This window comes from Xenopus tropicalis, chromosome 10 (assembly GCF_000004195.4).
Source record: "Xenopus tropicalis strain Nigerian chromosome 10, UCB_Xtro_10.0, whole genome shotgun sequence".
In the NCBI taxonomy this organism is placed as follows: Eukaryota; Metazoa; Chordata; class Amphibia; order Anura; family Pipidae; genus Xenopus; species Xenopus tropicalis.
In genome coordinates this window covers 19,491,319-19,711,502 of record NC_030686.2, presented here as the reverse complement: position 1 = coordinate 19,711,502, position 220,184 = coordinate 19,491,319, and the positions used below count along the sequence as shown (strand labels likewise).

The window sequence follows — 220,184 nt, the reverse complement described above, 5'->3', positions numbered from 1 at the left end:
ATGCCCATCACGGGTATTGAAAGCCGTCTTCCACTCATCGCCCTCTCGGATCCTGATGAGATTATAGGCCCCACGGAGATCCAACTTAGAGAAAATCTTGGCCCCTTTTAGTTGGTCAAAAAGTTCTGAAATAAGGGGTAAAGGGTATCTGTTCTTAACAGTTATTTTATTGAGACCCCGGTAGTCAATACAGGGGCGGAGTCCACCGTCCTTCTTTTCGACAAAAAAGAAGCCAGCTCCTGCTGGGGAGGTAGAAGGACGGATAAATCCACGCTGGAGATTCTCAGAGATATACTCCTTCATAGCAGCCGTCTCTGCAGGGGATAAGGGATAGGTCCGCCCACGGGGTGGCATGGTTCCAGGAAGGAGATCAATAGGGCAGTCATACCGCCGATGCGGGGGAAGAAACTCTGCTGACTTTTTACAAAACACATCAGAGAAGTCCCTGTAGACGGAGGGCAGAGTTGAAAGACTCGTAGAGGAGACTGTAACCCGCTGGAGTGGCTGAGGAATTAAACAATGTCTTTGGCAGTACTGACTCCAATGGGAGATTTGACCCGATGACCAGTCAATGGAGGGGTTATGGAGTCGTAGCCATGGCAACCCCAGCACAACAGGAGACGAAGGACATGGAATGATCAGGAATGACATCTTTTCCAGATGTTGTGCTCCAATCTGGACAGATAGTTCACCGGTGGTTAAAGTGATGGTGTCCGTGGAGAGAGGTCTGTCATCGATGGCGAAGACCCGAATAGGAGGAGTCACTGGAAAGAGGGAAATGCCAACCTTTTTTGCGAATGCCAAGTCCATAAAGTTTCCTGCAGCTCTGGAATCAAGGAAGGCTGAGACTGGAATTGCCTGGGAGGGCAATCGGATCTGCACAGGAACATGAAATTGGTGAGATTGTTCCGCTGACTTAGGAACAATACTACCAGCAAAAGAAACAACAGTCTTACTTGAAGCAGGAGTATTCCCCAGCTTGACAGGGCAGGAAACCGCTAAGTGGGATTGTCCGCCGCAGTACAGACATAGGCCGGAAAGGCGTCTCCGAAGCTTCTCTTGTGCAGATAGTTGAGCCTTCCCAAGTTGCATGGGTTCCTCCGAAGGGGAAGTGGTAAACTGCGGAGAAGACGGGGGTATCATAGGGTTCTGGAAGCGCGGAGCCAGGACTGGATGAGACTTTTTACTCCGCTCTTTATCAGCCTGATGTTCTTTAAGGCGAGTGTCTACCTTAATAGCGAGAGCAATCAAATCTTCAAGGGAGTCAGGTAGATCTCTGGATACCAGGTCATCCTTCAGACGGGACGATAGGCCTTGGTAGAAGACTGCCTTATAAGCCTCTTCATTCCAGGAAGTTTCCGCCATGAGGGTTCTAAAGTCTATGGCATACTCACTGGCACCGAGACTGCCCTGGCGGATTTGCAGCAGGCGTGAAGAGGCAGTAGCGACCCGACCAGGGGCATCAAAGATGGTTCTGAACATCTGTAGAAATTCCTTCACATCAAATGTCAGGGGTGACTGACTCTCCCAGAGAGAAGTTGCCCATTCCAGTGGTTTGCCCTCCAGACGAGACATAACGTAGCCCACCTTCGCTCGCTCACAGGAGAATTGGGAAGGTTGGAACTCAAACTGAATCTGGCATTGAGTCACGAATCCCCTGCAGGCCTGCGGATTGCCACTGTAGCGCGGAGGAGGAGGTATTCGTGGCTCACGAGCTGGCGACATCGCTGGCAGAGGAACCACCACAGCAGGAGGAATTTCCGCGACAGCGGGAGTAGCGGGCAAACGGGACAAAATGGAATCAAGTACTTGCCCAATTCTGACTTGCTGGGATTCATACGCCTCCATACGGGACGCCAGCCCGCGAAGGGCTCTTCCGACGTCCGGTACCGCTTCCTCGGGATCCATGGCCCGAGTATAATGTCAGCGGGGGCCTCCGGCACCCACGGGAGGGGTGAAGTCAGGATCAAGGAGGAAGGCCGCTTCCAGTGAGTCCGAGCGAAGTACAGATGCAGGATAATCCAATAGAGAGGTCAGGTTCAGGCAAAGGTCACTTAAGGCAGGCAGCAAGGTTCAAGGTCAGGAACAGGCAATTAAACAGCAACAGGAAAGCAGATGAGAATATTAGAGACCCAGGAACACAATAGGTATGTTGAGCTATACTCGGGCATTGAACCTGGGTCTCTGGCGTCCTTTGCGCCATAGCGCGTGACGTCATCGCGCCGGCGTCCTTGCGCCCACGTGGAGCCCTGGGCGCCGCCATCTTGGATTTGCCGCGCCGGGAGGGAGGACGCCGCCGCACGCCAGGTAGGGAGCGTCGCCGATTCATGACAGGCTTATTTTGAATTCCAGTCCAGGTCTGTGCTGGAGCCCCAAGGGGTGCAAAACTATGTACCATAGGACCCATCCAGGCCATATGGATTTAGTATGGATAGAGTTTCCTTCTGCCTTGCATCCCACTGGCACTCCCTAGTTTGCATGTCTGAAAGATGTAGCACACAACATGACCTTATGGATACAGTGCTGCCAAAAACAGGCAGTGGTGTATTCATAGGTATGCAGGTCCAGGTCCAGACTGAGATTCAAAATCGGCCCTGGCATTTCAAGGGCAGAGAGGCCCAAACAACCCCCACCAGCCCAAAAAATAGTGGGCTGGTGGTGTCTATGGCATCTTACTGCAGCCCCTCTGGCATTTGCCCGAATGCACAGGGCTTGCAGGCGTGATACAAGATGCAAAAGCTTTGCATATTTTGCATTATGTATTTATTGGTAGGGTTGCCACCTTTTAAAAATAAAAATTAAAGCTGGGGTGGGACAGCAACTAAAGGGGGGTGGTATAGAGTGGATGTAAGTGGAGACATTAGGTGGCGATTATGTTAGTATAGGCCAGGTACACACTTTTGGATTTTATGTTGATGATGCCCAGTCTGCAGCTCTCCAACTCTTGTTCCAAAATTCCCAGAAGCCTCTAAGTGCTGTAGATTATACACAATCGTTCCTGGGTGTCAGGTTCTCTGGTGGACTCTAGGAGGCCTACTCTAGCACTGATTAGATGAACATACAGAAAAAAAGATAAAGTTATTATAAAATGTGGGGTCAAGCAAATTCTAATTATGTCACAGCAAGTCCTGCTGAATGGTTTAGCTTTCTGGCACTGAACAGAATCTGCTTTTTTCGTTATCCAAAAAGCAGCCATTGTGTGTTCTGCATAAAGTAGAACTGTTTAACCTGCAGCACTTTAGTGTGTATTGAACTATAGCTCCCAGCCACTGGCTGCTGAAAATTGTACTTCAACAACAGCTGAAGGGCCACTGGCTGGGCCACACATGTGTTACTGATGCAACTTAAAACTGCTGGTCAGCTGGTCCCTACAGTATGACTCAGTTCAGTCACTCCTATTTGCACCCACTGAAAGGCAGCTCTATGCCTGTCCTGCAGTTCTTCCTGCCTCTGCCAAAGCCGTTTGTATGGAGCTTGCCTGCCAGTGCAATTGCCAATGGATTGCCCTGCTTCTTGTGCCACTGCTGGTCACGTTTGCAGCTGCTTCTCCTTCTAATCTGGTTCCTTGTGAAGGGAGGGTGGGTGGGCTGGGGGGATCATTTGATACTATTCTTCTCTGGCTCTTGCAGCCCTTGTCATAAATCCGGGGGATGGAAGTCTCTCGTGGGGAGGGAATGGATGGGTGGGGGGGTGTTTAGTGCTGGAAATTCCCTTTAACTATTTACAGTAAGAGGAGAACCATGTGTTCACACTCATCAGTGTCCCCTCCCTCTTTACCTGGTCTTTTATTTTTGTGTTGACTGCCCCCCCAGCACAAGCTAAATTTGGTAAAAGGCTTCTCCCTCCAATCAGGGGTAAGCTGGCATGGGATTGGGAGTGGGGGTGTTTTAAGTTAGTGGCATCCAATCAGGGCAGAAGGGGGAGCAGGTGTGTGAATGGGCACAGTACAAATTAGAGGGGGACTGTTTGTAGAAAAGCTTTGGGGGTCTGTACAGAAGAGGAAACAGATACCTCCTGCCATCCTTCTCCTCTGCAGGCATTTGGGGTGACCTGCCAAGATGGTAAGTGTCCCTGAGGTTGGGGGGGTGCGAACTGAAAGGCTGTATCCATCTGCATCCTACAAAATGACAAAAAAGGAGACAAGAGGTGCAATTGTGCCAAGTCTTTGGAGTTAAAGGGGGCAGTGGGGTCTTCTGTCATAAGAGATGGCAACTCTACCCAGAACTGCCGAACAAATCTCTAACATTGTGGCTACTCAGATATGAATGACATGCTGCCTCTGTCACCATTCCTTCTCTGATCATCCATCACCAGGGACATCAAGGAAGGAATGCTTTGTCACCAAGACCCGAGCCAGAGAGTGGCAAATGTCACAGCTTTATAGTGAGGTTCAAAAAGAAACTTTCATCACCTCTAGCTTGCCTGGACTGAACTAAACTTTACTGTGCCCTACAGATACAGTTCCTCTGCTACAATAGCACTTAATAAGAGGTGTTTTGTGCTACTACAAGTAATCCTATTGTGTTTATGATGAAAGAGTTTTAACCTTGTGTTAGATTTATTGAATTATTTGCTTTTATCTTGTAACTAATATTAAAGGGTAACTATAATATGGTAACAGTCAGGGTAGATTTTAGCTTTGCAGTTGCTATTAGATGGTTAATATACCTGATACCAGATTCTCAGGGCTTTCCCACGGACATAATATCAGTTTGGCTTTGTCGAACCTTATTTAGAACAAGAACTGGGTTTTAAAGAGCTGGCTCTAAAACTGGCAGGCTTTGTATTTCTGGCTTGGATAATGTCAGGATTTTAGGATTGGCTTTTATATTGCTGGACATCTATCCGCTACAGGCCCCAGCTACCACCCCCACAGATCATAAGAATATGCTAAGGCATTGGTTGGGTTTTATGCTTTCTCTGTCACTGGTTATTTTAAGACCAATAAAAGAGTTAACTCTTTCTCTGCTAGTGCCAGTGCACTGTGTGTATGGTTGCTAGGGGAACGTTCATAGTAGGGGCAGTAAAATGCACAGAATGCACAGAAACAAAGAATGCTTTAGCTTGTAAAGGAATTTTCTTAATTAATATTGTGCTAAGATCCATTTACAGACTGGCACAGTTCTGTTATTAGCTATGACACCCCATTGGCACAGGAAAGTATGAATTCTGGGCTACAATTATGCTTAATGCTGTGTATATGGTCTATAAAAACAGGAGGAATTTTCATGCCGGGTTGGGATATATATCTCTGGGGTGCCATATATGCTAAATGTGTGCTTGGCAGGAAGATCTGGTTTGCTTTTATATTTGTATGTTGGAAAATGTGCATTCTGTTTTTTTGCTGTGAAGAATGGGATTGGTGTAGGGGATGCCTCAAAAACATTAAATAGGAAAACTACAAAGTTTAAAACAAAAGTGTCCTGGCTGTGTTCCTCCATTTTTAATGATCTATAACTCCAAAAAATCACATTTGCGATTACTGGCTTGCATCGAATGTGGGTGGGGGGGAGTAAGAACTGGAGGGGTGCAGAAACAAAGTGAAGAAGGTAATAGCTGTAATATAAAGGTAAAAGAAAGTGCATAATGATATTGTATTTTGCAAAAAAGTGGGGTGTCTCTATAGTGGTTTGTAAAAGTTGCACCTTTTTTGGAGACTGAAAATAAATCCACATTTAGGTCTATATACTCTGACAGCTCCATATAGGTCCATATACTCTGAACAGGTTGTATATGTTGCATATTATATTAATGGCTACATATGCTCTTAAAGGAACAGTAACACCAAAAAATGAAAGTGTTTTAAAGTAATTGAAATATAATGTATTGTTGCCCTGCACTGGTAAAACTGGGGTGTTTGCTTCAGGAACACTACTATAGTTTATATTAATAAGCTGCTGTGTAGCCATGGGGGCAGCCATTCAAGCTGGAAAAAAGGAGAAAAGGCACAGGTTACATAGCAGATAACAGATAAGATATGACACCATTGTATTCTACAGGGTTTATCTGTTATCAGCTATATAATCTGTGCCTTTTCTTCTTTTGAATGGCTGCCCCCATGGCTACACACCAGGGTTTATATAAACTCTAGTAATGTTTCTGAAGCAAACACAAAACTTTTACCAGTGCAGGGCAGCAGTACATTATAGTTTAATTTCTTTGAAATATATAAATTTTTTGATGTTACTGTTCCTTAAAAGGATCCATATGGAGAGGAAAGAAAAAGTTCAGTTTAAAGGTAATGGATCAAACTTTCCAGGTGGTTCTAGATGAAAGGGTTCTAAGGAAAGAGATTCTCAAGGTTCGGTGTCAAGCTATTGGTTCCGTGTGAAGGTCCGGCAAGGTTTCATCTTTCCCACAAATATGTTCACACTTTCCAAGGAGCTTGGCTTCAGTTTACATCACCCTACTTCTCTCCCCCCCCATGCATAACTTGGTATCCAGCCAGACTTCTTACTTGCAAATTCTCCCACTACAAAGACCAGGGCAAAAACAGATTCTACCCTAGAGATCATTGCCTAGTAACATTGTCTTCTATTGGTTATGATTGTTCTTTAAAATCATCATATCTTCTATGGTGATCTTTTTGCAGTTGTTTACAACCAGCACCTTCTTTTTGCTTATCATAAAACAACAGCAGAAGGATGCTTTATGGCAAAATTTTCTAGAACCCCACTGTCCTATACCCAATGTGTTTTTTGGTCTCTTTTATGCCTCATAAATTTATATGGCATTTATGGACATTCCATTACTTACACAGGGGATATATACTCTCTGTGGTTGATGGGTCCAACAACAGCATTTTGACCTCCCTGCCTAACCTTCTCCTCTGGGTAGCTAGTCAATTCATTAGCTCCATATCTATAAAATGTTACACTTTCCCCTTTTCTCCATAGCTTCAAAAATAGAACTTTGCCTTGGCATTCTTCCACAGGGAAAGACTCATGTAAATTCCACAGACAGATTCCAAACTCTGATTTTAGTTAAGCCATCTTCTCAGGATGTTTTACTTAACAGACACTAACAATTTAAGCTAAACATTATTAAATAAATACCTACAAATACTGGCACAGTAGCAGTTTGGTTGATGTTTTGGCAACACAGATACACAATTACTCCAACCACAAAATAAATTCAGACCATGGGCCACAGACAGAAGCCACACACAGGCAAATATTAATACCATTAGAAAGAAAAAAACACAACTGTATTATAGATGTGTGTGAATAGTAGTATATCTATGTTTGCATTTTGCACTTTTATACCTGCTATGGGCTTATTCACAAACATCCACAGTCCAATACGCTCAAAATTTCTTCACCTTGAGTCAGTTTTTATCACTGTGATCCCAGCCATACAGCTGCCGGGACAAGTACCCTGGGCTTCACACATGGAGGAACAATAGGAAAACTCAACACACTAAAGGTGCCCATACACGTGAAGATCACTTACGGGTGGGTGATATCGGGGAACATGTAGGCAACAATGGCGGCAATGGGGCAATCTTTTAACCTGCCCCATCGGTCGGGCATTCCCCTCGTTCCTGCCCCTACACGGGCCAATAAGCTGCTGAATTGGTCCAAGGGACCGATATCAGCAGCTACAATCGGTCCGTGTGTGGCCACCTTAAATATACACCTACAGACACTATATTTGTATAGTAATGTGATGACCTGGGAAGGAACAGTGGGAATGATGCCAATAGCAGGTGGAGATGATAACCTCCAGCTATGGCTTTAACAGATTTAATAGGGAGATGTGTTTCTTATTATAATAACAATGGTGTAACTAAATGCCCATTTGAAACCCTCCTACTCCCCCCTCTCATGCTTACATCTAGCACCAGTGCAGAAAGGGCACCTGAGTTATGCCACTGGCAGTGAGGATAATAGCCTCTGGGGAATAGAAGGTATAGTAGGGAGAGACGGAGCCTATAGAACAAGTGGGGATAATAGCCTCTAGGAAGGGACTGTGGCGTCGCAGGTATAGTAGGGAGAGATGGCGCCTATAGAAGGAGTAAGATAATAGCCTCTGGGTAGGTACTGTGGATGTGGGATAGCAGGTATAGTAGGGAGAGATGGTGCCTATAGTAGCAGTGGAATAAAAACCACTGGGAAGGTACTGTGGCTGTGGGATAGCAGGTATAGTAGGGAGAGATGGTGCCTATAGTAACAGTGGGAAAATAGCCTCTGGGAAGGGACTGTGACTGTGGGATATCAGGAAAAGTTGGGAGAGATGGTGCCTATAGTAGCAGTGGGATAATAGCCTCTGGGAAGGGACTGTGGCTGTGGGATAGCAGGTATAGTAGGGAGAGATGGTGCCTATAGTAACAGTGGGAAAATAGCCTCTGGGAAGGGACTGTGGCTGTTGGATAGCAGGTATAGTAGGGAGAGTTGGTGCCTATAGTAGTAGTGGGGATAATAGCCTCTGGGAAGGGACTGTGGCTGTGGGATAGCAGGTATAGTAGGTAGAGATGGTGCCTATAGTAGTAGTGGGGATAATAGCCTCTGGGAAGGCACTGTGGCTGTGGGATAGCAGGTATAGTAGGTAGAGATGGTGCCTATAGTAACAGTGGGGATAATAGACTCTGGGAAGGCACTGTGGCTGTGGGATAGCAGGTATAGTAGGTAGAGATGGTGCCTATAGTAGCAGTGGGGGGATAATAGCCTCTGGGAAGGCACTGTGGCTGTGGGATAGCAGGTATAGTAGGGAGAGATGGTGAAGGGACTGTGGCTGTAAAGATGGGTGAGATGGCAACACTAACATTTTACATTATCACAGTAAAACCTAGCACCATTTTATTGATGCTGAACAAAAACTCACAGCACCCACTGACAGCTAAAGGAATTTTAGGGCTGCTGAGAGTTACATGTCAGCAGCTGATGAAGGACAATATATAGGTGAAGAAATTGGCACATTCTTAAAAAAAAAAAAATATTTTGTACTTGTGCAGTGACTTTTTCTTTGCTGTTTATATGGAGAATTTGAATGCAAAACTACATTATCAAGTTATAAATATGCATTTTATTAAACTGCAAAGGAATGTTCTGCGCACAGTATAATCTAAGCCCTCAGACTTTGCTGTTGTCTATGTAAGGAAGAATACATAGAATATAAAGACTTTTTATAAATAGGGTATACGGTCCCTTTAACCCCACCCTAAATTGAAATGCACGTGGTTAAAGCTACACAATTCTATCCTGTGTCTGTCTAAATCAGGGCACATTTTTTAGGGGAATTGGATCCACACAGTGGGAATGGGCATTCTTTGATCCAGGACGTGTTTGTGCTTAGAAACAAGCAGGGCATCATAGGGTTTGCAAGGCTCTAGCAGGGCGAGACTTCTTAACTATCGCTTCTATTCCTAGAGTGGGACAGCTGACTCCTCCAAGGATCTGGGGGGGGAACAGGTGCAGCTGCTCCTATCTATAGTTCAGGCAGGGGGTGGTGGGGTAGAAGAAGGGGCTTGGGGTGTTCTTGAATTGCACTTATTGTTAACCCATTGCATTACAAACGTTTGCACAGGGTATAATCACACGGCATAAAAAAGATTAAATGGAAGATAGAAAGGTTGGAACACAAACCAGTCATTTAGGCTGTCTGCTCTCTGGTAACTCTGTAATTTGGGTTATAATCGGTTCTGTTTAACGACTGACCCACACTTTCATCTTTAGAGTAGAGGCACACATTTGTTAAAAAGCATGCGATAATTAAGTCCCGATTCATCAAAGTATATTCGCATGCATTAAGACGCATATCGAATGTGCAAAAAAAAACCGCAAATCACAATGCGTTATTTACCTCACAAATATATCGCTCGCAGCGGGAATTAACTCAAGATAAACGCTCATCGTTAAATAATTATGAATGAATGAATGAATTAATTAAATAACACAAAGAACATTGCGTCTTAATTATGACACCTGTCCTTTTAGTGAATCGAGCGTTAAGTCGCAGAAAATAAGAAGCAATAAAACTTTTTAACGCATGCTATAAATAGCGCTCGTTTTATCGCCCTTTAGTGAATCGGGCCCATAATGTTTATCTTGGATTTGAGAGTTACTGACTGACTTTGTGAAAAAGGACACATTAAAAGCAGCAGAAACCCATAGCAACCAATAAGATGCTTATACCTGTAGGTTGTTATGAATTACTGCACCTGGGCAAATTTTATTACATAACCCCATCAACTGGAGAATGATGGGTGCAGGAATAATAAACATAATTTTTCTGTGTTCAGCAGTTGCCCCTTCCCAAGATGTAGATAGACATATGAGTTCACCACTCATGGAGATGACTCCTGTTTGAACTCACCGGTAGCCATGTACACAGAGAGCAATAGCCACAGGTTTACATTTAGGGCAGTGGTGCACAAGGAGATTAGTCGCCCTGCAACTAATCTTCGTTGTCGCAGGTGACCAATCTACCCGCCATGCCATCCCACCCACTAGAATGTAAATCGCCGCTGGGATGGCATAGGCGTCGCTGCGATGTCCTGCAGTTGCCCGAAGTTTCCTCTCAAAACAACTTAGGGTGACTGCGGGACATCGCAGCGACACTTATGCCGATTTACATTCTAGCCAATGGGATAGCATTGCAGGGTGACTAATCTCCCCATGTACCACTGCCCTTACTAGTAGCAGCTACTTTTCCATGGCTACTGAACGCCAGAAAGTACCCTGCCATAGGCAATACTGAGAATTGCCTCTGCTAAAACACATGTAGAGACAATTATCAGTAAATGATCAGCATTTTCTATTTTTGTAGCCAGGACAAGTAGCTGGTACTAGTAGCTTTGTGTGTCTTCACCCTTAGGGCTCTGGCACACAAGGGAGTTTAGTCGCCCCGAGACAAATCTCCCTTGTTGCGGGAGACTAAACTCCCCGATATGACATCCCACCAGGGAAAATGTAAATCACCATTGGAATGGCATATGCGGCGGTGCGATTTGTGGAAATCGGCGAAGTTGCCTCTCGAGGCACCGCCGCGTATGCCATCCCACCGGCGATTTACATTTTCGCCTTAGATCAGCTGCCAGTCACCCTCCTGCAATTTACGCATCAGACAACGACACATTGATTGCAGCAATATTACAGACCTCTGCACAGGCAGCTGTGTGTATACAGGCACATAGATTCCTGTATGTTGGATTCACTGACACCTCTCTATGTCTCTCAGCGAGAGCTCCAGGCAAATTGTAGTTTTATGGGAATGTCCAAGTGGATGCCTTAAAGTTATTACAACTCCCAGCATCACCTGCCGGCTAACCAAACATGTATGTTTTAAATTGCTGGGCCTTTGTGCCAAATAATTTGATTGTTGCTGCTCGGCAACGAAAAAACAAGTGATATGTGGATTCTTTCATGTTTCTTAAAGGAGACATATTGGATAAATGGGAAAATAGGCAATTATGAATAAAAAATGGTGCGGGTTTCACTTTGGGCTAAACATTAATCCTATCTGTAAAAATGGCCCTTTTATTGGAGCTCCCTATAGATCCTATCAGTTCTCTGTCCATGTTTGAAATGAAGGGTGGGCGTGTCCTAACGGTCCCTGCCAGAAGCACAGTAGGAGGGGGAGCCAATCGCAGCTCTGTACTCACACAAGCAAAGACAGGCTTTAGTTTCCTATCAGGTCAGCCTAGCTGCTGATTGGTTCCTATCCTACAGTGCAGTGTACTGAGAGCCGCCGGCTCCCCTGCACATCCAGAGAATTCAGCCAGCAGGAAGTGGAACAGATGGGCGGGACAACTGGGGTTTTGGTGGAATTTCTCAATAAACACAACTTTTTAAGCACAATTCTTCTATATCTGGAGGATTATAATTCACTGGTACATTCATAACTTTTATAGGATATGTCTCCTTCAATAAAAACCCTCCCTATAACTTCTTTTATTGCTCCATATAACCCTCCCTATAACCCCTCTTATTACTCCATTTAACCCACCTTATAACTCCTCCTATTGCTCCATATAACTCTCCCTATAATGCCTCCTATTGCTCCATAGCTCCATATAACCAGAACCTCACACTGGAGCCCCATCCTAAACAGCAGTGAGACTCTTGATATAACTATCAATATAATATTACTCTATAAGCTTCTCTTTCATATATATATATATATATATCTTCCCCTATAATTAAATCTCATAATTCTCCTTCTCTACACTTTGTATTTAACACTGCAATGGTTGAAATGTAGAATACATTTATATGGCTTTTTTGAGGCTGAAAATTTTTTTGCAAAAAAAGAGAAGATCAGATGAGCATTACAGCCCTTTTGTAGTTCTCTGACTCCCCCTGAAGGATAAATGGAAAATTGTCAGTCACTGTTTTAGCAATGCACCCGCGATCCAACCTGGAAGTGTACATTAAGCTCAAAGCTTATGCCTACCCAAACTCGCCCCACCAAAAGTTTTCCCATAGCATACATGCCCCCTGCTGGAAGTTTCTACAAAGTGACTTCAGTAGCAGGGTGGCGGGGACACAGCGAATCAGAAGTAATATCACTACCAGGCTGGATCACTGGGGTGCAGGACTAGAGTAGAAGATTAGAGACTTGGAAAACACATGTCCTTTGTAAAAGTAAAGTGCAAAGTAAACATTATTACACTGTATCAAGTTCAACCCTTCCAAGTAAACCCAGCATAGACAAACCTATACTGACCTATCTATACACTCACATACACTATATATACTACCTTTACACTCACATACACTATATATTCTATATAACTATATATACCAACATCAATACTAACTGTAGATTTTAGTATCACATTAGCCTTGGATAGTCTGCTTGTTCAAGAACTCATCCAGGCCACTCTTAAAGGCATTAACAGAATCTGCCATTACATTTCCCAACCTCACTGCGCTCACTGTGAAAAACCACTTACGCTGCTTTAAATTGAAGCTCTATTCCTCTAATCTAAAGGGGTGGCCTCTGGTGCACTGGTCGATTTTATGGGGAAAAAGAACATCCCCTATCTGCCTATAATCCCCTCTAATGTACTTGTTTTAGACTGCTTATTTAAATTTAATAGTCCCTAACCCTAACTACCTAGCAGCACGATCTGTGATTTGTTAGTGCCTACAGAACATTGTGCAAATAACGACTACTGAGCAAGTTTTTACAACTAGATATCGTTAGGTGCTACAGCCAGGGGTATAACTTGGGGGACCCCACTACACAAAATATCAGGTGAAACACAACACAAGCAAAATTGCAGGTCACCTGCCCCCCTTCTGCCCCACCTGCCCCCCTTCTACCCCTGTGCCCCCCCCCTGCAAATGGGTCTGCTTTCTCTATAGTTATACCTCTGACCACAGCAAACTCTTTTTAGACTCATCAGCCCCAGGACCCTGGGAAACATATCTGTTTCACAAACACACACACATATATATATATAGAAATATTCGTCAGCCAGTATCCCACAGGGCCCCCAATACACCGCCCTGCACCACCAGCAGCTGTGGGCCTGCTGTCTGTGCCATAACTGAGTGGTTAGCTCTGGGAATTACTGACACCTGTCATTAGCCTGTAGCAATTCTATTTACAATGTCTGGAAGGTAATGTGCCTTTATAACAGCAATTATAACAGAAGATGAGTCCACTTCTTTGTTGTGCCATAAGAAGATCCCAGTGTTTGGCCCTTGAGCTGCTGTGTGGATGCCAGCAGCTGTCATTCTGCATTAATTTTCCTGTGATAGGTTACCTACCTCTAATTAAAGGAGACACATCCCTTGCTGAGGGGGTTTCCCACCATTAATCCTGTATGTTAACTTCCATTCTATCGTAATGGCACTTGAAGGCAAGCTGCAATAAAAGGGAACAGTCTCATTTAGCATTTCCAGCTTTGGGACTGTTCAGATTTCTCCTATCACTGTTCTAATGCAGTGATTACCTATGCCAGAAACTAACATATATTGTAAAATACCTGTGATAGGGGCAACATCATACCTCCCAACGCCACATCTGTTTTTGTCCCTTTTTCTGTTTTAAAAATGTTGGGAGGTATGCAACATTGATCATTGTAACAGAAGAAGTGATGGATCCCCTTTAATGAGATATGAGTTTCAGCCAGTCCACATCCCCATTTGGCCAGTGCTCAGTGCTCTTTGACCAGTAGGCATACATTGCTCCTCACATGATAGTTGGAATAGTACCCTGCACTACAGTGCCTGTTCAAATTTCCACTAAGCACTAATATAGCCATATGATAGAACATGTCATGATGCAGTCATGATAGATACAGTAGACTGTAAGACGTAGACTGTATTTATCGGATAAAGGTGCAGTGATTAATTTAGAGTAAACGAAGGCCAAAATAAAGGACGCATAATGCACCATGATATTTTGTACAGCAAGTCTTATACCCACACACCTCTAAGTGGAAACACCCAAAGGGTAGCTTTATAGATCTATGAGATATTTATACCCTTGGTGGTGGACTTGAATATTAGAGACTTAACCAAAATTCCTTGGACCAGGCAGCCCACATTTTCCCCCTTAGGGATCTCTTGACTCCTTATATTGTTCTCCTTTTGGTTTTCTTCGCTGCCTTATGCTCCAGTGCCTTGTGGTATTGTCCACCTCTTTTTGCTTGACTTTGTCTTTTTATTCTACTTTTTCTAGTCTTTTTTTCCTCTCCTACTTCTTAGCAGTTCCCTTCTAGGTGGGAAAGTCCTGTAAGGTTTAATCTCATTTAGGTACAACAATGTAGTAACAATATACCTACTATATAAATGTAGGACTCACTATAATGTATGCATATCCAGGATTATTCTGTATCCAGTGTTACCGTGTCATTAAGAATTTTGATATAAAAAATACATGCATTTATACCCTTTCTATTTTACCTTGTGGTCCCATCTGTTTAACCAACTCATGTTACAGTAAATTACATACATGTATATTTCTCCTGTTGCATATAACATTTTTTAAAGGGGACCTGTCACCTCAAGAAATATTTGCAAATCCCTTTTTATCATGTTAGTTGAGCAAAATTACCTTCACTTACACTATATAAATTATTATAGTCTTGCAATTACACAATCACAGACAAGCTTTGTATCATCCCAAAATCTTGTTTATGCTCCACAATCTGGCACCTGATGCCCATGCCAATGTAAAGGATACATAAAATGAAAGGATACATAAATTTAATGACATCTAAGAGCTAAAGGAAAGTAATTGCCTGCCCCGCCCCTATGCCTGAGGCATAGAGGCGGGACAGGCAATATATGATTAAAAGCTCAGATTTTTAAAAACATTTATAACAGGTATGGATGTATTAATAAAAAAAAGAAATTAGGTTTCATGTTTAATTTGCAAAGGACTTTTTATACAGCTATTTATGTGCGGTTGACATTTCCCCTTTAAGTCTTCTCCTAATGATCAATAACCTTATAACTCCTGTATTTTCACATAACCCACAATACAACTCCTACTTTTGCTCCATTAACTTCTGCAGGATGACTTCTTCTGTTGTACCATATAAATTCTTCCTATAACTTCTCCTGTAGTTTCATATAACCTTCTACTATTGCTCCATATAACCCTCACTATAACTCCTCCTACTGCTCCATATAACTCCCTATAACTCCTCCTATTGCTCCATATAACCCTCCCTATAACTCCTCCTATTGCTCCATATAACACTCCCTATAACTCCTCCTATTGCTCCATATAAACCTCCCTATAACTCCTCCTATTGCTCCATATAACCCTCCCTATAACCCCTTCTAATTCTCCATATAATCCTCTCTATAATTCCTCCTACTGCTCCATATACCCCTCCCTATAACTCCTCCTATTGCTTCATACAACCCTCCCCATGACTCCCCCTACTGCTCCATAAAACCTTCCCTATAACCCCCCTATAACTCCTCCTACTGCTCCATATAACCCTCCCTATAACTTTTCCTATTACTCCATATAACCCTCTCTGTATCTCCTATTATTGCTCCATAAGACCCTCCTAATAATTCCTTATATTGCTTTATCTACATGTCCATATAACATCCCCTGTTTCCTAACGTAAACCTCCCTGTACATCTTGATATAACTTCCCTTAACCACCTCATAACTTCTTTTATCACTCTAGTTAATCCTCCCTATAACTCCTCCTACTGTTTCCTAAAACCCTCCCTTATAACACTTTAATATGTGTATTGGCTGTTTCTATAATGGGATAGCACACATAAAAAGATATTGAAATCCTTTATCTGCCAGTTTTTCCATCTGTCTAACCATTTGGATTTGGAGCTTTTCCATTTATGGTCTCATTATTTTGGTAAAATTAGAATAAAAAATCCAAACAAACTAGAAAAATGTAAATGAAAATAAAGTCAAGTCATTGCATCTGGTAGCACACGTATCGGAGCAGACCCTCATGATGAAATCTAAGAGTGTTTTTTTACAGAAGGTGCTTTGTGTGCAGAGTGTATATTTAGTTTTTTGGCAGCTTCTGCCCATCTCCATCTCTGCCAGTCCTTAGGGTGTCTCATATGTGAGGGGGAAACCCAATCCTCTCCTGAGCACCACTCCCTATAAGGAGTCCTGAAGTCTCTGCTAATTATACCAGCACTTATCTTCTGGACACCTGCAGCAACCTCTTGGGGTTCAGTCATCTGTGGACATAGTGCTGTGACGAAGCCCTGTGTCCATTGCCACCATGGCGCAGGTCAGTGTGGCCAGCTGAGGCACCTCCATCACTAATATGTTTCTGGTCTCCCATTAACAGATCCTTTTCTATTTTTACATATTGCCTGATTTTTTCACCTAAGCCTACATTTTTGCTCTAAATTAATCTCTCTTTTGGGCATCTGGGAGGGATTTCTGGAACTTTCCATACTGGATCTTGTAGCGGAACCTTTCAAAAAACAGCATTATTTGGATACTTCATTTTCTTGGCTGTTCGGATCTAAGCCTGGGCCTGTGTTTTCTAACAACTACGAGGAAGAAAGGGATGGGCTGGCTCCCTATATGTAGAATGGCACCAACAGTCAATTGGGACAGCAACCCTTACCCTTTTTTATATTTTTGTATTGTATTCTGCTCCAAATGATAAAGAATGGCAAAATGGGGTGGCGGGAAGAAAACTTGCTTTATTTTTCCAGCATTGATTGACACCTTATCTTTGATTTGCAGCCTACAGACCAACAGCAAGATGCGAGGTCCTTCCTCAGCGAGGAAATGATTGCTGGTATGTCCTGTTTCATGGTTTCCTTTTCTATCTCTAGACTATATTATTTTGTGCCAGGTTTAATTACTTTTTGTGAAAACAGAGCATTTGTGCAGGTAGGTGTGTAGGAGTCTGTATGTATGTCTGATTCAGTGTGTATGTCTCCTGTTAGGTGCAGATAATTGCACTTCTTATTCTGCCTGTATGTATGGGCACGTGGGGATGGCTAGATTGATAAATATAAGGCCTCCACCCATGAAAACATCAGTATTTTGTGCATAATGGAGGAAAAGAATACCTAAGAAAATATAAAAAGAACAGGGAAGGAGGTTTTACACAGATATCACACATAATAATACACATTTTTAGCTTTTCATAGTTTCTCCTTGAGGAAGGCATAGGGAAAGGGGAAATAGGCTCATTCATAGTTTCTCCTGAGGAAGGGATAAGGAAAGGGGAAATAAGCTATGTAAATAGAAAAACAAAAAAGAAGATACAAATGGTTCTAGTTATAAAGCACAATCTACATAGGGTTATATACAGACACACATGCAACCTATTAACCCATTGCAGGCACAATACTAACTGCTGATTGTTTGTTGTAAATTTGAGTACCAGGGCAATAAGCTTCATAGAATTATAGGGGATGAGTCATGATGAGAAAATGTTGAACAAATTTCTACCTTAACATCCAGATGCCTGGAAATAAGAGAGAATAATGGACATTATGTAACTGACATGCTGTAGCTTAGAAAAATGCAATGAATTGTGCAAAAATTTGGTGATAATGAAGGAAGGAGGTGATGTGAAGGTTTAATAAATGTAAGAATATAAGGGGTAAAGAATTTCCACTTCTGCCCTCTTATTTTTTCCCCCCCTTTTCACTCTATTTTCTTCATTCCCTTTTCTCCTTAACTCTTTCATCCTTAACACTTTTGTAGATGGGTAGGCATTGAAGGCAATATGGTTTATTGAACAAGAGGGCCAATGACATTTTAGCCTGTCATTAACCTTCAAAGTGGAACAGTTCATGATTTTTGGTGAAAAAGGAACAATGTGTCTTTTAGATTATGAAGTGACTGAGTGAATGATAAACAGTTAAAGTAGGTTGTAAGGTGTGAGATTGAATAAAAGAAGATTGAGTGAAGAATGAAAATTTAAGGTGGGAATGTAGGAAAAGGCTATAATAGGAAAGACAGATAATAAAAGGTATTATTGGATAGAAGGAACATTTTAGGTTCATGCTCCAGTAAAAAGGCAAGTCAAAGATTCATTTGAGATCAATGCACTTAAAATGGTGAAGGAAGGGGATAACCTGGAGTGGCACACAGAAGATTTCTGATTTTTTTTTTATTCTCTGTGCAGAGTTCAAGGCTGCCTTTGACATGTTTGACACTGATGGTGGCGGTGATATCAGCACCAAGGAGTTGGGAACTGTCATGAGGATGTTAGGACAGAACCCAACCAAGGAGGAGTTGGATGCCATCATTGAGGAAGTAGATGAGGATGGTGAGTTTTTAGAAACTTGAATACTTAGTAGGAAATTAATGTGTGACAATAGAGTTGTACTTACACCAAAAGCCATAAGAGAGCCATTTAAGAGAACATGTTTAATGTGTTCTTTTAGTCTGAAGTACCATAGTGCTTGAATCTGTTTTCTTGAGTGATCCCTAAGATGAACCAACAATTCACAATAAGTGAGGTCTGTTGGGATATTGCCAGTTGAATAGTTAACACAGAGTGGTTGTCAAATGGAGGTGTAATTGGTGTTATCTTACAGGCAGCGGCACTATCGACTTTGAGGAGTTCTTAGTCATGATGGTGCGCCAGATGAAAGAGGATGCGCAGGGCAAAAGTGAAGAGGAGTTGGCTGAGTGCTTCCGCATTTTTGACAAGTAAGTCCACCCCTAATTCACCTTATGGGATTTATGTATGCTATGTCTTTCAGTTCATTTTTGTATGTGTGCTAGCACCTAGTGTCTATCTTTGTACTAAATCTCCACCATATTGTGTCCTTTTGTGGCCTCTGACATTTCTCTGCTCTGCAGGAATGCTGATGGGTACATTGATGGCGAGGAGTTAGCTGAAATCCTCCGTTCCTCAGGTGAGAGCATAACAGATGAGGAGATTGAGGAGCTTATGAAAGATGGAGACAAAAACAACGATGGCAAAATTGACTTTGATGGTGAGTTTGCAACCCATTGAAAAAAAATGCATTTGGTATTATTGGCTCTCCACATATACTTAATGCCTATACCTTTATCTTTGTAGAGTTCTTGAAGATGATGGAAGGTGTGCAGTAAGCAGTAGGACATTCCTCTGGAGCGTTGTGACGCCAACCTGTACATTACACTGCGTCTTACTTACATTTCAGGAAGGAGCAAGTCATCCTGCTCTTTTACTGTACCTCCCACAATCCTCCTCGCTTCTGATGTGTACATTACTCTCTATGGCCACCTTGCATCCTGCAGAGAACCTCTTAATCCACTGTTTACTATCAGGCTCTCTACCCTCTTCATCTTCCTGTTTTTCTGACTCATATGTTATTTATAAAAAAAAATTACAGTTACCATTAAAACTCTTAGTGAACCTTTGCTATCTCTGGGCTGCATTCATACTCAGAAGAGGATAGAAACTCCTTTAGATATCTATTTGTGGTGCAAAGCAAATGTAGCAGTATCTTTTTTTGCTCAATGCTCACATAAATAGCAGCATTAAAAAGTTTTGAGACACACTAGCTTATGGCTACCCCATTCCACCCTAGAGGGCTGTCTAGTTTGCCTAATAATAACACAGAAGCTGCCAACCTCATGCTGACACGTAGACACAGTGGAAAGCACTAATATTTTTGCATATCCGTTATTTTCACATTCATACAATTCAGCATGTAAATAAAAAGGGTGATGTATTTTGAGAAGACTTGTAGTGTGGTCATTTCTTATGACAGAACAGTTGTCCCGTTATTGTCAGGTCAGTTAATTAGGTCAAACTATAGTAGGGAGACCTGTATATTTTTAGGCCTGTGGGTTAGATTATGGTACACCCAGTTGTACTGAATGCTATTTATACTCGCAGGAACGAAAGCAACGAAAGGAAAAGATGGTGGTATAATATTAGCATTGCTTTTGAAGCTGCTCTGCCTATATGAACAGGCTTAATTGATATTAAAGGGAAGCCCTCCCAACTGGATATAAAGAAACTGACAGTACCAAAAAACTATAAAACCCCCCTTTCACGGAAAGAATATATTTACAATTTGCCTGTAGGGCAATGAATAGACAGCTGTTCCATCCCCACCCACCAAGGTCTTCTCTCCAGCAAGGACAGCCACTACTCAATATAATAGATTACTACTAGTAGAAGAAAAAATTGGGGTAGAAAATGTGTCCAACGAGAATGTTGTATGGTCTTCTGTATTTAGTGTTATACCCCGGTACAGGCAGACTTTTATATGAGATAGGAAGGTGATGCTCATAAAGGAGATAGGAAGGTGAAGTTTTCGCAACTGACCTGACTGAGAGACATTGGAGTGGCTGTTGGGTTTCTTTGCTCATATACATCCATGTTGTTTCTGCTGAAACTTTGCTGGGACTTTGCAGCACTTTTCACCTTCAAGTGCAATGATTTTGGTAAGTGTTTCCCTTTCCCATACTTGGCATCTCAGTAAATAGCAACTTAACTATGCAAACACAGGAAATAATACACCTACTGTTAAAGGGATAGTTCACCTTTAAATTAGCTTTTAATATGATGTAGACATTGATATTCTGAGACAATTATTTATCTTTTTGTTCCGCTGCTCACTTTTGTTATTTTAGCAGCTATCTGGTTGCTAGGGAACCTGGCAGTGGTTTAAACGAGAGAAAGGATTATAAATAGCAGAGGGCCTTTATAGACAGATAAGTAATAAAAAAGTAACAATAAAATTGTAGCCTCACAGAGGCTGCTGGGGTCAGTGACCTCCGTTTGAAAGGCAAATAATTAAAAAACTAAGCAAAACAAATAATGAAAACCAATTGCAATCTAGTTGCTAGGAATAGGGAATTCTATAACATACTAAGAGTTAACTTACAACAAACAACAAGGCTTAACAATATCATACAGGCAATAACTTTATATTATATTAAAGTAGGGAATATATCATACTTTATTACACAAGTTAAGTCATGTGAAAATATCTGTCTCCTACTGTTAAATATAAGGATAGCAGAAGCTACTGATGTGTTCCCATAGCATGTAAAGGAATGCAGGTACAGGTGAACTGTTCATTTTAAGCAGACCAAGATGTGTCATGATAGTTGGTTCAACCTGCCCCCACACCAGGTGCAATACATTCCCAGACTTGAAAGGCAATGGGCTAATAAAAGAGAAAAGGAAAAGCAGAAGACTGAAAAGGAGATAAAATGTATGGAGTAAAAGGGGGTATGGAAGGGTGAGGAGAGCAGAAAATATATACAGGGGGGGGGGGGTGAAGGAAGGGCATAAGCAGTGGAGGATTAGGTGAAAATAAAAGAGAAGAGTGAACAGGTAAAAAGCAGAAGGGGATACTAAAAAGGAGAAAGTACAGCATGAGAGGAAATTGAAGGGGGAAGTGGAAAGGGAAGGTCGAGAAGAAGGGAGATGAAAGTAAAAGGATTGATAACTTCCAGATCATCAAAACAGTCTTTGGCTTTCAAAGGATTTTAGAATGTCTAGTTCAGAATATCTAGAGGGCTAGAGCCCAGCTGTAGTCCACAGTACAGTAGGAGAAATTACCAAACACATTGGTTGCTATGGGTTACTAGATTTCGTTTGAATGTTACATTAGGCTAATGCTACACGGGGGAATTCTTGGCCTGTGCATAAGTGCAGGTTGAAAACCTGCCCTATGCTTCAAAATCTGATTGCTGAGCAATGTAATTGCTGGTAAATTTGAAATACCCTGTAAATCCCTCCCTTCCCTGACTCTCCCTGCTGGCGAATTACCCCTTATAAGATATGTCCCACGTATGCCCTTCCCATTTCCCCACTAACTCCACCCATTTCCCCACCCCCATGTGATATCACCTCCTATTCTCCCACCAGAAGGCCGATATTTAATTATAAAAAAAGTGGCAACCCTACCTGAAACTGCACAAATATATAGTTTCATGTCAAATTCCACTTGGAGGTACATTTATCATGCTGTGTAAAAAGTGGAGTGAAGCATTACCGGTGATGTTGCCCAGGGCAACCAATAGGCAATTAGGTTTCAACAGTTAGAAAACCAAAGCAAAGCATCTGATTGGCTGCTATGCATAACATCAACGGTGATGTTTTACTCCACTTTTTACAGAGCATGATAAATATACCCCTGTGCTTGCACTCAGGCCGACACAATGGCTCTGGCACAACAATCATATTTTTTCAAGCATAGGGGCACTCTTCGGCCTGTGCTTATCCTCAGGCCAAGAATCTGCCCGTGTGACATTGGCCTTACCCAGTCATACCATTATTGCATTATTACTCTCTTGAAGACCAGTGCCAAGAAGCTTTAATAGTTTCACTGCCATACATGGTAGGTGTCTTCTGGTCAGTATTTATGCTCCAGTGATGGCTAAAGCCTGGCACTGTTCCATAACCTTCTAAACATCAGCAAAGGGCATGAATTCCCAAGTAGTAAGTCTGAGATCAGATATATCTGTCTGATTCTTTTCAAACTGTATAGCAGAGAATATACAAGCTAAAGACAAAACAGCACCTTGTACTTGATCCTAAGTAAACTATCATAGAGTCATGTTGGTTGCAAAACTAGCCTATTGGGTTTATTTAATGTAGAATTTTTTTTTTTTAGTAGGCTTGAGGTATGGTGACACCAAGTACAGAGAGATCCCTTATCTGGAAGACCCCAGGTCCTAAGCAGATAACAGGTGTCAGGCAAACCCAGTACAGTGACACCCTAGCAACCAATCATTGATATAGTAGTAACCTGTAGTCAAAACTTTTCTGATACTTTACAACTACCGCACAGGCTAATATGGAAAGTGTTTGTGAAGAAACCTAGAGAACTCTGCCTTGGTAGGACAGAGTTCTCTCGTAAATGTAGGCCAACATGTCTCCTGCAGCTGATAATGATCAAGTATATTTGCTTTAGCCCCAAGCAACATATATATATATACACGCCTGTGTATGGAATTCCACTGATTTTATAAAAGATCATCTTTACTTATTTTATCCCCCTGACAATTTATGGAAAAAATTTACTTTTAAGATTTATAATGACTCCAGGGTCACTGTGCCAAAACCAATGTTAGCTTAGTCCAATAATGGTTTACTAAACAAACAGGCTGCTGGATCATCATTAGCAATAAATGTGCTTTTAGTCCAGTGATCCCCAACCAGTGTCTCGTGAGCAACAGGTTGCTCACCAACCCCTTTGATGGCCTCAAAGTAGGTGCCAATTTTTAAGTTTCTGGCTTGGAGACAAGTTTTTTGAAGCAGTTTTACCCCAAGCAGAGCCTCCCGCAGTCTTACAGTCCACATGGGGCTACCAAATAGTCAATCACAGTCCTTATTTGGCATCCCCAAAGAACTTTATTCATGCTTGTGTGGCTCAGTAACACTTTTTACATCTGCCTGTGGCTGACAACTAAAAAAGGTTGGGGATCCCTGTTTTAGTCAGACCACAAATCTTCCTCTGCTCAGACTTGGCACAGGGATACATTGGCTTTGTATGGTTATAGAGTTACTGCTATTATACAACCATAGTCTCCAGAGGCTGGCCCCACAGCCACAGTCCCTTCCCAGAGGCTATTATTCCACTGCTACTATAGGCACTATCAGTCCCTTTATATAACTGCTATCCCACAGCCACAGTCCCTTCCCAGAGGCTATTATCCCACTGCTACTATAGGCACCATCTCTCCCTACTATACCTGCTATCCCACAGCCACAGTCCCTTCCCAGAGACTATTATCTCCACTGCTACTATAGGCACTATATCTCCCTACTATACATGCTATCCCACAGCCCCAGTCCTTTCCCAGAGGCTATTATCTCCCCTGCTACTATAGGCACCATCTCTCCCTACTATACCTGCTATCCCACAGCCACAGTCCCTTCCCAGAGGCTATTATCTCCACTGCTACTATAGGCACCATATCTTTCTACTATACCTGCTATCCCACAGCTACAGTCCCTTCCCAGAGACTATTATCTCCACTGCTACTATAGGCACCATATCTTCCTACTATACCTGCTATCCCACAGCCACAGTCCCTTCCTAGAAACTATTATCCCACTACTACTATAGGTGCCAATACTCTCCTCAGAATCTATGTAACAGCTGCTGCTCTATGTAGCCCCGTCATATTCTGGCCCAGGACAATCAATTAGTAAACCTATGGCTATAGCTATAGCGCTACTTACCCACTACAATTATATACCACAATAGATGGAAAGCTAATTTTGCCCACTGAGCCTATAGCTCTGAAAAGAGGAAAAGCTATAAATCACGTACAAAGGAGTGAAGATAGTAGGGAGTAATTATTCAGATTACATTAAAGATACTTTATAATGAATCCTAGGTCTATAGCGCTCCCCTGTGTGGAAGGATTGCTAATGCATGTTAGGGCAGAGTGGGAGTGAACGGCAGGTGTAGTGATGTGAGGGATGCATTCTTCCTTGGAATGCAAACTATTCCCAGCCTCAAGGTCTGCATGTCAATTTCCAGTGAAAGCAAATGTAAAGGGGAGGGGGGTACATACCAAGGCAGGGAGGAGGGTGTATGAAGGGTACAGTGTCTACCTAAAATAGTAACATTCCTTGTGAGGACACTGCCGCAGCCTGACTTCTTGTTCTTAGCCCCGATGGAGAAAGGGAGGGGGCCGCAGAGTCTTAGTCATTCCTAATATTATTCTCAAGACCCCAACAGACTACAGTGAAGACCGTTTTTTACCTCCTGTTGTTACATTTTTTCATATAGCTCTGAATATAACAGAATGAAACTAAATAAAGTTAAGAAAAAGGAAATGCCAAGAATCTCCTTTGAACTAATGGACGTCAGGAGCTTTTAAATGATAGCTTATAACAACACCCAGCAGTATACACTTAATGGAAGATGTACTGAACGAGACAGTACATGGGCAGTTAATAATGCTTTTCGTTGAAAAATATAGTTCTCCTTTATTTATATAGCACTAACTATTCCCATCAGTCCCTGCCCCAGAGGAGTTTACAATCTAAGGGCCCTATCACATTCCCATGCGTCCCTGTCCCAGAAAGCTTACAGTCTAAGGTCCCTATCACATTCCCATCAGTCCCTGCCCCAGTGGAGCTTACAGTATAAGGACCCTATCACAATTTGCTCGCCTGAATGTTTTTGCAGTGTGGGGGAGACACCAGAATACCCAGAGCAAACACACATGTGTGTGGAAAACATAAAAACTCTCTGCAGTACCCTGCTGAAAATTGAAACTAGTACCCTCTGGTCTGTTTTCAGAAGTGCTATAAATAACATTACTGAATGCTGACGTGACCCTCTCATACTCCATACGGACCCCCCCCCCCCATCAATAATCATTGTTCCAGAGTCCTGCAAAACTGGAAACTGAAGGATTTCACAGTAGTCTGGCACAGCAGTTTGGTATAATTCTTCTCTGTGTGGGTAATAGAGGTTAGTTAATTGATAAACAATAGGTTGTGGGTTAAAAAAACAAAAAACAGTTAGGGGGTTTCTCTGGAAACAATGGATGGCTATAGAGGAGGGGAAAACTAGGAGGTGGGAATAGGTGTAGGGGGACTTAAAAGTAGCACGCACAGAGGGATCATAACTAACCTGTGATTTTTCTCCCACCCTCCCTCCCAAGTATAGGATTATCAAGTCACTACAAGCTTGAAAAACTGATCCGCAAAGGAGAGGCGGCAATGCGGGCCCCATATGGTGGTTGACAGGCCCTGGAACTGTGTGGGGGCAACCGCTGGGAATCCATCTGGCACTGATTTTGCTTTCTGGCCTTGGGGTTAAACCAAGCAAAGCCCATTTTAACGGAGGGGCAACCACTGGCACTGGTTCTGCTTCCGGGTCAACAATTATGCCTACAGGAGAAGCCCAAGTGTGTTTTCGGAGGGGCAACCACTGAGGGGCTCACTGGCACTGGTTTTGCTTCCAGGCAGGAATCCCTACAGGTGAAGGCCATATATGTCTACTATGACAACTGGTGGTGGGCCTGCCCATTTGCAACAGTGCAAAGTGTGTTCTCCCTTAAATGGGAATGATTTGGGGCCCGCATTTTATTCAGTGAATTTATTAGTAAAAATTTTAAGAAACATGACCTCCCCTTTTTCCAAAAACAAATTATGTTGTCTGAGTGGTTATTATGATTACTGTCTTATGATAGAAGTTGGTTGTTGGGGGGTTTTGCTTTAGTGACAGGAGACCAATTACACGCTACAGACCTTAGTCAAACTGTCTGTCATCTGGCCTTTAATAGAGTCCCGACTGTCATGCTAAATGATACATGATACTTGGCAGGGCTCGCCTCATTTTGAGGGGGCAAAGGATGACTATTTAGGGTTTGCTTAGAGACTACTCCATTAGAGACAGCCCTGAGGAAGAAGAGGAGTGAAATCCATCTCCTTTCCACATTCTTCCCCCTATCATTATCTTTAAAGAGGAACTCCATCCAAATTCAACTTAAGCTTTTTGAAAAGAAAACATAACTTCAAGCAAATTTCCAATATACATCATTTTAAAAATATACAGCCCTTTCATCATTTTTAATGCAATGATGATGTTTGGAACAGTTACGTGAGCCTGGTCAACTCTTCTCCTGCTGATTGGGCTAACTACTTTGAGACTCAAATAAAATCTAACAGTAGTTGACTGTCCTCAGCCTGCATCCATCAAATCCCACAATTCCCTGCACACGTGATGTCAATAAGGAAAGGAACAACACAGTGCAATGCATTTTGGGTTAGGTAGTTCCTCCATGCTGTCTGTAAACTGTGGAGAAATTGTTACAATTTGTAACATCAATGTTCTAGTCCCCCCTTCCCTGCCAGGATTTCAAATGATGCAGAATGAGAACTGGATCTGGATTTCAGCATATAAAAATGGTATTTATTCCTACTTATAGAAGGCACAGATTACAGTGATAGGTACAGTAGGGGTTTCTGTGTTGTGTGGGGCTCCTAACAAATTTTGGTTTTGGAAGCCAGAGTTCCCCTTTAAATAAAGCTTTGTGTCTGTGAACTACCCTTCCCTACCCCTTCTTACTTCTCCCCACCCACCTTCTCCACCCCCTGTGGATTTATTAAAGTGGCCATACATGGGCCGACAAAAGCTGACGATCTTTAAATTGGTTAGTACCCCATCCAGCCCTCTTTACTCCTGCTCCCAGCAGTCACTTGGTCCGCTGCATCTATTCCAAAATAATATTCTCCCAGAATTTTGCTATGTCAGAGATGGGCTTGGACATGGACATATTTGCAGTAGTAAGCCCAGAGAAAGCAGGTTATTCCTGCGGCTCTGCACCACACATTGGAATCTCTGAAGAGGTTAATGGAAGATAGTTGCAGTTGCTAGGAAACAGGCGTGTGGGAAGCAGCAGGTCCCTGTGTGGCTCATCGTAGGATGCTCTGCCTCTCTCAGGAGCTCACTAATTTTCTTTTCCAATGTGGAAAAACATAGAAAGGAAAGAGGCTCTCAGAGTCTCAGTGTGAAAAGAAGAGGGACCCCTGAGGGTACAGTATGTGCGTGTGGAAAATGTCATACATGCTTGGCGTGCAGACATTATACAGGGAATTACAGTATAGTCACAGTAACACATATGGAAAGATTGGAGCTTTTATTTTGTTCATTTTTATTATTATTATTGATAAATTACACCCCCTAAATATTGACTATTATATGTTATGCTCTATCCCTGGGTGAGCACTGGTAGTAGATTTGTTGGGCTTTTTAGTGCGGTCCTCCTTCAGGCTTGCACTGGATAGCATCTTTGTAGGCCCACTGTTGCCCCCAAAAGAACTAGGCAGAAACAGTTTTGGCCCAAAACTGGAACTCCAAGTCAGGCAGGATGTTGGGAATTGTCGACCACCAATAACAACCCTTTTCTAGACTAAAGTGGTTATGTAATAAAAGGCACTAAGTTTGCCCAGGAGCAACCAATCAGCAGGTAAAATTTACTGGTCACCTGTTTAAAAACAATCTTCTTATTGGTTGCTATGGGTTACGGCTTCTGGGCAAACCTAGTGCCTTTTATGACAGGGGCTAAATTAATGCCAGGTTTTTAGGAAATTAATTTGTTGGCAAAGCCCAGAAAGTGGCTTACATCTTCCAAAATGGTGGAACTAGGGGGTGCTGTTTGAGAGTATAAATCATAATAATGTGTTGTGCACAATAACTATTTATATAAAATAGGAAGAAAGCTTCCATCCTTATGTGTCAGTCCTGTTATTCATGGTGGCCCAGGATCTCGTGCCCCTATCCAGTGCTTGAGAACTCTTCCAATTTCCTCAGTGTTCCCTGTGTCCCCTGCCTACTTATAATAATACAGATGAAATAATACCATTGGTATTTCAGGCAGCAGAGAAACAGTACAGATTTCATTCCTATTTGGTGCAGGAAAAAAAACAGTGGAAACTAGCAGTTGGGCAGGGTTTATAGAGACATAAAATGTTGAACAAAACTTATTTAGTTACTTTAAAACCATGGATCACAGTTAAAGCCCCCTATGGAAAAACTATTTTTAAATACACAGATGAACCGCAGTGAGCTCTCGCACACAACATCATGTGACGGGCCAGAGGCTCAGACCTGCGCAGAATCAGCAATTGCTGAGATTTTAAACACCATTATGGGGACCTGGGGCAATTTCAGTGTCGGACTGGGGTATCTGGGGCCCACCAGGGCTGTCAACCTTAGGGGCCCCACACCCCTAGCATCAAAACTAGGTGTTATAGCGCCCTAGGCAATATATATATTTCAAATCGGACAGCACACACAATGAGTGCAAAAGGTATATTATAAAAGTCACATCATGATCTTATTGTACACAAAGAACTGCGATGTTTCGAGCCCGGTCGGGCTCTTCCTCAAGGCATGTGAACAGCAGCCACAAGTACAAATTATCAGTAATGTCCGCCAGAGGGAAATTACATCATTGTTCTATCACATAGGCTCAATACAGGGTTAAAACCCTGTTAGCAATACAAACATATTTAGAAGAATATAGGGCTGATTCACTAAAGTGTGTTTTAACGTGCGCTATTTATAGTGTGCGTTAAAAATGTTATCGCTTCTAAATTTTCGCGACTTAACGCACGATTCACTATAAGCACACTTACGCTAATTTACGCGCGATACTGCATGCAATATTTTAGTCGTGCTAAATAACGTGTGCGCTACTTTTTCGCATGCACGCTAAATAACGCACGCGCAGCGCGGTATTTTTCGCATGCACACTAATTATCGCAAATGCTAATTGTCACGACATTACGCACGCGGCAATCGCCAGCATAAGACTGGCGACATTTTGCCCTGGGAGAGCACAGAAGTGCTAGAGAGGTGCTGTATAAATGTTTATTTGCAAAAAAAAAAAAAAAAACCAATAAAAATATAAGTAACAAAAAAAAAAGAAGTGCTACTGCAGATAATAAAATAGGGGGGGGGGGGGGCATTTAAGTATATTTAGCCAAATACTTAGGGGTCCGTTTACTAAAGTGGCTTAAATTTAGTGGCACATTTTAGACACAGAATAAATGGCAAATAAGTTATGGGCACTTTATTAAGCGGGAACAAATATAATATTGCAATTATTCTGGCAACAAAACATTGGATTGGCAGTTATCACACTCGCCAGAAAATACGCTACGTACTAATTAACGCAAGTTTTACTATTCAGCAAAATGGGCTAAAGACAAAATTGTTGCCAGAATATTTGCAAACATTGAACCCATATAGCATATTGATGCTGTTACTGATAAATGTAAGAGTGTAGGGGAAACTACATGAAAGTATAGAATACCATATCAATGAAGGCTAAATAATTAGACATTACTCAGTTCAAAAGTACAAAAATAAAACAACTTTAAGAACATTTTAAAAACTAGAAAAATTTAAAATTCTAAAAACTTAGGGCTTGCTGCCCATAAATGAGTCCACTTTTTGCTCCACTCTGGCCAACTGGGCCTTCATGGAGGCAATGTCCTCTTGTATTGACCGAAGAGTGAGGTCAATCCTGGATCGTGATGTTTGGGTCCCCACTTCTTCGGTCGGAGGACTTGCCTCTTCCCAGTCTTCGGCCAGGGGAGCAAAATTGGCCTGGGGAGAGTCCACTGGCTCGGGGGCCTCTGCTAGCTCGGGGGCCTCTGTTGGCTTAGGGGCCTCTGCTGTTTCGGGGGCCTCTGCTGGCTCATGGCCTCTGCTGGTTCGGGGGCCTCTGCTGGCTCAGGGGCCTCTGCTGGTTCGGGGGCCTCGGGTGGCTCAGGTGCCTCGGGGGCCTGGGGAGCCTCTGCAGCCTGGGGGGCCTGGGGTTGGGCCTCTGGATGAGGCGCTACATCCAGCTGAAGTTCTGTGAGATAGTATTGCAAGATGTTATTTAAATATATTATACATATATATATACATTCATACACAAAGGGCCACCATCATAAATAACGGGGCCCCTCAGAACAATATTTTTGGGGCCCCCCTCCTCCCACGCCCCCAATGGCCCCTCCCCCTGTGAACCCTCATATCAATACAAAGGACACACAGACATTGTTAGCCAGGGCCCCCTAAAACATTTGTGGTCCTTCCCCAAATGACTCATACTATGGGCCGCTCCCTGCTGCTTCCCCCTGCTTTAAACTTATTTATGCATATGTTTTGGCAAATAGATGTGTATATATATATATATGTGTATATGGATTTTTTTTTCAAAATGCCACAACATATTTAAAATTCCCTTTTTATTGTGAACTTTATTGTGTGTGTTTTTTTTTTAAAAAACATGCATATATACATATATATATATAGAATTCTTACATTTTTAAAAGTACAATAATTACCTTCCGCTATTTCAGCTATTAATTCTGGACTCCTGCGCTTCATATCCGACCATATCCGCTGGAGAGTTCTGAGGTCCATTCGGAGGGCAAAACGGTGTTCTAACCTCCGCATCAGCCTGCGGAGGATTGCCCTCTTCCTTTCGTGGACCCCTACCATCCCCAGCGGCTGCCTATCATAGGATGAGCGCAGGAGATAGCGGCAGATGTAGCGCCTCTCCACCAGTCGTAGCTCTGATACCCCAGGCATGTTGACTCTCTGAATCACTGCAGGCTCTGACACAAAATGGCCGCAAGTCGCGCCTATCACGAGATTACAAACGGCGAATAGTCGCCAAAATATAATGTGTAATGTATTTGTCGCGACAAAATACGCGCCCCTATAGTAGCGAATATAGTAGTTACATAGTTACATAGGGTTGAAAAAAGACCATTGTCCATCAAGTTCAACCCATTCGAGTAAACCCAGCACACAACCTATACTTACCAATCTATACACTCTCATACATAAACTATATATACAACCAGTAATACTAACTGTAGATATTAGTATCACAATAGCCTTGGATATTCTGCTTGTTCAAAAACTCATCCAGGCCCCTCTTAAAGGCATTAACAGAGTCTGCCATTACCACATCACTAGGAAGGGCATTCCCCAACCTCACTGCCCTCACCGTGAAAAACCACCTACGCTGCTTCAAATGGAAGCTCTGTTCCTCTAATCTATAGGGGTGACCTCTGGTGCGTTGATTGTTTTTATGGGAAAAAAGAAAATCCCCCATCTGCCTATAATCCCCTCTAATGTACTTGTACAGAGTAATCATGTGCCCTCGCAAGCGCCTCTTTTCCAGAGAAAACAACCCCAACCTCGACAGTCTAACCTCATAGCTTAAATCTTCCATCCCCTTTACCAGTTTAGTTGCACGTCTCTGCACACTCTCCAGCTCATTAATATCCTTCTTAAGGACTGGAGCCCAAAACTGCACCGCATACTCAAGGTGAGGCCTTACCAGGGACCTATAAAGAGGCAAAAATATGTTTTCATCCCTTGAGTCAATGCCCTTTTTTATACAAGACAGCACTTAATTTGCTTTAGTAGCCACAGAATGACACTGCCTGGAATTAGACAACTTGTGATCTATAAAAACCCCTAGATCCTTCTCCATTAAGGATACCCCCCAACACACTACCATTCAGTAGATAGTTCGCGTTTATATTATTTCTACCAAAGTGCATAACTTTACACTTATCAACATTGAACCTCATTTTCCAGTTTGCTGCCCAGTTTTCCAATTTTGTCAAATCACTCTGCAAAGCGGCAGCATCCTGCATGGAACTTATAGTTTTGCACAATTTTGTATCATCAGCAAAAATAAAAAAATAGAATATGCACGCCATGTTAGCCATACATGCCAATACTTTTGTAAAACTTCGTAAAAAAACACAGACTTGAATAAATCCCACTGCTAAGTCCATATTTTATTGCCAAAAGCTCATTTACTGTACTTTTCTATAATTATCGCCTGCCTGAAGTAGGTGTTAATTTTCGCATAGACCAATGTGATATTTAGCGCGCCTAAGTGTTTGTGAATCATGCGTTCGTATTCATTTCTGTGCGCAAATTAACGCATGCATTAAAACTAACGCATGCGGTAGCGCGAAATTTAACGCATGCGATACGCGACTTAATGCACGCGGTAATACTGTTGTGAATTGCACGCTAATTGTCACGTCTTATTTAACGCAAAAAAACGTGCGATAAAATCGCACTTTAGTAAATCAGCCCTTATATCTCATCTTTAAGAATTTCGTTAACATCATTACTTACATAGAAATGTTCATAAAAATAAATACAGATTATAATCCTTATTCAATCCATAAGGATGTAAAGAATTTAACCTCTTAATCCACCATACCTCCCTCTGCTTGAGTTTCAACTCCCGATCCCCTCCCCTTTTTAGTGGGGGCACTAATTCTAATACAGTATATCTCAACTGTTCAGGGGTATGTCCTTGTTCTTTAAAATGTTTGGATAATGGTAAAGTGATATTTCCTAAGTTGATTGTAGACCTATGCTGTGAAATCCGAGATTTCCCACATATATCCTCTTGCAGGGACAAATTATAGCGTACACCACATATTGGGACAGGCAAGGAAAGTGTCCCCTTAATTCAAACACTTCACCCGTAGTCGGATGTTGGAATGTTTTCCCCCGCAACACATATTTGCATTGTTTACAGTCCAAACAGGGGTACATACCATTTGTGATACCCAAATAGAGTCTTCGGACCCCCATGTTTACCTTTGGGACAAATGAAGTAACCAATTTAAAGCCTATAGTTTTCCCTTTCCTATATGAAACCAATGAAGGCAAGGAAAATTATTTCACCTGTGGATATGCATCACATAAAATATGCCAGTATTTCCGTAAAACTGTTGTAATTTGTCTACTGCGTGTGCCATATTGGGTCACAAAAGTGATCCTGGTAGAGGTCATTGCGATAGACATGGTGATGTTCAAACCATGCCATAAAAATATTTGCATATGACGGGGCGACATTGGATCCCATCTCGGTCCCACACAACTGTAGATAGAATACCTCCTGAAAAGTGAAGTAATTCATTCTAAGAATTATATCCAATAATTCCATGAAAAAATTAACCTGTATATCATTATATAGCCCACTTCTCCTTAACTCCCACTCACAAGCTATTATGCCATCATCATTAGGTATCGAGGTATACAAACTCGATACATCAAATGTAGCTAAAAGAATGTCATCTCTGTCAGCCATTTCTAGGTTGTCCAACCTTTCCAGAAAGTGACCACTGTCTTTTACATACAAGGGAATTTCCCTGACCAATGGTCCCAGGATCCTGTCCAACATGGTCGCCAATGGACAGAACACAGAGTCAATGCCCGAAACTATTGGACGCCCAGGAGGTCGGACTGGATCCTTATGAATTTTGGGCAAGTCGCAGAGCTGTGCAGATCGGTAGCCTTAAAGCTGAATTTTGGCCCCGAAGCTGATAAGTCACTGTGCGACAGCTGCAACTCCATGACTCAATGGTGTATGGCCAAGACTTCAATAAAAAACTGCCGATCTGCTCTGTGACTCCAGTAGTGTCATGCTGGGGCCAGAGTTTGAGAGTAGCGTCCTCCAAAATTGTTGCACTGCATGCGTCAGTCTACAGAAGAGGGCACACAGCAGGGAAAGAACTTATACACCTTACTTATTTACACAATGGCACCCCCAGTCATGCGTTCTGGCCCTAGTTCTGGCCCTGCACACCCCAGTCGCAAACACCTTCTCTTATAAAACTCAGCGCCAGGCCACACCTTTCTTTCAAGCCCTTGGGGGAATGGATCCGGGCTGGGGCCCACCGGGATTTTTCCCGGTATCCCGGCGGCCCAGTCTGACGCTGGGCACTTTGCTCTTGCCCTGTTTAAGGGGAAAACTCTAGGGGAGTAAAAGTGCTCCCCTTGTCCATTACTGTGGATGCCTATGAGTGCAATCACGCTGGGTCTACAATGTTATTGCAACAACCTTTTACTACTGCCAATCGACAAGGGTCGACTTTTTAAAACTTGTGTGTTAATCAGTCAGATCAGCATCTTAATATATGTATGCGGTCAGATGTAAAGTATCAACCCAGGGTCGTAATAAATCTGCGCCATCCCCGTAATGGCACACACCTACCTGGCCCTCCCTCCACCTGCCGGTGTCCACATGTCCACATTGCCTGGCTGCTTGCGCTGGGTAGGTAAGAGCGCAGCTGGGGAGGGGGGACTTCATACAGTTATAGAGGAAGCAGACCCTGCATTTTGGGCCCCCTCCCTGCGACTGCTAAGCCTGCTTACTCTATAGTTACTCAAGTGTATCAACCTATCAGCCAGTAGGATCAACTGTGTAAAGAAACATTGCCCCAGTTCCAGTAAGCCATAACAACCAATTAGCAGGCAGTATTTAATTGCTCATTAAAAACGCCTGGCTGTTTAGCAGAACCGGAGCAAAGCTGGCCTATACTACCTACTGTGCTACAAACAAACAAGAGCTGCTGCTCTGGATGTACCAGGGCTGGCCCAACTGTAAGATTTAGAATGTAAAGCTGGCAAAGATAAGAAGATGGCACCCAATAAGGTCTAAAATATTCAAATTGGTCAACTATCATTGGTCATAAGAATGAACCCCATTGGGCTGTGGAGTCTTATACAACCAAAGTATTCTGCCAAAGTTCCATGGGATCTTCGATAGGATCAGTGGTGGTCCTCTTCTGTCGCCTGCACCAAAAATATCCCCTATCCCCTTCCCCGCACTGAAGGAGATGCACAAATCATTGCTCCCATGGCAAGATGGCCAACACATGAGATTCTTTAAAATCAGTATTTTTTCCGTCGAACTACAATCACAAGACTGTTGAAATGCCCTCCACAACTTGCAATATATGCCCAAATGGTCAGGCAGTAAGGTCAAAATTGGCCAAACTGCCTGACCAAATATGAGCATGCCTGTTTAGAGAATTTGTACTTTATACATGGTTTCCTTCTGAGAACATACATGCAATAAAACTAATCCTAGTGTACACTTTGCAGTACTGTCCAACCAGCTGTCGCATTGTACTACATTTAAGGCCAGAAGACTTCATTGTCTTTAATCCAGTTCCAGACAGACTGCCTGGTCATCACGACTTAGGCTAAAATGGGACAGTCATAAAACAATATAACTATTGATGTCTCCTGAAGTCAGGAGCAAGACTTGTTGGAGTAGATTGTGTAGAAGTCCCATCTGTCTACTGTAGAGGTCAATAGATAAAGAGACTGAATTGGATCTGAAGTATGAAGGACTGGTCATGACGATTCAGTGAGAGACCCAGTCAGCAATTAGATGCAATGTGGCCCAGCTATCATAGCTGGCTAGAGGAGCTGTTCTCCTTTTCAAGTTTGGTCAGGGGGTGGGTATGTTTATCGGTGTAGAGATGGTTGCTGCACTCATTGATACTGAGAGCTCAACCCATTTGACATGAAGGACACATAAAGAACAGGCAGTTATTTCTAGGTGAGGTACTTTGTCTCAGGTGCCCACCCCAGACAGGAAAGGCAAATATCTGCTATCGGGGAAAAAAAACGGTTATGGTAAACCTTAAAACCACACCTTGATATAGAGCTGGTGATGGGATAAGCTATGGGGAGTTAGCAGAACTGGTAAGAACATTGAGGTTTGGCCAACTTTCCCCCCACAACACTTCTGCCCAGGGTGAAATGCTCAACTCCTCTCATGATGAAATTAGTCCTGGACACAAATAGAATGTTTGCATCATTTTGTACAGCAGGTCTATACTACTGTAAACCTCTAAGCTCCATTCAGTCTTCCAAAGTCATTCAGTGGTACTCATTCCATGAGTATAGTTGGTCTGTTTGGACTGAAAAATAAGGCATCACAAGATCCAGAATGTGAGAGGGGTCAAAGCTATTTCCCATTTTCATTCAGATCAATGTTATTTTAGGTTGAAACATAAAGATCTCTTGGGCAATTTGATAGCCTTAACACAGCGTACCAAATCACCAACAATATGGGAATTCATGGGAAATGACTGAAAACTGTAGAGCCAAGCACTTTTCATGTGAGTCAGTTGTAAAGGAAGGGGGGCAACATGGTAATTTTGGGTTAAAAAAGGAGCGATGAATAAATAAAAGCACCAGTGCAAGAAAAAAATCATCCAACTCTGCTTGCACAGAGTCTAGACCTGGTGTAGGTCTGGACTGGGATTTTAAATAGTCCCTGGATTTTAAGCATACGGGGCTCAAACTGCCCCCCACTAAATAGTAAATGTCTATTTGATATTAGAGCAACCCCTCTGGCATTTGCCAAAATCCATGCATTGCCAGTCAAGGCCTGCCCTGACTGGTGGAGGCAGAACAAGGGGGTGCAGCTGGGGCTTTACATGCATGGCCTTGAAAGTTGAATTTCCATAGCAAGTGAGTTTATCTCTGCAATACAACCAATAGTTCCTAGTTAGTCGGATTTAAACACAGGGTAAATGTACTAATAATGCACATTTTAGGCAGCAACATAACCCCAAACCATATATATCTTTACATATTAAAACAGGCACATTTCACTATTATGAAATGAAAGGACAAGGAGTCTTTGTATAACTGGGATTATTATGATTTTATGGTTGGACCAAGAGCCCGGGACTACAGGGTAGTTAGAAGAATGGTCCCGCCCCTGCGCTCCGTGATACCCAGTCAGCCTCTCTGTAGCTGTTCAGCGGTCATGGGCGAGTGACAGCAGCAGGGAGGAAATCGCTTATTAAGGGGCAGGTCGGCCGACTGGAGGGACTATGCCTTGTTAGGGGGAGGGAGCGATTTCTACACGTAACTGGGGGGGGGGGGGGGGGGGGGAGAATGGGGAGGGCGCAGGAAAGGCGCACATTTACATTTCCGATAAGTGTTTCCCACAGTAGGGAAAGCGCTCCCCGGGGGAATCCGGCTCTATGAGACTTTAATCGGCACAACAGCTGCTTCCTGCCATTATCCTATTAAACTGGCGCTGAGCTGCATCTATACCGGCCGCGACTCCTCTCCCTGCTCCAATCGCCGTGAGACATCGCGGCTGCTATAGTGGACATGATATTGGTGGGCTCCGCTGGCAGACGGGCAAAGGGGCAGGTAAGTTGGCACGGATTGTTTGTGAGAATAAGTAATACGGCTATGGGGTGGGTGCTGCAGCCTAATATGGTGGGGTAGGAGCGTTGTATTATCGCCAGCCTGTTATCCTGTTGTTTTTTGTATGAAAGAAATGGGGTTTTAGTGACTGTCAAGAGTATTATGCCTGTCTAGGGACAGCATCTGTAATTGTTCTAAAGATACTGCCAGGCTAAGGACAGGGGCCTGTACCACTTGTAGAATAGTGCCAGCCTACAGGATGCCAGTCTGTGCGACTATATGAATATTGTCAGGCGTGAGCCTTGGCTAATCACTTTGCAGCTATTGCAGTTGTACAGGGAAATAGTCTTTATCCCACGGCATTGGCATAAATAAAAACTGTTGACATCCACTGGGAAATCATTTTAGGGCCCCATTAAACTTTGGGGATAACGTTTTTTTATGTCTAGATAATGACATTCTTCCCCCCTTCTGGACCACTGCAGTTGCAGGGTCTGCTCCCTCTATAGATGCACTCCTGCACTCCCCCAGGGTTTCATTGCCAGTCCTATGTGGGACACTGGCATTCTGCAGAGAATGGGATATTGTCAGGCTAGTGGGCAGGGTGCTGTTTGCATAGGCAATAGACAATAGAGGACAGGGGAAGAGAGATCGGGGGCTGTACCCCTTGTGTAGGCTATACCCCATAATAGGATATTTGCAGTCTGAAGAACACAGCTGTACCCCATTGTGGGGACAGGGTGCTGAACCATTGATAGGTTGCTGCCAGTCTAGAGAGCAGGGGGCAGGGAAACCCATTGGTTGCCAGTATAGGAGGCTGTGACCTGTGGAAGGATTGCTAATTTCTAGTCTAACATCAGAGGGCTGTATCCCTTGGTAGGACATTTTCCATTTAAAAGGTTTCACCACTTCGCTTAGTACTGTTCATGTTTTGTGGACATCTCCATTCAAAGCTCAGAGGTAAAAAAGAGATATTAGCCCACTGTGCTAATAAGCAGATAGGAAATGTGCAGCTTTAATGCTGGTCAGAATGAGGAACCCCTCTAAAGGCTGACTGATTGGGGCCCTTAACTATACTGCATTGCCCAGTAATCACCTGTGGGAATAATACCAAAAAAAGTCTTCCACTAAAATAATTTATACTGGATATTAGCTTATTCTGTAATAAACTATAGCTGACTAATTTGCCTTATGAGAAGAAATTATTTTCTGCCCTTACAGACAAGCAAGTTAGGGAGCAGCAGATGCACAAGTCAGGGAGAGGCAGGAGGCACAGGCTGCAATGGAGCCCTATTCTAACTGCCTGCCCTATGGTAGAAAGTAAGGACAGAATTCAACTGTGGTTCTGCTCCTCACTATGGACTTTATTTAGTGAGCACTAAGGGGCACACATTTGTGCCCTGGAGCTAAGTAAATGACCCCTTATTTCCAGTGTCGGACTGGCCCACCAGTATACCAGGAAAACTCCCGGTGGGCTTCTGACTATTTGGCCTGTTTCATGGTCATCCCCTATTTGTGGAAAGAAAGATGAGAAATAGATGGAAGAATAGATGCTAGCATGTAAATAAAAGAGACTAGGATAATAAAGAGGTTGAGTGAGGAAAGGAGGAAAAATAATTTGGAAAGCGGGCCCATGAGCTAAGGTTTTCTGGTGGGCCCCTGGGTTCCCAGTCCGACGCTGCTTATTTCTCAATCTGTTTTAAATGGTTTTTGTACCCTGGAAGGATCTACTGGTAAAGAAGACATCAGAGAGCTTATTGTAATTAATAACATACTGTGCCATACTGTAACATACTGTGCTAACATACTGAGTGATTTTGAGTTTTTTTTAAATGCCTTTCCCTGTGCCTCTCCAGGCTAACTGCAGATATCTAGGGCAGGGATCCCCAACCTTTTTTACTCGTGAGCCAGAACAAATGTGAAATGACTTGGGGAACAACACAAGCACCATAAAAGTTAATGGAGGTGCCAAATAAGGGCTGTGATTGGCTATTAGGCAGCCTCTATGCACACTATCAGCTTACAGGGGGCTTTATTTGGTAGTAAATATTGTTTTTATTCAACCAAAACTTGCCCCCATGTTAGGAATTCAAAAATAACTACCTGGTTTGGGGGCACTGAGAGCAACATCCAAGGGGTTGGGGAGCAACATGTTGCCCCCGAGTCACTGGTTGGGGATCACTGATCTAGGGCATAGGGCTGCAACTGTCGCATGGTGCTTTTTGGTCCAAGAAACCCTCAAGTCAAGGTGGGGGGTGGGGTGCGGGGCACACACTTTGTGAAGCTAAAATTTTTTGTTACTTATTATTTACTTCCCCTTTCTATACATAATCCAGTCTCATATTAATGCCACTGCCCGGTTGCCAGGGTAAATTGGACCCTTGCAACCAGATAGCTGCTGAAATTCGACACTGGAAGAACGAAAAAATACAAAAGAGGGAGAAAAAATTCACAAAAAATTAAGACTAATTGTGAATTGTCTAAACATATAACTGTCTACATCGTACTAAAATTTAAGTTAAAGGTAAACTACCCCTTCAAAGTCCATTGACAGTCCATTTTTTAGTTAATGCATATTGGAAAGTTGCTTGGAAAGACATTTTCTTTAGTTATTTAAAAACATATTACCTTTAAATAATTAAGATTGTTAAGACCAAGCATTTTCCATTCCCTGAACTGCAATTATTTGCAACAGAAAGGGAGAGGGTTCACTTTAGAGTGCATAATTGCTACACACCATGGGCAAACAGCTTATAATGAATCTTCCTACTTCCTACCCAGGTGCCCTGCCTGTAATTTGGTCCTGAACTCAGCATGGCTGCTCCCGAAGTTTCCAGTGCAGGACCAAATATGCTGCACCCCAACTCCCGGACTTTAACATTACGTGGAAAAAGGGGACATGCAGCAGAAGACAGCAGCCAAGGGGCAGTGTCAGACTGTAAGAAAATGCACAGCTCCCTCAACAAAGTGACTGCCTGCTACCGCCAACTGGTGCTGTGTGTTGGAGGCACATCCGACTGTACTCGACTGAGGGAGGAATTGGAGGAGAGCAGAAAGAAGGCATTCGATCTGAGCACTGGTAAGTAACTTGGCCAGTAAGTAGAAGGAGAGGAGATGGAACTTTTCAGGTGCACAAAATAAAATGGAGTTTGTTGGGCAGACCATGTAAATAAAAGGAGACAGAGCTTGTCAGAGAAAGCAGATGCACAAAATAAAAAATGGTGCTTGTCGGGTAGACCATGTGAATGAAAGGAGATTGAGCTTTTAAGATAAAACAGGTAAATAAAATGAAATGGATCTCATTGGGTAGACCATGTGCACGAGAGGGGATGGAGCTTGTCAGAGAAAGCAGGTGCATGAAATGACTTGGAGTTCATTGGGTAGACAATGTGCATGAGAGGGGATGGTGCTTGTCAGTTAAAGCAAGTGCACAAAATGAAGTGGCGTTTGTTGGTAGACCATGTGCATGAGAGGAGATGAGAGGTTTCATAGAGCAGGCACATAAGCTTGTAATAAAAATTGGAGCTTGTTGTGCTGAGCAGTTGGTTAAGATGAGCTGGAGTTTGCTGGAGGAGATAGTGCAGGTACAACATGAGATGTAGCCTGTTATAGAGAACAGGTGCCTGAAAGTTGTTGGAGCTTGTTGGATAGTTCAGGTACAAGATGAGATGTAGCCTATTATAGAGAACAGGTGCACAAGAGGAGCTGTAGCTGGTTGGGTATAGCGGGTGCATGTGATTTGTAGATCTCCATTATCTATCCAAGAAAAAGTTAATTCTAAGTCGTGTTCCATGCAGTTCTACATATCTTTAAATTTCACAATTGTGCTTACTGTAGATCTGAGCAATACGCTGATGGTCTTGCTAATGAATGAGGGGGTTAGCCAAGAAGACCGCGTTGAGCTGGAACGCATTTGGGTTCTCTTCCTTTCAACGCTTGAGTTCTTCCAGCAGGATTTGTGCAAAGCCCACCACCTTTGCCAGCTTTTCCCACTTCATGGTCGGCGCAAGAGACTTGTGAACACAGGGGTGATTGGCAAGACCTCTGAGGTGGCCTACAGGGCTAGGAACATTAAGTCACCCAGCAGCAGCAGAATGCACGAGAACCAGCAGCGAACAGAGAGACCCTGCTCTCCAGACCTCGCTGGGCAGATCGAACACATGGAGAGAATGTTGCATGACATGCAGATGAAAGTCAGTATCCCTATCTGGACAGTGGAGGCCACAGAAGAGGCCTGGGCAGAAGTTGCTTCCACATGTGATTTAGATGAGTGTTCAGATAATGAGATCCTGGCAGGAGAGGACATTACCAGCAGGGGTTGCTGTGCTCATGGCCAGTCTCTGCCTGGGCCTCTTTGTATGGTTTCATAACATGGGCAATGGTTTCAGCTCTGAAATAATAGTCTTTAATGAGGGTGGAAGCAATAAGTGAGTCAAGAAACCACAATCTACTCATGATATATCCTCTGATGTCTTCAGCTGTCATGCCGTCTGACCTCAGGATGCCTCTCTGTCTGTCCTGTTCTTATGAGTAAGAATCATAGACCAAAGAGTTCAGAAAGTTACTACAGTAGTCGGAATACAGCATGCACATTGTTCAGATAACCTGTGGACTACTGCTTAAACCATTAAAATATTTATAAATGCGTGGTGGATGAAATGGGTTGTGCTGTAGAAGACAAGTTATAAATAAATTATCTACAGGTATCTGATACTCTTACCTTGTTTGTCCAATAAGATTCTTGTACAAATACTAGATAATACTAATTCTTAACTTCTTTTTAAAGGAGGACTAAATCTTGACAAAGAAGTAGGGTAGAAATGCTGCGCATTATGTGTTGAGGTTCTGTACCAACCACAGCCCTTTAGCTTCCCTAAGCTTAGCTTCTTAACATTCACTGAGAGATCACTGAGCATGTGCAATGACATTTCTAACAAAATCCAAGATGGCCTGGATGGTTACTGTTATAGAGAGAAAGTTGACTGGGGTCTAAAGGTGTGAAGGTGAATTTACCTTTAAGACCAAATTTTTGCTTATTGTTGCAGGACCAATGTTTCAGAACTGAAACGTTGGTCCAAATAAAAAACCTCTCATCTATTTGATCCTGTGACTCCTGTGTGAAAATCCTGTGAGTGCCGTCACTTCATGCCTGTATTATTGTTTCTGCACTGGCACCCAGGTATCCATTGTCTCTCATGGTGTGCAGCTTCCTGGCACTTTGTTTCTATATATATATGTTTGGGGACCCTGACATTAAACATGTGAGAATGGGAACAGTTAAAATTTTCCCACTGAAAACAATGAAAGAAATGTGATTGGCTTTTGGCGGCCCCGCCCACTTTTTCTAACCTTGAGTACGAAGTCACTCAGTGACTGTGCAAATTTTGCGAACCCTGGCATCAAACCAATAAAATTCAATAGGTGAAATCTGATTGGCTTTTGGTGGCCCCGCCCACTTTCCCAAAACTAAAACTGCAGTCTCCTAGTGACCAACTGTGAAAAGATTGGGGACCCTGGGGTTATTACTGTGAGACTGGCAGCAGATTGAATTTCCCCATTGAAAGTCAATAGGTAAACTCTAATTGGCTGTTGTTGGCTCCGCCCACTTTTTCTAACCTTGAACCACAGTTACCTGGTGCCTAACCATGCAAAGTTTGGGGAACCTGGTGTTATTACTGTGAGAATGGCAGCAGGTTGGATTTCCGCAAAGTCAATAGGTAAAATTTAATTGGCTGTTCACAGCTCCGCCCACTTTTGGGCATCCAACAATCATCATATTTTCATTCAGGCTGACCCCATAACTATGTGATTCAAATTTGGGGAATGTAGCCTCAAAGGTGTAAGTGTGGCAGCAGTTTCAATTTTTCCATGAAAGTCAATGGGTAAAATTTGATTGGCTGTTGTTGGCCCCTCCCACTTTGAGGTTTTTTTTTAAAAAAAAATATTTGAATGCGTAGTCACCCAGTGACTGACTATGCGAAGTTTGGAAACTCTGGCATCAAACCAATAAAAATCAATAGGTGAAATTTGATTGGCTGTTGGTGGCTCCGCCCACTTTTCAAAACTAAAACTGCAGTCCCCTAGTGACCAAGTGTAAAAAATTTGGAGACCCCGGCGTTATTACTGTGAGAATGGCAGCAGGTTCAATTTCCGCCTAATCTGATCTAATCTAATCTAATCCGCCTAAAATCTGATTGGCTGTTGGGCTTCCAGCAATCATCATATTTTCATTCAGGCTGACTCCATGACTATGTGATTCAAGTTTGGGGAGTGTAGCCTCAAAGCTGTAAGATTGGCAGCAGTTTCAATTTCCCCATTAAAGTCAATGGGTGAAATTTGATTGGCTGTTGTTGCCCCCTCCCACATTGGGGTCATCCAACAAATGTCGCTGTTTCATTCGGGTGACCCCATGATTATTTTATTCAAGCTTGGGGGCTGTAGCTTCAAAGCTGTAAGTGCGGCAGCCGTTTGAAAATCTTCCCTGTCAAAGTCAATGGAAAAATTGGGGGTTCGGAGCGATGCCACAAAAAGACGGGGGGCGGGATCCCTTAGAAAAGCACAAGCAACCTGCTCCGCTATAGGGCGAAGAAGTGTGGGGAGTTTGGGTGTTGTACCCCTAAAACTGTAGGAGGAGTAGCGTTTAGAAAATGGGGGGCGCTAAGAATAAGAAGCGGAAGAAGAATAAGAAGCGGAAGAATAAGCCAAAGTTGAAGAACAGTATGTTGGGGTTTTCAACCCAACACAATTAAGCAGTGCTGAATCAGAGCAGGGCCACAACCTGTACAAGTACATTTCCACCAATATTCCCTGGTGTGCATATCGCTAAATGATCTTCTCACTTATTATAATGGCAAGTACAAGTCCCATTCCCCTGGGATGCTTTAAATGGCACTGCCACACACTCTGCTGCCTAATATAAACTCCTGCATCATTTTCTGTTTCTAATTGACCCCCAAAGTGAAATCTGCTAATGAGGCTTATGAAAGCCATGACTGCTTAGAAGTGCAGATGATACACTGAAATAGGCAGATTTTATATTGCCCAGAAATATATAACTTATTTGCTGGATGACAAGAGTCGAAGCAGATTTGAACTGCTGTTAACTTTTACATTAAAGGGGAACTCCACCCAAACACAAGCCTTTTGATCCGTAATTTCAAGCAACTTTGCAATACAAATCAATTAAAAAATAGATGCGTTTTTTTTTTCATTTTTAATGTAATAATATGGTTTGGAACAGTTACCCACGCCTGGCCTCCTGCTCTCCTGCTGATCAGGAGACTCAAAACGACAGTAGTCGTCCTCAGCCTGACTTTAGCCTGCATCCTCCAAATCCCACAGTTCCCTGCACACATACAATTTGTAACATCAGTGTTTTAGTTCCTCCTCCCCGAGATTTCAAATGATGCAGAAAGAGAACTGTTTTGTAGTTGGATTTCAGCATATAAAAATGGTATTTATTCATAACTGTAACAGATTACAGTGATAGGTATATATGGGGTTTATGTGTTGGTTTGGTAGCCAGAGTTACCCTTTTAACAATACAATTGTAGGCTCAAAGAGCAATTATTTATAGGCTGCCTGGTTCAGTGACTCCTATTTTAAAGCTGGATAGAGGCAAACACAAGAAGGCAAATTATTTAAAAACTATAAAAACTGAAGACCAGATAAGAAAAGAATTGGCCATTCTATAACTTACTAGAAGTTTACCCGAAAGTGAACAACCCCTTTCATGGAAAGCTGATTTTGGGTTTTGTAAAGCAATTTTTCAGGGGCAACAAGGAAAAATGTCCATGAGTAGAAAAACCCTCATGACCTCCAACTCCAAGCCTTTGCCTGGCTTATTGCAGCTTCCATATGTATAACCTTCCTTGTATCAACAGACTCTCATCTGCCACAGAGCAACTCTAGGGTTAACTATGCAGTGCATTATGAGTTTTGGTCACCACCTCACTCCTTTAATACCAGCCACATATTAAATATACATCCTGCATGGCTATTTATTAATTAGGTTAGATGCATGGTACATGGCTGCAAATTAATAAGCTCAGTCTACAGCATACCCATTTTAGACATGGTCACACACAGAGAACCCATAACAAACAAGAAATCCCGCGGCTGAATTTTTATTCATATGCTGGTGATTGTGCCAAAAGTGGCTCCTGTCTATTAAATCATCCTTTATGGTGGATCTGTAGTCTCAAAAGCAGTTTTTTCTAGAAATATTTTATATAAAATCTTCTATTTCAGGATAATAGATTTGCAGCTCTCTAAATCTGCACCCCCCCCCCCCCATGGAAAAACTATGATACTATGCGAACATAACACATTCATTATTCTAAGGAAAATCTTTCCTGCGGCCACAACCACCCTTTGGTGGGCACATAATGAATAGCTGGGGGCCACATAATCAGTTTTAGGATACTGCATGTCTCACTCCACCCTCTATCCCACCCCCTAATTTAGCATAGTCGATTAACCACTCATATGTAGATATCTCCAAACAATCTATGATCCATGTATGTATCTTATATAATAGTCTTATCTGTAGTCTCAAAAGTCTCACATATATTTACACATCCCAACCAGATGCCTGCAACAACATTTACAACTTTGAACTTAATATGAAACACTTGTTTAATATTAATATCCCACTCTTTCACACAGCAACATATACAATAAACCTTTATAAAAATGCAGTTAAATCATATTCCTAATTCATCCCCTTTGGTTCAAGAGCTTGTAAATTTTGTATCCAAAAAAGCCTGTTACCCCCACTTTCAATGGGGGCAAAGACCAGAGAGATTCAATATAGTGTTTGTATTTCTGGAAATGAACTGGTACAGGTAATCTCGGATTATTAGTTCTTATCGTAAATTTATGATGGTTGGTTTAATTGTTTAAAGGGGTGGTTCATCTGTAAGTTAACTTCTGGTATATTATAGAGCAGTGCTGTCCAACTTCTACGGTGCAGAGGGCCGAAATTTCTCTAGCATACATGGTGGAGGGCCGCTAATGGAAGCCAGTTTTGACCACTCCCCTTTTTGAAACCACACCCACTTCAAACCACACCCATTTTATCACAATGGTGGTAGCACAGCAAAATCCCAAATGCTTGGTCCTTACTGTGGGGATATCAACCATCATTCATATGTGAAAGAATTATGTCATATTAAGATATACCCTTAAATTTCATATGCCTCCTCCTCCCCTGTGGATAGCAGAGCAACCCCCAGTACATAATTACACACCTTTGGGACCATTTAATGGCTATTTCCAACTGCTAACAAACTCCCACAACAAACCCCTGCCAGGTTCACCTCCCACAAGCAGCATAGGGCAAGCAGAGTATGGCACACACAGGCAGCACTCTGCCTGTCCTATGCTGTCTGTGTGTGCCATACTGTGCCTGTCCTAACCTGCCTGTGTGTGCCATACTCTGCCTGCCCTACCCTGACTGTGTGTGCCATACTCTGCCTGCCCTACCCTTCCTGTGTGTGCCATACTCTGCCTGCCCTACCCTTCCTGTGTGTGCCATACTCTGCCTGCCCTACCCTTCCTGTGTGTGCCATACTCTGCCTGCCCTACCCTTCCTGTGTGTGCCATACTCTGCCTGCCCTACCCTTACTGTGTGTGCCATACTCTGCCTGCCCTACCCTTACTGTGTGTGCCATACTCTGCCTGCCCTACCCTTCCTGCGTGCGCCATACTCTGCCTGCCCTATGCTGCCTGTGTGTGCCATACTCTGCCTGCCCTACCCTTCCTGTGTGCCATACCCACCCTGACCTATGCTGCCTGTGTGTGCCATACTCTACCTGCCCTATGCTGGCTGTATGTGCCATACTCTGCCTACAGTACCTATGTCTGAGGTGTGAAGAAGTGAACAATGGGAGTGACTACAGTCTGAGCCTGAGGTGTAAACACTGCAGGGGTTGAACAATGCAGAAACTAAAAGGTGTGAAAAACATAGGGGATTACATTTTTAAACAATACAGATGGATTACAGCCTGAATCTGAGGTGAGAACCATGCAGGGGGCCAGTTAATCTCAGTACTGATACCATTTAATGCTTACTCAAAGGTAAGCCATCAAAGCAGCCAGACAGGTGGGGGGCCACACAGAGGGGGGTCGCAGGCCGCCAGTTGGACAGCACTGTTATAGAGCATCCAGTTCAAAGCAACTTTTCAATTGGTCTTCATTATTTATGTTATACTTTTTGATTTGCTGCCTTCTTCCAAACTCAGTTTTTAAATGGGGGTTACTGACCGCAGCAGTCAAAAAGCTGTTGCTCTGTAAGGCTACAGTTTTGTTACTTTATAACACATTTATATTCAGGTCCTCTCCTGTTCATATACCAGTCTCTCATCCATACCACTCCATGGTTGCTAAGGTAACTTGGACCCTAGCAAACAAATAGCCCCTGAATTAAAATGAACTAAAAAACTACAAATACAAAATGAAGACCAATTACAAAGTGTCTCAGAATATCACTCTCTAACATCACACTAAAATTTAACTCAAAGGTGATCAACCCCTTTAGGGCCACAACAAATCTCCATTGCCACGGGCAACTAATCTCCCCGCTATGCCATCCCACCGGCTAGAATTTAAATCACCGCTGGGATTGCATACGCGGCGCTGAAGTTTCCTCTCAAGGCAACTTCAGCAAATTGCGGTGCCGCTTATTCCATCCCACTGGCGATTTAGAAATTTGTTGTGGCGCGACTAATCTCCCCTACACACAGTAACACACAAGAGCACTTTATGAGGTAAGCCACATGGTCTGAGACAAAGATGAAAGATGTAATAACCATTAATCTCATATATTCTTCCCAAGTAAGGGGGTGTAAAACACAAGGTTTTAATGACATAGGAACATTGTTTACACTGCAAACATTCCCTTCCATATTGGTGCCAGGGTCTGTTGTTGTGGGAACCAAACTGGATCCTAGATCTGCTTTCACTAATCAATCTGTTAAAGAGGATTTTTAAGTTCCTCCAGCTCTGGCTCCCCCATGTTTATTTATAATATAGTGAATTCTTATCACAGGAAGCACATTCCATTTATATGTACATATCCCACCAGGATCTTTTCTTTAGGCGCATGTCAATTAGAGGAGGAGGAAAGGTAAAAATTAAGTAAGCTTTATCAGAAAGGTCTAAGTAAATACAGCCATAAGAACTCACAGAAATGCTGTCCTCAATCAAAGGAAACACAGGATTTCTGGTGTCTTATTTTATACACATGTTGTTCTGGTGTCTGACTCCATCTCAGAAAAATCCCCTGGGCCAGAATCTGCAGCTAGAAAGCTACTGAAAATGGCAGTTGCTATCTTCAACTTTAGAAGCTTTCTCTGTTTGCTTTTTACTCCGGTATGGTCACACACGAAAAAAAAAAAACATAGCATTGTCAGGACTTAAGATTCTAGAAAAGCTTTAGTCAACATTTCAGCTCAAACATGAGCCTTAATGAAGTCTCATGTTTGAAATTAAACATTGAATAAAGCTTTTCTAGAAATTTTCCAGAAGTCCTGAGAATGCTGTTATATTATATGTTTGAGTTACATGAAACAAGGATTAGTATTCTATAAGACTGTACAGCGCTTGTGGTGCTTTATAAATAAAATTATACATACATTAGCAGCACAAAAAATAAAATACCACCCCAGTTGCCACTCCTAACACTTATGAACATAACTGGTATCTGCCCAGAAAGCAGCCCAGTTTGGCACGGTACAAGGGTAGCCAATTGGGCAGAGAAAAGTGTGTGGCTATCTTAAGGACTATCCCAAAATTTAAGATTACTTGTATTCCTAGTATGCACCACGCACGATTTTAACCACACAGCAAAACGATAAAACAGCTTTATTTGTACAAACTTCTGTTAAGTTAAGCATATATTACAGCATACATGTACAGCACACAACATGCAAATGGAATAGGAAAGGGTGTGGGGGGAGGGGGTGGTCAGATGTCTTTTTCTCGGACTTGCTTCTGGTACTGCTCGTGGAGATGCTTCTTGTAAGCTGGAAAAAATAAAGTACAGCGTCAAAGCCATGTACACCATCCCAATACATCTACTGCAGCAACTGTTCCAAAATACTGAACTGAATACTTAAGCTGGCCATACACGCACAGATATTGTACAAAACCGTGTTTGTCGTGTGTATGGTTGATTGACGAGACTACCAATATCACAAAAGCTTTGGATGTTGGTCATCTCTCCAATCAGCAGGACAAAAGATTGATTGGGCACCCGAGCAAAATATGCATTTAGGGCTGAATTGTTTCTGCCTCCATATCTTACAATTCAGCCCTGATCATCAACGGAGGGTAATTTTAAGGTGTAAAGGCCACCATTAGTATGGGAAGTGCCTCCCTTCCAGTGCTAATCACACCACTCTATCCATAAAGCATATTGCAAATAGGTTGTAGAGTACATGCAGTCACACAACTTAAAGATCTGCTCATTTGGCAAAGTCACCAAAAGGCAGATATTTGCCACCTTGTGCAGGCCAATATGGGGCTCATTATATTTCACGAATGTCGCAGGATAGATGGGGGTGGTTATGACTAATGGCAGCACTTACCTGTCTGATTCTGCCACAGTTCTGCTGCATATGGGTTCAAGGGACTCTCATTATTGGGCTCTGGTGAGAGAAGAAAAAAAAAAAAAAAAAATATGTTAGGCACAACCAGTGAATCCACGTACCAGAGACCCCAGGCTAATAGCACTATTTACTAAATACTGAACTCTCATGTTGTGATCTTTTGGGTCCTATCTACAGCCTGGCCTGGGTGTGCAACAGTGTGAAAAGCAGCAGCCAAGAACATTGTGTCATGTGGTCCTACAGTATTACCCTGATGCAGTTCTCAGAACCAATACAGGTAGAATTTGTTGTGGTGGAAAATGCAAATGACTGGTACCATCATTCCCAATGGATGTTTAAAGGGGACCTGTCACCCACACAAAAAGCTCTATAAAAAAGCCCATTGCAAATTAAACATGAAAACTCACATCCTGTTATAAAATGTATTTAAATATCTAAGCTGTCAATCATTGCTTGCCCCCCTCTATGCCTCAGGTGTATTCATTTGTGATATTTAACATGCATGCATTTCTCCAGTTATTTCATTATATCCAAAGGTTTGCTAAAGCATGATCTTTCCAGAAGACCAATGCCGTAATAAAGCCTGAAAACAACAGTTTCAAGTAAGCAATGTTTTTGATTTGTCCAGGTGTTGAATAAGTGATATTCTACAATGTTCTATATATTATAGGCTAAAGGGTGTTTCACTCACCTCCCAGCAAGCTCTGTAATGAGAGAAGAATTGTTCGGACATCATAAAGTGCAGACCATTTGTCTTTCAGGATGTCCAGACAGATGTTTCCATGACTATCTACATTTGGATGGAAGCATGGTGTAACAAATTTCACAGTGGGAGCATTGTAAGGGTAGCCACTAGGGAATTCCAGGGACAGCTTATAGCGCAGGCTCTCATATACCTACAAAAATTGAGAAATTTTATTAGCGCAGAATATCCAACATAAGACTCCTTAATATACCTCAACAAGATAATTCAGTCATTGCTTTTAACTTTTAAATTAATGGAAAGCAGCTGATGAGAGGCAAGAACTGTGGATTGCGTGCAAAGTCTACAGCACACTACCTCTGCCTGGTAGGTATTAGTTGTTTCTACATTCCTTGGCAATCACCATTTGGCAGGGCTTCATCTGCGAATGCATGGAAAGCAACTAAGGAAGGCAAGGGTTTTGATCAGGTGTCCCTGAAAGGGCAGCAGCTTTCAAAATGTGTCATGAAGCCTTACCGTGCCGACTGCGCCATCAATGGTTCCAATCCACTTAAATAGGTTATCAGACTCCGGGAATGCAGAAATTCCCTTATCCCCAGACATCTAGGGGAGAAAAAACATACAAGATCAAGTTTCCTAAAACCCTCAACAGCTTATTAAAAGGGGAATTCCACCCATACAAAACAAGCTTTTTAAAAAGTAAACAATTTCAAGCAACTTTGCAATATAGATCAACTTAAAACACAGCAGTTTCATGAATTTTAATGTAACATGGTTTGGAATGGCTCCATAAGCCTTGCCCCCTGTTCTCCTAATGATCTGGCAGACAAATGTGAGATTTAAATAAAACAGTAGTTGACTCTCCACCGCCTGCATCCTCTAAATCCCACAATTCCCTGCAAACATGTCATTAAGGAAAGGAACGCCACGGTGCAATGCATTGTGGATTATGTAGTTTCCACATGCTGTCTGTAAAATTTGGAAAGTTGTTACAATTTGTAACATCAATGTTTTAGTCCCTTCTCCCCTGCCAGGATTTCAAATGATGCAAGGAACTGTTTTGCAGATGGCTTTCAGCATATAAAAGTTATATTCATTTTTTGAAGGAACATATTACAGTGATATATATTAAGAGTTTTGGTGTTGTGTGTGGCTCTTACAAAACTTTGGTTGGTAAGTCAGAATTTCCCTTTAAAAAGTATAAAGCACAAGTACTATCCTCATTGTATGCACATAAAGTTTACACTCACCATTAAGGTCATCAGCTCCTGCTGTAACCTACGAGAGAAGAAAGAAAATAGGTGGGCACTTAAGCTTTGCTACAAATCACACTCACAATAAGAATTTGCTATGGGTGTGGCAGTCTTTGGCAGGCAATCTTTTCATGCATGGCCCTCTAAGAACAGCAGATCCCGGCAGAAGGGAAGAAGAGTCACTAGACATTAGGCTTTTTGAATGTTAATAACTTACTTGTTAAGCCCAAAATAATGGAGACAGATGCTAGCATTCGCCATGGAGGGATAAAGGCAGCATTATGGACAGCAGCAATAAATAATGGATGCCTCACGGTACAATATTTATGGCTATTGACAATAAGTATACATAATTGATAGGCTTCCTTAAGTAACTGGTAGTAAAAATAAGGGGCAAAGAGTAATTTTGCTAATAAAATTATAGCAATGGCAAAAGGACTAAGTGATTTAGAATTGGAATATTATGGTCATAGACAATATGGGTAAATAATGGATATCTACCAGCTGAGATGTTATGCTTCACTTGGTATTAATGTGCTTTATATGAATATAGGGGAGATTTATCAATTGGTTCTGTTGCACATAGAGGGACAAGTTAACCCTCTAACTAGTCACCATTGGTTTGATCTACATTTTCTCAACCTAATAGCCAAGTTTTTTTTTTTTTTTTTTAAACACAATACATACCTTATCCCTGTTTGGGCTTTAAACTATTCTGGCCAGCTGAACTTGCGGCCACCATATTGCCTTCCATTACATCTTAAAGAAGCTGTCCATCTTTGAGTTAACTTTAAGTATAATGTAGATAGTAATATTCTGAGAATTAAAAATGAAGACCAATTGCAAATTTGTAGATTATTTCAGCTTTTGCTTTTCAGCTTGGAGTTTCAGCAGCTATTTGGTTGCTAGGATACAAATTACCTTAGCAGCCAGGGTGTGATTTGAATGAAAGACTGATTTGAAAAGGAGAACACCTGAATAGAGAAATATAATCTGACAACAACAATTAAACTGTAGCTTCACAGAGCAATAGTTTTTTGGTTGCTGGGGTCAGTGACCCCTATTTGAAAGCTGCAAAGAGTTGGAAGGCAAAAGCTATAAAAAAAAATAAATGAAGACCACTTGAAAAGCTGCTTATAATTTGCCTTTCTATAACATACTAGAAATGAACTTAAATATTTAGCCAATTTAGCCATTTCTGCGCAGTAGCAGGCAGCTGGGGAAGTGGGAGAAGACAGAACCATCACTGGAGAAAACAAAGATTGCAGATCGGTGCAATCACAATCAGCAGGCAGCTATAGCAACCATAAACTAAGGTTGCCATTTGCTGATGGTTTTATACAGGGAAGGGAATCTGGAGGTCAACAGTGACACGCACTCTAATGAACAAAATCTCCAGTTCCTCTTCTGTGCATGCTCCACCAGGCTGATGATAATATTGACTCATTGCGTGAGTCCTATGTGAAGGCTTGGGCTCCAATGCTCATGTGTCCAAGGCTTTCACCAATGAACAGCATGGGCGGGTACGTCCACCTTTGCCGAAGCTAGTGTGAGACCCATCAGGTCTTGGCCTGGGGTCAAACCCAGAGGACTATGACACCAATCCATGGTGCACAAATCAAACAAGACAGGTGCTGAAGTGTGCGAGTGCAATGCCATGGATTGCCTTGGTAAGGCTCCAGCTGGCGGCCAAAAAGAAAAATGCCTCCCGCCGTCCTAATTGCCAGGGCAAATTAAGTTAAGCATAATTAAGCAGAAGGTGCATGTGCAAAGTCCCCAACTAAAATATGTCAGGCATTCCCTTATGGGAACACAGCTCCTCTGCTTTCATCAAGCTTCCGCCTGACAACCTAAAGGCCAGAGGACCAAGTGTTTCTCATTTCGATACTACACTTTGTTAGCCAAAAGGTCGTCCAGTCCGATAGACTGACCCATCTCAAAAAGGTGTGTGGCCACCTTTAGACATATGATTTTATTATTCTAGATTTAGACCAGAATCCTTTACCCCAAACACCCTCTGGCTACAGGACCATGACTGCAACCCCCCCCCCCCACCCCAGTGAATGGCACACCAAGTCAGTGCATTATCAATGTCTGATCCAGTTTCAGACAGTCTGAAGGCCCCATACATAGGCAGATAAGCTACAGACTAGGTCTGAAGTGGCCAAATTAGCAGCTGAAGTCTGCCTGGGATGGCATGTAAAATAACACTACCTTTGTTTAAGGCTTTAAGCAATTACAGCCATTGGGTGGGGGTGTCTTACATATTGCCTACCCCCCTCCCCAAGTCAATGGTGCTTTCCTTAATGGCCACACTTGCAGCAGAGTTGCCAGGTTGGTGTTTCTGCAAAATTGGGCTACCAATTTAAAGCCCTGGCAGGTTTCCAAGGTACAAACCCACCAAGGAACAGTTTGGGGCTATTTTTTGGAGCCTTAATCTACAGTTAGGATTAATATAAAACTACAATACCCAGCATGCAATTGGACAGTATAGATAGAGGCTCTGTTTTGTATTCCTTTTTGCTCTTTCAGGGTCAACCTGTATATTCTGCAACCTGCTCTATAGGGTATGTGATTGTACTATTACTTTCTGCTGTGATGTGGGGGCAGTTCTGCAGTTGATCATTAAGATATAACTCTCCGGATATCTTGGGACTGCTGAGAGTTGTAGTTCAGCACACCCATATGTATCTCATGTCTGGGGTTAATGCAACATTCGGAATCTAATTTTGTAGTCTTCCCAGCTGGACTGGGCACAGAGGTCAGGGAATTATCAGCATTCCCAGTAACTGGGTAGTGATTATACGCTTTAAAAAGGCATGTTTCCCATATATACTTGCACATTTTGGCCTATTTTTGGGCTACTTTCAGACTTTTGGACTGGTTTTAGAACTGACACTAAACTCTAAACTCATTTGACTGCAAGCTGGATCAGAACAATTTACTAACCATGGCAGCCACAGATCTGGACCAAAAACAGGATGTGACACTGTAGACAATGTAGCGGATATTAAAGGGAGTAGAGAAAACCTGTATATTGTAACTAAGCAGTGGAAGAGATACGTAAAATGAATGAAGTTTAGAAAACAGAGATATAGCTGCTATAAGCTGAATAAAATTTGATAGCAAAATATCTCAAGTGACCCATCTGAATTATACAGAGGGTGTGCCAAGATCCAGCTACACTGCCATCGCCATAAGCACAGCGGCCATTGTTCCCAAGAGCCGGCTCTCCTCACCTCTTTCCCACAGAGCCACGGGCGGCCGAGGTCCCCGACTCTTGTCCTTTCCTTGCAGTCACCGAGCTGGCCGCAGCTGGATCCACATTCTGTGAAGCCATCGGTATGTAAAAATGACAAAAACCGGGCCTTGAACGTTGCTGAGTATCCGGCTTCCACTCCCAGAGATCTTTGACGCTTCCTCTTAATTCTGTAACTAAACCTACCGCCCTCTATTTGAAATTTTTAACTTCTACACAAAGCGTCCAATCAGCGTCGCTTAAATATTTAATTTAACCAATCGGAATGCTCACAGAACGGTTTCCGCAGAGACTGGCAAGTTTGGTGTCGGAAGCGTAGGCGTTTTAAACAAAGGTACGGGATTGGCTAAAGTAGACTGCTATGCTTTATTGTGATTGGAAGAATTCCGTTGCCTATCAAAATAAATAAATAAATAAATAATACGTGTGTGGGAAAGTTCTGTCAGGAAAGAGTATTATCTTGAAGTTATACTTTTTATTATACTTTTTGTTTTTATTACGACGTGAAAAGTATAAAATACCTTTGCTCAAATTTCAATCGTTTGACGTTTTCTTGTAACAAGGATGTTAACTAACCCAGTCAAGTCATTAGAAGGAGAGCAGTACTTCTCTAATGTTACAGAGTAGTTGCCATAAACTGTTCCTGTCATACCACCCCTTTCCACCCCATGTAAAAGTCTGTCCAGCAAGGGGGAAACTAAAATAATCTTCCACTGAAGAGTCCCCATATGTGCTTACACAGAGCTGTCAACCCCCCTATATTTTTCTGAGTTACCCAATTTGGCTTTCTCTCCCATGTCTCTGGTCTGTTGATAGCATTCTGATTTTTCTCATTAAATTCATGCATGTGCATTCAGTGACAACATAGTGAGCATTTGCATATGCGCAATCAACAATTTTTCAGCTTCAAAGGTCAGTTATGCACATGTATTGACATCACTTCTGGTTAGCACGAAAAAATAACACTGCACATCCTTGACTATCGGAGGTTGACAGCTCTGCAACTCCCCCTATAATCTGGGTAGTTACTTAATTGCACTGTCCCTCCCCCAGTCTCCTGATGCTACAAGCAATTTCCCCAACTTTTCCTAAGGGCTCTGGCACACGGGGAGCTTAGTCGCCCGCGACAAATCTCCCTGTTCCCGGGCGACTAATCTCCCAGAAATGCCATCCCACCGGCGAAAGTGTAAATCGCCGGTGGGATGGCATACGTGGTGGCGCGATTTCACTGAAATCGCAGAAGTTGCGTTGAGAGGAAACTTCCATGCTCAACAGGCATCAAATTTAACTGAGAGATTTTGTATGGGTGAATGGTCAAAAATACCGCCATCGAGAACCAAGACACTCATCAAAGGCTATAGGAGGCGTCTAGAGGCTGTTACATTTGCAAAAGAAGGCTCAACTAAGGGGCCCATTTACTTACTCACGAACAGGCCGAATGCGTCCGATTGCGTTTTTTTCGTAATGATCGGTATTTTGCGATTTTTTCGGAAAATTATCGCGACTTTTTCGTTACCAATACGATTTTTGCGGAAAAACGCGAGTTTTTCGTAGCCATTCCGAAAGTTGTGATTTTTTCGTAGCGTTAAAACTTGCGCAAAAAGTTGTGATTTTTTCGTAGTGTTAAAACTTGCGCAAAACGTCGCGCCTTTTAAGTTTTAACGCTACGAAAAAAGCGAAACTTTTCGCGCAAGTTTTAACGCTACGAAAAAATCACAACTTTCGGAATGGCTACGAAAAACTCGCGTTTTTTTGCGCAAATCGTATTGGTAACGAAAAAGTCGCGATAATTTCCGAAAAGTCGTAAAGGCGCCGAAAAAATCGCAAAAAATACGAAAAAGTCGCAAAATGTTCGTTTTCCAATCGGAATTTTTCCAATTCAGTCGGAATTCGTGTCTTAGTAAATCAGCCCCTAAGTATTGATGTAATATCTCTGTGGGGGTGCCCAAATTTATGCACCTGTCTAATTTTGTTATGATGCATATTGCATATTTTCTGTTAATCTAATAAACTTTATGTCACTACTGTTTCCATAAGGCGCATATATATATATATATATATATATATATATATATTAAAAGGACGTTGCTACTTTGAAAGCTCAGCCAGTGATAAACAAAACTCCAAAGAATTAAGAGGGGTTCCCAAACTTTTTTTAATGACTGTTTGTATGTAGTACTCCATTTGGCAGTTCTGCCATTTGTAGAAGAATTGGGAACATAAATCCAAATATTACCAAATGGAAATCACTTGATTTCGCAATGTGCAAACAATGTGGTTTTAGTTGAGCTCCCAGCTCAAGTGAGTGCTGTTTGGGAATGTTTGGAATGATGCCTGATACACTAAATAATGGTAGATGGAATTGTAATGCAAACAAAGACACAGCTCACCTATAGTGCAGGGCTGGTCTTATAAACTGCAAGGCCAAATTGGAACCATTCTGGCGGGCCCCCTGCACAAAGTGTTGTCAGCTGGCACAGGGTTCCAGGAATGTATGGGTAAATAGTTCCTGCCTCTTACTATGTGACTGATGGTGTAACCCTTCCTTTTCACCACTTTCTCTTGTTCCATTGGCCCCCAACATTTCATGGCACAATGTGGGCCCCAAGCACTGTGCACTGACACGCCAAGCATACTACATACAGCGAGAGAGAGTGATTGGTCCCTCCAACACACTATACACAGTGAAAGGGGGGGTTTAATGTCCCAGAACACATAACAGTATTATTGGGCAATTATTGTTGGGGGCGGGATAGACAGCTTTATGTGCTTACTCCCCCTGGAGTGGGGCCCTATTGGGCCCAATAGGTTCAATTGACCTAAGGCTGGCCCTGCTATACTGGATTGGCAGAAAAAGGGCATATGTATGCAATAGTCCTTTTTAAAATCACAACCTTTTGTATTCTCAGCAGTGAGCCATCCACAGCAGCACCCGTCTCACCACCTATATATTACCTGTATATAAGCAGCAATTATCTTCCATCCATTTCCACTTAAATGTTTTTAGAGAGGTGTTTACAGCTTACTGTGTATATTTGACATAACTTTTCTTCATTTATGTGTGAGCTGCCACAGTTTGTTTTAGAGTCTAGCAAACAGCTACTGTACATAAAACACAGGTATACATGAGGCCCCTCCTCCTGTTCCAATGCCCCTTACATAAAATTGCATTAGTGATGCCCCTGTGGACAGTGCAGCTGAAAGACATCTGTTATGCCATGCAGCAATGTAGCTTGCCAGTCATATTCCCCTTCATTAATGCAATGGCAAACAGAATAATTTTTTCACCAGCTTGGGGGTGACGCCATATCCATTGAAATCACCTCCTATCACACACTACAGAATAGCCTGAAAGTGTTCTTTGCACTTAATCATCCCAGTGGCTGGCAAGTCTGAGTTATCTAAGCAAGTCTGCATATAACTGCATATCCCCAGCCTGTCCTCAGGGCCCTCCAACTATCTTGTTTTCTGGATATCTTAATTAATGATGTACCTGTGCTGCTAAGGATCATATAATATGTACTGTTGCCCAAGGACAGGTTTGGAAGCCACTGATTTTTTTCCTATGGACCAATACCTGAAAGGAATACTATCAAAGGAAAACATGTTTCTCTCAAAATGCATCAGTTAATCAAGCTTCTCCAGAAGAATTCTACATTGAAATCAGTTTTTTTTAAAGTGCAAACATTTTATTTAAATTTTATTTTGAAATATCACATGGGGCTAGCCACGATCTTCATTTCCCAGGGTGCCACAACCAAGTGATCTGTGCTCTGAAAATTCAGCCACACTTTACTTCTGCACTGCAAGTTGGAGTTAAATCACCCCCCTCCCTTTCCCCCCAGCAGCAGATCAACAGAACAATGGAAAGGTAGCAAGATAGCAGTTACCTGACACCTGTATTGCTAAAAATCCAAGTCTGGCTTGCGACTCTTTCAGTTACATGGGATAGGAGAAACAATAGGCTACATGAAAGCCTTTGTAATGCGTAGTACTGGCTACTTCTAAAAGCTCAGACTCAGGCGTTAAAAAACAATTGTGACGTAATGGTGTAAAGGTGAAAACACAAACTATGTACATAAAGTGGCCCATAGCGACCTCCCCAGGTGCCTCTTTTATACAAATTGCCTAGGCAAGCCAGGGGTACAGAAGTTGTTTAACCCCCCCCCCGTATATAGAGGATTGACTTGGGGATGTTAATGTGGGAATAAAGATGTAGGACCACTCTGTAATATTAACAGCACACACTGATAGGTTGGATCCTGCAATCGTACTAATAAACCAGCCAGGCTTCCATCTAACTGTACGTATTTTGCAGCCCATATATTACCTTTGCTGGTGCCCATCTTCTGCCTACATGGCATACATATTCCCTCCTGATCCGCTCTGATCTCTATTCGGGTGCTTTACCTCTGATCCTCCCTAATCCGCTCCACCTATATGGTGGGGGAACAGCCCAGGAGACGGTAGTTGCAGCGTACTGAATTTCTCTTTCCAATAATGGTCTATAGCGGTCACACATGACTCTACATATGGGAGTTGCAGTTCAGCAGAATAGGTGTCCAGTGTTTTCATTCCATTTTTGCTTGTCCTTCTCACTATCTTTAGTCTTTATTTCTTATGTACACCCTGTTGCAAATTATTATGCAAATTATATTTTTCTCATTTACCAAAATAATTGATGTAAATAACAGTCAGCATAATTCTCATGTTATCAACTATTAAGAGTACAATTCAAATTTGATTGAACAAACCTCCTAATGATAACAGTATTTTTTTTTAAGAATAAAAAACTTAAAATGCACTAACCAAATTATTACGCACAGTAAGTTTCAAAACACTTTATAGGTTGTAAAGAACTGAAAATTGTCATTTGTTGTGTTTGCAGCATATTTACTGGAATCAAAAGCTATTTCAATCAAACTTTTAACAACATTTTAACTTTTTAAATATTTTAACAGGTCACGTTACATTTTAACAGAGGACCCCTTATTTGATAGCTTCACAAGTCTTGCATCCATTGAACTTGTCAGTTTTTGGACAGTTTCTGCTTGAATTTGTTTGCAAGATGTCAGAATAGCCTCCATGAGCTGCTGTTTGGATGTAAACTGCCTCCCACCCTCATAGATCTTTTGCTTGAGGATGCTCCAAAGGTTCTCAATAGGACTGAGGTGAGGATGGAGGCCACACCATGACTTTCTCTCCTTTTATCCCCATAGCAGCCATTGATGCAGAAGTATTCTTTGCAGCATGAGATGGTGCATTGTCATGCATGAAGATGATTTTATTACGGAAAGCATAGTTCTTCTTCTGTACCAGGGAAGAAAGTGGTCAATCAGAAACTCCACATACTTTGCAGAGGTCATCTTTACGCCTTCGGGGACCCTAAAGGGGCCAACCAGCTCTTTTCCCATGATTCCGGCCCAAAACATGACTCCACCACCTCCTTGCCGACGTCGCAGCCTTGTTGGAAGACGGTGGCCTTCCACCAACCATCCACTACTCCATCCATCTCGACCATCCAGGGTTGCACGGCACTCATCAGTGAACAGGACTGTTTGAAAATTAGTCTTCATGTATTTCTCTGCCCAATGCAGCCGTTTCTGCCTGTGAGCATTGGTTAGTTGTGGCCAAATAGAAGGTTTATGCACAGTTGCAAGACTCTACACCTTGATTTCTGTTGGACTTCAGAGGCACCAGCAGCTTCAAATATCTGTTTGCTGCTATGTAATGGCATTTTAGCAGCTGCTCTCTTGATCCAATGCATGGATCTGGCAGAAATCTTCCTCAATGTGCCTTTATCTGCACAAACATGTATGTGCTCTGAATCAGCCAGAAATCTCTTAATAGTGCGATGATCATGCTTAAGTTTTCGTGAAATATCTAATGTTTTCATACCTCGTCCAAGCCATTGAGACACAATGCCATCCATGATTTTAATTGTAGGAGGGGGAGAGCCAATCACAGCCCTGCAGTCACACAATCACAGACAGGCTTCAGTTCCCTATCAGGTCAGCCTAGCTGCTGATTGGTTCCTATCCTACAGTGCAGTGTACGGAGGGCCGCCGGCTCCCCAGCTCATCCAGAGAATTCAGCCAGCAGGAAGTGGAACAGATGGGTGGGCTAGTGGGGTTTTGGTGGAATTTCTCAATAAATCAGTCTGAAACACAACTTTTTTAAGCACAATCCTTCTATATCTAGAGGAGTATAATTCCCTGGTACATTCTTAATTTTCATAGGATATGTCTCCTTTAAGGGTCTGGCAAAATGTTGCCAGGTTTAACTCTGGACATGCCAGGGAAATATAATGCTGGCATGACAGAAACCTTCCACAACTCCAATATCCTTGAAGGGATCCCACAGGGTAGATAGGTTCCCAACTTCAATCCTACCACTAGCCCAGACAGGACAAAAAAGACAAGGGGGCAGGGAGGAATTTTCAACCTATTGAGGGGAGGTCCTGTCCGCTGGCCAGCAGCAGTAATTAACCCATTGGTGAATGCACCCAGGGATGACTAGGGGAAAAATTAAACAAACAAAAAAAACCTACAAAAAAAGTAAAGGCTGGACAATTCTGTATCTTTATCAACTCTTTCTTACTGTACAGCTCTGATAGAAGGACTCAGATGAGAAGCTTGGGTTTAGTAAGCTAGAGGCGCAGGATATGATGGCACCTTGCTTCTTTCAGGTATGTCTGTTTTATTAATCTTGTGCCAGGCTTTTAGCTTTATTTGACTTCACAGAATGAATAGTCCATACTCTTGCACTGTAAATATAAGACTATAAATATATATTTCCTTTTTTTTATTGTATCAGAATTGTAAAAATTCTCTAAAAATGTTAATAAAAAAGAACATAAACTTACTTATTATTATTGATTTTTTAGACCTATCATTTCCAGTTTTCTCTCTTGAGATATTTCTTCTTCTTTGTCCCATTTTCCTTTAAGAAATTTTAGCACTCCAATACATTACTTTTTCCATCAATAAATACATAAACCATAATATTATAAATTTTATTATAAGTGATACTAAGGACACAATATGTTGCACAAACTAGTCATACTTTATCTGAAAAAACTAGGGTATATATATATATATAATACGTGTATTGGATATATTCAAAATGCTTGTGACCTGAGGGTTTCCAGATAAGATATCTTTCTGTATATTAGATCACCATGACTTAGGTCTGTTAAAAATTATTTAAACATATAGGGGCAGAGCTCTAATCAAATGAACCCCAGTAGAATTAGTGAAGGGAGCCACAGATGCCTGTTGCTATTTTCACAATGGGGCACTGTAAATGAGCCCTATAATAGGCAGTTTAATTAGGAACAGGGCAACAGCCTTTGAAACCTTTGCATGCTGTTCCACTAAGGCTCCATATAAACGGACTGGCAGCAGCTGTTTGTGTGCACTGTTGCATGAAAGAGAAAGGAAGAAGATCATTTACCCAAAAATAGTCTTTAAATTGTTTAAGACCCATGATAGACATAGTCACACACACACACAGAACCCAGAAGAAACAAGTGAGGCAAAATCTTTAGAGTGAAAGATATTTTATTCATCTGCTGGTGAGTGCACCAAAAGTGGCCCCTGTTTACAGTATTCATCTAGTTATTTATCATTTTCCCCACATCTATTTACAGAAACATTCATTCACAAATAACATTGTTTTTTTCAAAAGCAGATTTTTCCGCTTCATGAAAATCTCTGTGATCTTGCCAGGATTTTCCCACTTACTGCCCTTAAATTAAATCTTTGCAGCTCTTAGTATACTGAGAAAATTCATATTCTGAGCCTTTAAATCAATGTTGCTTCAGGAAATAGAATTACTTCCTAATAAGTTCAGGACTTGATTTACATACTGTGTATTGATACTCCTTATTCCAGTATCAGCCATTCAGTCTGATAACACCAAGCCCGTGTCAGCCAACACCAAAGGGGCACTTCTTGCTCATTGCACATTTATCTATAGAGCTGGAAACTCTTTTTGATGCAAATATTGTTCTTCCAGAGAATCTTAACTAAAGTAATGGAAATATAATGGAAATTATAGGGCCAAATAAAAAGATGTGTCTTGCTAGCAACGCATTATACATCTGCTTTTTTTCTACTTCAAAATGTCTAAGGGCAGAACTAAGCTCTCTTCTCTAGTTCAGTAACGAGCAGAGTACCAATCGTTGTCGTTGATCTGGATCAGTTCGGTCACTACGTCCATGAGGTTGTAGCTGTGCTTGTGTAGCAGGCGTTGGTTGAGTTGGCGGTCACAGAATCCCATCTCGAGGAGGATAGCCATCATGGCTCTGTCTTGTTCTTCTGAATTTCTTGGCTGGAGATGGAGAAGCAAGCAGAGTTGTTGGCATTAAATAGAATATTTAACATAGTATAGGTAATAATAAAAGATTTTGGAAATGCCTCCACCAATTCAATATTTTTGGGAACCCTGACTAACTAGTTGAATCAGAGGAAGGTTAAAAACACCTTCTAAAGCTTCTCCAATTTGCCTCGGAAAGGGAAAAATTCCTTCCTGAATCCACAATGGCAACTGCACCACTCCCTGTATCAACTCTGTACTTGAAGTGCTAATTTCGTTAACTTTGTACTTTATAATTTTATAAAACGGCATCCAACCCTTTCTTAAAGCTATAGCAAAAAGAGAAAGTTGTGCTCACCACTACAATTTAAAACATTAGGCAATGAGGCTGTGACCGCACATACATACAAAATCAAATGTTCCTCTGCCCTCATGCAATACCTGTTTTGTTTAAAGGGGAAGGCATTTCCTTAGTAGCTCATTACACAAAATGTCTTAATGTCTTATATATATTGATAATGGGCAGGTACAGAGCACCACTAGCTTTTCTGAAAGCTATCTAATGTATCTGACTTCAGGAGATCATTTGTTAACTTTTGGCATCTTAAGGCGGGACCTACTTTCTTCAAATACATGGAGCTCATATTCTCCATTCTGTTTTTTTTAACAACATTCACATAGAAAACAAAAGCTCTATGATACTTTGCCCATAACACTAACCATTTAGCCACTAACTAATGCATGCAAGCCTTTCTATGAACACTTGAATGAAGGGTTAAAGTTGACAGAGTTGCTGCACTCACCAGATTTATCTCTGGTTGTCCAGAGAATAAAGCCTTATAAGCAGAAGCAGCAACAGATAGGGCACCTTTCACAAGACCCCCGGCAATGCTGACACTGGTGAGTTGTCTGTTGGAAATCAAAAACATGCATTAAACATAACAGAACTATTTTGTTTCCTTTATTATCTCAAAAAACAGAAATGAGATTGCAAGGAAGCTGGCAAACCAAGAATACAAACTGGTACATGTTGGCATGACATTGGCTCAAGTAAAAAATTCAGTAATCAAAGTAGAAGGCCGATAGACCCACATAATTTTAGCAATGTGAAAGTTTATATACACAATGAATTTAATACAGTTACAAGACTGAAGTGCATCCATGGGAAATCACCAATATTATCTTGGATACATGATCTATGTAATCTTCCATATAACCATGATTAACTGTTGGGTTACCTTGCGTGATCAGTCTGTTGATTGTGTGCTGGGGCACAAGCTGTAGGCTCTAAGGCTGATGTGTTTTCATCTGAAGAATCTTTCAGAAAACCATCAAATAAGTGAAGAGTATTAAACAAGAGTATAAATCAGTGAGTAAACCTATATTAATTTTACATGGGATCAGTTGGAATGAGGCTAGGATTCTCACAAATGCCAGAGAGGCTGCTATAAGATGCAATAGACAGTCACTATTTAGACTGTCACTACTGATTGTTAAGATATATGTTGGACATAAGAACATAAAGAAGAATTCATTCATGATCTGTATTGAACTGCAACTCCTAAATGAGCATGCTCAGAATGATAACCTGGAAACACTAGTCACATTAATTAAGTACGATAATTAATGTAGAAAAAAAAAATCTCCATCAATTTTAACTCTATGGGGCTGATTTACTAACCCACGAATCCGACCCGAATTGGAAAAGTTCCGACTTGAAAACGAACATTTTGCGACTTTTTCGTATGTTTTGCGATTTTTTCGGATTCTGTACGAATTTTTCGTTACCAATACGATTTTTGCGTAAAAACGCGAGTTTTTCGTATCCATTACGAAAGTTGCGTAAAAAGTTGCGCATTTTGCGTAGCGTTAAAACTTACGCGAAAAGTTGCGCATTTTTCGTAGCGTTAAAACTTAACACTACGAAAAATGCGCAACTTTTCGCGTAAGTTTTAACGCTACGCAAAATGCGCAACTTTTTACGCAACTTTCGTAATGGATAGGAAAACTCGCGTTTTTACGCAAAAATCGTATTGGTAACGAAAAATTCGTAAAGAATCCGAAAAAATCGCAAAACATACGAAAAAATCGCAAAGTACCGATCATTACGAAAAAAACGCAATCGGACTCCATTCGACCCGTTCGTGGGTAAGTAAATCAGCCCCTAAGAGTGTAACTTTCAACAATTATATTTGAAGATGAACACAATACCTTGGTTCTTTTGCTCAGGAACTGATTGCATGATGCTTGCAGGTTCAGCTTCTGTTGTGACAGACAGAGCCGCTCCTTGTACCTCCTGCGGTGCCCTTATAATAATTGGACATTTCAGTTAGACCCCCACAATAACAATGTGATAATTGGGTCAGTTGAGAACTGGTTAGTATTCACTCAGCATGTGCTACTGGGTGAGTATATAGACTGTTTATTATCCCATATATTAATATCAATTCCATACACGTGTCCATGCATAGTATCCTTTCTTTGCAGGGGATTGGCTATTGTTGGATAGTCTGGGCTGAAGGGAGTATTGGGAGGATGGCCAACGGCAGAGTGATGAGTGCACCTCACCTGGGGGTTCAGCGGGTATCACACAGCAAGAAAGCAATCCACTCATCTATACGCAGAGAGTAGAATATAGAGAGCAGAGGTGAAAAAGAGTTAAACTGAGACCATCCCTTTCTTAACTGAGCAATGAAAACAAATATTTAATTGGTGGCCATAGGTTACTGCACAGGTGCAAGTTTGCCCAGCATTTTTATTTGAAGGGGCAGGCATAAAGATTTGTATGGATTATGTACATTTTGGGATTTCAAGAAAAAAAAAATTCGTAAGAGTTGTGAAGTTGTGGAACACATCACACCTTGTTTGGGGTGAGGGTCTCATCACTTCTGGGATGAGTGGCACAGTATCTAAGGTCTGTGATATTGTGAGGATTTCATTGATGCTGTGACTCTGGGACTGATGTCTATCACCTTCCCTTGCCTCGGCCTTTGTCTCTGTGTCACCTCCTGTCTCAGAAAGTGCTGAGTTGTACATGGACTCTTCCAATGGGCGGCTTGTGTCAAAGCACTCCGGAAGGATAATGATGTAGTCCTCCGTGGACTCCCATGATCCCTGGCTACCTGTTTCATCGTGAGCATTTTCTTTCATGTTTTGTTCATCTTCATATAAATCTACTGGACACGGCTCTGGTGAACAGAATTGTAGAACCCAGTTAGACAAAATATACACGTAATGGGGCCATGTGGGTTCAACAATGAGTACTTTGGGGGATGCATTTAGTTTAACCAGGTTTTAATTTTTAAAAAGTTCCAATCTTTTACCGAGTATGATAACAATGTTACTTCTTTCCTCATTTGTTACCTCTCTAAATATGGTCCAGTGATTAATGCAAACATGCAGCATTCGCCTAAGGACTCCATATGTAAGTCAACCAAACCAATACTGGAATGCAAAATATCCACTAACCTGTGGGAAGTGTCTTCTGTTGGTTTCCAACATCCACATTCTTATGTTCTACAGGTTTTGAGAAACTGGATGCAGAGGAACTCTGGGTCAAAGTCTTTTCATGCTTTATGCTGTAGTCACGATTTGTATGAGCCAAAGACTGCAGGGAACCTGGTAACGCACAGGATAGTTTGGTTGGCTAATTTGGTCTTTTATGTGAAACTGGCCTTAGCATGGCTGTAAGACAATCATTTTGCTTATCTAAATACATTCAACAACAATGATACCTCATTTGTATAGGTTTTAACAAAGAACATAGTTAGTATTTCTGGACAGCCTGCCCATCCCCCCACCTGAATTGCACCTGTTAACAGTATCAGACAGGCGTATCCAGGGCCCACCACTCAGCCACCTCTGCCTGCCCCCTTTCCACCAGACCACTCTGCACCACACATTTATGTACATGACCAGCGTTAATCAGGCTGTACCTCTTTTATTTAAATGTAAGATGGCCCTGCATTCACAGTTGAAGACACAGCCATCTTTAATTTGTTTAAGTTTTTCTGAGTTTGGCTGGTTTGTGGGCAGACAGCAGGGTTCAACAGGATGGGAGCCCAACAGGTTTTTTCCCAATGGCCCAGTCTAACCCTGCCTGTTAGTTGCCTCTAAAATCCACCTGTTATGCTTTCATTCTCCTTTAAAGCCAGAATGATTAATAATAGCAACAGCCAATATATACTGCCATCAACTAAACTGGTAAAGGGGATGGAAGATTTAAGCTATAAGGTTAGACTGTCAAGGTCGGGGTTGTTTTCTCTGGAAAAGAGGCGCTTGCGAGGGGACATGATTACTCTGTACAAATACATTAGAGGGGAATATAGATAGGGGGTGTTCTTTTTTCCCATAAAAACGATCAGCGCACCAGAGGTGACCCCTTTAGATTAGAGGAACGGAGCTTCCATTTGAAGCAGCGTAGGTGGTTTTTCACGGTGAGGGCAGTGAGGTTGTGGAATGCCCTTCCTAGAGATGTGGTTATGGCAGATTCTGTTAATGCCTTTAAGAGGGGCCTGGATGAGTTCTTGAACAAGCAGAATATCCAAGGCTATTGTGATACTAAAATCTACAGTTAGTATTAGTGGTTGTGTATATAGTTTATGTATGTAAGTGTATAGATAGGTAAGTATAAGTTGTGTGTGCTGGGTTTACTTGGATGGGTTGAACTTGAAGGACTCTGGTCTTTTTTCAACCCTATGTAACTATGTAACTATGTACTTATCACAGCAACCCCGAACACATGCTGTTGTTGATCAGTTTGGCCAAAACATGCTGTTTAGTAAAAGAGTTCACAAGAAGGATCTGGTCATGTCTATATAACCATCTTAAGAAAGAATGCAAAGCACCAAACCCACTAGCTGCCAAGAGCCCTTCCAATACTGCTTGGGTCATTCTGCATATTAGGATTTTGTTTCGGATTTAAGTGAATTCCAGTGCTTTTTGCTGGACCCAAACAAACATGAATCGCAAAAGTCATGTGACCTAGCTGACAAATGAATGCAACTATTTTATGTTCATATGTGAGGCAATTTTGTTAAAGAAAATGTCAAGTTTTAATATGCATATTCTCCACTGAAAGAACATTTCAAGTTTTAATATGCAAAGTCCCCACTGAATAATGGTATGGCTTAATATGACCCACATTATTCAGATCCTATTACTTTTTGAAAAAGAATATGAGATGCAGGTTTCACTGAGTATGAGATCCTATATCCAGAAACCCAAGGGATGCCTATCTCCCACCATCAGGCCTCTATGACCTTTACAGTATTGTATCAACATGGAACCCACTGTGGGGCGAGGGCTTCCTTTGAGGTAGGTTGTAATCCGGGGCTGCATCTAGCGTGAGACTGCGTATTACTGTTTCACACACAAACTGGGTTCCGCTGATTTCTTCTTCATCCTGTGCCGCAGTGTTTTCTTTGTTATCGAGAAACTTACTTAGTCCTGAAAAAAAAGGAGCCATATAAAACACACATTGATGTTTCTATAGACTACATTATCACATATGTCTGTCTGCTGGGCATCACTACATCACTGAAACTACCCAGCACAGACATACAGTACCTACAAAAAGTACTACGTTGTATTTATAGCTAGGAAATGGGTCACCAGGCTCTGGAAATGCCCTGACCCTCCAACATATGACCAATGGCATGAGTTAGTTGAGGATTTGAATAAAATAGAAAAGGCCGCATACAAAAGAAATGGAAATCACAAAAAATATGAAAAAGTATGGAATAAGTGGAATATAGCTATAAGTGAATGACCACGCTAAAAATGTACAGTAAAATAGGCTACTGTAAAAACCATACAAAACTGTACTTAATATGTCTGTTATTCTGGAAACATTGATCCTATACCCTCGCAATTTACTCTGTTACCAAGCTATGTACCATCTTTTTCATGTATCAATGCTAAACCAAATGTATGATTTTTCTATGTTCACCCTTTAATAAACTCACCTGAGTGAAAAAAAAAAAAGGGCCTGTGTCTTCAGAGGGCACCAATACCAAAATGTTGGAGATGGGGCTCATTTATAAAGACTCAGCAAATTTGCACAAGGGCAGTAACTTATAGTAACTTATCAGTGAATGGCTTCTTTTTAGGCAGCTGCAGGTTGAACAATAAAAGTAAACTTTTTGTTGCCATGGGTTACCGCCCAGATGCAAATCTGCCCAGCCTTTATAAATAAGCCTGTGCCTTAGCTGGAATAGAACCTAGCAAGGCAGCAATACTAACCACTGCATCACTGAGTGTGTAACTCAGCATCACTGCAAACAGATAAGCAGTTTTGGCCCACTCATGGAAAAACTATGCTACTAAACCGATATCACATAAATTCATTATATATACATTTATTATCCAATACATTTGTTCACAGGAAAATCTTTCCTGTGGCCACAACCAACCTTTGGTGAAGAGCTCCAGTGGCCACATGATCATATCATCAACATATATCAACATATATTTATATATTGTCTCAGTTATATGCAAGGCCTTACTATTATCTGTCTTTTGCAAAGTCATTTTACTCTCTTCAACTGTTTGTCCCAAACCTGTATTCTCAATTAATGGTCCATCGTGTGTCAGAGGAGACATGCACGGAGTCATATCTAGAAAGAAAAACTGGATCAGTATATAAGATATTAAAGGCTTATAAAAGCAAGTTTAAAGACCTAAAGAAGTTCAGAGTTGTTCCATCATTAAAACATTGTTGGTATAATGGTGAGCATGCTAATAACCAAAACCATACAAATAATGTGTCTGTTTCTGTGTATGATTGACAACAACCATTACAACCAGAAAATATTCTCTTCTATTCAGGTGCATACATACTAGCTGCAAGAAAACATGAAGCGAGATAATATTAGTTCTACTGGAATCCAAATACTGCCTTTGCATAATGAAAGGATATCTTATTTCCAATATGCATCCATTAAGCTAAACAACAATGGCTTGTTGGGGGGGTGAGATATGATAAATATTTAAACAGACCACATAATAATCTCTCATATCCTTCCAAAGAATTTATGGCTGAAAGTGGAAGGAAGGAAATTTCTGAAATTGGAAGAAAGGAAGATTTTTTTTTACCAGGCACAGACTACCAATCTGTGGATTTTAGCAAATGCTAGAGGGGCTGCTGTCAGATGGGAGCTGTTTGGGCATCTTTGTACTTGGAATGCCAGGGCCTATTTTGAATCCCAGTCAAGACCTGGCATTTTAAACTACACTGAGGCTACCACCACAGGCCCAATAAATAGCAACTGTCTATGGAATCTTATAGCAGCCCCTCTGGCATTTGCCAGATTAGGTGAAGATGGTGCAATTTATGCTGAGACAAGTTTTGTACTTTTGAATACTTCTTAGTGCCCTTGGATTTAAGCTGCCCTCTAAGTCCTGTATGCACGCTGCTGCTTAAGATCAGGCAAAAGCAAACTGCAGCTCTTTTGCCATTGTTGTGGAATACGGGCCACACTTTTGTAAACCCGGATGAGACATACCTGTTGCAAGCTATTAGCCTACCTCCCACCACCACCATGCCACTGTGTTTTTGTTTACTTCTACTCTTAATACATACAAAGTCTTTAAAGTGCACTCACCAATGGGAGTATTATGAGGAACATGTTCCAGTTCTTGGACAATGTTTATATCCAGCAACTCAAATGAAAGCAAATCCTAAACAAAAGAATAAAGGTGAACTCATCCCTTAAAGGACAAGGAAAAATTAATATAAATTAAAAGTAAGTCTAAAGGCATTCTTTTTAAGTATTTACTGCATATCTAAATTCCCAGATATCTGCTTGCTTCTCTGAGATATGGTGCTGGCAGCCTACAGCAGTGTGAAGACTACAGTGACATCACTGAAATCTCTCACCCCTTCCTGTAGGCTGGGGGGGGGGGGGGGGAGGGAATGAAACACATGTGCAGTATGAAGCAAGGAGGGAAAGGAAGGGAGAATACCTTTTTAAAGATGGCTGCCTGTTCAAGAAAACAGATAGAAAATGTGAACTAAAGTGTGACTGAGTAAATATTTAATTAGGTGAGCCAAAAGTGTGTTTTGTAAACTCTGCACCTTTATAAACTGTAAGAATAAAAGGTGAAAGTAAGAAGAAAACTGGTTATAACTAGGTGAAATTAATACCATTGCCTCCAACCCCACCAAGAAGGGACAGTTTTTTACCTGAGCAGTAAGAAGATCCACAGATGGAATGTACAGCTGTCTGTCACAGTTCATATTCCTGATTGGCTCAGGAGTGGGGGCCCTGGCCACGTCTTGGATCAGCAAGTATCCATTCTGTTGCTGAGTAAATACAGTGGGTTGCATCCTATTAAAGGTCAATATTTAATAAGGTCTGTGATTATTTTAGAAATTACAATGTAAAAAAAGTATAGTTGGAATGTAGTTCAAAATTATTATAAAAAATAATTATACCCTCAGGGACTATGGCCCATATATGGTGGACCTGTCCACAAGCAACTAGATATTGGATTTGGGAATATAACTTTGCAGTCCTAAACGTTAACCTGTGAAGAGACCCATATGTCGCATTAATGGGAGCACCAGCTCAAGGGCTGACAAATACACAAAGGAGATAAATTAACTAGATATTTCTGGCTGCAAGACAAGTTCTAGCAAGATCTTGGAAATCCCTTACTATAAATTATAACCTATTTAAGCCCAAAATCGACTGGATATTTATAAATGAAAAGTTGACAATAGCGCACACCATGGATAGACTATAGATTCGGAGGGACTCACCCTACTCACCTATTATCTACTTAACAAAGTAGTAGGCAAGTGTTCCTAAATTGAACTATGTTTAATAATATATTCCTCTGTTATTACTTAACCTTTTTTATTTATTCCCTTTATTGAAATATAAATGTAATTTTATCTCAATATCAATGATAACTTGTATCCACATGATAACATTATCTAACTGTTATACAAATATACAACTCGATTTATGAAATGTTTATTTTGTTACTATAAAACAATAAAAAAATTATAAAAAAAAAAATTATACCTTGTAATGCCAATGATTTCAAGTATACTACAGAGCTGCCATAATAGAAGGTATCAGTATTATATACTTGCCCCAATCCCCCTGGAAGATAGGTCTTTCACTGCAGGGTCCAGAATATCATTACATGCTATGGTATCCACAATGATGCTGCACCAAACTCGAGGTCCAAAGTGTTCTCCCTTATGGGACAGGCGCCAGTGGGAGGTGTAGGTCCCCTCCAGTGCCGGGGCAATAAAGTCTACAGACAAAACTCCCACCTCATTAGGGTGCAGGGAAGGGACTGGAGCTTCCTTGCATGAAGGGGGTGCTAATGTCAGGTTTCCCCACATGAACGTCAGCTGTGGAAAGTAACCCAGTCAGTATGGAGATATTATGCACTGCTACTGTTTGCAAAATTAAGAAAAAGGGTGGGGGTCTAACAAAGAAGTAATATACACAGGTAGGTTCAATGTTCAACAGGCACAGTTTTCCATACAAGCCCAGTTTCTTGGGCTGTTCTTACAGACAGACGTCCACTGACCCATTATTTTATATATATAGCAAAGAGCAATGTGTTTCAGTTTACACAGATCTTTACAAAGGATTTCTGACACATTACCTTAGTATCCAAACTCCACTTAACATTCCCATTGTTCTTCATCCTCCAGTGTTTTATAAACTTAGTCCCTGGCTGAAGATGTGTTCCATCGGGTAAGTTTTCATCCACAAAGATGGCACTGACAGTGGGGATGATCTGTGCGCATGGCTGCATGGGAATTCTGCATTGATAGAATAAAATAAGCAATGAGGCATTTATTCCCAAACTGCCCACAAGACTTTAATTATTTAGTAAATAAACTGCTACACTGAAACATACAGGGGCTAATATTTAGTAAGTTTAGAAGCCTAATTAATGAACACAAGGGCAAAGTGCTAGTTTGGACTCATAATTGAGTGGATGTCATTGCTATTTCAAAGTGCGAATGCAGACACTGACGCAGCCTGGACCTGCCAGGGTTGCACCAACAGTCACTATTGTGTAAGCAAAGCCTTAGAATCTGTATGAAAGTTAAGTTCCCAAACATAAAGTTTCACCTGAATTGTTCTTTAGGGGAAGCAAGGAAAGCAAGCGGCCCTTCAGTCCTGGCCTCTACTGGTCTCCGCATTTTGAAGTATAGGTGGTTGGGGTCATGGTCACAGCCTTCGGCCTCACAGCGCTCGCAGATGCTAAAGGATTCACAGGTGCTGTGGGGAAAGAATAAGAATAAGAATATGAATGAATATGCCTGTACAGTATAACCAAATGTGTAGATTCTTGCAGAATTGTTCTAGGTCTTTGTGCTGTGTTTCAGACTGCAGAAACCTGCAACTTAATAGAGCATGAGGTGCACAGCCATTCCCCTGGGCAGTGCTGCCTCTTTTGCCCCAAGTATTCTTGCACTTCTGTCCAGGGAAATCATAAAGACCCCTATCATAAATATTGATCATATTCTTGAAGATATAACATGAACCGCAAAATATATACAAAACAATCAAACTGGCTCTATGTGACATTTTAGCATATACAGAGTACAACATATAGAAGTGCAGTAAAGGACAAAACTAGTCAATCTAAGGGGCTTCAAGGTTGAATTGCTATGTATCTGCAAATAAGTTTATAATGCTGGCCTGTGTTTTTGTTTGAGGCTTGTGGGATTTCATAGTGAAAGTTGGGCATCATTAGGTGTTCTATTTGGATGCCTATCTACTATGGACAATTTTTATGACTATTTTTGTGTGTTTTTTTTTTTTTTTCCAAAGCCCAATATCTACCTGCACTGATAGCGTATACCGATTATCTTTTGTTTACAGATGCTGCAGACCAGATGCCAGTCATACAGGTCGTCAGGAAGAGCCGTACTTCCTGCTTCTTTAACTGCCAATGAATAGCTGCTGGCGTTGGACATGGAGTTCTCTCTTAGAGATTGGGTGACCCTTTCGACTGTTTCCAGTATGATTTGTTCCTTAAACTGCAAGAAAAAAAAGAAAGTTTAGTAAATAAAAGTCACACTTACAAACCATGAAACAGCCATCAGCTTTTATTGGCCTATGTATGGCAACCTTTACTGTCAAAAGTACCCAGTCAAAATGTACCCAGTATAAAAAAACAGCCCTGGCAGGAGCTATCTTAAACCGCTTGTATAGCTGAAGCTATCCTAAACCTAGCTTGAACTGCACTGCGCAACTCAATATCAGGTACACTCATAAGGACAATTTTTACTGTTACAGGTGGTGCAGGGAGGGGGGCTGATGGTGGCTGGTTGAAGGGGAGCTGTGGTTTGGGGGGTTCAATTCTTCTTCGATTTGTATTTCTACTAAATCAGTAATCCGATAACACACACATATATACAGTTAGGTCCATAAATATTTGGACAGAGACAACTTTTTTCTAATTTTGGTTTTGTACATTGCCACAATGAATTTTAAATGAAACAACTCAGATGCAGTTGAAGCGCAGACTTTCAGCTTTAATTCAATGGGGTGAACAAAACGATTCCATAAAAATGTGAGGCCACTAAAGCATTTTTCACACAATCAGGCTCAAAAGTAATTGGACAAGGGCTTAAAAGTAATTAGACAATTGACCCAAAGGCTATTTCATGGGCAGGTGTTGGAAAGTCCATTGTTATGTCATTATCAATTAAGCAGATAAAAGGCTTGGAATTGATTTGAGGTGTGGTGCTTGCATGTGGAAGATTTTGCTATGAACAGACAACATGCGGTCAAAGGAGCTCTCCATGCAGATGAAAGAAGCCTTCCTTAAGCTGTGAAAACAGAAAATACCCATCCGAGAAATTGCTACATTATTAGGAGTGGCAAAATCTGCAGTTTGGTACATCCTGAGAAAGAAAGCAAACACTGGTGAACTCAGCAATGCAAAAAGACCTGGACATTCACGAAAAACAACAGTGGTGGATGATCTTAGAATCATTTCCATGGTGAAGAGTAACCCCTTCACAACAGCCAACCAAGCGAACAACACTCTCCAGGGGGTAGGCGTATCGATATCCAAGTCTACCATATAGAGAAGACTGCAGTAAAATACAGAGGGTGCACTGCAAGGTGCAAGCCTCTCATAAGCCTCAAGAATAGAAAGGCTAGATTGGACTTTGCTAAAGAACATCTAAAAAAGCCAGCACAGTTCTGTAAAAACATTCTTTGGACAGATGAAACCAAGATCAACCTATACCAGAATGATGGCAAAAAAACAGTATGGAGAAGGCGTGGAACAGCTCATTATCCAAAGCATACCACATCATCTGTAAACCACGGTGGAGTCAGTGTGATGGCTTGGGCGTGCATGGCTGCCAGTGGCACTGGGACACTAGTGTTCATTGATGATGCTAAAGTGCTAAATGCAGTCAAATTGATTGGGCGGTGTTTAATGATACAGGTGGACAATGACCCAAAACACACAGCCAAAGCAACCCAGGAATTTATTAAAGAAAAGAAGTGGAAAATTCATCAATGGCCAAGTCAGTCACCTAATATTAACCCAATTGAGCATGTATTTCACTTGTTGAAGACTAAACTTCCGACAGAAAGGCCCACAAACAAACAGCAACTAAAAGCCGCTGCAGTAAAGGCCTGGTAGAGCATTAAAAAGGAGGAAACCCAGCATCTAGTGATGTCCATGAGTTTAAGACTTCAGGCTGTCATTACCAGAAAAGGGTTTTCAACCAAGTATTAGAAATGAACATTTTATTTCCAGTTATTTAATTTGTCCAATTACTTTTGAGCCCCTGAAATGAAGGGATTGTGTTAAAAAAAATGCTTTAGTGGCCTTACATTTTTATGCAATCGTTTTGTTCACCCCACTGAATTAAAGCTGAAAGTCTGCACGTCAACTGCATCTGAGTTGTTTCATTTAAAATTCATTGTGGTAATGTACAGAACCAAAATTACAAAAAAAGTTGTCTCTGTCCAAATATTTATGGACCTAACTGTATATATATATATATATATATATATACATATATATAGATATACATACTTTTTGCATATAGATGGCAAACCAGTCTGGAGGGATGACAGTTGATTCCTTGGTCACAGTTGGCTGCTCCTGTCCAAGATAAAGATTCAGTAGCAAAATCTTATTTAAAATTGGTATAATTTGTTTTAGTTTATCTTTTTCAATCATGTTTCTTACAAAGCTAAGGTGTATTTACAAGATGTATAAGGATATGACAGCACATTAAGTAACTCAGTTGTGACATTAAATTATATTATAGTAACATAGTAAGTTGGGTTGAAAAAAGACATACGTCCATCACGTTCAACCATAATGCCTATATCCAACCTGCCTAACTACTAGTTGATCCCATAACCCTGTATTCCCTCACTTGCTAAGAATCCATCCAGCCCCTTCTTAAAGTTATATAATGTATCAGCCAGCACGACTAATTCGGGGAGGGAATTCCAGAACTTCACAGCTCTCACAGTAAAAAATCCTTTCCGAATATTTAAATGGAACCTCCCTTCTTCTAAACGGAGACTTTCCATACCCTTTACCAACTTAGTTGCCCTTCTCTGGACCCTCTCTAACTCAATAATGTCCCGTTTGAGCACTGGAGACCAAAACTGAACAGCATATTCTAGATGGGGCCTTACCAGTGCTCTGTAAAGGGGAAGAATAACCCCCTCCTCCCGTGAATCTATGCCCCTTTTAATACAGCTCAAAACCTTGTTTGCCCTTGCAGCTGCTGCCTGGCATTGCTTGCTACAGCCAAGTTTATTATCTACAAGGACTCCAAGGTCCTTCTCCATTATGGATCTGCCTAGTGCAGTTCCATTAAGGGTATAAGGGGCTTGCATATTTTTACATCCCAGGTGCATGACCTTACATTTATCCACATTAAATCTCATCTGCCACTTAGCTGCCCAGATTGCCAGTTGGTCAAGATCCTGCTGCAGGGATGTCACATCCTGGATAGAATTGACTGGTCTGCAGAGTTTTGTGTCATCTGCAAACACTGATACATTACTCATAATATCCTCCCCTAAGTCATTTATGAACAAATTAAACAAAAGTGGACCCAGTACAGAACCCTGAGGGACCCCACTGAGAACCTTACTCCAAGTAGAGAATGTACCATTAACAACCACCCTCTGTACCCGATCCTGTAGCCAGTTTTCTATCCATGTGCAAACGACTTCACTAAGACCAATAGACCTTAGCTTTGAAAGCAGTCGTTTGTGGGGAAAGGTATCAAATGCTTTGGCAAAATCCAAATAGATTATATCTACTGCATCCCCACTGTCCAGCTTCTTACTTACCTCATCATAAAAAGCAATTAAATTGGTCTGACATGACCTGTCCTTCATAAAGCCATGCTGATTACTGCTCATAATGGCATTCTCCAGTACATAATTTTGAATGTGATCCCTTAACAAGCTTTCAAATAACTTGCCCACCACGGATGTCAAACTTACAGGCCTATAATTGCCAGGCTGAGATCTTACTCCCTTTTTAAAGAAAGACTGGCCAAGTTGGGTCTGTTTACACTGGAGAAGAGGCGCTTAAGAGGTGACATGATAACTATGTATAAATATAAAAGGGGATCATATAATAACCTTGCTAATGCTTTATTTACCAGTAGGTCCTTCCAACTGACACAAGGGGAACCAACTCCGTTTAGGAGAAAGAAGGTTCCGTTTAAATATTCGGAAAGGATTTTTTACTGTGGGAGCTGGGAATTTGTGGAATTCCCTCCCTCAGGTTCCTGTGCTGTACAAAAATGAGACAAAAATAAATAATTTCAGAACTTTTTCCACCTTTAATGTGACCTATAATCTGTACCACTCAATTGAAAAACAAACTGAAATCTTTTAGGTGAAAGGAAGAAAACAAAAAAAAACTAAAATAATGTGGTTGCAAAAGTGTGCACACCATTTAACTAATGCTTTGTTGAAGCACCTTTTGATTTTATTACAGCACTTATTACAGTCTTTTTGGGTATGAGTCTATCAGCATGGCATATTTTGACTTTGCAAGATTTGCCCACTCTTCTTTGCAGAAACACTCCAAATCTGTCAGATTGCGAGGGCATCTCTTGTGCACAGCCCTCTTCAGATCACCCCACAGATTTTCAATCGGATTCAGGTCTGGGCTCAGGCTGGGCCATTCCAAAACTTTAATCTTCTTCCAGTGAAGCCATTCCTTTTTTGATTTGGATGTATGCTTTGGGTCAAAGATGAAGTTCCTCCTCATGTTCAGCTTTCTAGCAAAAGCCTGAAGGTGTTGTGCCAATACTGACTGGTATTTGGAACTGTTCAATATTCCCTCTATCTTAACTAAGGCCCCAGTTCCAGCTGAAGAAAAACAGCCCCAAAGCATGATGCTGCCACCGCCATGCTTCACTGTTCTTTCGGTGATCTGCAGTATTGCTTTTGCCAAACATATTATACTGCATATCTGCAGTATTGCTTTTTCCAAACATATTTTTTGGAATTATGGCCAAAAAGTTCAACCTTGGTTTCATCAGACCATAACACTTTTCCCACATGCTTTTGGGAGACTTCAGATGTGTTCTTGCAAAATGTAGCCTGGCTTGGATGTTTTTCTTCGTAAGAAAAGGCTTTCGTCTTGCCACTCTACCCCATAGCCCAGACATATGAAGAACACGGGAGATTGTTGTCACATGTACCACATAGCCAGATATTCCTGCAGCTCCTTTAATGTTGCTGTAGGCCACTTGGTAGCCTCCCTAACCAGTTTTCTTCTCGTCTTTTTATCAATTTTGGAGGGATGTCCAGTTCTTGGTAATGTCACTGTTGTGCCATATTTTTTCCACTTGATGATGACTGTCTTCACTGTGTTCCATGGTATATCTAATGCCTTGGAAATTCTTTTGTACCCTTCTCCTGACTGATATCTTTTAACAATGAGATCCCTCTGATGCTTTGGAAGCTCTCTGTGGACCATGGCTTTTGCTGTGGGATGTGACTAAAAAAATGTCAGGAAAGACCAACTAGAGCAGCTGAACTTTATTTGGGGTTAATCAGAGGCACTTTAAATGATGGCAGGTGTATGCTGACTCCTATTTAACATGATTTTGAATGGGATTGCTTAATTCTGAACACAGCTACATCCCCAGTTAGAAGAGGGTGTGCACACTTATGCAACCACATTATTTAGTTTTTTTGGTTTTCTTCCCTCCACCTAAAAGATTTTAGTTTGTTTTTCAATTGAGTGGTACAGTTTATAGGTCACATTAAAGGTGGAACAAGTTCTGAAATGATTTATCTTTGTCTTATTTTTGTACAGCACAGGAACCTGACATTTTACCAGACTTTTGATGAACTTTTTGTAGACTTTTGATATCCACTGTATATATAGGCATTATGGTTGAACTTGCTGGACGTATGTCTTTTTTTGACCTAACTATGTTACTATGTTACTTTAACATGTGTGTAAAGCAATTTGAACAGGCTTCTTTAGGAAAAAAAACAGGTGAACACTGGAATGGATTAGTGATAGAAAGTACAGATGCCATGCTGATCAGTAGGTATGGTTGATTGTCCAACGCACAGAATGATAAGAAGAATATATTATATAATTACCGCTGCTTTACTGGAAGCTTGTTCCCTTTGCATCTCTTGCCCCACCGCCCTTGCAAGAATGGAATAATGCTCCAGTGGTCTCTTCCCATTTCTGAGGGCAGGACAGCTTTTTGGCAACGGTGTATTCAGTTCCTCAAAACTTGAAGGCTCTTCACTCTTGCCAGGCTGTTGTGTGTCATTTGGGTTTATCTGTGGAAGTCCTCCTCGCTTCGCTGCAATCTGAAAAGGTCATTGAGATTTTTCAAAATATTAATGCAATAAAGATGGATACTCATAAAGATATCTATGATTATAGGAACTATGTTTTAAGTAGGGAAGCACCAAATCCACTATTTTGCAACCCTAGTTGCATCCCTAGTTTTAAAGGAGAAGGAAAGGCTAGTAAAGAGTTAATCTCAAGCTGCAGGCATACCTTCAATTGTCTCAATAGTGCCCTTAAAGGAACAGTAACACCAAAAAATGAAAGTGTATAAAAGTAACTAAAATATAATGTGCTGCTGCCCTGCACTGGTAAAAGTTGTGTGTTTACTTCAGAAAGTCTACTATAATTTATATAAATAAGCTGCTATGTAGCCATGGAGGCAGCCATTCAAAAGAGAAAAGGCACAGGCGCATAGCAGATAACAGATAAAACACTATTGTATTCTACAGAACTTATCTGTTACCTGCTATGTAACCTGTGCCTTTTCTCCTTTTTTCCAGCTTGAATGGCTGCCCCCGTGGCTACACAGCAGCTTATTATATAAATTATAGTAGTGTTACTGTAGCAAACACATCAGTTTTACCAGTGCAGGGCAACAGTGCATTATATTTTTATTACTTTAAAGCTCTTTCATTTTTTAGTGTTACTGTTCCTTTAAAGAATAAGTAAACCTTTTTTTTTTTTCTATGAGTAAAATTACTCTTAACAGCCTCCAGAATGCGGGGCTTCACTCTGCACAAGGAATCAAAGAAAAAGAATACCTTCTGTCGAGGAACCAGGTCAGAGAAAAGGCTGGGACAAAGGTAGGTAACTCTGGAGGCTGTTTAGAGTAATTTTACTCATAGAAAAAAAAAGGTTTACTTATTCTTTAAGTCTCCCCATATTTCACCTTTTCAGAAGATCAGAAGCCAAACAGGAAGAAAAAACGCTGTGCTGTGTAAAGAAAGTTCCCATAATGCCTCACTCCTGCACAGACACCCAGACCAAGTGAACATGCTCAGTTAGAAAGACTATGAGTCAGATTCCTGCTGATTGGCTCAGATCCACATTCTTAAGGGGGGGAGTGAGTTCTTAGCATTCTTGAGGGAGTGGAAGCAGGAGAGAGCAGAGAACAGAGAGCTGCGTGTCTCTGGCACATGAATTACAGACACAACAAATCTTTTTTCAGAGAAGTCAGTGCAGCGTTTCTGTGAGTGCTTATGGCTGTATTTACACAGACCTTTCTGATAAAGCTTACTTAGTTTTTACCTTTCTTTCTCCTTTAAGTTGTGCATGCATAAGGAATTTACCCTCATATATAAAATGAGTTTGCATAAGGAATTTACCCCCATATATAAAAAAAGACACTAAGTTTGCCCAGGAGCAGTAACCTATAGCAGCCAATAAGATGTTTGCTTTTAAACAGCTGACCAGTAAATGCTACCTGCTGACTGGCTGCTATGGGCCTTTTATTACAAAACCCCAACAGCGTCACCTGGAGGAAGATAATTGACATTATTATGCACCAACCTCCTCCACTTGCCCCACTGTCCCTGCCAGCAAAGAGTACTGCCCTAATGTTCTCTTCCCATTTCTGCCAGCAGAAACGCTTTTGGGCTCCAATGGTTTATTCAGCTGTGCAAAACTTGGAGGCTCTTCACACTTGCCAGGCTTGTCATAGATATTCATTTGCAGAAGTCCTCCCTGCTTCACTGCAATCTGGAAAGTTCATTGAGATTTATGAAAATGGTATTCTATAAACATAGAGCAACACTTAACAGATTCCCATACTTACAGAAACAATATTATGGTTAAAAGTGGCCAGCATGTATCATAAGGGGCCACCTGGGGAAAATACCTTATATTGATACAAATCAATAAATTACTCAATCCACACCTAGTAACCACAAAACTGGCAGCAAATGGCATGTTTAACATATAATGCTCTTTATATGGTAAATATTTACAAAACAGTAAATACAATTACAATGCATAATATACATACCACCAGTTGGACAAAATGTAATAAAACAGAAAAAGCAGACATGTGTGGATTGAGAAAACCCCAACGTTTCGGAACACAGTCCTTTGTCAAGGGGATTCTGATGTGCAGGCATTCTAAGCAAGTTTAAATACCCATAAGACACACTTTGTTTGGTACAGGTATAGGACCCATTATCCAGAATGCTCGGGACCAAGGGTATTCCGGATAAGGGATCTTTCTGTAATTTGGATCTCCATACCTTAAGTCTACTAAAAAATCAATAAAACATTAATGAAACCCCATAGGATTGTTTTGCATCCAATAAGGATTATTTATATCTTAGTTGGGATCAATTACAAGGTACTGTTTTATTACTACAGAGAAAAAGGAAATCAGTTTCTAACTAACTCACAACAAGGGTGCCCTACAAATACTTTATACAAAAATATAACTCCTAGCAGTTACCAATAACATTAAAAATACACAATATATATTATTCCACATAGTGAAAGTTACACATCATATCTAAATATTGGGAACAGAACATTTTCAACAAGAAGAGAAAGAATTTTCATTCTTCTTTTAAGATGGGTTTTAGAGGGTATTTAAACTTGCATAGAATACCTGCACATCAGAATCCCATTGACAAAGGATTGTGTTCCGAAATGTTGGGGTTTTCTCAATCCACACGCGTCTGCTTTTTCCATTTTATTACACTTTGTTCAACTGGTGGTATGTATATTATGCATTGTAATTGTATTTACTGTTTTGTGAATATTTACCATATAAAGAGCATGGCACGCGCAAGCTGGATTTTTATTAAATAAACAAAAAGAAACACACATGACACTACGATGAAGTGGAGAAAGGCCGCAGCTTTTTATTAAGTATTAAATGCACATCCACCAGGAACCTAGCCAGCTTGTTCACCTTCACAAGCCGCCTAACTTATTGAAATCAATTATAGTGCATAAAATTTCATTTAACCATCACATTCCTTTTGATAACAAAAAACCCCTCTTTGCTGCGACACAAATACATCTTTTTCTCCATAATATATAATAATTTATTTTTTTTTTTTTATTTTTTTTTTATTTATTATTATATAGGGCGGGTGGGTGGGTGAAAGGAACGCCTTGAGCCGTTTCCTATGAAGAAAGGTAAGTGACCTGTTCCCTCTCCCCTTTTTATACCCCTCACCACAGTGCCACATGACCTGCCTAGCTCCCCACAGCCTATCACCTAAAAGCCTACAAACTCACACACCTGCAACATTGATTACCTGCAGACCCGACCAAATCAGTAACACCTGTGAATCCCAAAATTAACCCAATGGTTACTAAGGAGAATAACGAATATCCTATATACCAGCTGCTGTTCCATGCACACTTAGGGCCTAATAAGTCCCCAATTGTCATTATATGTTAAACATACCATTTGCCGCCTTTTTTTTGTGGTTACTAGGTGTGCATTGGGTAATTGATTGATTTGTATTAATATTCTGTTTGCCCCTATGTGGGCATGGGGAACAGATTCTCATTTGCACCCTTTTATCTTTCTTCTTTTTGCTCTCTTTGTTTTAGAGACAGCTGTTTCTGCTTTAGCAATTGTGGTGTGCTCTCCAAAACTATTTGTTTGAAAATACCTTATACTACTATATACACCCTTTGAGGCTGGGATGTTACTACATATCTGCACCAAACATAACACTCAAAGTGGAAAGCTCTGGTTCATCCTAACTGTATAATGCACAGGTTAGGGGGGGAGCCACTACAGAGCACCGCTCATGAATAGAGCATGCCCAACACTGGTAATGCTGTATTTATGAGAAAGGCATGAGTCTTGTGGCAAGACCTAAGCGGAGAACATGCTGTAATAGGACTGTTTATTTGCAGTTTGCACTCTGCCCAGCATGTAAATGAGTCCATTTATATTCACTTGTACATATGGGGTATCATTCACACGTTTGGGGTATCTTTTTATTCAAGCAAAATTCAAGCAAACCAAAATTTCATCCAAACTTCTGGGTACAGAAAAGAACAGCTGAAGCTGTTCGGTTTCACAAAATATATACTTTGAGGATGTTGTTTTGACCTTCAAACTGCAAGGTGTGCAACCACATCTGCAGCCTTTTGCCTTTATTTACTGCCCAAGTTTTGGGATGTCAGGTGAACTTTGGAAGTCTTAGGTGTAATGAAATTATACTTACCTTTAGAGCTTCTTCATATTCCCCTAAAAGAGATCAAATAAAATACTTTAACAGAGCAATTGATCACGTCCTATATGATGATTTGAATATATATATATATATATATATATATATATATATATATATATATAAAAATGCAGGGTGGAGAGCACACCAAAGTTACTGTACACTACCTGGGTGCCAGAGCCGAAAAATAGGAGTGTGTCGGCACTCACAGGATTTACACAATCATCTTAAGGACAAAAGAGTCATGTTTAGATGCAAAAAAAGGTGAGGTTTTATTGTCCTACGTTTCAGTTCCCTACTGGAACCTTCGTCAGGGGTTTTTTTTTTGTTTTTTTTTTCCCTGACGAAGGTTCCAGTAGGGAACTGAAACGTAGGACAATAAAACCTCACCTTTTTTTGCATCTAAACATGACTCTTTTGTCCTTAAGATGATTGTGTAAATCCTGTGAGTGACGACACTTTTCCATGTTTATATATATATATATATATTGGTTTGCACCTTATTTGGTGCAAACCAGTAGGGACCTTTGGTAGAAAGTCAAGTTGTTCATATGGTGAAACAACTATACTTTTCTTTAAAATTCAGTGGTTAAGAATCTGTTTATAGAGTTTTCCATTAAAATGGAAAAGTTTGAAGCAACATACAGGTTCCTTCTCAGGATTCCTAGTGTTTCAAAGGAAAAGAGTATGAGGCTAGCAGGTTACAGATCAATAAGAGCTGTTGAATACAATGAGTTTAGATTCCTGTGTAAGAACTATACCCTTTAGGAGTCATTTAAGATCCCCCTCAACAATGCAATCTATGAGGATGCACAGTTCAGCCTTTTCCATAAAGTGGTAACAGCAAAGACAGGGTCCCAGTGCCAGCTGCGCATCCTACCGCTCATTCCTTGTTCCTCAGAAAATGTACAGGTTAGGGGCAGGCAGGGCATGGGAGGTGAGGAAGCCTATGTGCCTCCCCCTGCCCACTCCTTTTGAAAGTCACGTAGCCTAACACAGGCCACTAGATTAAAAGAGCAGTGCACAAGGCACCAAGGCTTGTGGCTCTTTGCACAATTCCCCACACAGTGGGCAAAGTGCAAAAAGAGCCAATTGTGGATTTTTGTGCACATTGCACACTTCGTGGGGCATTGTAAATGACTTCTACTGTATTATAATGAGCTTATCTGTAATCTGCTGTGTAACAAGCAAACAACTTATTATGTTTAAGCAAGCAAGCAAACAACTTATTATGTTTCCTGCGGCTCCCCCTAGCACCCTCCTGCTTCTTTCGCCTTCTTCCTTCGGCTGCATCCTCTCGTCTCCCCGGTTCACCACTGCATCCATTCTTTTATAAGGTTGCGCCCCGTTGCATACTGACGTCACGCGTATGCACGGGGCGCAACCAATCAAGTTACCCGCTGACCACCAATGATCCGAGGGCCCATAATTCTTTAAAGCGACGCGATCGCCCGGGACAACTGTCCCCCCGTGCCCCCCTGATTATAATATTCAAAATACTACAAAACTCACCTTGACTGTTCACAGACACCTGTAAATAAGGTAAGTGATAAGGTTAGTGTATGTACAGAATAATGAAACAACTAAGGTAAAATAAATACTGAAAAATAGCATGATCATGCACAAAAGCTTTTACTAATAGGGGTCCCTGTCTCTCCTGTTTAAAGGACATGTACATTTTCCTAAAGCAAATAGTAGCTTTTACCCGGTGGCCATTTTTCCTCTGATACATAATCAGATACATTTAAATCTGCAAGCAGCATACACACACAGAGATCCTTATTCAGCATACATTTCATCCACAATACAGGCTCACACAGGCAGAACTGTCAGATAAAAGTTCTGCTTTGTTTGAGCTGAGCTCAGGCGAGAAAGTTACGAGAAAAAAATTGAAGCAGACAGCTAGAGCTGAGTTTCTATGGGAACCAGCAATGCATCTCTTCATTGGCTGCTAGACTGGAGAGCGTGTTTAGTAATCTGAGTTTAGAACAACTGAGCATACCCACAAGCCAGAAGTCAAAGCAAATTCCTGAGGGACAGGGCCAAGTGGGTTACAGGAGGAGAAGGAAATCGAAGTGATTAAGGAGATGTTGCAGCCTTACTATTAACCTCTGGACAACCAGTGTGGCAGGTATTGAAAGATTTCAAAGAGGCTGTTTCACTGATTAAATTTTTGTGTGCGGGGATTACATGTCCTTTAATACCATCATGAGGGGGAGGAGAAAACTACTGAAAGTAAGCAATGCTGTGTGTAATATATCACATATATTTAAGGGTATGTACCACCAGGTGTTTTCAACTGAAAGTGAATTATGGTGGATTTCCATGTGATTCCACCTGCCCATGCCCATTGTACCCATGCCACATGATATCTACTCCATTGGGTACAGATCTGCAACACAGATGAAATCAGTTAATGTTTATTTCTCAGTGCACAATTTAAAAAGCCAGATTTTGTACCCTAAAAGAGAACTAAAGCTTGAAGTACAGTACCTTTAACACTGTACTAGTACAGGTATCGGATCCCTTCTCCAAAAACCCGTTATCCAGAAAGTTCCGAATTAAGGAAAGGCCATTATAAGCAAATAATTCTAATTTTTAAAAATGATTTCCTTTTTCTCTGTAATTATAACACAGTACCTTGTACGTGATCCCAACTAAGATAGAATTAATTCTTTTTGGAGGCAAAACAAGTCTATTGGATTTATTCAATATTTAAATTATTTTTAGCAGACTTAAGTTTTGGAGATCCAAAGGATAGAAAGATCCCTTATCCAGAAAACCCTGGGCCCCGGACATTCTGGATAACAGCTCTTATACCTGTAGTAATTTAAAGGTATATCAGTTGATGGCTGTATTAATCCATTCCTTTGAAACTGTATACAACACCACTGCATCCATCTTTTATTGGTCTGATGGCTCCCTAGTTCCCGAAGCATGTACAAACTCAATTGGATATGGGGTCCTGTACATAAGTTTTGGCAAGGACGGCTTGATTAACTGATGTTCTAAAGTACTGTTTAAAGGGTTGATTTCCCCATCATTTAATAAAACAAGAATTTTAGGTTTCTAAGTAGTAATCAGTTTGTGTGCTGCATCGCTTGGTGAGATTTCTTTCGACAGTTAAGGGGTTTCCAGTTTTAAAGGGGTGAAATACATGTTTCCAAACAAGTGGATCTTTTCTCAATGTAGCCACATACGTGCTGGGCCAAATCAGGCTGACCCTCTTGTTTTGCCACTGAGTATATGAGCTCTTAGGATATTTCTGGAGGCATGTATATATAAACACATGAGGTGCAGAATTTATATAATTATTTGGGGGTATTCCTCTGCTTGGATATTGCTGGGCTAATTGAGTGCATGTTGCTGCATATACATGAAATCAACTCACCTCTTCGTTATCCTCATCTATGTATTTGATTTGGATGCCATTTAGATCATAAGAGACACACACCTGTAAAATACAAACACTAGCGGTTTTGTTGGCATTAGGATATAAGGAACTACACAACAGGAGAGATAATTCTTATTTCTGTTGTTAAATATAACAATATTGTGCTTACTCTTATGGACAAGGTTAATTTACCAGTGGAACCAGGCCCAGCCAGACATTATGAAACTCTAGCAGAGGGGCTGCTATAAACTCCCACAGAGCACATTTAGCCATGTGGCCTTTGTGCTCCTGTTAGGAGAAAACAGCACCAGACGGGGTAGTGTAACAGGTACGGTAGACAATCCTCTTCTATCTCTTCATTATTCTAAAACCCAGTGTCAGCGCATGTGCAAAAACATTGGTTTTCTTGTTAAAGTTCAGCTTTTCACTCTACTGCACATTTGCAAGCGTTGTGAAGACAGAAGAAGTAAGAAGATCGCTACCCCAGGCTGGTGCGGTTTACTCCTAACAGGATTAAAAGGTAAGCGATTACAATCACTGGGGGTGCTTAACATTTGGCACCCCCCAGTGATTTTTACCTCTCCTTTAAAATATCATAGCCTGTTTTGAATTTAAGTTGAGACATGAGTGGAACCCTACACTGATTACTATTACCTGGGGCGCTGTGACATACATAGCCTAAATGGCCTATGGGTAATATGGGTTACACAGGCATAATGTCACTACCTTATGCATGAATAGACCACTGGAACACATTGAAGGGCAAATCTATAACAATTAACGGCTCGGATAAGAACAAATGTCTTCAAAGCTAAGGAGAAAGTGTAATAAAAGGTGCAACTTTGACGGTCCGTTCCCTATAGTAACCAATCAGCAGGCAGCAATTACTGATCAGCTGATTGGGTGCTTTAGGTAACCAGACCTGGGCAAACTTTGCACCTATTATTACATTAAGCTGAATTAGCAGGACTACAAATGCGAATGCATCCATATTATCCCAAATATTACATAAATACCAATATCTGTTTTACCAGTACTTACCATTGTCTCTACATCAGCCCAAGTTGTATTTTCAGAGTCAGAAACCAGAAAGTTTTGGGATTCTCCATTATAATTCACACACAAATTCACCTGGAACTCCATGCTCTCTGCTCTGCAATACACATCACACTAGTAAGCATTTCACTGGTCATGTATCATTTCTGCGTGCATAGAAAAGACACAAAATAAATCAATGAGTATTGATCATTTACCAAGAATTGATAATTCTGCAATGGAAACATAGACTTAGCTTGAGCTGATACATACAAATTGTAATGCCAATTGTATATACCTGCACAAAGTTACTTTGGGTTGAAAAAAGACCAGAGACCATCATGTTCAAACCTTCCAAGTAAACCCAGCACACACAAACTTATACTGACCTATCTATACACTCAAATACATAAACCATATATACCAACATCAATACTAACTGTAGATTTTATCACAATAGCCTTGGATAGTTATGCTTGTTTAATAAATCATCCAAGCCCCTCTTAAAGGCATTAACAGAATCTGCCATCACAACATCACTGGAAAGGGCATTCCACAACCTCACTGCCCTCACCTTCACTGCCCTCACTTATGCTGCTTCAAATGAAAGTTCCGTTCCTCCAATCTAAAAAGAACATCCCCTATCTGCCTATAATGCCCTCTAATGTACTTGTACTGAGTAATCATGTCCCCTCGCAAGCACCTTTTCTCCCCAGAGAAAACAACCCCAACCTTGACAATCCAACCAGCAAGACAGAACTTTATTTGCATTAGTAGCCACTGAATGGCATTGACTGGAAATAGTCAACTTGTTATCTACAACAATCACCAGATCCTTCTCAATTAAGGATGCCCCAACACACTACTATTTAGGCTATAAATTGCATTTATATTATTTCTACCAAAGTGCATAACTTTGCACTTGTCAACACTGAACCTCATCTTCCATTTTCCTGTCCAGTTTTCCAATTTTGTCAATCTCTTTGACAAGAGGCAGCATGCTGCATGGAACTTATAATTTTGTACAATTTAGTATCATCAGCAAAATAGAAACTAGAAAATAGAAAGGACCAAGGACAGACCCCTGCAGTCCTCTACTAACAACACTGGCCCAATTAGAAAATGTTCCATTTACCACCACTCTTTGTAATCTATCTGGGCTTGGCTATGCAATTTGTTTGTTTGGAAACCTTGCAATTATGATTTACAGAATTTTTAAAGAAGAACTAGACACCCATACAATGTAGGTCTCTATAAAAATATATTGCAACTCATATGTAAAGCCCTGCTTCATCTATATAAACCACTTTCGTAAAATTATATTTTTTAGTTATATGTGCCATTGGGTAATCCTAAATAGAAAATTGCAGTTTTAAGTAATAAGGACTGCTCCCTGGGATCACAAGATTCATGGTGCACAAAAAGAAACCAATGGCACACATACATATTAAGTCACATCAGCCAATTATTAAAGTTCTGCCTTTTACTCCTACACTACTCCCTGTTACAGTAAGAACTGCATTATTTCCCATTAGGTGTGATCTGAGGGAGCACACAGACCAGAACACACAGCTGGACCGCCAACTGTGTGCTCTGAGGGAGCTCACAGACAATCACAAAATAGTGGCTCAAGGGAAACATTGTAAAAGGGCAATATTTACAGTTTAGTAATATTCTTTAACCTTTTTACTGCCAACAACATATGGGATAAGTTGTGGCAGAAAAAGGGCTTAACTGCCAACGACGTGTCCCATACGTCGTCGGCAGATGAAGGATTCTCTCCGCAGTGGCGGCACATGCCGCCGCTGCAGAGAGTTTCTAGCGATGACAGCCCCCTGGGCAAGGAGCCAGGGGGGCTGTCATGTGGGTCCTGCGACGCGATCGTCGCAGGACCATCCTAGAAGCAGCAGACGCAATCGCATCGCGTCTGCTGCTTCCTGCTTCCCCCCAACGCCTCCGCCCACTGAGATCCTGCAGCCTGGAGGACAGAGCCAAGCGATCGGTGCTTCAGGACAGGTAAGGTGTTTTTTTTTTTGCACTTACACACACACTTATGTACATTTACACACACAATTAACAGTTCATTTTTTTCATTTTTCACACTTATATACAATCATATACACACTTACAAACCGTCACACAACTTTTACACATGAACACACATGTATACACAAACACTTTGTTTTTTTCATTTTACCACTTTGTTTTTAGTTTCTTTTACCTAAAAACTGTTTATTTTGACAGCGTGACTATTGGATCAGATATTCTGACCACTAATTAAAGTTGTGTGACTTATTTTGTTGTTTCACTGATTTGCACAATTTTTGTGGTTTTATCGCATTTTTATCCCTGTATAAGGTTCCTAATCTGTTTTTAGCATAGCTTTGCCATGTGTAACTTTGGTGTACAAAAATAACTTTACCTATTTTGAATTCATCAGAATGTGTACTTTCCAAAAATATATGGTTTTTTGGGGGTCTCTGTATAGTTAAGGGAAGTTTCGGCACATAATACACTGATAGGGGGCTCTGTATGCAAAAGCTGAGTTGGCAGGCGAGAAATCCATATGCGCTATTTTCATTTTGCGGTCAGTACATACCACAGACTTTGGTATATCTATGCATATTGGGCATCAAACTGTTCAGTAGACCTTAGGTGTTCCTATTTGGGGTGATTTGCCTTTATCTGATCTTTATCAAGAAATTGTGAGAGATAAATGTGGCAAATTGCAACATTTTTACGCGATTTTCTGAAATGTCATAAAAATTGCAAACTTAGGAAAGCTTTACAGCTTGGTACTTTGTAGCAAAAAGAAATGTTTACTCATTATAGATTCGGGGGGATGTGTATTTTCCAAAAATATATGGCTTTCTGGGGTGAATGTACTTTTTTGTAGCATTATCCCACATGGGGCCCCTACATGTCACATACTTAGGTAAACCTATAGATATTGGGCATCAACCTGGCGTTCAAATTTAGGGTTCAAATTTAGGGTTTTAAAGTGGAAGCTTTGAGGGGATGTTTGGAACTGTCATCAAAATTGCTAACTTTAGAAAAGCTGTGCGGCTTGGTACTTTGGAGTAGAAAGATACGGGGGATTTGGGGGAATGTGTACTTTCCAAAAATATATGACTTTCTGGGGTGAGCGTACTTTTTACTAGCTTTATCCCACATATAATGATGTAAATGTGTTGATTTTGCTGGAGCTGAAATAACAGAAATGATTGATCATATGGGGGTATGTTCCCATTGGGGCCCCTATATGCCACATACTTAGGTAAACCTATACATATTGGGCATCAAACTGTTCCGTGGACCCCTGGCGTTCATATTTAGGGTGTTTTATTTGGTTACTTTATGACCTGTAGGAGATAAGATACTATAGACTGGAAGCTTTGAAGTGATTTTTTAAAAATTTCACAAATTTTGATAAAAACCAATAACTTTAGGAAAGCATTGCGACTTGATAGTTTGGAGTAGACAGACAGTTGTGCCTATTCTGGATTCCCCAGAATCTGTTCTTTCCAAAAATAGTTAGTGGAATTTTTGTCCTTGAAATCTAAAGTATGCAGCTTTCTGGAGCAGTGCTTTGGAAATTTGGTAGTGTACTGCTGGGAGTTTTTGACCTATACAAGTGAGAAATCTCCATAAAACTATATATATTTGGTATTGGCACGTTCAGGAGACATGGAACTTTCCAAATCAGTTGTATATTTGTGCATAAAATAATTTTTGTTTCTAGTATGTGTTTATATTATGGAAAATTTGATTTTTTTTTCTTTTTTAAACATTTAGAAGCCTCTATCTTGTTACAGAATTGGAATTACACAAAAATTCTACCATATTTTGAAAGCTTAGGTTGTCCTGAAAAAAACGATATATTGTTTCCTTGGGTAAACTAAAAGTCCCCCCGAGGAAAGGCCCCTAAAGTGAAACAGTGCAAAATGTTCAAAAACTGTCTGGCAATACAAGTTCCGCTTTGACTAAAATGGCTGGCAGTAAAAGGGTTAATAGGTTACTTATAAAGTATCTGATGGTTAAGTATTCATTCTTAGTGGTATAGTTTTCCTTTAAAGTGGACCTGTCACCCAGACATAAAAAGCTGAATAATAAAAGTCCTTTTCAAGTTAAACATGAAACCCAAATTCATTTTTTTTAAATAACACATCCATACCCTTTATAAAGACATTTAAAAATCTCAGCTGTCAATCATATATTGCCTGCCCCGCCTCTATGCCTTAGGCATAGAGGCGGGGCAGACAATACCTTTAGCTTTCCATTCAGCACTTCCTAGATGTCACTGCACTTCACACTTTTCCCCTCCCCATCACCTAATTATGTAGCCAGTGCATGGGTATGAGCATCTGGTCCACCAACAAGATTATGGGGTGATGCAAAGCTTGCCTTACTAACAGTGTCCACAAAATGGCAGCTGCCTGCTTGCTGTGATTGAATAGTTCCAAGACTGAAGGAAACAAGATTTATACTATCTATATAGTGTAAATGAAGTTTACTTTGCTCAACTAACATGATAGAAAAGAATTTAAAGTTATTTCTTAGAGTGACAGGTCCCCTTTAAGAATATCCCTGTATTTAGCACCATCCATCTTTCCCTCAACTTGGACCAGTTTCCCAGTCCCTGCTGCTGATAAACATCCCCACCCTAATATGCTACCACAATGTTTCACTGTGGTGATGGTGTTCTTGGGGTGATGGGATGTGTTGGGTTTGCGCCAGACATAGCATCTTCTTTGGTGGCCGTAAAGTTCAATTTTAGACTCTGACCAGAGCAACTTCCTCCATACATTTTGGGAGTCGCCCACATGCCTTTTGGCAAACTCAAAATGTGCCTTATTTTTAATGTTAAGTAATGGCTTTTTTTTCTAGCCACTCTTCCATAAAGCCCAGCTCTATGGAGTGTATGGCTTATTGTGGTCCTTTGGAAAGATACTCCAGTCTCTGCTGTGGAACTCTGCAGCTCGTTCAGGGTTACCTTTGGTCTCTGTGCTGCCTCTCTGATTAATGCCCTCCTTGCCCGGTCTGTGAGTTTTGGTGGGTGGCCCTCTTTTGTCAGGTTTGTTGTGGTACCATGTTCTTTCCATTTGAAGATGATGGATTTGATGATGCTTCAGGGAATCCTCAAAGATTTGGATATTTTTTTTTATAACCCAACTCTGACTTGTATTTCTCAACAATTTTGTCCCTGACTTCTTTGGAGAGCTCCTTGGTCTTCATGGTGTTAAAGCCTCTGGGGCCTTTCAGAAAGAGTGTGTTTATACTGACAGATCATGTGACACTTAGATTGCACACAGGTGGACCTATGTTTAAAATGTCATGTTCCAAAAACAGATATTTATCATTGTTAACAGGAGTTAGCGGGGAGACATACTTTAACAAATGTAATTTAAATATAAAGGTATTCTTATTAAAGTGTTGATATAAATTTAGTTAAAACAGGAAGGGCTCCTGGGAAGGAAAGTAAATCATTAATGTTTAAGGTAATCAGAGGTATAATATGTGATGTGGATCATTGAAGAGGGTCAAAGAAATTGTGTGTAGACCCAACTCAACTTATGTATATCAGTGTTTTTCAACCTTTTTTGGGCAAAGGCACACTTGTTTCATGAAAAAAATCACGAGGCACACCACCATTAGAAAATGTTAAAAAATTTAACTCTGTGCCCAGCAGCAGTGCCCCCCTAGTACATTGGTGCCAAGAGCAGTGCCCCCCTAGTACACTGGTGCCCAGCAGCAGTGCCCCCCTAGTACATTGGTGCCCAGCAGCAGTGCCCCCCTAGTACATTGGTGCCAAGAGCAGTGCCCCCCTAGTACATTGGTGCCCTGCCTACGGCACACCAGGCAACATCTCGCGGCACACTAGTGTGCCGCGGAACAGTGGTTGAAAAACGCTGATGTATATAACCCTATATATATGAATGTAATGGCATGTTATATTTAAAGTGTATGTAATTTATTGGTGCAAATAAAAAATATTTAAAAAAAAACATGTAGGTAAATAGTTAGGACCACCATATGGGGGTTCACCTTGACATGGTATGGTGACCTAATTATGTAGCCAGCGCATGGGTATGGGCATCGGGTCCTCCAACAAGATTTTGGTGTGATGCAAAGCTTGCCTTACTAACAGTGTCCACAAAATGGCAGCTGTCTGCTTGCTGTGACTGAATAGTTCCAAGACTGAAGGAAACAAGATTTATACTATCTGTATAGTGTAAATAAGGTTTACTTTGCTCGACTAGCATGATAGAAAAGAATTTGGAGTTTTTTCTTAGGGTGACAGGTCCCCTTTAATGTGTGAATTCTGATCAGCATATGTGAAGCGGAGGAAGTGCTTTTATATAGCCGCTAGGGTTGGCACCTGCCCAATATTTTTAAGGGCGACAATATAAGAGAGCAGGTATTTTTTTTTAAAGAAAAGGTGGCAACCCAAATAACAGCACAAATGCAGTAACTTATACACTCAGTGGTATCTGCTTTCATATGTACAGACTCCACAGACACCACATGTGAATCATGGGTATAGACCTTGTGCCAGCCTGTAGGATGAACAACCTGTGGAGTTCTGTATTCAAGGGGGATGGGCACACTGGCCATTTTCTGTAGAAACACAGATTTAAGTTTCTTCCCACAATAGGGGAAAAAAAAGTTTCTTACGGGTCTATTCTCCCATAGCAACTAATCAGCTTTTAGCTGTTCAGTTGTTCAAATACAAACCCAAGATTGGTATGTGTTACTGCACCTGGTTATTCCGTGTATGGTAACACGGTAACCCTTGTACAGCCACTCCTACACTCTTTTTGTTATAGTCACTTCCGTGTTATTCCTACCTACTTAGGTCATCCATCTCCTAATCAGCTTTTATCTATACAGCCTCATTACACGGGACCCGAGCCAGGCCAGTTCCCAAGGCTTTATGGGAAAAATCCAGAGAAGTCAGATAAAGACAATGTATACGCGTTTCTTCCTTTTTGCCTATGGATTTAGCTAAACATTTACTAGCGTTTAGGCTCGCATTACCTTTAGGGACGGCTGATCATGCGATCTCCGCAGTAGAGCTGAGGCCAGGAATTCCGCGGAAGCCCCTAGTTATAGAATTCTCCGCTGGCTCCAGTAGGACTTTTTACTGTAACATGGCGATCTGACGTTTCCAGCTCAAAGGAGACTGACGATTGGACAAGATTTAGGACGAGGGGCGGGGCTTGACTGGACTAGTCTTTCCTGTAAACAAGGAGGCGTGGGATCCTCTGACATCAGTTTAGAAGAGTCACAGTCATATGGCAGCGTGTCGTTCGTCAGTTCGCATAGGGGAAGGCTGCCATTGGTTGGCTGAGGCGCATGCGCGGGCAGTCGTCACTGTGGCGCGAGTTGTGCAAATGGATTTGGCGTGTTGGAAGGAAGTTCGGTTTCCTCAGCGAATGAATTGTGTTTCAGGGAAAGGTATATTTTTGAAAACTTTAGACGTGTTTTAATGGGGTTAGCGTATTGTATGTTTTAACGCAAGTGGTGGCTTTATTGCACTCTGTGCCTGGGGCTTGTTTACAATGGGCGAATTTCCACCAGTAGCTAATCAGAGACTAACTCTAGATACACCAATAAAAGCAACAATTTGTTTCGTTGCTATGGTTTACTTGGTGGAAAAACTATTATGTTGGAAAACTATAACTGGGTAGGAACTTGATGGCTTCACCCATTCTGATGGAGATTGCCATGGTGGGGGTGTGGGCACAGAGGCCCAAACAGCCCCCCAGCAGCCCAATAAATAGTGACTGTCTATGACATCTGACAGCAGCCTCCTGGGCTATTTGCCAAAACCCATATATTGCTAGTCAAGCCCCGTGGGGGAGGGGACACTTTTATAATTAATCTTATATATCATGATATAAGCATTGCATGTCTTTTTTATAAAGAAATCTGTAGTAAGGTAAATACAATACCAAAGTCCTCAGCGCTCTAGATGTGATGAAATCTCCAATCTTGTGTAATCCTTATACCGAATTGTGTGTGTATACTATTTCTTTTCTGCAGCTCCGCCTTAGATCAACCCCTTTGACTGGGTCCCAAAAACGAGTTCAATGGTGTATATAGCCGGAGCGCATATATAGGAAAACAAAAAATATACAGTAGTGCAACAACATTTATACGAAGTGATCCCTTATCACCATATAGAAACATTTTTTTGTGCTCGATTAGTTTACACTCACGCCACAGTGCAGTACTACTAACTGCTTACCAGATGGCAGTGTTGATGAAGCAAACAGATATAATGTGTTCAATTGCAGCATGTAGCTAGATGAACGAGTGTTGTATCTTTGATGTAAATTGCAACTGTATCCACGTGCAGAATGAGTCTGATGTATCTTATTGCAGAATGTGGCTGTATCCTCAGTGAGGCACAAAGAGAAGAACAGCAACTGGTGCAATATTATTTATTATAAAACAACTAATAAAAGAATAAAACTTACAATATGCAGTGTAATAATAAGTTTTATTCTTTTATTAGTTGTTTTATAATAAATAATATTGCACCAGTTGCTGTTCTTCTCTTTGTGCCTCACTGAGGATACAGCCACATTCTGCAATAAGATACATCAGACTCATTCTGCACGTGGATACAGTTGCAATTTACATCAAAGATACAACACTCGTTCATCTAGCTACATGCTGCAATTGAACACATTATATCTGTTTGCTTCATCAACACTGCCATCTGGTAAGCAGTTAGTAGTACTGCACTGTGGTGTGAGTGTAAACTAATCGAGCACAACATTTTTTTTTCTATATGGTGATAAGGGATCACTTCGTATAAACGTTGTTGCACTACTGTATATTTTTTGTTTTCCTATATATGCGCTCCGGCTATATACACCATTGAACTCATGTCTTTTTTTTATACTCATTAAGTAATAATCTACCCCCCTTTGTTTTGGATGCCTTCCACCCTTTTTATGAATACGTGTTATAAACTTGCAGCTGGTGATCTCCTATTGAGATCCAGAAATATGGGCACTACTTCCCATGTACAGATGCTGTGGCACTGGTTTAAATACAAAAGAGAAGTAATGCCACATATAAATCTCAAACCGATATCTTCACTTTCCGTAATGAGAATGTTTGGCACAGTACTGCTGTTGATAGTACACACTGTTAAAACGTCTGGAGCCCCAACAAAAAGTAGATGTGCATTATTATGGGCCAGAAACAGACCCCCAGTAATGTTAAAAATATGGGAGGAAACCACTTTCATTTAACCCTGGATCTTTTTTGGATTCTATTAAAGGGTTCGTTCACTTTTAAATGAACTGTTTGTCTGTTGTAGAGAGTAATACTCCTAGACAATTTGCACTTTGTATTCTTTTTTAATTATATGTGGTTTTTGAGTTGTTTAGCTTTTTGTTCATCTCCAGTGTTGAATTTTAGCATCTTTCTGGTTGCTAGAATCCTAATTTCCCTAGCAAGCAGGCAGGTGTTTGAATGAGAAACTGGAATTTGAAAAGTAGAGGGCCTGAATAGAAAGTAGTAGTAGTAGAAAATAACAATAAAATTGTACACCAAAGAGCAATGGTCTTTTGGCTGCCCTTTTGGCTGAATGCGTCAGAAGAGGAAGGCAAATAATAATAACAAAAAATTAAAACCAGTTGAAAAGTTGCTGAGACTTGCCCATTCTTTATCATACTAAAAGTTAACTTAAAGGTGAACTATGCCTTTAAAAAGGCTGTTTATTAAGTTTAAATATTACATAGACATTACTATTCTTACACAATTTTAATTGGTCCTCATTATTTTTTGTTTTTTAGCTTTTTGTTCTGCATCTCTCCTGTTTGGAATTTCAGCAGTTATCTAGTTGCTAGGGCCTTGCTTACCTTAGCAGCCTGGCAGTGGTTTGAAGAAGAGACAGGAATAAGTATAGGACAGGTACTGACTAAAAAGATGTGTAATACAATGTCACAATAACAATATAACTGTAAGCTCACAGTGCAATAGAATTTTTGGCTGCTGGGGTCAATATAATTACAAAAATAACAATTATGCAATGGGTTTAACCAACATCTGTTTACTAAAGGACAAAGTAAATTGAGCTGCTCGAGAATGGATATTGAAGGGATTCGTAATGTAATTTCTGTCATGCAGAAGAATCTGGAGTGCCCAATCTGGTAAATATTTACTTGTGTTCTGTTGTAACAGATCATATAAATCATATAAATACTAAAATGTACAGTGTATTTATCACCTATTACTAAACCCTCTGTCTGCAGTTGTGTGCCCTTTCCAATCTGCATTTTTACACACACACTGCCCCTTACAGTCGCAACAAAAGAAACCTGTGCTGAAATGCACACTTGCGCATATCAATCTAACTCAACATATATCTTTTCCAGTGTTGCAGCATATTTTAATTTTCACTAATTGTACATATTTTTTTTTTTTAGCTTAGAGCTGATGAAGGAACCAGTTGCAACAAAATGTGATCACATATTCTGCAAGTAAGTGTTTTAAAGGCATTGTTTAAGATGGTGAGGTCTCTCACAAAAGCTTATAGCCAGTACAGTTATGGAAACCCGTTATCCAGAAAGTTCTGAATTACGGAAAGGCCATCTCCCATATTACTCCATTATAAGCAAATAATTCTTATTTTTTAAAAATGATTTCCTTTTTCTCTGTAATCATAAAACAGTACCTTGTAACTAACTAAGATATAATTTAATCCTTATTGGAGGCAAAACAAGCCTGTTGGATTTTTTCAATATTTAAATGATTTTTAGCAGACTTAAGTTATGGAGATCCAAATTATAGAAAGATCCCTTATCTGGAAAACCCCAGGTCCTGAGAATTCTGCATAACCGGTCCCATACCTGTACCAGGATTCAACCAGTCCATTAAATAAGGCTTAAATGTGTCAGCAAACATTACATTTCAATAATTACTTTTATCTAGAAATACAAAATATCAGTATTTCAAGAGTGACATTTTGAGCCACTGGACCTTGCAACAGGAAAATGGTGCTTTTACTACTCTGCAATATAAACAGTTGAGGCTGCCATTAATGCAAAGTAGGAAAATGTACTTGACCTCCAAAGTGAGCCTAGTGTCTGTGTATGATATATATAGCAGATAAGGCAGGACCAGCATTCACTCACATTGGGTAAAAAAGGCAAAATTGTTGTATCTGTTATATACTATTTTTGACCTCTATATATTTTATTTGGAAGGAGTATGGCCACCTACATATATAGTTTCCCAACATTGGCACTCACCAGTGCAAAAACAACGGCCGGGTGCTGACCCACAAATTACATCCAGTCCATAGAGAGCACTCATGGCATGAGTATCTATAAAGCAAGTCCTTTATTCATGCACACTATCTACACGATTTGATCCCCATGGGGTCGTCATCAGCAGTATCTATAAAGCAAATCCTTTATTCAGGCACAATATCTACGTGTTTCGATCCCCGTGGGATCATCATCAGGATGATGAGTTTCCTGATGACGCTCCCATGGGGATCGAAACGCATAGATATTGTGCCTGAATAAAGGACTTGCTTTTATTAGCAATCCTGTGTGGGTCAATTCCTCAAGGGAGTCTCACCTGGGGAATAATTAGCAGGCTAAATATGCCTGCAGTGAGAGAGTGTGGAGGGGTCAGACTGGGAACTGAAATCGGTGTGAGAGGGTCTGCCTGCTTGGAGTGCTGCGGGTATTTTTTGCCAAACAAAAGGACCTTATCAAGGTACTGTGACTCTGTGAAGTTGTGTATTTTTTGGTTTAGTTGGTATTCCCAGTAGGGGACCGGTAATAGAGAGGGAAAGCACCCTATGTATTAGTTAGAGCCCAAGTGTGGCAAGTGTTTTGTTTACGTTTTGTTTTGCTTATGCTCCTGCTTGATACGTCGGTCACTGTACATAGAAATCGACTCTTTTCACCTAAAGGACTGTCTGTATGTCTGATCTCGCTTACAATAGAGAGATATATAAAAATAGGATATATATATAAAAAAAAGTCGAGCGCTGGCCTAGGTACATTAACAAAGTCTAAAATGTGTTAAATGTGTTTTTCCCCCACAGATTTTGTATGTTGCAACTTCTCAGCAAAAAGAAGAAAGAAAATGTTCCGTGCCCTTTGTGCAAGACCGAAGTAACCAGAAGGTAACTTAATTAAGCTTCTGTACCAACCTTTTATAAATTTGTTATTGTTGATCTGCATCCAGATGAAAATGCAATCCAAATGCAACTTTCCATTTATTCATTAGATAACAATATTAAAAATTGCTTTTCAAAGTAATTTGTCAATATTATGCCTTTTTTTTCTTATGCCTGACTAAAGGTCAAAAAATATTTTTTTGCATGCGAAGTGTGTTCAAGGTATGATGTGGACAGATCTTACATGGTGCAGTAAAAATTCACAAGTGAATTAAATGCACAGTCCAAATGAATTTGATGCAGACCTAGTATTTTAACTTCATTAGTGTATTTGGCAGCTGTCATTCGGTGTAAGTGGCTGCTCCCTGTTAAATTTTGTTGAATGTTTGAATTTCTGCATGTCCAGTTGGTAAAATTAGAGTAGCAGTATGATAAAGTTGTGGTCATTACTTTGTTCTTTGTGGTGTGAAACGTGATGCATTATGGTTGAGGCTTTGCTCTAGAAGACCCAGTACTGCAAAACTGAACCTTCTATAGGCTATCTGTAGCAAGAAAATATAATTTATAAACATGATATTTATAACAAAGCAGTTAAAAAGGAAAAATGTTGCTTTGGGTTTAAAATAATGGAACAGAATAAATTCTCCTCAGAACATTGTCATTCCAGATTAAAGAATGTGGAGACAGTAGTGGTTGCTCCCAATGCTTCAGGTATTCATGGTCTGACTGTGGAAGGTCGGATATAGGGCAAGGTCGCTACTTGAAAAATCTTCAGTGTTGCGGTTCCTACTGACTTCCAGGGATACTGCACAAAAGTGCGGGTGGGAGTGCTTTTTTTTACCCTAAAATGCTTAGAATGTTAAAGTATTTATACATGCACTTCTATGAGGGATTCTCCATACATTTGTGTTTGTGACCAGTTAGTTTAAAGGGGTAGTTCACCTTTAAATTAACTTTTAATATGATGTAGACATTGATATTCTGAGACAATTTGCAATTGGTCCTCTTTTATTTTTAATGTTTTTTTCAGTTATTTAGATTTTTGTTCAGCAGCTCTCCATTTGGTATTTCAGCAGCTATCTGGTTGCTAGGGTCTTATTTACTCTAGCAACCATTTAGTGGTTTAAACAAGAGATTGGAATATAAATAGTTAAGGGGCCTGCATGGAAAAATAAGTAATAAAAAATTAAAATAACAAAACTGTAGCCTCGCAGAGCAATACTTTTTGGCTGCTGGGGTCAGTGAGCCCCATTTGAAAGCTGGAAAGAGGCAGTAGAGAGAGGCAAATTATTCAAGAACCATAAAAAAAATTAATTAGGAAGGCCAATTGCAAAATTGCTAGGAATAGGCCATTCTATAACATACTAAAAGTTAACTTAAAAGTGAACCACCCCTTTAGATGTGTTTTAGTTTAGTTTTATAGAGAGAGACAGTGGGTACTTACATCTCAGGTCTGTATTTACAAAACCAGCTCATTATATGCAGTGAGATGCAGTGGGTACTGATGGCAGATATTCAGGCCCTGGCACTATAACACTGGCACTGATAAACAACATTGGCTTCACTGTAACTAACTAGAAATGAACAAAACAATGACAAAAATTAAAATATTAAGTTCAAAAACCAACAACAAAAAATATATTAAGCACAATGAGCTTTTTCAGGGGGAAAGTGTTAACTTACCATCCATCTGTTAAGATATGTGATAGGGATATTATAGATGTCAGGTGACAAAAAAACAATTTAATTTTGGCTAGTGATTCAGCCTTTAGAACTGTATAGTACCTGTGGGAATAGGATGAAATCTGCAGCAAAAGTTCTTAGTTTGTGAGGTTCTTGTCAGTCTTCATTTCTGCACTGCCTTCAGTTTGTAATATCTCCCCGAGCTCTGTCTGCATCTGTGCCTTGATTGGTCAGTTCTACGGTCTGTCAAGAAAGCTCTGCTCTGATTGAAGAATCCACAAGAAGAAAGATCCAATTGGAGCACAGCTGATTGCAGCAGAACCGGAGCTTGCAGGAACAGGAGAAGATTTCCAGGACAGTGCAGAAACAGAGTGAGGCTTAGCCTCCCCTAGCCTTATTGAAAATCCGCCTATGGGCAGTTTGGTGAAAAAGAGGCAGGCTTTTAAGCTTCTCCCATCAAAATCCTCCCAACTCTCTACATTTCCGTTAGTTTGTCTTTTATTATACAGATTTCTAGAGGGATAAGCCAGCTGTCCTTCTAATTACAAAAACAAAAATAGATTTTTTTTTTTATTTTGCATTTTTAAATTTAAACAACATAAGGCTAATGTCACACGAGGCGTAGGGCTGAAATTTTCGGCAACCGGATAAACGCTTGCCGAGAATTCAGCCCTACGCCTCCTACTTGTGCCTGCACCCGAATGAATGAGATACGCTCGGTGCAGGCACATGTAGCCGATATACGCATGAAAACGCGAGACTTTGCATTCTCTCGTGTTTTCCTGCGTATATCGGCTACATGTGCCTGCACCCGAGCGTATTCCATTCATTTGGGTGCAGGCACAAGTAGCAGGTGTAGGGCTGATTTTTCGGCAAGCGTTTTTCTCCTTGCCGAAAAAATCAGCCCTACACCGCGTGTGGCATCAGCCTAAGGGAACAGTCCCTTTAACATACCTCCCAACTGTCCCGATTTTCGCGGGACAGTCCCTCTTTTGACAGCTCAACCTGCAGTCCTGGATTCTTACTGAAAAGTCACTCATTTCCCTTTGATCTCCTGCACTGAAGCTAAAAAAGATACAAATGTAATTAAAAGTAGCTTTTGACTGAGGGCCCAGAAATCTTAGCGTCTCTTGCACTTAGAAACATTGTTTCTCACTTTTAATTAAATTAGTGGGCTTTTGGCAGAGAGCCCAGAAACGTAAAAAGCCACACCTGCACTGAGATACAATTGTAACTAATAAGCTATACAGGTCTCTTAGGGGAACTGAGACTTGCAGGGTACTTTTACCTTTTTCAGCAAAACTGTAATAACACATAAAACAGGACCCCAAAAACCCCCAGAAATGCGTTCAAACTTTAAATAACCTGCCAAATGTAGTCAAATGGGGGTGTGGTTGCAAAATAGGCATGGTCAAAAATTGCTGCGTTGAGCATTTATTGTTGTCCCTCTTTCCATTTTCAAAATGTTGGGAGGTATGCCTTTAAGGAAAACAAGGGAAAATCAAGAGGAGCCGAGAGAAGGAAGAGAAAAGAAAGAAGGAAAAGAGTGAGCTGGGGGAATATGGAAAGTCCGAGAACTACATTTCAGTAATTACTAGTAGCCTTATGGGGAAAGCATGTTTTAGTTGTAAATATTGAAATAAAATGTTCGCTGGGTGTTTGAATTTGGCTTGAAGTGCATTCAATTGTTTACATTCCCCCCCATGGTAATGACTCCCAGGGGCTGATTTACTAACCCATGAATCCGACCCGAATTGGAAAAGTTCCGACTTGAAAACGAACATTTTGCGACTTTTTCGTATGTTTTGCGATTTTTTCGGATTCTTTACGAATTTTTCGTTACCAATACGATTTTTGCGTAAAAACGCGAGTTTTTCGTATCCATTACGAAAGTTGCGTAAAAAGTTGCTCATTTTTCGTAGCGTTAAAACTTACGCGAAAAGTTGCGCATTTTTCGTAGCGTTAAAACTTACGCGAAAAGTTGCGCATTTTTCGTAGCGTTAAAACTTAACGCTACGAAAAATGCGCAACGCTACGAAAAATGCGCAACTTTTTACGCAACTTTCGTAATGGATACGAAAACTTGCGTTTTTACGCAAAAATCGTATTGGTAACGAAAAATTTGTAAAGAATCCGAAAAAATCGCAAAACATACCAAAAAATCGCAAAATACCAATCATTATGAAAAAAACTCAATCGGACTCCATTCGACCCGTTCGTGGGTAAGTAAATCAGCCCCCCAGTGTTTTAACTCCCGCAGCTGCCCACCTAACAACCTCAGGCACTGAATACAAGTGTGAAAGGTATTTATTGCCCCATATGGGGGTCCATTTTGACCAAACGGGTTAATTTGTTCTATTTTTAGTGCCCTCCACTACTGTTTTATTTTTTAAGAGATGCCCCTATAGGGTGGTTTAGCTAGGGCCTCTAGGTTTCCCACAATGACGGCCTCTAATACTAATGCACGGTTGTTTAACCTCGGGATTGTTCACCAGTGCACACAGACCAACTGACTGGCAAGGAAGGATCTTTCAAAGTTTTGTGCAGTGCCAACCCACCATCAGTTAATGACGCTTGTCGCATCTGGAGGGACATTCTGGGTATTTCACCTGACCATATAAAACCCCTTATAATAGAATATAGTTCCTTAAAAAAGGTTAAAAAGTAGTATTGAAGGCGCAGGTCATGCCTACATGCACAACTGGGAGTGACATTGGCAGGAGATGTCTAAGTTGATCATTGGGCACCTATTGCTGGTGGTGAGTGTCCTGGGGGGTGGGGTAGGGGCAGCAGTTGAACCAAAACCGTCCGTCCAGTGTTGCCAAATTTGCATATACATTAATACCTGGCCTTTTTTGTCCAAAATAATTATTTTTAGTGCGTCCATGTCGTCTATAGCTTTTCTCCATTCTTGGACTTAGGGGGTGTACGGTCTTTCCAGTGGAGAGTTAGTAGTCTCCTGGCTTGAAACATGACTTTAAGGATGAACAGTTTTGTGTGTTTGTCCAAAGTATTGTTCAGGTTAAGGACCAGCAAACAGTTTCTGGTGTCCCCCGTGCCCCAGCCATAATTAGCAATTGTGAGCCACCCTGTGATCTCCTGCCAGGATTGGGCAGCTCCACAGAGTGTGCAGTAGTGTGGCCACTTCTAATCCGCACCTTTAAAGGAGATGTCAATGCTAACTTTAATATCAGGTCTAATGCGAAGGGTGCCTTACCCCCACCCCACCTTTTTTTCGCTGTTTCGCGTGTGTTGCCCAGCGGTCATTTTGCCGGGTGACGTGATCGAGTGCTCGGTATATGTTCCAAATTCGCATTCGCGCATAGCCCCTCCTACCTGAACTGCCTGGATTTATTTTTTTGAACAAGCTTTATTAAAAAACTCCAACGACAAATATCAGTTGCCCTGCAGAACATGCACGCTCATTAAACGGATTGGCAGTGCGCATGTGCACCACACCAGGCAGACAAGCAGAATTCTGAAGTGAGGGGGCAGAGGGAGTTGCTGAGCTGTGCAGTGAGAGAAACATCAAGGGATCGCTGCAGCTTCACTGTTTGCTTTTGAGGGACTGGAGTGGCAGGTAATTAAAGAGTGCTGTGAGGCTTTTCACTGCTAAAATTTTTGGTTGGGGGGTTGACATGTCCTTTAAACACATGGGCGAAGTTAACATTTTCATAGCATGAAGTTTCTGAACTGTGTAATAGGCTCTGAATCATATATAGTTGGAGTAGACTGTGCCAATAGGAGTATAATACTAATTTTGGTGTATTCAGAACCCATTCCCATTGGTCATCCAATTCCCAGATCCACCTCCCACAACTCCCTTGCTCTCTGCTCCCGGGTCAGCGTATAGTGGTTTGTATAATAGCTTCTATAGAGCAGAGTTTTTTTTCTTTTGAGTGGGTACCAGGGCATATAGTAACTTTGGTAATATAAACATTTTAATCAGTTGGATTTTCCCAGCTGGTCCCATGGTAGCGCTTCCCAAGCTTTAAATTTGTTTTGTATCCATTGGATGAGAATTTCAATATTGAGATTATAGAATTGTGAGATTGGAAGGGCTATCTGCATTCCCAAATAGATACATTTTGTAGCTCTCTGCAGTGGACATGACAGAAGTGATTCGTCCAGGTGTTGGTTTGGTGGTGCTAGATTGCAGACCAGAGATTGTACCAGATAGCTGGGTAAGGTCAATCAACAATTTGAGTGAGAAACCTGTCCCACAGGTACACTAAGGTGTCATCAGCATAAAGTGCTCAAAACCCCTGATCTGATGGTAAAGTCTGACCGCCTAAGCAAAGGGTTCTATCGCTAAGGCAATGTGCCCCTAGACAGCGAAAATGCAGAGGTATTAATATATTATATTATTATATTATGAATATATTAAATGAATTATATATTTCTATTCTGATGCCATCTGCTCCTGAAGCCTTACCCAGGGGGAAGTTTATAGTGTCTTGGATTTCTGCTTCGGTGAATTCAGAGTCTAGATAGTCTTTATACTCCTGGAGTAGCACTGGTAGAGATAGGGGATTGAGGAATAATTTGATTTCTGAATCGGAGGCTGTTAGTTTGGTACCATATAGATCTGTGTAAGATGAGACCAACATTTCTTTTACTGCTTAGGGCTCTGTATGGAGGGTACCCTGGTGGTCTTTTAGGGCAGGGACTGGGGGAGGGGTAGTGTGTGCTTTAGCCACTTGGGCAAGCATCTTTCCAGCCCTCACCCTGTCTTCATATATATTTGTCTTTGTAAAGTCTTAGTGCTTGTTCAGTGCTTTTTTGTTTTAGGGCTAGTAAGTAGTTATTTTGCGGTGCTTCTTTTTTTCTTCTGTTTTAGGTTCTCAGAAATCCCAGAAGGATAGGGTAACCTCTGCCCTTTTATTTAGTTCCACAAAGTCCTTAGTAGTGCTTTCCACAGTTTTAAAATTGTCAAGGATGTTCAGCCAGATTGGGTTTATGGAAAGGTGGGGCTTTTTATCTTATGAGGAAGTTCTCTTTTAAGCTGTAGTGGAGCATGATCAGAGATCCCTCTGGGAAGGTAAAGGGTTTCAACCACATAGGGTATCGTGGGGGTGTTGATAAAGGCCGTGTCTGTTCTAGATAGGGCTGAGCAAGCTGGGGTGAAGCATGAGTATTGACGTAGATCAGGGTGGGCTGTTCTCCAGGGGTCTATCAGAGCTAAGGAGGTCATGAATCTGGACAGTGGGATGGTATTGGGTGGAGGCTTGGTGGAATGTTTCCAGAACCTATCAGTTCCGGGGGTAGTACTTCATTGAAGTCCCCGGCTATCAGTACTAAAGCTCTGGGGTATTCTGTCAGGAAATCCATTAGGGTGTTTAGTACCTCTATGTCAAATTGGGGAGGGATATAGATGTTAATTAGGAGAACCTCGCTGGTGTAAAAGTAGCCAAGCAGGAAGATGTATCTGCCTTTAGGGTCAGACTTCAGGTTCCTGAAACTGAAGGGCACAGATTTACCAATTAGAATAGATACCCCAGATGAATGCGAGGAGTAGGGAGCATGATAGGCCCACCCTATTCATGGGCATCTAAGGGCAAGAATCTTAGAGCACGTTAGATGGGTCTCCTGTAGGAAGGCTATTGAGTGACGTTTGAGGAACTCTAAAACCAGTCTACGCTTAATTGGGCCTCTCACATTCCAGCTTGTAAACCTGATTGCCATGACTTGGGAATTGGAGGGTAATTGAGAGTGGACATTGTATACATTATTAGAGTATTGTTAAAAATCTTTAGATACCATTGAGCATACACATACCAACATTTGTGCAAAGGCGTATCACTTGTACTAAACTTCCTCTGGTTATAACCCCTCTCCTCTTCCACCCAGTTCCCAACTTTAGAGTTTGACCTGAAGCCGGCCTGTTGTCTCTGGACTTCCATTGAGTAATCCGCAAATATGGATATTGTGGTTGGTTGGAAATGAAGGGGACCTTGTGTCCTGGCCAGTCAGAGTATTTTATCACGATCGCGTGCATTCACCTGGTGGGGACTGCCTGGTACGGACTCTGTGTGCCCGCTCAATTGCGAACATGGAGAGTTGTGCAGCTCCAAAGGTTTCCTTTAGCCACAGCTCAATGAAATGTTTCTGGGGCATTGCCCTCTGCTTGTTCCGGGAAGCCCACAAACCGTAGGTTGCTGTGTCTCATTGGTTTTCTAGGTCATCATTTTTACGTTGGCAGTCTGCCACTAGTTTCTGGACATCCCTATATTGAGTTGGTAGGTTTCTGCAGGAGTCTTCCAGGTTGCTTACCCAGGATTCTACTACGGTTGTCCTCTCGTAGTTTTTGTAGGTCGTGTTTTATAATGGAGGGATCTATTTTTATTTCCTCCGTTTTGGTATTAATGAGTGCTGTACAGTAGCCGTTCGCTACCCTAATTTCTGCCATAACATTGTGCAGGGCTGGTACGTTTGTTTGTGAAGCTGGGGTATTTTTAGCAGTATTTGGTGGCTGGTTGGGCTTGTTTGCGGCCTGTACTGACCCAGCACCATTTTGATTCGCATCCCAGTGGAAGTTCTCCAGTCAGACTGCTGCCTCTGAGGCTCGTTTATGCGCTTTATGGTGCCCCATCAGTTCCCTCTGAGTTAGTGGCTCCCAGACTCCAGCTCCGTTGTGGGGTAGTTTGTGTGGGATATTCAGGATATCGGCAGGGTTTGATGGCGAAGCTCTAACGGCTGCGTGTGCTCACATTCACACCCTGAGAAAAACCATTTTTAACAGTTTGACTTTGTCTGGGACTGACAGGGGAAGGTTTTTCCACACCAGTGTTCTCCTGTAACCGAGCTAGAACAGGGGAGATGTTAAGCTGTTCATATAGTTTCAAATCCTTATGGATTTGTATCGCTAAGTACCTAAATTCTGAAACAGTATTCAACAGTGTGATAGTGCAGAAAATATTTTTTTGGAGATTGTCTATGGGGAAAAACAAGGGACTTGCCATAGTTCACTTTTAGACCAGAGTTAGTACTCAGATTAAAGCCTGAAGAGAGTTTTGAGGGTCAGCCAAATATATACAGTGGATATAAAAAGTCTACACAGCCCTGATAAAATGTCAGGTTCCTGTGCTGTACAAAAATGAGACAAAGATAAATCATTTCAGAACTTTTTCCACCTTTAATGTGACCTATAAACTGTACCACTCAATTGAAAAACAAACTTTTAGGTGGAGGAAAGAAAACAAAAAAACTAAAATAATGTGGTTGCATAAGTGTGCACACCGTCTTCTAACTGGGGTTGTAGCTGTTTTCAGAATTAAGCAATCACATTCAAAATCATGTTAAATAGGAGTCAGCATACACCTTCCATCATTTAAAGTGCATCTGATTAACCCCAAACCATGGAACACAGTGAAGACAGTCATCATCAAGTGGAGAAAATATGGCACAACAGTGACATTACCAAGAACTGGACATCCCTCCAAAATTGATGAAAAGACAAGAAGAAAACTGGTCAGGGAGGCTACCAAGAGGCCTACAGCAACATTAAAGGAGCTGCAGGAATATCTGGCAAGTACTGGCTGTGTGGTACATGTGACAACAATCTCCCATACTCTTCATATGTCTGGGCTATGGGGTAGAGTGGCAAGACAAAAGCCTGAAAATATTTTATCTTTGTCTCATTTTTGTACAGCACAGGAACCTGACATTTTATCAGGGGTGTGTACACTTTTTATATCCACTGTAAGCATGTTGTTCGCATAAGGCAGAGAGAGAGTGCTCATTCATTCTGCATCCAGAACTGCTTTTACGTAGCAGCTCATATCTTAGTCTTTTAAATTCAGAATTACATTTTCTCCCCATAACCCTCCCTGTTTCCATGTATATGAAATGTTTGTGCTTCAGCCAATAAGAAGTGGCTAATGTGTATTAGTTAAAAAAAAAAAAAAATCAGAATTGGTGGCATTTGCTTTGCATGGAATCGGTAATGTTTGTTAAAGGGGACCTATCACCCACACATAAACAACATGTAAGCCAAGTTTTTTTTTTTTAATGAAAACATCCATACCTGTTATAAACTTATTTAGCATGCATGGCCAGGTTGTAAACACTTCTCATTTTATCATGCTGTTTAATTCAAGAATCTTTGTTTGTTATATAAATATATGATGATGGTTAATAACATTCTATCACTTAGAATTAGTAATAATCATAATAATAATTCAAACTTGTTTAAAAGCTTAGTGTGTCCATTTCTTGCAGGAGTCTTCAGGAGAGCCACAGATTCAAACTGCTGGTTGAAGGGCTACTAAAGATAATAAAAGCCTTTGAGCTTGACTCTGGATGCAAATGTATGTATCTGTGCATGATAAGTTTACCAGTTTGTTTGTGCTCCTTGGTTTCAAAGTATCTCTATTGAGTGCTGCACCTGGGTGTTGGTTTAGGGGCTATTGGGTGAGCAGAAAATGTTTATTCATGTATGACAAGTGTTACTTATAAATGTGACAACAAGCACTTGTGCATGCTTTAAAAGTATGTAATGGTTTATGGGCACTGTATGCTTATACACAGAGTTCTGTTTTCTCATAGTTTTTCCAAGTCAAGAAAACACAGTCAGTGGGTTTGAGTCCACAATCAAGGATGTGTTGATTAAAGAAGATCAGCCCGTAGTGCATTGCAAAGGTTACAGAAACCGTAAAAAAGGGATCTTGAAAAGTAAAACATTTGAAGTAACTGGAACTTTACTGGTAATTGAGGAGGGTTTTTATGCTGTATACCTCTGGACAATCATAAAACTGTATCCCGCATTCATTAAGTTACAAGACATTGTGTGTAATACAAATATTAAACTGAACACCTTTAAGAAAAAACTTCAAGATTTCACAGGACAGACTGTCAAGCCTGGCTGTGTTTAACCATTTGAATTTAATTATCAATTAAAAATTTGATCAGGGCGATTATGCTACTGTCACACAAGCCAGTTTCTCAGCAGGCCGAGAAACAGCCCCTCTTCTCCAATTCATTCTCTGATGTAGACAGTCAGTGCCTGGGTGCAGACACATGGAGTGGATTTCAGCTTGAAAATGCATGCTCATGCTCTTGCAGACACCAGAGATTGTTGTGAAGGGGCTTATAATCAGCCTGAGAAACTGCCCTGTGTGAGAGTAGCCTTAGTAACTTCAGGAACAGTTACTTACCACAATTTAAAGCCAGTACAGTGCCCTGTACAGGCTTTAAATTATGATGTACCTACAAAGTCAGTCTACTGTAAAGGCCTGTTACATTAACCTCTAGTGGAAAAATGTTTTTTTCATACTTAAGGTTATGTCCTGGAACATGTCATAAGTAGCAATCAGCATGGTATAGCTTGATTTATATGATGAAGTCATCAGGAAGCTGGACAGTGGCGTTTCAATAGATCTTGTTGGATTTTGCAGATATTTTTGATACAGTACAATATTAATGTTTGCTTTATAAATGTACATCTTTGTATATGGCCCAATAGACCTACACATTACACTATAAAATAAATACTGATTCAATACTTCAATATGGATACCAATATAAGCAGTGGCAACAAAGCATAAAACACACTGCATATCCTTTCAACATGGAAAACGAATAGTTTGATCTTTTGTAATTAAACATACTTTTGCAGGAATCCAAACCCGAGGCACAATTTGCTAAACTAGTTACGAGACTGACTTCTTGCAGACAGAAGAAGCATAGGAAAGAGGCCTCACCCATTTTCGTTAATTGTGGTAAGCTGCAGATTCTCGTACGCACAGCTATACGCTTATAGATGCTGCAAGTATGTGAAAAAAAGATTAAATTTAGAGAAATGGACACTGTTATGGGACTAGAAAGCTACTGCTTAGTGATCAAAAAATGCATGATCATAAACTTGAAACTTTGGAAGGGCTTTTAGTTACAATTGCTAATTATATGTGGCCCTGAAAATCTGAAATAATCAAATTTAATTTTATATTTTTTAGGCATTATAGGCCAGATTGGTCACACTTCAGTTTTTCAGTTATACTTTTATTACACTTTAATTAGCAATGGAGTTCTGCCACATCCACACCTGCATTTAGTGCCAAGAAGAACACTTATTGTGTGTCTTTACTGCTTATAACCAAATAAATGTTTATAATGTATATCTATATATATCATACAGGTATGGGACAGGTTATGCAGAATGTTTGGGACCTGGGTTTTTCTGGATCCCCCTGTCTTTCTGTAATCTGGACCATACCTTAAGGCTACTAAATAATCTGTTAAATATTAATTAAGCACAATAGGATCATTTTGCCTCCAGTATGGATAAATTATATCTTAGCTGGGATCAAGTACAAGGTACTGTTTTGTTATTGCAGAGAAAAGGGAAAACACTTTTAAAAAAAATATGAGTTATTTGATTATAATTAAATTACAGGAAGGCCATCTCCTGTAGACTGAGTTTTCTGAATAATGGGTTTCTGCATAACAGACCCCCATACCTTATATGTATGTATTTGTAAATCTATTTCAGGGAAGACTGAAATAAAAATCGCATTACTGGAAAATATTGAACAAAAACAGAAGCTACCTATTTGTTTAGAAAAAGTAAAGCTATTGTTTCCAGTGCTACTGTTTCATGCACAATGTTTTCAGGCAAAACACACTTAATTAGAGCATTAGGTAGGCAGGTCAATTGCCCTTAACAGACCATTTGCTGCTCACATGCCAGCTGGGCTCAGGCATGGAAACCAAACCCAACATTTTTATTGCTGATGGGGGAAGTCCCACAAAGATTAACTGCATTATCCAATAGCTCAATTAGGTATTTGCTTGCATGCATCACTGCTAAGCTAGCAGTATATAGTGCCACCTGGGAAATGCTGCATTTATTGTTCACTAGTGAGAGTGTCTGCTGACATTCTTCGTTCTCCCAGCTGTAGGTAAAGATTTCACAGGGCACTTCTAGAAAAAATCACTGTGCCTCAGAGGTCCCCAAACCTTCTTTACCTTTCAAATGTAAAAAGAGGTGGGAAGCAACACAAGCATAAAAAAAGTTCCAGGGGTGCCATATATGAGATGTGATAGTTGGTAGCCCTTATGTATATTAGCCGCCTACAGGAGGTTCTGTTTGGTTGTATACCAGGTTTTTAAGCAACCAAATGTTTCCATTCTAGCCTTGGCTTTGTTCTTAATTATCATTAGCTGCATAATGTATCTGTTGTCATTTTTGGCAGATCCTTATTTGTTGTTTTGTTTGTTTTTATAGTGCCCGATTCTTCTGAATGTCATTTATTAAATAATGAAAGTGGCTCAGGGTAAGCAAAGAGTAAATTATTAATGACAAATGTTTTTTTCCAGCAAAGTCCAAAAGTATCACAAACCACAAGTTAAAAAAAATCACATTTTATTCAAAAATCATTATTAAAAACATACAAACCCCCCAAAATGCTGCCTTACGCGTTTCGTACCCTACTGGTACTTAGTCATAGGCAATTGTGATCCCATGGATTCTAAAGCACATATTTAAGCACAAAGTAACCCCAGCCATCATTAAAATCATTATTATTTAAAGAGAGACACCACTCTCTACCATCAAAAAGTTTTTACACATTCATTGACAGAGTTTTTCATGACTTTTAGAAAACTTTTGTATGTTTTTAATAATGATGATTACATAAAATGTGATTTTTTTTTTTAAACTTTTGTGTGAGGTTTGGGATATTTTTGGACTTTGCTGTTTGTCTTGCCCTTTTAATCTTGGGGCTGTGTCCCATTTGCTTTGGCTCATTTTGACTGGCCATTGATGATCCCTCTTTTTGATATAGTATAAAATGTTGTTTTCCGACAAAAATATGCAGTCTGTTATTGGGACATACCTTTTGAGTGTTTTTTATGGCTTAATATCTTTCAATATTTTCTGCAAGAATGTCAATTTTCCACTGGTAATCCATATGCCAACCCAAATTCAACATGTCCTCAATATAACTCATGCCTAACTTGTAGCCGACGGAACGTGAAATAAATCTAAAACTTTTTCCAGTTTGCTTTAGAAAGAGAAAAAAACCCTGGCCCCAGATAGTGTGACCCATTCCATGGGTCAATTTAGTAGTTTAGGGTGATGGCCCAAGGGGAGATTAGTCGTCTGCAAATTAATCTTGGCATAATCTTAGGCCATCACCCTAAAGTGTCAATTAGTTAACCATGTATTGTCTCACTTACTAGACAAAACTATGTAATGTCCCAGTACACAGTTGCTTCAGGAAGGGAATTTTACAAACGTACTGCCCTCACTGTAAAAACACTTTTTCTCTTTCCTTATTAATTCATTAATCCATACCCTTTACCAGCTAAATTGCTGTTTTTCAGTAATGTCCATGTTGGCCCTACTGATTGAGATTTCCTGCTGTAATCCACAATACATCAACATCATTTCTCATCAAGGATAAGGAAGAATAAGATTATGTTGAGGTGTTCAGTGGGAATCTAAGTCTTTCTCTGGTTCACCTCATTGCAATTCGATAGCGATAGGATACAAAACCACATGTGATTGGTATTAGAATTTAATGTGTTTTGGGGTTCTGTTAAGGTAAGAATATTAGTCTGTCCAGCTAATATTTCCCAGTAACTTAGATTTAATTTGTTTCTGTATCATGGCAACAAGCTGTTATCATGATACATTGCTAACATAATGGTAATCTGTCAGCAATATCTTTTGGTTTATTTGCAAGAAATGACCGCTCTCCACTCTGTGAGAAAGAAGACACGCTGAATCCAGATATGGAAGCAATGGTGGGATCAGACCAAGGTAAGACAGTTTAATTATAAGATTGGCTGACTCCTCTACTATAAAACTCTGTTGTTGGTATAGGCTGTACACTAACGTACATGCTATATACAGCGGTCATCTATTTGCAAAGAGGACTGAGATCTACTTTTTACAAGAACAAATTTCTTGATTGTCCCAAGACATTTTTCCTTGACTGGAATGATGTCACTGGATTCTTAAAGAACATGAAGCCCCAAACTTCTTACGGACATGGGAAGGATGGCTACCAAAGGGGTTAGGGACTATGCAACTTTCTGGAAGCCTAGGTAACAGGTTGGCATGTTCAACCAATGAATACCAGCATTGGCGTTGCTGATGGGTTATTGGCTTAGAGCTTACAGTCTGAGAAGTATGTTTTGGCAAGCTAAGAGAGATTGTCATGTCATGGCTGTGGAGGGAATGTTGATGTAATTTAAATACTCTTGGCTAGGTTAAAACAAGGCTGAGGATATACAATACGGTGGCTATAACATGGTTATAGGTTGCCATTAATTCTTTGTGGTTTGGTTTAAAGAATTGATTAATAATTTTATCAAATGAGCTAATAAAGGGCTGTGGCCTTTCTCTACCTTGAATTAATTGGTCTTTGTCTTATTTTAATAGGTTAGTATTTAAGTGGGATTATTGGGTTTAACCTACCATTCCCATGCCACTTGCGCACCAAATCCCCTATTGCTGTGTAGGCGAGCGAGTAATAAAATCTTTTAGTGCTTTTGAAATCCTCAGTCCCCTAGTAACAATATGCATTAATGTGCAGCTAAACATTAAATCCATGTTACTGCTTGCCTTTTATTTAGTAGCTCTAGTGTCAAAGATTTATAAGCCCCTGCTGATTAAAGGGAGAGAAGATCCATTTGATGTTTGCTTATGTGTTTTGCATAAACACCATCTGAACTTCCAAAAGTTTGATTGAACCTTTGTTTTATAGCCAGTTCTACACCTTGCTTACTTTCTGTTTTGTATACATTTTACTGTATAAAGGGGATCATTGAAACCGACCATAAATAGTGTGGTAAAATCATCACCTGGTTGTAAATCATAATTTTGATTTAATTTTGGTAACGGCAATCTGTTGGGCTAGCTAGCAGCCTTTTGTGAACCAGTTCATGCAGATCTGTGTGGGTTTGGGAGTTCTTCCAGAGGAACATTACCCGTTATGCTATGAACCTTGGCCTTTATTAGCAGTGACAGCGGAAGTGACATATTTTTTCATTACTTTTCTTCTAGTGGTGAACAGAACTTTTTCTTAACATATTCATCGACTCGCATACTGGGCTATGTAAGCCTGATGTTGTAGAACAGTGCTGTCCAACTGGCGCCCACCCCCCTCTGTGTGGCCCCCCACCTGTATGGCTGTTTTCATGGCTTACCTTTGTGTAAATTTTAAATGGTATCAGTACTGAGATTAACTGGCCCCCTGCATGGTTGACACCTCACATTCAGGCTGTAAACCCCCTGTATTGTTTAAAAATGTAATCCCCTGTGTTGTTCACACCTTTCAATCCCTACATTGTTCACCCTCTGCAGTGTTCACACCTCAGGCTCAGACTGTAAGCACCCACATTGTTCACCTCCTCACACCTGTAGGAGCAGTAGTAACCCACAAATAAACCCTGCACACTATAAAAAGAACATATACTGAGATGGTACTGCAATTAAAAAGTTTTTTAATAAATAGTTATTGTGCAGACTGTAGGAGCAGTGCCAGCATTGTGTCACTGTATGCTGCCTGTGTGTTCCATACTCTGCCTGCCCTATGCTGCCTGTGTTTACCATACTCTGCCTGCCCTACCCTGCCTGTGTGTGCCATACTCTACCTGCCCTACCCTGCCTGTGTGTGCCATACTCTGTCTGCCCTACCCTGCCTGTGTATGTCATACTCTGCCTGTCCTATGCTGCCTGTGTGCGCCATACTCTGCCTGCCCTATGCTGCCTGTGTGTGCCATACTCTGCCTCCCCTGTGTGGTGTGGTTTAAAAAGGGGGAGTGGTCAAAAGTATCTTCCATTATCGGCCCTCCACTATGTAGGCCGGAAAAATTCCGGCCCTCGGTACCACAGAAGTTGGACAGCACTGGTGTAGAACACTAAGTGGCTAATTAAGGGGGCGGGCACAAGCGATAAGGTGGTTATTTAAGGATGGCTGTAATATGGCATGTTATCACTTGAAAAAAGGACTAGCTTCCGAAACATGTTGTGATATGCACCAATAAAAGGTGAATTGCAGACTTATTTACAGTACTGTTGTGTCCTGTGTTTTCTACATTTTTGTCTTGGAAGTAATTATCACACAGTGGATGGTGTGTGTTTGGAAACCAAAAGAGAAATAAGTTGCAACTTGGGTTTCACTTCACTATCAGTTTAACTTTTAAACCAACAGCATAAATGAAAGTGTGAGCAAAGGACCTTGATTCTCGTGCAACCAGACTGAGACACTGATAGAAACACTGATAGAAATGGGATCTTCTTTCCATAGAACACTGGAGACCATGCACTAAGTCCTCTGGTGTATGCCTATCAACAACCAGGGTACTCATTTACTACCTTTAATTTTGGGGTTGTCTCTGGCATAAAACATTTGGTTGCTGGTCTATAATATAGTTTTTCAGCTAGTGTTAGTTTGTGTTATAAGATAATTCCTCACTTATCTTCTTCTTTAAAAAAAATGTTGGGCTCTTTATTACTTGAAGCAAACCTCTTTAAAGCAGTATTTTTCCCTCAGAAACACTGGAATTTCTGAAACACTATTTTACTATGATACTTTACAGCCTTCTAAACTACTAGTTGTCTGCTTTGCTGTAGTAGGTGCAAAGTACAGGGCTCACCGTTTTAATGGATCCATAGAATGATTGTTTTTAGAAGGTGTAAATTACAGGGCTCCCTTTGTGTGCTGTACCTACAAATGCAAGTTACTTGAGTTTTGGACAATTGGGTGCCAGGGGTGATTGCATAGACCCCTGTTTTTTATTGTGTCAGAGTGGTGAAATTCAAATCCACATAGTACATATTATGTTATTATTTAAAGCCTTTGCATGTCCGCATGTAGGACCTACATGCTTAACAAGCAAACGGTTAAAAATCGTAACACTGCTTATATTGTCTGACTTTTCCATCTTGTCTTCCATGTTTTTAGTTTGTATGTAACTCTGGAGTTAAAATATCTTCTTTTAACAGCATCCATGCATTACATTTTCTTTTTTAGCTGAATGTGAATTTTCTGAAACCGCTGAAAGGACAGGAAGCAATTTACCGGGGTCTGATGGTCCTGGGTGCATTACTGAAACATCAGCAGAAACCAACGTCAACACCGCTGCTAATTCTAACATTTATGCAAGAGAAGCAGAGCAGTACCTTAATGAGCATCTTTGCAGGTTCAAGCAAGATATCGCAGACAGAGTGCATCAAAGAAATCAGCATTGTGGCAATGTTCCTTTTGTACCAAATCTGGAGACCAATTTTGATGAAGAGGAAACCATAGAAACTGACTTTGATAACCAGTATGATGACTCTAACCCTCAGAATATTGACCCTTTATGCAAAGTTGCTAAACTAATGAGACGGAGTACAGAAAGGGTCAATGAGTGGTTGCTAAAAACAAATGAGGAGTCAAGCACTTTGTTAGCAGAGGAAGATTCTTCCTTCAGTGTCTTCCCTTTGCAAAATAAAGAGCCCTCTGAGAAAGGGTCTTGTTCCTCAAATGACTTGATGCCTGTACTCCATAAACATGCAGAGCAGGGTACATCAGGCAGTGTTTTTGACAAACAAGCAGTCGGCGTTAAGGACAAAATATTCTGCAAAGTCTATAAGAGACAGCAAAAATCTTTGCCTCCTAATAATATAACCTGCGTTGTTGAGGTCCATCGTGATAGTTCTTTTGGGACTGGTACAGAAAATAAGACATTGAGAATGGATCAGTTAATGTGCAAAAGGAAAATTGCCCATGGTCTAAATCCTGAAAACCTAGCTATTACAAATGGAAGCATTAACATTTATCCCGATGACTGTATATCTGAGGCAGATGTAGAGCAAGATGCCCAATCAAAGGCTTGCTCTGAATTAGCTGATGCGGATCAGTCTGAGTTGGTTCATTGCACATATACAGTAGATGGAAACACTCCAAAAAAACGCTGTGTAGAGTCTTTGGCAAATGCACTTGAAACCAGAGAAGAGCAAAAAAAATTGTCTTGTGAAAGAAGCCAAAAAAAAAAATGCTGTACATGGGCAGTCCAGTCTGTAGCTTCAGAACCTGAAACACGCTTACTGCAAAGTTCTTGTGGGCACTTGGATCTACTTTTAGTAAGTTCTCAAAGTATTGATGATCCCAAAAATGTAATTAACCAGGTAAGGAGGAGCAGAAGGCTTCAGATGTTGCCAGGACTGTTGGAAAAAGCAATTTCTAATGCAGGTTTTGAGCCTAAAATTAAGAATGCGAATCAACAGCAGAATGGTATTCAGAGTTCAAAATTTAAGGTGAAGGAAAAAAATCCAATGTCTGATACAGTTCCCTCTCAAATGAAAAAGAAAGACATGTTTTGTCTGCCTTTTACTTCAGATGATACTGACACCTCAATGAATGACGGATCAGAGGAAGGGGTTCCCATGAGAAAAGGCAGTACCCGGAATCATGATAAAGTCCATTGTAATGATGGAGATTGTGACACCTTGCTCTGTGTTACAGAGAGTGATGTCCAACCAAATGACAAGGAAACCGAAGAATCTGAACTGGAAACCCAACAAATTGTTAAAATGTTTAAAACTTCTAAGCGGACATCCTTCATATTAGACTCCAGGGCAGCAGAAGCTGTAGCAGAAGTCACTCTATCCTCAGATATCCTACAGGTCAAAGCTTCCTATGATGTTGAATACAGGGATGTGTCCTCATTAGGTTCAGCAAAAGAACAAAGCAGTGCATTGACGAACGAAAGTAGTCCTAGTAGTGAGCCTAAAAAAAGCAGCTCATTACCCTGGCACAAGAAAAGGAAGCAACAAGCTAAATCAAAACATGGCAAAATGTGCAGAAGTAGGAGAGAGAACAGTAAACCAACAGATAATCGTGCCAAAAGCCCCATAATAAATATGAGTCATTCTTCAAATACTATTGGCCAGCCAGCTGATTTAAACAGCCCCATCCACGGGGGCACTGGTAGCATATATAAACAAGTAATCAACCATTGTCCTACAAGGCCCAACATTGATGGAGAATATATAAACGCATCCGCTAATGGTAGCCAAAGTTCAGTGACAGATAAATCCCCAGCACATTTTAATATCAATACCAACTTCATTTGTGATGTCAATTCTGCCACTCCTGATGGATTGTTGCACTCCATGGATAACGCTGAAGGAAACTCAAGCCTTGGTGATACAACTGTTCATGATGAAGGCAAAAATGCAGCACATCCTGAGAGTTTTCTCCCCTCGTCTGTCCATAGATCAGTTGGGTTAACTGGGGAAAAAAAATGCATACCAAAGGTGCAATCATCAGAGGAAGGGTCAAGTGGTGATGACTTGCTTGGTTCTCAGGGTCTGTTTTGTCAAAAGTCAAAGTGCGTATCCTCTGGTGCCACAGATCAGAAAAATTCTAAGAATCCAGGCAATGCTCAGCGGAGGAACTTGCCAGATTTCAGTGGCAGCAGCAATAGTGGCAAATACAATTCACGGGAAATGTTATGCAAGGCTGTTTTCCCTTCTCTGAGCCAAGAATCTCAGTGTTCGGTGAGCTTGTTCTCCTCTCTGTCAAATATGTCTCAGCAGTCTGCAAACGAAGACCACAAGCTCCAGGGTGGTGGTCTAGGCAGTCCAAGTAGAACTGAAGAGACAACCATCAGTAGTGATGAAGAGACACTGACTGCTGCCCCTCAGGACCACAATCAGAATCCTGACATAGGTATATTTTATTTTGTATATTAAAAATACATGTTCACAATGTGACGTTCTGAAAGAATTTGTAATTGGTCTTCATTTTTTTTGTTTTTTAAATTATTTAGCTTATTGTTTAGCAGTTCTTCAGTTTGGAATTTTAGCAGCTGTCTGGTTCCTAGGGTCCAACTCACCCTAGCAACCAAGCACTGCTGTGAATGAGAGTCTAGAAATTGAATAGGAGAGGCCTGTATAGAAACATAGTGAATCAAAAGTAACAATAATATTGAACCCTCACAGAGCAATATTTGGGTTACTTAGCCTTGTTTGAAAGCTGAAAAATGACAGAAAAAGAAGGTGAATAACTTTAAGAACTGTTACAAATAAAAAATGAAGACTAATTAAAAAGTTTCTAAGAACTGACCATTATATAAGATACTGAATGTAAGCTTTAAGGAGAACTACCCCTTTTAATTACCTATTAATAGATCAGTGTCTAACTACAGGTATAGGATCCCTTATCCGGAAACCCATTATCCAGAAGGTTCCAAATTATGGATAGGCTATCTCTCATAGATTCCATTATAAGCAAATAATTTTAATTTTTAAAAATAATTTCCTTTTTCTCTGTAATTATAAAACAGTACCTCATACTTGATCCCAACTAAGATATAATTAATCCTTATTGGCGGCAAAACAATCCTAATGGGTTTATTCAATATTTAAATGATTTTAATAGACTTAAGTTATGGAGATCCAAATTATAGAACGATCCCTTATCCGGAAAACCCCAGGTCCCGAGCATTCTGAATAACAGGCCCTATACTGTACTAAAATCACCAATAATTAGCACTTCAGTTGCTTTTGCTGCCTTTTATATTTTCTGTATACAGTGTAGTTAAAATGTATACTTGCTGACACTATTGGTAATTCCTTGACTCTTTACTGTGCTGTCTGACCCTGTGTAATTGTATAATGGTTCCAGCACAGCGGTAAAGGTGTAGCCTCATATCCTCTACCTAACAGGTTGTAACTTATTAAAAGGGAGCAGTGCCTAATTAATATGTCAGTACTCTGCATGTTGGTATGGAGGCAGTTGATTTGTGTTCTTCTTTTTGCCATTCATGATGAGGTAGAAATTTGTTTGTTGGGGGGGGGGGAGGTTTGGTGGCCATCAAGCAAAAAAAAGCCTGTATTTAATAACTAGGTGCTACATTTGTTGAAAACCAATTTATTGGCAAAGTGCATAAAGAAGCAGGGAAGCTGCTAGTAAATATGCAAATAGGTCATAGTTAGAAGCCTGTCTGAGACAGTTACAACCAGTGATGCCTTTGGAGCTCAGTGGTAGAGCAAGGGACCTATAAAGAATAGCAATATCCAGAGGGCACTGGTTCAAGCCTGGCTCAGTCGGTGGTTCCCTTCCCTTTTAGGAGTTTATAGGTATGGGACCTATATATATATATTCTATTCTATATCCAGAATGCTCAGTACCTGGGGTTTTCTGGATAAGGCATCATGTTGTAATTTCGATCTCCATACCCAGGGCAAACCTTAGTCCAATTGCACCGATTATGCCCAATTGGACCCTGCTACAACGGACCCCCCCCCAACACAGTAGGAGCCAATAGTTTTACTTGTTTCCTTTTACTTCTACTTGCTTAATTGTGCATACTGAAGGCACGCAGAAAAAATCTGACAGAAGAATTTAAAGCCGTCCGCTGAACCACCGATGCTGCACTGAAGCTAAGCCATAAATGACACACACAACTTCAGTAGAAACAACACAACAAACTATATTTACAGGAGAGGCTGCCAAATAGATTGCAGTGTTTAATTTAAAGACAGACTTTATGAATGTGGGGCAGAGAGAAGAAAAGGGAATGTGTCGGAATAAAAAGAAGGGAACAGGAGAAGAGAGGGAGGCACATGAATAAAAAGGATTTATACATTTTCTCTCCTCAGTATTGCAGAACGGTAGCTTTGCTTCACTTGGTTATGCTGTAAAATTGCTAGCTTATTGGCTGTGCAGTTGCCTGGGAAATTCTAAACAGCAAGTACCTGCTTGATCTCACAGCAAAACTGAAAGAAGTGTTCAGCAACACTGATTGAGGAATAATCATAATTTCAAGTTGGCAAACCACCCGTGCTGCTCTCTGCTTGCCTTTTTAAATACTGCTCTGTTGGGGGGAAAATAGGAGCTTGGCAGAAGAAGCAACATGAGAAAGTGGGGGAATAAAAAGCTTTTGGATGACTCGTGAAGGAGGCAGGAAAAAAATGGAAAAGGTTGTTTAGAGAGGAGAAAAAAAAAGAAAGGAGGTATAAAATAAAGGTAAGGAAGGAAAAGAAAATAGACTAGCAGAAAAGAAAACGCGTTAAGGAGGGAGACAAAAAATAATAGCAGAAAGGGAAATAAAAGGCAAATATTGGGATGGGATGAAAAGTAAAAAGAACAGTTCTTTTCAAGTGCAGTGAAAAACAGAAGGAAAGAGCAAAACTAGAAGAAAAGACCGAAGATAAATTGAGTGCAGTAGAGGCCATAAATAACAGAAGATGAGCTCAATACATATATACAGTATTTATATAACTGATTTATTTGTGGGCCTAGCAGTGTTCCAATTACTGGTGTAGCTCTGGAGAGCTAATATAACTGCAAAAATATTCTCTAACCTGCACAAGAAATATATTTCCAACCTTATGAATGCATTCACTTGTATCCGTAACCTCCTACAAGCTAGACCTGTGCTTCAGGCCTCCAGCTTAAGCAATATTACATGTTGGTAGGGAGAGTTGGGTGTTTGGGTGCCAGTGTCTACTGCTTATATATTGTGCTGTTGAAGGCCACTGCCACTCACTGTAAGCTATGTGCTTTGGGTTCTGGTACCCACTCTCATTAAATGTATATAGTATTCATGGGTGCCAGTACCCACAGTCCCTCACTGTATATAATGTGCTTGTGATGTTAGCCCTCACTGCCTCTTGCTGTGTATGTGCACTGATCGGCAGTATCTACTGCCTCTCTCTCTCTCTTTCTCTGTATATTATGCTTTAGATTTGTGTGTCCCCTGCTTTCACTATATAATGTGCTCAGGGTGGCACCCCCACTGCCCTATTGTATAATCTGTACCAGTACCCCCTGCCTCTCACTGAGCTCAGTGTATAATGTACATAGGATTCCAATACTGCCTTTTCAGTATATAATGTGCTTGAGGTTCCAGTGTCCTCTCCTCACTGCATAAGTCTTATATAGAAACCACCCAACTCTGGGTTCTAGCTGGATTTTCTAAACGTGTCCCTGAATTTTCTGTTTAAGTAGAGAGTATAAACATGAAAATCTGCCACACACAGTGCTGTAAAAATTTTTTGGCTACGTGTGTTTTACTAAAACATATGCCAGACGTCCCAATTTTATTTACTACAGAAAATGTATATTGAGCATATGAACTACAGAGGAGCCAGTAGAATCACTAAATAAAATAGATAATGGGAAATTTCACCCCAGATTTAGAGTATAATAACTAAGGAAAAAAGATAATCTGCATATTAATGGGAGGGGCAGAGGCTGGCTTCTATATGAAAGGGGCTTATTTACTGCGAAGAGAGTCAGAGAAGGGAGGGATTATAGGTAGGTTTGCCGTACCCCTACAAATTTACTAGCAATTTTGCTGGTTAGGCAGATACCATCTGGGTGGCAACCCTATGTGGGGGATATTTAACCAGTGATCTGGAAGAGAGTGCTGTGAGCTATGCAAAATTTAAGCAGGGGCAGGTGACCCGCTAGCCCATATTTGTGAACACGCATGGAGGTGGGGGGTCTTGTACCTAGAAGGTACAGTTTTTGCCTTTTTACAGGACAGTACTTTTGCCTCTGTTGCCCGAGCATAATGTAAACCACCAATATTTAAGATTTTAATGAATAGGGTGATGAGGTGATACAGATACATTCCAGGGGTGCCTGGTACCTAGGAGGGGTATACTTGTGTCTGTCCACAGGACAGACCCGTTACCTCCATGGCACAGGCATGATTTAAGCCACCCAAATTTTTAAGATTGTTTTGAATTTTTGTAGCCAGTCATGATGAGGTGATAAAAGTACTGTACAGGGAGACCTGGTGCTTAGGAGGGAATGTTCTGGCTATGAACAGGACAGTCCCTGTGCCTCCATGGCCTGGGCATAATGTACTAGGCCTCCCATATTTAAGATTATACTTACCAAGGGGGTATGTTTTTTTTGCAATTTTTACATATAAATACAACTAATGCCTATTATTCATATGTTTGTTTGGCTGTGAAAACAGGCAATACCAGGTAGATTGCCTTTGGAGCATGGGATACAAAGGACTCCTCCACACACCAGATGGGTTTTGGGGTGTAGTGCAATTACAACTTAGGCAGTATGCAAAGTAATATAAAGACGATTCTTTGCAGTGAAACAGAAATTAAATTGTTTATTGTCCAAGAAAATTAGTTCATAGGGTTATGGCTCACTCACACAGAGGAGATAGCAGTTAGAAAGAAAGGATTTCCACCGGTTTATCCCACCTCTACAGAGTCTGGACAGGGTAAAGACAGACAAACAGCACGGGCACCACTTTGGAGAGTAGTTTGGATAACTATCTCAGGTCCTCAGAATGTATAACTTAGTTAAGGATCACAAACAGCCGACAATGGATCAGGGAAAGGAACTAACCTGATTCTTGCAATAAGGCAACAGTGCCTGTAGGGAAGAGTACATCCAGCTAACCTCTCCTGGTTGGAGCCAGAAACGGCTCTTTCTATATGATCTCACTGTCTCACTTTCCTAGAAACTGCTCTATGTTCTACTATTCTAGCTATTCCTTATTCACGGGGGTCCCAGTTCCCCGACTTCACTAGAGCTAAATGCAGACTCTAGGGTAGATGGTTTTACTGGTGTCCTGTTGATCCCAGGCTCAGTGGAACTTCCATCCGAGTCAGCAGATGCAGCCAAAGAGGATCATTCACCCCTTTTGGTTAACACTATATCAGAGTGCAAAGGGAGTGGTCTACCTATGAACCAATAAGGCACAGACTGCAAATGGCGACTTAGATACATGGGTCTTTGCCCAGTAACAGGATAAAGAAGGAAATGGTATGGTTTAAACCATAGGGGCATATTAACCCTATGGGTCCCTACATTAGTCTCTAAAGAACATAGATACGGTTATTTAGTTTCCTTATCTGATCAATTTAAATAGCAAAATAATCTAAAAAAACCTCCTTAACAGCACCTGCATGTAACAGATATTGGGATCAGTATTTGGTAGTTAATTCAGCTTTTTCTACCCTACAATTGTACCTGTTTTGCACAAAATTGAAAAAATATGTTTTAAATTTTTGAATTATTTGATTTAATGGAGTCTTTGAGAAGCTTTCTGGATAATGGGTTTCTGGATGAGAGATCCTATGCCACAGTATAATTATTGGACCTAAATCAATATATTTTTTTTGAAAGGTGTTTTTTATTAAATGTCATACAAAACAACAGCATACAATATCACATCTTACAACGTAAAAATCTTTCTTTTCCAGGTCAAACTATACAGTTATAGTAAACTATCTCTAAGGTTTAGTAGAGGTGTTAAAGAAATGGGCATAACAATATAGAGTATGAATCTGGCAGCAGTTCCAGCATATTGGGTCCGTTAACCAACTGAATTAGGTATTCAGGATGTGGCAAAAAAGGTGGGAAGACAACGGGAGTCATGAAATGTATATGGGTGTGGAATGCCTCAGTTTCCCTCTAAGTCACACCAAGCACCCCAGACTCTATCAAATTTATCAGGTGTGCCCCTAGTCTCATATGTAAGTTTATACAGGGGTGCAACAATGTTCACTAGATTCTTCCAGGCTGTAATGGTGGGCAGGGTAGGGCCATCCAGTGCATTGCATTTGCGTAAAACAACAGTATTCTGTAGCATAGCCGGGAGCTATTTTGAGAAATTATGCTGTCTAGGATTCCTATCAGACAGGTTTCCAGAGCAGTCATGGTAGGGAAGGCTAATTTATTTGAGAGATAATTAGTCACTGCTGACCAGAACTTATTGATATGGGGACATGACCAGATCATGTGAAAAAAGTTAGCAGGGCTTGCTCCGCATCTCAGGCAAAGATCTGTTGGGGTACGGCCCATCTGATGCAACCTTAATGGTGTGATATACAGGTGATGAAAGATTTTATACTGTATTAATCTATCTTTGTTAGATATAAGACAGTCTTGTTGCCTCTTCCCAATTGTCTTGAGTGAGTACTGGTATTTGGAAAGACCGCCATATTAGTGCGGAGTGGAACGGTTTGGGGTCTGTGGAGAGTTTGAGGTGTAGATTTGAGGTGAGCTTTGCTAGATTACTAGAATGAAGAGTTGCCTCCACTGTTAAAAAAATGAGCTGAGGGGTGGGAGTGGTAAATTGGTCCCTGAACACTGATCGCAGCTGCAAATATTTATAAAAGGGAAGCGTTGGTTGTTGAACTTTCTCTCGGATCTGTGTGTATGTTGGGAAGGCTGAGTGCTCCATGAGATCTCCCAGATATTTGATATTGTGGCGAGGCCAGAATAAGAAGTTGTGTAGTGATCTAAATTGTGGTAGATATTGGTTACCCCAGAGCAGCAGCCTAGTCGTAAGTAAGGGTGGAGGGTGTTTGAGTAGTGTGAGTGCTATGGTCCAAGCTTTATGCGGGGTAGTGAGGGTTGTTGGAAGTGGGGCTATGTCTGTATGGAAAATTACTTAGTCCTTCCCAGGAGGCAAGTATAGTTGCTTGGAGTTGCATATTTGGGGTATATGGGTCATGAATGAAGCACCAATGCAAGTAGTGAATCTGCGAGGCTAAGAAATAGTGATAAAAGTGGTGGACGGCCAGGCCCCCTTCAGCTAGGGGAGCACATAGTTTTGTCCAGGCCATTGTGGGGGGCCGATTGTTGCAAACAAATGGTAGGATAATTTGATTAAGTTTCCTTAAGAAGGTTTTAGGGATAAAGATTGGGGCATTATGCAATATATATAAAAATTTGGAAAGATATACCATTTTTATTATATTTATGCGGCCCCAGAGTGAGAGTGGTAACTTGGACCACTGGGTCAGTCGGGTTTTAAGATCTAAGAGTAGGGGGTCTAGATTAAGTGGCATGTATTTAGTAGGATCTACAGGTACAAGGTACTAAGTTTGTATTTATTCAAATCTTTTTCCCTAGTCTTGGCGTAGGAAGGAAGGGGCTGACTTTTCTTTGGGGTACAATCTGTACAGCCGTGACGGATTGCACCTTAATGGAAGGGGGTCCGCTGTGCTAGGGGAGAGAATGGTTAAGAGGCTGGGAGGAGTGTTTAAACTAGACAAGGGAAGGTGGGTGAGCTAGAGTTTTATGGGAAAGCTAGTGTAGGCAGTTGAATTAGCAAAGGGTCGTGGGGGAGGAGTGAGGGGGGCATATAGTTAATCAGATAAGGGAAACAGACTAATATTCACCTTAGCTCTAACTCTCCGTTAGCTAATGTAAATATCCTGAGGGAGAAGTAGTAATCTCCACTGCATGCTGGCTTATGCACGAAGCTTGTCAGGTAAATTAGGCGAGCTGCAGGCTATTGCATGTATTGAAAATGATGATTTAATTGGTATCACTGAGGCCTGGTGGGATGAAAAATGCGACTGGGCTGTGAATTTAAATGGTTACATGCTTTTTAGGAGGACAGAGGGATTAAAAAGGGTGGAGGGGTTTGTCTTTATGTAAAGTCAGATTTAAAGCCATGTAGTAAAGACATTACCAATGAAAATGTTGAAATCTCTTTGGGTAGAAAGCAGGACTAACGGTTACAAAGAAAATGATCATTGGTGTATACTATAAACCACCCCATATAGATGAGGGGGATGAGGCCCAGCTACTATTGCAAATGGAGGAGGCTTCACAACAAGGTTAAGTTGTTATTATGGGGGACTTTAATTATCCGGACATTGACTGGAGTAATGGGGTGGCTAAGTCAGAAAAAGCTAGTAGGTTTGTAAATATGCTAAATGACAACTTTTTATTTCAGGCAGTTCAAGAAACCTACTAGGAATGACTCCATTTTGGATCTGGTAATCTCTAATAATACCGAACTCATCTCTAACATTTGTGTGGGTGAGCATTTGGGGAACCGCGATCACAACATGGTCTCCTTAGAGATAATGCTGCAGAGACAGCTCTATAAGGGATTAACTGAAATGCTCAATTTTAGACGTACAGACTTTGCCAGTATAAGGGCATCTCTGCAATGTGTCAACTGGGAAAGGCTTTTCCTAGGGTTAGACACAGAAGGAAAATGGAACATCTTTAAAACATTGCTTTGCAAGTATACGGGTCAGTATATTCCCCTTGTAAGCAAGGAGAGGCATCACAGAGCAAAACCTTTATGGTTGAATAAAAGTGTTAGTGTGGAGGTTGGTAAGAAAAAACGTGCTTTTAAAGCATTCAAGTTAGCTGGGGCAGCGAAAACTTTCATCAGGTACAAGGAAGCAAATAAAGCATGCAAAAAAGCTATCAGGCAAGCTAAAATAGAGATGAAAAGTGATATTGCAGCTAGGAGTAAAAAGAATCCAAAATTATGTTTTAATCATGTGAATAGTAAAAAAATGAAGCAAGAAGGGGTGGGAACCTTATTATCACGGGGGGGGGGGGTAAGTTGATGAGAACGGGGGGAAAAAGCAGAAGTTTTGAACTCTTATTTTTCATCTGTCTATACATCTGAGGAGCCAGCTAATGAAGGCTTCCCTTTTAATATGCCCAGTTCTAGTAATTTAGCTACTGACGCATGGGTCGCTCAGGAGGAAATTCAAAAGAGACTTGAAGGGAAACAAAGGTCCAGGTCTGACATCAGTAGTAGGAATGCTTTTGGAAGGGGTAACAAGGGATAGGGTACTTGAATACATTGCAGTTCACAATACTATAAGTTTGTGCCAGCATGGTTTTATGCATAACAGATCTTGCCAGACTAATTTAGTCGCCTTTTATGAGGAGGTGAGCAGGAACCTCGATGCTGGAATGGCAGTTGATGTTATCTACTTGGACTTTGCTAAAGCTTTTGATACAGTACCTCACAGAAGGTTAATGATCAAATTGAGGAATATTGGCCTAGAACATAATTTTTGTTATTGGATAGAGAACTGGCTGAAGGATAGATTAAAAAGAGTGGTGGTAAATGGAACATTTTCTAATTGGACCAGTGTTGTTTGTGGAGTACCGCAGGGGTCAGTCCTTTGTCCTTTGCTTTTTAACTTGTTTATTAATGACCTGGAGGTGGGCATAGTTTCTATTTTTGCTGACGACACTAAATTGTGCAAAACTATAAGTTCCATGCAGGATGCTGCCGCTTTGCAGAGCGGTTTGGCAAAACTGGAAAACTGGGCAGCAAACTGGAAAATGAAGTTCAATGTGGACAAGTGCAAAGTTATGCACTTTGGTAGAAATAATATAAACGCAAGCTATCTGCTAAATGGTAGTTTGTTGGGGGTATCCTTGATCTAGGGGTTTTTGTAGATAACAAGTTGTCTAATTCCTGGCAATGTCATTCGGTGGCTACTAAAGCAAATAAAGTGCTGTCTTGTATAAAAAAGGGCATTGACTCAAGGGATGAAAACATAATTTTGCCTCTTTATAGGTCCCTGGTAAGGCCTCACCTTGAGTATGCGGTGCAGTTTTGGGCTCCAGTCCTTAAGAAGGAGCTGGAGAGAGTGCAGAGACATGCAACTAAACTGCTGGAAGATTTAAACTATGAGGTTAGACTGTCGAGGTTAGGGTTGTTTTCACTGTAAAAGAGGCGCTCTGTACAAATACATTAAAGGGGATTACAGGCAGTTAAGGGGTGTTCTTTTTTTTTTTCCCATAAAAACAATCAACGCACCAGAGGCCACCCCTTTAGATTAGAGGAACGGAGCTTCCTTTTGAAGCAGCGTAGGTGCTTTTTCACGGTGAGGGCAGTGAGGTTGTGGAATGCCCTTTCTAGAGATGTGGTAATGGCAGATTCTGTTAATGCTTTTAAGAGGGGCCTGGATGAGTTCTTGAACAAGCATAATATCCAAGGCTATTGTGATACTAATATCTACAGTTAGTATTGATGTTTGTATATATAGCTATGTATGTGTTGGTATAGATTGGTAAGTATAGGTTGTGTGTGCTGGGTTACTTGGAAGGGTTTAACTTGATGGTCTTTTTTTCAACCCTATGTAACTACAGTTATCCAGACTCCTCGGTATTTAATTATTTAAAGGTATATTGGATAGTATGGGCTGTGGTTGGAGGGGTGTCTACAGGGCAAAGAATTGATTTATCCCAATTGATTCACAGACCGGAATAGTGACCAAAGTTGTCCACCTGTTGCAGCAGAGAGGTCAGTGATGCCCTGGGATCTGCGAGATAGATTAGTAGGTCATCTGCATATAATGATACTTTTTCTTTGATATTACCATATTTAAGGCCCCTAATACCTGGGGAGTTACTAATCAGTATGGCCAGGGGCTCTATCACTAGGGCAAACAATATTGGTGAGAGTGGGCAGCCTTGACGAGTCCCACTTTCCAGGGAAAATGAGGGAGATGTTATGCCATTTACTCAAACCCTTGCTGTGGGACATTGGAATAGTAACATACATAGTAAGTTGGGTTGAAAAAAGACATACGTCCATCAAGTTCAACCATAATGCCTATATATAACCTGCTTAACTACTAGTTGATCCAGAGGAAGGCAAAAAACCCCATCTGAAGCCAATTTGCCGCAGAGGGGAAAAAATTCCTTCCTGACTCCAAGATGGCAGTTGGACCAGTCCCTGGATCAACTTGTACTAAGAGCTATCTTCCATAACCCTGTATTCCCTCACTTGCTAAGAATCCATCCAGCCCCTTCTTAAAGTTATATAATGTATCAGCCAGTACAACTGATTCGGGGAGGGAATTCCACAACTTCGCAGCTCTCACAGTAAAAAAACCTTTGCGAATATTTAAATGGAACCTCCCTTCTTCTAAATGGAGTGGGTGCCCTCGTGTCCGTTGGAAGGACCTACTGGTAAATAAAACATTAGAAAGATTATTATATGATCCCCTTATATATTTATACATAGTTATCATGTCACCTCTTAAGCGCCTCTTCTTCAGTGTAAACAGACCCAACTTGGCCAGTCTTTCTTCATAACTGAGACTTTCCATACCCTTTACCAGCTTAGTTGCCCTTCTCTGGACCCTCTCTAACTCAATAATGTCCCGTTTGAGCACTGGAGACCAAAACTGAACTGAATATTCTAGATGGGGCCTTACCAGCGCTCTGTAAAGGGGAAGAATAACCCCCTCCTCCCGTGAATCTATACCCCTTTTAATACAGCTCAAAACCTTGTTTGCCCTTGCAGCTGCTGCCTGGCATTGCTTGCTACAGCCAAGTTTATTATCTACAAGGACTCCAAGGTCCTTCTCCATTATGGATTTGCCTAGTGCAGTCCCATTAAGGGTATAAGTGGCTTGCATATTTTTACATCCCAGGTGCATGACCTACATTTATCCACATTAAATCTCATCTGCCACTTAGCCGCCCAGATTGCCAGTCAGTCAAGATCCTGCTGCAAGGATGCCATATCCTGGATAGAATTGACTGGTCTGCAAACACTGATACATTGCTTTTAATACCCTCCCCTAAGTCATTTATGAACACGTAGTTTAATCCACTTTAAATATGATAAGCCAAAGCCGGACAAGACCTCCCATAGGTATCCCCATTCAATTGAAACCACTAAGTGAGGGATTTGTAAATTGGTAAAGAGTCTTCTCAAATTAATGTCAGTGGATCTGCCGGGCATAAAGCCTGATTGATCAGGGTGTACAATATCAGAAACCACCCGTTGAAGTCTCAATGCCAGAATTTTGGCATCCGTGTTAATTAGAGAAATGGAGTGGTACGAGGAACAGAGGGAAGGATCTTTACCCAGCTTTGAAATGACCACTATTAACACCTCAGCAAAAGAGGCAGGTAGTGCTTAGTTATCATGCATATTGTAAAGTTTCTAATAATTTAGTAGGTATATGTTCAGATAGTGCCTTGTACCAGTTTGAAGGTAGTCCATCCAGACCTGGGGGCCAATTCATTAAAGTGCGTTAAAACGAGCGCTATTTATAGCATGCTTTAAAAATGTTATCACTTCTTATTTTTTGCGACTTAACGCTCGATTCACTAAAGGGACAGGCGTCATAATTTAGTCGCGATGTTCTTTGTGTTATTTAACTCACAATGAGCGTTTTTCTTGTGTTATTGTCCGCTGTGCGCAATATATTTCGCCACGTGCTTTATTAGCGCACGATTTAACACACGTAACCATTACTTTCAGAAAACTACTTTTCTGAAAAATATAATTTCCCTGAAAACTGGAGGATGCATCACTCTAGGGCCAACACATACTTGAAAAAATCCCACTGTAAAGTCCATGTTGTGTTGCAAAAAGCTCACGAACCACAATTTTCTTTAAGTACCGTCTGCCCCAAGTAGGTGTTAATTTTCACACAGACTAATGCGATATTTAGCACGTTTAACGTTTCATATGTGTTTGTGAATCTTGCGTTAGTATTATATCTATGCGAAAATTAACGCAATACGAGGTAAATAATTTATATGATCGTTTTTTTGCGCATGCCATATGCGTTTTAACGCATGCGAAATTACTTGAATCGGTACTTCTTTATTGCGTGCTTTTTAACACAAAAAGTGAATCGGCCCCCTGGTTAAATGGGAGGGTTGCTATTGCATCATCAATTTCTTTGTAATTCGGGCATCTAAATAGGCCCTATCGTCTGGGGTTAGTTTTGGAATGGGGATGCTTGCTAAGTATTGTATTAGTTGTGTCTTAGAGTAGGTAACTCTAAGTAGTTGAGTATGTTTTTGTAATAGGAGGCAAACTGTAATGGTTTGAGGTTCTGTGGAAAGTGTACCATCCTCTAGGCGAATATGGGATATAGCTGTAGAGTTATTGTAGGGTTTAAACAGATAGGCTAGTAGTTTGCTATTCTTATCTCCTTGCTCAAAAATGCGCTGATTTTGGTATAGTATTGCCTTCCTTGTTAGTGAAATAGTAGCCCAATTAAGAGAGTTCCTTGCAGATAGAAGCTGTTCATATGTGTGCTCTGTAGGGTTTTGGGTGTGTGTAGTTTTTGGTGTATTAAGACCTCTCTGCTTCAATTAATTCCTTTTTCTCATCTCTCGCTTGGGATATTACTGCTGTTAGTTCGCCCCTCATAACTGCCTTAGAGGCATGCCAAAGCATGAGCAGTGAAGTTGAAATATTGTTTAATTCCCAGAATTCTGTGTAGGCTTTTTGGTTATGTGTAGCAACTATATCATTTTTAAGCCATGGGTTCCCATGGGGATGGGTTTCAGCGGAGGGAAAGGCTTAGTGGGGAATGATCTGACAGGGCTTGCAGTAGATATTGTATTGTCGACCATGGGCAATAAGTCCACTGAGGCAAAAGTCAGATCAATTCTTGAAAGGGACTTGTGGGTAAGTGAGTGGTAGGAGAAAACTCTCGCTGTGGAGTTTTTCCATCTCCAAACCTCCGTAAGGCGAAGTGCATTAGCCCATACCGTAAGTCTGGTAGATCTGTTGGGTTCTGTTTTAGATCTATCCAGGGAGGGGTTCATGCAGTTATTAAAATCTCCCATGATGAGAAATGGGCTTATGGGGAACTCTGGCAGTTTAGAGACAACTTGATCTAGGACGGACATATATATATATATATATATATATATATATATATATATATATATATATATATATATATATATATATATATATATATATATATTATTATTATTAATAATTATTATAGGTTTATGGGCAAGGAGACCATTAAGAATCATGAATCTGCCATAGTAGTCTGTATGTAGCTTGATTAATTCAGACGGCACCCCTTTACATATTAGTATTGAAACTCATCTGGAGTAAGAGGAATAGGTAGAGTGGTAGTGCCATCCCACCCAGGGTTTTTTAAGTGCTAGAATTTTTTGGCCTGTGAGATGGGTCTCCTGAAGTAGGAGAATAGAAGGAGGATATCTCTTTAGGTAAGTAAACATGAGACTCCTTTTGAATTTTGAATTAAGTCCTCTTATATTCTAAGAGGTCACTGAAATATTGGCCATATTGTGTTGTATTTAGATTTATTGCTGCCGTGAGCGATGTCCGCAACTATTTCGCAATTAAAAGAGAGTATCTTATAGAATTGTAAGACCTGGAAACTGGAATTATAGACAAACAAAAAACATAATATCCCCAACCAAAAATCCCTAGCCCACCCTACCCACCTTCCCAACTTAGGTGGGTCTAGTACCCAAAACTGTAGCATGCTTTTAGAAGCTTTAGAGGGCATGTCTTCACTCATCCAATAAATATTGTAGTAAAAACTTAGAAAAAATAGAAATAACTAGAGTGTAATCAAAAAAGGAGTAGCAAAGGGCTACCGCAGCATCAGAGCTCTGTAGTAGTACCAGACCGAAAGTGTCGGCAGAAGTGTCCAGAGGATAAAGGCCTCCACATTGCGTAGCCTTTAGAGGGCTGTGCGGCATTGTCTGAGTATTGATGGAGAGTCTCCCCTTCCAAAGCGATCTCCCACAAAGGTGTATTGAAATTCCAGACTCTTTAAAGTGTACTTTGGGGGATCTTTGGGACTTTTGACAGTCTCTCAGACATCCTATTGAGTCCTTAAGTGTCCCAGGCCACTGGGACACTTAAGGACTCAACAGGATGTCTGAGAGACTGTCAGGAGTAAGTGTCCCCAGAATATTGTCTAAAGCAATCAGCCATCAGGAGTATTTGAGGATGATAGAGAATAACTGGTTTCTAGTTCTTCAATCACGAGGTGGTGATCGTCTGGGATTCCTACGGCGTAGCCAGTCATCGGCCTCTGTAGGTGAATTGAAGAACTGCACTCAATCGCCATCTTGTATTTGGAGCCTTGCGGGGTACATCATTCCATATTGAATACTTGCTTCACGTAGACATCTTTTTAATTGCTGTAAATGTAGCTCTTTGTTTCTGTATTGTCGGCGAAAAATCTGGATATAGTGAAACTGTTGTTCCATTAAACGTAATGGGACCCTTGAGCCTTGCAGCATCTTGGCCCCTGTAGTTCAGCATACGCAGCAGGAATGGTCTTGGAGGGGCTCCAGGAGGATGTGGCTTGGTAGGAACCCAATGGGCTCTCTCAACTACAAATATAGTGGAGAACACGTAGTTTCCTAAGTTTTCTTTGGGCCAGTTTTCTATGAAAGTCTCTGGGTTTTGCCTTCTGCTTTCTCAGGTAGGCCCACAATGTGCACATTATTTCTACGGAGTTTGTTTTCAAGGTCCTCCGTTTTGTCGAGTGCTTGTTGAAGCTTTTGTTTAATGCCGTCTTGTCATTTGGAAGAGGGGAAACTATGTCCTCCAATGAGGAGACTCTAGTTTCTAACTCCGTGGTACGTTTTGTTATATTCTGCAAGTCATGGCGCAGGAGAGAAATGTCCACCTTGATTTCTTCTAGTTGTGTTGTTGTAGCGGTACGACTTTCAATTATTGCTGAGAGGAGTTCACTTGGAGTTGGTTCTGGTGCCTCTGATTCCATTCCTGGTGAGGGTGGAAGCAAGTCAGCGGGCAAGATAGATTGGGAGCTCTGTGGTTCAGTTCGAGCAAAATGCTCCTGTTGTGTGGCCGCTTTTGTCTTTTGTTTTTGAGAATGCTTCCCCATTGTATTGCTAGTTTTTGCAGACAATGTCCCGTTTTATATATTGGTACTGCACGTAGGTCTGTCTGGCAGAAATAGTACCGCTCTGTGCGCGGTGCTGTTATATCTTGACGGTCAGTTCACCATCTTTGAGATAAACCCCTATTCAGTGTGTAGCGATTCTAAATGACCACACTACAGACTAAATAAGGTGGCCTCTGTGGGAATATAAAAGTTCTGTTGCTTGCAGTATGGTTTGCAGCCTTTTCAGCCTTGTGTCTGGAGAGAGATTGCTTTGAGGCTGGAGAGAGATTGGAATGGGGCTTGAGGTAGAACACATCAGTGCACTGGAGTGGGGTTGATGGAAGGTGTTGTTTAATTTGATCTGATTTCTACCACAAAGGATATTTCAAGTGACTGCAAAACACTGTACCTCTTGCCCATATGCTGCCCAAAAGTATCTCATATGTACTGATAGTTGGAAGACCCTCTTTATCATATATAATCCATGTGTACCAGTTCTTGTTGCGTAAAATTGATTGGTTAAAAGAATGTGTGAACGAGATGTTGGCAAGTTCCAGTCTACAATATTGGATGTTACTTTCAAAATAGTTCTACATTGCCTTCAATATGCCCGTTAGAATCCAGAGAGTAATACTGAAACAGCATAAACTGCCTATCAAATATGATCATTTAATCATTCTTTAAATCTTCCAGCTGAAGCATCAGAATGTGAGAGTGAAGCAAGTCATACAGGAGATTCCTCTTTATTGTCCTCCCAGGATGAGCTCCTGAACACCCAGGTATGTATTCAAATGTGTTAATTCAGTTCATAAGAACCCGATGTACTTCTGAAGACTAATACTGATCCTTAAGAGGATGTATTGGTTTCTTATATGATAACAGTGACAGTAATGCTGGGAAAGGTTAGAGAAGGACCTTATGTTAGGTAGTTAAGGCGCATGGCTTGTGTGGATTGGAGGTGGGGTTCTACTTGCTGGCAGGGCCCTTGACCCAGAGACCTGGGTGACCAATTGCCTAATAATTGTGTGTGGGGGGGGGGGGGGCGCTAGGGGACTGCTTAGCAGACTGCGCCCCTTTGATCCCAGATGACAGTTCTTGCAGTACCATTTAGGTTTCCAGTACAACAGATAGTAGAATCCAGAGGTGACTGATCACAATTGTGTTTATTGGCTGCCGAAGCTGGTGTTGACATTGTAGAAGATGCAAACTGATGGTGCTTTAAAGGAGAAATATAGGATAAACGAAAAAACAACCTAACCTTTTAGGCAATTATGAATAATATATGGTGCTGCTTTTACTTTGATCTTAAAATTAATACTATCTGTAAAAATGGTCCCTATTGGAGCTCCCTATAGGTCCCAAGGTCTCAGGACCCTGCCTGTATTTCAAGTAAGGGGTGGTCATGTTTTAAAAGTCCCTGCCAGAAGCACTACCTGCTGATTGACTCCTATCCTATTGTGCAGTGTGCTGAGTGCCTCTGGCTCCCCTGCAAAGCCTGGAAAAGGAGGCAGCAGGAAGTGGAACAGATGGGTGGGACTAGAGGAATTTTTGGGGACATTTTCAGTCAGCCCGAAACACTACTTTTTAAAGTGCATTCTTTCTATTTAGAAAAGTACAATTTATTAGCACAATATTGTTTTTTACATCATATGTCCCCTTTAAGGGGACAAATGAAAAAGTGAAGTGACACATTTAAAATGAAGACCAATTGCAAATTTTCTTGCAAATTTTATTACGCTCTACACCATACTAAAAGTTAACTCAAAGGTTAACGACCCATTTAATAAGTTGTACTTTTTAAAGCCCCCCCTCCAGACTAATAATTGTATCATAATTGGGGCCTATGGAGACCAATGTGATCCTTGCCCAATGGAAATTTATAACCTGGCAGATTGATATCGGATCATTTTCAGCTCAATATCTGTCGGAATTACAATTCCGTTATTTTAGTTAACAGATTAACATTTATTTGATGTTTTATACAGCAGCGGGATTACATGAAGGACAGCTTAAAGAAACTGCAGCAAGAAATGGCTGCTTTGGAAGCAGTACTGGAGCAGCATGGGACCCAGAACCTTTCAGCAGGGACAGCATGCATCCCTTCAGCTGAACATGTCACATATAGGCAGGAGGAGGCTGTAGAAAAAGAAATAGCTCAAGGTAAAGAGGCATTGATTTGAAGTGTAATCAGTTCTAGTCCAGCAATGTTAAGAGCTGGGGATCCTCTTCCTTCATCAGTCTTCGCGCCGCTGGAGAATGCGTAGTAAAGTGAAAATCCAAACTTTTTACAAAAAAGACAGCTTTTTCACTCTACTGTGCATGCGGGGGCCCAGGGATTCTGAAGGTAGACAAGATAGACAGAGGATAGCTTGCTCGCAGCTACCCGGTGCTGGTGTGTTTTTCTCCTAGCAGGAGCACCAACCCGGGGTATAAGATAAGTGACTACAATCACTGGGGGGGTGCCTAACATGTTGGCGCTCCCCAGTGATTTTATCTTTCCTTCTCTTGTAAAGTTGATTTCAGCTTGCATGAAAGGGCAAACCATAAAATGTCAGTAATATTTGAAATTTTTTCAAAATGTATTTTGTTTTGCAGGAGATAACTCAATTGTACGAACTCCTCCAAAGCCTGATGCAAATGGGTCAGCTTTGATAGGGCAGAGCACGGACAATGGCTTGCAGAGCAGGAATAGGTAATATTTGCATTTTTTCACATATACTGTGGGGCTTTGGCAGGAGTATTTTTAACTGGCAATGTGTCCATTAGTTGTAAAGGGGGGAAGGATTGAGCATGCATAAAAGGCACAGAAATGAGAGCAGAAACAAGTAGGTAATAAAGAGGCGGTGGAAAAAGGGAGATGAGCATTGAGCAAGTACAGATGTCATAAAGATTGGAGAAGGAATGGGGGCATGTAGAGAGGGCATTGGGGTGAGTGGCAGGGGGTACAGAGTTCGGAGGTGGGGTGCAAAGAGTATGGAAGAGCTGTAGGAGGCACAGACAACAGTGAAGAGTTTTATTTACAGTACAAAGTCACTAGCACATCAATTTTTATAATAGATATATAACTAAAATATGTGTTTAATACATTTGTAAGCAGTAGCTGTTTTCTGTGCATCAGTTACTTTTTAGAAAGCTTATAGAGTACTAGAAGACTCTTGTATTTAGGCCTAAAAGGAAGTAGGGGATATTTAAATATAGGTTGTAATCCGATTTGTGTGTTACACAATCTGGGCAGGTGCTGATGCCTCTGTAAAAAACTTACCTTTGTTTTAGAAACACATCTTAAGGTGGCCATACACGCACCGATATTATCGTACGAAACCTCGTTTCGTACGATAATCGGTGCGTGTATGGCATGTCAGCGAGCCGACCGATATCGCAGGAAGCTGCTGAAATCGGTCGGCTCGCCGATCGGCCAAGTTAGAAAATTTTGATCGGGCGCCATAGAAGGCGCCTGACCAAAATTCTCCCTTCAGAGCTGAATCGGCAGAAGGAGGTAGAAATCCTATTGTTTCTACCTCCTTACCTGCCGATTCAGCCCTGAATGGTGTGTGGCGGATCTGACGATGTTTCGTGCGACCGACGGTCGTACGAAACATCGTGAGATCGCCACGTGTATGGCCAGCTTTATAATTTTGATTATACGGTTTCATCCTCCTACTTTTCCCTTACATTGCCCTCTCTCCTTGCTTATCTCTACCTTTACTTATTGTTACTTTCCTAGTCACTTACTGTCTTTTTCAGTGGCGTTCTTCCTTGCTTTGTCTTTTTAACACATTATTGTTTTCTTAAGTTCTCAGTTAAAAATAACAGAACACTGTTTTTAAACTTTAGGTCAATGTCTCCAGCCCCACCACATTTTCTTTCCCAGACCAGAGCTGAGAAGAATACTCAAGAAAGAGTAGGCCCAGCAATGGGCATATCGAAAGTCTTGAAAAAATCTTTGGTTACAGAGCATAAACTGGAAGTCAGACCTGATCTTGAGACAGGTATATGTTATATTTCCCATTATATACATTACAACAGAGAAATGTGGGTCCTATAAAGGCTTTTAGATTAGCCAACAATTCACCAAGGCTGCTTTTATCAAACACGAAGTACTGTCTTTCATGTGTTTTTTTTCTGTATTATCATATTCATAGTAATTTTGTTTCTTACTTCAGCAAATGTTATGCCAGCCAACCCAATGGATGCTAAAGAATCTTCAGGGCAAAGCAGTGAAAACAAGAGTGAGAACCCTATCTTGCGCAATAAATGTTCCACATCTCACCAAGGCTTATTTTCTTATTCTATGGAAGAGGCAGTCTCTCCACACAACCCAAAACAAAGCAGGGCAGAGTTTGGCATTGCAAGGAAATCTACCTCCCCAACTTTTGCATCCCCCAGTCGAGCTAAAGTCCTTTCTGTTGGCATTAAATCTCCTGTTGTGTCATCAAGGAGGAATCTGTCCTTTGTGGCTTCTGGGCTAAATCAAAGTGAACTGGTAGGTTTATTAACTTTAGACTGACACCCCTATTAATAAGCAGTATGCTCCATTGTAGCAGTGTTTCAAAAAGCTATGCAAGTGATATAAATGTGTGTCTTAAGGGGAGAATTTAAAGGGTTACTAGCATTCCATTACCATTTTTACTTCTGACTTTGACTTCTAACTAGTGCTGAACAGTTTCCTGCCACTAAATATATCTAATTCTGATCGAAAGAAGTACATATTTTAAAATGACCATAAAGTGGTTTCCTCTGCATTGCTAGATGTTCTTATTCTACACAAACTTGCCTTATTAAGAACTTCAAGGGATACCATATCCAGAAAATTAAAAAATATTTCTTTTTAAACACAAGTTACTGTTTTTATTTTTAGGCAGTAGTACAAAGGTTTTCAAGAACGACCCAGAGTATTTTATCCACACGAATTACAGATTCGACAACTCACGTCATTATGAAAACAGGTAATGCATGTTTTGAGATTGCAGGTTACTGTCCTATATGGATCACATGCTCACACTTGGCATCATACCTACAAAGGTTTTGTTTGGGGAAAATGCCACAGATACCATATCAAAGATGATAAAGGGGCCAAAGTTGTCTGCTTTGTTCCCTCTACCACCTGGTTGAGTAGCAGAGCAAGGACACAAGTAGCTCCTGGGGCAAAGGACAACAGCATACACTTAGCAAACTTGGGTCTGGTCTTATCCTTGCATCTGCAGCCCTCTAGCACCCCCCTGCCCCCGAGTATTACCTTATTCGTTACCTCATGATTAGGGATGTTAGCGAAGTTTAAAGGTTGTAGTTTAAACTTTCAGTATTTTATAGAATAGCCAGTTCTTTGCAACTTTTCAATTGGTCTTCATTTATCATAGTTTTTGCGTTATTTATCACCTGCTTCTGCCTCTTTCCAGGTTTCAAATGGGGGTCTCTGACCCCTGCAGCCAAACTACTGTTGCTTTGTGGGGCTTAAATTGTATTGTTGTTACTTTTTATTTTTTTAATTTTCTGCTGAGGCCTCTCCTATTTATCCTCCAGTTTAAACCACAGCCTGGTTACTTGTGTGAATTCCACATTAGCAACCAGCTGCTAAAATTCCAAACTGGTGTGCTGCTGAGCAGAAAGCTAAAGAATTAAAAACCACTAATAAGAATTGTAGAACAATTACATATTGTCTCAGAATATCAGTCTCAACATTATAGTGAAGGTTAGTTTAAAGGTGAACAACCCCTTTAAAAGTATAAATAAATTTGAAGCAACTGGACTTGTTTAGTAATCATTGAAGACGTTTCACTACTCATCCGAGCAGCTTCTTCAGTTCAACTGACTGGTATGGGAAGTCCTCAGCATATATACTCTTCCACTAATCCAATCACAATGGCACTATGTAACTCTTCAGAAAGGTGACATCTGAAACTCACAGAGGTGTGAATGCTGTGGAGTTACTTTGAAAGGATTACCAAAGTATCATGCAACTCTTCAAACAGGTGTTACTTGTTAGAGTTGCATGAATGGATGTGTGAAGGGTTCTGAAACTGCCGGGGTACAGATGTTAGAACAGCATTGTATGTAGCAGACAGATGGTGTCGAAGTCCCCCACCTCTGTTAAGGGATGGTTTCTCCACTTTGACATGAATGGCCTCTTTTACACCTCTTTCAAACCAGCGGTCTTCTTTGTCCAAAATTTGGACATTGCTATTTTCAAAGGAGTGTCCCTTGTCTTTTAGGTGTAGAAAGACAGCAGAGTCCTGGCCTGTAGTGTTCGCCCTCCTATGCTGAGCCATTCGCTTAGAGAGCAGTTGCTTTGTCTCACCAATGTAAAGGTCTGTGCACTCCTCGCTACACTGGACTGCGTATACAACAGGGATTTGAAAAACACAGGGATGTGGTGTTTGTTGAAAATTCTCCTGAGTTTCTCCGACACTCCTGCTACATAGGGGATGACTATATTGCGCCTTCTCTCTGCCTCAGGACGGTTATTCCTTTTGGTGTTCCTGTTGGGCTTAGTTGCTCTTGTTTTGACAAAGGCCCAGTCTGGGTAGCCACAAGCTTTCAGTGCTCCTCTGAGATGAAACGTCTTCAATGATTACTAAACAAGTCCAGTTGCTTCAAATTTATTTATACTAGATATACCATGACCTGGATGAATGAAAATCTTCATAGACAACCCCTTTAAAAGGTTTTGTTTGCAGGGGCCAAGTTATTCATGAAAAGGGTGCATACTAGAGTGAGCAGTGTTATTACTAGTGATTACAAGGCATTCTTGGGTCTGGTTGTGTTAATTTTGCTGCTAAGTACTGATGGAGAGTTGCCATTGCCATTTGGGTGGGGGAGATGTGCCCAACTGATATATATTGTAGGCAAATGTAGGCTTTACATATCCTTTAAATAAAAGTCTCTCGCTCACACCTGATTGTCATCCAGTTGACTGAAAACACCAGACTCTGATTTCACCTTCAAATTATATGATAATCCTAAGGATTCACTAATTTTGCCACTCGCAGATATGTTATTGGATCATTTTTTTTTTTTTAGTAAATACTTGACCAAGTATAATTGTCTGTTTAACTAGGTTTTTGTCATCTACTTTTAGGACTTGTTTGAAAATCAGATGATGTTTTAGGTCAAATTCATATAAAAATATAGAAAATTTTAAAGGGTTTAGAAACTTTTGAGACCCGCTGTATATATTTTGACAAACAGTTGATTTAAATGCCCCAAAAATAAATAGTCATGCATTTTTTTTTTTGTAACTTATATTTTTATTAATTTTTGACTGATTGTACAGTAACAATAACAAAAAATGAACATATATCTGTTAACAGTGCAGTATGGTAGAGTTATGAAAGGTATAGGTACGGTTTCACATTGGTGAGTTCTGTGGTATCATAATTCAGAAAAAAGTAAAGAGAAAGTTGGTAATAAAACACATATTGAATGGCTGTGCTGCAAAAGTATAGTAGGGTTTCAGCTTTCATTGGCATATAGTACCCAGGGTGTCCAATTTTTGAGAAAATGGGGGGTTCTATTGGTTAATCTGGCGATGCCTGCTTCAAAGACCTTATTTGACTCTACTCTTCGTTTAACCTCAGCTAGGGTAGGGGGAGTTGGGGTTTTCCAGTGTGAAGCTATTGAGATTCGGGCAGCTGTTAGGACATGGTTAATTAGTGCTTGGTATGATTTGCTTGTTTTTGGGTATGGTTAGTCATGCATTTTTTTTTAAACATCCCTGTTTACTTTTCAGATGCAGAGCTTGTGTGCGAGAGAACTCTAAAGTATTTCCAAGGAATTGCCGGTAGAAAATGGGTTGTAAGCTATGAATGTAAGTAAAAATCTGTAGAACTGTAAAGAAGGATGTTTTTTAAAGCCCTTTTTAGGGCTTTAGCTTAGGATTTCATAGTTTCTGAGCCACAAATAAATGAGTTTGTAGTACAAACAGTGGTAATTTCCCTTACTACCTGTAATACTCTACATTGGTATGTAGTCCCAGCTTGGAGTGGTAGTGGCTTAGGCAGTTACCATTTTTGAGCTTGTTTATGTGGCCTCCTGTTTTACAGAAAAACTGGATAGAAACAGGAGCATTCTCTAACTCCAGTCTGGCTCCCGGCATTCTGAATATGCCTCTTCTGTCTGCAGAGAGCAGGTATCCACCTGCAGCTGTGCATAGGGGATGGATTCTTGCCCAATATTGTGTACACAGGCTCTTTCAGAGCATTTTAATAGCAGTTTGACAGGCCTCATTTTGGATAAAAAGGTTGAACTTGCTGGATGTGAGTTGTATTTAAAAGGGGTGTGTTTACATCCAAGTTAACTTTTAGTATGTTATACTTTGGTCTTCATTTTTTCGTTTTTACAGTTTCTGAATTATGTGCCTTCTTATTCTGCTTCTTTCCAGCTCTCAAAAGAGGTAACTGCCCTGGCGAATAAAAACCTATTGCTCTGTGAGGCAATAATTTTATTAATATTGCTACTTATGTGTTATTGCGTATTATTTTTAGTCCAGTCTCATTAAAGCCACTTCATGGTTGCTAGGGAAAATTGGACCCTAGCAACCAGATAGCTGCTGAAATGACAACTTGGAAAGCTGCTGAACAAAAAGCTACATCAAAAACCACAAAAAAAAAAAAACTGAAGACCAATCACAATATCACTGTCTGCATCATACTAAAATGTAAGTTATAGGCAAACTACCCCTTTAACTCATGTATTCCTATGTATACCTATCTGTATTTTTGAAAGGAAGATAAACACCCATTTTCTATCCTTCAGAAGGTTCTGTTTATCACAGTGATTTTTGTTTGATCTTTTATACAGGGGTTGTACAGTCATTCAAAGAGGGACAAGTCCTTGATGAGGTGGGTGAGATATTGTATTTCTTGAGAATGTAAGATAAATATCAATTACGTTGTAGCCGCTGTGTTTCTCGATGTCTTGTTTAGTCATTTTTGGACAGGCATGGAACCTGTTATCCACAGTGCTCCGGACCTTGGGTTTTCCAGATAAGGGGTTTTTCTGTAATGTGGATCTCAAACCTTGTCTGCTAAAAATTATTTAGACAGTAATTAAACCCAATATATCTTAGTTTGGATCAAATACAACGTACTTTCTTATTATTACAGAGAAAAAGGAAATCATTTTTAAAAATGTGAATTATTTGATTAGAATGAGTATATGGTAGATGGCCTTTCTGTAATTTAGAACTTCCTGGATAATGGGTCCCATATCTGTATATACATAGCTTAATTAAAGACCGCCGATATTATTCACTGCAATATTTGAAACATCTCTTGATAGTTTTGCACAGTTACCCACTGCCCATTTAATCCAGGGAAAGGCCTCTCTTTGCTTATATCCCAGGGTTTATAAAATTGATCAGCTATACAAATGATTCCATCTGTTTCCTTTACCAGTACATCTGGTCTTATTTATGTTTTGTTAGGAACCATTAGTGGATTTATGGGATGTGCAGATATTTAGTGGGAGTATGCTTACATCTTCACATGCAGGCTTTTCCCTTTACTTTTTTCCTATCGGACCAATTCATTGGTTGCTTTTGCACTCTCACCAGTGGCATAAATTAAAAAGGTAATTTGTAATTTCTTCCTTGCAATGGCATAGGCAAAAAGACCCAGGATATCACAAATCTAATCTCATGTTAGATTTGCAGTGCTCTGTCACAGGCACAGGAAGCAATGTCAGACTGACAGGAGACACAGCCAATAGGAGTTAAGTCTGCTGCCGTTATAGGAGTCACAGACCCCCCCCTCCTCCCCAGTACAGGGTTTATGCAGAATTGCAGGATGAGCAGAGGGATGATTCTGAGGTGAATATCTCTTCAGCTGCAGAAAAGAAGATCAACCCCTTTATTGAACTTTGCAATATACATCAATTAATAATATGCAGCCTTGTCATGATTTTAATGTAATAATATGGTTTGGAACAGATACTTAAGCCTGGTCCCCTGTTCTCCTGCTGATCTGGCTGACTACTTTGAGACTCAAAACAAAATAAAATAAAATGTAACAGTAGTTGACTGTCCTCAGCCTGCCTTCACCCTGCATCCTTCAAATCCTGGAATCCCCTGCACATGTGATGTCAATAAGGAAAGGAACATTGCAGTGCAATGCTTTGTGGGTTATGTAGTTCCTGCATGCTGTCCATAAACTGTGGAGAAGTTTTTACAATTTGTACTATCTGTGTTTTATTCTCTCCTCCCCTGCCAGGATTTCAAATAATGAAGAAAGCAAATAACTGTTTTGCAGCTGGATTTCAGCATGTAAAAATGGTATTTGTAGTAGATTACTGCGATAGGCATATCAGGGTTTTCTGTGTTGTGTGGGGCTCTTTATTAAATTTTGGTTTGGAAGCCAGAGCTCCCCTTTAACTCTTTTCCTGCTAAGTACGTATGACATACGTGCTTCACAAATGAAGCATCTCTTTTTGCGCTGCCAAGGGGGACGGGCAAGTCGGTCCTGCGACTCAATTGTCGCAGGACCAACTTTTACCAGCAGACACGATCGCATTGTGTCTGCTGTTAATAGCTTCCTTCCCCAGCCCTTTTTTTTTAACCTATATACATACATTTAGACACATTTACACACACACACACACACATACATGCATTTACACACACAACTCACTTTTTACTAAATGTAGCTTTTTTGAAAGTACAAGTACACATATATACTGTTTTGCTTTTTTTTTTTAGTTCCTTATTTTATCATTTTGTCTCTTGTTTGTTTTCCTAAAAACTATTTATGCCACAGTATGACCATTGGATCAGGTATTCTGACCAATAACCACGCAGTAAAATAATTTGTTGATTTTTCCTAATTGTATTTCATTTTTGTGATTTTATTGCAGTTTTAGACTTGCATTGTTTGTTGCATTTCTTTTAGAGTAGCTTTGTCGTTTGTTGTAGAAAGATGTCTTTACCCATGTTTGATTTGTCAGAATGTGTACTTTCCAAAAATATATGGTTTTCTGGGGGTCTCTGTACAGTTAGGGGGTGTTACGGCACATAATATGCAGTCAGGGGCTTTGTTTGCAGAACAATACAGGGGTTTACAGCCTTAATTGGAGGTGTGAACAGTGTAAGGGGCCAGTTAATCTCAGTACTGATACCATTTAAATCTTACACAAAGGTAAGCAGTCACAGCAGCCAGACAGGTGGGGGGCCACACAGAGGAGGGCCACGGGCCAGATGCAGCCCGCAGGCTGCCAGTTAGACAGCACTCATCTATGCTGCTGAGGGCATCAAACTGTTCAGTAGGCCTCTGGCTCCAATAGATGAGCTGGACTACTGGAATGGATTGCCTGATCCACTTGTTTCTTCCACAACACTATAGCTTCCAGGGTCAGACAGCAAAACCCTTTAAACAGAGAAAACATTCTCTGGTCATCAACATCTCCCTTAAAGCCTACATCTCCCACTATGGAGAACTGAAAGGGAAAACTCACATTTTCTCTCATTTGTTGGGTCACTCTACCTCAGTGCTTTGGTGTAGAAAGGCATCTTTATCCATGTCAGAATGTGTAGTTTCCAAAATAAAATATGGTTTTCAGGGGTCACCCTATATTTTTTTTGCCTCTTTTACCACACACACTGTGTGTTTATGAATTAGGTAAATGTAAGCCATGAAAGTAGTGTGCACAAGGTATATTTTGGGGTCTGCAAGAGCCATGTAGTTTGATAAACCTATGTATATTGGACATCAAACTATTTGGTAGACCTCTGGTGTTCCTATTTAGGGTGATTTATATGGTTACCTAATGACCTGTGAGAGAAAAGATGGTGCAAAGTGGAAGTTTTGAGGTGATTTTCAGCAAAATCGCCAAATTTAGAAAAGCTTTGCGGCTTTGGTAATTTAAAATCGACTGTGGTAAACTTAGTTTTTTATAGCTTTACTCGCATAAAATGCAGTAAATCTGTTGATTTTGCAGTAACTGAAATGACAGAAATGAGGGCATATTTTCATTTTGGGGCCCTACATTTCACATACTTAGGTAAACCTATGCCGATTGGGTATCAAACTCTTTAGTTGACCCCTGGCATTCATACTTAGGGTGTTTTATTTTGGTACCTAGTGATATGTGGGGCGATAAGTAACTGTAGAGTGGATGTTTTGAAATGATTTTCACAAATTTTTATAAAACTGGTACATTTAGGAAGCATTGGAACTTGGTAATTTGGAGTAGAAAGACAGTTTTACCTATTCTGGATTCAGCTATTCTGGATAGCTACTGATACGTGGGTCACTTGGGAGGAAATTCAAAAGAGACTTGAACATGTAAAGGTAAACAAAGATCCAGGACTGGATGGGATTCATCCCAGGGTATTAAATGAGCTGAGCGCTGTGATTGCCAAGCCTCTTCACTTAATTTTTCAGGATTCGTTGAAGTCTGGCATGGTGCCGAGACACTGGCAAATTGCTAATGTGGTGCCGTTATTTAAAAAGGGATCCCGTTCTCAGCCTGAAAACTATAGGCCTATTAGTCTGACATCAGTAGTAGGAAAGCTTTTGGAAGGGGTAATAAGGGATAGGGAACTTGAATTCATTGCAGTTCACAATACTATAAGTTTGTGCCAGCATGGTTTTATGTGTAACAGATCTTGCCAGACTAATTTAGTCGCCATTTATGAGGAGGTGAGCAGGAACCTCAAAGCTGGAATGGCAGTTAATTCAAGGGATGAAAACATCATTTTGCCTCTTTATAGGTCCCTGGTAAGGCCTCACCTTGAGTATGCAGTGCAGTTTTGTGCTCCAGTCCTTAAGAAGGATATTAATGAGCTGGAGAGAGTGCAGAGACTTGGAACTAAATTGGTAAAGGGGATGGAAGATTTAAGCTATGAGGTTAGACTGTCGAGGTTGGGGTTGTTTTCTCTGCAGAAGAGGCGCTTGCGAGGGGACATAATTACTCTGTCCAAGTACATTACAGGGGAATATAGGCAGATAGGGGGCGTTGTGTTTTCCCATAAAAGCAATCAACACACCAGAGGCCACCCCTTTAAATTAGAGGAACAGAGCTTCCATTTGAAGCAGCGTAGGTGGTTTTTCACGGTGAGGGCAGTGAGGTTGTGGAATGCCCTTTCTAGTGATGTGGTAATGGCATATTTTGTTAATGCCTTTAAGAGGGGCCTGGATGAGTTCTTGAACAAGCAGAGTATCCAAGGCTATTGTGATACTAATATCTACAGTTAGTATTAGTGGTTGTATATATAGTTTATGTATGTGATAATATAGATTGGTAAGTATAGGTTGTGTGTGCTAGGTTTCCAAAAATAGAGTAGGTTTACCCAAGAAAACTATACAGTGGCTTGCAAAAGTATTCGGCCCCCTTGAACTTTTCCACATTTTGTCACATTACAGCCACAAACATGAATCAATTTTATTGGAATTCCACGTGAAAGACACATACAAAGTGGTGTACACGTGAGAAGTGGAACGAAAATCATACATTTTTTACAAATAAATAACTGCAAAGAGGGGTGTGCGTAATTATTCAGCCCCCTTTGGTCTGAGTGCAGTCAGTTGCCCATAGACATTGCCTGATGAGTGCTAATGACTAAATAGAGTGCACCTGTGTGTAATCTAATGTCAGTACAAATACAGCTGCTCTGTGACGGCCTCAGAGGTTGTCTAAGAGAATATTGGAAGCAACAACACCATGAAGTCCAAAGAACACACCAGACATGTCAGGAATAAAGTTATTGAGAAATTTAAAGCAGGCTTAGGCTACAAAAAGATTTCCAAAGCCTTGAACATCCCACAGAGCACTGTTCAAGCGATCATTCAGAAATGGAAGGAGTATGGCACAACTGTAAATCTACCAAGACAAGGCCGTCCACCTAAACTCACAGGCCGAACCAGGAGAGCGCTGATCAGAAATGCCGGCCCATGGTGACTCTGGACAAGCTGTAGCTGTAGCTCAGGGGAATCTGTTCATAGGACAACTATTAGTCGTGCACTGCACAAAGTTGGTCTTTATGGAAAAGTGGCAAGAAGAAAGCCATTGTTAACAGAAAACCATAAGAAGTCCCGTTTGCAGTTTGCCACAAGCCATGTGGGGGACACAGCAAACATGTGGAAGAAGGTGCACTGGTCAGATGAGACCAAAATGGAACTTTTTGGCCAAAATGCAAAACGCTATGTGTGGCGGAAAACTAACACTGCACATCACTCTGAACACACCATCCCCACTGTCAAATATGGTGGTGACAAGCACCCCCAGAGCATGATGCTCTCTTCAGCAGGGACAGGGTTGATGGGAAGATGGATGGAACCAAATACAGGGCAATCTTGGAAGAAAACCTCTTGGAGTCTGCAAAAGACTTGAGACTGGGGCGGAGGTTCACCTTCCAGCAGAACAACGACCCTAAACATAAAGCCAGGGCAACAATGGAATGGTTTTAAACAAAACATATCCATGTGTTAGAATGACCCAGTCAAAGTCCAGATCTAAATCCAATCGAGAATCTGTGGCAAGATCTGAAACCTGCTGTTCACAAACGCTGTCCATCAAATCTGACTGAGCTGGAGCTGTTTTGCAAAGAAGAATGGGCAAGGATTTCAGTCTCTGGATGTGCAAAGCTGGTAGAGACATAAAAGACTGGCAGCTGTAATTGCAGCAAAAGGTGGTTCTACAAAGTATTGACTCGGGGCTGAATAATTACGCACACCCCACTTTGCAGTTATTTATTTGTAAAAAAATGTTTGGAATCATGTATGCTTTTCGTTCCACTTCTCACGTGTACACCACTTTGTATTGGTCTTTCACGTGGAATTCCAATAAAATTGATTCATGTTTGTGGCTGTAATGTGACAAAATGTGGAAACGTTCAAGGGGGCCGAATACTTTTGCAAGCCACTGTATAAGTTGAATATTTGGCCTTGAAATTTTAAGAATGCAGATTTCTGGAGCAGTGCTTTGAAAAGTTAGTAGTGTATTATTTGGTTATTGGCGCGTTCTAGAAACATTGAACTTTCCAAATCAGTTGTATTTTCGTGCATAAAATAATTCATGTTTCTGATATATGTGTATATTATGGAAAATATTATTTTTCTTCATTTAGAAAGCCTATATCTTGTTACAGAAGTGGAATTACACAAAAATTGTAGCATATTTTGAAAGCTTAGGTTGCACCGAAAAAAAAGATATATTATTTTCTCAGGTAAACTAAGAGTACCCTCTAGGAAAGGCCCCTAAAGTTAAAGAGAGTTCAACACAATGTTCAAACAGTCTGGCAATACAAGTTGCGCTTTGGCTGGCAGTTAAAGGGTTAATGGACCACCCAGTGCAAAAAGCTCTCCAGACGTGACAGTGAACCCAAAGTCAGAGCTTCTCATCTCTGATGTCCTCTCCACCCACATTTCCCCCTTTTATGCCAGCATCTCACTGCTCCCCTCCTCTGCAATCATAGAAACATTTGAAACTTGCAAAGTCCTTGCCTTCAGCTAATGCTGATTGGCATTAATAACTTCAAATAAACCATGTATTTTCTTCATATTCTTTACCCTAGCACTACACAAACAGCACGCTGTGTTTGGCATTTAGGGTTCTAAATGTCCCCCTAACACCATAACCTGTCCTTCTTTATTGATACTCTTCCGTTAGTAGAATAGGTGACCCTTGGGTGCTCAGAGAAAGAATGTATTTAAAAAAAAAAAAAAAGTCCGGTGCTGTTTAAATATATATATTTTTCTAATTAAGATTTTAATATTTAAAGATATTGAGAATGTTGTATGTATTCTCATAAATGTTAAACTGTTATTAAAAACAAATCAGTATTAGCGTTTGACTCTTGTTACAGTATGACTTTGAAGTGAAGGGAGATGTGATCAATGGAAGAAATCATAGAGGCCCAAGAAGATCACGGCTGGGATCCGATGGATTGGTAAGATTCTTTCCCGGCTACTTAAATATTCAGTTGCCAGGTTAAGTGTAAGTTAAGATTGGTGATCCCCAACCAGTGGCTCTGGAGCAACATGTTGCTCACCAAGCCCTCTGATTTTGATTACTCAAAGTAAATGCTCGTTTTTTAGTTTCTGGCTTGGAGACAAGTTTTAGTTGCATAAAAACCATGTGTACTGCCAAACAGAACCTCCTGTAGTGTGCCAGGCCACATTGGGCTACCAATTACAGCCCTTACTGGTCTCCCACTTGGAAGTCTTTTCATGCTTGCATTGCTCCTTAACTTTTTTCATATTTTAAATGTTGCTGCATGCACCATCTAATGGCAGAGTGCAGAATTTATTTGTATTTCTTATATTATTTTATCTTGATATTATTTTGGGTAAGTAAATACAGGAAGAAAAGTAATTACTAACTAAAGGAAAATAATAAGTTGAAATGATGCTCGCTGTTACAAATTCTGATTACAAATCTATAAATCACATAAGACAGAACAGATGACTTCTATTCATCTTGAAGAATAGTGCAGCGAGGGTTATTGGATGAGACAGAATGGCTGGAAAACTTGGCCAGTGATTATTAAAACCGGATAACGTGGTTGGCCCTTGTGTTTCCAGTTGCTGAAAAGGAGTCTCCTTCTCTAAGACTGTACCATTATCTCTTGCACATTTATGTCAAATAAAGCACATCATCTTCTCAAATCATAAGCACAAAAATATTTGCGATAAAGGGAATTTTTGCTCAGTCTTATTGCTGTCATAGTTGTTTCTTTTGCGTTTTGCTAATATTGAACAACTTTGGCACGTACTCCACAGTCTTCCAGGCAGCAGTCAAATTTAGACAACTTTATTCACATATTACATCTCCTATTTTGTTTTGCGCTAATAATTCTCTCCCTGAAAGTGGGCACCAAATAGGAACGGAAGGACAAAGAGGGAATAAAAGGGGGTAAAAGGGTATCATAGCCCACAATGTTAGGATATGCAATAGGGTTGCCCAACTAGCCAACTGATTATTGATACCAGTGTTACTAATAAGGAAGAATTAAAACTAATCGTACTTATTTTTTTTTAACGATTTATATTTTATTTGTGGAACATAGCAATTCTGTTTACAAAAAAAAGCTAAAGTCTGAATGTTCTTTCATCTAGCTGCTAAAAGATTTTGAAATTTGCTTCTCCGGATTATTCACTGACATGACGCTAGGTAAGTCTGTCTGGTTGAAAAAGAATAGTATGAATAGAAATGTGACATATGCCATTCATCTGCCTTCATTAACCAGCCTGCTCTGTGACACCCACTTCCATTTCCTATAGTGCAGGTATGGAACCTGTTATCCAGAATACTTGGTACCTGAGGTTTCATGGATAAGATATTGTTCCGTAATTTTAATCACCATACAGAGGCTACAAAAAATAATGAAAACATTAAATGAACCCATTAAGGATCCCTATACATGGGCAGATAAGTTGACAGATTGATCTGAAGGACCCAAGTGGCAGTTTAAATCTGCCGTGTATGGCCACTTTAAGAGCATGTCAGCACAGTTTACAGTGAGGCCGATGTAAAAATGTTAGAAGGACTAACTACTCTCTTCACCTCTTGTATCAGTTGTTGATTGCTTTAGGTTACTTTTTATGTCAAATGTATGAAACCCACTTATTGTACAACGCTGCAGAATATGTTTGCGCTTTATAAATAAATGTTAATAATAATACAATAAGATATTGAGGATGCCTTTATATCTCTATTTTAAGTGTTTGTCCTGTATGTTTTCTTATTTATGTTTGTGTTTCCCTCACTGAGATACAGAATTCCATTTGTGACTGTTGTATTGCCCTCTTGTTTACAGATGACCTGGAGTGGATGGTGTCTGAGTGTGGGTCCACTGTGGTGAGAGATCTTCAGTTCCCAAAAAACAAACTTGTAAGTATTATATGACACAAATCTAAAGGTATTTGTGAAAAAAAAGAAATGAACAGAAAGGAATGAACACAAACTAAAAGAGAGAGAAGCTTTTTTCTGTAGTGTTTCTCAGTCATTAACCCTTTCACTGCCAGGCGATTTGGTCATAGCAGAACTTTTATTGCCAGACAGTTTTTGAACATCTTGCACTCTTTCACTTTTAAGGGGCCTTTCATCGGGGGGACTTTTAGTTTAACCAGGAAAACTATATATCTCGTTTTTTCAGGACATCCTAAGCTTTCAAAATATGCTAGAAATTGTGTAATTCCAATTCTGTAACAAGATATAGGCTTCTAAATGTCTAAAAATGAAAAAAAAAATCATATACAAAAAAACAAATTATTTTATGCACAAAAATTGATTTGGAAATTCCCATGTCTCCTGAATGCGCCAATGCCAAATATATATAGTTTTATGGAGATTTCTCACTTGTATAAGTCACAAATTCCCAGCAGTACACTACCAAATTTTCAAAGCACTGCTCCAGAAAGCTGCATACTTTAGATTTCAAGGCCAAAAATTCCACTAACAAAAGGTTAATCCCAGAAAATTATACATTTTTGGAGAATCAGAATAGGTAAAACCATCTGTCTACTGCAAACTACCAAGTTGCAATGCTTTCCTAAAGTGGTTTTTATCAAATCTTTGAAAAATCGCTATAGCATCTTATCTCCTACAGGTCATAAAGTAACCGGATTAAACATCCTAAGGATGCCATGGGTCCACTGAACAGTTTGATGCCCAATATGCTTAGGTTTACCTAAGTATGTAGAATATAAGGGCCCCATGGTGAAAATACCCCTATATGCTCTATCATTTCTGTCATTTCAGCTCCTGCAAAATCAACACATTTACATGATTTGATGTGGGATAAAGCCTCATATGATTTTATGTGGGATATACCCTCATAAGATCTATCATTTTTGTCATTTCAGCTCCTGCAAAATCAATACATTTACATCATTTTATGTGGGATAAAGCTACAAAAAAGTATGCTCACCCCAGAAAGCCTTATATTTTTGGAAAGCACACTGTCCCATGAATTCAGAATGGGTACACTTTCTATTCCACAGTACCAAGCCGCAAAGCTCTCCTAAATTTGGCGATTTTGATGACATTTCCAAAAACCACCTCAAAGCTTCCATTTTGCAGCATCTTATTTCCCAAATATCATTAGGCTCCAAGATAAAACACCATAAATTTGAATGCCAGGGGTCCACTGAACAGTTTGATACCCAGTATGTATAGGGTTACCAAAGTATGTGGCATATAGGGGCCCCATGGTGAAATTACCCCTATATGCTCTATAGGTCATTAGGTAATTATATAAAACACCCTAATTATGAACCTCAGAAGTCTATTGATGCCCACTGTACATAGATTTATCAACGCACATGGGCCTTAGAGACCCCAAAATATGCCTTGAGCATACTAATTTCATTGCTTACCTTTACCTAATTCATAAACACACAGCAGTTTTATGTGGGGTAAAAGCTGCAGAAATGTAGGGTGGCCCCTGAATTTCTTGCATACAATGACACATCACCTTAATATAATTGCCAGAGGTCTACTAAACAGTTTGATGTCCACTATGCGTAGATTTACCAAAGTATGTGATATATATGGACCCCAAATGCAAATAAGTGCTTCTGAATTTTCTCAGCTACTAACTCAGCATCTGCAAATAAGACCCCCTGTTGTGTATTATGTGTTGTAAGACCCCCTAAATGTACAGCGACCCCTGAAAATCACATATTTTGTAAAAGTATGCATTCTGATGAATCCATCATGGGTTAAAATTCTTTTCCACATGAAAGTACCAATCTGCAAAGCTTTCCTAAAGTTAGTGGTTTTTATGACATTTTTAAAAATCTAAAAAAGTTGCAATTTTCCACATTTCATACAATTTCTTGCATACAAAGGCAAATCACCCTATAATATGAACACCAGAGGTCTACTGAATAGTTTAACGCCCAATATGCATAGATATACCAAAGTCTGTGGTACATATGAACCCCAAAATGAAAATAGTGCATATGGATTTCTCACCTGCCAACGCTTTTGCATACAGATCCATCTATCCATATATTTTTGAAAAGTACACATTCTGATGAATTCAAAATAGGTAAAGATATCTTTCTACACCAAAGTACATGTATAGGATCCATTATCCAGAATGCTCGGGACCAAGGGTATTCTGGATAAGGGGTCTTTCCGTAATTTGGATCTCCATACCTTAAGTCTACTAAAAAAATCAACAAAACATTAATTAAACCAAGTAGGATTGTTTTGCATCCTGTTTTATTACTACAAAGAAAAAGGAAATCAGTTTTAAAATTCTGAATTGTTTGATTAAAATTGAGTCTATGGGAGACGGGCTTTCCATAATTCGGAGCTTTCTGGATAACAGGTTTCTGGATAAGGGATCCCATACCTGTACCACATGGCAAAACTATGCTAAAAAACAAATCAGGAACACTAATACAGGAATGAAAATACAATAAAACCACAAAAATTGTGCAAATCAATGAAATAACAAAAACAGTTTTTAGGTAAAAAAAAAAAAAGTGTTTGTGTATACTTGTGTGTACACATTTAAAAGTTGTGTGATGGTGTGTGTGTGTGTGTATGAGTGTCTACAAGTGTGCTAAAGGAAAACAAAAAACTGCTAAATTGTGTGCTGTGTGTGTGTAGATGTATGTAAGTGTGTGTAATAGTGCAAATAAATGCCACTTGTTTTGGAGCTAGAAGGATGCAGCAATCACTTGGGGGGGTCCTGGAGGGTCATCTGTGCAGGGGGGGGTGGGGTGGAGGAAGGAGCAGGACAAGCAGCAGACACAATTGCATCGCGTGTGCTGCTTGGAGGTCGGTCTTGTGACAATCTCATCACAGGACCAATAGTGGCAGCCCTAGGCTGATTGGAGCAATTGCGCCCAATCGGGTCCCGTGCCAATGGGGGCCCCACACCATAGAAAAATCAAGGCGTTTCACTCCCCCCTCCCCTCTACCCATAGATGTTTGGAGGGGAGTCGGAAACCATTGCCAGCAGCTAGCTCACTTAATAGTGCATTCTCCCTGCCAAGAAGCTGTCCACAGAATGCTAGGTGCATTTATACCTGGCTAAGTATATACTGTATTACCTACTAGAATATGCTGTGCATATGTGTGGTGCTACTGGACAGTTTGCATTTAAAGGACTTCATCCCCCCCCCCCCCCCCCCAACCAAAAATTTTAGAAGAGACAAGCCTCACAGCACTGTTTAAATACCTGCCGCTCCTGTCCCTCAGAAGCAAACACTGAAGCTGCGGCAATCCCTTGAAGTTTCTCTCACTGCAGAGCTGGGTAGCTCCCTCTCCCCCCTCCCTTCAGAATCTCCTTGTCTGCCTGGCGTGGTGCACATGCGACTTCCAAGCCGTTTTAATGAGCATGCGCATGTGCGCATATATTCTCTACACAGCAGACGATTGACCTCTTTAGCCATGCCCACTTCAGTCAATCCTCCAATGAGCCGATCGCATAGGCGGTTGCTATAGTAACTCTGCCTTTGTATTTGTAACATACACTCACGCTCTCGATGACGTCACCCGTCAAAATGGCTGCCAGGTTAAACACTAAACGGAGAAAGGAATAATGCAACGGTGCGGGTTGCAGGAGGAAGTGGGGGGAGCGGTATGTATGCAGTTAGGGTGGGGGTAAGGCGCCCTTGGCGTTAGGCTAGGTTAAAACTTAGCCTTGACATCACCTTTAACTTTGAACCTCTGCACTCACCGTACCGTCCTAACGCACACACCTGTGAGAGGACTGCTCTGTTCTAGTAGATAAGATAAGGTACTTAACCCAGTGTAAATGTACATAGCATTCTGTGGACAGCCTTTTATTAACTGGAATGGCAAGGAGAAGGACTCAAAAGGAATAATGGGAGAAAGTGAAATATGGTGGGGGTGGGGGAGGAAAGCCAAAAGAAAAATTGCAAAGAGAAAAGGAATTTAAAAAAAAGCACAGAATGCAGAGAAAGGAGAGATTAAAAAAAACAAGAAAAGAAGGAATCAAAATGGGGAGCGAACATATAGAAAAACAGATATGAGTTAGCATGGAGTAAATAGAAAAGGACAGAAGATAACAGACCAATTGCAGTTTAGATTGAAAATTGTAAAAAGAACACCTGGAGAATAGGCACACCTGTATCAACTATTAAAAGACAATTTTTATTCAAGCTCAATTAAAACATAATTTTTAAAAAATTATAAAGAGATAAAGAAAAGAAAGAAATGTTAAAACCAAAATCCCTATACCTTTAAAGAAATAGCAGGTTAAATTCAAGCCTGCACGTTCTCAGCTTAGTTACTATGTTGCAAGTTACCATAAGTGTTTAAATCGCCTCCCTTGTAACTATTTAGCAACCAATATGTAACTCCTTTTGAAGTCAAAGAAACATACCACACACGTTATCCTCAGTCTGAGGTATATATGTGGCTAGTATTGCTGTTAGTCTCTTTTTCAGAGATCAAAACTTCTTTAAGAGACAGAGCTTGCACTTAATAACATGGCTCTGTGACATGCATATGCCCACATATGGTTGCTAAATAGTTACAAGGGAGGCGATTTGAACACTTATGGTAACTTGCAACATAGTAACTAAGCTGAGAACGTGCAGGCTTGAATTTAACCTATTTCTTTAAAGGTATAGGGATAATCTTTTCGGTTTTAACATTTCTTTCTTTTCTTTATCTCTTTATAATTTTTTAAAAATTATGTTTTAATTGAGCTTGAATAAAAATTGTCTTTTAGGCTAATGCCACACGAGGCGTAGGGCTGAAATTTTCGGCAAGCGGATAAACGCTTGCCGAAAATTCAGCCCTACGCCTGCTACTGAATGGGATATGCTCGGGTGCAGGCACATGTAGCCGATATACGCAAGAAAACGCGAGACTTTGCATTCTCACGCGTTTTCGTGCGTATATCGGCTACATGTGCCTGCACCCGAGCGTATTCCATTCATTCTGGTGCAGGCACAAGTAGCAGGCGTAGGGCTGATTTTTCGGCAAGCGTTTTTCCGCTTGCCGAAAAAATCAGCCCTACGCCGCATGTGGCATCAGCCTTAAAGTGAGAAACAATGTTTCTAAGTGCAAGAGACGCTAAGATTTCTGGGCCCTCAGTCAAAAGCTACTTTTAAAAAATCAGCCCTACGCCGCGTGTGGCATCAGCCTTAATAGTTGATACAGGTGTGCCTATTCTCCAGGTGTGCCTATTCTCCAGGTGTTCTTTACAATTTTCAATCTATATATTACTATACACACTAGTGCACCCTGATATACTATAGTGCGAGGTTAACCTGCTTTGAAACAATTGCAATTTAGCACCACATTAATAAATGACCCCTTTGGAATACTGAAGTAAAAAGACAAAATGAAATAAAAGGGAAATACAAAAACAGCATGACACTACAAAAGAAAAGATGGGCAAGCTGCAGCCATTGTAATCTGTATTGTTCATAGATACCATAAAACTATAGCAGCATAGGTGCCCTACTATAGGTTCCCCTTACTATGCGCAATTCAAGATGTACTAAAGGGGGCCTCACCAAAATAGTTCCAATTGGGCCCCGTAATTGGTAAGGCTGGCCATGAGGACCAACATGACAGCCCCCCCCGGCTCATTTCCCAGGGGGCTGTCATTGTTCCTGACGCTTTGCAGAGGAGAGAAACCTCTATCTTCCCAAGAACGTACGCCATTCGTGCTTGGCAGTTAAAGGGTTAAAGGAGTGGTTCACCTTCAGGTTAACTTTTAGTATGTTGTGGAATGGCCTATTCTTAGCAACTTTTCAATTGGTCTTTATTTTTTACAGTTTTTAAATTGTTTTCCTTCCTTTTCTGACTCTTTCCAGTTTCAAATGTGGGTACTTATCTTTCTATTTAGACCCTCCATAATTCATATTCCTGTCTCTTTCAAACCACTAGCTGGTTGCTTGCTTAAATTGGACCTTAGCAACCAGATAGCTGCTGAGATGCTAACTGGAATTTTCTATTTGTGTCTGTAAGTTACCCTCCCACTTGGATTGTAAGGTCTACGGGGCAGGGCCTCCATCCTCTTGTCTCTTTACTTGTCTCAACTGTACCTTGTATTTTTTTTGTATTTATTTTTATACTTTGTATATATCTATTATTATTATTATAATAACCCCCTGTTTTAGAACTGGGCGGTATGACCAAAAATTTATATCACGGTATTTTTCAAGATTATATCGGTGTCACAGTATTTGACGGTATTTTTTTTTTTCCATGCATGATTAGGTGTTAACCCCATTTCCTAATAAATTAGAGAATAATTACTGCAGTATTGAAAATCAGAGTCAGGCAAGCGAAGGATCGGCAACAGAAAGTCGTAAGGTAAATCAGGCAGGCTTAGTTTCCCAGGCAAGGCCGCAGACAACATAGCACAGGAGGGGGCGTTTGATAGCTTTAAATACCCCCCACACATGCGCAGAACCGGCGCCGTCAGCGCGTCGCGGACGTGCACGCTTTGACATGTATGTGCGCTTTGACACACGTGCACCTGGATGCGCGTGTGCAACGTCCCGCGGACAACGGGATGCGCGCGAGACTGGGCCGCACGGGTGAGTACCCCGACACCCCGGTATTGCGGTATCTGAAAAATTAATATAGTTTTAAAAAAAAAAAAACACCGGTATTCGGTATTAAACGGTATATCGCCCAGCCCTACCCTGTTTGTATTAATCTATTCTACTGCACAGCGCTGCGTTCATAAGTAGCGCTTTATAGATAAAGATATACATACATACAACTGGATTGATTCTGAATAGAATAAATAACGGCTATATAATTAAAAAAAACTGCATAATGAGAGTAGAATCTTACTTAAAGTTAATGTAAAGGTGAACAACCCCTTTAACAAAGTAATACATGTGTGTGTAATGTCTAATGTATGCTGAATATTTTCCTTTTAATATCAGACATGGCAGTGTAATTTTTTTTATTTTTTATTAAGAATTGAATTAATAATACAATGTGAACATCAGGTATTGTTTGCATTTATGACATTATACAAGAACTGTAATCCCATAAAAGAAACAAATAGAACACTAGAGGTTAATGTAACCTAAAGTGTCATGTCATCACTGATAGGGTTATTGTAAAGAGCACTATGCAATATACATATAATAGGGGTGTAAAAAAAAATACACAGTATATTCATCAATGGACAGTGAGGGAGGGGGTTGGGGTACTTCTAGAGCCGAGTCCTGTTTGATCTGTGTCTTCAAATTTTACTGACGATTCCTAGATCTTTTAGAATTTCTGTGGGCAACCCTTTCTTATAAGGTCAGTCCATACTGTGGGATGGCCTTACGTATAAGGTCTTCCCATATTTCACTTGTCTGACCACCAGAAGTATTCCATTTTAAGGAAATGGCTTTTTTTGGCATACATACAGAGAATACAGGATGGGATTTTTTTTATGGCGCCCATACTCTAAGATGCGCTTGTTAGGGGAGGTCGCCATTGAGCAGATCTTTCCATGGATATGCCCTCCTAAAGTGGGCGATATTAGGATAATCCATTTGTTTGGCCCTCGAGTAGAGGACACGTCAGACCAAGGACCGCATCAGTTAGCCAATGCTGTCCCTGATCTAATGGGAAAATCAAAACTGCCCGATTGATTTCTGCCCAATTTTAAGATATCGGTCAGGTAGGCCCATCGATGGTGCCATACAGGGGCAGAAAAGCTGCTGTATCGGTCTGTAGGACCGAAATTGGCAGCTTAAATCTTCCAGTGTATGGTAACCTTTAGATTAATTTTCTAAACACAATGGGGCATGAGAGAGGTTCGCTTATCTCTACTGCATATTAACCCTTGAGCGTTTGTGTACAGTATATCTTGCCAAACCTCACCTGTGAGGTCTGTCTGCCACTTATTGCAGAGCTTGAAAGGTGACAAGTCGCCAATCAATATCGAATGGTTACAGAATAGGGGTTTGTGGAGCTCAGGGTTATGGATCCAGGTCTCTATTCCAGTCAGAAAAAAAAATAAATAAATAAATAAATCCAGAAAAAATCCAGAAAAAAATCGCCAGCGCTCGGTCTAACCCACGCTGTAGTGTTGACCAGCTGCTAGAAACACACTATTGTGCCAGCGCTCGGTCTAACCCACAATCTGGAGTTGACCAGCTGCTATAAAGGATAAAAAGCCATTACCTATACACAAAGAGAAAGAGAAAGTTTGCCAGCGCTTAGTTTGCCTTTAAAAATAATTTTTACAAAAAATGAGGTGTTAGTACCACACTTTTGCCAAAATATGTAAGCTCACGTGCCACATCAAGGCCCCTCATTGTACGTGAGTCCTACACTGTCTAATGACTTTGAGTATATGATGCAATTAAAATAAAGTCCCCCAACAAACAATGTGACTGAAAAAGCAGGGAGCTTTTAAGCCCCAGCTCATTAGCACACACATGAAAGTGTAGCCAAATTTTGCTTCTAGCTGCTATGTAGCCTTTAAACCAATAAATCACTTTCATGTGTGTGCTAATGAGCTGGGGCTTAAAAGCTCCCTGCTTTTTCACTAGAGCCTTTTTGAGCTAAAGGTAGGTGCAATAGGTCTTAATACTCAGTCACATTGTTTGTTGGGGGACTTTATTTTAATTGCATCATATACTCAAAGTCATTAGACAGTGTAGGACTCACGTATAATGAGGGGCCTTGACGTGGCACGTGAGCTTACATATTTTGGCCAAAGTGTGGTACTAACACCTCATTTTTTGTAAAAATTATTTTTAAAGGCAAACTAAGCGCTGGCAAACTTTCTTTCTCTTTGTCTATTCCAGTCAGAACTGATCTGTTGTTCTGTATTGCTTAAGCCCCATTGAGGGGGAAGGGGGTACAGCTGTGCCGGGCCCCCGTGAAATTATTTTCCATCACGTTGCGACAGTTCTGCAACATACGTAAGTAATGTATAAGGTCATGCCAAAACATATGCAATTTACGTAATTTCCACAAAAACTGCCTCAAAAACTACATAACTTGCCTAGAATATTAAGTAACTTGAGAATTAAGCAAAAGACAATGCAGAGAAGCTTTGCAGGGACAAACTCCACTGACCACCAGTCAATTAAAAAAAAAAAACATTCCACTGACCCCCAATGAACTAGTTCGACTGACTTATTAGTATATTCATTATTCATTTTAACTATTATAACTAAATGTAACTATATTTTGGTAAGCGACTAGAATTACTGGGGTTGCCAAGTCTGGCTTCCCTCCCCAGAGATTTTACCTTAACTCCTCCTTTAAGATCAGTGACAGTAAGGTCCCATCTGAAGAGATTGTGCCCCAGTGGAGCTTACTATCTAAGGTCTCTCCATTCTTCATGGAGCCAGTAAACCTGTCTCTCTTTAGGGTGTAGCTGGAAATTAGAGTATCCATAGGAAACCTAGGTAGGTGCATGGTAAACATAGACTCCTTGTAGACAGTGTCCTGGCTGGAATTGAATATATGACCCCAGAATGGCAAGGCATTAATGCTCACCGCTATACCACTATATAAATATTTTTTTTTTAAATTGATTTCCTATCTTCAACTTTTATTGTAGAATACAACGTCGCTTGTGATTGTGCAAACCGATGCTAATACAACGGAAATCAGAGATTATTTTGGTAAGATGCAGCCTGCAGTGCTGGGCATAAAGGCACCCAAGGCAAGACCCCCTGCTTGTCATGCAACACCAACCTCTCTCCCTACTTGTTCCCCCCCCCCCCAGCCTATCATTCCCCTTAGCATGGTACAGTGACAAGTTACAGAAGGGCTAGTAGTAGGCTGGTAGAAGGGGTATATTCCTAGCGCCTCACCATGGTTGTGCCTTAGCCACATGCCCCTTTTGCCTACCTCTAAATGCAGCCTTGGCAGCCTGTTGGATATATTAAGAATAATGTCACCATATTATAAACAGGCCATGGAACTCCAAGGTGACTTCTAATATCCTCATATTTTACAACAGGGGGTACACTATTTATTATAATACACAAGTTTCACTGTGACCGAAACGACATAACTGATGACACCACTAAGCACCATTTATAAGAATGTTATGTTATGGTTATTACTGAATGTTCAAACCAGCTTCTATATTATTTACCCTGCTTTATATTTGTTTTCTTTATGCATTACAGCCATCCGGAAGAACCACAAGGCCATAGTAGTGACGCGGGAGTGGTTGCTGGACAGCATTGCTACTTACAGACTTCAGAAATTTGATACTTACCTTGCATAAAGTCACTGCGGAACTGGCCAGTTACAATGCGCTTTTGGCTCTTATTGTGTTACTATCTACTAGTACCTTCTTTGCTTTCTTATATTATTTAATATCTGCAGAAATGCTCTGTGTTAGCATCTTCATCACGGCAGGTTCGAAGAGAACATTAAGGGATATGTTTATCATGCTGTGTAAAAAGTTGAGTAAGACATTACCAGTGATGTTGCCCATAGCAGCGAATCAAATGCTTTGCTTTAGTTTGGAATTTAATTGATGATTGGTTGACCTGGATGATGTCATTAGTAATGCTTCACTCCACTTTTTACACAGCATGCTGATAAATATACCCCTTAGGATGGTGTTCTCACCAAAAGTGTTTGTTATGATGCTCTAATCAAAGGGATGTTTGGAGGAACAAAATACCCTATAAGGAGAAAGAATAACCTTCAAAAATGACAAAAATCAAATTTTGTCATAAAATTTAGTTGATTTCCATGGCAGTGGTTCCCATATTTTGGGTCTGGCCCCACAGAAGTGGCAGGGGGACTTAGCCCTGAAGCTTATTTGAGGTGAATGCCTATAAGCTCTCCAGCACACACCTGAAACACCAGACTTGAAGTCCATTTAGAGCAAGATTTTGGGTCTTTTAGATAGGCCTGAAAGCCCATCTTAAAGTCCATTTAGGGTATGATTTGGGTTTATACCTGAAAGCCAAGCTTGAGGTCTATTAAGGGCAAGATTTGGGGATATGTCTATATGCTCTCCTAGATAGGCCTGAAGGCTCAGCTTAAAGTCCAGTTTTGGTGAGGTTTATAGAGAATACCTACTTACTCTACTACAAGTAGATACACATTAAAGCCCATCTTGAATGTAAATTAGAGTGAGGAACTGGGTGAAAATCTACTTTCATACCTACATATTATTGGAACTAAGGCTAAATGACTAGCACACAAGTATGTTCCTATATTTTAAACCTTGTTATAAGCCCAAGGTTGGACTCTAAACTGGGTACGAACTAAAAGTCAGACAGTCTCTGCAGTTATATTCTGCATAATGTAGACTTTTTGTCCAGGCTAAGCTGTAGAGCTGGTGCCCCATATGGACAGGAGCAAGCAAAAACTGGATTGTATGGCAAGCCTGAATTCCCTGGCAGGATATGGGTGTACAACTTGGTAGATCTACAAAACAGACAGAACTTTGTATTAGGATGCATGATAAAATACTGTATGTTTCATATTTGCATATAGTTACAGTTGTGCTGTAATTTCATAGTCTTGGAGTTCATGTAAAACAAAGGAATTTTCAAAGCAGCACTGTTTTTATTTAATGCATAAGTCAAGCTTGGGAATAGAACCTTTTATCTAGTGGTGTGTAGGTCACTACATTGCAACTGTTACCATGATGCTCCAAATATGTGCAATTCTCTCAACTTGAAAATGCAGCAGTACTTCTAAATAAAAAGAAGAATTTGTGCCCCCTAATGTGCTGGGATTTTTTTTCTTTTTTTAATTGAATATTTTATATGTGTGTAGCAGCACAAAAGGATAAATCAATACAGGTATAGGATCTGTTATTCAGAAACCCGTTAAACCCATAAAGCTCTGCATTTCGGGAACAGCATCTCCCCTTGACTAAATTATAATCAAATAATTCACATTTTCAAAAATGTTCATTTTTCTGTAATAAATCAGTACCTTGTACTTGATCCCAGATAAGCTACAATTGATCCTTATTAGCGATGAGCGAATCTGTGGTGACAAATTAGCAAAATGCAGCTACCGCATTACTTTATTGATGTGTGATGGTTTTTGACGCAACCGTTACTTTTTTTTGACACCACAGCAACTTTTTTCTCGCTCAAAAATTTTGCTCATCACTAATCCTTAGGTTTGAATGTAACTATTTCAATTAATTTTAGTAGACTTTAAAGGAGAATGCAAGTCCTCCTTGCTGACCAATAGTCTTCCTATTGTTTAGTAAAAACGCCACACTTTTAGCTCACCTAATCAAATATTTACTCAGTCACACTTACTTCACATTTTCTAGAACAGGCAGCCATCTCTAAAAAGATATTCTCCCTTCCTTTCCCTCCTTGCTTCATACTGCACATGTGTTTCATTCCCTCCCCCCCTCCCCTCTGCCAGATCCGCTTCTGATTGGCTGGTGGGCATGCGTAGCTCAGAACAGGAGACAGGATCAAGTTACACACATGCTCAGAGAATAGGAAGGCTGCCGCTGGCACCTACAGGAAGGGGAGAGAGATTTCAGTGATGTCACTGTAGTCTTCACACTGCTGTAGGCTGCCAGCACCATATCTCGGAGAAGCAAGCAGAAATCTGGGAATTTAGATATGCAGTAAGTACTTAAAAATAATGCCTTTAGACTTACTTTTAATTTATATTAACCTTTCATTGTCCTTTAAGTATGGAGATCGAAATTACGTAAAGACCCCTTATCCTGGTGGTCCTAAGCATTGGTCCCATACCAGTAAAAAGCATGGGTTGTATAATATTGGAGAAGTGAAATATAGACCAGCATAATCAATGGGAGAAGAAAGCAGGGTATGAGTTTTTTGTTTTTATTTTCTCTAAGGCTAATGCCACGTGGGGCTGATTTTGGCCTGCAGATAAATGTAGGCTGAGAAGCAGCCTCTACACTGGCAACAACCTCTACCTATTGAGCAGGCACATGGAGCAGATTTTACCCACAACATGGCTGAGTATGCATTTCTTAGCCAAAGTCTACTTCTTGTGCCTGCACCATGGCTGATGCAGTTGCTCTGGGCACAGGGAAAGGCTGATAGTATTGTAGGGACTGAATCAGCCCCGTGTGGCATTAACCTAAGGACTATTAAGAGGGCATAATAAGAGGGCTTACAAATTCTGTAACAGTTATGGTATATGCCATTCATAATGGATTCAGAACCGTTATGGAGCACTAAATACACAGCTATATTCAGACACCTCAAAGGCTGCAGTGAGTTACACATGGTGCCTTGAAGGTGTGTGCTTTTGGATCAGTATTTAGGAATTGTCCAGCATGATCCTCTTTACACCTGTTGGGAAGTTTATTATCCCATTTTCTCTCCCTTTCCTATGCATATATATTTATCTGGAAATTACTACCCTATGAGTGGATTTTTGCCTTGTGCTTCTCTTGCCAATCATCATTGGAAAATGCAAAGGTTGAGAGCAGAGACTTGGTTTGAAGAAGCTGCATCATGCTATTAGGGGTATTTATATACAAGGGGACCATTAAACAAACTCTGATGCTTTATTCACCAGTAGGTCCTTCCAACAGACACAATGGCATCCATTCCAGTTAGAAGATAAAAGGTTCCATCTTTAAATGCGAAAAAAAAGATGGGATTTTTTTATTTTTTTTAAATAGAGCTGTGAAGTTGTTGTATTCTCTCCCTAAATGTTTTCTGACAGACACAGTAGATAGCTTCAGGATAGGGTTGGATGGCTTTTTATTAAGTGAGGAAATACAGGGTTATGGAAGGTAGCTCATAGTACATAGTTGATCCAGAGACTGGTCTGACCTTGGAGTCAGGAAGAAATTTTGCCACGCTTTGGGAAACCTAATAATATTGGTCTCCAAATTGTTCAGAAGACATCTGGCTTAAAAATGTAGGGTGTTTTTTATGTAAGGTTTTGTGAGAGATAAAAGTGCCATGGCAAGAACCCAGCCACCACCCTGCCTGATTTTTATGTCCTTTTGTCACCTAGATCCTTACAACTAAAACCCAAGAAAGGTTCTTGGATTCCATTTCATATATTGAGGACAACTCATAGGTACCATCCATTAATTTTCCCAGGACTCTGGCTGCACCCATCTTCTTGTCCAGCAGCACAGCCCCATCTTTGGTCAGCACGTATGCCAGCTCAATGTAGGTAGGCATCATGTAAGCGGTCCTGCAGAGAAGGACTGACCATCTGGGGAGGCTGGATGGGTTGATCCTCTACATGAAAGATGAAGTACAAGCTGTTGCATCCCAGAATCACTATTAACAGGCAGACCAGGATGTGGGGCAGAGCCACTGAGCCTCTGAGGCAGTCTGTGCCTGTTAGTTATATCAACCAGCTGGGGCGCTGGAGGTTTAAGTAGGCTGCATGTGACCTCCAATACAATAGTTTTAACTGCCTGATCTGGGTGGGCATCTGCTGTAACCTCTAGATGTATGTATTTCTCATAAAATAACAAGAAAGGCCAACTAACCTACCAGTCATTATCTGTGTTCATAAAACAATTTCTGCTTTGTTTTACTGACTGCCAATGTAAATGTTTATATGAATCAGTGCTGTACTTCCTCCAGTGTAAATATGGTGTATAATATTACCTAGCTACGTACATAGATATCAGTTCAGTCTGCAGCACACAACTACTTTTATTCCTGACTAGCCATGATATTTTTTCTTGTTGACTGTAATCTGTAGTTTCTTCCCTATATGCAAACACAGCTGGTGGGGTTTCTTCCAAGAACCATGTTTCTCAGTGATTTCAGACATGATTCTTTGTTGGACAGATGTACCATTCCTCTACTTCAGCTGTGTTGCTAGGGTGGGCCTACTCCACTGGGGGTTCTAACTTTGATGATGGATCAAGTCTGATACAAATGCAGAATTTTATTCTCCTATATGCAACCAATACAGAACCCACTAACCACTCAAAGCTGTGCAGATACATAGTCGAATCCATGACCAGAACCAGTTCTGAGTATGAAAATAATTGCCTGCCTGCTGACACTGAGAAGAACAGAGAATAGGAGAAGGGGTTAACTCAGCCAGCCACTGGTTATTTGCTATTGGTTGCAGCAGGGAAGTGCCAACTGTCACCATGACAACATGGCAGCATCTGAAGCAGGGACACCGCCTGCAGCCTTGATAGTTTAGGCATCACAGGGTGCTGCTCCTTAGCATGCTGCTGACACCAGGCATTTGTCCAGGACTGTCATTTTTTCCCAGTGCTTACAGAGGGACAATACAGCCTTGTAAATATAATGAACAGACATGCATAATTCCAGAAATAAAATAACAATCTCTCACCCACACACACACACAAATATCCTCCTGTAGGCTCTAATTAAAGATTGTTGTATATGGTTTTAGGATTAAAATGTATATGAGCAGTGAAATCCTGGATCCTAGGCTGGAATCTGCCATGACGACATCACTAGGAAGGGCTTTCCACAACCTCACTGCCCTCACCCTGAAAAACCACCTACACTGCTGCAAATGAAAGTTCCGTTCATCTAAAGGGGTGGCCTCAGGTACGCAGATTGTTTTTATGGAAAAAAAAAAAAAAGATCCCCCATCTGCCTATAATCCCCTCTGATGTATTTGTAGAGAGTAATCATGTCCCCTCGCAAGCGCCTTTTTTCCAGAGAAAACCCCAATCGTGACAGTCTAACCTCCCCTTTTTAACTGCACATCTCTGCACTCTCTCAAGCTCATTAATATCCTTCTTAAAGGAGAAGGAAAGGCTAATAAAGAGTTAATCGCAAGCTGCAGGCATACATTTAGTTCTCTCAATAGTGCCCTTAAGTCTCCCCATATTTCTCCTGTTCAGATGATCAGAAGCCTCATAGGAAAAAAAAAATGCTGAGAAAATTCCCATAATGCCACGGTCCTGCACCAAGACAAAGACTGCGCAGTTTGTAAGACTATGAGGAAGCTTCCTGCCGAATGGCTCAGATCACACATTTCTAAGGTAGGTAGGTAGGTAGGTAGGTGGTGGGGGGGGGGGGGGGGGGGGGAAGCAGGAGAGAGTTGAGAGTTGGACAGACCCTGGCACCGGAAAAAAAAAGACAAATCCTTTTTCTTTTGAAAGAGGGCTCAGTGCAGCGTTTTTGTGAGTGCTTATGGCTGTATTTACATAGACCTTTCTGATAAAGCTCACTTAATTTTTACCTTTCTTTCTCATTTAAGGACTGGAGCCCAATACTGCACTGCATAATCAAGGTGAGGCCTTACCAGGGACCTATAAAGAGGCAAAATTATGTTTTCATCCCTTGAGTCAATGCCCTTTTTTATAAACTGCTCAAAGAAATAAAGGGAACACTTAAACAACACAATGTAACTCCAAGTCAATCACACTTCTGTGAAATCAAACTGTCCACTTAGAAACACTGATTGACAATCAATTTCACATGCTGTTGTGCAAATGGAATAGACAAATAGTGCAAATTATAGGCAATTAGCAAGACATCCCCAATAAAGGAGTGGTTCTGCAGGTGGTCACCACAGACCACTTCTCAGTTGCTATGCTTTCTGGCTGATGTTTTGGTCACTTTTGAATGCTGGCGGTGCTTTCACTTCAGTGGTAGCATGAGACGGAGTCTATAACACACACAAATGGCTCAGGTAGTACAACTCATCCAGGATGGCACATTAATGTGATATGTGGCAAGAAGGTTTGCTGTATCTGTCAGCGTAGTGTACAGAGCATGGAGGTGCTACCAGGAGACAGGCCAGTACATCAGGAGATGTGGAGGAGGCCGTAAGAGGGCAACAACCCAGCAGCAGGACTGCTACCTCCGCCTTTGTGCAAGTAGGAGCACTGCCAAATGACCTCCAGCGGGCCACATATGTGCATGTGTCTACTCAAACGGTCAGAATCAGACTCCATGAGGGCGGTATGAGGGCCCAACGTCACGTTGCATCACAGACTGTCCAAGAGTTAGTGGATGCTTTAGTCCAGGTCTGGGAGGAGATCCCTCAGGAGACCATCCGGCATTGGCTAAAAATGCAATAAAATGACTAAAAATGCACCAAAACAATACACAAAAGGTATTGCGCAGTGCGGCTAGCAAATACGCTATCCGCAATCGCAATAAAACAATTTTTTTAGGCTAGAATAAAAACGATGCGATAAAAAAAAAAAATTACAAAATTACATAAGTGTGTAAGTGAGTGTGTACACATGGTAAAATGTGTTTTGAGTGCATGTGTGTGTGTGCTGTGAATGTGTGAAGCTCCCCCAACCCCCCCCCCCAAAATGTATGTGTGTGTAAGTGTGAGTATAAGTGTATTATGTGTGATTGTGTGTGTATGTAGCACTAACCTGGGGTCAGAGGAGCTGAAGATCGCAGGAGAAGACAGGAGATGCCGGGACAGCAGCTGCAGATGGTGAGTAGCGTTACAGGAAGTGGGGGGGCGGAGGGGGGAGCAGAAAAAGTCGGGCATGTAGAATCTACGTGCCCGACTTTTTCTATGGGGCCCTTGGGCGATCGTGCCCCAGGGGCCACTGGGTACCCCCCTCTGCTCGTTCCCTAGGGGGTCCTTTACTTTGCGATCGTTCTCTGCACTCGGATGAAGCAGTGAGCGCAGAGAACTAGCGCAAAGTAAAGAAAACGTAGCTCCTACGTGCTCGGCGTTCAACAACTTTTTATGCCAGCACGTAGGAGCTATGTCTTTGGCAGGGAAAGGGTTAATACCCAGGGATGAATAACATCTGGTCCTGAACCTTTGTTTACCTCTACATGTTCAAGTCTCTTTTGAATTTCCTCCTGAGTGACCCATGCATCAGTAGTTAGCTAGAATTGGGTCTATCAAAAGGGAAGCCTTGATTTGCTGGCTCCTCATTTGTTTAGACAGATGAAAAATAAGAAGCAAAATTTCTGCTTTTTCCCTCCCTGTTCTCATCAACCAACTTACCCCTGTGATAATAATGGTCCCACCCCTTCTTGCTTCGTTTTTTTTACTATTTAAAAAATAATTTTGGATTCTTTTTACTCCTAGCTGCAATATCCCTTTCCATCTCTATTTTAGCTTGCCTGACAGCTTTTTTGCACGCTTTGTTTGCTTCCTTGTACCTGATGAAAGTTTCTGCTGTCCCAACCTCGACACTAACACTTTTATTCAACCATAAAGGTTTTGCTTTGCGATACCTTTCCTTGCTAAGGGGAATATACTGACCTGTAAACTTGCTAAGCAAAGTTTTAAAGATTTGTATGAATATGAATGTATGCCCCAACAAAGGACTAAACAGCTAAAACATTGGCTACATTTCATAATGGATAATTTGTACTAAAATAAGTGAAAGGAACCATTTTTTTTTTTTTTATTAATAGGGGGAGGTAGAATACTTCCCCCCTACAACCTGATGTGCATGGAATAATGCACTCCAAGCTGGAAGAATAATAGAATCAATAAATACACTATTCTGAGGATTAACAAATGAGAAAATGTTGCCACCTGACCAGAATTTCACCAGCCTAGCCGGTAAAATACCTGCCAGGGCTGGTATTACAAATTTACCAGCAATGTAGTTGCCGGTAAATTTGTAATAACTTGTCCTCCCTCCCCCTCACAGCCCGCCTGTGATCCACCCCATCCAACCTCCTATCACCTCTCCCAGCTCCCTTTCTGATCTGCTTGACTCCATATTTCCCCTCGAATGTAGACTATCAACATCATGTGCCACCCCTCTTATGTCACAGCACCCCCCATGTCATGGACTTACTCCCTCTTGGAACCGCCCCCCCCCCCCCCCCCGGCTGGTAAGAGCACTGATGAAAGGTGGCAACGCTAGGTATTAGTACTCACTACTAGCCTGGTCCCTTATAACTGTGGTGCCACATCTCCAAAGCAATCAGGAAATAGCTTTTAACATGGGGTCTTCTTTCCTTTCCTCTGATGACTGTGATTGGTCTATTTCAGCCCTAGCACTATGTAACACTATCTGTGTCCATGCCTGTGGAACAGAGTCCTGTTTGAAAGTTTATGAAAGAAACAACTTCAACCCAAAAATACACATCTTTTTAAAACATGCTTCCTAAGACTGGGTATTGGTTTGGACTCATTTAGAGATTCAAAGGCTGATAGAGTTTATTGGGGTGGGAAATGAAGAAGGGCTTGGTAAGATCTGAATGGGCAACTGCTGTGAATAGTTCTAGCCATGGCTGGATAGTATGAGTAGAGCTTGACTTAGAGGTAAGGAATAGCTAGCCTAGTCTGCAAGGACAGTCCTGGTCCCAGAGAAGATGAGAGCGGTAACCACAGTTAGCGATACAGTGGGGGTCATTTATCAACAGTGGGCAAATTTGCCCGTGGGCAGTAACCCATGGCAACCAATCAAATTGTTACACTCATTGTTCTACCTGCAGCTGGCTGAAAAAAGGTAATCACTGGTTGGTTGCTATGGTTTACTGCCCATGGGCAAATTTGGCCACTGTTGATAAATAATCCCCAGTGTGTTTGGCTCAGGTCTTTTTTATCAAAACCATGATATGTGACTGAACAGATCAATGCCTTGAAATCTAAATAATTCTTATTTATAAAAAGATTTTAAAGTCATTCTTCAAAGTGCTTTAGTGTTCCTATCCCCTTACCAGCTCTAGGAGGGAGGTGCACACGGGATATATCTGCAATGCCATGCCAAGCCACCCGGGCTCCCTAGGCAACCCATTTGGCTGGCCCAACCTCCCCTGCGCAAACACCTGAGCACGCACCACATGCATTTAAGAACAATGTGCTCAGCAGCAGTGGAGAAGACAGGGATGGGTAAGGTAATGCAAGCAATGAAGGGGACCTGTGGGCAGTGGAGGAATAAGGGCCCTGGACTAGCGGTAAGCGAAAGAGGTATGTGCATAGAGCCTCCCACCGTTGTGCCCTAGGCACGAGCCTCTTTTGTCCACCCTTAGTTCTGGCCCTGCATATCTGTGTGAAACCTTCTTTATTTCTTAACAAAATATAATAGTTAGAATGGTGAAAGTTTTATTATATGGTCCCTGTATATATTTATAGTTATCATCCCTCTTCTCTAGCATAAACAAGTCAACTTGGCCAGCCTTTCCTCATAAACTGAGATCCTTCATAGCCTTTATCAACTTAGTCACTCTTCTATGAATACTGAAACCAAAATTGACTTGTATATATTCTAACTGGGGCCATACTGGTGCTTTACAAAAGGCAAGAATTTCCCTCCCATGTATTGTTACCCCTTTTTAGACAGGACATTATGTTACTGGCACTTGCTGCCACTTAATAGCAGTATGCTACAGCTACATTTATTAGCCACTCCTAGGTCCTTCTCCATCATGGACTGGCCTATCTTAGTTAAGCGCATATGTAGTCTTCATAATTGCGTCTTATCTGCAGGTATAGAACTTAAACGCTGGTCCTATTAGCCTGTTTACCGTCTGTATACCACCAGACTCCAAGAAGCAAACATTTATGCTAGTTATGTGCTGTGTAGGGAGTGCTGGGACCATAGACCTCTGCTACTCAGTGATTCAGTTGTACTGGCTGATACATTAGATGGCTTCTAAAAGGGGTTGGATGGCTTTTTAGCATTTGAGGAAATACAGGGTTATGGTATGGGAGATAGCTCTTAGTACAAGTTGATCCAGGGACTGGTCTGATTGCCATCTTGGAGTCAGGAAGGATTTTTCCTCCTAACTTTTCTCTCTAAAACCTGTATTTTCGCATCCTATCTGGCCCACTCTTGGCTGTGTAGAACCCTAATAGAGACCCTAAGATAGATCCACATCTGGACCTAATTTTTATCCTCTCTGACCCATTACGTCATCCAAGACCTTATACCTGCTGGCCATTATAAAACCATAAGTGACATAATCCTAGGGTTGCAAACGGGAAAAACTTCAGGTGGCTAAATGGATGATGGGCAGGTCTAGGAAACTTGGTGAGTTGGGACCTGGGATGGGGCTTCCATAGAGAGGGTTGGTCAGGTGGCAGGGAAAATAGCCATTGGGTTTTCACCCCCAAAATATAGTTAGTTAAAAACAAAATACAGGTAAATGACAACCCTATTACTTTGGGGACTGGGTATTGGAGCACCACCAAACACAAAAGTGTCAGCAGTGTCGGACTAGGAGGCCAGTGGCCCACCAGAAAACCTTAGAACATGAGCCCACTCTCCAAACTATTTTTCATCCACTTCTTCCTCAGTCTATATTTTCCTAGTTTCTTTTTTTATCTTTACATACTATATTCTTCTAAATATACTATATTCTTCTAAATATTTAGTTGCTTTGTTCCCATAGAAAAATAAGTAATGACCATGAATTAGGCCAAATAGGTAGAAGCAGGAGGGCCACTGACATGGGGCCCACCAGGAATTCTCCTGATTTCCCTGAGGGCCAGTCTGACACTGACTGTCAGCACATAGCAGCACCAGCACCACAGCAGACAGATGTACCATGCCAGTGGGTAGCAGTAAGGTGCGCCCCAGGTACTGCCTAGGGCGCCATTAGCCGCCAGCACTAGGTGCCTGCATGTGTTAGTGAGTGTGGGTGATGGTTCCCCCTGGGGATGAACTAGGCGTGTGTGTGCCCCCACCTCGGCGCTGTCTCTTTAACTAGGCGGGATAAAGGCCCGTCAGCTGCAACGGCCCCTTCCTCCCAATCCTCAGCTGACGGGCAGCCGCTCTTCCTCCCACTCTCCCATTGTATCGCTCCTCAAACAGCGAGATAGACACTCACTAGCCAGCAACAGACCAACCATGTCTGCACAAGCCAATGCCCCTACCCAGCCTGAGCAGCAGCCGCCTTGTGAGGATGTCAAGCAGGCTGAGGAAAGTAAACCCGAGGAGCCTCAGCCCCAGGAGCAGCAGCCAGATACAGCGGCGGAGGCAGCAGCACCAGCACAGGAGGAAGAGGCGGCGGCGGCTCAGCCCGAGAAAACCTACAAGTCCTTGGTCCTCTCTGCCCATGGGGGCTATGATAAAGTTAAGCTGCACACCAAGAAGGGCTCGCCTACCCCTAAAGCCGGCGAGGTGCTGGTCCGGGTCAAAGCCTGTGGGCTGAACTTTGCCGACTTGATGGCCAGACAGGGAGTGTACGATCGGCTGCCGTCCCTGCCCGTCTCTCTGGGCATGGAGTGCGCGGGCATCGTGGAGGAGCTGGGAGAGGGGGTGACTGACAGGCAGGTGAGTAGGCAGCTCCCTTAGGAGTTGGTTGCACCTTATATGCCTCTGTACCGCCAGCTATATATACAGTCTCTGCTCATGCAGCAAGGGTCGCACACCTGTATCTGCCATGCAGCAAGGGTCGCACACCTGTATCTGCCATGTAGCAAGGGTCCCACCCCTGTATCTGCCATGCAGCAAGGGTCCCACCCCTGTATCTGCCATGTAACAAGGGTCACACACCTGTTCCACTCTGTGGCTGCTGCTCCCTTGCACTGGAACCTGGGCTGCTATGGGCTTCATGTAGCAAGGGTCCCACCCCTGTATCTGCCATGTAGCAAGGGCCCCACACCTGTATCTGCCATGCAGTAAGGAACACACCCCTGTATCTGCCATGTAGCAAGGGCCCCACACCTGTATCTGCCATGCAGTAAGGGTCCCACCCCTGTATCTGCCATGTAGCAAGGGCCCCACACCTGTATCTGCCATGTAGCAAGGGCCCCACACCTGTATCTGCCATGTAGCAAGGGCCTCACACCTGTATCTGCCATGCAGTAAGGAACACACCCCTGTATCTGCCATGCAGTAAGGGTCCCACCCCTGTATCTGCCATGCAGTAAGGGTCCCACCCCTGTATCTACCATGTAGCAAGGGCCACACACCTGTATCTGCCATGCAGCAAGGAACACACCCCTGTATCTGCCATGCAGTAAGGAACACACCCCTGTATCTGCCATGCAGTAAGGAACACACCCCTGTATCTGCCATGCAGCAAGGGCCCCACCCCTGTATCTGCCATGCAGTAAGGGCCCCACCCCTGTATCTGCCATGTAGCAAGGGCCCCACACCTGTATCCGCCATGCAGTAAGGAACACACACCTGTATCTGCCATGTAGCAAGGGTCCCACCCCTGTATCTGCCATGTAGCAAGGGTCCCACCCCTGTATCTGCCATGCAGTAAGGAACACACACCTGTTCCACTCCGTGCCTGCTGCTCCCTTGCACTGTAACCCGGGTTGCTATGGGCTTCAGGGATAGCTCCTATCTTCTCTTTAATCTCACTCTTTCGATGATCCCCGGAGCTTTTCGGAGAGTAGCCCTTTGGAATCACGGGGGAGGGGGTGTAGATGGGGAGTTATGGGCTTTTGCACTTCTACTTTTACTAATTGGCCGCTTGAAAGAAGCTCATCGTTTCGGTTCGGAAAGAAATACTAAGGTAGAATCCCCCACCCCGTGCATTCTAATGATGGCGCGGCCGCTCTGTCAGAGTAGCGGATTCACTGCTAACAGTAGAAGCTGAGGGACTGGAAAAACGGATGGGCTTTGTCTGAGCGCCACACCCCTATCCCTGTTGCGCCTCACTCGCTAGGCCTTTTCCTCACATCCCAGTAAGTGGCTGTTGCCAAGCCTGTCCGGCACTCCTGTCCCTTATACTGTAGCCTCCGCTTTGCCTTGGCTTCTACAATCCCTGTATATCCCTACCTACAATATCTATATGCCCCTGCCTATAATCCCTGTATATCCCTACCTACAATATCTATATATCCCTGCCTACAATCCCTGTATATCCCTACCTACAATATCTCTATATCCCTGCCTATAATCCCTGTATATCCCTACCTACAATATGTATATATCCCTGCCTACAATCCCTGTATATCCCTACCTACAATATGTATATATCCCTGCCTACAATCCCTGTATATCCCTACCTACAATATGTATATATCCCTGCCTACAATCCCTGTATATCCCTACCTACAATGTGTATATATCCCTGCCTACAATCCCTGTATATCCCTACCTACAATGTGTATATATCCCTGCCTACAATCCCTGTATATCCCTACCTACAATATCTATATATCCCTGCCTATAATCCCTGTATATCCCTACCTACAATATCTATATATCCCTGCCTACAATCCCTGTATATCCCTACCTACAATATCTATATATCCCTGCCTATAATCCCTGTATATCCCTACCTACAATATCTATATATCCCTGCCTACAATCCCTGTATATCCCTACCTACAATATCTATATATCCCTGCCTATAATCCCTGTATACCCTACCTACAATATCTATATATCCCTGTCTATAATCCCTGTATTATCCCTACCTACAATATCTATATATCCCTGCCTACAATCCCTGTATATCCCTACCTACAATATGTATATATCCCTGCCTATAATCCCTGTATATCCCTACCTACAATATGTATATATCCCTGCCTATAATCCAATAGTTATGTGCATAAGTAATCATGGGTGGGGAAGTAGGTATGCATGGTATCTGTGCTTAATAGAATACTGATTTCAGTGTCTGTATAATGGCTACATGGGGATGGGGTTGCATTTTTGTTTGTAATCATAGCCATTTATACTGGTGTCTCACCTGCCCATGCTGTTCCCTGTTGAGATCCCTATGGGGTCAGTGTAGCCCTATTGGAAGTCCCATCACTGTTATTACAGGCATTTTTAAGTAGGACATAACATGGGTGATTCGGGTGTTTCCTCAATGGCAGAAAAGCTATCTATGCTTGATTTGCCATGTGTTTTTAGTAGTCAGAAAATACAGCACCAAAACAGCCCGCCCAGTGGCATTACTAGGAGGATTGGGAAGACAGGGAGTATTGGACTGTGGGGTCTGCTGTATCCCCTAGGTGGCAAGTCCAAATGACTAGCAAGCTGTAATAACACTCAATTGTGCCCTTGGCCAGTCCACATAAGGCACATCCTGTGTATCATCACCCCAACCCCTTTGTGACACTGTCATGCCACTTTACTACACTGTTCCACCCATTTATGTCACAGCCCACCCACTTTCCATGTTTCAGCTGCATATACAAAAATATGGCCACCCTACAAATGAGCAGTGGGTGTGTCACCCAGTGGAATTATGGGATAGTGCAAGGTTTATGGGAAATTTTCTATTGAAGCAGCAAAAAAAATGAAGAATTTTTTTTTTCTTTATAACTGTATAATGCAATGGTAAAAAAGGTATGTGATCTGGTTTGATTGGTGCAACCGTGCCTGTGAAAATCCTCCCCCCTCCCCATTAAGCAAGATGAAATACCATATTACCAGGACTTCACATGGATGCTTATACACCTAATTTAAAGCTAAATAGTAGGTTAGGGCATTAAATGGAAACTGCCTTTCAACCTATCGCCCCCTAAAACTTACATGGTCTTGTAAGAAGTTTGCAGGAAAAGGGGCGAATTCAGCTTTGCAGTACAGGTAAGGGACCCATTATCCAGAATACTCTGGACCTGGGGTTTTCCGGATAAGGGGTCTTTCCGTAATTTGGATCTCCTACTTTAAGCTTACTAAAAAAATTATATAAACAGTAATTAAACCCAATAGTACAAGGTTCTGTTTTATTATTACAGAGAAAAATGTGAATTATTTGATTACAATGGAGTCTATGGGAGATGGCCTTTCCGTAATTCTGAACTTTCTGGATAATGGGTTTCCGGATAAGGGGTTGAATACCCGTGCCTTAATTTATTTTGTGATGTTGGACTTGTGCCTTAATACATGCACCAGCACCACTGCAAGTACCACTATTTTGGTGTTAACATACACTTAGGGCCCAGGTCCAATCTGAGGATGCACAGATTACACACTTCTTTAGCTGGTGAAGTTTGGAATTGCTACTACCAGTGTTCAGATTCCCACAAAATAAGATCCCATTATGCCAGGAATTCACCATATAATTCAAAGGGACAAAGATTTGTAGCTCTCTAATGTTCAAAAAAGCAGTGATTGATGTGGCTCAGCTACAGATGTCAGACTAGCTGGTTTGTAAATCTTGGGTTTAAACTGTTACATTGAATACTGGAATTAAAGGACATGTAAAGCCTACATTTGCCTACAATGTATATCAGTTGGGCATGTCTCCCCCATCCAAATGGCATTATTTATACTACATATATCCCCTCCACTTGCTAGCACCCATCACATTTTCCTAAAGCAAATAGCAGCTTTCACCTGGTGGCCATTTTTCCTCTGATACATAATCACATTTAAATCTGCAAACAGCATACACAAAGACGCTTATTCAGCATACATTTCATCAAGAATACAGACTCAGACAGAACTGTTTTTGATAAAAGTTCTGCTTTGTTTGAGCTGAACGCAGGGGAGTTGGTTGGGAGAAAACAATTGAATCAGACAGCTAGAGCTGAGTTTCTATGGGAACCAGCAATGCCATCTCTTTACTGGCTGCTAGACTGAAGGGCGTGTTTAGTAATCTGAGTTTAGAACAACTGAGCATGCCCACAAGCCAACAGCCAAAGCAAATTCCTGAGGGAGGGGGGGCAAGCGGGTTTACAGGAGGAGAAGGAAAACTAAGTGATTAAGGAGATGTTGCTGCCTTACTATTAACCTCTGGACAACCAGTGTGGCAGGTATTGAAAGATTTCAAAGAGGCTGTTCACTGATTACATTTTTGTGTGGGGGGTTTACATGTCCTTTAAATCACCTGCCCTTTTAGGGCTCTGGCACACGGGGAGATTAGTCGCCTGCGACAAATCTCCCTGTTCACGGGCAACTAATCTCCCCGAAATGGCATACGCGGCGCTGCGATTTCCCTGAAATCGCGGAAGTTGCCTTGGGGGTGGGGGATGGCATTTCGGGGAGATTAGTCGCCCGCGAACAGGGAGATTTGTTGCTGAAGTGCCCTTAAAGGAGTTAAGTTATCTTATTATCAAAGCTGCATATTGTTATTTAATAGATGAGTCTGAAAAGAAAACGTGTCCATCAGTTGCCAATGCAAAGGAAGGCAAATACATCAAGCTAAAGCCTAAAAACAAATTAAACACTTTTTCTTTTTGTTGAAAAAATATAACCTGGCAGTAGAGGTGCTTCAAAGAGAGAAGTCTTCAACTTCACAGCTCCCTGGCCATACATGCTAAGATCCGCTCGCTTGGCGATATCGGGCAAATAAAGGATTAATTCGGTTGTTTGGCCCTGTAGGTGCAGTCAGTTCGGGGACCGCATCAACAATGTTTTAACCTGCCTGATCGATATCTGCCTGATTTCAGGCCAGATGTCTGGCAGGCCCGCCGTTCGTGCCCATACACGGGCCGATAAGCTGCCGAATCTGTCGAAGGGACTGATATCGGCAGCAAGAATTGCCCGGTGTATGGCCATCTTTTGTGTCAGCATGGTTTTTTCTGCCAGATTTAGTTGCTTTGTGTGAGAAGATGAACATGAAACTAAGCCGATGGGGTGGTGGGGGATGTAATATACTTTGATTTTGCTAAAGCATTTCATACAGTACCAAACAGAAGGTTACTGATTGTATTAATGAATATCACGTGGAACATACTTGCTTGGATAGTGATCTGGCTGAAAGGTGTGAGTTTTTTTTCAAAGAGTGCTGATGTTCTAGTTTGAACAATTGTTAAGTGTACTTCAGAGGTCTGTCTTTTGACCATTGCCTTTTACTTTATATTTAAATGTCAATTTTGCACTGTGAGTATTATGCCTTTTTGCTGATGATACTTAATTGAGCAAAATAGGTTCCATGCAGTTTTTTTTTCTCTCTGCAGAGAGATTTGAATGGGAAAACAGGGTTCAATGATGATAATGCAAGGTTATGTATTTAGAAAACTCCAGAGCCCTTAGGATTCTTAAAATTTTAAAAAAAAAAAAAATTCTTAAAATAACCTGATGTTTGTAAATCCAAGTACCGTATATACTCGAGTATAAGCCAATCTGAATATAAGCCGAGGCACCTAATTTTACCTAAGAAAACTGGAAAAACTTATTAACTCAAGTATAAGCCTAGGGTGGGAAATGCAGCCGCTACTGCCAAGTTTCAATAATCAAATTATTTAATAAAAGGACACTCGCAAAAAGTGTGTAAGTAACAGGAATGATACTGAGAGTTCTACAGTGTATTAAAGCTCTCAAAGATAGAAACAAAGATATTTACATGTTTAAATTATACAGAACCATACACAAAGAAACGGGCATCTTACACTTCTTATTTGTGCATTTACATGACTCCACTATGAATTGGTGGCGACAGATTGTTGGGAGGGGCTGGGGAAGACCCGGCGGTCTTGGTACACATAGGTACCAATGACAAAGTTAGAGGAGGGGGGGAAGTCCTCAAGAACGATTTTAAAAAGCTAGGTGCGAAGTTGAGGGCGAGGACTTCCAAGGTAATTTTCTCAGAGATATTACCTGTGCCACGAGCAACATTAAGAAGGCAGCGGGAGCTTAGGGAGATTAATGCGTGGCTGAGAGATTGGTGTAGGGAGGAGGGCTTTGGGTTTCTCCAGAACTGGGCTGATTTCTCAGTCGGCTACAGGCTCTTTGCCAGGGATGGGCTGCACCTCAATGATGATGGGGCAGCTGCTTTGGGGGAAAAGATGGCTAGAGGGTTGGAGGAGATTTTAAACTAGGAGTGGGGGGGGGAGGGTGCAGAGGGAAATTCTGTGGTAGACAGGATAGATGAGGTAGTGGGCATAGTAAGGGAAAATGGGGGAGGAGACTTGCTTCGGGATACTGATAATGGCAGGGAGGCCCATAAGTTGTTTACACGTCATTCTCACGCCGGAACCAGTATTAAATGTATGTTTACCAATGCAAGGAGTCTGACTTGTAAAATGGGAGAGCTGGAGGTACTGGCGTTGGAGCGGAAATATGATGTGATTGGAGTTGCTGAAACTTGGTTGAATGAGTCTCATGACTGGGCAGTTAATATTGGGGGGTATACATTGTTTCGGAGGGACAGGGGCAATAGAAAAGGAGGAGGAGTGTGTCTGCTCATTAAGCAGGAATTAAAAGCAAATATTAGGGAGGAAGTGATGGGGTTAACAGAGGGAGCTGAATCCTTATGGGTTGAGCTTCTCACAGATAGTAAGGAATCTACCAAACTAATTGTAGGGGTATGCTATAGACCCCCTAATGTAAGCGAAGAGGAGGAGGCCCAGCTCCTGTTGCAAATAGAAAAGGCTGCTAGTTTGGGGCAAGTGATAATAATGGGGGATTTTAATTACCCTGATATTGACTGGGGCAATAGTACTGCCAGGACAGTAAATGGGAACAAGTTTATAAACTTGCTGCATGACAACTTTATGTCACAAGTTGTTGAGGAGCCAACCAGGAACCATGCTATACTAGATCTAGTGATCTCTAATGACCCAGAACGTATAGCAAATGTGCAAGTGGTTGAACCCCTGGGTAATAGTGACCATAATGTTATTTCATTTAATGTTTGGTGCAGGAAACAAATTTACACGGGGGCAACAAAGACAATGAATTTTAGGAAGGCAAATTTTAGCTCCTTAAGGGCAGCGCTTCAGGGCATAGATTGGGGCATTATGTTTTCTGATAAAAATACAGAGCAGAAATGGTTGTCATTTAAAATGATATTAAATCATTACTGTTCTCAATTTATTCCATTAATAAGAAAAAGTAGAAGTGTTAAGAATCACCCTATGTGGCTTAACTCTGAGGTAAAGAAGTTAATAGGGAAAAAAAGGAAAGCTTTTAAGAAATATAAGTCAGAGGGGACAGTAGCTGCGTTTAATGATTATAAACACTATAACAAGTGTTGTAAAACAGCAATCCGGAAGGCAAAGATAGAAAATGAGGAGCGCATCGCGGCCGAGGCCAAGACTAACCCCAAAAAGTTTTTTAAGTATATTAATAGTAAAAAGATGCAGGTTGAGGGTGTGGCCCCATTGAGTTATAATAACAATATGGTTACAGCGGATACAGAAAAGGCAGATGTGCTTAACCAGTTCTTTTCTTCTGTGTATACAGTAGAGGAGCCAGTGGGACAAGTCCCACCCAATAGCTGCACTGTTGCCTCAGCTCCAACTACACAGTGGTTGGCACAGGATATGGTGCTTAAAGGGTTACACACGATAAATGTAAACAAGGCACCTGGGCCAGATGGAATACACCCTTGGGTACTGAGAGAGCTAGGGGCAGAATTGCAGTGGCCCTTGTTTCTGATATTCTCAGACTCTCTTTTATCAGGTATGGTACCTAGGGATTGGAAGAAGGCGAATGTCATTCCCATATTTAAAAAGGGAGTAAGATCTCAGCCTGGCAATTATAGGCCTGTAAGTTTGACATCCGTGGTGGGCAAGTTATTTGAAGGCTTGTTAAGGGATCACATTCAAAATTATGTAGTGGAGAATGCCATTATGAGCAGTAATCAGCATGGCTTTATGAAGGACAGGTCATGTCAGACCAATTTAATTGCTTTTTATGATGAGGTAAGTAAGAAGCTGGACAGTGGGGATGCAGTAGATATCATCTATTTGGATTTTGCCAAAGCATTTGATACCGTTCCCCACAACCGACTGCTTTCTAAGCTAAGGTCTATTGGTCTTAGTGAAGTCGTTTGCACATGGATAGAAAACTGGCTACAGGATCGGGTACAGAGGGTGGTTGTTAATGGTACATTCTCTACTTGGAATAAGGTCCTCAGTGGGGTCCCTCAAGGTTCTGTACTGGGTCCACTTTTGTTAAATTTGTTCATAAATGACTTAGGGGAGGGTATTATGAGTAATGTATCAGTGTTTGCAGATGACACAAAACTCTGCAGACCAGTCAATTCTATCCAGGATGTGACATCCCTGCAGCAGGATCTTGACCAACTGGCAATCTGGGCAGCTAAGTGGCAGATGAGATTTAATGTGGATAAATGTAAGGTCATGCACCTGGGATGTAAAAACATGCAAGCCCCGTATACCCTTAATGGGACTGCACTAGGCAAATCCATAATGGAGAAGGACCTTGGAGTCCTTGTAGATAATAAACTAGGCTGTAGCAAGCAATGCCAAGCAGCAGCTGCAAGGGCAAACAAGGTTTTGAGCTGTATTAAAAGGGGTATAGATTCACGGGAGGAGGGGGTTATTCTTCCCCTTTACAGAGCGCTGGTAAGGCCCCATCTAGAATATGCTGTTCAGTTTTGGTCTCCAGTGCTCAAACGAGACATTACTGAGTTAGAGAGGGTCCAGAGAAGGGCAACTAAGCTGGTAAAGGGTATGGAAAGTTTCAGTTATGAAGAAAGACTGGCCAAGTTGGGTCTGTTTACACTGGAGAAGAGGCGCTTAAGAGGTGACATGATAACTATGTATAAATATATATAAAGGGATCATATAATAACCTTTCTAATGTTTTATTTACCAGTAGGTCCTTCCAACGGACACGAGGGCACCCACTCCGTTTAGAAGAAGGGAGGTTCCATTTAAACATTCGGAAAGGATTTTTTACAGTGAGAGCTGTGAGGTTCTGGAATTCCCTCCCCGAATCAGTCGTGCTGGCTGATACATTATATAACTTTAAGAAGGGGCTGGATGGATTCTTAGCAAGTGAGGGAATACAGGGTTATGGGAGATAGCTCTTAGTACTAGTTGATCCAGGGACTGGTCCGATTGCCATCTTGGAGTCAGGAAGGAATTTTTTCCCCTCTGTGGCAAATTAGAGAGGCTTCAGATGGGGTTTTTGCCTTCCTCTGGATCAACTAGCAGTTAGGCAGGTTATATATAGGCATTATGGTTGAACTTGATGGACGTATGTCTTTTTTCAACCCAACTTACTATGTTACTATGTTACTATGTTACTTTCTTTGTACACATCGAAAAGCAAAACTTCTGCTTACCTCATATCTTACTACATGCCCTCAAAGGTCAAAATGCTCAGTGTACCACAAGGCTTTTCAGCAACCTCACTGTAAATAAGTTCTGTAAATTCTAACACCGTTTTGTAAGATCCAACTTACAAAAATTGCAGCTGTTGATTTATAAATAAATCTTTCTCTTCCTTTGTGCTGTGATTCTGTTTTACTAAAAACGAGGTTTCGCAAGGTTTTCAGCAACCGCGCACGTCGGTTGAAAGTGCATGCAGAAGAGCTTAAAGGGAACATTAAACTCTCTGTTACTCTTTTGCAATGAGAGAAACTGACATTTATTAAGGACACTAATATGTATGAAAAATGTTGCTTCTGCGTGAAAAGCCAAATTGTGAGGTACAGGGCATGTATGCCAAGCTTTGTCTTTTTCATGACTCCACTAAACCTATATTTATGTAAAGGGGACGTCGTGCCGCCAACACGCCCCCCCCCCCCCCCCGTGCATGGCCCGAGCACTCTCAATCCTACCAACTAGTACTGCTGCAGGCACGTTGCGCCGCCAGCCAGCCAACCCCCCCCCCGTGCGTCGCCCGAGCACTCTCACTCTCAATCCTACCAACTAGTACCGACACAGGCACGTCACACGCACGGGGGGGGGGGGGGGTGCTACGTGCGGCGCTACGTGCCTGCGGCGGTACTAGTTGGTAGGATTGAGAGTGCTTGGGCGCTGCCCGGGTGGGGGTGGCGGCGGCCCGACGTGCCTGTTACATAAATATAAGTTTACTTGACGTGAGTATAAGCCGAGGATTCCTTTCTAAGCACATTTTGAGTGCTGGAAAACTCGACTTATACTCGAGTATATACGGTAGCTCTGCGAATGTGTCTACATGTGCTCTTCATTTATTTCTAGAGGTCTTTTCAGCATGGCATTTCCTACTATTTTTAGCAGGCCTTCTCTGTCGATATCTTTCGCTGCATACAGGTATAGGATTGGTTATCTAAAAACCTGTTATCCAGAAAGCTCCAAATTACAGGAAGGCCACCTGCTGTAAACTCTATTTTAATCAAATAATTCAAATTTTTAGTATTGTTTTCCCTTTTATCTTTAATAATAACAGTACCATGTATGTGATTTAAAACTAACAAGCAGTTAATACCTATTGAAGGAAAAACTATCCTAGTGGGCTTATTTAATATTTAAATTATTTTTTTAGTAGACGTAAGGTAAGGAGATCTGAATTATGGAAAGATCCAGAAAACCCCCTATTCAGAAAACCCCAGGTCCCGAGCATTCTGCATAACCGTCCCATACCTGTACTGCCCCAATTTTGTTAAGGGGGCAAATTGTGTGAAAAACAATATTGTGAATTGTACTCATCCAAATATAGAAGGAATGTGCTTTAAAACGGTGTTATGGGCTGATTTATTGAACATTTCTCCAAAAGCCCTACCAGTCCCACCCATCTGTTCCTCTACTTGCTGCCTTCTTGTCCAGGCTGTGCAGGGAGGCTGGCAGCACTCTGCACACTGCACTGTATGATAGGAACCAATCGGCAGCAAGGCTGGACTTGAGGACAGGGTGCCCTGAGTCCGGCTGTAGGCAAAAGCTAGTAGGCAAAACACTTGATCGTTTTCTGTGCCCAATAAAGATTGTCTTGCTCTGCTATGTACCCTAGCAAACAAACATCCCCAACACAAGTCATTCTGAGTGCTCATCACAGTTGGTAGGCTCCTTCTGATTGCAACAGATAGCATCACAAGGATCCCTTGTGATATGTTTTGGCTATCATATGAAATCTGACGTTCTAGCACAAATTTTTATTTGGCAGTAGTTTTTCCTCTTCTTTTTTTTTTTTCTTTTTCTGCACTAAACGGGGGGAAAAAAAGCTCACGCTGACTGCAGCTTCTAAAAATGATCTCAACCAGCCAAGTTCATACCGGAAGTGTCTTAAAAGTAGAGATTCTAATCCCTTGCATTTGCTATCAGTTCTTTATTTCTTGGAGTCTGAAGAGCTGAAGATAAAGGGGCATATTGAGCCCCTGAAATAGTTTCCGACTGCCATTTTGTATTTTGGGTAATAAAACACATTTTCTCTTGACTTAAATAATGTCTTTTTGTGGACAATTTCTTTCTCTGTGTGCATGCATATATTTTAGTGTAACACTCTACACTGAATTTTATCTTTTAGCTTTTTTGGTAGAAAGAATCTTCAGGAAAAGTGAAATGTGCCTTAGTATTGCATCCCCATATGTTTTTGTAATTAAAAAGAAAGTGTGGGGGAAAAGGCTGGGTGCATCAAAGGAACAGGAAAAATTTGAAATAAAAACATAGCTATCTTAATTCCCAGTAAAAACAGGGCCGATCATATGCTTTGTGTATCGTAGCCCCAGGCTACCTTTTCCCCTGGGGCAAAGAACTTATCCAAGCCCCTCTAATTTAACTACATGCACCACTGAATATAGCTAAATTAAGAAATCAAGAAATTAAACTATTGGCATCTTTTGCTATATTATGGTACATGTAGTTTTCCCTGTGTATTGAACCCTATGCCCATGGATTTCTAGATATATTTTACCCCTGGTATTGCAATTAAAGAAATGTTTTATATCATAAGTTAAACCATGTAAAGGTATAGGATCCCTTATCCGGAAACCCATTATCCAGAAAGTTCCGAATTATGGAATGGTCGTCTCCCATAGACTCCATTCTAAGCAATTTTTTCTGGAAATTATTTCCTTTTTCTCCGTTATTATAACACTGTACCTTGTACTTGATCCCAAATAAGATATAATTCATTCTTATTGTATGCAAAACAATCCTATTGGGTTTATTCAATGTTTAAATGTTTTTTAGCAGATGTAAGGTCTGAAGATCCAAACTACAGAAAGATCCCTTATCTGGAAAACCACAGGTCCCGAGAATTCTGGATAACAGGTCTTATACCTGTACTTTTAAATCTCTGAAACACCTGTAGGAATTTAACATTTACGTTTATTCCTACCATGTGTATACCCTTGGAACACAACCATGTTGATTAGGTCTATATAGACTTAGTGGTATCCTGGAAGTTATATTTCTACCACTACCAACTCAAAAGAAGGGGTATACTCAAGGACCAACACCATATTTGTAACAAATTGCCCAGCACTTCCTAACACTTTGTACCACCAACAGCAAGAACATATTCTAATATTTTGAGCCATCTACCTGCCTTTCTATCAGTCCTTGTGTCTCCAAAATGTATGGGACAGCTTATAATAGGCTTTTTTCATGCCTTTTACTCTCTAACGGTTCTCAATATCCTATGTCCATCTAGGATAGATATCCTAGAGGGTCATAGCTTGCGGATTATTCTGATGGCCAATATATCCATGTGTGCCATAAGCTGGGGAGGGAGATTTATTCTTTTTTGCATTCAAGGGGGAAAATAAATATCATGACCAAACTTGTGCAGTTTTTTTTCCCATTACATATTTTTTTCTCTGTATCAGAGCACTGAGATCTGAAAACCTGTTAAGGAAGAGAGCTTTAAGGTGGCCATACACGCACCGATATTATCGTACGAAACCTCGTTTCGTACGATAATCGGTGCGTGTATGGCATGTCAGCGAGCCGACCGATATCGCAGGAAGCTGCTGAAATCGGTCGGCTCGCCGATCGGCCAAGTTAGAAAATTTTGATCGGGCGCCATAGAAGGCGCCTGACCAAAATTCTCCCTTCAGAGCTGAATCGGCAGAAGGAGGTAGAAATCCTATTGTTTCTACCTCCTTACCTGCCGATTCAGCCCTGAATGGTGTGTGGCGGATCTGACGATGTTTCGTGCGACCGACGGTCGTACGAAACATCGTGAGATCGCCACGTGTATGGCCAGCTTTACTCTCAGTCATAAAGCAAGGCAAAGCTGCTGATTTAAGAGTAAGGAAGGAAGTCCATACCCCACACAATCAATGTAATTATAGATTCTGTACTTGCAGTGCGAACTGTAAATTCTACTGGTGCTGACATTTGGGGAAATGAGTGCCAGCACTGCACAATTTATATTTCCTAGTCCTAACAATGCAAATGCCAACTGTGTGTTTACAGGCAATATGCCATGAGCATTTAACCTGCATAGCCAGCACAGAAATGGTTAAATATTGCAGTTAGCTCTCCGTAAGCTTCCCAAAATATGTTACCTTCTGTGCACTTTGCTTATGAAACAGTTGCCAAATTACTGTAACTCAGTCAACAAAGCTTTACTCTCCTTCTCTGCTTTTGCAGCCTGTTCTTGATTATATCAGAAGGCTTTGTACTTCCTTAAGTCTACTCCGCTGGTGCTTGGGTTAATGATGATCATATTAGCACAATTCGGAATAAATGTTGTATAAATGAGTATGCCGGCTACCTTCAAATGTACAGGACAGAAATAACTAGCACTGTATTTAATTTTAGATGACCAATCATTATTGTGCATGAGAAGGAATAACCATACCATTATGTGTATAAAGAGAATGGAGTTTTGTTTCCATTATCACCACCAGTGGCCAGGAAAGTGCATAGAGAAGTCACAGTGGGGTTAAGAAAGCTTTAGAAGCAAGTGCCTGCAGATGATCTCTGGCTGCTGTTTCCTGGCCAAAGCTCATGCCATTGTGCTGACTTCCTTAGATACAGTGTGCAGAACTTAACCCCTTTCCTTCTTTGCAGGGTGTTTGGGCCCAACTGAAAATCCAGTATGACAGCAGCATATCTTATTAATTATTAATCTTATTCCTGAACACTACTGAATTTCACATATTAAAGTACTGCTTAGTGTACTGGAAGGGCTTGGGCTTCTAAGTGTGTACCTGTTGACCCAAATTAGCAGGGTCTTGCCTGTCTGGAAACCAGAAGAGTACAGATATTTAATTCTGACTTCCCAAGTAGATAGGTTGACGTTACACTACATTGTATGTCTGATTTGGTACAAAGGGACATAATGACTCCATTATTATCCTTTATATCCTTCTAATACTCAAGCCTTGAATATTCTGTAAATTCTATTCTTCAGTTATAATAATCGGTGCTTAGTGATATAATTTGTCACACGGCTCACTGATATTTGTGTATTATGATAAATAACCTAGCCCTTGTAGCAAAATATGAGAATATAAGAAGTCATCTTTGAGTACCGGAATAATATAATAAAAGGCATTACTATATTTTTACATACCCTGATTTTTAGTTTCCTCAATTTTACATTGTTTTTCTGTTGTCCCACCACTATATATTGCATTCCATTTTCCATTCTTTTGACTCGGTGTTAAAGAATGCATGAGAGCTGCAATTTAGCCACATCTGGGAACCCAAGGCTAAGAGTCAGGGTGATGGTGGGTCTCTTAAAGAACAAGTAACAAAAGAAACTTAACTCTGCACTACAGCACATTTTGCAACAAGTAACATTTATATTAATTTTATTTTTTTTCAGTTTCCTCATAACAAGCACTTAATCACCAATCCGCATTCCAGATTCAGTACAGAGAAAAACAAAAATATAGACAGAGCACTGGGATCACCTCTTCATTTAAAAAAAAAAAAAAATCACTTTTATTGTTTCCATTAAAAGCATCACAGAGTCCTATATAACAAGCTTATCGCCACTTCATCAGAAGAAGCTAGGGTGCCTCCCAACAAACGTTCATTTAAATACACACATCTACCCCCACCCAGATTGTGTATTAACCCTATACGTACAAAAAAAATTTAAAAATGATAAAAACAACATATAACCACATACATGATATATATCATATCAAGATTAGCCATAATCTTTGTTAACCAAAAGGTAGATATCTGTAAACATATTTCTCTTTATTCCTACCCTGTTTTTTGATTTCTTTTATTTTTTATATATATTTTTTTATCCCTTAATCTCTAGTTCTTACGTATATACAGGTAAGTTCTTCCCCATTGATTCATTGCATATTAACACAAAAGTAGTTTGCATTTATTATGTAGCTTTTAGCTCTACTAACTCCTTTATTCACCACTTAACCGTAAGAGGAGACTTCCCATTCCCTATTAAGACCACCATACTGTTCCACAGACTTTAGATGGTAAATCCAATTTCTCTAGAAGCTCTGTCAGTGCAGATGTTAGGGGTTTTGTCTTGAATCACCTCTGGAGGCAGGACAGAGAATTGAAACTTGGTGACTCCTGGTCCCTTCTACTGTGTATAGCTTGTCTCCACCCTCTCTACTTAGTTCTTTGTTCTGCCTCGGAGGTGAAGGACAGTTTTCCATTCTTTCTTTTCAATTTTCCCCCCTGCATCACTGCTGCAGACGCCATATTAATTGCTACATTGTGAGTACACAGTTTTCTGTTACACAAATAACATAAATTACAAATGGAAAAGGTTGATTCACTTACACTTACAGAGCGGTAGTATAATCAGCAAAGAAACAAAGGTGCAAAGTATGTAACCATTCCCTAAGGAAATCTAAAAGGTATTACTGCTCTGACTGCAGGCCTGTTTCAGAAACAACAGCCATAGCCGAGACTCCCATGCTCTCACCACAAGTACCACAGACTCGGCCTTCACAGGAACCGGCTTCAATACAAAACATCCCCCCTACCAATTCACCAACTCCACCACCAGCTGCAGCTAGTAACCAACCACCGATAGCAGAGGCCCTTGGAACCATGCCCTGGGAGCTAGATCCACCGGCCCAGACATCTACCCAGATGCCAGCTCAGTTTGGGGAATTTTTACACTTGATTATGAACACTGTTTAACCAATTCTCGGCCAGAGGGGTCGTGACAGAACCCGGGATAAGAAGAAGCGTAAAGCAGCTGTTATTTTAACATCTTCTTTAGAAATCTAAACTAGCATTTCCAGTTTTAAACTCTCTCACCCAAGCGATTGAGGTGGAATAGACTCAACCGGAGCGTCGTATTGCGCCCACACAAAGATTTTTCAAAACGTATTCCGTACCTTAAGAGCACCGAAAAAAGTGGGATTCAGCTATTGCCCAACTTTTAAGACAAACAGCCTTACCAGCCGAAGACGCTGCAGTTAAAGACATGCAGAGGGTATATTTACCCCAAGACAAGATTAACACATTAGTATCGACATTCTGTACCAAGGGGAGAATCTCGGCAGAGGACTGCTTGCACTTCCTGGACCTCATGGTATCAACATTGAAAGCCATACCCTTTGCCAGATTTCATTTTAGAGCATTAAGAGACAACTTCCTACAATACTGGAACAGGAACCATAAAGATCTGCGACGGATAATTCCCATTTCACAGACAACCAGACCACTCCACTGGTGGTGGACAGAGGACAACCTTCAACAAGGGAAGAGTTGGGCAGGCACTACCTAAGAAGTGGTGACCACGGACGCCAGCCTCCAGGGATGGGGGACAGTATATCAAAACCTCACACTCCAAGGGACCTAGTCCAGAGGAAAGAGCTTCCTACCCATCAATGTGTTTGAGCTACAAGCAATTGCATTCGCATTGGAGAACTGGTCAACGATCCTACAAGCCCAAGCGGTCCGAGTACAGTCCAACAATGCGACAGTGGTCACATATGTCCACAAACAAGGGGGCACCCACAGCAAATTGCCCTGCAAGGAACTATGGCTAACCCTCCATCACGATAAAGTGGTCCTTAGAACCGCACCAGGAACATGACATGAACCAGGATATAATACTACCCTCCTTCTGCCTAAGTCCAACGAATGAAAAAGAAAAAAAAAACTATTCAATAAATTGGATGTGGTCCGCGCTATTCGCATTTATTTGAAGAGATCATCAGATTATAGAAGTTCCGATAGTCTCCTGGTCTCCTATTCCACGGCTTACAAAGGGAGAGCGGTGTCCAAAAGGACTATAGCACGTTGGCTAGTTGACACCATTACTACAGCATATGACCAAAAACACACATCCAGGCCATTTAAGGTCAAAGCCCATTCTACACTGGCACAAAGCACATCATGGGCACTGCAGAACATGGCAACTGCAGAGCAAATATGCGAAGCAGCTACTTGGGTCTCACCCAATACTTTTTGTTAAGTTTTACAAACTGAATGTTTTTGCATCCCAGTCGGCTGTGTTTGGCCGAAAAGTTTTACAGGCTGCTGTGGTATTGTGACCAAGTACACTATACCTCGCATTAAGTTTTTTACCCACCCAACTAAGGGACAGCTTTGGGATGCCCACTAACGTCTGCACTGACAGGAGGGCCGCTAGAGAAAAGGGGATTTTGGACTCACCGGAAAATCCTTTTCTCGTAGGCCCGAACTGTCAGTGCAGACGTGCAAGTCCCACCCAGGCTGATTTAGTTTTGGCAACGGACCTCTTTCTCGCTATCTTTCTATCTTCTGTCTCTTGGCCTTCCTTCTACCTGTACTGTCTCTATCAACTGAGCTTACTAACAGAACTGAGGAGAGAGGGTGGAGACGAGCTATATACACAGTAGGAGGGACCAGGAGTCACCAAGTTTCAATTCTCTGTCCTGCCTCCAGAGGTGATTCAAGACAAACTCCTAACGTCTGCACTGACAGTTCGGACCAACTAGAAAAGGATTTTCTGGTGAGTCCGAAATCCTCTTATACTTATCTATTTAGATAAAACACCACATCCAAAAACGAGCTCTTCTCCCTGTCAGTTTCATAAGTAAAGTTGATGCCCTCTACTGCCTCATTACAATAATTTACAAACGCATACGCGTTTACATTCTCGCCGATGGGATGGCATTTCGTGGAGATTAGTCGCCCGTGCCAAGGGAGATTTGTCGTGGGCGACTAGTCTCCCCGTGTGCCAGAGCCCCCTTACATTACTTTATTTATTGGTTATTTATCAGAAAATAATAACATGCACATGCATACAAATGAAGGGGGGGGTTCACACATTCACAGCACTCGCGCTTACTTGCACACACATGCACACGCACACCACACGTTTTACACACACATTTACACAATTTTGTTTTTAGTTTTTTTCATCGCATCGGTTTTTTAAAATTTTTTGCCTGAAAAAAATGTTTTATTGCCATTGTGGATAGTGTATTCTCTAATCGTACTGCGCAATACCTTTTGTATGTTATTTCTGTGCTTTTATTACATTTTCTGTGATTTTGGTGCATTTCAAGTTTATTGTCATATACAAATAACAATGAAGCATCATTACTGTAATGAAATTTTTTTTGACCCGTGTTCCTCCCAACTTTACATAGACAAAAAAAAATACAAATATTAAATAGAATAAAAGTGTGCAGTAAAGGTACAAGTATTTGCATTCATTTTATTGCATTTTTAGCCATTTTATTGCTTGTTCAGTTATGCTTAGGTATTGTTCTCTTGATTTTGTCTGTAAAACTAATTTGCCCAAGCCAAAATACTCAAACTGATTCTGACTGGGGATTTTAGCAATTGTATTGCATTTCATTGTTCTTCGTTACTTGTCTTTGCCAATGGAAATTGTCTGCTATATATCAATTTGGGTGCCTCTGTATACCACATAGTTTGGTAAATCTATCATATTGGGCATCAAACTGTTCAGTAGACCCCTGATGTTCATATTAAGAATGCTTTATGTTGATGTGTTACAAAATGTGGGGTATATATTGCGTTAAAACGCAAGCTTTTGAGAAATTTCATAAATACCCTTTATGTTTAGCATAGGTTTGTAGTTTGCAGTAGAAAGATGTATTTACCCATTTTTGTTTCATCAGAATGTGTACTTTCTAGGGTCTCTGTACTTTTAGGGGGTCTTATGGCGCATAATACACATACTGTGAGCTTAAATTGCAGCATTTAGAGTGTCAGATGTGAAAATTCATATGCACTCTTTTCATTTGGGTGCCCCTGTAGGCCACATAGTTTGGTAAATCTATGCATATTGGGCATCAAACTGTTCAGTAGGCCCCTGGCAGTCCTATTTAGAATGTTTTATGTTGATATGTTACAAAATGTAGGATATAAAATAGGGTAAAATGCAAGCTTTGAGACAATTTTCAGAAATTACATAAAAGTTGCAACATTTAGCTTTGCTGTTTGGTGCTTTGCCATACAAAGACATATTTACCCATTTTACATTTGGCAGAATATGTATTTTCTGAGGGGTCAACTTCCCACTTTTACCACATTTATTTCTACTACGAAAAAATACACCTCCTGATTTATATGCCATGAAATATGTATACACTAACTTCCTTTTTGGGACCTCTAAATGCCAGATACATCGGGCATCAAACTGTTCAGTGGAACCTTGGCTTTCATATTTAGGATGTTTTTTCTTGGTACCTAATGTTATGTGGGAGATATGATGCTTGAAAGTGAAAGCTTTGAGGAAATTATTTAGAACTTTCATATTTTTTTTTTTTTTTTTTTAATGGAAACTGCCAAATTCAGAAAAGCATTCCTGGTACTTAGAAGTTAAAGACATGGTTACCCATTTCCGATTCGGTAGAATGTGTACTTTTTATGTGTATTTCTGCTACATGTGCCTGCGCCCGATCTTATTCCATTCATTCGGGTGCAGGTGCAAGTAGGAGGCGAAGGGTGGAATTTTCGGCAAGCGTTTTTCCGCTTGCTGAAAATATCCGCCCTATGCCTCGTCTGACATCAGCCTTAGAGTACATGGACTTGGCTGTAGCAGAGTAAATGCTACTGACTGACCAGGTGGGCCTGATTAGACTTGGCTGACTAATCAAAAAGCCTGAAAGCCTGGCTAGTTGGTCTTCAGGAGAGCTCTGACTGAGAGACATAGAGTGGTGTCTGTAAATCCAACGTACAGGAGCCTGTGTGCCTGTACACACAGTTGCTTGTGCAGAAGTCTGTAATATTGCTGCGATTGATGTGTCACTGGTACAGTATGGAGGAAGTCTGTTATACACACTCTTGTATACCTGTATCTGACTATATTGAAGTAAGATTTGTATCTACGTGTGTAAATTGCAGAAGGGTGACTGGCAGCTGATCCAAGCCTGCTGATGAGCAGCACAAAACTAAAATGCAAAAGAGCCTAAAGTGCTGTGTATATGAGGATATAAAGAATATAAACAATAAGCTGCTTTACTATATGTTCAAATGCAGCTTCATCAGCACCCAGCCCGGCTCCATTCCTTTACATAATTATTATTATTTATATATAAAGCGCCAACATATTCTGCAGCGCTGTACAATAAGTGGGTTTCATACATTGGACATACAGAGTAACATATAAAGCACCAATAACCAATACAAGAGGTAAAGAGGGCCCTGCCCAAAAGAGCTTACAATCTACTCTACTTTACCTTTGCACACGTTTGCTGTTGAGTGGTGTGGCCTCATGACCTGCCACAGCAAATCAGTTTTCAAAACTGCCTGTCTGGATTTTAAAGCTTTGAAAATCGGGCAGGATTGTGTCACCCAGCAAATCACTGGTGGCCATGTCATAAACCTGCTCCATGATATCACCATTCTCCCCTAAACCTCATCACCCTGTGCCACAACAGTAGCAGTACGACCACACTGCCGGGACCTGCTGGGGCACACAAATGGCAACACTACAGTTAGGTCTGATATATGTTGTAGGGTTGCTGCTATTTACCTGGAGATGACCCAGACAAGGGGCGTGCTGGGTTATGTAGGGGTGTAGTTGATGATGTCTAGAGTGGGCCATTGACTTATGGGTGGAGTTATGACAAGCCATGCAGAGATTAGCTGAAATTTCATTGAATCTGACAGTGGTTTGTCCGGTCTCAGATTTCTAAACCCAAGCAGACATCCTTATTAAAACTGGGCTTTTCTAGTTTATGATTAAGCTCTCTTGGAGCACAAAATGTGTAAGGCAATAAAGATGTTGCTAAAATAGTTTTTTTTAACTTACTTAGTTTTTTCACAAATAACATTCTGATAGTACATATGCTCATAGAAAAGGATCTCACCCGTAGTATAGGAGGGCCCAGGTGCTCATGCCCCAGACCTTCAGCCAAAGGGAGCCATCATGGATACGTCACAAATGTAGAGAGAGGGCAGGCACTCCGGTATTGTCGGTAATGAAAAGCGATTGTTCATGAGAAGTAAAAGTAAAATCAAAAAACTTTTATTAAGTTAACACATGATACAGAGAGCCTTACGCGTTTCATACCTCATGGTACTTAATCATAGCCTATGATTAAGTACCATGAGCTACGAAACGCGCAAGGCTCTTAGTTTTTTCACACCCTTGGCTGAGGGTCTGGCACACCTGGACCACATTCCACACTTGGTGAGTTGGTATATAGATTATTGGGCTGGACATGGTTACATTTGGTTTGTTTTATAAACTTCTGGAGTCGGCCATGACATATGGGGTGGTGTTATGATAAGCCATACAGGGATTGGCTAAAATTGTAATATTTGTAATATTCACACAAATGTTTTGCTTGTTTTTTTCAATTGTGAGGCCAAAATAATGACTTTTCCTCTGTCCCCAGGTTGGTGACAAAGTTATGGTTCTGAATCGTTTCGGCCTCTGGCAGGAGCTCATTTCTATCCAAACCAACCACACTTTCCTCATGCCTGATGGGATGAGTTTTGAAGAGGGGGCTGCCTTCCTGGTCAACTACATAACCGCCTACATGATTCTCTTCCACTTTGGAAACCTGAGACCAAACCAAAGTGTTCTTATCCACATGGCTGCAGGTAAACCTTCTTGTTGGATTAAGCATAATGCCATTTCCTAAATGCTTCATTAAAGGGGTGGTTAAATTTTAGTATTTTATAAAGTGGTGATTCTTAGCTTTTCAGTTGTTCTTCATTTTTAATTTCTTATAGGTTTTTAATTATTTGCCTTTTTCTTTTGGCTTTCTCCAGCTTTCAATAGGGGGTAACTGACCCCAGCAGCCTCTGTGAGGCTACAATTTTATTGTTACCTTTTATTACTTTTCTTTCTCCTATTTATATTCCAGTTCCTTATTCAAACCACTGCTTTAGTTACTAGGGTAATTTGAACCGTAGCAATAGTTACCTGCTACATATCCAGACTATAGCGCTGCTCAACAAAAAGCTATTTGAAAAAAACACAGAATATAAAAAGTGAAGACCAATTGCCCTTTGTCTCAGAATATCAAGCTCCATATCATACTTAATGTTCAAACAGCCCCTTTTACTCAGGAACCCATATCTTTAGGGATGAACTTGCTTTTGGTAAACTTTTTTTTTTTTTTTTTTTTTTACATAAACTGGGCTTTTCAACCCTGTCTGTATTAAATTTCATATTACAATTGTAAAATAAGGGTCCAAGTTCAAGGCAAAGGTTGTGGCAAACAGTAGAAACATACAGGTGTCAGAACCACAGACATTTTTGCAACTCAACAGAGACCACTTGGAACAGGAAGCCGAAGGAAATGCAGTACCGTGCATCTGACAGACATGCATGCGGTCTCGGGCAGTATTTGTCTGTCATACACCAAACCCCTGCTGCTATTTGCTTCCCTTTAAATATAAATGCACTGTGTATAAAGGGTTAAGTGGTCTGAGGTGTGAAGAAGTGAACAATGTGGGTGCTTACAGCCTGAGCCTGAGGTGTGAACAATGCAGGGATTAAAAGGTGTGAACAGTACAGAGGATTACATGTTTAATCAATACAGGGAAATATAGCCTGAATCTGAGGTGTGAACCATGCAGGGGGCAGTTAATCTTCAATACTGAGACCATTTAAAGCTTACACAAAGGTAAGCCATCAAAGCAGCCAGACAGGTGGGGGGCCACACAAAGGGTGGTCGTGGGGCGCATGTGTGCCATACTCTGCCTGCCCTATGCTGCCTGTGGGAGGTGAACCTTGCACAGGTTTGTTCTGGGAGTTTGTTAGCAGTTGGAAATAGCTATTAAATGGTCCCTAAGGTGTGTAATTATGTGCTGGGGGTTGCTGTGCTATCCACAGGGGATGAGGAGGCATATGCACTTAAGGGTGTGTCTTAATATGACATTTGGGGTTTTGCTGCGCTACCACCATTGTGATAACATGGGTGTTGTTTGAAGTGGATGCGGTTTAAAAAAGGAGAGTGGTCAAAACCAGCTTCCATTAGCGGCCCTCCACTATGTATGCTAGAGAAATTCTGGCCCTCGGCACCACAGAAGTTGGACAGCACTGGTCTATGGCATCTTGCAGCAGCCCCTGGGGCATTTGTCAGAATCCACAGATTGCCAGTCCGGGCCTGCCAAGCTCATCTGCATCCACCCTGCACATAAATGCCCACCATGTGTCTATATAGGGGCTCCTTTATAAATTTGCACCTGGGCAGTAACCTATACAAACAGTGATTAGCCAGCTGTAGGTTCAACACTGAAATCAATTACCTGATTGGTCGCCATTACTACCAAGATTAAATTTGCCCATTGTTTATAAATGACACTCGTGACATCTTTTACTTTCACTCCAATTGCCACACTATCAAGCAAGTTAATTTGGCCCAACACAAGCAAACTTCTATGGTACTGTAGGGTTCCCTAGAAATTGGGTCCCCTAGGATGGTTGCCCCCAGGATAGACCCCAGGGAGGGTAACACTTTAGTAGTGGGACACCTTGGGTGGTTTGGCACTATAAGGGTTAACAGGGAGTTAGCTTCCCTGCAGTTCAATAGTTAGGCCACAGGGTGCACACAGTATATAAGGCTGTGCAGCCATGTGCCTGCAGGTCTTTCAGCCTGGGACCCCTCTTGGATAAGAGGTACACCACAGGCCTGCATTAGACAGTTAGAGAGTTGTTATAGTCCACTCTAGGAGTGGGAGACAGGTTATCTAGTTGGGCAGCGTGGCCCCGACAGGAGGTTTAATGGATTAAGATCCACCAGCACTCATAGCTGGAGTCAGGGTATAAAGTGCTAAGTGTAGGAGATTTGCCTAATCCAGGGGTATCTAAGTGGAAGTACCGGGGTGAGGTCTGCTGAGGGGGTGTCCGCTTGGCGTGTAGTACCGGGAAGTGCCCTAGAGAGGGGCTTCTGGCGAGAAGTACCGGAGGGAACCCCTAAAGGGAATCATCTGGCGTGTAGTACTGCTAATATCTCGTGGAGAGAGGGTCTCTTAAGGAAGAGGGAGTATACCCTGACTGTCTCAGTGCTCCTGTGTGTAACCTGCCTGTCTGATACATCTGTGACAATAAATAAGTTCCACTGGTTAAACATCCATCCAGTGTCCTGTCTCTGCATACACGGAGGATCCACCTGCCTGGTAAGCAACTACCCCAGGGAGGGGGCAAGGTGCCAGGAGTGCTGGGAGTCCCCACACTGCAGTACAGTATCAAGGTCCCAGGAGGGGAGTTATAGTTCATTCTATCCCTATCCTGGGTGGAGGCACGCCAAAGTACAAAGTAATAGCTGTTCCCCAAAGTAAGCGGGGCTCAGGACTCCTGAAAGCGCCAAGTATAGTGATATATCAGCAGGTAGTGCCACATCTATTCATAAAGTGGGCTACAGTACTAAAATGGATTGGCCCATGTACTGAAGAGATACCACACAAGAGGCTCAACACTTATATGGCCACCTTTGCCCCTAAGAGCTGCAGCTGGTCTCTTCTAAAGAGCCTGTGCCATTTATTTGCATGTGTTTCTGTGAACAGCTTCATATCCATACTACTAGTTACAAGTTTTGAGTATTAATGGTTTGGTACAATTTGAATAACATCTACATTATTCATAGAGCAGAGTAAATTCCACAGAATGACCTCACTTCTGCCTCAAGTAGCTTCAAGTCCCGCAGGCTTCCTTTCCTTTTCCTGCCCATAATAACCTTTGTTCTTTTTCCAGGAACAGCTCTTCCTCTTTGGGTTCAAGCTTTGTTTTGCCAAGGGGATAAAGAGATCCGGCTACAAAGAAATTCAAACAAAAGTGAACCGATAAATTATCTCTTGGTTTAAACAATTGCGCCTAACTTTCACATCTGATTTTCCATGACTAGAAAGCTTTAACCTTTTGGGGTCATGACAGTCAGATTTGGATGGTTACAACTGAGGTGTCACAAAGATTTCTGTGAACGCTTTGCATATTCAAAGGCCATAGGACCGGGATCCCCAACCTTTTATACCCCTGAGCAACATTCAAATGCAAAAAGTTCATGGAGGTGCCAATAAAAGCTATAATTGGTTATTTGATAGCCCCTATGTTGACTGGAAGCCTGCAGAAGGCTCCTTTTGGCAATTACACTAGGTTTTTATGCAATCAAAGCTTTCCTTCTAACCAGAAATTAAAAAATTATCACCTGCTTTGAGGCTACTGGGAGCAACATTCAAAGGTAACATGTTGCCGACAAGCCGCTGGTTGGGGACCACTGTGTTTTAGGGTATTTCTCATTTATGGTAGTTGTTGAAAATGCAGTACCATAATCAAAAGAAGGTTTCTTGGAAACCAAAATATACATTTTTTTTTAATAGGTACAAATGTGGTACAGGTCCAGAATGCTTTGAACCTGGGGTTTTCCCCAGAGTAGGAATCATTCCATAATTTAATTCTCCATACTTGCAGGGGCATTGCTACCATGAGGCGAGTTGAGAAACTCACCTCAGGCGGCAGTGCCCGCAAGCTACCAGGGGCGGCAAGAAACCGCTCCAGGTAACTTAGAGATACAATTCCGATTTTTAAATCAACATTTCGTCTTATAGTGCAGAGAGCACTATTGTGGATCAAGTACAAGGTTCTGATTTTTCTAGGGTTTTTTTTTTAATGGCAAAAACGGAAATCTTTTTAAAAAATGTGAATTATTTAAAATGGAGTCTTTGGGGAAATGGCCTTCCCCTAATTTGGAGCTTTCTGGATAATGAGTTTCCGGATAGCTGATCCCATTGCTTTGTTTCTTTTGTCGCCAACCTGAGTGTTTGTTATGGGAAAACCATTTTACCAATATAAAATTGGAGTTTACTGTATGTATATAATTATGTAGATACCCCAAATGTGATAACATATTTTTCACTGTTAACTACTTTGGCAACGGCAAAGTAAACACACTGAGTGGGTTATGCGTCACAAAGAACACCAACATAAACCCAAAAATGTCAGATATATTTTGTAAGTAGATATCCTAAACAATGGGTGACCATGCTAAATGCCAAATCCATGCTTAACTGTGGTTTTGACAACATTTATAGGTTGAAAATGTGTAGTATTTACAGCAGTTCACATTTTTTCTCCCATAAGGACAAAAAGATAGTGTTACTCATGGTACATGCACCACCGGATTTCTTACCCGGGCGCCCCAAGGCCACCCCCATTCATCGCCCTCTACCTACATGACTTTTTAATAGGCATGATGAGCCAAATTGCAGAAAGATCCCTTATCTGGAAAAGCCCAGGTCCCAATCATTCTGGATAACTGGTCTCATACCTCTTGAATATTGTGATTTTTCCCCCCTTATAAAAACAGACTTTCTGCTTCTTTACATCAGCTTTGAGCCACATGGACACCTAGAGAACCACTTCCTGGTTGGAGTAACAAGGATAACCCAATATATAGCCAACTTTTCAGATATGTTTTTAGGATTATGAGCAAACAGAGTCTGAAAACAAGGCTCCGTGGCAGTTTATGATTTATGCCTACCCCTATGACAGCTGAGAGTTAACAGTATATGAAACTGCATACACTTAGTGAGTAGGTTTCGTCTACTGGTCCAAAACTCCCCTTAATAAATAGGGCAACTGAGGCAACTGGAGGGCGTGCCCCTTGCTTGCCCTAAAAACTTGTCAGTTTAGCTTGTGGGTTTCTGTGATACATCCTGAACATCCTGATGAATTCCAGTCCATACAGGGGCTACCAAATAGCCAATAGCAGTCCTTATTTGGCACCCCCAGGAACATGTATTATGCTTCTGTTGCTCTCCAAGTCTTTTTATATTTGAATGTGGCTCACGGGTAAAAAGGTTGGGGACCCCTGATGTAGACATTGAAATTCTGAGACAATTTGCAATTAGTGTTCGTATTTTAATTCTAATGGTTTTTCAGATATTTAGCTTTTTGTTCAGCAACTCTTAATTTGGTATTTTACCAGCTATCTGGTTGCTAGGGTCTTATTTACCCTAGAAACCAGGCAGTGGTTCAAATGGGAGATGGGAATATGAATAGTAAAGGGCCTGCATAGAAAGAAAAAGTAACAATAACTAAATTGTAGCCTCACAGAGCAATAGTTAGAAGAGAGGCAAATAATTCAATAACTACAAAAAATAATTTAAATTCTCTAAATGGGGCATCTTTATTTCTGTATAGTCTTCTTATATTCTGCATTAAATCTGCCAACTGCATGAAAAAAGCTAGCACTTGAATACTGTATCTTATCAGTGGCTTCTTAAATACTAGAAACGAAATGTCAAAGGATATCCTTAACCTAAACACTAGGTTTCCTGCGGGAGTTTGCCAGGTCATTCAGTCCAGCAGTGATATCCGGGGAGTGTTGCATTGCGTGCTACATCGTTCCCTACTTGAATCTAGTCCATGCATAGACATAACTTAAAAGAAAGAAGCTTTTGCCTATTGGTTTTCTTATGGAGGAAACATTGTTATATTTAAGTGGTGGGGCCAGTGCAGATTCACTCCCATAATATAATAGGATAGCCTTTAATGCTTTTTAAATATTCTAGTTTTTTTTCATGTTGAAGACATTTTCTGTAATTAGGATTTAAAAATATGGTAATACTAAATTAAAATATTCCGTAGATGGCAAGGATCTTAAAGTAAGTTAAGTTAAGCCCAGAAAATCTTGTGTCCTCGGAATGTACTTATTTGTGTAAAATTCGGAATGGATGAATTTATCACTTATCATGGAAGAAGGGCCATGCAGTGCTGATATATAACAAAAAAAGAAAAGAAAAAGGGTTATTATTGAACCCAAAACAAAACAAGTAAAGGAAACTTTTTAGTAATTAGTGGCGGTAAGGCAAATAGAAAGTTACAAAGATCAAAACCATGCAGTGCTGAAACATTTGTTCAGTAGTAAAGTGTCTTTAGCACCTTGGAATAAAGTTGGATCACTCCGTTTGCTGCAATAACATAGGTTGCTGGCTTTACCATTTGTTCTTGAAGCATTTTACTGGCATGTGGCTAGGCCAGAACGGATACCTTCACCTATATTAATTAATTTATGCTGAATATCTTTCTACCATCAAATATTTGTTAGAGCTTGAGATTTTTACATTTCCAAATTTACAAAAAGTGACTTTTACAGCATTCTATATCCCCCCCCCCCCCCAAAAAAATGGTTCTCTGGTCCAATCTATATTTTGGTACCTTCGATTACACATATCCATATATATACATTTAAGTGCTAAGCTTATATCATCGATGGATCTGTAATTTTAATTAAAGAACACCTCTTGCTGCAAATGCCAAATTTTTATTTTAAAGCCTGAAATACATAATGGTGTCATGATAGCCTAACAATCTTTGGTTCAGAAGTTTCTACTACCCATTAATAAATAAGCCCCAAGGTGGGGTAGTGTTAGATTTTCTCCATACACAGAGCTTTTTGGCTAAAGTTTAAAGTATTCTCAGTTTCATCGCACCACAAACTTTTTCCGTATTGCAACTGGGTCACAGTGGGATGTGCCCTCAGTTCTTTGGGGGTTTTTTTTGTTTTTTTTTTACCTTTTTGCTAACTTTCCATGCAGGCTGGAATAATGCCAAACACATAAGGGATGATTTACCCTAATATTACCATTGCAGATGGCAAGGTGCAATTGCCATGTTTTTTCCCCCAACAATGCAGCGTTTCCCTCCTGAAATGGTTGCCGTTCTGTTCTTTTGGCACAACTGCACTGCAGCAATAGATGCAAGGGGATGTGGGAACCCTGAAGCTACTGCCTGATTGGAAGGTTTGAACCTTCACAACTGTATCCGATATATGGAAGTGGAAAGAGCACCCTTTGACTCAAGCACCTATTAATAAATGTGTATTTTTATTATTTTTCACAACTGACTTTGTAAAAACTTGCATGACCATCAATTATTGCTCCTTTGTGACCACTATAGTGTTTTTGACCCAATCCCACGGTCATGTAGGTAGCACATTATCATTTGTAGGGGATTCAATTATTAGAAAGGTGGATAGGTGGAACTAGTGGACAAACTGTTGGAAGGGGCTGGGGAAGACTAGGCGCAAAGTTGAGGGCGAGGGCTTCCAAGGTAATTTTCTCAGAGATATTACCTGTGCCACGAGCAACGTTAAGAAGGCAGCGGGAGCATAGGGAGATTAATGCATGGCTGAGAGATTGTTTTTTATGATGAGGTGAGTAAGAAGCTGGACAGTGGGGATGCAGTAGATAAAATCTATTTGGATTTTGCCAAAGCATTTGATACTGTTCCCCACAAACGACTGCTTTCTAAGCTAAGGTCTATTGGTCTTAGTGAAGTCGTTTGCACATGGATAGAAAACTGGCTACAGGATCGGGTACGGGGGTGGGGGTGGGTAGGGAGGGTATTATAAGTAATGTATCAGTGTTTGCAGATGACACAAAACTCTGCAGACCAGTCAATTCTATCCAGGATGTGGCATCCCTGCAGCAGGATCTTGGCCAACTGGCAATCTGAGTGGCTAAGTGGCAGATGAGATTTAATGTGGATAAATGTAAGGTCATGTAAAAATATGCAAGCCCCGTATACCCTTAATGGGACTGCACTAGGCAAATCCATAATGGAGAAGGACCTTGGAGTCCTTGTAGATAATAAACTTGGCTGTAGCAAGCAATGCCAGGCAGCAGCTGCAAGGGCAAACAAGGTTTTGAGCTGTATTAAAAGGGGTATAGATTCACGGAAGGAGGGGGTTATTCTTCCCCTTTACAGAGCGCTGGTAAGGCCCCATCTAGAATATGCTGTTTTGTGGTCTCCAGTGCTCAAACAGGACATTATTGAGTTAGAGAGGGTCCAGAGAAGGGCAACTAAGCTGGTAAAGGGTATGGAAAGTCTCGGTTATGAAGAAAGACTGGCCAAGTTGGGTCTGTTTACACTGGAGAAGAGGCGCTTAAGAGGTGACATGATAACTATGTATAAATATATAAGGGGATCATATAATAACCTTTCTAATGTTTTATTTACCAGTAAGTCCTTCCAACGGACACAAGGGCACCCACTCCTTTTAGAAGAAGGGAGGTTCCATTTAAATATTTGGAAAGGATTTTTTACAGTGAGAGCTGTGAAGTTCTGGAATTCCCTCCCCGAATCAGTCGTGCTGGCTGATACATTATATAACTTTAAGAAGGGGCTGGATGGATTCTTAGCAAGTGAGGGAATACAGGGTTATGGGAGATAGCTCTTAGTACTAGTTGATCCAGGGACTGGTCCGATTGCCATCTTGGAGTCAGGAAGGAATTTTTTCCCCTCTGCGGCAAATTAGAGAGGCTTCAGATGGGGTTTTTTTTGCCTTCCTCTGGGTCAACTAGCAGTTAGGCAGGTTATATATAGGCATTATGGTTGAACGTGATGGAAGTATGTCTTTTTTTCAACCTGACTTACTATGTTACTATGTATTTGGGACTGCTTTTCATCTTATGAAAAAAAAAAGATCTTAATCCATCTGAGAATCGGTGGCACTATTTTAAAGGAGAAGGAAAGGTAAAGACTAAGTAAGCTTTATCAGAAAGGTCTAGGTAAATGCAGCCATAAGAACTCACAGAAACGCTGCACTGAGTTCTCTTTCAAAATTTTTGTTTTGTTTTGTGAAAATATATACGGGATTTCTTGTCTGTTTTCCTCTGCCAGAGACACGCAGCTCTCTCCCCTCCCTCAAGAATGCTAAGAACTCCCTCCCCCCCTTAGGAATGTGGATCTGAGCCAATCAGCAGGAAGCTTCCTCATAGTCTTACACACTGAGCATGTACACCGGTCTTGGTTCTTGGTGCAGGAGCGAGGCATTATGGGAACTTTCTTTACAGAGCTCAGTGTTTTTTTCATATAAGACTTCTGATCATCTGAATGGGAGAAATATGGGGAGATTTAAGGGCACTGTTGAGAGAGCTGAAGGAATGCCTGCAGTTTGAGATTAACTCTTTATTAGCCTTTCCTTCTCCTTTTAAGTGTGCACAAAGGACCTGAGCAAACCAGCAAATCTGCCTGGAAGAATTGCAGTTAATTGCCCCCGAACAATGTGAAAGCTGCCATGCACTTGGCCCAAAAGACTGACCACTGTTATTGCTGCAAAAGGTTGCCGTACAAAACATTACAGGTATGGATTCCATTATCCGGAAACCCTTTATCCAAAAAGCTACAAATTACATGCAGGCCATCTCCCATAGACTCCATTTTAGGCGGATAACAGAAACAAAAATAATCTATAATAATAAAACCATGCCTTGTACTTGGTGGTAACTAAGTTGCATTAATCCATATCTGTGGCAAGCAGATTTAAGGTCTGGTGCTACAAATTACAGGAAGATCTTTTATTTGGAAAACCCCAGGTCCTGAGCATTCTGGATAACAGGTCCCATACCTGTACTATGTAAGAACACACATGTCCGCAGTGTACCTCTCTATTTTTCAGGTTTTTATGTAAAACTTTGGTATAAAAACATATTTTAATATTAGGTTTTTGTTAGTACCATATGGAAAATGGTCAAGAGTTGAATGCTTTAAAGGACATGTAAAGCCCACACACAAAATGTCATCAGTGAACAGCCTCTTTAAAATCTTTCAATACCTGCCAAACTGGTTGTCCAGAGGTTAATAGTAAGGCTGCAGCATCCCCTTAATCACTTAGATTTCCTACTCCTCCTGTAACCCACTCGGGCCCCCTCCCTCAGGAATTTGCTTTGACTTCTGGCTTGTGGGCATGCTCAGTTGTTCTAAGCTCAGATTACTAAACACACTCTCCAGTCTAGCAGCCAATGAAGAGATGGCATTGCTGGTTCCCATAGAAACTCAGCTCTAGCTGTCTGCTTCAATATGTTTCTCCTAACTTTCTCGCCTGAGGTCAGCTCAAACAAAGCAGAACTTTTATCAGACAGTTCTGCCTGTGTGAGCCTGTATTCTTGATGAAATGTATGCTGAATAAGGGTCTGTGTGTGTATGCTGTTTGCAGATTTAAATGTATCTGATTATGAATCAGAAAAAAATGGCCACTGGGTGAAAGCTACTGTTTGCTTTAGGAAAATGTGATGGTTCTAGCAAACGGAGGGGAATATATACAGTACAAATTTTGCATTTGGGTGGGGGAGACGTGCCCAACTGATATACATTGTAGGCAAATGTAGGCTTTACATGTCCTTTAACTAGACACTATACAAGTATGGGACCTGTTATCCAGAATGCTCAGATCCTGGGGTCTTCCAAATAAGGTATCTTTCTGTACTTTGGGTCTTCCTACCTTAGGTCTGCTACAAAAATATTTTAACATTAATTAAACCCAATTGAATTGTTTTGCCTCCAATAAGGATTAAATATCTCTTATTCGGGATGAATTACAAGTTATTGTGTTTTTTGTTTTGAAAAAAAAGAGGTTTGTATTAAAATTACGTCTATGGGAGATGGTCTTCTCGTAATTCTGAACTTTCTGGATAGTGGGTTTCCATATTATGGATCCCACTCCTGTATCTGTTCCCTTTTAATGTAAAATAATTAAGGTGCCATTTCTTTCATGCCATTGATTTTCTGAACTTTTAAAGAGCGAATGTATAAGAGACAACCCCTGTTTACTTCTCACCATTTGGTGCACAATGTATGCATTTTATTCTCCCACACAGTCACAGAAAAATGTGAATTCCAGGAATATAAAGAACAGCTGACATAAATCTGTATTCATCTATTGACTTCAAAAATCCTTGCTTTTTATTAAAGGACAATACATCCTCTCTGCTCTATATACAGAATAGCCCATAAATAAATTAAATTAGAAAATAGGGTTCAGTTCTCCTAAATTAACTGAGCTTTTAATATATTAGAAGCAATATTATTTTTATAATCCTAATATTATTTTTCCAATGATTCAAATTATTTTGAATTTGGTTTGGTATTTAGCTGAATATTCTGTGGATATAACATCCGGCCAAAGCTAGAAAATATGTCCCTTAATGTCAATAATCCCAATACTCTAAAGCAGTGGTTTCCAAACTGTGGGGCTGGCCCACTGGGAATGGCTGGGCACAGGGACAGAGGGGGCTCAGTCTGAAGGGCACTTATGATGAGTACTGGGGAAAATCAATGTAGAGGTGTACTTGTATTTTACTGTATTTTTCAACATACAAAGTATGCATTTATGTTTATCTAAATTACACAATGAATTGCAAAATGCAAAATGTGCCGGATATTTGTTATATCCCCTTTATTTATCAATACTGTTGAAATGATGATCAAATATTTTTTATGAAAAATTGGGGTTTTGTGCTAATGGCCTGTAATTTATGAATATTTTGTCAATCTAGGTGGCGTGGGGACGGCAGCTGTTCAGCTCTGTAAAACAGTGGAGAACATTACAATATTTGGAACTGCATCTGCGTCAAAGCATGAAAGCCTGAAGGAGAGTGGGGTTTCCCATCCCATTGACTACAGGAGCAACGATTATGTGGAGGAGGTGCGAAAAGTTTCCCCAAAAGGTACTGATTTTGACCCGAAGAAATGTCGTCCTGCTCTGACCCTCACGCTGACTGGACATTTTTGCAAATGGCATATTTCTGTTGAGTTTATATTTTTTTTTTTCTTTCTTCTACCATTAAACAATGTGCCATTTGGGCAAATCAGTATATTGAGAAGGGTTCATACAGTATATGTCTACATTTTTAAGTAGTCATTAGTGATGTGTAGCTATATCCAATACTCACAGGTCCGGTGGGTTTAGGTTGAAATGGGGTTGCTGGTATGGGTGAATGGTGGGTCCAGCTTTCATCAGACCCTCCCTGTAGGTGATCACTGGCAGGCGGGTTGACAAAGTGAGGTCCGTTGGTTCACTATGGGCAGGTAAGGGTTGGATGAGGGTCAGTTTTAGTGATCTGCACACCACCAATTGTCAGGATAATGTTAGAGCAGACATTGTCAGGGCGGGTTATACACGGTGAAGAATGGCGCTTCAGATCCAGGCCCTTCACCCAAAATAGTTATGATATATTGCCCATGTTGGTTAGTGATTGGGTAAGAGAAGGGCATCGTGCAGTGGGTGCTGATCTGCTGTACTCTGCTTGTCCTGCCTTCAATCTATTGCAGAGGGCTGGTTCCATACAGCAACATAAACATTATACTGACTTCTGCTCTAAAAACACTGTCTTCTTCTAGGAGTTGATATTGTCATGGACCCACTTGGAGGAACAGACACCTGTAAAGCCTTCAACCTATTGAAACCTATGGGCAAGCTGGTGATCTATGGTAAGTGCAGAAATAAATGAATTAAGTCCATTAATACATGGGATCTGTATAAATAAGCCTTTGGAAGCAGATGCTGCAGGTTTTGCATTGATTAAGGTGCTATATTACAGGTAATGTCCCAAAGCCTAAAGAGAGTCCAAGAATACAAATGAGTAGATCTTTCCTCACAGAACAAACTACAGAATGATGAATTATATAGTAGCAATCCGATGCAAGAGTAGGGGTTTTCCGAAATGGAGGACACACGTTTTTAAAGGGCATTTTCTTACTGTGCAATCCAGTCCTAATTCATGGGTTGGAAATAAATCCGTTTTAATGCTGTGGTTTTTTTTGTTTTTTTTTATTCCTTACCTTCCTCTTCATTCTCTTCTCTTTCATCTTTTTTTACTGACTTTCCAACTTTTACTGTTGCTAGGGTGAATAACCCTTAGCAACCAGATAAGCTCCAGGCCTGATAGTTGCAGAACAAAAATTCAAAGTGCTCTAATTTCAAATGTAAGCTACCCCTTTAGCTCCCAGGCTTGAAGCACACGTGCCATTACTGAGCAATACGCTTGAACATGGAATACAGTATCCATTGTGGAATGTTCACAGGCGTTTCTCTGTAAATGAGATTTGTTGTTTCATTTCTCATTAGCTGGTGGGCTGAAGAGTGAAGTATAGAGGGCTTGATTCAAGCTTGAAATGTTATTGTCCTACAGACAGCTTTGGCTATTCTCTGACCAAGTTCAGAATACGACCCTCTAACTTTGGGTTGTGTCACTGTTTTGCATCTAATCCTTAAAGGGGAACTGTGCTGATTGTGTGTATTTTACCATGCCAATGTTTAAATCTACTTTAAATGTATTTTGATACAAATGTTTCATTAAAGGGGAACTCTGGCTTCAGAACCAAAATTTGTTAGAGCCCCACACAACACAGAAACCCCTAATATACCTATCCATGTAATCTCCATGCTGAAATCCAGCTACAATACAGTTCTCTTTCTGCATAATTTGAAATTCTGCCAGGGGAGGAAAGACTAAAACATTGATGTTACAAATTGTAACAACTTATCCAGAGCTTACAGACAGCATGCAGGAACTACATAACCCACAATGCATTGCACTGCGAGGTTCCTTTCCTTATTGACATCACATGTGCAGGGAATTGTGGGATTTGGAGGATGCAGACTGAAGGCAGGCTGAGGACAGTCGACTACTGTTACATTTTTTTGAGTTTCAAAGTAGTCAGCCAGATCAGCAGGAGAACAGTAGGCCAGGCTTAGGGAACTGTTCTTCTGTTATCTATTATGCGATTCTATCTGTTATCTGTCTGTGCCTTTTCTCCTTTTTTCAGACTAAATGGCTGCCCCCATGGCTGCAGAGCAGCTTGTTTACCTAAACTATAGTAGTATTACTGAAGCAAACATACCAGTTTTACCAGTGCAGGACGAAAGTACATTATATTTTAATTACTTTTATATTTTTGGTGTTACTGTTCCTTTAAGTTGTGTTTGGGTGAAGTTCCCTTAAAAGGCATCAGCTTGTATTTATTTTGCATGTCTATTATATATGGCTGCCTCTATGACGGCAATGTACAGTATAAGCCGGCTAGATGGTCATTGTATAAGGGCCTAGAGGCACCTGCAAAGATGTCAAGCCTGGCAGGCTCAGCTCAGACTTAGTACTGCCTTCCATTTGCAAAGCAACTTATTTAACCCTGTAAGAGTCGGTCAACTTGCTGGTGAGGTAAATGGCACTAAGCAATCTTCCTTCAGAACCAGCCCAAACAGCCTATCTGGCTTTGAAATCATTCAGGTGCCTTCAAGTGACATGCAGTGCAGGATTAATATACAGAGCTGCCCTAGGCAGGGCCATATTTAGCTTATTGTCGCCCAAGGGCCCATGCCTAGGATGACAGCCTATATGGGGGAAAAATGCATTTAGGCAAGAAATTCTGAGTTGAGGAGGAGCAGAACCCCTTGCTTCCATTTTAATATATACTATTCAGGTAGGAAAAGTGACAGGCAGGTAGATGGCAGTGGCTGGGGTTGGTTGCCAATACAGCCCTGGCGCTATGAATTGTCCCCCATGTCTTCTCTTACCATATTGGTGCATGCACAGTACAGTCTATGCACATGTTCTGATTAGTCTCCCTCAGCTCCGCCATTGGACTAGTCTGGTGGGGAATAAGGGGGTAAAAATATAGCCCAGGTGTTGTACATCAAATAAATAATGGGGCCAACACCTTATTGCCCCACGTGTGGCGCCAAAACAAAGTAGATATCTTTCTGGGGCCCAGCCAGACTGCCTTGAAAATCTGTTGGGCCAAGCAATCAGATCATTCCCATTTGACCAACCACTTGAGTGGGCAATTCATGCAAAGTTGCAAATGTGTGTTTGGTAACTGCTTTGCTTTATGTTCAGGGGCGGCAAATTTGTTAACTGGACAAAAGAAAAACCTGATGGCGTTGGCCAAGTCCTGGTGGAACCAGTTCAACGTGACAGCCATGCAGCTCATAAATGCAAACAAGGCAGTGTGTGGCTTTCATCTGGGGCATCTCGATGACGAACTGGAGTTGATCACGGGCGTAGTGGTCACACTGCTGGATCTTTACAAGCAGGGCAAGATCAAGCCGAAAATTGATACCATGTTTTCTTTTGAACAGGTAGGTGGGGCTAATAGTGGTGTTACTATTGTATAGGATTCCTTTCATTCACTCAGTGCTGTCCAATGGGAGGCATGTGGGATGGATATGGCTCTTCAGTCATGTTTATGGCTCTTTTTCTGCTCAAAGGCTTTATAGACTCCTTTGTATGGAATCATTCCAATATAATGCAGCACTTTAATGTACAGAATGACACGGTTTCTCAGCATGGATCTAGTTAACAATTATACTGCATCCTTTAGCCAAAGTGTTTTAGCAGTGCCATCAGGATTCCTGAATAGTGAATATGCTAGGGGTGATTACTGAGACCTATAGCATAGATAAAATCCCTTACCAATCTTGTAGGCAATATATGGTGCTGGTTTCACTCTGGGCAAAAAAATTATCATTATCTTTAAAAATGGCTCCTTTATGGGAGCTCCCTACAGATCTGCTGTGGTCCCTGTCCTATTTTAAACAAGGTGTGGGCATATTCTAATGGTTCCTGCTAGATGCACAGTAGAAGGGGAATAGCTAATCGCAGCCCTGCAGTCACACAAGCAAAGATGGGCTTCAGTTTCCTATCAGGTCAGCCTAGCTTTTGAGTGGTTCCTATCCTGCAGTGCAGTGTGCGGAGTGTCACCAGAGGCAGCAGGAACTGGGATAGTTGGGCAGGACTAGAAGGGTTTTTGGGGCAAAATAAATAAATCAGCCTGGAAAACAACTTTTCTCAGCACATTTAAAAGCATATTTTTAAAAGAGTATAATGCACTGGTACATTCTTGTTTTTACACAATATGTCCCCTTTAAGTAACTTTTCACCTAATGAAACAAATTTTAACTCTAAGCCACTTCCCAATATACATATTCACTACTGATTTCAATGATTTTTAAAGGAATACTGTCATGGTTTTTGTGGTGTACTTTTTTTTTCTAAATTGTTTACTTAGCAAATAATTTTCTATACCATTTAAAATGTTATTCTTGGATCAAGAAATGTATTTATTTTTTAGTTGTAATATTAGTGTGTAGGCAGCCATCTTAAAGCATTTTGCCTGAGGCTGAGCTTTCAGGCAACCTATCGTTTCTCCTACTTCTATGTAACTGGAGGAGTCGCAAACCAGACTTGGATTTCTTTCATATTGAGTGCTATTCTGATAACTACTGGGAGCTGCTGTCTTGCTACCTTCCTATTGTTCTGCTGATCTGGTGATATCACTCTAACTTGGAGCTCAGCAGTAAAGTGTGACTGAAGTTAATCCAGTTTAACCAGGTCACCTGGTTGTGGCACCCTGGGAAATGAAGTGTATGGCTAGCCCCATGTGAAATTTCAAAATTTAAATATAAAAAAATCTTTGTTTTTGAAAATCTGATTTCAGATTTTTTTTCACGTTTGCGTGATGTTTTCCCATGACCATATTCCTTTGTTATTTGTAAATGGAACGGCCACTGTCTGTCCCCCTGGCTACCATCTGCACTTTCTAGTTCATGCATTTAGTCCTGCCTGAAGAATTGTTGCATCATCTTAGGAGTCCGAACCGGAGCAGAATGGAACAAATACTGGTTTCATTGGCAGTTACTATAGGGTACAAATTTGCAAGTTTAGTTTTGGCCATCCTGCTCATTCAGCAGCCAAATCTCGGTACATAGCCCTTTTTCCCTTACACACTTTCCCTGCACCACTTATTTTCTTATTATTCTTTCTCTCTCCTGCATGCAGACATTTTTCCACCCCTGCACTCGCACTACTTTCCCTTTCCCATGCCCCCCTTCCCTTCCCTTTACTGCATCTTTCCTCTTACACGTCATATAATACAACATGGGGTGAACCTCTGTGCATTGAATTCAAACAATGTGGCTTGTAGAGGAAAATACTGCAAAGCAAGAACAGTGCAGAGTGCAATAAAATTGCCCAAAATTCAATAAAATTAAAGCAAAAACAAAAGTGGTGCTCTAGATACATACATAATATATACATGCACACATGGGGTATATTTATCATGTTGTGTAAAAAGTGGAGTGAAGCATTACCAGTGATGTTGCCCAGGGCAACCAATCAGCAATTAGATGCTTTGCTTTGGTTTTCCAACTGTTAAAATCTGATTGGCTGCTATGGGCAACACAGGCTATATAGCCAGTAATTGATACAAGAGGCAAAGGAAGCCCTGCCCAGAGGATCTTATGGTGCTAATGCAGTGATCAAGGTGCAAAAAGGCTGCAATCTGCCATTTTTTTGTACTTTGGCCACTGCATGGGGCATTGTGCAGGCCTCTAAGCTCTTTCATCTGCTCAAGATTTAAAATGGGTGGGCAGAGGGAAGCAGGTAGATGCCCCATTTCCCCCTTGTACCTTGTACAGCATTCAGACATGCAAGGGTGTGGAGCGGGGCGCATCATGACTCTAAGGCAGGCAGTAAGGACAGGGCTGGTTGCACCTCTTGCCAATGCTCTTTGCACTGAGCGCCAGATTTATCAGCCAGCTTGCAATGAAAAGTAGGCAGATATATATTGCTTTTAAATTATTTATAAGTCCGACAGCACCTCACTCCAAAATGCTAATAGATAGCCGCCCTTGTGTATGGAATACAAAATACAAAATAAAACACAACCAGCACCAAGGGTCTTATAGTTCAAACAATATCAAATGTATTGGTGTGATGGCAATTCACTGGGTTTCTTCATGTTGCCCTCTAGGTGGGGGATGCAATGAGACAAATGCAAGAGAAGAAAAATGTTGGCAAAGTTATCCTGATCCCTGACATGCCAAAGGAAGAGGGAGAAAAGGATGCAAAGGGCGAGGCGAAGAAGGATGCAAAGGAGGAAACCAAAAAAGAAGCCAAGGGGGAGTCGAAAAAAGAAACAAAAGAGGAGGCTAAAAAGGATGCTAAGGAGGATGCAAAAAAGGATGCCAAGAAAGAAGAAAACTAGAGCGGTGTAGTGCAGCTTAGAGGGAGTGGAAGGTTGGCTGGTGGTAATAATGGTCCTATAGTGTGTGTGTGTTGTGTTTGTGTTTGGGGATGGAACTAAGCAAAGTAGAGATGTCATGCTTTGGTTGCCAGATGATGTTTCATCCCCATGTTGCAGTGGATAGGTATATACTCTCTTGCCCACAACAAACACCAGGGTTGCTATACAGAACGTTCACTGCTCCCCTATGTGAAATTGGCAACGTGCATCAGATTTACCAAAGGGCACGGTTTTGCCGTGATTTTCTTTGATTTTATCCGATGCCGCTTTCATCTGCGAAATGTTGTTTCTATATGTGATTCTCTCCTTTTCATATGCCTATTTCTCTTGTGTATTTACATCATTAAACATTCATTTTTTTTTGATAATACGTTTCTAATAAGGCAGGTGTTCATTTTACTACAAGCATGAACTTCAATGCTCCCTGCACTCCTTCAGAACCCACAGCCGTTGTAACTGCTCTTTCGTACTGACAATATCTCATACATAATTGCATTTTGCTGTTATATCAGCTGGGGGTCTTTCTAGTTCACTGAAAACTAAAGGTTGGTTTGACTGGAATAAATTACCTTCAGGGTCTATGTCTTGAATGTTGGAGACCAAATGAAGTTGACAACTCAGCTGCTGTCTTTTGGTTAAATGAATCTTCTACTTGCGAGTCTAGGCCATTTTAATAAACCTGGTAAATTGAGGTATCTGCCCAGGGTCAGTCTTTCAACTGTCCTCTCGTTTTAATCCGTGGTAAGCGCGCTCTCTGGCCTTTTTTTTTTTTTTTTTGTAGTAGTAGCCTAATTTACTGCTTTATTAGCATTTCTGCCCAGTCCATTCTTACAGTCACACAAGCACCTTGGCATATCCATTTTGGACAAGAACCCTTGGTGGAATGCTCAACACATGCAACCCAGAAAAACATAATACACTCAGGACAGCCTATGAGTTAACAGCACACCCAACTACTCCACCAGATACACTTGGGTGATTGGCTTGGAGATTTGGCCACATTCTAATACCTCGTGATATAAGAAAAATCTTCATTGTTCTGACCTTTTTTTCCTATATCAAGTTACCGACAAACCACATTTAATTCTTGGTGTCTTGACTGATGTCTTTTTGCCATCCCATATTTGTAATGTATTAATTGGTGGTGGTTACCAACCCTTCTGCAAGGATGGATTAAGTGAAAGAGATGCTACCTCATTCCTCCAAAACTGGATATATTTACTCCTAATGCTTACAAGCTATTTGCTTATTTTGATGCATTCTATGGTTGCATGGAAACTGGCTCAGAATGCGATTTGGTGTGCAATGCCAAAAGAATTGTTGATTTATTGTAGTAGGATTTTAAAACTGATTAAAATGATGGGTGTATTATTTCTAAAAGATCCCTTATCTGCAGTGCAGTGAGCCTGTGGCTGTTCTGTCAAAGCCTTGTGGGAAGAACTGGCTTGTAATTTTTCTTCCTCATTGCATTTCCTCCTGATCAGTCCTAATATATAATATAAAAATATAATCACATTCTCCAGCATTAGCATCATTAAAATCTCCTAGAATTAAGTAGTAGGACCAGTATTTGTTGGGGGTGGAGCAGATGTGTGGGAGCTCCCTGTTGGGATCTTTGCACTGGCTGCAGTCTACAGAAAAAAAATTGTAAAGTGTGCCATGTTGCTGGATTGAGCTATCTTAAACACTTTTGGAGGCTAATATTGTGTATGCTACATTTTTGCCAAAGCACAAACTTAAACACAATACAGTTCTTAGCTACAATAGAATATACAGGTACCTGATGAAAGACACTTGATGTTGTGATTTTGCTTTTGTGTGTGTTGGTTCAATAAACTGCCTGTGAGAGTTTAACTGGCTTAACTTTTTGCTAATGTATCACAGGGGTTTATGTTAAATAAGGGTTTTTCAATGCCAATATATCATTTTCTTCCAAAGCACATCAGAGCTTCAGACCTTGTATCGCTTCTTGAGAAAAGGCTGTTATTCTACGCAATTAACATAGTATGGGTCAATGGAAGAAAGGACCACAACATATTGACTCAATATGTTCCTCACACTGAGATATATGGCTGTTCTATCACCAGTCATTGG

At 41.1% G+C, this 220,184-nt stretch overlaps 6 protein-coding genes across 11 annotated transcripts; 4 read left to right on the top strand and 2 right to left on the bottom strand.

The window, feature by feature from the left end:
• The first annotated feature begins 3,992 nt into the window (after positions 1 to 3,992).
• tnnc2 (troponin C2, fast skeletal type) lies at positions 3,993 to 20,102 on the top strand. 2 transcript variants are annotated; one of them, NM_203626.2, is given in 6 exon segments: positions 3,993 to 4,061; positions 17,152 to 17,206; positions 18,551 to 18,694; positions 18,966 to 19,080; positions 19,234 to 19,370; positions 19,457 to 20,099. In NM_203626.2, coding segments are annotated over 6 exon segments (486 nt in total). In that variant the 5' UTR covers positions 3,993 to 4,058; the 3' UTR covers positions 19,489 to 20,099.
• A 17,695-nt stretch (positions 20,103 to 37,797) lies between these two features.
• rgs9bpl (RGS9-1 anchoring protein R9AP like) lies at positions 37,798 to 42,573 on the top strand. Its single transcript, NM_001011277.1, is given in 3 exon segments — positions 37,798 to 37,865; positions 40,644 to 40,941; positions 41,700 to 42,573. Coding segments are annotated over 2 exon segments (798 nt in total). The 5' UTR covers positions 37,798 to 37,865; positions 40,644 to 40,676; the 3' UTR covers positions 42,233 to 42,573.
• A 7,139-nt stretch (positions 42,574 to 49,712) lies between these two features.
• ube2c (ubiquitin conjugating enzyme E2 C) lies at positions 49,713 to 55,902 on the bottom strand. Its single transcript, NM_001101813.1, has 6 exons — positions 55,669 to 55,902; positions 52,427 to 52,454; positions 51,693 to 51,779; positions 51,165 to 51,369; positions 50,453 to 50,512; positions 49,713 to 49,888 (listed from the first exon to the last, which is right to left on the bottom strand). The coding sequence occupies exons 1-6, from the start codon at positions 55,767 to 55,769 to the stop codon at positions 49,830 to 49,832; spliced, it is 540 nt and encodes a 179-aa protein (NP_001095283.1). The 5' UTR covers positions 55,770 to 55,902; the 3' UTR covers positions 49,713 to 49,829.
• A 7,330-nt stretch (positions 55,903 to 63,232) lies between these two features.
• On the bottom strand, positions 63,233 to 96,682 carry nbr1 (neighbor of BRCA1 gene 1). Of its 4 annotated transcripts, none has more exons than XM_004918636.4 (22): positions 96,468 to 96,682; positions 89,436 to 89,547; positions 88,392 to 88,454; positions 86,513 to 86,531; positions 84,995 to 85,017; positions 82,332 to 82,520; positions 80,621 to 80,839; positions 77,052 to 77,120; positions 74,831 to 75,027; positions 74,114 to 74,263; positions 73,638 to 73,797; positions 73,111 to 73,377; positions 72,193 to 72,312; positions 71,612 to 71,687; positions 70,514 to 70,624; positions 69,300 to 69,455; positions 67,476 to 67,625; positions 66,868 to 67,195; positions 66,219 to 66,313; positions 65,246 to 65,324; positions 64,811 to 64,916; positions 63,233 to 64,022 (listed from the first exon to the last, which is right to left on the bottom strand). In XM_004918636.4, exons 2-22 carry the CDS (start codon positions 89,535 to 89,537, stop codon positions 63,849 to 63,851), a joined length of 2,853 nt encoding a protein of 950 aa, XP_004918693.1. In that variant the 5' UTR covers positions 89,538 to 89,547; positions 96,468 to 96,682; the 3' UTR covers positions 63,233 to 63,848. The 4 variants fall into 4 exon arrangements, with proteins under 4 accessions (XP_004918693.1, XP_031750426.1, XP_031750425.1 ...); XM_031894566.1 differs by having other exon boundaries at positions 70,568 to 70,624; XM_031894565.1 differs by having other exon boundaries at positions 89,436 to 89,596; positions 96,468 to 96,582.
• brca1 (breast cancer 1) lies at positions 96,683 to 167,242 on the top strand. Of its 2 annotated transcripts, NM_001114491.1 has the most exon segments (24): positions 96,827 to 96,887; positions 99,245 to 99,362; positions 99,511 to 99,601; positions 99,878 to 99,931; positions 101,512 to 101,592; positions 111,490 to 111,578; positions 111,817 to 111,974; positions 112,886 to 112,988; positions 114,494 to 114,542; positions 115,956 to 116,032; positions 119,253 to 121,937; positions 138,332 to 138,417; positions 139,624 to 139,798; positions 140,234 to 140,330; positions 141,473 to 141,627; positions 141,802 to 142,121; positions 142,497 to 142,584; positions 145,365 to 145,442; positions 146,435 to 146,475; positions 153,432 to 153,515; positions 154,684 to 154,738; positions 155,385 to 155,458; positions 165,102 to 165,165; positions 165,679 to 167,242. In NM_001114491.1, coding segments are annotated over 22 exon segments (4,779 nt in total). In that variant the 5' UTR covers positions 96,827 to 96,887; positions 99,245 to 99,362; positions 99,511 to 99,536; the 3' UTR covers positions 165,780 to 167,242.
• A 9,868-nt stretch (positions 167,243 to 177,110) lies between these two features.
• vat1 (vesicle amine transport 1) lies at positions 177,111 to 219,944 on the top strand. The gene is made up of 6 exons (XM_002932511.5): positions 177,111 to 177,653; positions 199,672 to 199,879; positions 211,562 to 211,732; positions 212,406 to 212,495; positions 214,904 to 215,145; positions 217,818 to 219,944. Exons 1-6 carry the CDS (start codon positions 177,228 to 177,230, stop codon positions 218,049 to 218,051), a joined length of 1,371 nt encoding a protein of 456 aa, XP_002932557.1. The 5' UTR covers positions 177,111 to 177,227; the 3' UTR covers positions 218,052 to 219,944.
• Positions 219,945 to 220,184: the final 240 nt, after the last annotated feature.

Coding starts and splice junctions, on each gene's coding strand:
- nbr1 (XM_004918636.4), bottom strand. CDS start 89,537: ATGGAGTTCCAGGTGAATTTGTGTGTGAATTATAATGGAGAATCCCAA. Junction 73,798..74,113: donor TCCCCTAAAGAACAATTCAG/GTGAAACTTTAT, acceptor CTATCAATGCAG/AATTCCCATGCAGCCATGCG. Junction 67,196..67,475: donor ACAGAAGACACTTCCCACAG/GTTAGTGGATAT, acceptor TCTGTTCACCAG/AGCCGTGTCCAGTAGATTTA.
- tnnc2 (XM_012971592.2), top strand. Junction 17,207..18,550: donor CAGCGAGGAAATGATTGCTG/GTATGTCCTGTT, acceptor TTCTCTGTGCAG/AGTTCAAGGCTGCCTTTGAC. Junction 18,695..18,965: donor TGAGGAAGTAGATGAGGATG/GTGAGTTTTTAG, acceptor GTTATCTTACAG/GCAGCGGCACTATCGACTTT.
- ube2c (NM_001101813.1), bottom strand. CDS start 55,769: ATGGCTTCACAGAATGTGGATCCAGCTGCGGCCAGCTCGGTGACTGCA. Junction 51,370..51,692: donor TTGATGGCGCAGTCGGCACG/GTAAGGCTTCAT, acceptor CAATTTTTGTAG/GTATATGAGAGCCTGCGCTA. Junction 50,513..51,164: donor ATTACAGAGCTTGCTGGGAG/GTGAGTGAAACA, acceptor TTCTCTCACCAG/AGCCCAATAATGAGAGTCCC.
- vat1 (XM_002932511.5), top strand. CDS start 177,228: ATGTCTGCACAAGCCAATGCCCCTACCCAGCCTGAGCAGCAGCCGCCT. Junction 199,880..211,561: donor TCTTATCCACATGGCTGCAG/GTAAACCTTCTT, acceptor TTGTCAATCTAG/GTGGCGTGGGGACGGCAGCT. Junction 215,146..217,817: donor CCATGTTTTCTTTTGAACAG/GTAGGTGGGGCT, acceptor GTTGCCCTCTAG/GTGGGGGATGCAATGAGACA.
- brca1 (XM_012952508.3), top strand. CDS start 96,725: ATGGCAGCGTGTCGTTCGTCAGTTCGCATAGGGGAAGGCTGCCATTGG. Junction 112,989..114,493: donor ACCCATTTTCGTTAATTGTG/GTAAGCTGCAGA, acceptor TTGTTTTTATAG/TGCCCGATTCTTCTGAATGT. Junction 116,033..119,252: donor AATGGTGGGATCAGACCAAG/GTAAGACAGTTT, acceptor TTTCTTTTTTAG/CTGAATGTGAATTTTCTGAA.